A 288,358-nucleotide genomic window follows, 5' to 3' on the forward strand; every position below is an offset into this window, starting at 1 on the left:
AACAATCTGGCATGCCTCAATTTATCATGACTACTCCAGAGCCTATCAAGTTCTAAGGAGGGAGAAGGAGGTATCTTATCCTTGCTCCTCCAGTCTACAAAGAGGTTGTGACTCAAAGGCATCATATTTGTGACATAGCCTTGAATGCAAGACTAAGGGTGATGGAAATATTGAGTATCTGCAACAAAGAATCTCAGATCTGGAACTATGAGTAAAAGGACCTGGGGTGAAGGGGGAAGGTCCCTTAGTCCAACTTGTCTCTGACTGTAAATCCCTCTTTAACAAACACAACAAATATCCAACCATATTTTCCTTGGAAGAATCTTCTGCCTCCTGGGGCAGCCTGTTCCATTGGGAGAAAAGTCTAAATTGGTAGAAAAGTGGTGTCTCCTATGGCACAGAAGTCAACCCCTTGACATTCTCCACTGGGTACTTCTTGTTCTTTCCCCTGCAGTTAACTTACAAATCAAACCTTATTTGGCATACACATTCATGTTTCATAAAGTCCCTTGTTTAACTTGTCTGAACATGGCCACCATCCCTACTCTCATACCCTTTGCTCTCATTTCTTATCCCTAGATCAGAGATTGACAATAAATCATTATGCCAGGACATGCCAGGAGCTTTCCAGGACAGCAGGGGCTAGCTCTCCCCCACCATTTGTGCATAGTTTACCTCATTCCTTAATCCCTGGTTCAATTCTGGTTCAAGACTCAGTGCTTCCAAGGATCCAAAAAGATCCATCCCCAACCTTCTAAGTCTTTCAGACATCATGCACACACATCTACATGCATGCACACACATGTGCATATGCATGGAAGGTATATCAACTCACTTTCCCACTCTCTACTGAGGTTCTTCCAAACCTTTGCATTTCTCCTCAAACCTCCCATGGCTTCCTCTCTTCCTCGCCTCTCTACTGGCTCTTTCCCCATTGCCTACAAACATATCCAAATCGCTTACAACCTAAAAATCCTCACTTGACTCTTCCATTCCCTCTAGCTTTCATTCAGTTTCTCTTCTGCCCTTTGTGACTAAATTCCTCCAAAAGCCAATCTACAATAATATCTGCACTTTCTTTCTTCTCTCTCTCTCTCTCTCTCTCTCTCTCTCTCTCTCTCTCTTCTTATTCTCTCATAGCCCCACTTCTGAATTTACCAATCCACTGAAACCTGAAACTGCTCTCCAAAGTTGTCGTATTCAGTGGGTTTTTTTTTTTCCTGAAACTTCATTCTTCTTGGCTTCTTTGATCCCTCCCTCCTCCTTAGTATTCTCTTTTCTTGATTTTAAGGATACCACTCTCTCCTGGTTCTCCTCCTACATCACGGACAGTTCCTTCTCTGTTTCCTTTGCCTCAGATCATCATCTAGATCACATCTTCTAACTGTAGATGTTACTCAAGGTTTGTCCTTGAGATCTCTTTTTTTCACTGTTTCACTTAATTATCTCATCAGTTAGTATAGATTTAATTACTATCTCTATATTGATTAATGACCTCCAATTTTGCATCTCCAATTGCCTTTTAGATTTCTTGAACTGTCTAATAGACTCAATATGTTGTTAACAGAACTCATTATCTTTTATCATAAACCTCCCCCTTCTCTTACCATCCTTATCATTACTGTAGAGGAAAGCAACAATCTCCTAGTTACTTGGGCAACCTAAGAGTCATCCTGGACTACTCACTATCTGTAACTCCGCACCCCACCTACATCCAATTTTTGCTATTCTTTGCAATCTTTTCAGTATCTCTCCACTATGATATATTCGATATATTTTCTTCTCTCTCTCTCTCTCTCTCTCTCTCTCTCTCTCTCTCTCTCTCTCACACACACACACACACACACACACACACACACACACACATACACACAACATGCTATGGACATAGTGTGGAAGTGAAGTCATCATAATGGCACCTCAGTAGTTGTGACCCCCACAGGCCCACAAGGCATTGTGCAAATCTTGAAGCGCGATTTAACCAACAGATCTCATTGTTGTTATTCTCATTGCACTGTTCTGGGGAGATTGACATGCAGAGGTACGATGCCAGTTTTGCAAATCTGGCAACTTTGTGCTTCAGGAAAAAATGAATAACTTGCTCCAAGTCATCTAGAGGTGGTGGACTGGTGACAGAACTTAAGTAGAACCCAATGAGTAACCCTCCAAAGACTTCTTGATGGAATTCTGTCTTCCTCATCCCACTAGCTAGTCTATCTTGATCCCATCCCTCACAAGTGTCTTCAGAAGGCTCCCCTTAGTGATTGGGACTGTTAGAGTCAAAGCATTTTAGCCCAGAAAACATGAGAAAAGTCCTGGCCTTAGGCCAAGAGATGACAGGGAACATCCAGAAAATCAGGGATTCCGTCTACTGCCAAGTAGTGAGATGAGAGACAATCAATTCTTCACAGTGCGAGTAAGACATTTCAAATCCTGAGGCAGCAGAGGTTAGCCAAAGCCTTGTTATTTCAGGGCCACTGTGAATCTAAAACAACTTAAGAGAGGCTAGTAGTTTCAAAAGCAAAAGACGAAACAGGGTGAAAAAGTACCAAAGAATGATGGTAAACTCTTAACCTATGAATCATGGTGGCTAGCATCCCGGGTCTCCATAGAATTTTAATCCTGATGCCTTCATTCCACTGAAAAACAAAAAGGGGAAAATTGAAGGTGGCTGATGAACAGCTGTGATGATTTCTAAATCTTTCCAGTCATAAAACCCCAAGCAACCAGACTGACTAATGCTTCCAAAATAAAAGGTCCTAGCAAAGGTGAGCATTTCTGTACTGAAAAATGATGGTAACTGTAATCCTCTCTTTTTTCTGGAAAACCTCAAAGCTCCTCAGGAGAGATAATATGCCACCAGTCTCCAAAGTTCTGTTTTCTCTTCCTTTTCATCCACTAATTATCCATAAGTTGAATATACTATAAAATGATATCACAAAATGGAAAAAAGAGGGGGCACATAAAGGAACAAAACAGGGACATGCACACACACACACACACACACACACACACACACACACACACTCACACAATCACTCAACAGAAGGGCTTCTCTCTGGGTATTCCGATCCCTACTATTACAGGAGATCTTCAAATAGACTTCCTACAAGGATTGCTTTACCAACTAAACAGGAAGAAATTTCCCTAACTGAACTGACTCTATTGAGCTATGTCATGTCTACATTTAGACAATGAATTAATGGTAGATAAATAATCATAATTTGTGCTTCTTCCACTGTGTTTAGCACTGAAAAGCTGTCAAGGTGAGGAAGGATAGATGAAGTATCTTGTGAATAAGTCCAGTTATCCAATGTGAGTAAGTAATTCTTCCGAAAAAAAATGCTTGGAAGTATATGTTTGACCTTGTTATCTCACTTGCCTTTCAGCCTGAGTCTCAAGTTTTAATAATAATTGATACTTTGCAATTTGCAAGGTGCTTTATACAGTTAACCATTAGGGGGTGCTTCTAGACCCTAGCATGATCTCATCCATCCAAATCTCATTCATCTCATTCAAATATTAAGGACTTTGGCAAGAATATTGCTAGCATTGACTAAGAGAGAAACACCACCTATGATTTTTCACAGGACAATTTATTCTCTTTGTGTTTTTAGGGATGGACCATGGAGGCATCCTTGAACTGGTACATGAACACCACCTGAAAACTGAATCACTTCCATTCGAATTGGTGGCAGAACTTAATTAGGACCCAATGAGTAACCCTTCAAATGCTTCTTTATTTTTTTTGGCTTTTACAAGGCAAATGGGGTTAAGTGGCTTGCCCAAGGCCACACAGCTAGGTAATTATTAAGTATCTGAGACTGGATTTGAACCCAGGTACTCCTGACTCCCAAGGCCGGTGCTTTATCCACTGCGCCACCTGGCCACCCCCTTCAAATACTTCTTGATGGAATCTATCTTCTTCATCCCACTAGCTAGCCTATCTTGATCCCATCCCTCACAAGTGTCTTCAGAAGGCTCCCCTTAGTGATTGGGACTGTTAAGTCAAAGCAAAATCTTCTTGGGAAGATTCTGAAGATCACCTGGCAGTAGAAGACTCCAACCACTGAGGTCCTTTCTCAACAAGTATTCACAGAAGGGTCAGAAAAATTGATACAGGGACACTCTCAAGTCCTCTCTTAAGAATTCTGGAAATGATTATATAACATCAGAGACATTGGCATAGGACTACTCAGCATGGTGTGTCCTCATCAGAGAGGGTCTTGTGGTCTATGAGCAAGGTAAAATTGAAGTTGCTCAAAGGAAACATGAGACACATGAGTTTAGAAAAATACCCCAGGTGTTCATATAGACTATTGGTGCATGACCCTGTGGTAGGAGCATTACAAACATGTATTGGCTTTTCAACCATAACCAGACATCCTACAAGACTCTAACCCAAGTGATATCATTTTGGTTCTCTTTGAGAACAAAGGATAACAGCCAGGGGGAAAATATTGAGCTTCCATTTTTCTTAGAAAGTGAGTGATATTCTGTCTCCAAGGTCAGCTTCTTTTAAAGTGACCATGAAAATTCACTCATCTAAGAAATCTGATTTTTAAACCCTACCGCCAAAATTGAGTTTGAGGGTATATAACTTTTGGGGAAAAAAAATCTTACTTTCCCTAAAGCTACTATATTTCACCGAATCTAAGTATATTGTGGTCTTGGCATAAGAGACTCATGTGTTCATGGGAGGAGACAAGCTTGTTTGTTTATTGAAATTATTCAATGGATAAACATTTATTAAATGTTTAAAATGTACCAGGAAATGTGTGAGGAGAGGCTTCTTGTAAAAGGTACAGTTTTAGCTGGAACTTGAAGGAAATCAGGAGTCAGAGATAAGGAAGGAGAGAGAATTCTAGGTATGGGGTAGCAGTCAGAGAAAATGACTGGAGTGGGAAGATCCCCTCCTAATCTCATATAAGATCAATGTCTCTGGATCATAGAATTGGTATATGGATAAGAAAATTGGATAAGTAAGATAGGATCAGGCTTAAATAAAAGTAAGATAACGAGCTTAAAATCAAATAGAGCATTTTATATTTGATCTCCCCTATGATTTCTTATAGAATAATTAGGTGCATAGTAGAGAGAGGTCTAAACTTTGAGTCAAGAAGACTCAAATCAAGTCACTTAATCCTATTTGCCTCAGTTTTCTCATCTACAAAATGAGCAAGAGAAGGAAATGACAAACCAATCTAGAATCTTTGCTAAGAAAACCCCAAATAGGATCTTGAAGGTTGAACGTGACTGAAAAATGGCTGAACAATAAAAGCATCTTCTACTGAAGGTAGTAGAAATTCACTGAAGTTGATTTGAATACATGGGGTAGGGAGAAGAAGTCAGTTCTTCACTTTTGGAAGGCCAGCTTGATACCTGAATGGAGACTGGACTAGAGTAGGCAGAGATAAAACCAGGCTATCAATCAACAACTATTACAAAAGAGAGATGATGAGAACCTGCACCAGAGTAATTGGTAGCTATGAATGGATAGAAGGAAACATATATAGGAAATGTTGTGAAATGGCAAAATTTGGCAACATTTTATATATGGATGGGTGAGGATGAGTGAGGAGTCGTAGATGACTCAGAGTTTATAAAGGTGTGACTGGGAAGATGATGGTGCTCCCAACAGTAGGAGGAAAGTTCAAAGTATGGGAGGGTTTGGAAAGAAAGTTAATGAGTTCTTTTCTATACATGTTGACTATAGAACAGTTCCAAGATACCCAAGGGCTGTTGGTGGTGCATGACTCCAATAAAAAATGCAATTATGAATCTTAACTGGTGTCCGACTCATGACAACCATCAGGAGCAGTCAATGAGAAAGACTTGGGAAGTCTGCATTGGGGATTTCCATCCTTCCTTAAGTAGAACATAAGACTTAGGTGCAAGCAGATGCTTTGATTCCTGGTGCTTTTCCTTTCATTGAATTTTTGTTGGCAGAGTCCTTCCAGTGTCTTCTCACTGAGGCAAGATCATTATGGATCTGAAGGAGTAAACTCAATAGTGAGTCTTCCAAAAGAAGGTCTACTCCCATCCTGCCCTGGTATCTCCAACCATGAGATCTTCAGTTTCTATTTCTTGTGTCTCAGAGGCATTTCAGACTCCCTCTCTTGCTCCTTTATGTTTGGTTTTATGGGTGGAACTTGAACCAAAAAATGGAGCTATGGTTCAGAGATGAGGCAGATATTTGATCCCTCTGCCTACAAATACAGTAGCTCATTTGGATCTTAATAACAACTCTGTGTCATATGAACTATATGGAGGAACTATATGTATCATTGTCCTCAATTCACAGATGAGAAAATCGAAGCTGAAAGATGTTGGATTATTTGGCCAGAGTCACATACTAAATATTTAAGCATTTACTGACTGTAGTTGTAGCTTCTTATTCACTATTGGTTGCTAGTCTTTATGAAATTTTGAATATAGATGCAGATTTAGAGTAAAAGGATGAAATTGTGCATTGCTATACAGTCATGAATGGCCATATACCGTATATATTGGTCAATCAACCCCAAGTTATTACTTTAAAAAATGGAGTCTATAAAGCCCCAACTCACCCTTTCATGGAGTTTGGAGGTCCTCAGATGTTATATATTACATGTTTTTTTCCTCTGCATTAATCAGTTGTACTCATTTTTTCCTTTCTAAAAATATTATTTGCTTTATGGGAAGACTCTCTGGGAGAGGGAGTGAGAAGGATACTTAGAAGAGATATGATATAAGAAACATTTATTAACATCAAAATTATTAATAAATATTAATGGTTATTCTAGGTTAATGTATTAATCAAAATTATTGATAAACATCAATATTTATTACAGGTTAATAGTATTGATCAAAATAATTATTATGAATAAATATTAATAGTTATTTCATATTAATAAAAGCTTGTTTTTTAAATTATAAAAAAATTGAAGTCTCTTCATTGGGGAAAGCTGTCAGAGTGAATTCAGGAAGGAAAACGATAGAGAGTTCTCATTAGTTAGAGGTAGAATTGTCCTCTCTACCCTATAGACCTCTGTGATGTTGACTACTGGACAGTTTAGTCTGACTTCTGATTGTGAGCATCCAAAGACCACCTTTAGGAGGAACTGAAGTGGGGGAATGACTTAGCTGTACCTCCTCTGGGGTTATGCTCCTGATAATGGCAGTTCATTCCCAGCCTATTGTTTTCTCATTCAATGGAGAATGCCTTCAGCTTCCTGATCTCTCACCAGGCAACTCAGCAATTTGCTTTTTCCTAAGAGAAAGAGGCAGCTTTACCACTGATGTGACCTTGATCAGGACCTGAGTTTTCTCATCTTTAAATTAAGAAGGGTGAAACAAAGGACCTCTGCAATTTCTTCCAATCCTTATTCTGATACCTATGGACTCGGGAAACCTCTCTCAACATCCTCTCTCCTTTCATCTCTGCCCAATGGGTTTAGGGTAGGCAGTGTTAGAGTGATGAAATGAGGATGCTCATGTGCCCACCACAGGGCTTTCTCACTGTCCGTGTCTGCTCTGCCAAGTATGCAACAGTATAGAAATTGACAAACAGCCCTGACTGGGGGAAGTTTAAGCCCTGGGCAAATGTGGAGATGACAGCAGTGGCATCAATGCTAATGAATTCTGATGATTCGGGGTTGGTCATTAAATTAATAAGCCCGTCTTCAAATTAGTGTAGCTACTTCAGCCAGCAAAAATTTAATCAAATTGGCTTCATTATTTCAGATGTGGTGTACTAGGCCAAAGTGACTTCGAGAAAAGAGACTGGGAACCTCATCTGATAATTTTATCACTTGACTGCCAGACCATGAAAATATTGGTGTGATGAAGGTCCACCCCACCTCCCCACCCTGCCAGAAGCATATTGGTAAGTGAGGGAAGGACAAAGCTGTCTCTTGTTCTTTAATTACATAATTCTCATCTTCCTTTTTTACCCCTAAGACTCTTTCCTCCAAATGACCCCACTCTCTGTCAATGAAGAGTTGGATGCCTTCCCCACCATTTATATTCATCCTCCTCTTCCTCCGCTCCCAAACCTCAGCTCAGGAAATTGTCATGCATGACCAAGGAAAAGCTTTGGAGATGGAAGTCAATTAAATTTTTTCTAGGTTTCCAGCCAATCAGACAAATGCATCTCCACCCCAGGTACACTCTTCTCCCTTCTGTTCCCCATGGCCTGTTCACATCTTCATTTGCAGGAAAAACCAAAGCAGCATGATATGACCTGAGGCCCGCTTTAGATTGGATCTCCCAAGTTTCATTGGTTTTTATTATTGTTGATTGCCCAACCTTGCTAGACTTCTGATTTCATGAAGAGTATGGGGACTCATAGCACAGCCCCCTCTCACTCAAATCCAATTCACATGCATGTCATGGCGTCACCTCCCAAATTTCATGGTCTTCTTTGAGAATGAAGGACAAACAACAACATATATAGTTCAGCGATGCAGTGGATAGAGCACTGACCTTGGAGTAGGGAGGACCAGAGTTTGAATCCAGTCTTAGACACTTACTGGCTGTGTGACTTTGGGCAAGTCACTTCACCCTGATTGCCTAGCATCCAGGGCCATCTCCAGTCACCCTGCTTCTTATCTGGATCCAGATGACCCTGGAAGAGAAAGTGAGGCTGGTGACTTAGCACAGCACCCCCTCACTCCAATCCAATTCACATGCTTAGCATGACATCACCTCCTTAACTTCATGTCATGGTCTTCTTCAAGTGAGAGGCGAATATCATCGTAGGTATATATATATATATATACATATATATATATATATGTATATATATATATACCTACGCCTCTCTCTTTCTCTCTCTCTCATTATATATATATATATATATACATATATATATATACATATATATATATATATAAAATACATACACACACTCCACAAATATACAAACAAGCAATAGAACTTCCATGAGCTATCAAATGATATTATACGATACTTGTCAAATAGACTTTAAGGAAAGGGTAAGGGATTTAGGAGATCCCTAACCAAGGAAGATGCTCTCTCTCATAGCCAGTGCTTAAATTCACCATGGGAAGGGGAGTGGTCTCAGAAACATTTCAAAGAGATCATGGTAAGGGTTAATGAAAATTCTCAATGTTATTTAAAGAGATAAAGAGAACAGTCTGAAGGGGGAGATCTAGAAAGAAGACATGGACAAGTTACTGTTACTCCTTCTGGGGTATAAGGAGGTTATTGGCCCATGGAGGAGATAAGTAAACTTGGCTATGATAACTAAGTAAGCCCTCCATATGAGACAAAGTATGGTATAACAGAAAGAGTCCTAGCCTTACTTTATCTCCTGGACCTCAGTTTCTTCATATGTAAAATAAGGGAGGGTAGATGGTCTTTAAGATCCTATTTGGCTCTGAATCTAGGGATCAGGACTAGAATTAGGATTTCATTGGCATAGGTAATCCCTCTCTCAATGCTGATCTGCCTCTATCTGTTCTGCATTCTATAATCCTTAGAAGGTTGTCTATAGCACCAAGAGTAAAAATGATTTGCCCAGGATTTGAATCCAGATCCTTCTGGCTTTAAAGTCTGTCCTGTATCCATTATGCATTACCAGGGGTGCTTAATCTTGGATTCCTTTTTAAAAAAAAAGATAAAAACAAAACCTATTCTGATCACTATTAATACATTTGGCTTTTTGGTTGAATTTTATTTTATACATTTAATAAGGTAACTATCTAATTTACTATGATTAATGACTTCTTCCAATAAATACTTCTTCCCACCAAATGTTGCATATTCCCCTTTCTTTATATTTACTTATTTGTGTACATAGTATTGTGGTTTTATTTCCCCCCCAGGAGACTGTAATAAGTCCTTGAAGTCAGGGGATTTTTCACTTTGTCCTTGTGTCCCCTTCTCTGATGACCAACTCATTTTCATTGCTGCACTTCAGTTGTTCAGTCCTGTCCAATTCTTGGTAATCTCATTTGGGGTTTTCTTAGCAAAGATACTGGAGCGGTTAGCCATTTCCTTCTCCTACTCATTTAACAGATGAAGAAACTCAGGCAGACAGGATAAAATGACTTGCCCAGTGTCACAGAGCTAGGATGTGTCTGAGGTCAAATTTGAACTCAGATTCTATCCACTGTACCACTAGCATCCTAGAAACTACATCAACTCTTGATATTTTAAGTATCAACCTCAAAAAATATAGCAATAGTTATACTGTTAGGCTGAATTTGTTAAGTTTTATCTCAATGTATTTAGGCAAAAGGTCAGAAAGTCAGAGGTATAAGGAGGATAGCAATGTGAATTGAGGGGAATGCAGAACTGTTTATTGAAGAAAGCAACAGGCGTCTGGATCCAAACAGTGAGTAGTTGGGTAATGTACTTTTTATAGGGTATGTGATGCAGAAAGCAGGGTGTTGTGGTGTCCATAGGAATTTAGAGTCCTTTGGGGTCTCCATGGAGGTTGTGAATTGTATGAGGTTTCAATGGAAGCTAGGATTCATTTTCTTGGTTAAGTTTTGCTTGCTTGGAAGGAATACTCAATAGGATTCAACTCTAGACAAGTGTTAAAGTCAGGCCTGGATCCAACATTAGAGTCTTGTGTGTATTCAGCAGTGTGTGTGTGTGTGTGTGTGTGTGTGTGTGTGTGTGTGTGTGTGTGTGTATGTGCAGAAATTAAGTAGCAGTTGCATACATAATACAAACTGTACATTGAATATCTTTCCAGTCCCTAGACATGAGACAAACCTAAGCTTAAAATGATTTTCCCCTGGACCCTCTTGGTTGGAGAGGTTATAATAGGCAAAGAACTTAAGAAAAGCATGTAGAAACTTCTTTTAAGATTTTCTGGAACTGAACCTACACAATGACATTTATCAAAGCAATTTAAATAACAGACCCCCCCACACACACATACACACTTTAAAATCTTCCTACCTTAAAAGGTGGGAAACCTACTACATTCCAAATTCAATTATCCATTTGACTTTGGGGAAGCTCTAGGTGCTTGGAAGTTTAGTCTTTCATCATGCCTTCCACCCATGGGGCCAAAGTGGAACAAGATTATTCCTTCTTCTATGTGACATCCTTTTAGATATTTGAAGATAGCCATCCTTTGCTCCTGGTTCTTCCAATCTTGTATTCTTTTTTTGTTTAGGTTTTTTGCAAGGCAAACGGGGTTAAGTGGCTTGCCAAAGGCCACACAGCTAGGTGATTATTAAGTGTCTGAGATCAGATTTGAACCCAGGTACTCCTGACTCCAGGGCCGGTGCTTTATCCACTGTGCCACCTAGCCACCCCTCCAATCTTGTATTCTTAAGACATCTTTTTAATTCATATTTATTTACTCAACCCTGTTGTCCTTCTCTGTCCTTATGAACACCTGTCTGTCATTCAGTCAACATTTATTAAAGGCTTATTTTGTGCCAAGAACCTGGTTGGGCACTGGGAACACAAAGAAAGGCAGTGACGGTTCCTGCCCTCAAGGAGCTTATACTCTGTTGAGAAAGATAGTCAGCAAATAACTAAGTACAAAGAAAAAAAGATGGATGATCAAGTCTACAAACATTTATTATGTGACTGCTACCTGCCAGGGACAAAAAAAGGGAAATAAATAACAAACAAAAAAGTTCCATCTACTCTGTATATATTTAATCATGCTCATTAGTATCCAATAATTTGGAGAGATCCAGAGATCCCCCTCTTTTTTTAAGTTCTTTCAAAAGCTCAGTTTCTGACAGTTGAATGAGTTTTCTATCAGATCCCACCCAACCTTACAATGAATCTCTAAAGAGAATGTCACTCAGTCAAACTTGGATTGGGGTAGATCCTTAGTCTATCTAAGACAGAGTGGTCTGGGTTTAGGGATAGTCTCTAAGTGTTCACTTATCTTTCTCTATTCCACCTCACTAGTTGTTTAACCAATCAGAGTTGATTGCCACTCTTAGGAACACCTACCCTTCCAAGGGTCATATAAACTGTGAGCTCACCACCACACCCCATCTTTGGTATTCAAGAGTGCCACTGACCTCTTTTTGTTGAAATGTTGAAATTATTAATAAAAATGACTTATTACCCAGAAATTATGTCTCTTGAACTTTTTTAAAACTTAGACATTTGTCTCCCCAATTAGAATGACAGCTCCTTGAGAGTAGAGGGAGCCTTTCCTTGTACCCTAGCCCTTAGAAGAGTATTTGGCAAATAGTAAATGCTTAATAAATTGATTACAGTTCTGGTAGTTATCTATGTGTCACTGGAAAAAAAAAGTTTCACAAAGAATAATCAGAGGACAAAGCCTGTAGTCAAACTATTAATTAACTCCACATGCTTTTCCATCTCACCTTTCTCTTCCAATAGCTACCCATCTGGATTCAGAGGACCTGGGGTCAAATCCTACCTCTGATACTTATAACCTATGTGACCTTTGGTAAGTCACTAAAACCTGGGCCTCAGTTTCCTCAATTAAAAAATGAAAAGGTTGGATCAGGTAGCATCTGAGGTTCCTTCTCTGAGGTCCCAGATATCTGATCCTCTCATACTACAATCCCCATTCCCCAGCCCTGCCCCCATTGAGTGGCATATACTTTCAACAGAGGCAAAGTATTAAGATCATGGAAACTCCCAAACCAGAAGAGCTATTCTGAGGAAGGTTGAAATCCACCTCATTGCCTATGGGAAGCTGGGACATTTACCTCATCAAGATGGTTTAGAAGACCTTTAAACAATGATGAAGGAGCTTGGGGCATCCTCAGATTGAAAGAGACAGGTCTACTAGTGGCCTTCTCAACTCCTCAACTCCCCCTTCAGCCATCAAGGCCAACTTAAACTGCAGATGTGAACTATCGCCTCTTTACCAGGCAGCCAAAGGGCCTCCCAGTAGATCTGTGTCAACAGAGATTAGCCACAGCTCTGCACGCCATCCATTTACCATTTGTTAGGGCCAAATATGCCAACATCAGTAATCAAATCTTGGGTCGGCAATGGCTTCTCCCAGGTTAAATGTATTAAGGGAACTGAGGAAGGCGGTCTGATCACCAACGCTCTGGCCTGTAGTTTCCTGACAGGCCCTGACCCCGCTCCAAGACCCTCTTCCCCTCGAGACTTCAGAGGTTAAAACCTCCTCCTCATGGAGTAGAAGAAAACACTAACAGAGAGAGACGAGAGGATATTGAAAACATATTCCCTAGGTCTCGGCCCCTTAGAAATCCGAGAAGGACATGAGGCGTTAAGTTAAAGCTTTCATTGCTGGGGATATTTTTTTGAAATGTTTCAACAAGAATTTGATAAAGATATTGGTGAGGCTGGGGGCTACAGGGAACAGAGACGGTATAAAGCATATGGTTCCAGGAGGAAGTGAATGTTACTTTAAATGTCTCTGAAAGAAATTTATGTGAAGCAGCCTTTTTTATTCTAGAGAGTTGGGTCGTTCTTTTCCTGAAATTTTTATTGTATATTATTTAATTGTGTGATATTTTTAAGTGAAAAGCTATTTGATCAGAAAATCTAATTCTCCTTTTCCTTTCAGTTCCTTTGAAATCCGAAATTGTAATTTCCTTGACTTAGAACAGAGACAGTCTATGTGACTTGCTATTGCCGCACCCCTGCTTTAGATGTTGGTGTTCATCCCTTGTATTGGAATAGGATCGGTGACACCATGATGATGATGATGACGGGATATGTAGTGTGTCGAGCTGTGGCTGATCTGTCCAGTACAAGCAGAGTAGCCTTTGCCACAAGTTGGACACAAATAGTCTATATGAACATTTGTGAGGCAAATGTTCTAAGATTTGTGTATCTCATATTTCCTTTATGCTACTGAGAGCCATTGCACCTGAAAGAATGATTGAGACATTTCCCAAAGTCACATATGCAGGCAAGGAAATGGCAGAACCAAAACCTGAATGGTGATCCTTGATCTCTACTCTTGATATTTCATGATCAAAGACCACTCCTTTCCAGTCAGAGGCAGGTTAGAGTCATTTCAGATGGACTGGCAGATTGAGAAATCTTCAACATTAACATTTATACCTCAAGAGTCGGCAAATACTGCAAGTTAGGACTTGCTTTATTGTTTTCTTGGCTATCTAGACTTAAGACAGTGATAGAGAAAATATCAAAAATCCAAATAAAACTTAAAAAGTGTTTCATAGATTCGGTCCCCCCCCCCCCCCCAGAGTTGGTTCACCAGTATTCTACTACCTAGTCCTAATGTTTTGTTTTCTAAAATCCTTCCAGGACTGACATTTTATGTTCTAAGGCTCCTCCCAACTCCATATTCTATGTTCCCTTCTAGCATTGACATTCTATGATTTTATGACTCTTAAGAAACTATCTAAAACCCCTGAGGTATTACTGCTCCCTCAATCTCAGGGATCTGCAATCTCCTTGATGTGGTTCTCAACTCACTCCTCCCTGTCTATCTCACATACATCCTTCCACAAAATCACCAAAAGTGGTTTACCCAACTTTCTGGAAGTCTTGCTTGTATTGCATGGATATTAATGGAACTTCAATCATTTCTCCTCACTCTCATTATGTGAATTTGCCATTTCTTTTACTGGTCCCACATTTCTTCAACAATATCCTTTCCATGATTTTTCCTGCACAGATCCTTGTTTGTGTGGTACACTGCATTTTGCTCAGATCCATTGCCAGACTGTCTTTCCACTGGGTTTTAGGCTAGTGTTAGCTTCACTCTTAGATCACTGTAGCACTCCATGGCTTTCAGCCAACCAATAAGACCAGTCAAAAAGTAGTCCTCAGTCATTCCAAATAAACAATTAAATAATCAAATAAATAAATAAATAAGTGTGTGTGTGTGTGTGTGTGTGTGTGTGTGTGTGTGTGTGTGTACGAAATGCCCTGTTGCCCTATTCTGATTCATAAGCAACAAAGAGAGCATCAACAAAAAGGTCATATGTCAGCCCAGAGGTGAGTTTAAAAGACTTGCCATCTTACGGCTCTTATTAAACAATGAATATTAAATGAATATAATTTATTCTTTTCTTTTTTATTCCCTTCCTCCCCCTTCTCTCTTTCTTCTCTCTCTATCTTTCTGTCTCTTTCTCTTTTTCTCTCTGTCTCTCTTTCCACAAGCTTTGAGCCTGCTTTTTCCTTTAATACAGAACCATATTTCTCTGAATAATTTTACCCTATTCCTACCTTTATATTAAAATCATCAAATATGACTACATATGTGTTCATTGTCTGCATGCACTTAGATAATCCACTATTTAGAGTCAGGGTCAAAATTATCTCCACAATTAAAAAAAAGGATAAAATTATATGATGGATAATTGCAATTGTTGCAGTCTGACCTAACAAAATGAACATATGATAAAAAATAGGAAATGGATAAAAGATATTGACACTGATTAACAGTTTCCAAGAGCAACTTATTAATGGAAGCCAAAAATAGCAAGGAATGCTTAAGAAGCCCAGAAATGATCTTGGACACATAGCACTGATTTCTTTGCAAAATGTTGATATTCATGGTAGCTGAGAGCAACACATTTTAAGAATATGAACTTATTTGCAAAATATCATGGAGAAGACATAGAACAGATAACAATACATGTGTTTCTCTCCTGCTTAGAGAGGTAGGAAACTGAAGGAATGGAATGCTACATAGTGGGTGGTGGTGATTGGAAAAATTCTTAGTAGAGGTCTAGAATCAGATACTTCATACTATGTGTTAAAAGTAAAAAAAATGTGTTTAATATAATTAAATAGCTTTATATGGGAAAGGCTTGCTTTAGAATAAAAGAAATTACAGGTCTTCTCACTTGGAAAGAGAAACATAGACAACATAAAACATTTTCAGGTTTAGAAATTGTTTTTCAGATATTATTTCATTTGCTCTCCAACTACCCTAAATGTAAGGTAAGTACTATAGTGCTATTAGCTACCCCATCTGATTCAATCTCATTTCACAGTTGAGGAAACTGAGACCCAAAAGGATCAGGTAACTTACTTATTAATTTCCATTAGAATGTGAGTTCCTTAAGTGCAGGAATAATGTTTTTCCTTTCTTTGTAGCCCTAGTACCCAGCAGAGTGCCTGCATATAGTAGATATTTAATAAATGTTTTTTATTGTTATTGATAAGAGCTACTAGAAGTATTTTTGTACATATGGGTCCTTTCTTTCTTTTACCTCTTTGGATTATAGACTCTAATAATAGAATAACTGGGTGAAAGGGCATATGTAATTTGATTACTTTGTAGGCATATTCTGAAAACTTTCCATAAGGGTCAGGCCAATCCATAGACCCACCAACAGTGCAATTAATGTTCTTATTTTCCCACAATCTTTTTGCCAATTTAAATAGGTATGAACTGAACCTCAGTTTTGTTTTATTTTTCATTTCTGGCAAACAGGTAAATAATCAAGTTTTCAAAAATAACAAGAGAAGTCTAAGCTCTTTCTCTGTATATTTGTCTCTGTCTGTCTCTTCTCTTTTCTTTCCCAGTCTCCTCATCCTTATTTCCCCTTTTGGACATGTTTTATTTTCTTTTAAAATATTGTCACTTACTAATGTCTCTCTACTGCCTGCATCCATATGATTCTTTTTTTGCAAAAAAGAAATATAATCAAATAAAATAAACAAAAATGGTTCCATCAAACTTAATTTCACACCTATGGTTCACTACTTCCATGCCAGAGAACAGAAGTGTGTTTCATCATCCCTCTTTGATGTCACAATTGGTTGATGCATTCACTGAGGTTCTGATATCTTTCAATGTTGCCTCGTTTTGTATTATTTTGATCCTTGCTTAATTGTCCTCATTCTACTTTGCAGAATCAATTCATACAGATTTTCTTAAGTTCCTCTGAATTCTTCGTCTTCATTTTTTTTCTTGAAGCACAATAATTTTCTGTTATACACTATACCATAATTCGTTTCTTCCTTAATCAATGTATATTCATTTGCTTCCAGTTATTTGCTGCTGCCAACTGCACTGTTGTTAAGTTTTAAATATGGTAGAATTTTCATTTTCATTTTATTATTTCTATGGAAGATTATATCACATTCATTCATTTATTTATCCCTCCTTTTCTCTCCCTCCTGGAGTCATCTGTTATATAGAAGAAAGAGATCACACACAAAAATTAGCCAAATGAATTGGCATATCCATCACATCTACCATTATTTGCCATATTTCCCATGCATAGTCCCCCATATCAACAAAAAAAGGAAGGAAGAAGATCCATTCAAATATTCTTATTTATGACCAAGCTTGCCCATTGCAATCTTACATCACTCAGCTTCCATTTTGTTGTTTGAAGTGTTAGTGATGACCTTTCCATTCATATTGGACTGGCAATATGGGAATTTTTCAAAAGTTTCTGAGCTATTGACCAGTCTACTTGACTTCTATTCCAATAAATTTTAAATTATTTTTATTAAAGATGTAGTTTGAAAAGTAGGAGAGGGAAACAATGATCTCTAAAAGCCAATAAGGATTATAAATTTAATTTAATTCCAAAAGTCCCATTAGATGCATGCTTAGGACCAGTGGAATTTTCCATCTGCCCTCCAATCATACTCCTGTATAAATTCCTCAATTAGATTGTGAGTTCATTGAGAGTAAGGGTTTTTCTGTTTTTATTTTCAGAACCTATTGACACATAGGTTGGTTCATAGTTAATATGTAATCAATACTTTTTCATTCAGACACTTATTAAGTTACTAATTTGTACCAGTCACCATAGTTGGCATTGGTGTCAAGAATAGGTCAAGACACACTTACCTCATGTCTTTTTTTTCCGATGTAGTAAAAATGAAAGAGAAAGGCATTTTGGTTATAACTATGCCTTCAGCCTTCTCATCATACTGGCCCCTCCTTTTCCTTCCTCACCAGCCCATTGTCTAACTTGGCAAATATTATGCCCTTCCTTAGCCATGAGTGCCAGGAGACAGAGGTGAAGTCGAGTCACTAGGTCTAATGTTGGGCATTGAAGTTCAGGCACTTTTGAATTTGGTCCTGACCCAGAGCTCTGTGGAAATAAATGGGCAGCTGTCTGGGTGAATTATTGGCATGGCAGTCCATGACATGTTTCCTTGGGGAAACAGAGAAAAAGAGAGAGAGAGAGAGAGAGAGAGAGAGAGAGAGAGAGAGAGAGAGAGAGAGAGAGAGAGAGAGAAACCCTATTAAATAGTCTCCTTGTGATCTCATCTATGTGTATTTCACAATTCCTCGAGTAGTTCTGCTAAAGTCATTCACAGAAAATTTCCCTGGAAAGGACTCCAGGGAAAAAGGAGGCCCAATTGCCAATTGGTCTATTTAGACTTTATTGCTTCAGAAATTGGTAGTTTGCAGTACAAGCAGAGAAATGGCCAGAGATGAATCTGGATTCCTGGGGAGGGGGAGGACAGAGGACTCTATCCACATGATTTAATAACATTCTCCTGTCTTCCTGGAGAAAGACCTGTCAAATCAAGACATTTCCTTGAGTACATGAAGGTAGACTTCTGCAAAAAACTGCCTCAGGAGGTGGTGAGCCACTGGCAATTAAAGGGAGATATCACTAATTTTACTTTGAGCCCCCAAGATCATTTGAATGAAGAAGAAAGAATAAGTTTCAAGGGTATAAGGAAAAATTCCTTCCCCTCTCAACCTTCCAGTTGAAATCCTGTGTGAATTTGGCCAAGTTACTTAAATCCTTCTGGATCCAGATAGCCTTTGATGACTCTTAAAGCTTTATGTCCAGGGACCATATCAACCGGGACTAGATAGACCTTGAGGTAAGAGGAGATGGTAGAAAACAGACGGCTCAATGGGGAACATGTAGATCTTGAGTTCAAATCCATCCTCAGTCACTTACTGGCTATGTGACCTTGTACAAGTCATTTCACCCTGTTTGCCACAGTTTCCTCATCTTTAAAATGAGCTGAGAAAGAAATGAAAAATCACTTGACTATCTTTTCCAAGAAAACCCCAACTGGGATCACAGAGAGTCAGAAATGACTGACTGTCAAGAAAAATCTCTGACTCCGGATTCAGTTTCATCTCATTCAATTTGCCTTTCTTCAGTGGAATTTAAAGATAAAGAACAAACTATTTTGAAAGTGACATTGATAGCTTGGAATGATTCAAGAGAAAGTAACAAAAATTGTTTTTAAAAAAAGGTAGAGGCAGGTTAGAACGTGAGTTCTATTGGTCACTTTGTTAGTCAACAGGTTTACTCTCTCTTAGACACTGGCCTAAGAATTGTGTATGCAAACACAAACAAAGACAGATTACATTCTTTTTAATTTTATTTTAAGTTGAATTATTTCTATAATAAAATAGAACCCAAAAGATGATTACCTATGATACTGCAAGTGTATCATTTATTATGATACTAAGTGTAATCGTTTATTATGGAAAACTTGCTATTCTTTCCCAGCATATTACAAAGTTATCATGCAAATTTCTTTCTACTTCACCCCCTTTCCAGAGCAAAAGGGGCTGGGGTGGGGGGAGGGGTTGTTCAGATCTAGTATAGTGGCAAAGGAGAAAAAATCTGGAATCTCCAGTCTGGAAAGGAATGATGTGTGACTAAGCTGGAAGGAACCATGCAATCATTGCAGGGCTGTTCAGGTAGGAGGATGCTTCTGACATGTGAGGATTGAGACTTCAGAATGAAAAGGTTTCTGGGCCATGGCCAAGAAAGGCCAGAGAGGAATGAGAACGGGCATATGCAGGGTGTAGGACATGGATATCAGCACTTCGGAACCATGGGGATACACTTGGGATGACATTAGCAGATGTGAGCCTACTAAATAAGTTTACGTACCTGCTCCATTTACAATATGTTTTCTTTCTTTTCAGTTATTCTAGAAGTGGCCAAGATGGATTTGCCTTCTCCTCCTTTACTACTTGGATGATCATGTGAAAGTCATTCAACCTGGATGAGCTTCCTGTTTTATAAAATAAGACTTTTGTCTAAATGGTTTCTAAGATTCTTCTAGATCTATAAGAATAAACTTAAGAAAAACAAAGAGATTGGGATTAGTCTGAAGGAGAGAGAGAGAGAGAGAGAGAGAGAGAGAGAGAGAGAGAGAGAGAAGAGGAATGGGAAGGAGAGACAAGAATAGTAGAAGTGTGAAAAAGAGAGGAATGAAGGGAAGAAAAGGGGAAAGGGGGAATGAAGGAAAAGGAGGAGGAGAGGAGAGGCATAAGAAGAAAGGAGAGGGGAGGAATGAAGGGAAGAGAAGAGAAAAGAAGGGGGAAAAGAAGAGAAGGCAGTTTGGAAAGGAGGGGAGTATCCTTTATGGTTTTCAAATATATGGTGAACAGTCCTTCAGCAAACAATGGTGAACATCTGTTCTCCATCTTCTCTGACGATGTGATAGGAAATGAGCTTAAACTGCAGCATAAAAGACTTCAGTTAGCTACAAGTCAGAATTTCCTTCCATGAGGAGGGTAATTAGGCACTGGCACAGGTTACCAAGGGATATTAAGGAATTTCCTTTCAGGGGCAGGGCAGGGAGTATTTCAAAAATAGACCCGATCCCCGACTGTCCAGGTTGATTTGAGTGAACTCTGGCCTGGAGGCGGGTGGGCTGCACAGGTTCAGTCTCTGCCATCACAGACTACCTCTAGCCCCCTTCTCCTTGGACCCTGTAGCCTTGAACCAAGTTAGCTACGAGACAGAGTTCATGAGGCAGGTGGACTGAGAGGGGCAAAGCAGGGGAAATGAGGAGCTTTGTAGGGTAGCAGAGTTTGTGCTGCATTGAGAGGCAGGAAGTCTGGGTTCAAATGTGATCTTGGACACTTGAGATCATCACTTTAGATCTGAAAGACCTCTCTAAGAGATAGATAGATAGACAGACAGACAGACAGACAGACAGACAGATAGATAGATAGATAGATGATAGAGACAGAGAGACAGAGACAGAAAGAGAGAAACAGACAGAAAAGAGAAAAAAGGAGAAGGAATGAAAAGGAAAAAGAGAGGGGAGGAGAGAGAGAGAAAAAGGAAGAGACAGAGAGAAACATGGAGAGGAAGAGGAGTGAGGAGAAGAAAGACAGAGACAGAGAAAGAGAGAGAACAGGAAATTGAAGCCGAGATGCATCTGATGGGAAAGGTGACCAAGCCTGGCCAGGTGCTACATGTGATCAAAGCACCTCGTTTTGAAGGAAACTAAGAGGGGCTATGCCCAGATCAGAACCAACTTTCCAGCATCTTAACGAAACATGTACACTGAAGCATGAGAAGGCAATAACCACCTATTGACACCTAGTGTGTACGCATGAATTTATTAAGTATTTAAAGACTTCAGACTCTCAGAGACCTCCATTGAGTCAAGTCAATAATCACCTACCATTTACTAAAAATTGTACTAAATCTGATGAAAGAGAAACTGAGCCTCTGTGGGTCAAGCCTACTCCTACTAAAAATTACCTCTAAACCAGCTTCCCCCTTCCCCTTATTTTTACATTTTATTTATTTATTTAAGACAATGGGGTTAAGTGACTTGCCCAAGGTCACACAGCTAGACAATTATTACGTGTCTGGGGCTGGATTTGAATTCAGTTCCTCCTGACTCCCCCTTCTAAACCATATGTCTGCTCTCTATAGCATGTGTTTGTCTGTCTGTCTGTCTATTCATCTGCTAGTTGCTATGGTAAATCGAGTGTTGGAATTGCCTCAGGTGCTTGGTAGCTATGTGACCTTGGGAAAGTCACTTAACCATATCTAACCCCAGTTATCTATAAAATGGGGATAAAAACAGCCCCTATCTCACATAGGTTATTGTGACAGTCAAAAGAGATAATATACTTAAAGTATAGTATAATATACTTAAATCAATATAGAAATGCTCCCCACCATTTCCTATTGAAATGAGCAGTATATAAGTGGACAGTAGACAGATGGACACCTCTGTGACTTTCAACATGGCACTGCCTCACTACCTCTTTGTAGTCACCAAGAACTTGCTTCTATTCTTGCCTCAGACACATACTGCCTTTGACCTTGGGGGAGTTACTGAACCCACTCAGGGCCCCCAGGAAACTTTCTAAAAATATAGGGTTAGAGAACAGGTGTCAGGCCTCTTGGGGAGAGAGATTTTTCCTCTTTGGCACTTCCCAGCACACGTGAAATTATAGGTTTGGATAATATATATAAATAAATATAAATACATGTATATGCATCTTTTCATGAACATACATGTATACACATGTGAACAAGAAATACCCATGCATGTGCTTCTATGCACATGCTCATAAATCATGGAGAGATGGATATCATTGTAACTGGGCTGTCCACTGACAAAAGAGGTGCTGAGTTCAGACTTGGAAACTTACTAATTATAACATCATTCCTTATGACCCCACCTAGATTTCCACTCTGGAAAAATCATAATATGGCTTATTTTAGCTGTCCCCTTGGGGGTATATAAAATATACACCCAAAACTTGGGGCTTCCAATCGGTAGCTAAACATAGAATATTTATTCAAGAGAGTTACCAGCTTAGAAGGGGAGTAATAACACAATCCTTTTAGTGAAACAATAGGAAATTCATCTCACCTCCAAGCAAATTTCTTTTCTTATCTCTCCTCCCAGAATGGCTCAGTGGCAGAGTCCAGAAACCATGCTACAAAGAAGGGAAGTCTGGGGAAAGTCCCCATTCAATGTCCTGTGATCCAAAGTTCTCCCACCTGCATATTTTCCATCCCTTTCTGTTGACTGATCGGGTTCACAGCCCATCTGGGATGGGGAGACCCCCTCTGCAGCTGTCACCTTGTTGCAAAAATAACAGAATCACTGAATTGGAAATTTGGAAGGAATGTCAATAATCAACCCATCTAACCCAAACTTGAAAGGACCCATGACCTTGACATGATCTCTGAGTGGTTGTCCAGTCATTCATTAAAGGTCGACAAAGAAAGGGAATTCATCACCCTTCCATTCGGCCCATTCCATACTTCTTAACTAGCCCTGTGTATTTCTAGTAATTCAACCAGATAACTTTAAAACAAACAGAGGGGTGGCTAGGTGGCATAGTGGGGGGTGGCTAGGTGGCATAGTGGATAAAGCACCAGCCTTGGAGTCAGGAGTACCTGGGTTCAATTGCCTAGCTGTGTGGCCTTGGGCAAGCCACTTAACCCATTTGCCTTGCAAAAAAAAAAAAAAAAAAAAACCCAGAAAATAAAAGTTTTTGCTTTTGTTTTGTGGGGTTTTTTTGCGAATATTTTGTTAAATACATTCACATCAAATCACATTGTAAAATCTGTGGAATCATGCCGTGGAATGGGAAATTGGATTCAAATCCAAGCTGTATCATTTATTTTATGTGTGACCCAGGCATCATTTCTCCCAGGAGGTCTCAGTTTCCCTATTGTAAAATAGGGAGGGAGTTGTAATTGAATTCAAGGGTTCTTATAGAACAATATTTCCTTAACTTAGAGCTGAAGAAATGGTTATAGATTTAGTAAGCGCTTGTCGACTATTTTTCCTATTTTTTGACAACCTGGTGAAGTCTATGGACGACTTCTTGATATGTTTTTAAATGTATAAAATAAAATGATAAGGAAACTAAAATATATCAAAATAGAGTTATCAAGCTATTGCAAGAAACTAGTTTGTGGATTCCAAGTGAATAACTCCTGAAATCCCAAGCTTCTTTTCATTTCTGAATCTATGATCTTATGATCATCTCCTTATGACACCCAATTTGGTTAATTGATTAAATATAAAACTACCTCTCCCCGGTGTGACTACAGTGTGACTCAGTATTTTTTTAAGTAACACTATGAGTAAAGTGTTGCATTCAACTCTGTGGATGTTTTGGAAGAAAATAAACAGAAATAAAAGAATATATACATATATACATATATACATATATATGTGTATATATATATATATATATATATCAGTTACAAGAGATAATTTAGGGAAAGCTTCACAGAAACATAAAAAATGCTTCCTTGAAGAAATAAAAAAGTTTTGAAAAATAATGACAAGGAAGGAATACATTTCAGGTAGAGCCAACAAGCTGAGATATTGCATGGAGGTAGGAGTTCATGAAATGTGCAATATTGCTGGGTTTGGAGTCAGTGAAACTGACTTAAATTTTGGTTCATCTGTGAAACTTTGGACTAATCAAGTTCCCTTCCTTGGACTCAGTTTCCTTTTTTGTTAAAATGAGAAAGTTTTGGGCAGCTAGGTGGTACAGTAGAAATAGCACCAGCCCTGGACTCAGGAGGACCTGAGTTCAAATTTGACCTTAGACACTTAATAATTACCTAGCTGTGTGACCTTGGGCAAATCACTTAACCCCATTGCCTTACAAAAAAAATTTGAATAAATAAAATAAAAATGAGAAAGTTTCAAGTTTTTGAGAGTGGTGGGAAAGGACCCATTATTTAATAAATACTGTTGGGGAAAATTGGAAAGCACTCTGACAGAAATTAGGTTTAGACTAACATCTCAGCCTGTTTGTCACAGTTAATGATAAATGGATATATGACATAGATAATAAAGACAAATGGATAAATGACATGATGATGTTTGTCCTTCATTCTCAAAGAAGACCATGACATCAGGGCGATGATGCCATGAAAAGCACGTGAATTGGATTGGAGTGAGAAGGGGCTGTGCTGAGTCACCAGCCTCACTTTCTTCTCCAGAGCCATTTGGGTCCATTGGTCAGATATGGATCAGTATGACTGGAGGCGACCCTGGATGTGAGGCAATCAAGGTTAAATGACTTAACCAAGGTCACTCAGCTGGTTAGTGGCAAGTGTCTGAGGTTGGATTTGAACTTCCATCCTCCTGACTTCAAGGTCCAGGGAGATAGAAAGGATTCTAAAAGATAACGTGGACAATTCCAATTACATAAATTGAAATATATTTACAAACCAAAATCAGTAAGAAGGGAAACAGTTAATCAGTGGAAGGAATCTTTGCTACAAATTGCTGTGGCAAGGGACTGTTATACAAGCTATATTGCCTTACAGTGAATTATAGGCTATTAATTAAAAAATTGATAACAAGAGTCAATGGATAAAGTCAAAAGATACAGATAATTCTCAAAAGAAAAATCCCAAGCTGTTAATAATCATAAGAAAAATGTTCCAGACCATGAATAAGAGAAATGAAAATTTAAAAATTCACAAAGATGATAAAAATGGAAAATTATAATGGGGGCTATAGGAGGACAGCACATTTGTATTCTAATTGTGGAGTTGTAGAGTGAGTCAGTTATTTTAGAAAAGGATTAGAAACCATACCTAAAATATCACTGAACTGTGTGTACCCTTTGACCCAGTAATACCACAGTAATACCCATACCAACCCCCCAAAAATTACTGAGTGAGGGGAAGGACTAACATGTACAAAAATGCTTGTATTTACACTTTTTTGTTGAAGCAAAGAAAAAGAAACAGTAAGTGCCCAGCAATTGGAGAATAGCAGAATAAATATTGGTATATAAGCATCATAGGAATATGATGGAATCCTAAGAAATCATAAAAGGAATGATTTGTAAAAGACCTGAGGAACTGGTTCATGTTGATACAGAATGAAGAGAGCAGAATAAGGAGAACAATTTATACAATCCCAACACCACAAAGACAAACAATTTGGAAAGATTGAAGAAATCTGATCAATATAATGGCCTCTCATCATTCCTCCAAGATGGAGAATAAAGCCTGTTTCCTACCAGTGACTGGGAGATGATGGGATCTAGAAATGTTCAGTGAGATAGGCTATCAGTTATTGTTACCATGTGGATTTGTTTCACATGATTACACTTACTTGCCACAAGAGATACCTTTTGGTTTTGTTTTTATTTTTATTTCTTATTTTTAGGGTTTTTAAGAGATATCTTTTATTGATGGTGTAGAGGGAGATTTGGGTCAAATGATGATGATAATCAAAGGATGGGGGATAGGAAGATAGGGAATCATTTAAGATAGTTTTAAAACACAGAGAAGAGTATAGAAAAGGATGTACAAAAGGGGAATACAGATAAGAAGGGCAAGGTTAAATTTGAAATATTAAAAGAAAAGTATATGTAGTGGAGATTATTGGTTTCAGCTGGGGCTTTCTGTTCTTGTTTGCATAGGGAAACAAATGTTCATGTTTATTGATGTCTATCAAGCTCAGAAGGATAAAAGGAAAAGAAGAAAATAAAACAAAAAGAGGGCCTTGAACTCAATCATTCCCAAGGTCACTTCCAACTCTGACTCTCTACTCTTGTGTTAAACTTGGAGAATAGCCAGTGGTTCAGTTTGTCTGGAATGTGGAAGCATGAAGGAGAGAAATGGGAGATTTGGGGTGGAATAATAGGCAGGCACCATATTGTGGAGGGTTTTTATCAATAATAGCTCATTTTTGTAAAGCCAATTCCCAATACCTTAGGGAGGGTATATCTCTTCTCTAAAAATGGCATCCAATGGGTGAGGAAACACTCAAGAAATCCCCCCCCCCAGATAGATAGACCAAATAAATTCTGAAATGAGGAGTTCAGTCTATGGACCAAGGCACAGGCCACCCAGAGGCTCAGCCTGGGACGTTTCCGCTGAAGCTTAGAGATTCTATCCAAGTCAATTGAATGGCTTCTCTTCAAGGGAAAAGAAATATCAAGTTTGTGCTAATTTTCTTCCAAACAACTAGATATTCTGGTCCCAAATAGGACCATGGGTGACCCTTACACAAAGAATATAGGACCATTGTGTTCCTCACTGGAGGACATCAGAATAATGAGGAAGCTTCTCATCCTCCGACCTCTCTCCCTAAAGATAGGTTTTGGTCTTTTTGAGTCTGTATGCATGTATATGTGTGTCCATGTGTAAGTAAATATGCAGACATTCTTTCATGTGTGTATACATGCATGCAATGTGATACTTATCTATGCCTATATGTCTATTCACATGTATGTATCTAAACATTTACACATCCACACATCTATATATTTGTTTCTATGTGTGTCTACCAGCTGGGAGACATGATGAAAAAATTGCTGGGCCTGGGATCAGGAAGACTCACGTTCATGAATTCAAATCTGGCCTCAGACAAGTCACTTCATTCTCATTTGACTCAGTTTCCTCATCTGTAAAATGAGCTGGAGAAGGAAATGGGAAACCATTCCCAAAATATTCCAAATGAGGTCACAGAGAACCAGATATGACCAAAGTGTCTCAAGAACTAGAAGAAATATGTATAAAATATATGCAATATGTATATATATATGTATATATTTTTGCAAGGCAAATGGGGTTAAGTGACTTGCCCAAGGCCACACAGCTAGGTAATTATTGAGTGTCTGAGGCCGGATTTGAACCCAGGTACTCCTGACTCCAGGGCCAGTGCTTTATCCACTGCGCCATCAAGCTGCCCCTAATATGTATATAAATATACATATCTCTATATATGTGATAATACATGCATTGTAAGTATGTGTGTTTATATTTACAGATTACAAAACTGAGACTCAAGAGATTTCTCCTGGTCATCTAGTTAGAAAATGTCAGAAGCATGATGCAAAATGACCCCTTCCTGAATCCACACTGGCTAAGCTATGCTGTGCCTTTGGAAAACTAATCATATCTGAGGTTGGATTTGAATTCCCATCCTCTTGACTTCAAGGTCCAGGGAAATAGAAAGGATTCCAGACGATAACATGGACAATTCCAATTACATAAATTGAAAAATGTTTACAAGCCAAAATCAGTAAGAAGGGAAACAGTTAATCAGTGGAAGGAATCTTTGCTACAAATTGCTATGGCAAGGGACTGTTATACAAGCTATATTGCCTTATAGTGAATTATAGGCTATTAATTAAAAAATTGATAACAAGAGCCAATGGATAAAGTCAAAAGATACAGATAATTCTCAAAAGAAAAATTCCAAGCTGTTAATAATCATAAGAAAAATGTTCCAGACCATGAATAAGAGAAATGAAAATTTAAAAATTCACAAAAATGATAAAAAAGGGAAAATGCTCCTTCATCAGCTTATGCTAATGAGTAGGAAATTCTCCCAAGTCTTGAGCTCCCATCTTCCTCTCTATAGCTTCTACCCATTACTCCTAGTCCATTTCTCCTGGCCCCAAATTAACTGACCCAATCCCTCTTCCCCCATGGCAGCCCTACAAATAATGGATGCCATCTCTCATGTTCTTCCCTAAGTCCTCAAATGTGTAAGCTAAATTTCCTTAGATCTCACCAACATTTCCTAGAGCCTAAAGGAATTTGACCCTTAGGATGGCAATGCATTTGCTAAGTGGCTTAAACTGCTAAGAAAATATGATCTGATTTGAGAAAATAAGATTCTGGATCTTTTTCACATTCACTCAGACATTCACATGTGTCCTCATATACCCTCACAACCTCATGCAATCATACACACACACAGACACACACAGACACACACAGACACACACACAGAAAATGGTCTCTAATGGCTACAATATTTTATTCTTCATCTAACCAATACCTCATTCACGGTACCTGCTCACATTTCTATCACCCTTAAAGGTTTGCAAAGTGTTCTAGATAGGCAATCTAGAACAAGGAATAAATTCTTACTTCCGTCATAATCAAAATTCCCTTGGATGGTATGGAGGAAGCAAAAACGCAATGGCAAGCCAAGCTAGGAGAGGAGAAGGCAACTGTTCCAGGGTGATGGAGGTTAGTATCAGGGAATCAAAAAACCTTTTCTCCTTTCAAATACAGGGGATGTAAGGCTGGTACACATGACTTTATTGTAAACATCTCCAGACCTTGCTAAATCCAATCTTCTCGTTTCACCGTTATTTGCTTACAGATCTGTAAGGCCCTGATGGATCCCAGATCCTGCCCTGGTGACATCTCAATCAAACTGTGTTTGGATGCAATTGGGACACACGATTATGACGTTTTGATGGGATTAGGAGATAACTTTGCTTTAATCTATAAAACCCTGAATGGTCTGAGGATCTGATTACCGGGGCCATTGCCTTTCTCTCTGCTCAGCCAAAGCAACAAAGATTAGCCAGAGCGCTCCTGTTAATGGTACCCAGATTGAAATCTCAGGAAACCAGAAATGGTGTGGAACTACAGAAGCCCCCACCCTACTCTCTCTCTCTCTCTCTCTCTCTCTCTCTCTCTCTCTCTCTCTCTCTCTCTCTCTCTCTCTCTCTGTCTCTGTGTGTGTCTCTCCCTCTCTGTCTCTCTCTGTGTGTCTCTGTGTCTCTTTGTATGTCTCTTTGTCTGTCTCCATCTCTCTCTGTCTCTCTTTTTCCCTCCCTCCTTTCCACTCTCTCTCACAATCTCAACCTGGTAGTCATAGGGATTGTAGTGGTTGTTTAATCAATCTGTCTCTGTCTCTATGACAGTTTGTCTGTCATCCATTTCTGTCTCTGCCTCAGTATCTCTGTCTAAATGTCTGTCTCTGTCCCTCTCTGCCTTTTATTCTGGTAAAATCTTAGTTTTTTGAACTCTGTTGCAAAGTCTCTTTTCTTTTGGTCTCGCTCATGTGAAAGTTGACACTTCAGAAGAAATACTAGCTTCTGGTTTTTAATAAACCTCAACTTCCACAATTCTACCACTACCAACACACACACACACACACACACACACACACACACACACACACACACACACACACACACACACACTGTTCTTTAATGGGCTACAATATTTTATTCTGCATCTTAGCAATACCTCATACCCAGTCCTTTTAACATTTCTATAGCCCTTAAAGGCTTGCAAAGCATTCTAGATAGGTGATCTTATTATGATCAAAGCAAAAGTAAAGTCAACACACTAAAAAAAAAAAAACCCTGTATTAGCATTTGTTCCAATTTTAGCAGTTTCTGAATCTGATCATATCAAACTTAACATTAAGATTTTAAAGAGCTATATCCAATGAAGACAACTCTGCAAGGCAGAGACCGCTGTCTCCTCCATTTTACAGGTGAGAAAACTGAGTCTGAGAGAAGTTCAGGATCTTGATCTAGAGTCACAATAAGAGGCTGACATGGAATTTGAACTTGAACCTTTCTGACTTGAAGTCTCACATTCTGTACATTGTGTGGAATGGTAGATGCTTTGTTGATAGAACAGAAATTCTGACAGGTCTCACCAAGAATGGAATGTCTTTAATTGATGAAGTTCAAGTCTGTTGTCTGAGAACCAACCTCACCATGATCAGAGAGGGTCAGCACCCAGCTGTCTGTAGGGGCGTGATGGAAGGAGAATTCATGTCAACAAAAATTATGAAGTCTTCCAGTGGAAGCACTTATCAAGGGTGTCCCCAAAGTACCGAACTAGGGTTAAGCTATTTAAGAGGAATATGCCAGGCTGAGAGGCAAGGAGGTTCCAAACACTGAAGAAAGTTCTAGGATAAACCAATGATTGAGGCATGGGTTGGAGATTCATAAACTAGGAACAGGACAGGAAGAGAGTGCAGGCCTGCCTGGATCCTTCTGCCGAAAGGAGGCAACAGAAAGACTTCACAAGTAAGAGAATGGCAGACCTATTGTTCTGGGTTGGAGGGAAAGGGCAGGATCCAAAGACAAATCTCAAATTATAGTTGCTAGAAGAGAAAATGTAAATCCATGTAACATTTTCCTACTCATATATAAAATAAATATCAGATAATGTAGGGAATATGTCAGGAATTTACCTAATACATAGTAGAGTGTATAGGAGCATGGATTTGGAGTCAGGAAGATGTGGTTTATACTATTAATAACCATATAATTCAAAGGAAAAAAATCACACATACACATGCATGACATAAAAATTAACTCCTTGTCTCAGTTTCCTCATTCCTGTGAACTTACCTCCAGCATTACATCTAGGATAGTAGAGGATAAGTTGTGACTTAAATCTGGTTTTTTGTTTCAACTCAGTCCAATTGCTTTTTATTTCACAAATTATCTTCTCCACTAACATGGGGTAATGGGGTCATATTCTTCAACCTAAGGTGATATGTGCAATGAAATGTAATGGTACTTGGTCTAGGCCACTCTGAACTAATATAGTGTCTGGTGAATAGATCCTTAATAAATTCTTATTGATAGACTAAGATAGAGAAAGAACCAAATAAGGGTTGGACAAGGGCATAAACAACAGAGGATGGGAAATTGACATTCTTTTCATAAATCCAAGGACATTAACTTTCCAAACTAGCATCAAGTCAGTATTCTATCTTGGAATTCTGTTTTAGTGGACAGTAAGCTCATTTATGAGTCAACAGTAAAATGTGGTATCCAAAAAAGTTAATGAGAATTTGGTCTCCATTAATATTAGTGTGGCACCCAGAAGTGGGAGCGAGTGGGTGGTCATAGTTCCGTTGGACTGTAAGTACTCTACCCCACTCAGACTGTTTCTAGAGAACCGTGGTCAGTTCTGGACACCATATTTGAGGAAAGACATTGCAGAACTGGAGAGCATTCGATGAAAGGCAACCAGAATAACTGGAGATCATGTCATGATGGAACTGGGGATGCTTAGCCTTGGGGGAGAGGAGAGCAGGGAAAAGACTTGGAGGGGGGGATGTAAGGAATGCTGTCCTCTAGTACCAGAAAGGTTAATATCTGGAAACAGGATTAGACTTGTGCCCTGCCCTCAGGGTAGAATTAAGGATCAACAAAGAGAAGATATCAGATGATAAATTAGAGACTGAGGAAAAGGAGAATTTTCTACTAATTAAAGCCATCTCAAGTACCCTAGGCCTGACTCCCTCTTCACTGAGGGGTCTCAAGAAAAACTTAGATGGTCTCTTAGCCAGGAAATCATAGAGGGGCCTCCTACTCAGGTACAGGCTGGAATATGTAGCCAGCTCTAATGTTCTGGAAGCTTCCGAGCTAAAGTTGCTCTTGGCCTTAGTGAGAAAGGAGATTAGAGAGTTTTATTTTTAATTCTGTAAAATCAAAAAATCACCTCTGGTTCCAAGAATCCCTCACTAGGAGAGGGAAAAAAAATTCATACATACATACATACATACATACATACATACAAATATAATACACACATGCACACATATATATCTATACATTTATGTATGTGTTTCTGAGTACATTTGTGCATGCATATGAATATGCATATATGTATTTACCTATACACATACATGTATATATGATATAAGGAAATGCACGCATGCATACAAATGTATGTGCATGCATATACCCTTGTGTGGGCATGTTACATGTGTGCATGCATGTATCAGTGCTGGTATGTTGCTGGTACTTCATTTTTGAAGAAGACCATGACATCAGGGAGATGATGCCATGGCAAGCAGGTGAAATGGATTCAAGTGATGGGTGCTGTACTAAGTCACCAGACTTACTTTCTCCTCCAGAGTCATCTGGGTCCAGTGGTTGATTGGAGATGGCCCTGGAGAGGAGACAATCAGGGTAAAGTGACTTGCCCAAAATCACACAGCTAGTAAGTGTCTGAGATTATCTTTGAACTCAGGTCCTCCTGACACCAGGGCTAGTGTTCTATCCACTGCACCACCTAGATGGACATATACATATAGCTGTATGCATGTATGTACATATGTCCAAACATATTTGTTCTTAAAGGCTACAATAGATTTGCAGATCAGAAGTAGGGCTGGGTGTTCCTCTTTATCCCCCCCTCCCCTTACAGGACTGCTCATTTCTGTGGTGGTGGTTCTGAGAAAGGGCCCTCTTGGAACTTGAGTTGGAAGGAAAAGAATCTATGAGCACATGGTATCAAACTATTAAGACCTCCATGGGGATCAAATGAAGAAGGCCAGGATGGGAAAGATCATCTGTCAAAATCAATCAACCACTTAATAAACATTTATTAGGCATTTATTGTTTGCCAGTTAGGTGTTCCAATGGATAGAGCACCAAGCTGTGACTTGGCACAGTACCTTCTCACTCAAATCTAGTTCATGTGCTTGTCATGGCATCTCCAGAAATAAGGACAAGCAACATTATATACCAGACACTGCACTAGCAGCTGGGGGTACAAAAGGAAGCAAAAGATACTCTGTACCTGGAAGGACCCTCAAAAGTCATCCAGTACAAGTTGAAACCAGACAAAAATCCCTCTACAAATTTGGTGAAAAATGATCATCTGGCTTTGCATGAAGACCGCTACCAAGGAGGAACTATCCACCTCTCAAGCTAAGTCTTTTGAATAGGTTTCTTGTTTGGCCCCAAGTTTTAGTTATACCTTTGAGTTTTATATGATGGTCATTCCTGAATACACATATGTACACAGAAGCATGGGTACCCACATGTATGTATATGTCTCTAGCCATTCTCACTACACTATCCTTTCTAAAATAGGGTAATGTATCAAAGGAGCATGCACACCATTCTACATTCATAATCCTCCAAGTCTTTAACTAAAGGAGAGGAAATAAGATCATAGATTTAAAATTAGAAGAGATTCCAAATGTCATTGGTCAATCCCTCCCTCCATATTTCCCCCATCCTAATTGATATACTCACGATAATGCAATGTGATAGAGGATTTGAACCAAAATTATCTTCCTCTTAATGCAAGGAGAGTTTATAACTCAATGGTTAGGAAGTTCTTAATATCCTCAAGTCTCAGTTTCTCTAAATAGACAGCTCTAGAGTCTAGTTATTACTGAGTGAGTTCATGGTGAACCTTGAATCACTTTATTTCCCCTAAAAATGAGAAGCTGGTATGTATAGCTTCTAAAGAGCTGTCAATCACTCTTCTTGAGGGCATGGCCTAGTCCAGTCATCATGGGCTTGGCCCACGTTGGGATAAAGATGAGTGAAACTAGGTGTCTTATGTCCAGCTTATTATGCCTTTCTGTACAGGATGTGGAAAAGCTGGTTGTGTGGGACAAGGGCCAGGTGGTACTCAGATGGACTAGTCTGGAAAGAGGCAGCACATGGGACTCAGATGGCCAGGCAGAGGAGCCAGAGGGGAGGTTTCTGATCACCGCCTCTCACCCTGAAGAAAGGACGGATGGCCAGTCAAAGCGATAAGGGAGAGCTCAGGATTTTTTAATTTCTGTGCTTTTGGAGTTCAACCCTTCCCTCCACAGGAACCAAACTTTAATAAACAGAACCCCAGAGTGGATGAGAAAGAAACCAGACAAGGAAACACTAAATAGGTCACATTGTATCAAGATCTGGGCTTTAGAGTTTGACATTACAGTTGCTTCATGTCTCAGATGAACCAGAAAAGGAAAGGAATGAAAAACAGGAATATTAGATATAAAAGGGAAGGAAGGAAGGAAGGAAGGAAGGAAGGAAGGAAGGAAGGAAGGAAGGAAGGAAGGAAGGAAGGAAGGAAGGGAGAGAGGGAGGGAGGGGGAAGGGAGGAAGGGAGGAAGGAAGGAAGGAAGGAAGGAAGGGAGGAAGGAAGGAAGGAAGGAAGGGAGGAAGGAAGAAGGGAGGGAGGGAGGAAAAAGAATAGATGAATGAAGGAAGGAAGGAGAGAAAAAGGGAGAAAAGGAAAGAAAGAGGAAGAGAGGAAGAAAAGAAGGTATGAAGGAAAGGAAGGAAGAAATTGACAAAGGGAGAGAAAGAGGGAGAGAGGAAGGAAGGAAAGAGACAGGAAGGAAGGGAAGAAGGAAGGAAGGAAAGGAGGAAGAAAGGAAGGAAGGAAAGGAGAGGACAGAGGGAGGAAAGAAGGAAGGAAGGAAGGAAGGAAGGAAGGAAGGAAGGAAGGAAGGAAGGAAGGAAGGAAGGAAGGAAGGAAGGGGAGGGAAGGGGAGAAGGAGAAAGGAAAAGGAAGGAGGGAGGTTTAAAAATAAATTATTATTGAAGGAAGGAAATGGAAAGAAGAAAAGGAGTGCAGAAGGAAAGATTAGAGTAAGGGGTTAGAGAGAGAAGAGGAAAATCTATTGTTGAATGAAGGATGGAAGAAGGCAGAAAAGGAAAGAGAGAAAGAGAAATGATTCTGAGACCAACCAAAAGGATGTTGGGGAAGAAAGAAGTTTTACATCCAGAATAGGCACCACATCACACCGCATACACAAGTTATCCAGTCATCATAAGACAAAATATATTTGCTCTCCTTGCTATATCCCTGATGGACTTAGCTGGCGCTTTCTCCCTTGTAATCCATTGCTTCCTGTGAGACAGCCCCGTGCGTGAGCTCTGCCCGAAGGTCTTTCGGATCCCATAAGGAAAGACAATATATTCTAAATACCTTTATGATATATGGCGAATAACCGCTTTCAATTTCCAGTGTTCCTTTTTCACTCTGGTCCATATGTCGGGTCGACTCTACTCTAAAGACGACACACATTTATTTTCCAGGGGAAAAATGTCCGGCCGTGAATGTTCTGGGGAATTCAAGAAATGCCACTAAATTACAAACGAGCGGGGGACCTTCTTATACAAACCTTCCCCCAAGCCTAGCAGTAAATCAGCCAGCGAGTCATCATCCACTGCTAGAAACCCCAGATGTGTTTTTGAGGAGAAAGGCGATCTTTCCCAGGAAGCAGGAGGTAGAGGTGCTTCCTAGCATTTGGGAAAGAAGGAAACCTTTGAAGGAATGCATCTTCATCCTTCTCCACAATATTTTACTTCTTGGCACCTCATCAGAGTGTGAAATGACCTGAGGTCCTTGGATACCAGACCAGTGGAACTCCAATCTGAGCAGGCCTGGCAGGCTCAAAGGGCTTTGAATGCAGCCCCAGTGATGAGGCATATGTCTACTGACTTCAGATCACTCTTGAGAGAAACATATCTCCAGAGTTGGTTGCCAGATGTGGAATTTTTTCAAACATGGCAGCTTATGAAGGCAGTCTATTTAGGCACAGAAGGATGTCTATGAGGGATTATTCACCTTGCTGGACCATAGTTCCTTGACATATTGACACATCATGGTCACAACAGAGAACAGTATTTCAGTGGGAAAGCCCAAGTATTTGAGTGGGAAGTACCAATGGTAGCCATGTGGTTCTGGACTTAGAGTCAGAAAGAATCACCTTCATGAGTTCAAATCCAACCTCAGACACTGGGCAAGTCACTTCACGAGTTTCCTTTCCTGTAAAATGAAGCAAAGAAGGGAATGGCAAACCACTCCAGGATCTTTGCTAAGAAAACCTGAAATGGGGACACCAAGAGTCAGACATGACTGAAATGGCCAAACAGAAACAATAACAACAAAGAGATGGAGACCAGAGAGAGCCTCATGGAGGTCACTATAAAATGTTGGATCTGGAAGGACTTCAGAGATGCTCTATCTAGCTGTTCCTCATTTGACAAATCAAACTGCACAAAGACACTTATGTTTCCATGATCTTCCAAATCACATAGGAAACTAGGGACAGAACTCAGACTTGAACCCAGGTCTCCTATCTTGTTGATCAATGTTCTTTCCACTGCATGACACCTGAAAAATCAAACACATTCAAGGCTAGACATAAGCCTTTCCTAGGACTATGGCCCTTCCCAGGTAGAACTTCTTCCCTCATTTATATCTTTTAGAATCTCTAACTCCCTCAAATTTTAGTAACTCAACTCAACCACCATTTTCAAGGATTGTTTCAGTCAATCAATCAACAAATACATTTATCAAGGACTGTATGAAAAGCTAGTACAAAGGAAGAGTAAAATGTTATCCCTGCCTGCAAGGACCATCATTTACATTAGAATTCTATGTACAAAAAATTGTACATAGAAATGATATACAATGCAAATGAGGGGCAATACTGACAGAGTGGAAGAGAGACCTTGTGAAGAAGGGAGGATTTCATTTTTATCATGGTAGCCTTGGGCATAATACTTAAGAAATTCTTGTTATTATATTGACTGATTGATTCTATACATTGATTCCACTTTCTTAACAACAGCAACAAAGTTAATAATAGGGGCAGGATTTAGATCTGTGATTTTACTGGTATAGAGAAGATGTAAGAATAAAGATAGGAAGAAAATTAATGTAATAATGTTCATTCCCACTGTATAGTGCTTTAACATTTCCAAAGCCAATTAGTAATAATTATAACTAGCATTTAGGAAGAGCTTACTTTGTGTCAGACATTGTGTTATTTTAAAAATACTATCTCATTTGATCCCTCAGAGGTAGGGGCCAGTATGATTTACATTTTATTGTTTAGGAAACTGAGGCAAATAAAGGTTGAGTGACTTGCCCAGGATCACACAGCTAGGAAGTATATGAAATCATATTTGAACACCGATCTTCCTTATTCCAGACCTACAGATCTATTCACTGCTCCACCTAGCCATCAATAAGACAGATGGATAGATAGGAGACAGAGAGATGGATAAATGAATAGATAGCTGAATGAATGGGTGGATAGATAGATAAAAAGACAGATCGATATAAATTCCTAAATACCTAGTCAGCTATATGATAGACAAATATATATATATATATATATATATATGTATATATATATATGTACCTAGACAGATATCAAGATAGATAGAGAGATAGATAGATAGATGATAGATAGATAGATATTACAGGAAAAGCCACCACCACCATCAAGGGCTCCTCCTCATCTTGCCTTCCTCGCTCTGCCCAGACTTGTTTAAAGCTTACATTTCTTCTGTTGTTGATGAGATGGAGGACTTTCAGGCCCAGGTTCTCCATCTTCCCCACCATGGATGCCCAATATCCTCTGGGTCTTACCATCTGCCCTATCTTTCTAAACCTGCAATGCCTGTCATCTAAATTATCTATGTCCATAAGTCAATAACATTTATTAAGCCCCTAGTAGGGGACAGGTGAGAAGACATGGGGTTGTAAAGGACCTCTGGTCTTTGCTATTTGTCTTGGAGCTGAACTTCTTTTGAAATGTTGTTTCCCTAGGAGAATTTCCCTAGGAATTGATTCTTGCTTGATTCCCTTCAAACCTAGTACATAATCCATTATTTGGTATATCGTTAGCCATTAATATATTTTATTTTTTAAATTTTATCTACTTATTCATAGTAAGTCATTTACTGCATATTGATCATGTGAAAAGCAGTGGACTAAACACTAGAAGCAAATGCAAATGAATACAAAACCAAATAAAGAGGCAAAGAACATGAGAAGGTCATCTGGAAGTGTGTGTTGTGGGGAGACTGTGGATGTCAAAACATTCAGAACACTTTGAAAATAGTGGCCTGGAAGAGACGTTGGAGACCTGGATTTGAACAAGAGGTGTTTTACTTGTCAGAGCCCAGGATAGTTCCAGGGTCAGTGTCCAAGGTGGTGGTGGGGCTGAAGGCCAAAGAGGAAGCAGAAGGGTTTGAAACTTTCGACCAAAAGTGAGGGAAGGAATTATATTATGTCATTTGACTTCAGCCACCTTAGGATTCAGGAACTATTATCATCCCCATTTTACCATCCAAGGTTAAATGGAATTGGGGGGGGGGGAGGTCAAGAGAGAAGGAAAACATTTGCAACTCAAAAATTTGAAAAATGAATGTTAAAAAGAAATAATAAACAGCAACAACAAAAAGTTTTGTTCATAAATTGACCTTGATTCTCCTCCTTAAAACATTTTTTTAAATGACCCCAAATAGAGTTTGTAATTGCTTCTCTGAATTCTGTTGTTTCCTCCTCAAGGGAATGTACATTCATTGTGGGCAGGGCTTGATTTTATTTTAATGTATGTTATCCCCATCATCTAGCTTTTGCCCAATGTTTCATAAATATTTGTTCACTCAATTATACATTAGGGCAAGAAGGGTCCTTGGAAATCACCTAATCATAGCATCTAGAAAATGGAAGGGCTCTTAGAGACAAATTTGATAGATGAGCTTGAGACCCATAGAAATTGAGTGACTTCCCCAAGGTCATCCAGGAAGTGTCAGTGGAAGGATTTAAACTAAGATACTCTGATTCCAAAGCCAACACCAGCGGAATTCTGTCACTGTAGAGAGAAGAAAACTGAGTCTTAGAGATGTATAGTAATCTCCCAGTGATGGGGAGATGAGAGATTTGAATTGAATTAGAATATTATCACCCCAAAGATCCACAATCATAAGAGAATGGAACCAACAAAGTTGACCAGTCTGGGGGGGGGGGAGAGAAAGAGAGACAGAGACAGAGACAGAGAGACAGAGACAGAGACAGAGACAGAGAGAGGATAAAACCTCACTGATAGGCTTACAACAAGGTCCCCAAGGTCAAATTGCTGCCTTAGCAAAGTGGGGGGGGGGAGAGGAAAGAGATCAGAGAAGCTTGTGTAGCACCTGAGGCTGCTATTCTTGGTTCAGGCTGATGCTCTTAGCCCCCCTCACTTGGGTGGGCATCGAATTCACTTAACAATTAAAAATATCCATCCATAACCCGTTGTTCCCATGTCGGATTGATGGATTGCTCCTTGCTCATGTCAAATTGATGCATTATGATTTTCTCATTCTGGAACAATTGATTATTACTGCTGCTTTTTTTTATTTTTTAAAGTACAGCTTACTGGGCAATTATCGACACCATCCATACATTACGGACCTAATTCAGCAGACGGTTGACAAACCAGCCTGGCCTCGTGGCACCATGTTAACCTCTTCCAAATTGCCCCAGTCGGGGCAAGACCAGAGGATGTGCTCAGGAAAGTGGGGAGAGAGGCCCCCCCTCCTCCTCCCTGGCCTTTGGGGCCAGCAAAGACTAAACAGTTTATTCCTCATCTTGGAAACAATTGCTCTCTGCTTTGAGCTTTAAGTGGATTCAGACCCAGGGGGTTGACTTGGGAGCACTAGGAGGTCAGTGAACACACGCCAAGACACAGGGATGAAGAAGGAGAAGGGGGGAAAACCCATCAAACTAAAGGGAGGGAAGAAGTAAAGGCAGGAGTCATTGGTTTCTAACCCCTAACATCTGGTGAATAATGGAAATGAGGGAAGGGGGCCATTGGGGGGGGGGGGAGAGGAGCCTCTGGAAGAGGGGGCCCGAGACTGTAACAGTGACAAACAAGGCCCCCAGCCCGCCCCCAGTCTCAAATGTCATGAGGGGAAGTAGACAAGGGGAAGGGAGGAGTAGAGGAAGAAGGAGAGGAGGAGAGGTCAAGATTCAACTCCCTAGAGTTTCGGGACACTCAAGTGTTTGCAGATGGGATAGGAAACCAGGAAAAACAGTGAGATTGCAAATTGTATCTGAAAGCAGGCCACAGAATGGGAGGATTTTAAATGAGAGCAATATCATCTTTTGGAAAAAGGGAATAAGCAGATGCCGTCTGAATACTGGCCATTCATGGGATCATACAGACAGAAATGGACTCAACTGGAACCAAGCCCCTATTTTTACAGTGGGGGAAACTGGGGCCCAGGCAAGCAAGGTGATAGTTCATAAGATTATGGATTTAGAGCTGGAAGAGACCTCTCTCTCTCTGTCTCTCTGTCTCTCTGTCTCTCTCTCTCTCTCTCTCACTCTCTCTCTCTCTCTCTCCCCTTCATCTGAGAAGCTGGTAGTACCAGACCCTCCCTTTCTCCCTCTTCTACTCCCTTTTTGTAGAGAGATGATGGCACCCCAGAGCAGTAAATATTCAGTTCCATACCACCTAGCTAAGGCAAGATTGGAATTCAGGTTTTTCTAATTTCAATTCCAATGCTTAGGAAGACAGTTTCCCCTGGGTAGCAGAAAGGGGATATAGAAAATAGAGGATACCTCCCTCATTCACTCTGCGAAGGCACAAAAGACCCCTTCCCAATCCTACTTATGGAAGTCTTTTTGACTTCTCATCTTTGAAAAGCCAGGACGCTTCAGTACAACTTGGGCCTTGGCCAAGAGGGACTATATGGGGGTATTGAGAGAAGCCCAGTTCAAGAATTTCCATGGTTCTAAGACTCATGACAGGTAAATTCTCTGAAGAGAGGGTGAAGGGACTTCTCCCTGAAACATTTAGGAGCAAAGAGACCCCGTCTGGCTAAGAGGGAGCCAGACAAGACAGCCAGACGTGGGCTCCTCCTGCCAGCTCCTGACTGGATCTGCAGCTATTTCAGTGTCCATCGATTTGTTTGTATATTCATGGCCTGCCCCAAGCCCTCCAAACACATACACAAACATTCCTTCTCTGTCTCTGTCTCTATCACTGTCTCTCTTCCCTCTTCTTCCCTATCTTCTCTTCTTTTGCCCATCCTTCTCTTGCTTCTCTCTCTCTCTCTCTCTCTCTCTCTCTCTCTCTCTCTCTCTCTCTCTCTCTCTCTCTCTCTCTCTCTCTCCCCTCTCTTGCTCCCTTCCTCTCTGCCTCTATGTCTCTCTCTCTACCTGTTTTTTCCTTTCTCCCTCCTCTACACTATTTCTAACTCTGTCTGTCTTTCTGTCTGTTTCTCCATTCTTTCTTCTTTCTTCCCTATCTCCTCTACTTTTTCCTGTCCCTTTTCTCTCTCCTCTTTGTCTCTCTGTCCCTATGTGTCTCTTTGTCTCTGTCTCTCTCCATTCTTTTTCCTTGTTCTTGCCCTTTCTTCTCTCTTTTCCCTTATCTCTTCTCATTTTTTCTAACCCTTTCCCTTTCTCTGTCACTATATTATTTTTCTTCTTTCTCTACTTTCTTCTCCTCTCTCTCTCTCTCTCTCTCTCTCTCTCTCTCTCTCTCTCTCTCTCTCTCCGTATCAATTGTCTCTTTCTCTCTCTATCTCTGTTTATTTCTCTCTGTCTCTCAGTCTCTGTATCTGTCTTTCTGTCTCTGTATCTCTGCTTCTGTCTGCATCTCTCTCTGTCTCTCTGTCTCTGACTGTCTTTCACTGTCTCCTCTCTGTCTCTTTCTCTCTTCTTCATCGGAGAAGCTGGTGGTACTAGAACCTTCTCCCACTCTATCCAGTGTTCCCTCCCCAATTCTTTTCTTCTCACCTTCCTCAAGAGACTCTCTGAAGGAATTTTTGCCCCACTTGGATCACAAATGTTTTTATTCAAAAGGGATTGACTTCTGACCTCCCCTGCCATCCTTCATGGTTTCCCCTTTTTATTTCCTCAGATCTTTTACCAGAACAACCAGAATCAGTCTCTTGGGCAAGTGGATGCCATGTGCTTGGAGGGAGGCCAGAGCCCATATGAAATTTAGGCCAGAGTTGAAAGAGACAAACTGGAACTCCAAGTGGAAGAGGACGAGTCAGGCCAAAGGACCCTGATCAGATGGAGGGAAGAAGGCAGACTTCAAGCTAATGATATATTAAAAACAACTTGAAACAGAACAGTCAGCAAGCAAATATTAAGTGCCTCCTGTTTGCTAGGAATTTTACCAAGAGCAAAGTTCATCTCAATAGAAACATGGAGTTTCAAAGTTTGTTAGAAGGGCCCTTGGCAGCCCTGCCACCCTCTTATTAGGAAAGAAAGGGTTACCCAATGTCTGCAAGAAGTCATTTCCAGTTGTGGAGAATCCCTAACTTAGAGGCAGCTCACTCTACTGGGGAACAAGAAGTTTTGGATCTTTTTTTCCTTTCTGCCATTCAATAATTTCCATCCATTGCTCCTGGTTGGTCTTCTGGAGTCAATTAAAGTCTATTTCTTCTTCTGTACAAGAGCCCTTCAATATACTTGAACATGATGCTTGATACATAATTAGCACTTAATAAATACTTATGCTTTCATCCATTTGTTCCATCATTCATTCATCATGCTCCTCTCTACCCCACCCACTTTTTATTCTCTAGGCTATCTCCCATTCCATTGAATGACCTTTGTGACACGATATCAAGGAATTTCACCATCTTAATCATCTTCCATTAGATGCTCTCCAATCAAAATCCTTCTAACCTATGGCACCCCAAGGGATGCTCTGACCATGGCCAGATGTCTATGGAAAAGGACCATATATTCTCTCAAACATCCTACAGTACCTAGGACAATGATGAACTTATAGCAACCACTGAGAATCTGTATTTGTGTTACAAAAGAAACTGTCACAGAATTGGGATGAGGAGATTCTGGTACGAACCCCAGTAAATTAGTCTACATTTGAAATCAGAGGTGATACAGTGGATAGACCGGACCTGAAGTCAGGAGGTCCTGAGTTCTAATCTACTCTCAGACACTTATTAGCTGTGTGACCCTGGAGAAATCATTTTGGGTCTTAGCTGCCCCTCAACATCATAGAAGGCCCCCAGGCACATTATGTAAACCCTTTTAAGCCAAACTTATGGCAGATTCTGACGAGATTTGTGCAGGATGAGCAGATATGGAATCATTGCAGGGAATGAGATCAGAGAGCCATTGGATTATTTGAGTATATTACATATGAATGCATGGAACTGTGGTACACGGCTAATATATGATATTTTGGATGAATTTGGCATCCTTCTCAAATTGGTTCTTCCTTTCTTCCTGTGAGCTACAAATGGAACATAGGTTATGGAGCTCATTGTCCCAATTTCTACTCAGACTAGAAAGCTGGATGCCCAGGGGAGGAGTAGCTACTCCCTTCAGTGCCCTTTAAGAACCTTGGCTTGGGAAGTTGAGTGAAGATATTTCTAGTACTATAGCTCATACCCCCCATCAGTGTATTTCCTCTATAGCTTATCCATGATATCAATTATTTAGTCCCCTATGTATGGCATGTTGGATAGAACACCGGTCTCGGAGTCAAGAGGACCTGAGTTCAAATCCAGTTTCAGACATTTAATAATTAATTAATTGTGTGATCTTGGGCAAGTCATTTAACCCCACTGCCTTTAAAAAAACACAAAACCAAAAAAAATAAATAAGCATGTACTAAGGTGATGTTGGATCAATAGTTGTTATAAAATATACCCTTTAACCAAGAATAATCTTTGCCAAGTCTAGGAGAAAACTGAATCATACTTTAAGAGTTCCTGTAGGTCATACCTTCCAAAAGTCCTTTGGCTAGAAACTCTGTTCTCCCTTTTGTGGTACCTTCATGAAGGTAATAATAATAATAATAATAATAATAATTAAAGTGATTACTATGAACTAAGTGCTTTACAACTATTTTGCCATTTGATACTCAAAACAGCCTGAGAGGATAGGAACAATTGTTGTATTTATTTTACAGATGAGGAAACTGAGGCAAAGAGAGGAAAATGACTTACCCAGGATCACACAGCTAGTAAATGTCTAGGGCTGGATTTGAACTCAGGTCTTTGTGACTCCAGCTCTGACTCTATCCATTGTACTACCTTGCTATTTTTCTCCTTGTATGACAATTTTGAAGATGCCTTTTCTCAATGTCACTGTCCACAGCTCCCAGAGCAGATGCTGTTTTAAGTTTCTATTGTTCTGAGAATGCTGCAGAACATCAATGAGAAAAGTCCAAATCCTGTGACCCTTCCAAGTTCACAAGATCATCCTCTTTCCAAGGTAGATGGGGAAGAGACAGAGGCTTTTCTACACCCCTTCCCAAATAGTTCCCTTTCAGGAGTTTGGCTGTACCATTCTGCCCCACTGGGATAGGCAGATAATCAAATACTAAATTATGAAATTAATAGCTTCCTACCATCCTCTATTCACAGTAGAGAATCATTTAATTTTATCCAATGGTTTTTACTCCTTTCAAACTGAACCAATTAGGGGCGGCTAAGTGTCGCAGTGAATAGAGCACAGGTCCTGGAGTCAGGAGTACCTGACCGTTCAAATCTGGCCTCAGACACGTAATAATTACCTAGCTGTGTGGCCTTGGGCAAGTCACTTAACCCTGATTGCCTTGCAAAGAAAAAACTAAAAAAAAACTGAACCAATCAAGGACTTTTTCTCTTAATTTCATACTTTCAGTTGATGAAGTATTTTCACAGGAAAAAAAGTATCAAGTCAAAGTATCTTGTGAATTACTTGGAATGGAGATATCTGATTGGTGAATTCAGTTGTGTCCCAACCCAATGCTGGATTTACCCTTTCCAACATTACCGCACACACTCTAACTGCTCTCATCCTTCTCAGAGGATTAGGGTTCCATAAAGTAAATTCCCTTTCAGATATAGCTGAGATTAAATGACCTCTGAGGTCACTTTCAATTTTGAGATTCTGTGAGTTGATGAAAATCCTGAAGAAAAAGAGCAAAGTGAGTAGAATAGTTTACACAATGATAACAAGATTATATTTTAAAAAAGCATTTTTAGAATAACTTTAGAACTCTGATTAACACAATAGTAAGCCATAAATAAATAAAAACGAAACCCACCTTTCGCCTCCCCATAGAAAGAGAATGAACCTAAAATGCAGAAGAAGGCATCCATCTTCAGACATGGCCAAATGGGATTTTTTTTTATTGAACTATGTAGATTTGTTTTTAGGAATTTAATTTATTTTTTATTTGCTCAATTGTATGGGTAGGCAAAAAGTTGTTTGGTTGTTTCAATCCTGTCTGACTTTTTATGACCTCATTTAGGGTTTTCTTGGCAAAGAGACTGAATTGATTTGCTATTTCCTTCTCCAGCTCATTTTCCAGATGAGGAAACTGAGGTCAACAGAGTGAAGTGACTTGCCCAGCAAGTATTACCCAGTCAGTAAGTTCAGGTCTTCCTGACACCAGGCCTGGCTCTCTATTCACTGTGACACCTAAGTGCTGTGGGCAATGGGAGACTCAGATTAATTTTTGAAACTTGTTAATTGAAATATTTAAAAAAAAAATAAAAATGAAGAAAAAAAATCCTAAGGCTGATGCTTTTCCCTAAACCATCTCAGTTCATATTCTTGTTCCCACAACAGTTAGTGGCTCTCTTATTCCTGGCCTGAGATGAAGCTAACAGAGTCTAATATAAATGCAAATGTTCCAAAGATACTCATTAAATCAGATCAAGGCCTATTTCTTGGTTAGGTTAGAACCTTAACTTGGAATCTATTGACTTCTGGTTTTTAAATAATAGTTTGATCACTGTGCTACAAAATAATTGACTTCCTTTGGAATCCTTGGGATTTAATGTATTTATTTAAAAATATGATTTGAAGAAGGGGTCCCAGACTCCCCACCCTTCATAAGGATCCAGGACACAAAGAAGGTTCAGAACCCCTGTGTGAGAAAGAAATGGAATGATCTGACTCTCTGGATCCCTTGTTCACTATTTATGACTGACCAGTTCAAAGGTCATGTCCACAAGCTGTCTTGAGGGCTTTACTCCTTTCAGTTCATAGTTTATTAGGTGGGATGTCAATCAGCACTCAACTTTCTGCTCAGGGGAAATGTGGGGGACGGTCCTGGAGGAGACTGGGAAGCTGAAAGGCAGAAGAATGAGGTTTTAATTCAGCCTAGCAAGTAATTTTTTAAAGTTCTGTTAACCCAAGAAAAGAGATGACTCTCTAAGGTAGGGCCACTTGTGGCTATTTCTGAATTTCCAAGGTGGGGAATTAAGCCCCTGTATCAAACTGACTATGGAGAAAAGATAAGCTGAAAATAGAGGAAACAGAGTAGCATGATGGGTAAAATACTGATCTTAGAGTCGGGAAGATGGAGTTTCAAATTTTCAACTGGCATTTACTATCTGTGTGACCCTGGGCAAGTCCCTTACTGCTGATTGCCTCCAAACATAATAGATAGATAGATACATACATACATACACACACGGATGGATGGATGGATGGATGGATGGATGGATGGATGGATGGATGAATAGATGGAAAGACACAGACATAGATAGAATGGATGGATGGATGGATAGATAGATATAAATATATAGACATAAAGATAGAAATAGACATTTATAAAGATTTAAAGATAGACAAATAGAGAGAAAATAGATAGCTATAGACAGATATAAAGATAAAGATAGATGGTTAGATATATAGAGGTATAGATACAAACTTTATTTTTCTGTATTCAGCTGTCTGACTCTTCACCCAGTTTACCAATTCCTTCTCCAACTCATTTTACAGATGAAGAAACTGAGGCAACCAGAGTAAAATGACTTGCCCAGCTCACACAGTTATTAAATATCTGAGAAAGAATTTGACACTGATCCATTGATTTTACTGTCTATCAGTCATTCAATAAACCATTTTTAGGTACCCACTATGTGTCAGTATTGGAGGTAAAAAGAAAAGCAAAAACCAGTCTTTGTCCTTGAGGAGTTCACAATCTAATCTTGCAGAACACACATTGATCTGCATTGACAGAGAGAATTTCCTCACTATTGCATGCCTACAATATACATACATCTGGACATGCATCTATACATTCACAAATACATATTACATAAAGATATGCATGCATGAATGCATACAAAAGCATGCAAATGCACAGAAACTGTGGTATGGGAGAGACCTCATCAGCTAAGTTTTAGTTTATTAATAATACTGTTTATCCTTCATTCTTGAAGACCATGTCATGAGGGAAGTGATGCCATGACAAGCACATGAATTCGATTTGAGTGGGGGGAGGGAATGCTAAGTCCCCCAGCCTCACTTTCTCCTCCAGAGCCATCTGGGTCTAGTGGCCAGATAGGAATCAGGATGCCTGGAGATGACCCTGGATGTGAAGCAATCAAGATTAAGTGACTTGTCCAGGGTCACACAAGCTAGTTAGTGGCAAGTGTCTGAGGCTGGTTTCACACTCCTCTCCTCGTAACTCTAAGACCAGTGCTCTCTCATAAACCTATTTCGTTTCCACCACCACAACTAAGTTAAGAAAGTAGCACATACTATAAGTCATTGTATGGCAACCATCTATCTAAGAAGCTTCATTGTGGTTTGGAGGCTCATCTTGAATAGGATAAAGGATTTTCTTTGCAGGTCTTCAATAGACTCATGGGCATTTGACCCTGAATGAGGATCAATGGGTCAAGGAGAGCTGGTTAACCAGTGAACAGTTCTAACTGTGGGGCAGACAGGTTTTTTTTCCTTTGAAGGAATCATTTGCTCAGCCAGAAATTTTGCACATCAAACATTTGGGAAAGAAGACAGAGTAGAGCAGAGCAGATTCGGTGGCCAAGACATCCCACTGACATGCTAATCCCAAACAGAAATCACCCATAGCATCCCTGTATACACGCAAGGCTTTAGAATCTAGAGACTGAACCGGTCCCCTTGTAGACCCAAATTCCCACCTGTTATTCACAAGCCACCTCATCTAGTCTCCCGCCAACAGCTGGGAAAGCCAAAGTCACTCCTCCTTTCTTGCTAGCTTCCCTTGCTTGGGAAAGTTTTTCTCTGATGTTGCCAGGATTCTCCCCCTCCCCAACCTCAATTGAGCCCTGACTGACAGCTCCAAAGGGCCTATATTCAGGCTATGGGTCACCTTAACAACTGGGTAAGTAAACAACCTCCACATACAGCAAAGAAAAAGAAGTGTGAACATGTACAAGGAAGGGGAGGAGGGATGGGACATCACACACACACACACACACACACACACACACACACACACACACACACACAAATAAACAGAGGCATTCCAAGGGTATAGAAAGAGCGACTTAGACTGCCTATAATTAGAGGCTACCACATCCCTAAACAAAAGCCAACTTTGAGCCTCTTAGCCCAGTTGCCATAGAAATAAGACCAACCAAGCACTCTTCCTAAACAACTCCCCTCCCTGCCTGACCACCACCACTTCAAAGCAAATATCTCTCATTTTCCTCCACAGGAAACATCGTCTCCAGGACCCAAATCTCTCACTCTAAAGAGGGAGGTATGAGAAATGAAGACTCAGCTGGAAAAGCTCAAAAGGGTTTGCATGTCTGGCTTCTTCACAAAATACAAGAGGAGGAAAGCGAGTCTGGTTTCCAATAAATCGCATTCTGGTGTCTCTGGAGTGAGGATAGCAGACTCACAGAATCTCATAGCCAGAAAGGACCATTTGGAGAGTTCATAAACTCCTAAGGGCAAGGCCTATTTAATGGCTAGTGCTTGTCTCCCCAGCATCAATCCTAACACCCGGTACATAATAGTCTAAGAATATATCCACAAGTAGTTAATAACTGCTATATTAACAAAATTATCTGAACAAAATGCCTTTAGCATCCTATTCAGGATGGGGTCGTCTGATTGTGACTTGAAGATCTCCAATCAGAAGGAACCTACATCCCCCTGAGAAATGCCTTCTCCTGTGATACCAGAGATTGTTAGAGAACATTAGTTAAAAGTAAGCCTCATAGGGCAGCTAGGTGGCGTAGTGGATAAAGCACCAGCCCTAGAGTCAGGAGTACCTGGGTTCAAATCCAGTCTCAGACACTTAATAATTACCTAGCTGTGTGGCCTTGGGCAAGCCACTTAACCCCATTTGCCTTGCAAAAACATAAAAAAAAAAGTAAGCCTCAATCTAGCCCCAACCAACCTGATCTGATTTATTCTATCTTACTTCTCTTTGGAAACCCTACAGTCCAGTCAAACTGACCTTATTTGTTTCTTACATTGGTCTCTTAATGTCCTCATTCATACCTTTATCATGGTTATTCATCACACATTAAATGTTCTCTCTCCTTATATTTTCATCTTTGGGATCCCTAGTTTCCTTAAAAGCTTAGTTCAAGGGGTGGCTAGGTGGCGTAGTGGATAAAGCACCAGCCTTGGAGTCAGGAGTACCTGGGTTCAAATCCGGTCTCAGACACTTAATAATTACCTAGCTGTGTGGCCTTAGGCAAGCCACTTAACCCCATTTGCCTTGTAAAAACCTAAAAAAAAAAAAGCTTAGTTCATACTTTACTTTTTATATGAAGCCTTTCCCAACACCTACACATCATTAACTTTAACTTTTAGTGTTCTTCTTCCTCCTCTTGTTTCTTTCTCCTCCTCCTCTCTTGTATGTACGTATATATATATACACAAATAAATAAAACATGTATTCAATATCTATTTTACATATAACTAACACCTCTATACATGTATATAGAGAGACAGAATATTCTTTGTATATAATCTAACACCTGTTTCAAAAGCCTCTTCTACAGAAATCATTGTTATTAGAGTTTTAAGAGTCCAATAGAATGATGTGGAAATGTCATTTGTAACCCTCAGTATCTGTTCAGTGATGTTTTGAGAACTGCTGAAGAAATTATTTTTCTATTACTGTTGGAGAAAAAGCAGAAAAGACAGAAAGAAAAAGAATGGGGGGTTCTTTCTTGGGTCTATTTTAACTTTTATTTCATAGAGAAGATGAAGAAGAGACCTCTCGTTAAGAGACTTTGTTAGCAACAAAATGTTGCAGAACTATGTTTTCAGAGGTGAAAAGAAATCAGCTGACATGCTACAATGAAAGTTTGTGGTTAATCTTGGAGCTAAAATTTTGTGAATAATTACCTCTTGCTCTGTTTTCTTGTTCATTTTATTAACAAATTATTTAGTAATTTAGGATATTATAACATTTATTATAAAGAGATAGAAGTAACTATCATTGGGAAAGTCAGATCCAGTTTATTAAATAAATATCTGAAGAACCTATGGTAACTCTGAAATTATTTGATTGAGAGATATAATGAAATTTTTTAATTAATGAGTAACTATACAAATGTACTCTGTGAATTGCCCTAGAACTCAAATTAATAAGATGAAGTATGGGAATGAGTAAAATCTTAGATCAAGAAGTAGCCTCTAAATGAGCTTGGTTGACCTGCATAACCCTGTTATACTTGGAGCATCCTCCAAATCCTGTTATTTATTTACATATTGTCTCCTCTAGGTAAATTGGAGAGTTCTCAAATTCAGGGACTATTTTTATTTGTCTCATCTTGTAACCCCAGGTCCTAGCATAGTACTTGTCCTATAATAGATGTTTACTTTGATTGATTGATTGATTAAATTTTCCATTCTGGAGTTTCCTTCCACGGCTGCTAGTTCAGTCCCTTGGATGAACGTATGTTCAGAGTTCCCTTCTACATGTCCCGCTTCCAAGTACTTAGGGATAATTATCATTTCCCCCAACTTCTACGTCTTTTCTTCTTCAGGTTAAACATTCTCCTTAACTTTCTACTTTATGATAAGTTTAAATGGTGGAGTGAAAAGAGTTTGGCAGCACAGTCTTCAAGAAACACCCAAAATCTTTGCCTTCTCTCACACATTCCTTGATCATCAAAAGATCTCAGGGGTCTGAACTCCCAAGATGGGGGCAAGGAACCTCCGACTTGTGGGCCATATTAATGTGACATTGCCAGAGACGGGACTTGATTTTCCAAAAATCCAGGAACTTTTTAGGGGTGAATGAATTAAATGTTTTACCAAATATGACCTGTGAATGATATAAATAGCCATATAACCCTTGGCAGAAAAAATGTTTCCCCATTCCTGCCATAAGATTCCAAGCTAGGTAGGATCTTAGGAAATATTTAATCTCCTCCCCTTCATTTACAGTTCAAGGAAGGAAGATAAAATTACTTACCCAAAATTACATACATGGGAGGGAACAGACCTAGAATTCAAGCACTGTCCACTCTTCTCTACTCATGTTTCCGACACTCTGAATTCTCTTCATTTTCACCCAAGCAGAGTTTTACAACGACCTTCTAACAGATCTTTGTTCCTATACACTCTACCCTCCTCACCTCATCCTATAAACTGCTGTCAAAATCATCTTCATATCTTTCTTGGTCTTAAAACTTCCATGACTGCCTATTGTTTACCATATAGCATACAAACTCCTTTGCCTATTATCCACTATTTTTTACGTTTTTGCAAGGCAATGGGGCTAAGTGGTTTGCCCAAGGCCACACAGCTAGGTAATTATTAAGTGTCTGAGGCCAGATTTGAACTCAGGTACTCCTAACTCCAGGGCCGGTGCTCCATCCACTGTGCCACCTAGCCACCCCCACCCCAAAGCACAATTAAAAAAAAAAAGCTCAAGATTTGAGGGAAGAAGACTTGACTTCACTTGAGTCAAATCATTAGTTATGTGTCCCCAGGCAGCAGATTACTTCTCTATCTGGGTCACAAATTTCTCTTCTTTGTAATGGGGGGGGGGGGTGTCTGGATTAAAATGTAAAAGGTTCAAATTCCTGGTAAATCAAATTAAAATGTAATTGTGAAATGTTTACTGAAATAAAAAGTACAATACAACATAGGTAATGTTAATTTGTGGTTTTTCAACATGTGGCCAATAGGGAACATTTCTATTAGAGTTTGACCCCACTGGACTAGACATCTACAAAATGAGAAATTGTAGTACAGTAGAAACAGTGCTGGTTTGGAGGTCTAAGGATTGAGTACTAATCCTGCTTCTGATGTGGGCTAACCCAAGTGACCTTAGGTAAGTCACCTCCTCTTTTTAAGTCTCCAGTTCCTCATCTACAAAATGAAGGGTATGAACTAAAGGACCTCTCCAGACTCCCTCCCAGTTCTAAATTCATGAGCTTACTGTCCTTTCCCAACTCTAAATTCTCTGATGCTTGCAGAAAGAAAGAGAAAAGAATATAGGCAGACAGAAAGAAATCTCTGACCATGAATGTGAGCCACTAGAATGATAATACATGCATAGATTCATGCATATCACAACCTACAAATATGAACATTTGGACATTATGTGCAGAAATACATATTTATATTTATATATGGTATATATTAATAGACAGCTATTCCTAAAAAACCTTGCCTCCCCCCCACACACACACACTTGAGCATCCTTCCCTTTATTCTTTGTCTTTTTAATTGAGAAATTAGGATGTTCTTGTTTACTTCTATTTATATTTTCAATGTTTAGGACAGTTTCTAGAAATACTGAATAGCTCTCTCTCTCTCTCTCTCTCTCTCTCTCTCTCTCATCCCATATAGACATGTATATGAATCTAACTATTCATCCACAAATCTATCTAGGCATCTATTTCTATCTAGATTCACATTTATCTATGTATTTATTTATCTTATCTATCTTTGATCCCATATCTATCCTTCTGTCTACCTATATCTGCCTCCGCATCTATCCATCTATCCATCCATTATCAATCATCGATTTATCAATCTATCTCTACATCCATTTATCCATTTCTCTACCTAACTATACATCTATCTAGCCTGCTATCTATACCTCCATTCCTTCCTTCATCTTTGTATCTCCCTATTCATACTCCACCCCTTTATCTAATCTATCTACCTATCTATCTCTATGTCTATCTATGTATCTATCTACCTATCTATCTGTCTGTCTGTCTGCCTGTCCATCTATTTATCTATCTATCCTGTCTCTTTATCTATGTATATATGTATCTATGTATGTATGTATCTATCTGTCTGTCTGTCTATCTATCTATCCTGTCTCTTTATCTATCTATCTATCTATCTATCTATCTATCTATCTATCTATCTATCTCTATCTCTCTCTCTATCTCTCTATCTAGCCATCTATTCATCTATAAATCCATCAATTCCTGGAAAAACTAAGCTCAAGACAACACAAATGGTTCTATACTGAAAGCCCAAGGACACCCTGCTTGTTCATTCCCATCACTTTTGTCTCTGCCAAGGCCCCCTCAGAGCCCCAGCCCCCAGCTGCCTGTCCTTCCTACAGAATCACAGGGAACATGTAGCAGGCAGGGGAGGCTGTGGTCTTGGAAACACAGGGTCTGCTGTGCCACCTGCAGGAATCTCTAGGATAAAGTATCTTTTCATCCTCCAGGGGGACTGGGTCAGGAAGGCCCAGCCTGAGAAGAACCTAAGCTGTTTTTCACTCCCATGGGGAGGCAGAAAGACAAGGGCCAGGGGGCAAGAAAGAAGGCTCACCCACTGATGAGGTCCAACAGGAGAAAGATGCCAGGCTGTCACTCCCTCCCCAGCTGTTTCCTGCCTGTTGCCAGGCAGACAGACGGATTCACTCAAGACTTGGCGACAGGGAAAGAGGGCAGCTGCCTCCTACCCTGGCACCTCTGCTTCAGTCCCTCCTGCCCCGAGAGGCCTTGACAGCTTCTAGGTTTCCCCGCCTCTGAACTCTCGGCCAACCTGATGGTTCACATTGGATCGCCCGTAACTTCCTTACCTAATAAACCATCTGGAAAGATATTCCCTTGGCAAATATCAGAATTCTAATACCGAGATGGGAGTTGGGAGGGGAGGAAGGAACTGAGTATTTTAGAAAAGACTCAGATGAGATAAAACTTCAAGTATTTGAAGGGTACCATGTGGAACAGGACTTTCTCTTGATCTCTTTGGTCCTAGAGCAATTGATGGAAGTCATAAAGAGGTCAATATTGGTTGAACATTGAGTTGGGGGGTGGACAAAAACCAACTCCCGAACAATGAAAACTGCCAGAAAGTGGAATGGGGTTCTCGAGGGGTGGTGACTTCTCCCCACCTTGGAAGTCTTCAAGCTAAGACTGGATGAATAGTTACTCTGTACATTGTAGTAGAGATTCCTTTCATGTATAAGTTGGACTTGGTGGGGGTCACCTGAGGGATCTTCTAACTCTCTATTCTATGAGTCTATGATTCAGGTCAGTGGTTTATGACTGGGTGCTATTGAACTTTAGGACTAACCTAGTTCTTGTACCTTAAAGGGACTTATAATATACTTCTGCTACATCATTATGGAGATGGAATCCTAGTAGGAAGGGATATTTTAAAAATATATATTATAAATATACATTATTCTATGGAAAGAGAGGTTTCTATTTGTATCATTTTTCAAATTGTACTGGTAGGCAAGAGAAAAGAACTTGAATTCTGGCTTTGGCGAGTACTAAGCCATATGACTACGAACTTTGCTAAGCCTCAGTTTCCTCAAATGGAAAATGGAAACAATAATATCTGTAGGAAAGGCCTATATCTTTAAGTGCTCAAAGAAAGAACAAAAACCCTATATATACAAAAATATTTATATTCACTCATCATAGCCCTAGACAAAAATTAGAAATGAAGGGGGGGTGGCCATCTACTGGGGAATAGCTAAGCAATTTATGGAAAATGAATGTCATGGAGTACTATTGTGCCATGAGAAATAATGAAATGGGGCAGCTAGGTGGTACAGTAGATAGAGCACTAGTCTTGGAGTCAGGAGAAACTGAGTTCAAATCTGGCCTCAGACATTTAATAGTTATTTTCTGTTAGGAAACTGAGTATTTAAATGATTCCAAGTCAACCAGGGTGGATGGGGCAGCTAGGTAGCACAATGGATAGAGTTGAGACTGGAGTCAGGAAGACTAACCTTTATGAGTTCAAATCTGGATTCAGATACTTCCTAAACTGTGTGATCTTAGGCAAGTTACCTCACCCTGTTTGCCTCAGTTTTCTCATCTGTATAATGAGCTGGAGAAGGAAATAGCAAACCACCTAGTTCTTTTGCAAGAAAACCCCAAAAGGGGCCATGAAGAGCTGGACACAACTGAAAATAGGTAATAGGCTACAAGCCAGGCGTCCTTTCATCCAATTTGTAGAATCAAATTCAAAAAAACAAAATTCCATAGTTTTTAAGGACTTGGCTTTCTATTTTCAGGGAAGTCAGATCTTAAAGAAACAAAGAACAATCATATTTCCCTAAGAGTATTTGAAAGGCTCACCTTAGGACACATAGGAGGATGAGAGAGGCATCTGGGTGGGGCATGGAGGAGGGAGATGACACCTTGGGCTCAAAATGATCCGCTTCATGCATTTTATAAAATATTTAATTTTGACCCTATTGGAAGGAGGCGGATGGTGTGTCCTCTGAGCACCTTGTCCCTTTGCTGGGTGAGACATCTGGCCCCTAGCCGAGAACATCCCGAACTTCACTTTGTACATATTTGCTAGAGAAAACACACCATTGTCTGTTTTCTCCTCAGAGGCATGACGCCCCTCGAGGTGATGAAAAGATGACCTTGGAGAGATGGGGACCCGGTAACACCTTTCCAGGGGTACAGAAACCTGGGCCAAGATTTTAAAGTCCAACCTCCTCATTTTGTAGATAAGGAAACAGGCCCAGAAAAGAGGAGCAATGAATTTGAAGCCAAATTTTCTGACTTTGTGCAGGGAGTGAGAAAGCTTTTTTTTTTCAAGGAAATAGGGTTAAGTAACTTGCCCAAGGTCACACTATTAAGTAAGTATAAAGTATCTGAGGTCAAATTTGAACGAAGGTCCTCCTAACTCCAAAGTTAGTGCTCAATATATCCACTGGCCACCTAGTTGGCCTATGGGTTCTGACTTTAGAGTCGGTGTCCTCTGCACAATGTCATCAAGGGCAGTCCCTATAGGGTCAAACTGAAATCTCAAAAACACCTTGATATAAATAAATGTTGTTGTTCTTCAGCCATGTCCTACTCTTTTTGATCTCATTTGGGGTTTTCTTGACACAGATGTGGTCACAATCTCCCTGCACCTCAGTTTCCTCACCTGTAAAATAGGTGGGACTAGATTGTCTGAGATCCATTCGAATTTTAAAGTTACAACCCTGAGATTCTAAGTCACTTAAAATCCATGTTCCTCAGTTTCCTTATCTGTGCAATGATAGAATTGAATAAGATGAACTTTGATGTCCCTTCTAGCACGATAATGGATTATGGTTCTGCTGGCATAATTAAGGTAGAATCTAAGGTAAAAAACCACAAGGTTATTTAAATTTGCTCGGTCCTCAAATTTCAGAGTCCTGGGTCTGGAGTCAGGGAGATTCAACTTCATGAGTTCAAATCCAGCCTTAGACACTTACTAGCTGTGTGACCCTGGGCAAGTCACTGAAGCCTATCTGCCTCAGTTTTCTCATCTGTAAATGAACTGGAGAAGGAAATGACAAATCATTCCAGTATCTCTGCCAAGAAAACCCCAAATGGGGTCACAAAGAGTTGGACATAACCAAAAAAAGATGCAATAACAAATTTCCTCTGAGTTTTCCTAAAATTGCTACCACTCCCAGACTTTCTGACCCCTATCAAAGGAATTGTTTCCCTCAGTCTTTATTCCCTCAAATCCCTACAGTCCCCCCTATTTGAAACTCTTGACTTCCTCAACTTCACCTCTTGTTTCTCTTGTTTCCTTCAAATCCAACTAAAACTTACCTTCCAAAGGGAACCTTTGCTCATCCCTCCCATTTCCAGTGTCTTCTTTTGTTAATTATCTCTGATTGGTCCAGTAGACATGTTGTTGGTACATAAACAGCAACCACCTTTTTATCTTTCTTTGTATCCCGGGTTCTTAGCATGGTATTTGACATATCTAATAAATACTTATAATAATAAATTTATTATTATTGGTAGCTAAGTGGTTCAGGGTTGACAATGCTATGCCCACAGTCAAGAAGACTTGAGTTTAAATCCAGTCTTAGAGACTTATGAGGACATTGGGCAAACTGTGTGACTTTAGGCAAGTCTCTTAACCTCTTTCTGCCTCAGTTTCCTCAGTTTCCACACAAAACATGGGGCTAGAGTTGGGCTTAAAGAAAAAGTAGAAATTTGAAATACACAAAGAAGTAGGGATCAGATTAGGGCCAAGAGGTAGCGGATAGAGAGCCAACAAGAGAAGCCAAAAAGACCTGGTTCAAATCCTGTCTCTGACACTTACTGGCTCTCCGACCTTGACAGGTCACTCACTTACTGTCTCAGGACCAGAATTCACTTTCTCTGATTATGGTTCACAAGAAGGTACTAACCTGCATCAGTAAAGGGAGTTTCCTTTTTCAGTCCCCAAGCCAATGAAACCATAGATTTAGCCCCTATCCCTTAATAAGCAAAGTGCCCTCCTGACTGTAGGACTTCAAACACTGGCTAAAGGTCCACTCCTGATGGATCCATGTTCTCAAGTGGGTTATACTAGATATATAATGAGGCCATTCCCAACTCTAGGACCTGGAGGAGAAGATGCCAATGCCAGTCTTGAGAGCAACCAACCAAACCACTCCAACAGACAAAGAATGGGAAGGAACAAGTAGGCCTTCTCAATTTCGAGCATCAATTTTGGGCTGCATTTGGAGCGGAAAGAGACTTGCTGTCAACATCTTGACCAATCCTCTTCTTCTACAGATTAAGAAACTGAGGTTCAAGGAAATGCGGAGCTTCAGGATCAGAGATGTAGAGCTGAAATGGGCCATATATGCCATCTATCCTGACTCCTTATTTTACAGATTATGAAACTGAGTCTGAAAGGTAAAATGATTTCAGATCACAGATTTATAGAAGACTGCAAGGTCACTTAGTTCAGTCTTTGGAGGAAACTGAGATCACAGAGATGAAGTGATATGAAATCATAGAACAGATTTTAAAGATATTGATTATAACTCTCTTGTGCTACAAATGAAGAGAGCAAGGTCCAAGAAGGTTAAATGATTTGTCCAAGGTCATTCTAAGAGGGGGGAAAAGCAATTCTACATTCTATGCAGTCCTGTCTGAACTGCTGACAGTTTCTTCTGTCTTAAAGACAGAACTTTACTAGGTAAAGTCCTTCCAGTCAAAAACCTTAGCTCTTTTTGCCTTGGGATTGAGTCAATGGGCCTCAACTGACTGCATGATGCCTTGATCTCTCTAGAGCTGGTCACTCTTCCACAATCAGCTGGCCCAACACCAACTTCCCACCCTACCCAGCCTGCCCAGACTCTTTGTACTCTTCAGGTTTTAAAAAAAAACCCAAACATTTTTAGTGCAATAATGACACACCTCAATAGACCGTGTGTGGTTTGATTTAGCCATGTCACCCTTCCCTCTGGGCTAGTGAATGCACATTGCAAAAGAAAGACCAGGAAAAAAAGTATTAAAAATGTCAGTTTTAGATTCTCAGATACACAGCTGGGTAAATAAAGCACATGGGGATGTTTTTATTAGTGGCTTTATGGCCGTGCTCACTTAAGTTATGGATTCAAGGGGGGGATGGGGGTGGGGGAAGCCGAGGGTGGGGAAGGAGAGAACAATCAGATCCAATCCGCTTCCGGGCCTGCTCAAGCCAAGCCATCTGGTTCAATGGATGGGGGAAGCTTTAACTATTTGGTGAAAATATGGACATGTGTGTTTGTCTTCTCTTTCTCAACCATAGAGATGCTTATATAGCTATTCTTTTGTTTTTTCAATAAAACATCTTCCCCAAAGACCTCTGATGCTAGAGTTAGATTTTGAAAAAGTCATCAAATCCAACTCCCACCCATTTTGAAGTTGGGGAAACTGAGGTTCAGGGCAGTAAGGAATTAGTTCAAGTCAAATAAGTAGTAAATCTCAGAGATGGGATTCAACCAAGGGTCCCCTACCTTCAGAGTCAGTGTTCATTTAATCAGTATATATAATGCTCTGTTTGTGGTATAGTAAGACAAATAATCAATAGACATTTTATTAATCAACTACTAAATGCTGGGATACCAGCATGTAAAATGGAAATATTCTCTGCCCTCAAAAAGTTCACATTTTATTGGGAAAGGAGCACAATATGGTGGAGAAAACTCCTTCTATCCATGAATGTAAGCACCTTCTTAGTCTTAGAGAAAAGTCTAAGCATAATAATAATAATAATGATTGTCCTTCATTTTTGAAGGAGACCATGACATCAGGGAGGCGATGCCAAGACAAGTACACGAATTGGATTTGAGTAAGGGAGTTAATCCTCCAGAAAGGCCATCTAGCTCCAGTGGCCAGATAGGAATCAGAATGACTGGAGATGGCTCTGGATAAGAGGCATTCAAAGTTAAGTGACTTGCCCAGGGTCACACAGCTAGTAAGGCTGGATTTGAACTTCTGTCCTCCTGCCTCCAAGGCCAGTGCTCTATCATCCACTGCACCATCTAACTGGAGGAGAGTGAGGCTGATGACTTAGCACCCCCCCCACCTCAAATCCAATTCGTGCCCTTGTCATGGCATCGCTTCCCTGATGTCATGGTCTTCAAGAACAAAGGACAAACATTGTTATTGCTTATTATTATTATCATTATTTGTTGTTGCTGCTGTCGTCTAGGCATATTGAGAGATTAAATAATTTACCTAGGGCAACCTAATAGAGGCCGGATCTCCCTGACTCTGAGGCCAGCTCAGGATCTAGGTGCCTCTTACATCAAATATAGCCAAGATTTTTGTATAGGTAGAGTCAATATTCATTGGAAGCATCGAAAAAGACCTTATGGTCAGAGGTGGCACTCATTAGGCCTGGGGTCAAGAGAACTGGGTTTCCAGTTGTTGGTTCACCATGCTGGCAGTTGTATTCCCCATGGAAAGGTGCTTCCTCATTTCTAGCCTCAGGTCCAGATGCACACCAGGCAGATCCTGGATCCTACCAAAGCCCATGGAGAGAAAAGAGCCTTTCTAACAATCAGAACCATATTGGAAATGGAATTGGGGGCCTGAGGAGGCAGTGGCTACTCCCTCACTGGACTTTTTTAGGCAAAGGTCAGATGATCTTTTGTCAGCGGTCTTATGGAAGAGAATTTTTATTCAACTATAAATGGATTATGAGTTCTCTTCTAGCTCTAAGAGATTGGGATACCATGATAAGCTCTAAGACCACAGGCAATGTCCCAAGTTTGTCTTCATAACCTCAGTGTCTAATAATGAACCTGGCCCACAGTAGGTGCTCAGTACATATCACTTGGTTGGTTGATCTCCTTTCAGCTGAATTGACATTTGTTTTATGGTTGCAAATCATAGAATATTATGGTCTGAAGAAGTGAAAGTGAGAATCACCCAAAGGTAAAAGAACGGTAGATGACTGGAGGAATAGGCTGGGACATATTACAGACAAGGAATTCTAATATGAAGAATGTCATTGAGGAAATGCCCAAATGAAAAGGAAGATGAGCACCAGATGACCACTCTTTGTGAAAATGAGAAATAATTGGGAAAAGCTGGGTATTCCATTGTTATCATTCCAATGAGAGAGACAGAGACTGAGAGAGAAACACAGAGAACGAGAGAGCTGGAAACAAAGACAGAGAAAAAGAGAGAGAGAGAGAGAGAGAGAGATACAAAACAGAAACTAGAGAGATACAGAGAGAGAGAGAGAGAGAAAGAGAGACGAAGACCAAGAAAGACATGTTTATGAGATAAAAATTGCAGACCTTTGAAAAGATAAGAGAATTTTAACATACTTATACAAAACATTCTTTGATTACCATAAAAATTACTGAGGATACAAAAAATGAACAACAGCAGAAAGATACAGTCCCTGACCTCCAGGAGATTGTAGTCTCATTGGTTTTCCATGAGACTCAAAACAGATATCAACTATGAAAGTATTTGAAGCACTGACAAAATAATAGATATTATTGATATTATCATTGTAGTTAATTTAAGAACAAAACAGTTTTAAAGAAGGGGAAATTTCGGCTCAGTATCTCTTGGAACTCTGCCTGTGATAGAGGTCATCACATTTATCAGGTTCTCCTTAATTTGATCCTTTGATTAAACTGGGATCTCATCCAGAGGGTGTTCACTCCCATGATCCAGAGTGCATCCCAACCAAACCCTCCTATTCTATGATGAACTTCCAGATGAAATTGGAATCTTCCTTGATTCTGCCCTGTAAGATAATAGCTCACATTTATAGAGCAGTTTGAGTGTCTAAATCTTTAACATATCTAATCTAATTAAAGATTCACAAAAACTTATGAGGTTGATAAAATAGCTTTCATTATCTCCTTTTCCAATTAGAGAAATTGAGCTCAAAGAAAGATCAAAAGACTTATTTGGGACCACATAGCTAGCGAATCTCAAAGGAAGGATTTGAACCCAGGTCTCCTGGACTCCAAAACACCACTCTTATCAACTAGCTACCAAAACTATCTTCCTACCATGCCTCCCAGGAAAACTGTTCCTGCTACTCTACTCTGCAAACCACACTTCTGGCTCCCACCTTGAAGCTGGCTCAAGTGGTGAGCACTCACTACCTTTTGTTGACCCCAGACACCCAATTATCTTCATGCCATTCCACTGGAATATCACAGTCTTCACCATCCTTCATATACATATATATATGTATATATATACATATATATATATATATATAAATATGTATTATCTCCCCATTAGAATAGAAGTTCCTTGAGGGCAGGGACCTTTGGATGTGTACCCTTTATGCTTGGCATACTGAATAGAATAAGGAATAAATATTTATTCTTTCTTGGTATTCATATGTTCATTCATTCACTACAATATTCTGATTTTCAGAAGAGATTTTAGATATAAATTGCATATGGGAGTGGGGAGATATTTTAAAAAGCATACAGAGGAGAGATCACAGATGTGCCAGACCTGAGAATGACATATATTTGCACTTGGAAGCATTTACACACACATTTACAAAACACATTTCCATCTCAAGGCAGGACCAGTTTACACAGAGGAGGAAATGAAGATCCACAAGGATAAAGTGACTTGTCCTCAGTTGACTATTGGCAAAGCTAAGACTAGAGTCTGGGCCTCTCTTGGTTTTTGTCCCAGGGTTATTTCCACATCTCTTTAAATCAGAAAAGAAAGAACCACAAACACTACTAGACTCAGAAAGACATGTGAGTAGAAGAAAAATTGCCAACAAATTGGTAAAGAGGATGGCCAACAGTTGCTATATTGATCCTTACCACTGACTCAACTTAAAAGTAGGGGGAAATTATTGGTTTTCATTGGTTTCACGGGTAGAAAGAATGCCCAAGTGAGGACTCTACTATTAATGTATGTCAGCAACCTTCTGTGAAACTTAAAATCTTTCAAGAGTAACTGAGGTTAAATGATATGTGGGCCTTGAATCCAAGTCTTCTAACCTTGAAGCCAGCTCTCTTTATCCACCATACCATTCTGTCTCAGGTGAAATGAGCTAGAGTCAATATTTGAACCCTCCCACTACAATCTTATTCTGATACCTTAAGTAGAAGTTTAACTCCAAAATATTATAGATTTAAAGCTGGAAGGGACTTCAGTGACCATATCCAACTCCACCATTTTGCAAATCAAACATTCTCAGAGAGAGATAAATGATTTTCCTAGGAATGCATACCTCATATGAGATTTGAACACAGGTCCCTTCTGATCACACATCCCATGCTGTATCATGCCATATAGATTTTCACTGTCAATGTCAAAGAATCTACTATTCATCAAATTTTTCTGGATTTTTTTGGTTGCTGTGGTTGAGCACTTTCAATCATGTCCAACTCTCCCTGACCCCATTTGAAGTTTTCCTGGCAAAGATACTAGACTGATTAGACGTTTCCTTCTCCAGCTCATTTTATAGATGAGAAAACTGAAGCAAATAGGGTTAAGAGACCTGTCCAGGATCACACAATGAGTAGATGCCTGAAGATGAATTTAAATCCTAGTCATCTCACTATTGCTCCATTCAACTGCTCTACCTAGCTGCCCTCTTCTGGCTTAGGAAAGGACATTTTAAAAAAAAATATTTGCGGGGTGGCTAGGTGGCACAGTGGATAGAGCACTGTCCCTGGAGTCAGGAGGACCTGAGTTCAAATCTGACCTCAGACACTTAATAATTACCTAGCTGGATGACCTTGGACAAGTCACATAACCCCAATGCCTTGCAAAAAAAAAAAACAACCTAAAAAAATTATTTGGGACCACAATGGTGGGAAAATCAGAACATGAATATGTAAGTCAATCCCACAGTCATGTTCCCTAATCAAGAAAAGTATGGATCACCAATTTATAATTTCTTAAGTAAATTAAGAAGTCAAAGACTACATTGGGGTGGCACAGGATTGAAAGGCTAAGGGTGGGGTAGTGTAATTCTGTGAAAGGCAAGTAGTAAATTAGCAGATTTGACAAAGGTATTGTTGACAGGACCTAGCTATGGAACTCTTACAAGAATAAGCTAAAAGATGAACAGATGTTTTCTATTGTCAAAGTCAGCATTCTTTCACAAGGGGACTCATTTCTTCATGATCTCTTCAGGTTAGCAATACTGTGTCTACCCACAGGTCTTTGAAGTCTTGTTGAGAAGATAGGTGTGTTTACACAATAGAATACAAACATGGGCAGGTGCTACCAAGCTAGACAATCTTTGAGTTGGGAATTACCAGCAGAGCAAACTTGTAGAGACTTGCTAAGTTTGACCATAGAGTAAAAAATTTCTGACTACAGCTGTTTAACAAGACTATTTACTATGGGGATGCCTCTATGACTTCCATAACTTTAGAAGGGTTGCCAACTGTATCAGAGAAGGCAATGCTCACCTTGAGGATGTACAGAGCATCAAAGTATTAAAATAGACGGATATTCTAGTTTAATTTAGAAGTGGATTCTCTTTGGGAACAGACGTTTTCTTGTAAAGTTCATCTAGCTCAAATGGAAGGGAATGAATGGAATTTGGTTACGTAGGAAAGAAACTGACCTTAAGACACGCTTGCCTTACTTCTTTTCTAAAAAAGAACAGTGAAATTTAGTGAAGTGTGAGCTGATTTTGATGTCAGAAAGACTCAAATTCAAATCCAGCCTCAGACACTTAGATTTTTCACAATCTGCTACCAGCTTATCTCCATCATTAGACCAAATGATCCTTTTCCACATCTTCCATAATCTGGCAAAATAGTCAAGTCTCTGACCCTTGAACATAAGCCTATACTGTCTTTGCTCTCTGCCTTGGTTCACGTTGTTCATTATACAGGAAACACCCTCCACCACCACCTCCCCTTATTTTTCCCCTTTGGATCCTTGATATTTCTTATTTTTTCTTTCTATAACTTTAATCATTTCCCACTGATTCCTACCACAACCCATCTATAGAATCTTTTCTTGTAACAAGTAACAGAGGCAAGCAAGCAAAGAACCCATTGCCTACCTGGGAAAATGTCTACCTCATCCTGAACTATTAATTCACCTTCCTCTCTGTTGAAAAGACATACTGAACCATTTAGTCCTCTGATGTCACCATTGATCAGAATTCAGATATCTTTTTTGCCATTATGAGCATAGTAAAAATTATTTTCCAGCTTCAGCATATTTCATTCTAAATTAGTTTATGTAAATTTTTCCAATTTCATATTCCCTATAAATATTTCCATATTCTCCAAAATGAATGAAAAATTATCCACAGACTTCATATGTTCTAAGTGCTAAGGATATTCAAATAAAAAGTAAACCTCAGGGAGTTTATTTCACAGAAATAGAGGGCAGTTGAACCTTGGACAGAAGTATCAAACTTGTCAACATTGAGTTGAATAATTCTGCAGAACCAGATTAAAATATAATTAGGGAATATTTAGCAAAATAAATAAAATATCAAGAGAATAGATAACATTAATGTGTGGTTTTCTAAGTCATTATGAAGCCCACAGACATCCTTATGTATGGTTTTCCCTGTTGCTATTTGAGTTTGATACCACTGGCCTAAGGGAGATATTTTGGTTTGGAAAATTCCAGCAATGGTGAATTCCCGGGAATTCCATGGGAGAGTAAAGAGACACATCTTTTCTATTAGCAAAGGTCCTATTGATTTGATTATGGTTCTAGAAGTAGAATAAGGACATGGGGGAGGATTAAAAAGGATATGCTTCGTGTGGTTAGATGTCTCATGAGAAGAAAACCAAGGAGGAAAGCTAAACGTTATTGGGGGTGCCATAATTCAACACATGTAGTGCTATCTAATAAGGAAAACAGAGAGCCCTAGGCAGAAGATCCAGACCTCAATGAATTATGTTTTCCAGGGCAAGGTGTTCTGCTCCAAATTAATCTCTTCTATTTGTCTTTTTTTCTTTTTTGCACTTATAGAATCTCATACAAAGCTACTTCCCCAGCAGACTGAATCCCTAGAGGACAATCAACTAGTTGCAAGGGGTTCCAGGAATGTATTCTGGGGTTCTAGGAATACATTTGAGGGGAAGGGGGCTTTGTTTCCAGTTCTCAGTCATGAGTCCCCCATTGGTGTGTTTCCCACTAACAATCAGACAGATAGATTCCTTTTTTTTTTAGCAAATGTAACTACTTAGATGGGTCCCTACTTGTGTGCTTCACACTAACAAATAGCCAAATTTGGAATTTTTTTTAGCCAAGTTATCTACCTCAATGATATAAACGAGAACAGCAGTTACAAAAAAAAATCCTCTCTCTTGTCCTGCCTCTCAAAATTCTGGACCCATTTTCCCACAAAATATCCATAGAGTCAGTTGACAGGTCAAGAATAAATTTAAATTACATGTAAAGAGAATCTATGTAGCAAGAGTATAATTTACAACTCATGATTTTTTTAAAGTTATTTTTCCCCTTTTACACAACACTCACCAAATTTCCCTTAGGTATAACTCTCAACTTGGCTTCAATGATCAGTTTGTAAAGTCTTTGGTATGTATTTCTCTGTGTCCAAAAGGGTCATGATCCCTGAAGCTTCTCAAAAGACTACTACTGCTCTTGTTTAGAAGTAGTGTCTGCCAAATCCAGCCTCAGGCACTTAATAAGGCCCTAGCTGTGTGACCTTGGGCGAGTCACCGAACCCCATTGCATTGTAAAAAAAAAAAAAAGTATTGTCTTCTATTGATCCAGTCTCTCTGATTCCAGATGGAGGGCATGGTCCATTATTTGACCAAATTCTCCAATGACAAGGTCTATGTAGGGACAATGAGGAGATTGATTTCTTCTCAGTAACTTGACTCTAACCCTCAAATTCAAAATTCTCAGAACTATAACTCTCCAACCACTGGATTGAACTAGACTCCTTTTTTAATATATGGCTAAGAGTCAGGGGTGGCTAGGTGGTGCAGTGGATGGAGCACCAGCCCTGGAGTCAGGAGTATCTGAGTTCAAATACGGCTTCAAACACTTAATAATTACCTAGCTGTGTGACCTTGGGCAAGTCATTTAACCCCATTGCCTTGCCAAAAAAAAGAGTCAATCACATGTTTCTTGAGTGGCGGTCATCTTCTCTTCACACAGGGACCAAAATCTTATAATCTTCTTATGTGTACATATCTAGTTTGTGTTTTGGAATCAGTAGAGGTGCTTGGGACTTCTGGGACTGAGAACTGGAGATGGAATTCAATTAAGGATGTGTTGAAGACAACATTTGTGTGTGTGTGTGTGTGTGTGCAATTTTCACGTTCTAAATCAGCAAATTCTACAGATTGGGACTCAATTTCTTGTTTTGTTGATTGTGAAGATTTAAGGAAGTGATGGAGAAAATGTAAATAATGCACATTAAACTGGAAAGTCTGTCCTGCTGCTCGACAGCTGGTTGTTAACCATTTATCAGCACACTCCCAAACCCCACCCTTAAACACAAATTGTTCAGACATTTCCCCAATTGGTGGACAACCAATTGTTTTTAGTTCCTTTCCAGTACCAAAAGAACTCCGCGAAATATTTCTGTATATATGTGACCTTTCCTGAAACTTTGTCTTTGACTTCCTTGAGCTAAAAGATATCTACTTGGATGGTATAATAAGAACAGTAGTTGCAAAAAACATCCTTCCCTCCTCCCACCCCACTCACCCCCCAAAATTCTGGGCATATTTTCCTACAAATGTCCATAGGGTCAATTGGCAAGTCAAACATAATCTCCTCTCTTTATAGGATGAATCCATACTTATCCTTCAAATCCCTTCGAAATGCTACCTTCTCTAGTTAGCTTCTCCTGATGCACCTCCTCCCCACCCCCCACTGTCAATCACAAGCAAATGCCTTTCCCCATGTAGCACTTGGTGTTGTGCCTTTTGAATTCACCTATTATATAACAGATCTTCTGAGACAGTGAACTCTCAGAGGGTAGGAGCCCTGTGTTGTCTAAGCTATCTATCTCCCCCAAGACCAAGTCCAATTTCCTACATGGTGGATACTGAACAAATAATTATTGAATGAATAAATTTCAGCTTCAAAAAACATCTCCCTGAGAGGATTATCTATCATAAATGGCATCTGAAAAGAAATAATGTTGATGTTTGGGGCACACTTGATTTTGGGGAGGGGGGCTTTTTGCAAGGTGATAGGGTTAAGTTACTTGCCCAAGGTATCATAGCCAGGTAATTAATAAGTATCTGAGTTCAAATTTGAACAGGTCCTTCTGACTCCAGGGCAGGTTCTCTATCCATTGGGCCATCTAGCTGCCCCTGCCCACTGGATTTGATAAGTTCCTTTCAACTTGACAAAAAGTGAAAAATTATATCAAATATTATGCAAATACACAACTTCCAGTGGTGTTACTAAATCAAATTGCTCTTTCACATTTTTCTTTTTGATGTGCCTCAAATACTTACTAGCCATGTGATCCAAGTCACTCAACCTGTGCCTACCTCAGTTCCCTCATGGGGATAATGACAGCACCTACCTCTCAAGAGGAACAAAGGAGATAATATTTATACAGACAAATCTAAAAGTATTATGTAAATACTAGTTATTATTATAATTTTCTTTTTTGATGAATCAATAGGATGAAAGATCTAGAAGGTCCCTTGGAAATCATCTAGTCCATTTACAGATGAGAAAACTGAGGCACAAGGGGGAGAAGTAATCTGTTCAATGAAATGCAGCTAGCTTTAGGGGTAGAATCTGAGTCCAGGTCCTTTAAATTTAGACCCAGATTCATCACTTACCCTGTTGTGTCCAGAATCACTGAACATTCCATTGTGCTCTTCTGCCTTCCAGTCAAATGAATTACAAGCAAAGATAGAGCTTGAAAACAGGAAACCTGTAAGTTGGAAGCAGGATCAGGAGAGGGGCTGGAAGAGGCCATAAACTGGATTTTCTCAGGAACTTTTCAACCACCTGGAAATAGAGATTGTCCCCTTAAACAAACAAAGGAACTCAAGGGGACCCTTATTTAAATGGATTCCTTTTTTTAAAAAATCAGATGATTATTTTTTGGACTCTTTTAAAATTCCTTTCCCAAGAGAAGAGCCTTCCTTACTTCAGACATGTTAAACAGCTTAGAATGCAGATGGATGTTTCCCAGGAATCATTATGATCTTTAGGCAACTGTAAAATTTTCCATCCTAATTCTTTCTTCATATAGTCACTGGACCTTCACTGCATTTCCTTAGAGTTTATTTATGTGTATGTGCATTATTTCTAACACATTCTTCAAGTCTCGATCAAACCCTAGAGGATTAAAAGTGATTTTTCTCCTCTCATGAGAGAGATGAGAGATAGATAGATAGATAGATAGATAGATAGATAGATAGATAGATAGATAGATAGATGATAGATAGATAGATGTTCAATCATTTCAGTTATGTCTGACTCTACAGGATGCTTTTTGAGGTTTCTTTGGCAAAGATATTAGAGTGATGTGTCATTTTCTTCTCTAGTTCATTTTATAAATAAGGAAACTGGGGCAAACAAGGTTAAGTAATTTGCCCAGGATCATACAGCTAATAAATGTCTCAAGCCAGATTTGAATTCAAGCAGATGAGCCTTCCTGACTTCATACTCTTCAATCTAGCCATTCTGCTATGCTACATAACTTCTCTCTCTCTCTCTCTCTCTCTCTCTCTCTCTCTCTAGCTCTCTGTGTCTATCTTTCTATCTCTCTCTCTCCTCTCTCATCATCTATCTATCTATCTATCTATCTAACACTATGAAGGTTGGACAGAAAAGGGAGTTTTTTGATTCGGAGAGCCGACAGGAGCAGTAAGTTGTTCTAAAGGGTTCATTGATACACCTTTTCAAAACAAAAGTGGGAAGGGAGGAGGAGAGACATGAGAGTTGCAGCAGTAATGGGGACAGGGAGATGAGATGGAAGGAGAAATGGGATGTTATAGCATTGTTTTCTCAGGAGCTGGGTAGAGTACTGCAGGGGAGTTGATCATCACTCAGTGGTCAATTGATCTGAAAGAATTAATTTTTCTATGTATTGGGGGAGAGGGAATAACAGAGTTAAGGGTTGCCAAGACTTTTCATTCTAAGACCGTTCTTTTTTCCCATTGCATCACACTTTATTGTGAAGGCCCATTTGTTAAATTTCTCTGTCTCTGGTGCCCTAAGAGAAAGTTGAAGTCATATATTGTAAGAATGTGAATTTGCATGGAAAGGCCCAAAGGACTTCTCCCACCTACAAAGGCAGCCATCCTTTTGGATCAAACAAAGGGTCTTTATGACTGCAGATTGCTCCACTACCATGTGGTTATAACCTGACAAGAGTGGCTACGATTCCTTAGGCAACATCCCATGGATCCTCTATCTTGCAAAATACTGGAAGTTTATTCAGCAAGATCTAATGCGACTCAGAAAGGCCTGGGTTCAAATTTGAACCTGATATTTACTAGCTATTTGACCTTCAACAAACCTGTGTCTCAAGTTGTTTTTATATCTTGAAAATGTGAATGACAATGCTTTCACCCTGTCTGTCTTATGACGAAGAAAGTTCTAAATAATATTTGCAGTATTATAGAAAGGTCCCACCAGTTTGTAATGATATCAACAAAGAGAAATTAAAATGGCTGATATCTTGAAGATTGACAAAGTAGGTCACATGCATTATTTCAATGGATCGTCACATCAACCCAGTGTGGTGATGCTATTACTATCATCAGTTTACATATATGGAAACTGAGGCTCAAGTAGTCATGTGTTTGGTCTATGGTGACACAGATGGAAAGTGTTTGAACTTAGACCTTCTGGAATCTAAATCCCATGAAATGATATACTATACCACACTGAAAGCTTTTATTAAGCACCTACTATGAACAGATATTATTCTAAGGCTTGGAGATAGAAAAGCAAATAATGAAAAAAATCACAACTTTTAGGAGCTTACATTTTATCAGTGGAAATAAGGCATGCACATATATGGAAGCATACATAACATGTATACACATGCATACTATATACATCTAGGTATATATAAATATGTGAATATATTTATGTGACTGCTCTATACACAGTGTTATGCTGATAATTTTTTTTTAGGTTTTTTGCAAGGCAATGGGGTTAAGTGAATTGGTTAAATGAGGAAACTGAGGCAAACAAGGTTAAGTAATTTGCCCAGGGTTATACATTTAATAGATGTCTCAAGACAGATTTGAATTCAAGAAGATGATTCTTCCTGACTTCAAACTCCTAATTATTAAGTGTCCGAGGCTGGATTTGAACTCAGGTCCTCCTGAGTCCAGGGCTGGTGCTCTATCCATTGTGCCACCTAGCCACCCCAGCTGGCAAATTTTTAACAAATGACTCTTTGGAGGGAAAATGTTTTCACACACATTTAAATTTGATAGGCAGTATGGTTAAATATAGAGTTAAACGTGACTGTCTTAAGTATAAACAATCAATAAAATAAAATAATGGATCAAACTCTAATTTGTGGTGTTTGCCAGTGAAAATTTAACAAGCCAGTTTGAGAGATATGTATGTGGGTGTATGACCCAGTCAGAATAGAAATTCATCTGTCAAAATTTCTTGAGGATGATGGATGATCATTAGTATCATTAGACACATGCATTCCAATGTATCCATCAATATGTAATTTATCCAGACAAACTAAACAATTATGTTCACATTATGAGTACATACACCTATATCTGTATATTTATATATTTATAAATACATAAAAGCATATAAAGTATAAATATAATGAGAAAAAATGATAAATACATACAAGTTGGTGGTGGGAAGGACACCAACAGCTAAAGAGAATTAGAAAAAACTTCATTCAGAAGCCAAGAAGTATTTATTAAGTGACAACAAAATGGTAGGCCCTGTTCTAGATCAGTTCTAGATCAGTAGAAGGCAGTGGTTGAGCTGAATCCTCAAGGAAGGATGGGTTCTATGAGTCATAAATGAGCACCATGTTAAGACATGGGACTTAGTTCAGTCAACTGGTAGATTATCTCTCCATTCTAACTAACATGTTGGAACAATCAAGAAACAGTTATTCTTATGCTGATCCATCTCACAGGTCATGGAGGAAAATATTGCAATTCAATAAAAATAATTCCACAAGCATTTATTTAGAGTCCACTATTGGGGAAACCCCATATTTGTCCTAGGTTTACTCAATGCTGGATATCATTTAGGTTTTTCTCTTCCTATTTATTCTATATAGACTTTTATATTTTTAGATATAGATGTAGAAATATACACATTCACATACATGTGTCATCACCAATTTGTATGTGAATATATAAATTTTTGGAGTTATGTGTGCAAATACATATCATCTATATGCATGTTTGTGTTCTGTGTAATAAAGATTTTATTTTTAAAAGATTTTCTTCTTACCTTTGGTGAACACCCCTCCTTCAAATCCCTTACTGATCTTATAATAATATTGTCTCTAGCACAGATTTCATTTCTACAGACCATGAAATCTGATTGCTTTTCCCACTTTTGTCCTCCTTATTGCCATTTTTAATAAGCACCTGTAATATGTTTTAAAAGTGGTGATTCCCAATTCTTCTCAGTGAAGAAAACAGCTTTCCTTTGAATAAATTTTGCAAATCTTTTCCATTCTTCCATTTGAAATGGTCTTTCCTTTTTCATCCTTGAATGCTCTTGAGATGACTTTCCTTTTCTATCAAGCTTTTGTTAGACTAACTTTACCCCCTCTGCTGCTTTTCTATGCTTTATGAGATAATATTGCTAATGATCATCCATCATCCTTATTAAATTTTGACAGAAGAGTTTATATTCCGACTGGGTGTAGGTAGGATCGCTTTGGCAGCCAGCTCTCCAGGTAGTAGAACTAAGGTTGAAGTTAAAACCAGGACTCCAAATAAACCCCACTGCTCCCCTACTTCAGTTCTCCCCTCACCTTTTTTGGCAAGGAGTAGAATGTTGAATAAAGGATTTCCTGGTATCATTTGGTCTCTTCCTTGGAGCTATTGATTAGTATTGGTCTAAACTTGAAATGAAATGGCTGTAATCAGCAGAGATGTTATTTCTGTTATCCATTTCTTATTTAAAATTTTTCAAGAGAGTTTTTTAAAAATAAATCAGAGTAAAGCACAAGTTATTTTCCATTCCAATCCAGAGGGAGGAAAGAAAAGGAGGAAAAGGGAAAATCTGGAATTCAAAATTTTAAAAAAAGGGAAATTTTAAAAATTGTTTTTATATTGGGGAAAACATGAAGTAGATATATTATTTGTTTGTTTGTTTAATTATTTATTTCTTTAGGTTTTTTGCAAGGCAAATGGGGTGAAGTGGCTTGCCCAAGACCACACAGCTAGGTCATTATTAAGTATCTAAGACTGGATTTGAACCCGGGTACTCCTGACTCCAGGGCCAGTGCTTTATCCACTGTGCCACCTAGCCGCCCCACTATATTATTTTTAAAGTTTAGAAAAATAAACACTAATTAGAAATATTTCAGGTTAAAATCTCAATTTTAGGTCATCTTTTTTTCATAGCATTTTCTGCCTTGTTTATATAAATGCTGATCTTAATTCTGATGACTTGATAATCTACCAACACACAGAGACCTGACTCAGGTATTCCCATGTTCATAATAAGTCTTTTCTTATCTATCAAAATGTAGTCAATTTTACTCTTATTGGTGTTGTTTGGTGTTTGCCATGTTCCATGACCAAAAGAATTATCAATATTTTGTGAAATGTCCATTATATAGAGGTACTGGACTTCTGTATCATCTATCAATCTATGACCATTTTTTGAAATTCCCTTTTCTTTTAAATAAATTTACCTCTTTAATTTTCCAACCACATGAAAAGATAGTTTTCAACATTTATTTTTTGTAAGGCTTTGAATTCCACATTTTTCTCCCTCCCTCTCTGCCCTCCTCCCTACTCTGATAGCAAGTGATCTAATATAGATTATAAAAGTATAGTTATGTAAATATTTCCATATTAATCATGTTATGAAAGAAGAATGAGAACAAAAGGGAAAAACGTGAGAGGGAAATAACTTTAAATTTAAATCATATTTTTTAAATTGTTCATATTCAAACACCATAGTTCCTTCTATGAATGTGGATAGTATTTTTCTTTAGAAATTCCTTTTGAATTGTGTTTGATCATTGTATTACTGAGAAAAGCAAATCCTTCAGAGTATGTCATTATACAATGTTGCTCTTAATGCGCTACGTTGTTCTCCTGCTTCTGCTCACTTCACTCAACATCTTTTCATGTAAGTCTTTCCAGACTATTCTAAAATCTGGACGTTCATATCTTAAAGAACAATAGTGTTTCATCACATTCATATTCTACCATTTCTTCATCCATTCCTCAGTGGATGGGCATCCTCTTAATTTCTAATTCTTTACTACAAAAAAGAGCTGCTATAACTATTTTTGTACATAAGTATTTTCCCCCCTCTTTCTTACAGTTTCTTTGGGATATATACCAGTGGTATTGCTGGATCAAAGAGTATGCATAGTTTTATTTCTTTGGGCATAGTTCCAAACTGTTCTTCAGAAAGATTGGATCGGGGCAGCTAGGTGGCGCAGTGGATAAAGCACTGGCCCTGGAGTCAGGAGTACCTGGATTCCAATCCTGTCTCAGACACTTAATAATTACCTAGCTGTATGACCTTGGGCAAGCTACTTTAACCCCATTTGCCTTGCAAAAAACCTTAAAAAAAAAAAGAAAGATTGGATTAATTCACAACTCCACCAACAATGCAATAGTGTCCCAGTTTCCCCACATTCCCTCCAACACTGATCATTTTCCTTTTTTGTCAAATTGGCCAGTCTGATGAGGTGGTCACTCAGAGTTAATTTTTGGACATTCTTACTGTTTACTTTTCAACCACATTTTCCCCTATATCTCTCCCATCTTTTTGCACTGAAGTCACCATAATGATGTTATTTGGAGGACCTTATCAAATTCTTCATAAAATTACTTTGCCACTTTATCCCCAGCAATTGAGGTGGCAAAAGTGGAAATAATTTTCATAATTGTTCTTTAGCAAATTCTTATCATTTTTCAGAACCATCTTACAAAGATAAAAACTAGAAAAGTTCTCCATTCAGGAAATTTACATTCTACTGTCCTGATGAATCATCCATTCAAGAAACATTTATTTAGTACCTACTACATTCTGCTATGTTAGCACCAACTTGTGCTAAGCCTGGGATTACAAGGAAAAGTCATCAATAGTTCCTGCCCTAGAGGAGCTCACAAAGTAATGAGGGCAACATAAATAATGCAGGATAAACAAGCTATATACCGGATGAATAGGAAATAATCAAGACAGTAAAGTCACAAGAATGGGGTGGGGGGAGAAGTATCTTTTAGAAAGAAAGATTTTCATTTGGGCTTGAAGAAAGCCAATAGGCTGAAATGAAAAAGGAGGACACTCCAGGCTTTTAGGAACAGTCAGAGAAAATTCCCAGAGATGGGATGTCTCTGTGATGATACCTGGAGGACAGAATTAGAAAAAATAGCTAGAAATGAAATAAAATGCTATTTGATTCATATTCTCTTGAGACATATATATATATATATATATATATATATATATATATATAATATTGAGACAAATTCCACATTTCTTCCTGAGAAATTTAATTTCCTCTCAATTCTTATTTTAAATTCAGATAAAATCCTGTCACAGAAAATCAAGCTTTTCTATCATGCTTCCAAAATTTATTTTTTTAAGTGCTGTGTGATCCCTTGAAGCTCACAGGTCTAAGGTTTGACAGGGAAGCATTAGGCATGCCTTACTTCTGTTCAGACTGCCGGCTTTTTTCCATTTTATTTTTGCTTTTTTTTTTGTTTCTGAAATATGGTAATTAATTCATAAACACTTTTTTCATTTGACTTAATTTTACTCTCTTAGATACTCTTCAATAGCTCTCTTCATGTTGCAAAAAGCCCAGAAATGGAAGCAGGGGATTTGGGGATGGAATGAGGATCTGAGAGAAACTGGAACAGGGGGTGTCAGAACTGGGACGAGTCTTAGAACAGGGGTGTCAGTGCTGGGCTGGAGGAGGTCTTAGAACAGAGAAGGATGGAACTGGGAGAAATTTTGGAACAGGGGGTGTCAGAACTGAAAGGGGTCTTAGAAGAGTGGATGTCAGAATCAGGAGGGGTCTTAGGACATGGAATGTCAGAGATGGAGGGGTTTTAAAACAGACTACTATGATAAGAGATCTTAGAGCTGAAAGGGATGCTAGAAAGACATCACCTACTATAAATCTAATCTCTCTTTTACAGAGGTCACTGAAATGAAAGGACTTCAGAGTCTCACCATAGGGTCATTTCCCCCTGGCTGCCTCCTGCCAGGTACTGCCCAACTTTGCCCTGACTACATTGCTTTCATCTGCAGTATCTGAGGGGCCTGTCTTAACACAAGAAACCAGATCTGCAAACCCCCTTCCCCTCTGACTCTAGCTCCTCCTCCTTCTCTCCCTAACATGCTCCCCCTCCTTTTTCTCCCCTCCTCCACCTCAACCCCACTCCATTTCAGCACTTCACATCCCACCTCCCCAGGTAACATTAAAAAACAAGTCTACATGGTATTTCCCTAATTTCAAACCCTTTTTGGAGCCTCCTAGAACAAACAGGTCAGGATGCAGGAATGTGTGTGTGTCTGTGTGTCTGTGTGTGTGTGTGTGTCTGTTCTTTGTATTTTTGTGTTTCTGCTCTGTTCTGTGTATTTGTGTGTTTCTGTTCTGTGTATTTGTGTGTTTCTGTTCTGTGTATTTGTGTGTTTCTGTGAATGTGTCTGGGTTTGAGTTTGTCTCTGAGTGTGTGTATGTCAGTATGTGTCTGAGTGTGTCTTTGTGTCTGTGTGTGCATGTGTGTGTCTAAGTGTATGTGTGTGTGTGTGTGTGTGTGTGTGCTTTGTGTGAGTGTGTGCAGGCCCCTCCACAGGTCAGACTTAGGAACTGTCAACAGCTCCCTAATGCATGTCCTCCCCTCAAGATGAGGGTCCCAGCTTTTATAACCCTAATAGGCTCGTTAATCGGAACACACACAGGCAAAAAAAAGTCACTGTTTGTTTTCTCTGACAGGTCTGGCATTTTCCCCCTGGGAGCAAGGAAGCTTTAAACACAGAGTGGGCCCCCCCTCCCTAATTGGACATGAAAAAGTTTGGATAAACTGAGATGTGTCACCTTCTGTGGCCTAATCCCTACTGGAGAGTACAAACATTTGATAAGAGAACAAACCAGAGAGTTAAAAGTCTAATTACTTTTCTTCTCTCCCTTTCTCCTCCCCTCCTCCCCCAGGCCTTGCTGCCCATTCCCCATCATAGACCTCCCCAAGGATGAGTGAAGCAGGTCCCAGCAGCAACCTTAAGGGGAGTGATTTGGTTCAGAATAGCCTCAAGACTGACCACACCCTGGCCTATCCCAATGGTCACTGGGGCCACTTCTCCTGGGAGTCAGGGTAACAATTAAGGACAGGAGGGGATCAGAGATGGGAGGCAAGGGGTGGATTTGACCATAAATGGTTTGTCAGTTTAAATAAAAGTTACGCAAGAAGTTCTGGAACAATCCCTGCCCCTCCAATACATCATTTCTTATTAAAAAATTCCAACCAGGGGCCCCCAATGGACCTGTCCATGACATTTCTGATCACATGGAATTCAAAATACTCCATTCCCTGGAAAACATATGGGAGAGAGTGTAGCCAGACTACACATTCAGATAGCCCAGTCAATGGGGAGCTTTGGACCCCAAATAATGGCCATAATCCCTTACATCTGTAGAGGGCTTTAGGATGTCCAAAGCTCTTTTATACCCATTATCTCATAGGAGTAGTGATTTAAAGCTGCTTAGGGACCTTCATATCATTAAGCCTGCTGCCTTCACTTTACAGAGCAGGAAACTGAGGCTCAGGGAAATTAGGAAATAGTAAGCAGTAGATTGACTCAGAAATAAGAGAACCTGGGTTCAAATCCTATATGACTCTGGGAAAGATCCTTAATATCCATGAATCTCAATTTCTACATCTGTAAAATGAGTAGACTAGATGATTTCTAAGGGTCCTGTTCTAAATCTGGGCTGCTAAGAACTTTCAGAAGACTATAAGATGTATTAAAGATGGCAGTAATCTTTTAAATGAGATAAAAGTCATTTATAAAGCTTAAAGTTTTATAGTTAATTAAATATCATAGTATCATTTTATATAATAATAAAATATTTTATAAAGCAATTGAAATACTGTTCTCTTTAATATAGTTGACTAAATATTACATAATTTTATATAGTTAATGAAATATTTTATAACAGGAAATATTTAATATATAATAACATAATATGTCATATTTTAAATATATATACTAAAATTATGTTATTTTAGATAGTTAATTTAGTATTAATATGTTGTGTTATATAGCTAATTAAATAGTATTGTATTATTTGATCCGAATATTTAACATTATTATGAAATTTTAATTATTATTAAACTTATATTTAATAATTTAAATATTATTACAGTTGTTTCTGTCAAAGAAAACCATGACACCAAGTGAATAATGATATGAAATGCATGTGATTTTGATTAGAGTGAGGGAATATATGATATTAATATTAATATTAATTTAATGTCAACATTAACACTGTAACCATTTTCTCTCTGTTCTCAGTCATAGGTCTGCTTCCAGTTGGGATCCTATAGCTATCACAGAGGAGAAGCATCATGGATGGAGAAGAGACTCACCTTCCTCTCTACCATTGCCACCAATGGAGAGGTTCACCAAGAACTGAAGGACGCTCAAGACCACCGGTTCCACACCCATTCCAGGAAGCAATACCTTTAAAGATACAGCCTGGCAACTAGCCTTGCTGTTTCTATAGCCCCCATCTCCTCAGCAACATGGTGACTGAAAACCCCAAATCAAGGTCTCATCTTCAAAGTTCTTGACATGATCAAATGCTTCAATGTTCAAAATAGATGACATTTTAAAAAATATTTATTAATTTTTAAAGACTGCGCCTCCCCCATCTTGCCCCTGCTAGAATCTGGTGCCCATTCACATCAACATGACGACCTTTTCCCCCATTGAATTGTAAGCTCCTTGAGGCCAGGGGCTCATCTTTTGATTCTTTTTGGTATTCCCAATGCTTAGCACATGGCTCAAGGAATGTTTACTGACTTGCTAATTGAGCTGCTCTATTTCTGAGACCAGTTCACCCTTTTTTATATGACCTGATGACTTCCCTGATCCCAAAGTCTCACCATACTAATGCTGACCTTAGAGCAGACCCTAGATCACTACAGACCATGAGAACTCAGAATTCTGTCATAAGGAAGACTCCAACTCAGTCTACATATAGACGTAAACTGTCATACCCATTGGGATATGATTTTATCAATGGAACCAACATTAAAGAAGCTGCAATGCCATTTATTTTGCAAGTATTCCATTTGACTTGCAGCTGAAATACCCTCTATGTGGTATCTCCTTCTTCAAAGTGTTCGTTCCTTGAAGCCAAGACTAGTTTTGCTTTTATGTTTGCATCTTCCGGGTTTAGCTCAATTATTATGCTTAATAACTGCCTTTCACACTCATTCATTTTAAAGAAACTGAATTTGGAGAGGTAGGAAGAAACTCAAATCCAGGTTGCTATTTTAAGTTATATCCAACTCTCCATGCAATCCCATTTGGAATTTCCTTGAAAAGGTACTAGAGCAGTTTGCCATTTCCTTCTTCAGCTCATTTGACAGATGAGAAAACTGAGGCAATCACGGGTAAATGACTGGTCTAGGGTCATACAACTAGTAAATATCAGAGGCCAGATTTGAATTTGGGAATATGAGTGTTCTGGACTCCAGTCTGGAGCTCTATCCATCATGTCATCTAGCTGCTCTGAGAATAGATCATAAAAGTCTTTAAAATAGAAAGAGATCTAAATCATTCCCCACTGATATTGTTATAAAAATTCTTACCTGGTACAACTGAACTCACACTCTCTCTACAGAGGATGGGTGAGTTGACAATAACTTTCTGTCTTCAACATGTCTGTTAGGCAGTGATTTGGGACTTGACCCCTGAGTCTCCCAATCCCCATCAATCGGTATTAAAAAGTCATCAGTTAAACAAATGACCTGAATAATCAATGTGGAAGCTTCCAAAGCAAATAATGCCAGTTGTGGGCCAGGTCAGGGCAAAGCTGACTGAGGCCCTAAGTCAGGAATGTTTACTGAGGGTCTATGGCCCATTGTTGAGGCTGCAGGTGCTGTCTAACAGGGCTGAGGACAGGAGCTAGAATTGACAATGGAAGCCTGTTCTGGAAGAAAGACTACAGGTCTGTTTTGACGGACATGTTGATGGCAATAAAAATGATAGTTCTTTTTTTTTTCCTTGTAGCTCGACACAGAACTAGTAGTCCACTCTTTGCTTAATCCCTTCCCTTCTTGTCAACTCCAATGTACAAACATTGCCCCTCTGGTGGACTCTACAGGGATTCCCCATAGGCACTCTCAACCCACAATTGGTACACCTGGTCAAACTCACCTTGTCTGATACTTAAAGAGGTCCCCATTATACAGTATCAGGGATGAATTTTTTCAAGTCTGACATTAGATAATCCAATATGCAAGACTTCACTTTCACCATTCAGAGAATATACATATATTCCTATGTATACATTATAGAATATATATATTTCACCATTCATAATATATATATATTCCTATTTATACATTATTCCTATGAATATACATATATTCATAGGAATAATGTGATCACACAATCAATAATATGGAGAACTAGACATTTTCTCTAGTCCCCACTAACTCTAAAAAATTGGAAAAAATTCAAAAGTGAAATTATCCTTCAGGAATAGCGTAATTACAACTGAAATTCATAGGACAAGAAAACAAAAAAGCCCAAGTAACCATAGCCTTATGAATGAACAGTGGAGAATGCCAATATATAACTTACTCACTCCATATCCCTCCTCCGCCAGCCTTCATGTTCCTAAAAAGCACAAAAACAAACCTACAGTTCTCTGCTTTATGCTTGAGATTTCTCTCCCGTGGCAGACTCTCTGATGATACATTTCACCCCATCCTTCTTCCATCATTCTGTTGCAGCAGAGCTGAATTAACTCTGCCTAGCCAAAATGAAAAACAAAGAAAGTTATGGGGTGGGATTGGGTTTCCTGTTGCTTAGAATTGCAAGGTGATAGATGATCAAACTAAAAATGTTCATCCTCTCTTCCTCATCTTCAAGAAAAAGTTCAGATGCTAATTCAGATTGGGAGTTAATATGCATAACCTTCTTACTTTCCCAAAGAACTGACAATTTTAAGGAAAAAAATACAACCTGGTGTGGGCTAAAAAATATTTATCAAGCAGCTCTTTTGAGGAGGTAGATAGATACATAGATAAATGGATGGATGTATGGATGGATGATAGATAGATAAACAGATAATGTTAGACACAATTTTTATGTTTAAACTTAAATATTAAGTTTGATTTGTATTACTAACTTTTTTTCATCATTTTTTAAGTTTGGATAATCAACAATACAATACATTAAGCAAAAAACCCCAATACATTAAATAATGATTTGTAGGCTTCTTTGATTCCCAAGCTATGATGCTCACACTGAAATTTTTTTTTTTGGCAAGGCAATGGGGTTAAGTGACTCACCCAAGGCCACACAGCTAGGTAATTATTAAGTCTCTGAGGCCGGATTTGAACTCAGGTACTCCTAACTCCAGGGCTGGTGCTCTATCCACTGTACCACCTAGCCGCCCCACACTGAAATTTTTTAACATTTTTTTAAATTTTGAATTCCATATTCTCTCATTTCCTCCTGTTCCTCTCACCTCAGCTGAAACACATGAATATGATACTTATTGTATATGTGTGAAATCATGCAAAACGTATTTCTCTAGTAATCATATCAGAAAAAAAGTAAGACAAATAAATGAGAGAATTACACTTTAATTTATATTCAGAGTTCATAAGTTCTCTCTCTAGAGGTGGATAGTATTTTTCGTCGAGTCCTTCCGAATTATCTTGGATCATTGTATTGACCAGAGTAACTAAGTCTTCAGCTGATCATTATTACAATATTGTTGTTACTATGTATACTGACCTGGGTCCTGCTCACATCATTTTGCATCAGTTCATCCAGATCTTCTCATGTTTGTTTGCTTTTTTCTGAAACCATCCCTCTTGTCATTTCTTTTGCACAATAGTACTTTAAATCACTCTGAAGATTTTACAATAAATCCTCCTGAGCCAATATAAGCAATTCTAACATATCCCTGACTGTGGCACAATAGTTTAAAAAAGGCAAGGGGACAAGATTTACAAAGGCAATAAAAGAAATAAAGAGAGAATTTAAACTTGGTACTTAAGAAGATTTAATTTGCAAAGATGTTAATGAAGATATGAAACTCTACACAAAACCAGTAATGGAAAAGGGGATGGAAAAAGAAAAATAACAAATAAAAGAAGTTGGAAGGGAACTTTGAATTAACTAACTGAGATGGGGAAAAATGAAGGAAAAGGAAAAGAGGAGAAGACTTAGATAATTAAATAAAGAAAAGTAAAAATAAATAAATAATGAAAACTCCAAATCTAGGGAAAGGGTTGATAAACAGAAGATGATAGAGTTGAGGAGAAGAGGTTAAGCAAAGAGGTCCAATGAGAATAGGGTAGCAGGTTCAGTCATATGGAGAAAGTACTGATTTTAAAGAGGAAGGAAAACAAAATTCTAATTACTGACACCCCCCTCCAAGAAAAATCTAGTCATAATTTTTTGCAAATCTAAATTAGATAATTTTAAATGATTGAATTAAACAATCCAATAAAATGAGATTGACAAATTGAATAGAAAAAATCTACAATATATTACTAATATGAAATACATATAAAAACAGATATATATAATAAAAATTATAAACAGTTTAAAAAAATATTACTATCCATAAGACAAAACAAAAACAAACCAAAATGTATAATCATGCTATCAGAACAGACAAAACTAAGAATTTAAAATATAAACAGGGATAAACCAAAAAAAGTTAATTTATATTTAAAGATATTATAGACAATTCAATATTAATCTTGTAAGTTCCAATGACAATGCATCTAAATTCATAAAGGAAAAGTTAGATGAATTTAAAAATTCATTGTGGATCATATGAAAATATTAGAAGCTTTGATTTTATTTTCTTGGAATTAGACAGATTTCATAGATTGCTAAACAAAGTAGAAATAAAATTGAATAAATTATTAGAGAAATTAGTGCAAAGATTTAGGACACCTTCAAAATATAACCATATTTCACAGCACCCATATAACTCTTTTATAAATAGATGAGGCCATAATGAAATTGTAAATAACTGTAAAAAAGAAGAAATAACAAATATCTTTTACAAATCATAGTAATCAATTCAGAAAGAATAAAAACCAAAAAATAAGCACTTACAATTTAATAAAGAAACTTTAAATAAGTACTGGGTTAAAGAACAAATCATAGAAACAAGAAATCTGAGAAAGGCAATGGTTTAGAGACAATGTACCAATATACCAACATTTCTGGGCTACACCAGCTCTCATAGTAATAATAATAACAAAATACAAAATTGAGAATATTAATGGGCTAAATATGCATTTAAAAAATTGGAAATCTAAAATGAGAACAAAAGAAAAATGCTGAAAATTAGAGAAGAAATAAATAATTAAGAAACCAAAAAGACTAGATTGACAATTAAAATAAAAGATTTATACCTTTAAAAAACTAACAAAATTGATCTTTAGTCAATCTGGTTTTTTTTAAAACATAAATGAAAACAAACCACTATAATAAAATATAAATAAAGTTATATTACAGCAAAATCAGAAGAAATAAAAATAATTCTACAACCTACTATGTATAATTGTATGCCAATAAAACTGAGAGTACAAAGGAGATAAAGCATTATTTTAAAAAATAGAAAATACCTAAAAAAAGCTAGTGGAAAATTAAAAAGAGAGAGATCTTAAATGTGCTGGTCTCAGAGAAGGAAACAAAATTTACTGTAAAGAAATTACTTGTGGAGACTGGGGAGGACATTGGAGAAGACTCCTGGCTCTGACAAATTTACAAGAAAATCTAAAAAAACTTTTAAAGATTAATTAATATTTACATCACCAAAATTATTCTTAAAAATTGAGAAAAAAAGCATCAGTCACAATCCTTTCATAAGATATATAATATTAATATCTCAACTGGGGAAAATATAGAAAAGAAGGAGCAAAGATGATTTAAGATAAGGAAAACTATCAGTATAATTTCATATATTAAAAAGAAAAACAGCTAAACTACATAACCATTTCAATAACTGGGGGGGGGACCCTTTAGAAAATTACAACTTTGACTCATTGAATTTTTTTTAAAAAGTCTGTAAAGTTTAAGTACAAAAGCATGTTTAAATAAATGTTTTTAAAATTTATTTAAAACCAAAAATAGGAATCACTTGCAATAAGAATATCCATGAAATTTTCTCAATAAATACAGTAATAATTTGAAGATTGTTACCTTATAATTTCAATAAGATAAGAGGAAAAAAATTAAAGATGAATAAAGAGGTGATAAAACTCTATTTCTTGACAACATGATGGCTTAGCTAAAAAATCCTAAGAAATCATCACAGCTTTTAACTGAGAAAGTTAATAATTTCAAAAAAGTTTCAGGCTATAAAATAAAGCCACAAAAATCAACATCAAACCCATATAATAAATCCAAGAGGCAATCATAGAATGGAGAATTGTATTCAATACAATTACGAAGTTCCAAAAAAAATGTTTAGGAGACAATTTTTAAAAGATCATCAATATCAATTACAAAATGCTCCATAAAGAATAAAGAACCACTTCAATGGCTGGAAGAATATTTATTGCTCATGGCTGGGCTGTGTCAATATAATAAAAATGTCAATAATATACAACTTAATTTAAAGATTTAATGCTATACCAATCAAACTTTCAAAAGGATACTTTACAGAGCTAGAAAAAATAATAAAATTAATTTGGAGGAATAAAGGAACTTTAATATCAAAGGAAATAATGAAAAACAAAGGGTAGATATAAAGAGTATAGCACTTCCAGACTTCAAAGTTAGTATAAAGCAGCAACATCAAAATCATTTGATAGGTTCAAAAACAGAACTAGCAATTGATGGAGGAGACTGGGTATCCCTTCATTCCTCCCTGGGTTCCACTCCTAACTCTCTGGATTTTTTATGCCATTTAATACATACGTGTTCTATATATTCTCCCACCAAACTTTTCATTATCCTTTTATGTCTTTTATTATTTTCACCCATTAAAAGTTAAGTACCTTAAGGTGAGAGACTACCTTTCTTTTTGCTCATATTTGTATCTCCAGCACTTAACCTTGTATTTGACACATTTAATAAACATCAGTTGTTAAACAAGGGAGAATTTAAAAAATAATGGAATTAAATAACCAAGTGTGCTATAAACCAGAAAACATAAATTACATAGGAAAGATCTTCCTACTTGGCAAGAACTTCTAGGAAAATTGGAAACTAGTCTGGGAAAAAGTTAGGTTTAGGCAAATATCTTACATCATATTCTACAATAAATTCAAAATAGATATACATGACCAGAATACTAAAACATCATACCATAAAAAAGATATATATCTTTCACAGCTTTCATAGGTGATGAATGTTTATCCAAACAAGGGGAGAGATGATTGTAAAAGATCAAATAAATAACTTTGATTACATAGTTGAAAAGCTTTTATCCAAAGAAAACTAAAAGACAGTTAACTGCAAAAATATTTCTATCATTTCTCTTTGATAAGAGTTTGGTATCCAAGATACATGGATAACGACAAGAAATAAAAGAGAATAAAAGCCATTCCCCAATAAATGAATGTTTACAGAATATGATGAAGTAGCTCTCAAGGGAAAAGATGTCAACTATTAACAACCAGATAAAAGAGTGCTTCAAATTACTAATAATAAGAGAAATGCAAATCAAAACAGTCTTGAAGTTTCATCTGACATTTAGCAAATTGGCTTGGATGTCTAAGATAGGTGGAGTCAATGTGGAAAAATAGACTCCTTAATGGATTATTCGAGGCACTATGAATCAATACAAATATTCTGGAAAGTAATTTGGAATTATGCAAATAAAGGGGATAAAATATTCATACTCTTTCACCCAAGTCTATAAACTTTTATTAAGTCCCTGTCATATTCCAGTCTCTGTGTTAAATGATGGGGATATGAAAAAAAAAGGCAAAAAACAGCCCTTCAAGGAGCACAAAATCAAATAAGGCAAATAATTTGAAAACTGCTATTTACAGATAAGACAAATACAGGACAAATTGGAGATAATCAAAGTGGGGGAACAGGGAAGGCTAGCACTCCATTGCTAGGATTATATCCCAAGAAGGTCATTGAGAAAAAGAAATGGTTCATGTATGCTCAAATATCTATAGTAATATTTTGTGTTTGTGTGTGATAGCAAAGAACAAGAAATAAATAGATGTCCATTGTTTGGTATGTGGTTAAACAAACAGAGATACACAAATGTAGTAGAATACTAATGTGGTATAAGAAATTATAAATATGATGATGACATAGTGAAATGGAATGAATTACATAAAATGTTGTAATATGAAGCAAGCAGAACCAGGAAAGCAATATTTATAGTGACTCCAAGGATGTAAACAGGATGACCAACAACCACCAAACAATTAAAATTGAATGCTGTGAAATTATAAACAAGTTTAACCATAAAGAAGAAATGAGAAGACAACTCCCATCCCATTCCTTTGCAGAAGTGAGGAAGTTCAGAACATCACAAATCTCAATAGGATTTTTTCTTCTATGTATTGATTGATTTTACTGATTTTTCCCTTTTTCTCTTTTTTTTCATTTAAATATTGTTATGAGATGTCTCTATGGAAGGTAAGAAAAAGGAGGATACAGAAAAATAGAGGTGATGTCAAAATAAAAGATACCAATAAAAATTGATTTTAAAAAATACATTCATTAGAAAAAGTGCTTTATTTAGAGTCAGATTTGACTTTATTATTTAACTAATTTCATGCCATACAAGCAGTAATGTGCTAAATATAAAGTTTAATAAAATTTAAAATAAAGTCATATATGAATATATATATATACATGTATGTGTATATTTATATGTATATAATATGCATGTGTTGCATATCCACTAGGGGGCTTAATGAATAGAGGGTTGGTCCTGAAATCAAGAGGATTTGTCATCCTATCTGCTCCTATGAACCAAAGGCATGCTGTCTATGCAGAGAAGCAAATACAAAATATAGACACACCAAAGACTAATTTATTTATTTCATGGAGAAAAATTTCTATCATCTGAAGAGAGATCATAGAAATGATACCTAAGTTTGATCAAAGGAAATGATACCTTAGTTTGATCTTGAGGGATTTTGATGTTCTAAGAATCAAAGCAGTGATATGTCCCTATCTTTACTTTAACAGTATTAATTCATCAACTATATGAAGAATGGATGGAAGAGGAGAAAAATGGAAACGAAACAAGGGGACATATTAGGAACCTGTTGTAATAATTTGGGGAGAGATGATATCATCCAGGTGAGTCAAGAGAAGAGAGAGAAAGAGAGATCTTATGAAGGTAGAAGCATCAAGATGGGACTACTGATTAGATGTGTGAAAGGGAAGTGAAGAGTTGAGGTTGACCTTTAGGTTCTAAACCTGAGTGAATGAGAATAGTATTTCCTTCAACAGACAACTATAGAGGATGGGTGGGTTAAAGGGAATGATAATGAGTTTTGCTTCAGACATGCAGAGTTTAAGATGCCTATAGGACACTGACCAGTACCAATTGATAACTTGGGACTAGAGCTCAGGAAAGAGATGAGGGTTGGATGCCATGATTTTAGATGGGTGGTCCTTGAACTCTTTCCACCACAATGTGAGGAAGTGGGGAAAAAGTGTACAATGTAGACACAAAGGACCTGATACTTTAAATGAATTTCTCCACCTTTCTAGGTGTCTGTTTCTTTGCCTGTAAAATGAGGGGATTGGTGAAACTAGATGAGGCTAGATGATTTCATTCCAGCTATGGATCCAGAATCCCATTATCCCATTTTTATCAACTAGGAAATTCTATGAATCTATAGTATGTAGTAGGTGCTCAATAAATGTTTGTTGGTTAAGTAATTGATTCATCTGGACAAGTTTTGGGAGAAATGGTTTCCTTAATTGGCCCTCAATGAATCAAAGGCAGACCTAGGACTCACTGGAGCTTACATCTCCTTATTCACCTCAGTAAAGAGGGGCTTTGTTTTTTTTTCCTTCCCTGCAGGGAGAAATCCAAGAATAATGTTAAAATACTGAAAACAAATGTTATACCCTGCCTCCACCTTAATTTCTTGGTCATTCAATAGTATTTAGGTTTTCTTTTGTGGACTTAGATTAGGCTGTGTATTAATCCTGATTCTACTATAGAGTCTGTAAAGGGCATGGGAACCTCTAAGCATGCAGAAGGGATAAGGGTTGGCCCAGCAGGGTCCACTGAAGTATTCCAAACCAGAATCACAGCCAACAAATAAAATGAGTTTCCTGTATTAAAGTCTGGCCAATCTACAGTTGGTGAATCTTCTTCCTGGATATAGTTTAATCTTGGCTGAAGAGAAAAGGAAGCCTTAAACCAAGAGGGAATATTTTCACCAAGAAGGGAGAGGGGTGGGGGAACCAAAAAAGGCAAACTGATGGGATATCAGAGACTACTCAGCCCTTTCCTGGGAATCTCAGAAGCCAATTTTCATAGGTCGCAGGAGGAAATAGGCAAATGATTAGCTGAGTCTGCAGGTTGGGAATGAAGGTTTAATTCCCAGGTTTGGTATGACCTGGATGGCCTGGGGTAAGTGGTGGTACACTTCATTAGAGCTCTGAAAACTAGAATCAGGGGGGTCCTGAATTCAAATCCCATCTTGCATATTTTCGGGCTGTATGAAAACTTTACATCATAATTTCCTTTTCTGTAAAACTAGAATGATAATAATGGTACCCAATCCACTGGATTATTGTGAGAATAAAGTGAGACAATGTATGAAAAGTGTTCTGCAAACCTTAAGGGGTCATATAAATGTTGGTTAATTATTATTAGAAGTCTTGGTTCTTTATTCTATAAAAATGGTGTCGGCAATAATGGGGTGTGAATGCAATAAAATAATAATATGTTCTAAGAAACGGTGAAAGGGATGGGTTTAGAGAAAACTCAGGAGACTTGTATGAGCTGATGTGAACTCAATGTGAGCAGAATCAGGAGAATTTGTAAGACAATTGTAATGGCAATCATTGAAAATCCTGGGAATTCTGATCAATGCAGTGATCCTCTATGCTTCCAGAGTCCCAGTGATAAAACATATTAGCCACCATCCATCCTCTAAGAAATGTCATGGACTCAGGGTCACAAAGACGGTATGTGTCAACCACCCCTCCCTGTAATAAATTCCAGTGACTCACTAACACCTCCAGGATTAAATATAAAATACTCTGCTTCATGTTTAAAAGCTTCCACAATCTGTAATGCCTCCCAACCACATACATACAAACATACAGACCCAGACACCCCCACCCCCACCCCACCCCGACACACTCCACTCCACCACCACCATTCCAGTCTATCCAGTGAATCTGACCTTAAGGCTGTTCCTACACATGAAAAAAGATTCTCCATCTCATTGGCTTTGAATATTTTTTACTAACCATATCTTCATGTCTAAAATGCATCTGCACCTCCTGGTTTCACTCAAATTCCAATTAAAATTCCACATTTTAGAAGCCTTTCCTAATCCTCCTTTATTCTAATGCCTTTCCTTTATTGATTATTTCCAATCTATCCTTCCTATAGTTTATTGCATGCAGTTGTCTGCATCTTGTCTCCTCCATTAGACTCCTGAGTTCCTTAAGAACATAGATTGGCTTTTGCCTTTCTTTTTATGTTCAGGGTTAGCATAGTGTCTACCACACTTAATAAATTTTTCTTTATTGACAAAGAATATGAGACTTTATATTATATACATAAATACATGTATATATATTTATAAATTTTAATATAAAGAAATATTCATTATATATTTATATAATGTATAATATAAATGTTTATAATAATATATAATAGAAATATTTATATATACAGATGTATGCATATATTTATATAAATACAAATCTATATTTATACATTTATTGTGTGAGTATATATATGACCAATGTAGAAATATGTTTTGCTTGACTAAGTATATTTATTACATGAGTTTTGTCTTTCTTTATCTTTCCTTTTTTTTAACTGGAGAAGGGAATTAGGAGTGAGAGAAAAGTGAATTTTTTAAAAATTAAATTAAATGAGGGGGTTAGACTAAACATGCTGACACTTGATGCTCTGCTATCTCTTCTAACTCTGATAATCTAAATTCTATGTCCATCCTGGCTTTGACGTTCTAAGGTCTCTTCAAGTTCAGGTACTCTCAGTTCTCTTCGAATTTTCATTTTGTATTAATTTCCAGTACATATAGGTAAGTGTTTGATAATATCCTGTCCAGGTAACCCAATAGGTGAGAAAGCTAGAGTAGGAGACCTAGCTCTTCTTAAAGGTATAGCTTTATTCTAGGGTTTTAAAGTTAAAAAAAAAATAAACAATGAATGTGTTGAGGCTGCCACTGATTGCAAAAGAAATTTGATAGAGTGGCTGGTGGCACAGTGAATAAAACACTAGGCCTGGAGAAAGGAACTTTTTGTTTTTGTTGCTCAGTCATGTTCCACTCTCCCTGACCCCATTTGGGATTTTCTTGGTAGAAATACTGGAGTGATCTGCCATTTTCTTCTTTAGCTCATTTTACAGTTGAGGAAACTGAGGCAAATAAGGTTAAGTGACCTGCCTAGGATCACACAAACTTGTATTCAAATCCAGCCTCAGTTCTTACTGGGGGACACTGGTCAAATCATTTACTCTCTGTTTGATTCAGTTTCCTTATCTGTAAAATGAGACTGATCATAGCACCTTCCTTCAAAGGCTGTTGTAAGGAATAAATGAGATAATATTAGTAAAATGCTTATTATAGTGCCTGTCACATACTAAGCATTATATAAACTATTGTGTAAACTGGCTATTATGGTTATCATTACAATTTTTGTTATTGTTAATTATTATTATTATTATATTGTTATTCTCCCCATTACTGACTAAGGCAGTGGAGAAAATGGAGGGAGTGGAGAGAGAGAGAAAGATCCTGGGGGAAGAGGAAAGAAGGGTTGAGAATAGTAAGTAAGAAAGCAAAGTATACTGTGGGGATGACAGAAAGACTAATAAGGCCCTGGAGGTTTGAGAGAAGAACAGATGGAAACTTTGTTGAGTGCCCCTATTGAGTAACAAGAACTGTCTTCCTCTCTTTTATTTCCTTAATGAAAGGGAAGGAAAAAGAGATTATTATTTGAAAAATGTAGGAGAGGAGGGTGGGAGGAGGAAACTAAATGTAGAAACCCCCAGAGGGCACCATTAAAGTCTACCTACACATGGCAGATTCCTCGGCCCATTCCAAGCCATCAACACCGTGGCCTGAACTTAGAGTTGGCAATGAAGACAGGGCCTGTCATGGAAGAGATGGAGAGGCTCATATTGGCTGTGAGATGGAGATGGAGAAGCCATTGGTACTACAGTCAGATCTCAGAAACATGCCATGCTGGTCCAAGAGACTGGAAAAGATGCTTGGTGAGGTTGGATTGAGAAAGGAAAAATGAATTGTGGGAGGAAGGGAAAAGGCAGTGATTTCATGAAATTTAGAGAGGTCTACCAAATATTTATTATTCATTCATTAATTTGTTCATTTGTATTAATACTTTTTGTTTTTATATTCCATTCATTAAATATATACATAGAAATATATAGAGTTTTTATATAATATATAGGCATACCATATAAGGTATAGAGAGGGATATATATGTGTAGTGTTCATACACACACACATACATATATTTTCTCTTTCAAACATTGTAGATCTGACCAAAGCCTTTGATTCCATCAATCAAGAAGGTTTATGGAAAATTCTGTCAAAATTTGACTGCCCAGAAAAATTCATCATATCGTACATCAGTTCCATGATAGTGTGCATGTCTGGGTTCTGGATGGTGGATGATGCTCTCAAGATTTCCTGGTAACCAATGGAGTGAATCAAGGACATATCTTTGTTGCCATTCTTTTACAGTCATGCTATCAAACACCTTCACTGAGGATGAACACAGCATCAAGGTCAGCTACCACTCATATGGCAAATCCTTTAACTTGAAAAGGCTACAAGCCAAGACAAAAGTGGAGGGAGTGTTGGTCCATGATCTTCTCTTAGCAGATAATGGTGCCCTCAATGTAGCCTCTGAAACTGAGATGCAGCAAAGTAAGGATCAGTTTTCTGTTGCTTGTGCTCATTTTGGTCTAACAATTAACACCCAAAAACCCAGATGCTCCATCAGCCATGACTACACCATTCAATATGCAGAACCATTGGAACAGCAAATGGGGAAGGTTTTTTTTTTTTTTTAGGTTTTTGCAAGGCAAACGGGGTTAAGTGGCTTGCCCAAGGCCACACAGCTAGGTAATTAGTTTTTGAGTACTGTGGACCAAGTTCACTTCCCTTTGCATTGCCCTTTCCAGGGAGGTCCACATTGATAATGAAGTTGACACTCGCACTGCCAGAGGTAGCTCAATATTTGAGAGTCTCCAAAAGAAAGTGTGGGAGAGAAGAGGTATTAGAATAACTACTAAACTGAATGCATACAGAACTGTTGTGTTGACATCATTGCTATATGCCTACCATATAGTCTACCAGTGCCACTTCAGGAAAAAGAATTGCTTCCATTTAAATTATCTTAGGGAGATTCTGGAGATCAGCTGGCAAAAGAAAATACCAGACACTGAGGTCCTTTCTAAACGCTTAGCATTCCAACATTGCTACAGAGAGTACAATGGACCAGGGACATTGTTAGAATTCCTAATGTACACTCTCCAAAAAGACTATTTTATGCAGAACTCACACAAGGTAAGCACTTACAATGGGGTCAGAAGAAGTGATACCCAGACACCCTAAAGATGGTGTTGGTATTTGGAACTGATTGTGTAGCATAGGAAATGCTGGCACAGGACTGCCCAACGTGATGTGCCCTCATCAGCTGAGGGGCCTGCATTCTATGAGGAAGGCAGAATTAAAACAGCACAAAGGAAACAGGAGATGGGTAAGTTTAGAGTACCCTCCCCAGGAGTTAACATGAATTATTTGTATTCAACCTGTACTAGAGTGTTCTGAGCTCATATTGGTATGGACAGTCACAGGCAGATACACATTGTCTCAAATATAGTGGTGTCATTTTGGTCTTCTTCGAAAACAAAGAACAAGAACCAACCAATCAATTTGGTAGTGTGCTGATTAATCCTCTATTTCGAAATAGATAGCTTTGTATTTGTGTTCATTATCCATATAATTTATAAATTAGACCATTACCAGGAATATTTGATGCAGAATTATTTTAAATCCTACTTGCATTCATTTTGTTCATGTGAAAGTTTTTCAATTCCATGTAAAAGTAAAATCTAATTTATCTTTGGGGATTTACTCTATCCTTTGCTTCCTTGAGATCCCCTCTTTAATGCCTCCATTTTCTTTCCTTGTGTTTGTGGTATGACCTTTTATATAGATAAATATTGATATAGATATGATCCATTTGAAATTTGTAGTACAATAGTGTAAGATGCTAGTTTAAAAACTTTTGTTTATATTTGTCCAACTGATTTTCAATTTTTTTTAGCAGGTAAGAAATAAAAACTTCTCAAGTAAGAAGTCCTTCCTGAAATTGTGTATATTCCTAGATAGGTTAATTGAATTACTTTTCATTTTTGCTTGTCTAGGCTCTTTAATTGGTCTACTGTTTTTTTCTGTTATCAGTTGATTTGATGATTGATTGGCTCTTGTTCTTCATTAGCTAAGACCAAAACAGCATCACTGTGTTTGAGACAAATTACAGTATGTCTGACTATGGCTGATCAGACCAATATGAACTGGCAAATGCCCCAACACAGGTTGGGCACAAATAGTCCATGTGGACACCTGGGGTGGGTCCTCTAAACTTACCTATGTCACATGTCCTTTGAGCTGCTTCAATTCTGCCTTCCTCATAGAGTGCAGCCCCCTCACTGATGAAGGCCCACCATGCTGGGTGGTCCTGCACCAGGGTGTCCCATGCTGTGCAATCAATATTAAAGTTCTTCAATGAGACCTTCAGGGTGTCTTGTATCACTTCTTCTGACTCCCTTGTGAGCGGTTGCCCTAGGTGAGTTCTCCATAAAATAGTTTTTTGGCAAGTGTACATCTGGCATTCTAACAACATGTCCAGCCCATTGTAGTTGGGCTCTCCATAGTAATGTTGGAATGTGAGGCAGTTTAACTAGAGAAAGAACCTTAGTGTCTGCTATCTCCTCCTACTCTAAAAAAATACCCCAGAATATAGCATGCCTAGAGAAGGGATTTTTAACCCCTACTAAATCATAGATATCTGGTAAAGTTAATAGACCCCTGTTTGGAATAATGTTTTAAATTAATAAAATTAAAATGCATAGGGTTACAAAGGAAATCAAATATTTGTAAAAATTAAGATGCACTATATAATATGTAGACAATCTATCCATGGATTTCTTAGCATGTGAGGAGAAGCTAGAAAGCTAAGGTTAAGAATTTCTCACCTACAAGATTATGTAGCAAGAGGGTGGGAAGTATGGTTTAAAAAGAGGTTACAGGAGCGGCTAGGTGGATCAGTGGATAGAGCACCAGCCCTGGAGTCAGAAGGACCTGAGTTCAAATACAGCCTCAGACACTTAATAATCACCTAGCTGTGTGGCCTTGGGCAAGTCACTTAACCGCATTGCCTTGCAAAAATCTTTAAAAAAAAAAAAAGAGGTTACAAATGGAGAGAAAAAAATTATAGAATGTGTGTGTGTGTGTGTGTGAGAGAGAGCGAGAGCGAGAGAGAGAGAGAGAGAGAGAGAGAGAGAGAGAGAGAACAAATATACCTCTAATCAGGAAGAATTGTGCTCAAGTTTCTTCTTTGCCACTTATAAACTGTGTTTCTGGATAAATCTCTCAAACTTTAAATTCCTGAAGCAACTTTCCAAGACAGCACCTCCCCTGTTCCCCTCCTCCCCAATCACAGACTCCCCTAGGGGATAAATAGGACCTTGACAGAACAGCTGGTCTAGCTCATTAGGTTTGATAAAATACTTTCTTCACAATCACTTTGAGTAAATATTATTTCCATATTTCAGACTAGAAATTTGAGGCTGACTCAAGTTAAGTGGCTTACATTCTTCTAGCTGGTGACGCATCTTAGATTCAAATATAGCTTCTTAATCTCAATAATTTTCATTAATAATACCTCTTAGTTACCACCATTCTCAAACTGTATTTCTCTAATAGTGAAAGATTTCTTTCTTAAGCCTCTAAACTCACTTATTCTTCTTAAGAAGGGACCAATTGATGGATCACTAGATTTATAGGATTAACAGCAAGAAGAAACATTTGAAATCATCCATCCCAATGGGAAGGTAGGAGACTTGATCAAGGCCCTCACAGGTCATATTCAGGGTGCGTTAGGATCCTTTGACTAGAAATTCAGCAGTCTACCCATCGTATCCCATAGCAGATACCATTCCATAGAGGGTTTTTCTACATGAAGCAGATCATTTCAAGTAAGGGAATGCAATGAGATAACAAAAGAAGGGACTGGCTAGAATATAGCTATCTATGATTGAGTGAATCAGGATCTCAATGAATGATACAGTGTAAATTAGATATGAACATATTTGACCATGAACAAAACACAAAATATATATATTGGGATTGAATGAATCAAACATAATTCTGGATAACACAGTAAGATAGAATAGACAGCAGACCAATTCAGTGGTACTGATGTTTCAGGCAAGTCTGAAATCAAACACTCATTTCAGGAAAGGGACAGAGGGAGAAAAGAGTTTATCTCTCTTCTCTTCCCTTCCCAGGCTATACTGCGTGAGTTTTCAGAATACATCAGAAGTTCTTTTGGCGAGTTGGGATCAGAAGTTTCCACCAGACCCAATAAGAGGGTTATGGGAGCAGCAGTACCTGACAGCAGCATCAGGAGAGGAAAAAAGCACAATAAGGAAAACTTAGACACATTGAAGAAAGGCACCGTAAGGACCCTAAAAAATTTACCCTCAGTGTCTAATAGAGAAGCATGCCTAAGGAGAATTTCATGAAGACTCCATAAAGGGAGAAAAGGAGTCTCAATAAGTAGGGGCTATGGAATTTAGCTTTCAGTTACATGAATTCTCTGGTGTTCAGTCTAAGTTCCTTGTGTATATAATGGGAAAATGTGTCCCTGGTTGAGGGTGGTGAGGCAGTATTTCTCTAATAACCATGCTACTCATGGTTAGTAAATACTTTTTTAAAAAGTTAATTAGGGGTGGCTAGGTGGCGCAGTGAACAGAGCACATACCCTGGAGTCAAGAGGACCTGAGTTCAAATCCGGCCTCAGACACTTAATAATTACGTAGCTGAGTGGCCTTGGGCAAGCCACTTAACCCTAATTACCTTGCAAAAACCTAAAAAAAATAAAGTTAATTAACTATGATGGTTAATCAATGGAGAACACATTGGATAAGGACTCATGAGGGGTACTACTAGAAACTTTCATTCACTCAGAGTATGTGCTATATTTTTGTTATGTTGTAAGCTCATGAGAAATTGTAATTGAAATAATCTACTTTAACTTTTATGATTTCCTCTATCCTTTGTTTCCTTGAGATCCCCTCTTAACAATAGTTGCAAAAGAAACCTACATCCAATTTTTTCCTTGTATGTGTGTTAGTGTGTGATAATCCTTTTTATATACACAGGAAGAATATTCATTTGAAACTTATAGTGCATGGTGTAAGATGCTGGTTTAAACATGCTTGTCTATATTTGCCCAACTGATTTTCAGTTACCTTGATGGCAAATTGCAATTACATAAAGTTGCCCTAATTCACCAATTCTAGTTGGAGTTAAGGACATAGTCCCAGAGGATGATGTTACATATTAATCACAGAATTACAGAAATTTAATTATAAAATATCTCAGTGGCTATGTAGTCCAAGCTTTATTTAAAAGCAATCTCCAATATAACATCTCTGATAAGAAGTCTTCCATCTATTGCTTAAAGATATTTAATGAAATTTGTTTGTTTTTTAATTTCTGATTTTGAATGAACAAGTTTCTCAAATTTAGGGTTAGGGTGATGTTCAAATTTAAATTGAAGTAAGTCATTTTCACATAGTGAAATAATGAAATGAACATTTTTTCTTTGGTGTAAACTAAGACTAAATTGATCATTTTACAACTATCACATTCCCAATTCTGCCCTCTGAATTCAGAGAGAATAAGTCTAAGTTTCTATCCACCTGAAAACCTTTCAAATAATTAAACACAATTGCCACATCCCCCTGAGTCTTCTCTTTTATTTTTTTAAGGCGATAGGGTTAAGATTGCCCAAGGTCACACAACTAGGCAATTATTAAGTGTCTGAGGCTGGATTTGAACTCAGATCCTCCTGAGTCCAGGGCCAGTGCTCTATTCAGCTGCTCTGAGTCTTCTCTTTTCTAAGCAAAATGTTTCCATGTCCCTCATCCAACCTTATGTGACAATGAATATTTATTAAATATTTTCTGTATATTATATGAACCAATCAATCACAAATATTTATTAGGTAAGGCCTCATGTAAGAAGCAGTGTGTTTTTTGCATTTGTTTATTTATTTTTATATTTTTGTCCATATGCACATGCATATTTTTAAGCTACAAAATATCCTTTCACTCTCCCTTCCCACCCCTTTCCCTTAGCAACAAGCAGCCGGTTTAGCATTACATATACATATTTTTGATAAACATATTTATAGATTAGTCATTTTTGGTATGAGGAATTAGGATTAAGGGAAAGAGATATGTAAAAGGCTCTTCATCTCACAATGCTGTTGTTAATGTGTACATTGTTCTCTTGGTTCTTCTCCCTTCACCCAGCATCAGATCCCATAACTCATTCCATGCTTCTCTAGAGTCTGACCATTTATGATTTCTTATAGAACAATAATATTTCATAGTATTCATGAACCATATCTTGTTTAGCCATTCCCCCATTGATGGGCATCCCCTCAATTTCCAATTCTTTGTCCCTACAAAAAGAGCTGCTCTGAATATTTTGGAACATGTGGAACTTTTCCTAATTTTTATTATTTCTTCTGGATATAGGCCTAGAATTAGAATTGCTGGGTAGAAGAAGCAGTGCTGATTTGTGGAAAGAACGTAACTTAGAACCGAGAAGACCTGACTTTCAATTTTGGCCCTGAAGCTAATTATGACATGCACAATAAGCAAATTACCTCACCAGGAAAATTAGCATTGTATAGTAGAAAACACACTGGTAGCAGAATCAAAACATCTGGGTTCCAAAGATAACTGCTATTTATGTCACCTTGGAGAAGTCATTCAACCTCTGTGTGCCTCAGTTTCTCCATCTGTATATTGAGTGTGTTGGACTACATAGCCCCTGAGGTTTCTTCCAGCTCCAGATCTAGGACTCCATGGTCCCATGGACATCTCTTAGCTTATTTTCCAGTTTAAAAAATGTAGATGACAATGCTTACTTCAGAGGAGCATTGGGAGGGAAGGACTTCTTAAAATATTATGCTCTGTGAGAATGTGGCTGTCAACAGTCAATCAATTAATAAGCAACTAATGTGTTTAGTTATGAAGAATTCAATGATAAAAATGGAGCTTACATTCCATTAGTGAGATGATGCCTACACATAGAAGTAAATAGTTTCCATGGGGAGAAAGACACTAATAATGTTACTTTCTAGAGGAAGTCATTCCCAGTGTCTCTTAATTCGTGTCTTCCCTCTGTTCATTATTTTCTCTTCATCCTGCCTATAGCTTGCTTTGTATTTTTATTTGTATTTTGTCTCTCCTGTTATATTGTGAATTCCTTGGAGCAGGGACTGTCTTTTCCCTCCTTTGTGTCCCAAAGCATAGAGCTTGATGGATAATAAATGTTTATCAACTGATGGATTGATCAATAATAATTGAAAGAGTGAGAAACTCATTAAAGAAGAAACAGGGGGGTGGCTAGGTGACGCAGTGGATAGAGCACCAGCCCTGGAGTCAGGAGTATCTGAGTTCAAATCTGGTCTCAGACACTTAATAATGACCTAGCTGTGTGGCCTTGGGCAAGCCACTTACAAAAAAAAAAAAAAAACAAAAAAAAAACCCTAAAATTAAAAAGAAGAAGAAACAGGGAAGAAACTAAGGAATCATTAAGGGAAAAACAGGCTTTCTATAACTGATAAAAACCCATCTCTCTTCTCTCCTCAGACTCAGCTTACCTGCAGCCCTGTAGGGCGTGAGCCCATTTTCTCCATTGGATGCTTGGAGCAGGGCAGTCAACCTTGGTTCACTAGGGTATGGTACTTGGGAAAGGCTGGTCAGGCAAAGGGAAAAGACCTCCAGGAGAGATGGTGCTTTTGAGAGCACTTTGCAATCCAATGGCAGCCACCAGTAGGCCCATGAGTGTGTCACTGAGTATCCTCCCATCAATAACCTTTATATGGCCTCGGACGATGGTTATTTCCTACCAACTTTTCACTTGACTTCCATTTGTTAGCAGCAATTAGCTACAGGGCTTGTTCACATTAGCTTGGCCTTGGCGAAGGATTGCAAGAAGTCGTAGTTCTCTCTCTAAGGGGACTGTAGCAAATACCCTCCCAGGAGGGACCCGGACCTTTGCAATGCTCTATTTGAACTTTCTGCTGTATATTTCTGACTCATCAAAAAGGACGGCTTCCCAAGTCCTATTTCTGGAGGGACAGAAGACCGGATATTAATGTTTTTCAAAGATCTATTTAAAAACCAATGTATTTGCTGATAGTGTAAGAAAACAATGAGAATAAACATACAGGACGATGGTCACATTTCCCCTTCCGTTGGGTCCTTTATTTATGCTCAAATCTGGAGTTACAATGCTCTTGGATATCCTATTATGCAGACAGGCATTCAAAAATGATAATATGAGCATGTTAGAAGCAGAAGGGGCTTTAAAACAGAGGAGGTCAGAACTGGGAGGATCTTTAGAACAGAGTGTCAGAATAGGGTGGGTCCTTAGAATATGGATTGTCCTATTTTTAAAGAGATACCCAGAAAAGAGAGTCTGTCCGAGGTCATGGAGTATTGGATATGTACCAGAATGAGGAGCCACTAATTCACCTTTTGAAAAGGTACATTAAATATCTTCATAGGTTTCAAGAGTGTCACCATTGCAAGGGTTGGAGAATCACAGGATTCAGAATGAGAAAAGAGAATCCAAACCCTTCATTATACACATGGGGAAGTTGAGTGTCAAATACATTTTATATAATTTACTTAAGGCTACATAAGCAATGAGTCAGAGCAACTACTATTTAACTTCAAATACAGATCATTTAGCCCAAATTCCTTGCTTTACAGATGAAGAAATTGAGATTTAGGGAGAAGGAAATGTCACCTAGTTAAGTGATGTAACTGGGACTCCACCAGTAACCAGGAAAGGGTGTTGTTTTTTTTTAATAAAGTCTTTCTTCCATAATGTCCCTGAAAAAAAAATGGAAGTGTTAGCCAACTTACCCCATAACCATCAATTCAAAAAATAAAGGAAAACTTCTGAACTGTTACTTAACCCTCAGTTCAGGATAGCTAGATGGTACCATAGATCAGTAGGAAGCTCCATCCCAAAGTTCAAATCTAGACTCAGATAGTTACTAGCCAGGTGATCCTGGACAAGGCACTTCACTCTGTTTGCCTCAGTCTCCACATCTATAAAATGAATAGGAGAAGGAAATGACAAACTACTCCAGAATCTTTGCCAAGAAAAACTCAGATAAACTCGAGAACGAAATGGCAAACCATTCCAACATCTCTGCTAAGAAAGCCCCAACATGAGATCCCAAAGAATCAGACATAATGAAAAAAGCTTAAAATGATTCAGCAACAATAACATTATCAAGTTCATCTCAATTATTGATTCTCCAGTCTTCTATCATGACCCCATACATGGATATTTCCTTATTCCTTCCCTGCTCCCTTTTATATTGTATTCCCCATTAGAAAGTAACCCCCTTGAGTGAAGGGATTGACCTTTGGTTTGCATTTTTATCTTCAGTGCAAAGCACAGTGCTTAGATACTATGCAATCTGGCCACCTCTCATTTTCTGAAATCTCTAGTTCTCATGGAAACCCATGGCTCCAGAGGAAAAAGTGAGGCTGGGTAACTTTGAACAGTCATCCTTGCTCATTTCAATCCAATTCATTTGCATGTCATGGCATCAGCTCCTTGAAATGGAAGACCAATAGCAACAAACAAGATACACAGTAAGAGTTTAATAAATGCATGTTGACTTGCCATTCCAGTGATACCTGAATAATGTTACTTTCTAGAGGAAGCCATTCCCAATGTCTCTTAATTCTAGTGTCTTCCCTCTGTTCATTATTTTCTCTTCATCCTGCCTATAGCTTGCTTTGTATATTTTTATTTGTATTTTGTCTCTCCTATTATATTGTGAATTCCTAGGAGCAGTGAGATCCTTTGCACTAGAGGACTTTGGACTATGGGTGGAGAGCCTCTTGTTAGAATTTTTATAGAGATTTCTACTCAGGTACAGATTGGACCAAATGATGCCAGAGCTCCCTTCCAGTCTTGAGTGCCTATGATTTCAGGAATGATCAAAGACCTCCCCATTTTAGTATGTTGAGATCTGAGAAGAAACTTCATAACACAGCAAGATTTAAAAGTGGATTTCCCCTCATGGAAGAACTGCAAAGACCAGAAGAACATTTGTCAGTGATGGTGGAGAAGGCATTGTTTGTCACATGTGAAGGTTAGACTAGTCTGAACTCCCTCCTAATTCTGAAATTTTGAGTTTTCAAAATGAATCTTGTTCTCTTGGGGATTCCTCTTATCATTCCCAGAGCTGGATGACAGTCTCACAGTAGGTAAGACTGATCAGATGGGTGGGACGCAGTCTCTCCCCACCCCAGAAATTCCTGGCAAAGGTAGTGTCTCCTTTGTTAGCAAGGTGGGTTAGGAAGGATGAGGATAGAGTGAAGGAGGGCAAAGTAAGTCCTTGATACTAGATACCCAGATGAAGATCTATGTGATTTTCAGTCATTAAAACATACTGTTGATCTATAATATCCTTGGGATATGTGTGTGTGTGTGTGTGTGTGTGTGTGTGTGTGTGTGTGTGTGTGTGTGTGTGTGTGTGTGTGTGTGTGTGTGTGTGTGGTATGGAAGGGAAAGAGGAAGGGGAAGACTTTATTACAGATAAAGTCAGGGGCACTATTTTGGATCTAACAGGTGACTCAGAATCAAGCAACTAGTAAGGGTCTGAGACTAGATTCAAATTCCGTTGTTCCCACCTGTGAGTCCAATGGAATGACCTAGCTGACACTGGGAGTTGTCCAAACTCAGGCAACCAGAGAGTTGTATCCCACTCCCAAAACGTAGATAATTTACATGACTCCTTTGTGTATTTGTAAAATATAATTTCTTTGAAGGCAAGGACTGTTTTGTTGTGTATCACTGATGTTGTGCACTGTATGACTCTGTGCAAGACATTTTACCTCAGTCTACTTCAGATTCCTTATTTATAAAATGGGGATAATAAAGGCACTTCCTGGAGTGGTTATGAGATCAAGTGAGATAATATTTGCAAACTATTTAGCTCGGTGTCTGGTACATAGGACAAGATTAATAATCTATCCCTTTACTTCTCTTTCCATCCCTCTCTCTCTTACTTTTTTTCCTTCCATCCCTTTCTTCCTTCATTCTTCCTTTCCTTTCCTCCCTAATTTCCTTCCTTCCCTCTATTCCTTCTCTCTTTCCCTCCATTTCTTCCTTCCTTCTTTCCTTCCTTCCTTCCTCCCTGCTTCTCTTGCTTTTTTCTCTTTTTCATTCAAGCCTCTCAGGTGAAGTTTCAATTCCTCCATGAAGCTTTCTCAGAATCCCCAGTTGTTAAGTGCTCTCATCTTGAACATTTATCTTGATCTGTCCATTGCCCTGGCATTCTATTAATCTGTAGACCGTTACAGAATTATCATGGTGTGATAAAGTCTGGAGTCAAAAGATTTCCATTTAAATTGTGTCTTCCTCCCTATGTGACCTCAGGATATTCACTTCTTCTCTGGGCCCCAGCCTCTTCATCTATAAAATGGTGGGATCAGGGGAAAGCTAGGTAGCGCAGTGAATACAGCACCAACCCTGGAGTCAAGAGGACCTGAGTTCAAATCTGACCTCAGACACTTAATAATGACCTAGCTGTGTGGCCTTGGGCAAGCCACTTAACCCCATTGCTTTGTAAAAAAAAAAAAAAAAACTAAAATGATGGGATCAGAATAGATGGCTTCTGTCTCTAGACCCAGGATCCCATGAATGATCCCTAGCAGAGTGGAAATGCCTTAAGGGTAAAAACTTTCATTTTTCATCTTGAAAGTCCCAGTAGTCTGCACATAGTTGCTTAATAAGTCATTGTTGAATTAAATTTAGCTTCACACAGTTAGCAAAGAGAGAAACTGGACACTGGAACTCACTTTCTCTGAAGTCCCAGTCCAATACCTCATTCATTTCTCTGCATCCTTCCTTAGAATCTGCTCATCTCCTCCCCCTTATAGTTAGGACAGTAAAAGTCATGGAGCCAGGGTGTCAGACATTTAATCAATGATGCTGGATTCCATTGAGATTGAATTGAATTTTAAAAAGTATGTGCACTGGAAAAGGAGTCAGAGATAAGGAAAAAAGTCAAACAAAAATCGAACAAATGGATAAAAAGGCACTTCTTGGGGATATATTATTTGCAGAACACTAGAAATGCACATGCAAAAATATGGACATAGTCCCTGCTCTCATGGAGTTTAAATTTTTTTTTTTGGTTTTTACAAGTCAATGGAGTTAAGTGACTTGCCCAAGGTCATATAGCTAAGTAAGTATCAAGTGTCTGAAGCTGGATTTGAATTCAGGGCTTCCTTATGCCAGGACCAGTGCTTTATCTACTCCATTAACTATTCATTTTTAATATTTTTCTTTTTAGATTTTGATTTCTAAGTTCTCTCCTTCCCTGTCCTCTCCCCCACCCACTGAAAAAGCAAACAATGTGCCATTAATTATACATGTGAAATCATGCAGAATATATTTCCATATTAAAAAAAAGAACAAGAAAACTAAAGTGAGAAAATCATACTTTAATTTGCACTCAGAGTACACCTGTATTATCTCTGGAGGTGTCTAGCATTTTTGCAACTTGATTTCTTTTGAATTATTTTTGATCATTGCATTGATCAGAGTAGACAAATCTTTCGCAGTTGAGATTACAATATGGGGGAATGGTTTCAAGAAAGTTATATTTTGATTTGGAAAATTATAGGGATGGGAAGAGTCGATTGAAGAAAAATGAGAAATGACATTGCTTTTAGCAATGGTTTGCTGAGATTTGGAGTGTTAGTGTAGCCTCTGGCTACTTGACTTTGGTTCTGCCTGTGAGGAATCATTATTCAGACTTGAGAAAGCAAGGGTGGAAAGAAAACAGAAAATTATTTAAAGGTTAAAAGGTTACAGCACATAGGAAAGGATGGAGAGAGAGAGAGAGAGAGAGAGAGAGAGAGAGAGAGAGAGAGAGAGAGAACAGCCAAGCAGAGTTGGTTGGGCCACCAGTTGGTAGAGAAGCCTGCAGCCCTGAGCTGGAGTACAATCCAGGTTTTTATGTCTTGCCTTTCATCCAGAGGGCAAAAGGTGAATTCCCTTTATCTTACTGGAGCAGGAATTAGGTAGCGGGTAAAGCCTAAGGAGATCAGAATACAAATTTTATATTAAACAATGAATCAATCGTACATCAAGAATGGGGATCTCCATCCAGTTTGAACAGCCTTTAAGATTCCAATGGTTTCTGTTACAATCATAATTCTCTACTTCTAGTCAATTTTTATCTCAAGAGTAGGTGATGGTCAATTTACATCTCCATCCAATTTCTACACTCTCTTCATCTTTCCCCTGCATCATTAGGTTCATTTTGTAGGCACTATAGATTAGGAAAAGAAATGCTGAAGATTTTTGACAAAAGGATAACAAAAAAGGATGAAGAGTCTTGAGACCATGCCATGTGAGGATTGGTCAAATGAATTCAGACTTCTTAGGTAATGGGAGTAATCAAGAAAGGAGCTGCACTGCAATCTGCTTCTTCTCTTTCTTTACCATCTACTGAGTTGGGAGCTCTTCTGGACTCTGAGATCAATTCCTGTGATCTCAACTCTTCTTCCTCTTCTGCCAAGGTATGACTGGGGCATCCCAAAGTCCCTCAAAGCCAATTGCTCATCTAAATCTCTTGAAGGAACCAGAGAAATTCATCTCCACTTTACACAGCTCCATGGGTTATGCTCTAGATAAAACACGAAGACAGGGTAAACTGCCCTTATTATTTCTATTACTCTTGCCTCAGCAGAAAGAAGATGAAGGATGAGACTGGATTGGGCTTCAGGTATTTGCAAGACTTTTATTTGGAAGAGAGATAAGTTTTATTTTCCTTGTCTTAAAATTGGCTGGAAGCATCAAAGAAGTAAATTGAGACTTGATGTAAGGAAAAGATTTCTAACTGGCACTATCCAAAAGAAGACTAGATTTCCTTGGAAAAATCACGAGATCCTTGTCTTAAAAGCATTTAAGCAAAGGTTGGACAGTCCGTTGTTAAGAATGTTCTAGAAAGCCTTCTTGTCCAGGGATGGTCCATATTTAAGTTAATGGTCTCTAGTATCTCTCCAAGACTGATTCTATAAATGTAACCATTCAGTTAGCATTTTTTAAGCACTTGAATATGACCAGACCCTCAGGGGTGAGGGGGTGGGGGGGGGAGGTATGCAAAGACAAAAATAAAGTAGTTTCTGTCTTTGAGGAATTTACATTCAAAAGACAATATGTTTGTGGATAAGTATGTAAGTATATGTGTGTATGTGTGAATATATACATACATAAGAGAAAAACAAGAAAATTTGGGAGGGGAGGAGTACTAACAGCTGGGGGATCAGAAAGGTTTTCATGTAAAATAAGAGTTTTGAACTGAGCTTTGGATGAAGCAAAGGATTCTTCAAAAACCAGGGGAAACATGGGGAAAAAAATGAAGAAAACATTCTGCAAAAATTTGAGATGTTTTGTGAAATATGGCTTAAACTAATTCAATTTGTTCTCAGAAAGCAGAAAGGAAATCAATGGGTGGGAGTAAGAGAGGAAGGCAGATTCCAATTCAACAGGAGGAAATGGTATCTTAAATAATTATAGATGTCTCACAGTGGAATGGCTGTCTCAGGAATAGCAATGCTTAATCATTTGAAATCTTTAAGAGGAGCTTCAATGACCACTTGTCAGTGATATCTCCAATTGGATTTATGACTTGGGCATGGGTTGAACTCCATGACCTCTGAGGTCTTTTCCAACTCTGAAATTCCATGACTCTACCAAAGATCATTATTGAAAAAGCTCAATTCCATAAACAAACAGACATGAATGAATGAATGAAGAAAAGAATGAACAATTACATATGATTCCTCTTCAAGCTGTTGAGTCCAAGCCCATAAGACATAATTAGGAACCTTCTTAAAGCCAATAAGTTGCCAGTTTGGGGGGCAGGGGATATGTCATTATTGGTTTTGTAACCCCTTCACCTAGCTGAGCTCTTGGCACTAGAGTTGTGCTTAATAAAAAAAAAATTTTAATTGGATTGAAGTCATGATGGACATCTTGATGTTCTTCATAAATAATACTGCATCTCCCACTTTCATACTTTTAAATTGCCTGTCCCTCATTTCTTATCTCTGTCTCATAGAATTCCTAGTTTTTTTAGATTCATTGAAACACAGAGAAATATGATCTATATGCAAAAGAAAAATTCATCAGTACATGTCTCTACCAGGAGAATTTTTCATATTATCATAGGAAGATGACTACAGTGAGGGCAGACTCAGAGGCAAAACCCATGGCTCTTTAATTTGACAACCTCTCAAGAAACTTTCCAAGCTCAGAAAACACAATCTCTCTGTCTGGTACAAGCTCTAGAACAGGCTTGCTAGGACTCCCAAGGGTGCTTTTCCTTGAAAGCATTAGATATTGAAATATTTTCAAAAGATGAATCAGCTATCAAAAAGAGAAATTAAAATACAGAGCAAAAGAAAGCAATATAAAAGGAATGCTAAGAGAAAAGGACTTAAAATGGTAGGAACTCACCAAGTATATAATCCCTGCTAAGGTGGAGGTTAAAACCAATAGATTGATTGAGCTCAGGAGTTCTGCATTGCAGTGGAATAGGCTGATTGGGCATCCATACTAGGCTTGGCACCAAAATGGTGAATCACTCTGGAGTGGGGAGCCACAAAGCTGCCTAGGGAAGGGAGAACCAGCTCAGGTCAGAAATAGATCAGGTCAAGCTTCTATGTAGTTGGGGATGGGGGGAGGCAGACCCCTCCTGAGTGAGAAAGCAATACGCAATATCCAATCTTGGTGCAGGGGGTGGGGGGAGAAGAAAGAGAGAGATCGAGAGAGAGAGAGAGAGAGAGAGAGAGAGAGAGGAGAGAAAGAAAGAAAGAACAAAAGAAGAAAGAGAAAGAAAGAGAGAAAGGGAGAAAGAGAGAAAGGGAGAAAGAGAGAAAGGGAGAAAGAAAGAGAGAAAGAAGGAAGGAAGGAAAGAAAGAAAGAAAGAAAGAAAGAAAGAAAGAAAGAAAGAAAGAAAGAAAGAAAGAGAAAGAGAGAAAGAAAGAAAGGAAGGAAGGAAGAAGGAGGAAGGGAGAGAGGAAGACAGAGACAGAAAGAGAAAAAGCAAGAGAGAAAAAGAACAAAACAGAAAGAAAAACAAGGATGATCACTTATTTCTGGGTCACTGACAATACCACATCCTGATTATGTGATCTTGGGCAAGTCACTTAAAGTCTAAGTATCCTCCCCATCCCCCGTGGTCCTGAGACTTTTCTCTTAACACTAAAAATGGCAGAGAATTTGCTAATCTGATCTATATTTGTGAAGTTTAGAAGTCATTATGGAAGACTACTGAATAGGAGACATTAAAGAATTCAGGATGACTGAATCTGAAAGAGCTCTGAATTTTAGATACTTTATATCTAGGAAGAGAGAAAGACGTTACCAGACCTACTGTATTTTATACATACCCCCAAACTATTCCTTATGGGTATTTCCAGTCTTTCCCATTATTGATTTACCTGGGGTTCTGGCTTTGTAGTCATTTTCCCATATGCTTTGCTTTGTGTTTGTGTTTCTTTGTTTTTCCTTTTTCTCAAGAAGATTGGCATTGTGCTTAGGCATAACCTAAATAAACAAGAGCCAGCAGGATTCTTAGGCCATCTAATATAAGAAACTTAAGACTAGAGGGAGGAAATGACTTGTCAAGGATTACATAGGTGATAGGGATAAGTCAGGATATGAGTCCATGTTACTACCACTGTAAGACCTAAGCATAAATCCCATCCTCATAATACTCACAAGCCCATATCAATGGCTTTCCTGTTAACAATCAGCCAATAGAAACAATTAGTTCTTAACAAGGGTATTTACGAAGAAGAGATCATAAAACATACCACCCATTAGTCTTAGATTTGGCAGCTAAAAGAGTCTTTGTGATCTGTATTTTGAAAAAACAAAAAAAGGATTCGTCTCTAGGATTAATTAATTATAATCATTTGGAATTCAGGCTATGGCTGAAGTACTGTGTTCAGTTATGGGTAATGATAACTTGGTATCTTCAGAGGCGATAAACCAGGAGGATGACAAGTTTGGGTTCATACCATAGATCAATCAATCCATCAACAAACATTTCTGAACAACCTACACTGCAGCAGATATTAGGGAAACAAAGGCAAAAGTAACAGTAATTGCTGCTACCAAGAATTTGCATTTGTAGTACACACATAAATATATGCAAAATAAACATAAACAAAATACATAGCAGGTTATTAAGAGAGTGAGCAAGGGTTCTGAATGAGTACTATTATCTTGGAAAGGGTTCTAAATGAGAATATATTGGAAAAAATCAGGAATGTTTTACTTAAAGAAAAGAATGCTTAGAATACTTTTAAGAGCATAGGAATTTATAATTGGCTTCAAGTCTGTGGACTGTCATATAGAAGACTATAGACTTGCCTGGTCTTTTTTTTTCATTTTCCAACATTTGTCCATATGCATGTGTATATTTTTAAATTAAAAATCTCCTTCCACCCTCCCATCCCCCCCAAGCAGTGGTCAGGTTAACATTGTATATGCCTATTTTTGGTAAATATGTTTAGCAGATTAGGCATTTTTGGCATGAGGAATTAGGATTAAGGGAAAGAGATACATAAGAAATAATTTTTATAAAGTGTTCAACAGATTCTAAAGAGTATTTTTTTGTTTTGTTTTGTTTTGGTTTTCTTCCTCTGGGTGGGGATAACATTGTCCAAGTCAGTATAATGCAGTTGTCCAAGCTCTCTGAACTGCTGAGAGTAGCTGCTTCCATCAAGGTTGATTATCACACAATGTTGTTATTAATGTGTATATTGTTCTCTTGGTTCTGCTCCCTTCACTCAGCATCAAATCCTGTAACTCATTGTATACTTTTTGTTTGTTTGTTTTTTAGTTTTTGCAAGGCATTGGGATTAAAGTGGCTTGCCCAAGGCCACACAGCTAGGTCATTATTAAGTGTCTGAGGTCAGATTTGAACTCAGGTACTCCTGACTTCAGGGCTAGTGCTCTATCCGCTGCACCACCTAGCTGTCCCTTCATTGCATACTTCTCTAGAGTCTGACCATTTATGGTTTCTTATAGAACAATAATATTCCAAAGTATTCATGTATCATAACTTGTTTAGCCTTTTCCCCAATTGATGGACATCCCCTCAATTTCCAATTCTTTGCCATTACAAAAAGAGCTACTCTGAGTATTTTGGAACATGTGAGACTTATGCCTTTTTCTATGATTTCTTTTTATTGCTCATTGGGAATAGTTCCAAGTTGTTCTCCTGAATGGTTGAATCTGTTCACAGCTTCATCACTAATGCATCAATGGTCCAATCCTACCACAAGTTCTCCAACATTGCTCATTTTCCCTTTTTTCTTAACTTAGCCAATCTGATAGGTGTGAGGTGATACCTCATAATTGTTATAATTTCCATTTCTTTAATCAATAATGATTTGGAGCATTTTTATATGATTATATATATATATATATCTTTAATATCTTCATTTGAAAACTATCTATTCAAATCTTTTGACCATTTATCAGCTGGAGAATGATTTGTAACCTTATAAATTTGATGCAATTCTCTATATATTTAAGAAACGAGACCTTTATCAGAACTCCTAATTATAATGATTGTTTCCCAGCTTTCTACTTTTCTTCTAATTTTGGCAGCATTGATTTTATTAATTCAAAACCTTTTTAATTTAATATAGTCAAAATTATTCATTTTGTAGTTGATAATGTACTCTAATTCTTGTTTGGTCATAAATTTGTCCCCTTTCCATAGATCTGATATATAGAATATTTCTTGGTCTATTAATTTATCTATGATATCTCCCTTTATGTCTAAATCCTGTACCCATTTTTACCTTATTTTGGTATAGGGTGTGAGATGTGGGTCTGTGCCTTGTTTTTGCCATACTATTTTCCAGTTTTCCTAACAATTTTTGTCAAATGTGAGTTTTTATCCCAGAAGTTGATATCTTTGGGTTTGTCAAACAGTAGACCACTGTAGTCATTTACTGCAGTTTCTTTTGAACCTGTCCTAATCCACTGATCCATTACTCTATTTTTTTAACCAAATACCTGGCAGTTTTGATGACTGTTTTAAATCTGGTTGAACTAGACTACCTTCCTTTACATTTTTTTTCATCAGTTCCCTTGCTATTCTTGACCTTTTGTTGCTCCAGATGAATTTTATTACTATTTTTTCTAGCTCAGTAAAATAGTTATTTGGTAATTTGATTGGTATGGCATTGAATAAGTCATTTAATTTGGGTTTAATTGTCATTTTTATTATATTAGCTCAACCTAACCATGAGCAATTGACAGTTTTCCAATTATTTAAATTTGACTTTATTTGGGTGAGAAGTGCTTTATAATTGCCTTCATACAGTTTCTGGATATATCTTAGGAGGTAGATTCCCAAGAATTTAATGTGGTCTATAGTTATTTTAAATGGAATTTCTCTTTCTCTCTCTTGCTCTTGGGCTTTGTTGTTCATATATAGAAATGCTGATGATTTATGTGGGTTTATTTTATATCCTATTAATTTTCTGGATTTGTTAATTGTTTCAAGAAGTTTTGAAGATGATTTTCTCAAGTTCTCTAAATATATTATCATGTCATCTGCAAAGAGTGAAAGCCTGGCTTCCTCATTGCCAATTCTGTTCCTTCCATTTCTTTTTCTTCTCTTGTTGTTAAAGCTAGCATTTCCAATACTATATTGAATAGTAATGATGATGATATGTACAGCCTGGTCTAAAATAACAGAATGAGCAGGGATGAGTGGAAGAGGCAAATTTAAGCATGCCATTGGGGAACAATTAGAGATGAATCAAATGAAATTAGGCCAACTCTGAAAACAAAATTAGATGACCACTTACCAGGGATGCTGCAGAATGAATTTTGTTCAGCTATAGGTTGTACTCAATGACCTCTGCATTTCCTCCCAATTCAAATTCTGTGTGTCTTCCGAGTCCCTTTACCCTCTCTGGTTCTCAGTTTCCTTCTATTCAGAAACTCCTAAAAATAGCTTACAGTTTTATTGGAAAAACAAGAAATGGGCATGTGAAAAGTTAGGCATCATTATGAGAAGTCACTAGCAATAGAAGACATGCAATGCAATGAGGTAGTACATGATTTGATAATTACCAAATGAGAGGATAATTGCTCTGAGTTCAGAGGAAAAAGGGATCAGTAGGAGTTGCAGAGACTTGTAAAGGATGAATATCAGAAGTGGGATTTGTGGTAGATTTTGAAAGATGGGTAATATTGGGGAAAGTAAAAGGAGGGGCATTTCTGAAAGGAGTTGAGTGTGTGTGTGTGTGTGTGTGTGTGTGTGTGTGTGTGTGTGTGTGAGAGAGAGAGAGAGAGAGAGAGAGAGAGGATCAAGTCATTGAAATGGAGAAAAGTGTTGGGGGAAGTTAAGTGGTGCAGTGGATAAAGCACCAGCCCTGGAGTCAGGAGGACCTGAATTCAAAACCAGATTCAGACACTTAATAATTACATGTGACCTTGGACCAGTCACTTAACCCCATTGTCTTCCCAAAAAAAGAAAAAAAAAGAAAAGTGTCTAGGAAGCATGAAGTATGCAGTGGGTGTTTTGGGGGGACTTTAGGAAGGGTTTGGGGGGGGGAATTGTTTTTTTTTACTTTTTGGCAGGGGAATGGAGATAAATGACAAAGAAGACTGAGGACAATTTGTGGAGAACATTCAATGCTTTACAAATTTTGGTTTTTATTCCATCATATTCCTTGGACAAGAGGAGATTCCCATGTTCCAGAGGTTTTTAGAGTGTATTCCCAAGTCTACTACTACTACTGTACTATATTTTTATTTTTCAAGGGATAGCAGAAATGGAATGGACAAGACAGAGAGGAAGATAGCATTTGGGATTAGAATGTGATGTAGAAAAAGTCAGAGAAGATTTGGACCAAAATTTGAAACCTGGTTCTACCACTTGCTTCCCATATGACTTTGAATAAGTCATTTGCCCTCATAATTTTCTTATTTGACAATTAATGGTTTGTCTTTGATAATTTCTTAAGTCCCTTGAGCATATCATCTTGCTTCTCAAAAGCTTACTTTCCTCATTGATAAAATGAAGTGGCTGGACACAAAGGATTTCTGGGGTCCCTTTGGTTCTAGATCTCTGATGTGTGATATGCTTTTTACCTTATGTTATTCATTACATTTGTAATTTTTTGCTTGGAAACTTTGAGTGGAAAGAATGGGTCTGCATAAAGCATACTATGAAGAGAATATTGTAAGCTAGGGATAAGGATTGAATCATGTTGATGTCAGGGCTTACCAAAGGAAGAAACTCCGCTAACTAATGCAGGCCACTGCTTTCTCTGTCAACCAGTTGCAGAGGTTAAATGACTTGCCCTCAGTCACGCAGCCAATATGCGTTGGATATGGGACTTGAACCCAAATCTTCTCAGCACAGTCAAAGCTAGCTGTGTTTCTTCTATATCATGTTTGCCTCTAAAGCAAAAATTCTCAACCTGTGAACTTGTTTTTTAAATTTTTATATATATATTACTTTATTATATAATAATCATCATATAATTATAAAACAATTATAGCATATGATATATTACAAATATATTCATATGTATATTATTAATATATACATATGAATGACTATATTTATGTTTCATTATAATTGATTTTCTTTGTAACCCTAAATCATTAAATCATACATGTAAAAACATTACACGAAAAAGGGATCCATTGGCCACTCTGTTCTGTCAAAGGAGTCCGTGACACACAAAAAGAGGGAATAACTCCTACTCTAAATCAATGATTCTGAGATACTATAGTCCATGAAGAGCCATTGTAGAAATGTTTTCCACAGAGGTTTCCTCCACTATGGGAAGTGACTGAAAAGTTCTGATCACTTCCAATATCCACCTTCTGCCCTGTTTTCTTTTACCTTCTATATTTAGTCTCTGGTTAGTTGTCTTAAGAAGACAGAATCGAGTCGAGGGAGATTCGTGAGGCCATTTAATCCCAAACCCCCATTTTACAGAGGAGGAAACTAGGAATCTGGTATCATTAAATGAATTTTTTGAGCCACACTTACAGAGCTGCCATTTTTACCCAAGTCCTTTGACTCCCCACTTTGGTTTTCCAACTACACCACTTTGCATCATAAGCTCAGAGGGATTGACAAGACCCAGCTCCTGATGCTGACAATGTGCTTCTCTTTAGCAGGCCAAGGAGTCCATTGCTTATTTGGACAGTCAGTCCAAAGTCTCTGGGGAGGAGAGGGCAAAGACCACAACCCATATAAATCCTTCTGGCTAAACCAGAGGATTAAAGGCCTCTCAGCAGCACTGCTACCTGTAATTATCACTTCCAAAGAAGGTGGATCCTCACAGATCCTGGAGAAGATAGCCGCAGACCATGGAGTCACATCTCATGCTGGCTATAAAGGTTTATGGCACCCATTGAGTTCCTCCCCAAACAAGCTGGGGGACTGATCCCTATCACAACTGGCTCCAGAGTGGCCCTGCCAACAAGCCTTAGATCAGTAGCATAGGGACCTAAGAAATCTTCCATTCCCACCCATGGTTTGTTGAGGGATTATTTTGAGACTTCAAAACATCCCTTGAGATCTTTAATGAGGCTACAGGGAGAGAAGGTCAGTGACCTTTGAGGAGCCTTCCTCTCAAGTTTATATTTGCCCTGGACACATACCGCTGAGTGGTTTTAGGACTGAAGGACAGCACCGGTGAAAAAAATAATCTAGGGAAGAATGAAAGAGGTGGAGGGTGGGAGGAAAAGCAAAGGCAAGGAAGAAGGGGGAAAGGAAAGGACCAAGGGGGGGGGGGAGGAAGAGAAGGGGGGAGGAAAAGAATGAGGAGAAAAGGTAGAGAGAAGGGAAGGAAGAAGGGGGAAAGGGAAGGAACAAGAAAAAGAAGGGGGAAAAGAATGGGGAAGAAGAGGAAGGAGAAAGGGAGAAGGGAAGGGGGAAGGGGAAGGGGCAAGGGAGGAGGAAAAGGAAGAGAGAAGGAAAGGGAGAAAGGGAAAAATAAGAAGGAAGGAGCAAGGGGTAAAAGGGAAGAGAAGAGGAAGGGAAGGAGAAAGAGGAGAAAGAGAAAGGAGGAAAAGGAAAGGGCAAAGGGAGGGGAGGAAGGAAGAGAAAAGGGAATGGAGAAGGGGAAAGGGAAGTAACAGGGAGGAAAAAGGGAAGAGAAGGGTTGAGGGAATGGGGAAGAGGAGGAAGGAGAAAGGAGAAAGGGAAAATGAAAGGGGGAAGGGAGGGGAAAAGGAAGAGAAAAGGGAAAAGAAGGGAAGGGGAAAGGGGGAAGGGAAAGGTGCTCAAGGTCACAGAGATTACACATCTCAGAACAGAGACTTCACCTTAGTCATCTGTGTCCAAATGCAGTTCTCTTCCTATGTACCCCACACTTCTCCTCCCCCATTCCCCCATTTTGTAACTTCTTCGACCTTACCTAGTTTAATATTTTGCTGCATCTGCCCAGAACAATATAAACTTCTCATGGTCAGCAACTGCTTTCATTTTTATTTTTTGTCTTTATATCTGGATTACCCAGCAAAGGGCCGCACACATGGGGGTGCTTAATATGAACCTATTAAATTAAATTACAATTGGGTTAGGTAGGTAACCTCAGGAATACCAAAGAGGAAGACAAGACTAGGGGACCCTTGAGCTTGTTTCTGACTCCAGGTTACTTGGGATCACGTATATGGAAAGGAACTTAGAAGCCAACAAGGTCAACATCCCCAACATGATCATTCTACATATGAAGAAACTAGGGTACACAAAGACTAAGTTATCTGTCTAGGGCCACACAACTATAAATGTCGGGTGGAATTTGAACTCAATTCTTAACTCTCAATCCATTATTCTATCCTCTAGACTGCCTGGAATAGAGAAAATAGATCAGAAGACTGGCTAAACAAACTCAGATTGTAAGGGAGCTCTTTCCTGGAATGACTCATCACTCACCCTGTGTTCCCTAAGAGAAATTACTTCTTTTCATTCAGGAAACCAGTAATACCAGCCTTGGACTCTTGTTCATGTAGGTCAGGGTTTAGCCTGGTTCACTGAGAGTGATGTATGAAAATAGAAAAAATAAAAATAAAATTTCAAAAGAATGGCATCATATACACATATAAAGAAAGAAAAAAGATAGATGAGAGAGAGAGAGAGAGAGAGAGAGAGAGAGAGAGAGAGAGATGTTTGTGCTTCATTCTTGAAGAAAACCATGCCTTCAGGGGAGATGATGCCATGACAAGCATATGAATTGGGTTTGAGTGAGGGGATGCTGTGCTAAGTCACCAACCTCACTTTCTCCTCCAGAACCAACTGGGTCCAATGGCCAGTTATGAATCAGGATGACTGGAGATAGCCCTGGATGCAAGGCACTCAGGATTGAGTGACTTGTCCAAGGTTACACAGCTACTAAGTATCAAGTGTCTGAGATTGAATTTGAACTCCCATGCTCCTGACTGCATTATCCACTGCTCCAACAGGCTGGCCCAGATATAGATAGATAGATGATAGATAGATAGATAGATAGATAGATAGATAGATAGATAGATGGATGGATGGATGGATGGATGGATGGATGTTTGGATGGATAGTTGAGATGTATTAGAGGGGCCATAGAGCTGGCCTCAGATTCAGAAAGACAGATCCCATTCCAAATTCCACTTATGACACATGTTAGCTGTGATTCCATGGGGCAACCCCAACCTCCCATTCCCCCCCACCTCAGTTCTTTTAAGTGAGACAATTCATAACAGATAGTGATGCTGCTTTGAGTGATGCTCACTCTACCAAAGAAATCACAGGTCTATGAAAAAAAAATCACAGGTCAATGGAAATAACTTTGTTCTGCTATAATAGAAAAAGTCTCAGTTATACCACTGATTAAATCTGCTCTTTGGAAGACTTGTTCCCATTCTCCAACCCATTTTCTTAAGGGCCCACCTTTTGTGTTACCTACATGTTCATTCTTTTAGCCAAACCAAATTCACAGTGTTAAAATAATAAAATCAGAGGAACTCCTTAGAATCTGAAGAGGCATCAAAAGTTATCTAGTGACTTAATCAATCAAGAAGTATTTCTTTATTATGTGTTTATTGTGTTCCATATATTGTGTAAAGTTCCAGGGATTTAAAAAAGAAAATGAAGATGAAGGGAAAGAGAGAAAGGAGAAAAATAAGGAGGAGGAAGAGGAGAAAAAGGAGGAGAAGCAGGAGAAAGAAGAGGAGGAAAAAGAAGAGAAGCAGGAGGAGGAAGAGGAGGAGGAGGAAGGAAGCACAGAGGGGAGGAGGAAGGGTCAGGAGCAGGGGAAGGTAAGGAGGAGGAGAAGGAGGAGGAGGCTGCAAAATAGTCCCTGCTCTTAAAGAGGTTTTTTCCTCTCCTTTTTTTCTTTCTTCCTTTTTTTTTCCTTTCCTCCTCCCTTCCTTTTTCCTTCCTTCTGGCCTTTTTCTTTCTTGCTTTTTCTTTTTTTCCTCTCCTCTTTCTTTTTTCTCCTTTTTTTCTTCTTTCTTTTCTTTTTTCTTTTTCCTTTCATTTTCTTTCACTATTTCTCTTTATTTCTTTTGTTTTCTCTTTTTTTTCTTATTCTATATTTTCCTTTATTTTTGTAAAGATTATTTTGCATACAAATGCGTACATACTTATATGGCTTGTGTTGATTCATTTCCAAATAGTTTAAATCTTCTATGTTCATCCTGAATGAGATTTCTTATCTTATTTTTTTCTTCCTTTTTCAGAAGTTGATACAGAATAGAAATACTGGTAGATTTTTGGTTTCAACATATTCTTTAATCTTACTGAAGTCATCAGTTATCTCTACACTGATTTTCTTCCATTACATGACACATGTAAATAGGAATCATTTTCTCGAAAAGCTTTCCGTCTAATAGAGACAACATGTTCATATATAAATAGGATCCACCCAAAGGGGGGAGAAAACTAGCAAGCATGACGATATCAAAGGAATACAGAGCAATGAGATGAATGAACATGTTGAACATAAGGGAAGACCAAAGAAAGAACTAATAAACCATTATAAATATGCCATGCAAAGAAATTCACTTTTTTGAGTTGAAAGAGGTATAAATTCAATTAATCCATTTTAGTTTTGCTTAAGTGAAATGAGTATTCTTTAAAAATAATCAGTAAACTTTATCAGAGACTAATTTCACGAGCTGACTTTTAACTTCATTTGTCAAACATTCCATTAATCTCCAGCTGTCTCTGGTGCTTTGTATTATAATAATAATAATAATGCTTAAATAATTCTTGAAGGAGACCATAACATCAGGGACATAATGCCATGAAAAACACATGAATTGGTTGGGAGTGAGGGGGGCTGTGCTGTCACCAGCCTCTTTCTCTTCCAGAGCCATCTAAGATCCAATGGCTAGAAATGAATCAGGAGACTGGAGATGGCCCTGGATATGAGGCAATCAGAGTGAAGTGACTTGCCCAAGGGCACACAGCTACTAAGTATCAAGTATCTGAGGCTGGGTTCAAATTCCCATCCATCTGACTCCAAGGCCAGTGCTCTATCCACCTCTAAAACATCCCTACCCCAGCCCAAAGACTATAACCAGGATCTATTTGAAAGCCACCAGGGATAGGGAGCTCAGCCATTAAGACAACCCATTTTAACTTTTAAATAGTGATAGTTGTTAGGACTTCCAGTATAAAACTGCTTCCTCACAACTTGGACCTCTTGGTTCTTCTCTCTGGAGTCCATATAAGAATCCTTCAAATACTTGGACACAGCTATCATATGATGTTTGTCGCTCATTCTCAAGGAGGACCACAACATCAGGGAGGTGATGCCATCACAAGCACATAGATTGGATTTGAATGAGGGGGTCCTTTGCTAAGTCACGAGCCTCACTTTCTCCTCCAGAACTATCTGGGTCCAGTGGCCAGACATGAATCAGGACAGCTAGAAAAGACCCTGGATGCAAGGCAATCAGTGTTAAGTGACTTGCCCAAGATTACACAGTTAACAAATGGCAAGTGTCTGAGGTTGGATTTGAACTCCCATCCTCCCGACTTCAAGGTCTAGCTGCCTATAGATATTTGACCTCTTCCTTTTCCCCCACTCCTATGATTTTCCTCTCCTTAATTAAGCTTGCCTCAATTGATTCTGCTATGACATGGTCTTTACCATGTTGGAACCTCCTGTGGGTACATTGCAATGTTCTTCTTAAAACTGGAATCCATAGAGGGTCCAACTAGGGTAGAGTACAGTAGAGCTAACTCCATTGCCCAAAGGGCTAATCCCCACTGTCCCTCTAACTCAAGGTGAACCAAGGTGTGTTTCCATCTCGGAGTCAATCAGAAGACTGGTTAATTATACTAATCACCTCCTCAGGCAGTAAGTTTTATCCTAATCCAGCACCAATGATTCATGTGGTAAGTAACACACTTTAGATTTCACCAAGATTTACCTTCTACTCCTAATCTAGGATTAGTTCTTGGTCTCCCTAACACCCACGCCTGCAAACCTCCTTTGTACTCTGTAGACTGCTTGGCCTCCAGACCTCCCACAATGCCACCATCCCTGACTTTCTCCACCCAAGTTTTATCCAAGGCATCTGTCCTCAGATTCATCCTTATCCTCCCTTCCCCAAAGCAGTCACAGTCCTCCTAGAAAAGTAAGATACTTCTTGCACATTCCCAGCTCCGAAGGAGTTAGTGTGGAAAGGAAATTGGGCAAAGGAATTGGAAGAGCTGCCCAAACACGGATAAAGCTTTTCATTTATGTCTTTATGTTATAATCTAGCCTTTGATATGATGGTAATCATACTGGGGAGCTAGGTGGTGCAGTGGATAGAGCACTAGTCTTGGAGTCAGGAGAACAGGAGTTTCAATCTGGCCTCAGACACTTGATACTAATTAGTTGTGTGACCCTGGGTAAGTCACTTAACCCTGATTGCCTCGCATCCAGGTCCATCTCTAGTCATCCCTATTCACATCTGGCCCCTGGACCCAGATGACTCTGGAGGAGAAAAGTAAGGCTGGTGACTTAGCCCGGCCCTATCATGGCATCATCTCCCTGATGCCATGGACTTCTTCGAGAGTGAAGGACAAGTCATATCATAAATGTTAGTTGGGGCAGCTAGATAGCTCAGAGGATGTTTGAAATCATGTTGGACAGAATCACATAAAACACAGACTTTGTCATGAGACTCTGCTTCCATTCCTATAAAATAAGGTAAACAGATTTTATGATCACTAAAGGTCCCTTCCATCTCTCAATCTAGAGCTCAATATCACTCAACTATTCAAAAAATGTGTATAGGGGTGGCTAGGTGGCATAGTGGATAAAGCACTGGCCCTGGATTCAGGAGTACCTGGGTTCAAAACCGGTCTGAGACACTTAATAATTACCTAGCCGTGTGGCCTTGGGCAGGTCACTTAACCCCATTGCCTTGCAAAAAACACTGAAAAAAATGTGTATGGCTCTTGTTGTTATTCAATTGTATCTAAATCTCCATAACCCAATTTAGAACTTGTTTGGCAGAGATATTGGCATAGTTTGCCATTTCCTTCTACAGCTCATTTTACAGATGGGGAAACTGAGGCATTCAGGGTGCTGTGACTTGCCCAGGGTCACACAGCTAGGAAGTGTCTGAGGCCAGATTTGAACTCAGGAAGATGAATCTTTCTAACTCCAGGATAGGCATTCAGTGTACTGGACCACATAGAGGCCGATGCATTGCCACGCATGTGGAATGAGAGGGCACATATTGAAGTTAGGAAATCATTAGATTTGGAATCAGAACGGACTCCACCCTCTGGTGATGGCTACCTGGCTATAGGGAGTGAGGCACTTAACTTTTCTGCTTCTCTGACTGAAAAATGAGGTGATAAAATAATACTTCTAGCTCTGAAAGCTATAGCCAAAGAAATTTAAAAAAAGAATTTTTCTAGAATTCACTTAATAGCCCATCCAGACCAACCATTTTATTTTATAGATGAGGAAACAGAGGCCAGCAGAGATTAAATGACTTGCTCTAGGTGACACAGGGCAGAGTGATTAAAGAATCAGGACAGAAATCAGAAAGACTGGTCTCAGATTTTTAGTAGTTGTGGGACCTTGGGCAAGTCCTTCTATCACAGTCTGTCCCAGTTTCCTCCTCTGCAAAAGGGAGATAATGTCAACTTCCTCCCAGGCTTGTGATGAAGAATCAAATGAGATAATTACACAATGCACAGAGATAGGTTAGGGCAGCTAGGTAGCACAGTGGATAGACCACTACATTTGGAATCAGGAACATTTATTTTCCCGAGTTCAAATCTGGTCTCAGACACTCATTAGCTATGTGACCTTGGGCAAGTCACTTTAACCTGCTTGCCTCAGTTTCCTCATATTGGAGAAGGAAAGGGCAAATCATTCCTATATCTTTGCCAAGAAAAACCCCAAATTGGGTCACAATGGGTCAGATAGAGCTGAACAGCTAAACAACAATAACAAAAAAAATAATTTCCATTAGTAAGTGTCAAAAGAGGAATTCTGACCCCAAAGTCAGTTCTCTTTATACTATACCATGATGCCTATTTTTGCAGCCTGGATAGGGAGTTAGTTTCAACCACTTTTTCCCAGCATTCCACTTAAAAAAATCTAAGAATTGAAAGGGACCTCAGAGGTCATGTAGTCCAAATAATCCAAAAGGAATCCTTCGCCATGTACCAATTTCAGGTCAGGAGGACTTTCAGAGAAAAGAAGCTCCCAGTCTCAAGGTAGCTCAATTCATCTTTGGACACTTAGGGCACTTTTTCCCGGCGTCAAAACTTACAATTTTTTCTCTGAAGCTAGAAAGCATTTTGAGCTCTTTTGTAGCTGGTGAAAACTCATCCTGAAGCTACAGATGATGTCACAGGTTACAAACCAGCTTGAATAAAAGGCCTGCTCCACATGTGACTTTCTTATTGCATTTCTCAGCTTTATCTCCAAGGTCAAATATTTTCTATCTGTTCCTTTTCCCATACTGCTAGTTCATGAACTCAATCCAGGGGAGTCTCCCTATGAAATAGATTACTTAGGCATCAGGCTAGTTGGGCTTTCATCCTGTTTGGTTTGATATTTAGACAATATTGCTGACTAGGTTGAGCAACGCCATTTTGTATTCTATTTGTATTTCTCCACGTGATGCCTCTCCTTTCTGAATGGAAGCTTCTTGAGGGCAGGGATTATTTAATTTCTAGGCGTTTCTAGTGCCTTCCTGGCACTGAATAAATTCTTGCTGAATCAACAAAGAAGACCAGACAAATAAAGCAGGATAATAACAACTCATATCTATAAGACGTTAGTAATTTGAAAATGGTTCCTTTAAAATCTCACAGAATACAATAATATAGTATCATGCAATCATGAACCTAGAACCTCAGAAGTCATCCAGGCCGACTCCCTCATTTTATAAAGGAAATTGAAGCCCACAGAAGTTACAGGATTGAAGATTGAAAGATTGAAAGGGAACTCAGAGTCCAATTCCCTCATTTTTTTTGTTTAAAATAAATTTTATTTTCCTCAATTACATGGAAAGACAATTTTTAACATTGTTTTTAAAATTTTTTGAATTCTAAATTCTTTCTCCCTCCTTACCTCAGACAGCAAGGGATTCGATACAGATAATGCATGTGAAATCGTGCAAAATATATTTCCATATTAGTTATGATATAAAAGACAAACCAAAAGAGAATAAAACCATTTTAAAAAAAACTTAAAAAAAGAGAATAAAACATTTTACAAAAGCTTAAAAAGCACACTTTCAATCAGCTTTCAGACTCCATTTCTCATCACGATTACCTTGCTGAGAATAGTCAATTATCATACAACATTGCTGTTACAGTGTACAGTGTTCTCCTGAATCTGCTTGTGCCATTTTGTATCAGTTTATGTAAGTTTTGTCAGATTTTTCTGAAATCATTGTACTTGTCATTTCTTATAGCATAATAATGCCACTACTACTGCTACCACTACGACTATTTCTACTACTACCACTTCTGATTTTACTACAAACTACTTCTACTCTTTCTGCTACCACCATCACCACTACTTTCATTACTACTACTATTACTACTACTACCACTACGACTACTACTACTACTACTACTACTACTACTTTAATTTCTGTTACTGCCACTGCCACCATCAGCACCACCACCATCATAATATTGTTGCTGTTACTGTCACTCCTGCAAGGAATAATGGACAGGAAGCTTGGATTCAGGAACATTTGACAATAGCTGACTTTATAACCCTGGTCAAATCATGGTTTTGTCTGATCTTCAGCCCCCCCACCTCTTTAAAATGAAGGGATAAGCTCATAAAGGTTTCTAAAGTCTCTTCCAGATCAGAATATAGCCTCCTCGGGGCAGCTAGGTGGTGCAGTGGATAGAGCACTGGCCCTGGAGTCAGGAGGACCTGAGTTCAAATCCTACCTCAGACACTTATTAATTACCTGCTGTGTGGCCTTGGGCAAGCTACTTAACCCCATTGCCTTGCAAAAACCTAAAAAGAAAATTTTCAAAAGAATATAACCTCCTCCCCTTCCCTTCAGCTTTGTGACTCTTCTGTGACTCGGTCACATTTCTGTGACTTGATTTCCTCTTGTGGCAAGTTTTGTCAGGAAACAAAGTTCTGCCAGGGAAAGAGCAGAAGTCTTTGTCCAGAGGTCCTGGCACTAAACCTTGACTCTGCTTCTTATATGTCTTCCTTGTTTTTGTATCTAAGTGTGTCACTCACTTCACTCCTCTGGGTGGCTTCAGTTTCCTCTTCTGTAAAATAAGGAGGTTGGACAAGCTGACCCCTGAGCCCTGCTTTGGCTCTAAGATTGAGGCTCCTGTACTCTGGTCCTCTAGATTATGATGAAAGCTCTGCCTAAACCATAAAGCACTACAGAAAGGAAAATTGTTATCATCCCAGCTGATTTGTCTGGTCTCTCCTGTGACCAGTGGCACACATTCCAAAATGGGCACATGGAATGAGGGTCACAGTGTATGATATAGAACAAAAGAATGCTAATAAAATCATTACATAGTCCTCGTTATCATCATGAGTTTCTAATGAACTTTGCTGTAGACTGCTGACTTATTTATAGCTGTTGTTAACACTTTATCATTATAATTTCTTCAGATTCCATTTGGGGTGGACCTTGGATTTGCTGCTTCATCAAGAAAGGATAGAAATAAAATATTCTCTCATTCTAGTTGATGAATATATAATGTATAGTCTAAGGTTCCTTCAGGCCTTGGCTCCTTAAAGTCAAGGCATGCATTGAGGTCGTATCCATTCAAACTCATGGTTCACAAGCCCCCACCAGACCAATCAAAGGATGCATGACTTCAAGCAAAAGGCATCGAATCAAACTGCACAGATAGTGTCTGAGGCAGGATTTGAACTCAGACCCTCCTAACTCCAAGGCCAATGCACTATTTACTGTACAAATCTACGGACCAAATTACAAACTACAAAGTTGCAGCACTTCTGGGCTTTGTTGATACTCTCCAGCTGGGGTGGGGGGCAGAGAGGAGAGTGAGGGGGAAGGAAACGATGTGGGAGGGGAGGTGGGGAGGAGGGAGGGTACTTCCTCGTGTCCTCTTGTTCTTCTGCTGCCATCTGCAGGACTTCAATTAAACTGTACTTATTACTTGGCTCCTAGTGCCATAATGTAGGGTTTTATTTTTTTTGTTTGTTTTTTAGTTTTGCACATAGCTTCAGGGGTTACTTCAGTCTTTTGGGAATTCAACCTCAAAGTGGCAGCCAGTCTGACATCCAGGAAGGACTTTGTTTAAATCTTTAATTTAAACTCTTGATTGTCTCTGAGATGCCTCTTCCCAATCTGGTCTATAGTTTGAGAGAGGAGTGGAGAATTCTCTTCCAACTTTTCCATTTGCATGTTGCCAAGAGTGGTCCAGCAAAAACACCTCTTTCCTATTCACCCACCAGAAACAAAGATGCAGCTCCCTCTCAAGAGCTCAATGCTCTTAATACTTTTATCTCATTCGATTCTGATAACAAGCCTGTGAGGCATTGGTTCTCATTTATGCCATGGATGTGTTTCACAGTAAAGCCAAAATGCTATTGAAGTCTGAAGCTGTTTAACAGAGCCCTTCGGTGATAAAGACTGGTGACGCCTTGGACCTTTTATCAAAATAATTACTTTTGAATGCTTGAAGGAAATGACTGATTTCAGTTGTTATTGTCCAGTCCTCATGACCCAGTTGGAGTTCTCTTGGCAGAGATACTAAGAGTGGTTTGCCATTTCCTCCTCCAGTTCATTTTACAGATGAAAAAAACTGAAATGGCTTACCCAAGGTCACATAAGTAGCCATATCTGAGATGAGATTTGAACTCATGAAGATGAGTCTCCCTGACTACAGGTCTGGCATTCTATGCACCTATGGCACCACCTAGCTGCCCAAATTTCAGTCAGATGTTAAGGAAAATAAAAATGTTTTCCCTTCAAATTCACAGACCCTCTGACGTCTAGCTATATACTTTTGGAAGTCTATTACAGCAGATTGAGAATCTCTGCTATAAAGTATATATAATTTATATTAATATATATAACTGATATGGGATATATATATCACATATATTATGGAATGGTATGATATTGTTTTATGTTAATATATTACATCATTTCATATATTAGACACATTGTTATTAAATCTATAACTTTATATGAATACATTACATATATTATTTCCCTATTTTATGACTGAGAAACTGAGACTCAAGTGACCAACATGTCCAGTGTTACACTATTAATAAATATCAAAAGTGGAATTCAAACCCAAGTTACTCCTGACTAAGAGTCACTGCCTAGGTTGGAGTTTTAGATAAAAGTCAGGAAGATGGAAATTTTTAATCATTTCTCTTTTACTTAATGAATGATCTTTTATACACACACACACACACACACACACACACACACACACATATATATATATATGAAGTAAAGTTAGACCTAGATCTCAGTTTCCTCAGTTGGAAAATGAGAGGGTTTGACTTGATGGTTTTAGAGACCTCTTTCAGCTCTCTAATATCGATAATAAAGGTGATAATACTTTGTTTGATAATAACCAAGATCATCTTCCTGGGAGCCAGTTCCCCATCAGGGCTTAACGGTAGACCAAGTTCATCCAAGCACACTAATGTGGCATTCTCAGGACCATCCTGTTGCCTTGCCTGGGTAAGCTCATCACCACAGAGCAATTAACTAATGGACCGTTCCAAGTAACCAAAGATTGTTGGGGCTCAGCCGCCACAGAACCTCCTCAGGAAGTCTGAAAGCAAAGATTACCTGCCCTGGATGTATCTTAGGATGAGAAGAATCAAATTAAAAGCATGATCATGTAAATCAAACTACCCACTCCAAATTCCTGACTGATCAATGTTTTGTTACAACATTTAGGGCAACTCAGGGTAATAGCTACATTAGTTTCTTATTTTTTTAATTGCCTTTCAAAGATAGGCCATTATTTTAATGAAATATTTAATTAATAATGTTCTTGGTTAAGGGCACACAGTTTTCTCTCTGACTGGTGTAGTCACTACTGCTTTTGTAGTGTGTGTGTGTGTGTGTGTGTGTGAATCCCTCTTTCATTTCCCAACAAGACTTCAACTAGTCTTTTTATGTTTTCCCTGATTCACTTCTCTTCAATGTTTCGGTCAGTGAACCCCATTTTAATTATGATGAAAAATGAAAAAGATAGAAGAGCCTCAAGAAAGGATTAAGAGAGAGAGGAAAAAAAATGAGCTCTCACTCTATTATTGGAGGCATGGTTAGGATAAATCTGATGTTCTCTACAGCAGGCAAGGCAGGGCCCCAGAGGTGAGCTCTGGAGGAACTGGCAGGAATCTGGAACCTAACACTGCCCTTCTCTTCCTAGGTGGTCGTGGGCAAGACTAATGACCTCTGCCTTGTTTCATCTGTAAAATGTAGTGAGCATTCTGGCTATCTCTTTGCTCTGTCTTGAGAATTAATGACTTCAAGAGACTATGGAAGGGGCAACATGGAGAATTTTTAAATACAAGGTGATCTATTTTAATCCTCTGGGATCCAGGGGCATTGGGGAATTGGGAGGGAATGGGAAAGGAAGAAGTGACTTAGAAAGGAAGTGGGAAAGGGTAGTGATGTGCTATTTTGTCCTTCATTCACAAAGAAGACCATGACACCAGGGAGATGATGTCATGAGAGGCACAAATTTCTCTAAAATTGTTGAACTGAATTCCATTCAGCAACTGGGATAAATCTTGGGAACTGAACAAGCACAATAACAGGAAGGGGTTCTTCACCTCAAGAAACGTACTTTCTATTGAAAGGGCTGCCATTGGGAGGCACCATATGATGGTTTTGAAATGAAAAGACCTAGTGTCCATCAATTTCATTTGAAGGACCTTGGACATCTCCCCAGTCCTCAAATATATTATTGGTAAAATCAGAGTATTGGATCAAGTGGCCCCTCTGAAGCCCAGTGCTAAGATGAGAGGCCTAAGATCTTCCATTATTCCTCACCTCCTACTGGCTACCTAATTTGCCTTAGCTCCCAGTGGGTTAGAAGCTCTTGGAGGGTACGAATTTCCCCCCTGATAGCCAAGGAGGCAATCTGTTGAATTGAAATGAAAGTAGGAAGCTCCTTTTCTGGCTGATTCACTCCATATTAGCAAACCAACATCTTGACATGGCAATTCTCCAGAACAGAATATGTCTGGAAATATAGGCTTGGGAACTGATTCAAAGTGATCTTAGAATAATCTGGTATTTCCAGGTTTGTGGGTTAGGTCTGGGGACACATACCATGTGACCTATACTGTCTTTCTCTAGAGGGAGGGTACAGAGGGTTCAACTTTTTTTAATGTTGTTACTATTGAAGCTATTATTACTGATACTAATGTAACCTCTTCCTTCTTTTTCTTTTTCTTTTTTAGGTTTTTGCAAGGCAATGGGGTTAAGTGGCTTGCCCAAGGTCACACAGCTAAGTAATAAGTGTCTGAGGCTGGATTTGAACTCAGGTCCTCCTGACTCCAGGGCCGGTGCTCTATCCACTGTACCACCTAGCCGTCCGCAACCTCTTATTTCTATAGCATTTCAGTTTCTTTACAATAACACTGGAAGAGACAATGGACAGGTATTAATATCCCATTTGCAGATAAGGAAACCAAGGTTCAGAGAAGATATACCCAAAGTCACAGAGCTAATAGACATTATCTGATTTAAAACCCAGACCTCCTTGCCCTAAATCGGGTTCCTATTCTGCTACATGCTACCCTCATCGTATCTTGTTTCAAAGACATATAAAACTGATGAAGATACTAAAACTATAAAAATTATAGCTACTATTTATATACTTTAAGGTTTGTGATGTGCTTTTATGAATATAATTTTATTGTACTCACAAAATCCCTAACATCTTTCCCATTTTACAGATGAGGAAGCTGAGGTTTCTAGGCATCTTGCCAACTCACAATGATAGCATTTGAACTCATGTTTTTCTGACTCCCAAGTCTATCACTCTATATGCTGTGTCATTGAGCTGATGGTTTGGATGACTTGTCAACTTGTCACTCAGATTAGGGAAGATCTTGGTTCAAATCCTGTCTCTGTATCTTTCTCTTGGGAAACCTTGGGCAAGGGTTGATTCCGGGATCAGCCACTTATGACCTTTGTGACTCTAGGCAAATCCCTCCCCCTCTATTCCCTCATCGTTAAAGTGATGGTGTTAGACAACTTATGAGACTGAGATGAGAAAGATGAGAAATGAGGCTAAAGCCAAGGAAGTAACTTGTTCCCATAAAGAATTAATAAACAGTCAAGCCGGAACCCAAAGACTACACATTTCCTGGTTCATTGGGAGATCACGGGATCATAGTGCTGGAAGGGACCATTTTAGTCCAACCCATTACTTTATGGATGAGATAACAGAAGTCTAGTGATGTTGTGATTTGGTCAAGGTCACATAAATAGTGAAGGACAGAGATGAGATTTAAATCTAATTTTCTTCCTTGAATCCACTGATTTCTTTCCCCCCTCTGTTGTAACTATCAAAGGGTTTAGATCTAGAAGAGTACAGAGGAGTCCTAGGTTCTATAATATATGTATAATAAATCTATTAGGATCTATAATATCTATTATATTACTAATATAATAGTATATATTATATTACTACTATATGACATGATATGATATGATATAATATAAGATGAGATAATATAACATAATATAATATAATATAATATATATAATATAAGGCATTATAATAGTAATTATACACATATACATATATACATATATATGTATGTATATATATGTATGTATATATATATATATATATATGTATATATATGAAATAAACAGATCTGTCCCTCACAGGCCCTCCAGTCTTTTATTTTACAGGTGAGAAAACTAAGGTCCAGAGAGCCTCCATCCCTACCCAGGGTTACACAGTTAGGAGGTGGTAGAGATGGAATTTGCATCCAGCTGCTTCAACAACAATCCAATCATCTTTCCTTTGTATCAAGCAGAGGATTTTGATCTGAACAATCCTTAGAAATCAAAGGATTGTAGACAAATCAAGAAGGTGTTCCAGGTACAACTAGGTGGTGCAATGGATAAAACACCAGCCCTGGAGGCAGGAGGACCTGAGTTCAAATCCGGTCTCAGACACTTAATAATGACCTAGCTGTGTGGCTTTGGGCAAATCACTTAACCCCATTGCCTTGCAAAGACCAAAAAAAAAAAAAAAAAAAGAGGTTCCAGAGGCCAATTAGTCCAACTCTCTCATTTTATAGATAGGGGAAACTAAGGTCTGTAGAGGTTGCATTACTGGCCCACAGTCAGAGAGATTATAAGTGGCATAGGGAGGATGTGAATCAGGGCTTCTGATTCCAAATCTGACTGCTCCCTCTGCTATACTTTGATCCCCCAGGGTGTACCCTCCACTCTACAGACCACTCAAAGAAATTACAAACACCAGGGATTTGGAAAAAGACAGGGAGAATCCAGGGCAGATTCTCACAAGGGGTCTCCTAGTCATTTTTATCTCTTGTCAAAGTTTTTAACTAAGACAACCTAGGGCCCAGAGAGCTCCAGTCTTTCTGGGGAGGGTCACCCCTTGTGTGTCCCCCACTACCTCACTCCACCACCTATCACGAGCTCATCCAGTTTCTGAATGGAGAATCCCTACAAAACATTGAGGAAGGTTCTCCAAATTTCCACTCTGAAAGGGGATAGACCCTGGAGGGGCCCTGTTGTTGGAGGCCTGGTGTCTATTATGGCCTGTTTATCCTGACCTGTCCCTTGGGCCTGGGGGCCTGAGGGCCAGGTCCAGCTAAGTGGAGCAAGGGCTCCACACACTACACACACACACACACACACACACACACACACACACGCGTGCAGCAGCAGCCACCGCCTCCCCCATGCCTGTTGGCCCCTGCTCCCCCACTGCCAGTGAAACAAACCGCCTCAGCTGCAGCAGACTGCCTGGCGCCAGCCAACCTGTAATAACTTGCTTGTGCCTCCTGAACAGGGCCAAGGGCCTGGCCCAGCCCCTATCTGCTTCACACTCCTTACTGCTCACCTGATAACCAGCCTTTAATTGCCCGACAGAGCCCCTCGCCGCCTGCAAAAGGAGGATGGAGGCAGGCAGGGATGGATGGGAGGGAGGGATGGCTAGAGGGTGGGAGGGAGAGAGGAGGGGAAGGAGGGATGGCAGGAAGGAAGGAGGGATGGCCAGGCAGCTCCGCTCCTCTCCCCTCCCCCCACCCCTCTCCCTGGGCCCTCCCAGGTGTCAGGAGGAGGGAGGAAGTCATTCCGGGAGGGGAGCAGGATGAGAGAGAAAAGGAATAAAGCTCTCCATCCATCCATCCACCCATCCATCCAAGCCAAAGACAGCCAGCCTCACTGGGGTGTACCCACAGGTCGGGGATTAAGAGGCCAGCCCCGAGCAGGTGTTCTGGGAGCAATCAGGCCTGGGCGCCTTTCATCAGAGGATCTCCAAGCGCTTAACAAACATTCATTAAAACCCCACCTGGGATGCCAGGCAAAGAATATTGGCAGCTCCTGTTATTTGATTTACTTTCATTATTAATGTTTCCCTAACCGTTTGGTTGGATTACTTTAGGGTTGGGGTGGGGGGTAAGGGGGGGGTGAGGAATCCAGACTGACAGACGCCCAGGGGAGATTAAGGCCCTTGGGTTACTTGGGCAGCGGGTGTCCACCTGGTCTCTTGTTTGTTCCACACCCCTGCACCCCATCCAAGGTGCCTCAATGCCATCCTTAGTGGTGGTGGCCAAGACCAGAGTTGGGTTTATGGGAAGAGAGCCGCGTGATTCCCTGCCAATAAAACTGATACTTTCCCAAGTTCCCTATCAGTCTCTTGTAGGAAAAGGTCATGTGTACCCCTAAGGAGAGATTTCTTATTTTTAATTTGCCATCATCCTCTAAGTTTATGTGAAAAAGGAAGGATATTGGTTGAACCCCCTCTTTTTACAGATAAGGAAACTGAGGCTCAAATAAATTATCTGATGAACCCAAGGTGAGCCAGGAATAAGTGGAAGGATCAGGGAATCCCATTCGTGTCCTCTTCCACCAAGGTTGGTACTGTTTCTACTCTACCAGGCACCTTGTCTACATTAACAGCCCAATCAGGGTTCATTGGGCACGGTCCATTAAAATTCGTTTGTCCTCATCCACGAGTGTTGGACTGGCAGCGTTCATCAAAGCAATCAGTTCACAGGGAGCTCAGACACAGGAGGAAGGAGACAGTGGTATTTATGGGGAGGAACACCTGTAGCGAGGTCACTGGCTTGGGATGATAGTTGACATTTCTCTAATACTTAATGTATACAAATCATTTTTCTCATAAAATCCTGGAAGATGGTGTATTATTTCTGCTTTCAGCTGGGGAAACTAAGGCTAAGTGAGACTCCTTTATGACCTTGTGGTTAATAAGGGATGTCTGTTTGTGTGTGTGTGTGTGTGTGTGTGTGTGTGTGTGTGTGTGTGTGTGAGAGGGGGGGGAGAGGGAAACAGAAAGACAGACAGACACAGACAGAGATACTACAATCTTTTTAGAATCAGAAGATCTGTGTTCAAATCCTACCACTAATGTTTATTTTCCATGTGACCTCAGGTAAGTTTCAACCTCTTATATCCTCAGCTTCCGCAACTGTAAAAAAGGAGGATTGAACCAAGTGCTCTCTGAGATCTCTTACAGTTCTAAACTCATGATTCTATGAAAATGTCAGAGTCCCAGCCTTTTGCTTCTCAAGTCAGAATTTTTTTTCCCTTCAATGTCACATTTTTGTGGTTGTTGCTTAGGCATCCAACTCTTTGTGATCCTATTTGAGAGCCTCTTGGCAAAGATACTGGAGTGGTCTGCTATTCTTTATTCAGCACATTTTCAGATGAAGAAATGGAGGCAAACACAGTGAAATGAATTGGCCAGGGTCACACAATTAAGCCTTGAGGTCACATTTGAACTCAGACCTTCCTGATTCCAGGCCGGACAATCTATCCACTGGGTAGCTATCTGCCCCCAATACTACCCTTCCTCTTTGTAAAGAATACACTTGGTCCTATTGAAACTAAGTAGAGATATGCTTTTCATAGTGTCTTCATGATCACTTTTAATTCAAGTTGATTCATAAACCTCATGTTTATGGTAGAAACTGGGAGTTCTCAACCCCTTTAGGAGTCAATCTGGCACCAGAGAGAGCTGCAGTATCAAGATCTAGTGGTAGCGGGCAGCTAGGTGGCAAGGGGGGATGGCTAGGTGGCGCAGTGGATAGAGCACTAGCCCTGGAGTCAATAGGACCTGAGTTCAAATCCGGCCTCAGACACGTGATAATTACCTTGGGCAAGTCACTTAGCCTATTGCCTTGCAAAAAACCTTAAAAAAAGAAATAAAAAAAATAAGATCTAGTGGTATTTATTTAGATCCTCTTGTCCCCTTCTTAGAAGGCTACAGAGAAGATCCATTGGGTTGAGACTAAGTTTCCTCTGATAAGGTGGGAGGATTAGAATCTTTGGGCATATCTATTTCTTGCATATGACTAAGCATCAGGAGGTAAGAACCAAACATTGACAAGCTATGTTCACTTGGGATAACCCTCTTTGAAGGTTAGCTACTGAGATGGGGAGAACAGATGACCAGTAGCTGAAAAAATGATACCTAAGCCTAATTCAAGATATTTCTAATTACCATTCTGTATTTTAAGGTCTTTCCTATTTCAACATTCCATGTTCTAATATCCCTCCAGTTCTCATGTTCCATGTTCTAATATCCCTTCTAATTCTGATAGAGGGAGCTAGGTTGTGTTACAGATTGAACTCCTAGTGACAGGAAGTACAAACTTCCTGTGCAAACCCAGCCCCAGTCACTTACTGACTGTGTGACCCTGGGCAAGTCACTTCACCCTGTTTGCCTCAGTTTCCTCACTTATAAAATGGAGATAATAATAGTATCTACTGCTCAGTGTGATTGTGGGGTTCAAATGGGATAATATTTGTAAAGCACAGTGATTGATATTTAATGGACTCTCTATAAATTCTGTTCTCTTCATCTACTCTTTTTTCCCCAAGTCAGATATTCTATGTGTTCATATCTTTCCCAGCATTAAAATTCTATATTTCAAGCTCCATCCCTAGTTTTAACATTCTGGATTCTAAAATTTCTTTAATTCTACTGTTCTATGTTCTAAGGATGCTCACATTCTGACAATCTATGTTCTAAGTCTCCTATAAGCTTTGCATTGCCATTCTCTACTTCCAAAGTTTCTTCTAACTCTGCCATTTGATGCTTTAATGTCCCCCAAACTGTCATTTCTGTAAGGTCCCTTTATGATCAAACTAATGGTCTGTGTTCTAAGACCCCTCTACTTTTGATGTTCTTCCTTTGAAGTTCCCCTCTGACATTCTATGTTCTAGAATTGACATTCTATTTTAAAAGTCTGTGTTCTAAAGTTCCTTCTAACTTTGACATTCTCTTCTCTAAGAACTCTTGCCTCTTTGATCTTCTGGCTTCTAAGTTCCTTTAGTGTTCTGTGTTCTAAGGCCCTTCCAGTTCTGATACTCTATGACAATCAATAGATCTCAACTCACACCTTCCTCCCCATGTGGGAACATTATTTGCCAGTACTTCCTTATTCTGGGGGAAGTAGCCCCTTGTCTGTTAAAATGGAAACTTTTCTTCTAACAAGTCACATTCAGTCACCTGGAAATATCATGGCCATATTCCCCTTTTAAGTTCCACCTAGCCATCAAAATTCATATTGCTCAAAATGCCCGAAATTTCTTAGAAATCTTTTTTGGTTCTTACTTTGAAAGATATCACCATAACCCATTTTTGAAAAAAGGGGTTGAAAATATTTATTATTATAGGTTAATGATTGGCTAAAAATTAAATTAAATAAAGATCAAGTTGCTTAAAATGGAAATTCTTTCATATTTGATATTAATAGAAAATAAACTCAGGGATCTACTTAGCAAAATTAAGATAGAAATCAACTAGCCCCAGGTTTTCTTTTTCTTTTTTTTAAGAATAAATCTTTATAGGGGCAGCTAGGTGATGCAGTGGATAGAGCACTGGCCTTGGAGTCAGGAGGACCTGAGTTCAAATCCGACCTCAGACACTTAATAATTACCTAGTCCGGTGGCCTTGGGCAAGCCACTTAACCCCATTGCCTTGCAAAATCTAAAAAAAAGAATAAGTCTTCATATAATTTATGTTTTCTAAGAACAACGTTTTCCAGTATTATGGAACTGGAAGTAGTGGAGAGTTACAGTACTTTAGGAATATGAGTCTCTATTTTTTTTCTCCATACTCATTTGGGTTGGGGGGGGGAAGTCTGACTGGTTGCTTGAATTGATTCTAGAAATGACCTACTCTTTCATCGTACCAGAGTAGCCTGGACTTGATGGTGATGTGGTCTATTGGGACAAGGAAGGGCCTGCAACCAAGCTGGTGACTCAGAGCGTGACCCTAGGGCGGTCACTTCACCACTACGTGTTCCCCAGCTCCCATCTGAAAGATAAAATTGATAATAGCTGTCTCCTTCCTATCTGGTCGGGGTGTTAGAAGTATGAAGTTGATAACAGTCAGAAAGCCCTTTGAGCTTGTTGGAAATCACACATGAGATATGATTAGAACTCTTACAGGCTACAATGAAGACTATGAAGTGATCATCCTAGATTCTTCAGTTGACCATTCAAGGTCTCTTATCAACTGTCCCCTACTTCCTTGGAACCTCTGACCTCAGCAATTCTTTTCATTTCAACTCCCATCATTCACCAGATAAGAAGATTATCAAAGGGTTCCTTATCATCTTTAGGATCAAATAAAAAATCCTCTGTCTCCTCATTCTCGTATTCTTATGCCTTTCCCCCCCTCCTCCCATGCACTTTTCAATCCAGGGACACTGACCTCTAGTCACCATTTCCCGACTCCAAGCACTGCTCCCCATGCTTGAAATTCTATCTCGGCCTCCTGCCTTCCCCAATTCATTCAAGTCCTAATTAAAAATCTTACCTTCTATAGGAAGTCTTTCCTAATCCCCCCTAATTCTAGTGTCTTCCCTCTGTTGATTATTTCCTATTTATCCTCTGCATAGTTTATTTGTTAGGTTTATTAGAATAAAATAATCCTTTCTCACAAGGAGATAATACTGTGATGGAGGAGCAAGCAAAAACATAAATACATACAAACAGCAGAAATATAAAGTGAAGGAAGACCAACATGTACAACAAAGTTAATACAAGGTGGTTTGAGAGAGGCCAGAAATAGCTTCAGGGACAGATGCTTCCTCAGATGAATGACCTGAAATGGTTAATCTGGTAGATATATGGGTTAGTGTGGCTGAACTGGGTTTTTTTTTTTTCTGTATATATGTTTATCTGTATGGATCTATGCATATGTATGCAAATACGTCTATGTCCATGTTGATATATGATATATGTGCATTATGTCCATGTCTGGATGGGTATATGCACAAATACAGATACATTTGCATCCCCTGGGGAAAGCTTGGTCATACAGGGGGAAAATTCAGGGTCTGGAATCAGGAAGACTTGAATTCAGATCTGGTCTCAGATATTTCCTAGTAATGTGATCTTGGGAAAGGAGCTTCAACCTTTTTCCCTCAGTTTCCTCATCTATAAAATGAGCTAGAGGAGGAAATGGCAAGTTACTTCAGGATCTTCACCAAGAAAACCCCAAATGGGGTCATGAAGCATCAGATCTGTCTTAAATGATGTAAATACAATAGCAATCTATCTTCTCTGGAGGATCCTTTCTTATAACTAGTATTAGACAGATGAGAGAGAGAGAGAGAGAGAGAGAGAGAGAGAGATGGATAACTAGATAGATAGATAGATAGATAGATAGATAGATAGATAGATAGATAGATAGACAGAGAGATAGATATAGAGGTAGATAGATAGATAGAGATGGATAGATATATCATGGATAGAGAGATGGATGGAGAGAAAGATATAGTTAAAATATATAAAGACAAATTATATATTTTATATAATGTACAAACAACAAATGTATAATATATAAATATCAAATCATATAAGATCCAGTTATTTGTTTCAACCCAATTTAATCGAATATGCCTAAGCAACGTCAATTTGCTGTGCTTAAGGGATGAAGGTAGAATTATTAAAAAGAAAGGCAATCTCTTCCCTCAAGCAGTTTGAAATCTTTTAGAGAAAGCTCATGAAAAGATGCAGGAAAGAACTTCAATAGAGGGGACCTGGCATGGGGGAATTTTGTTCTGTGGATTCAAAAGTTTATTTTATACCCATTTATATTTTATGTATACACATACACACAAACATAGATATAAATATCTATACACATATGTGTATATATTATATGTTATATATGTATACAGGGTCATAGTTATAATTATAAGGAATGATTCCCAAGGATAGAAGAGAAGCATATAATGAGAAATAAAAAGTGATGATAAAAGCAAAGAATCACTATTTTTTGTCTTAAATAACAGCTTATATGCAGTCTTTGATGGTTAAGGGAAGAACTTGACTTACATCATCTCCTTTGATACTAATCACAAGCCTATAAGTCCAATAGGATAAGATATCCTCGTTCTCATTTAAGAGGTAAGGAAAATGGGATTAATGGAAATTCAGTGACTTGCCCAAATTCACCAGATTAGCAAATTTCAGACTAAGAGTCGGGTCTCTCCTGACCAGGATCCTTTGTCCTATTTGCTCTCTCTGAATGTATTCACTTCTTATTGGAGTAAGACTCCTGTAGTTGACTTAATTATGTTAGTTCAGGAAAACAAAGGAAAATTCCTTTTTTGCCATGGCTCATGAGGTGAATGGGCATCATGGTATTAGTGTCAACTGTACCAGAATGAGAATCAGGAGAACCTGTGTTCAAATTCTACCAATTTATCTATAGACTGTGTGATCATTGGCACATTGATTGCCCTCTCTGATCCTGTGTTTCTTGGCCAGTAATAGAAAGTCTCCTCTTCATCTACAACAGGGCTGTTGTGTGGCTTAGATAAATGAGATCATGCTCCCTTTAATGTGTGACCTTTTACATAAATGTCAGTTATTGTTCATTGGCATTGATATTATTCTCATTATTTCTCTGTTGCCGACCCTATTAACATAGAGCAAATAGGAATGGAAAAGCTCAGAGATATAATAATATTGGCAGAAACTACAGAGAAATAATAGTTTTAGATCTGAAAAAAACTTTGAGAAGCCTCCTAGTTCACCTTTATTTCACAATTAAGAGGCTGAGGTACAGAGAGATTAAGTAATTTGCCTAGGGTCACACAGTTACTAAGTTTATGCAGAAGAATTTGAACTGGGGTCTTTCTGACTCTCTATCGTGTTGTCTTTTATTAGTTTTTCTCTCTCTCTTTGACCTAGCATTATTCACTTAATCTCTTTTATCTTCCATTTTCCTTCCTATAAAATGGTGTTACCTACTTTATCATGATGTGATTTTTATTCTAGCTATATAGTTTGACATTTATTTAATCATTTAGCTATTCATTCATTCATCTATTATCTTTTTTGTTTTTCTACTTATTCATCAATTCATATATTTATCCATTCATTTGTTCATTCATTCATCACTTTGTTTTGTATTTATTTATTCATTCATTTATCTATATTTTCATTCATTTTTTTGATTTTTCTATTCATTCATGTATCTATGTATTCATTTATCCATCTATTTGTTTTCCTATATGTAAATTTATTCAATCATTTGGGTTTTTTTAGGGATTTTTTTTGCAAGGCAAATGGGGTTAAGTGGCTTGCCCAAGGCCACACAGCTAGGTAATTATTAAGTGTCTGAGGTTGGATTTGAACTCAGGTACTCCCAACTCCAGGGCCGGTGCTCTATCCACTGTATCACATAGCTGCCCCTATTCAATCATTTATCTCTTTCTATTCTTTGTTTTCCTTTATACATTGCTTAATTTATCTATTCATCATTTATCTATTGATTTATCTACCTATCTCTATTTATTTGTTTTATTTATTTATTTATCCAACATTTATCTACCCATTCATCTTTTTTGTTTTGCTATTATTCATTTATCTATGTATTTATTTATCCATCTGTTTTTCTATTTGTATATTTATTAAATAATTGATTTATTTATCCATTCATTTATCATTAAAGTTTTTGTGTTTCTATTCATTCATTTATCCATTCATTCATCTATCTACTTATCTTTCTATAGCATTTGTCTATCCATCTATCTATCTATCTGTTGGCTTATTTATTTGTCAGGATCTGTGATTTCACTGGATAGAAGGCTGAACCTATAGTCAGAACAATCCTAGTTATAATCCAGCTTCAAAACTTTACTTTGTGACCTTAGGCAGGTTATTTCACCTTGGAAAAAGCCTCAGTTTCCTCAACTGCAAAATGAGAATGACAACACATCGCCCTCTCAAGGTTGTTATGAGGATCAAATGAGATAATATTTGTAAAGGACTAAGCAAAAAGCCTGAGACATGGCAGCTGATACACAAACATTTCTGTCCATCCCCTCCCGATACAAAACCTCCCTCTACAAATGCAGACCAGTCCCAGACTGCAATTTGTCACCTGAGGGAACTGCCAGGGAGGAGTGGGGTAGGGGGACGGAGAAGATGTGACTTAGCCATAGTCATAAAGTGTCTCTGGTGGTAGATGAACCCAGTTCTTCTTAATTCCAAGGTTGGCTCTCTCTTTCTCTCTATTGTCCCATAATCCCTCATGATTATTACATTACTAGAAATGACACAATCTATGTGAGCACACTTTGCCCTCAGTTGTCTCCTCCTAAGTGATGGCCATCTGGCTCATTGAGGGGAGTAACCACCATGCCCTTAACTTCTTGGCACTTCCCACAATGCCTAGAACAAGAGCACAGACAGAATAGGCCCTCAATGCCTATACATTGATTGATTGATCAGTTCCACCAGTACACACTCTGGACCAGTCATCCAGAGAGTTCAGGAACAAAAACGTCATTAGCAACAAGTCAGTGAGCAGTACACCTGCCAAGGGGAAGTTGGGGCTAGATTGAGCACAGCTCATTTTCCTTTGTTTGAAGAGAGGCTCACATATGGATGATGGACTGGCTGGTGGACCTGCCCCTGCTGAGAAAGGGGCTCCAGCCTTGGAGATGCCTCAAGAACTTGGCCAAGGTCAAGGGAGAAGTCAGCATTGGGAACCTGCAGGAGGGGAATGGTTGTTAGCATCCTTGAAGATCTAGGAAAACAGGACTCTCCCTTCCTGAAGAATCTAAGAAAAATAAAAGATTAATTGATCATATGTCAGCAGAGGGCCTTGAATGGAGTTTGATGCTAATTCCATGTTAGCAGTAGCTTCAACTAATATGGATTCAGGTTTATTGAATAAATATTTTAAGCATATCTGTTGTGTGGTGCAACAGTAGGACCTGGAGTCAGGAAGACCTGAATTCAAATTCAGCCTCAGTTACTTGCTGTATGACTCTGGACAAATCATTTAAACTCTACTGTCTCAGTTCACTAACAGTAAGCACTTAATAAATGCATATATCCTTCCTTTCTCCCCTCTCTCCCTCCCTCCCTCCTTCCTTCCTTCCCTCCTTCCCTCCTCCTCTTCCTTTCTTGTGTGTGTGTGTGTGTGTGTGTGTGTGTATAAGGCACAAAAATGAACAAAAACAAAATCAGACCTAAGAAGCTTACACAACAGATATTTTTTAACCCTCATCATGGGCCAAGCACTATGCTAAGTGATGGGGACCCACACAAAAAAGGCCCTCAAGCAGTTCCCCTTCTAATGGTAAAGACAATATGGATGCAAACAGGTCCTTGCAAGCTCCATAGACAGTAAATAGAAGGGGACCTGGAGAAGAAGGCTCCACCAACTGGGGGGGGGGGTCAAAACAAGGCCTCCTGGGGAATTGGGGGTGAATCAAAAGGAAGTCAAGGATTCTCAGAAGACAATACATACCAAATGTATACAAAGCAAATCCCAGAAGTTGAGAATGGGAAGGAACCTTAACAGTCATCTAGTTTAGTCCAGCCTATTCACCAAAAAGAAATTGCCACTACAATATACAGAGAAGAGGAGAGGGAAGGGGAGGGAGGAGAGAAGAGGAGAGGGGAAGAGGAAATTTCAAAGAAGGAAGGGGAGGAGGGAGAGGAGAGGAGAGGGGAAGGGAAAAGGAGAGGGAAAGGGTGAGGAGAGGAAGGAGAGGAGAGGGGAAAGGATGGGAAAGAGGAGAGGAGAAAGGAGGGGAGGAAGGAGAAAAGAAGGGAAGGGAAAGAGGAAAGAATGGAGGGGAGGAGGGAGAAGGGAATGGGGGAAGAGGAGAAGAGAAGAGAGAGGAGGAGAGAGGAGAGGAGAAGGGAAGGAACAAGGAGAGGAGAAGGGTAGGAAGAGGAGAGAGGAGGGGAAAGGAAAGAGGAAAGGAGAAGGAAAGGGAGGAAGAAGCAGAGGGGAAGAGAAAGAGGAGAGGAGAAGAAAAGGGAAAGTAGGTGAGAGAGGAGAATAGAGGGGAAGGGGAAGGGGAAGGGAAAAAGACAGGCAAAGGGGGGAGAGGGAGTAGAGGAGGAGAGGCAAGGGGAGAGGAGGGGAAATGAAAGGATTTCTCTGGCCTTTTCCATTATGCCTTAGAAACTTCACCACTGAGATTTCTTATTATCCTGCAGTACCAGCTCAGTTTTGGTATTCACATCTCATCAGTATTCTCTGCCCCTCTGCTTGAACTCTGAGCTTGAGAATGGAGTCATGGGCTCCTTAGCCTCCATTTAAGGAGGGTTCCAGAATGGTTATCTCCTCTCCCATTAGCTGTCCTGCTTTTGGGCTTCTTCATCATCCTCCCTCACCTTCAGCCACAGTACCTTCTTCCCTCCCTTCTTTTCAGCTTCCTTTTATGTGTTGAATTCCTTTATTAGATTGTAAGCTCCTTGAGGGCAGGAACTATCTTTTCAATTTATATTTCTGCCTCCCTCACTTAGCACAGAGTTTGACACAGAGGAGGTACTTAATAAAGCATTATTTTTTTGCCCCCTTGCCAGTCTATTCTTTTTTAATTTTTAGTTAATTTATTTTTGAATTTTACAAATTTTCCCCTAATCTGGCTTCCCTACTCCACCCCCCACAGAAGGCAGTCTATTAGTCTTTACATTGTTCCCATGGTATATACTGATTTAAGTTGAATGCAGTGAGAGAGAAATCATATCCTTAAGGGGGGAAGAAAGCAAAAGAGATAGCAAAATTACATAATAAAATAACAGTTTATTTTTTTTCTAAATTAAAGTTAATAGTCCTTGGTCTTTGTTCAAACTGCATGGCTCTTTCTCTGGTTACAGATGGTATTCTCCATCACAGATACCCTCAAATTGTCCCTGACTGTTGCACTGATGGAATAAGCAAGTCCATTAAGATTGATCATCACCCCCATGTTGCTATTATGGTGTTCTTCTGGTTCTGCTCATCTCACTCAGCATCAGTTCATGCAAATCCCTCCAGGCTTCCCTGAATTCCCATCCCTCCTGGTTTCTAATAGAATAATAGTGTTCCATAATAAAGCATTATTGACTAACAAATATTGAACTATTCATACCCTTTCATCCAGCCTTTGGTATGACCATTAGTAAATGGACAGCCTTGGCCTAAAAAAAATCTTAATGTTCGATCTGGGAGGCACTTTAGAGTCCATTTTAACCATTTAAAAAAGCTTGAAGGAGTGTGGTATAAGGAGAAGATTCCAGGTTTTTTAGTCAGACAACTGGGAGGAGAGGAAAAGGGCAAGTGAGCAATGAATGTGGTGTAAACCCCCCCAAAATTTAGTGACATATATTGAACTTGAGCCCTGCTCTCCTTGGAGGTGTTTTGGGTCCTGAACTCTATAAGAACCTTAAAAAAAACCCTGGATGAGAATCATCCCATATAATTGAAAACTAGAAAGAGAGGTCCAGGGGCTTTCCCAACAGAAATAATACAGTACTCTTTCCTGATTGTTAGCCTAATGGTCCTTAGATAAAATACATTTCCAAAATGTGGATGAGGCTCATTTTCATATGGAATGGTTCAAGTCATGACTTGGGAAATGGGAGCTGGTCCAAAGGTGAAACTCCCAGTCATCTGGGATGGAATTTCTACAGTAGGGATAAGGCAAAATGTGGGCAAGCTACAATGGGGGACTTCTCAAAGGAAGCAAGAGATCAGATAGGAATGATGGAAATGCTGAGAATTCCAAGGAGGGAAGAAGGGGAGAGGTTGGGATAGAGAGAGAGAGAAGGGTCAGTATTCCAAGAAAAGGCAATGGGAAGGCACTTAGAAAGTACCCTATCCTCCTTGAGATTGGCCACTCTGGTGGTGCTAAGGGGGAAGAAATGGAAGGGAAGGGACAGGTGAGTCCTTCTGAGGAGGCCCTCAAAGGACTTTCTCAAAATCCTGCTCTCCTTCTCACCCTCACACAGGCATGAGAATACCACCGTCACCTGTCACTCCCACTAAGTTGGGTCTGGTGTATGCCAATGGGATATAAATCTCTTGTTAACAGGGGCAGAAAGCCCCAGTTGGAAAGGTTCTGGAGATGTCTCCAAAATGCTAAGTCTAGGGAGTTGCAAAAGAAAGCTGGCCTTGGCTAAACAATAGTCTTCACAAGCAGCCACCTCCAGGGGATGCCCACTAGACTATACAATCATGGTGGAGGAGGGCAGGAAGGGGGAGGAAGTTGGGCAGGTTTGTCTCTGACTAAGCAAATGTTGCCAAGAACCCAGTGAAAAGTACAAAGCAGAAAGGTCTTGCCAAGTTTCTGTCTCCATCGGCCTGCACTGCAACTGGGTTGGTCTCTAGACTCCAGGGACCAGAGGATGAATGACCACAGGATCTAGAACGGGAAGGAGCTTAGAGATGATCTCCTTCAACCCATTCATTTGGACACGGAAGAGCCTGGAGAGCCTTGTCCTTGGTCACCCAGCACTCAAGTAGCAGGACCAGGACCTGAACCAGGGTTTCTAAAAGACAAATCAAGGGCTTTCTTGGTATAGGTATGGTGCTCGCCCTGCAGAATCTGGGAAGAGCGGAAACTACTCCTCAAGTCCCCCTGGCCTTCTTCCTGATCATCTTCACATCATACCTGCCTGCCTCCTCACTCCAGTCAGCATCCACATCTCCCCAGTCCTTCGCTGGACTGCTAGGGGAGCTCTCACCCTCTCTGGTCCAGAACCAGAGCTCTGTGATGCTTCCCATCCATTTCCACAGCAGATGACTTTTTCCCTGTTTCTAACTCCCTGCTCCCATGTAAAATGCAAGCTTATTAAGGCCACAGTCTGACTTATTTCTTTATATCTATACCTCCATATTAACACCTAATAACTCTCTCTCTCTCTCTCTCTCTCTCTCTCTCTCTCTCTCTCTCTCTCTCTCTCTCTCTCTGTCTCTCTCTCTCTCTGTCTCTGTCTTTCTCTGTCTCTCTCCTCTTGCATGCATTCTCTCTCTGCCTCTCTGTCTCTATTTCTGTCTCTCTCTCTCTGCCTCTGTCTCTGTCTTTCCATCTCTCCATCTCCCTTTCTGACACACACACACACACACACAGTCACAGCCCTGTCTGTCTTCTCCTCTCATTACCCTTCCTTTGGAGAAGAGGAGGAGGGAAGTGAACCTTGCTCCAGTAGGGAACCAGAGGACATGGGTTTGGCATGAATTTTAAAAAAATTTCCATTCCCTGCCCCAAACCACTCCCGGTGTGAGTTTTATCCAGATCCTACAAAAGTAATTAGCAAACACCAGGTTATGCCATTTATAGAAAAGGATCCTGAATTAAAAAAAAAAAAAAACCAAACCCTTCTGTCTGCTGTTGTAAAAATTTCTTTTAACTAGAGGTTTTTAAGAGAAAATTTCAATTAAAATCCTTATTAGCTTCTCTTGAGTGTTTGCACTGATGAGGTCTCTGGGGACTCTGGTTTTACAGCAGAGTGGGGTCTTGTGTAGCATGACAAATGCGTAAGAATTCTGAGCTGAAGACAAAGCCACTGCCCAGGGGTCATGTTTCCAAGAGTGAACTGGGCCACCATCACCTTAGGATGAAAGTCCAAGGGCCCAAAGTTCAAGCCCCAGGATTAGCATCAAAAGTAGGTGAGAACAGTAACCTTGTGGAATTAGGGCTTTCTCTGCCCAGGGACAGATATGAGCTTAGCCTCTGACCCATATGATCTTTGGTAGAATATACACCCCTTTAGGATTATTTCCCCAGACTCAGAGGACCTGATTTCAAATCTTGTGTCACTTACTGACTGTGTGACCTTGGGCCATTCACTTGAACTTTCCCAGGCCTCTAGTTCCTCCTCTGTAAAATGAGACCTCCAATATTCTCCAATATTCCATCTCTAAATCTAGGATGCTACAAGCCCAGCCCTTCCCTGACCCCAGGGTGATCTCAGAGCAGCTATATAGGTGCTGTGTGTACACAGCAGCCACAAAGTCTCATTGCAGTCTTAAATTTTAGAAACTGAAATCTGTACCATGGCCATCAAGATGCCCGGTCTGCCTGAATGTGGACATGCGGTCTCCTCCAGGACCCCCTTGTTCTACAGCACCTGGAGCACAGGTGGCATGGATGGCTTGAGTCATGATCTTAGAGGTCCTATCTGGCTCAGCATTTCTGAAGCACCTAATATGTGTTAGGCATTATTAGAGGCTAGTCAATATGCATTTATGAAGCACCTACCAGGTCTGTCATTATTCTAGGTCCATCATTAGCCATTTATGAAGCACCTGTGGTATGCCAGATACCATGCTGGATCAATTAGTTATAAATGTTTATTAAGCGCCTACCATGTGCTAGGCATTGTTCTAGATCTATCAGCATTTATTAATCACCTACTCTATGTTGGTCACTGTGCTGAGCCAGTTAGTCAATAAACATTTGTCAAGCACCTACTATGTGCTAGGATTTGTTCTAGGTTATTCAATAAACTTTTATTAATCACCTACTATGTATTAGCCAACATCCTGGACCAGTTAGTCAATAAATATTAAGTACCTACTATGTGCTAGGCATTGTTCTAGATTAGCCATTAAACATTTATTAAGCACCTACTAAGTGTCAATTACTGTGTTGGGCCATTTAGTCAGTAAACACTGCATACACTGTTCTAAGCTCTGTGGATACAAAGAAAAGCAAAGACAGCCCCTGTCCTTGAGGAGCTCATAGTTTGATGGGAGGAGAAAACTGTTGTTAAAGTCTTGCCAAATGAACCAGTTTATATTGGTTTCAAAAAAATATTTTTTTTTAAATGAAGAACAGAAATGTTTCCAGAGGCATCTAGGTGGCGCAGTGAATAGAGCACCGACCCTGGAGTCAGTACCTGAGTTCAAATCCAGCCTCAAACACTTAATAATGACTTAGCTGTGTGGCCTTGGGCAAGCCACTTAACCCCATTTGCCTTGCAAAAAAAACCTATTAAAAATGTTTCCAAAAACATTAGTTTTCCTAAATTTCAAGTCAAGGTATTCCAAAGACAATTTATTTGAACTTCCTTTGAGTTAGATCATATTGTTTTTGTTTCATAGGTGACCACAGGGAAAGACTTCCTTCCCAAGAGACCTGTCGCTGGGGGCTGAGTCTCTGGGGTCTTATCTTAGCAGACCTTCTGAAAACAATCTCTCTTTCAGCCAGGTTTGCTCTCAAAACAGCCCACCATAAAGGACCTTGTCAGATACCACTGCCCAACACTGCCTTTAGGAACCCAGGCTCAGCTTCATTTTTTTTTTTAGGTTTTTGAAAGGCAATGGGGTTAAGTGGCTTGCCCAAGGCCACACAGCTAGGTCATTATTAAGTGCCTGAGGTTTCATTTGTACTCAGGTTCCTGACTTCAAGGGCCTGTGCTCCATCCACTGTACCACCTAACCACCCCTTCATCTTCACATTTCTATGAAGTATCAGAGCAGGACTTTGTGAAGTAGTTTTATGTTGCCAATATCTATAAATAATTAACTTGAAGATTTTTTTAAAAAGAGCTTTAATTTTATAAATATATATACTTACATAATTGTGGGTAAACCAATGTGTGTGGATATTCAAATATATCGTTATTTATATATTATTTTAATATACACACACATATACTTCCAATAAATGAACATGATAACAACAATATCCACTTGCCAAACTCCTTTGGTTCCTTCCAACTTTTTCTTCCAGACCGATTTCCCATTACTCTCCTCTCCCTCACACATATCTTAGACACTTCTAGCTCAATTGTCCAAATTATTCTCTGATCACAAAATTCCATTTCCTATCCCTGTCTGTAGCTTTGCTCAGGTTGTGCTCCAATGCTTGGTATACTTTCTCCTTCCTTTCCTTTCTTAGAATCCTTTTGTTGTCACTTTTCAGTCCCGTTTGACTCTCTATGAACCCATTTGGGGTTTTCTTGGCACAGATCCTGCAGTGGTTGCCATTTCCTTCTCCGGTTCATTTTACAGAAGAAGAAAATGAGGCAAACATGGTTAAGTGACTTTCCTAGGGTCACACCTAAGTACTCAGAAGATGAGTTTATCCATTATGGCACCACCTAGCTACCCCAAGACTCCTTAGCTCCATTTGAGGTTCAGCTCAAAGTGCTAACTCCAAGAGATCTTCCTTCCCACTTTGTACCTTCCCACTCTATTACCTCCCATCTGGGAATGTGCTGGTAAATATTTAACAATCCTGGAGTTCTAACAACTCTGGATATATGCAGAACACATTTTCAAATTAAATCTTTATTATTAACATTTTCCTTATCGCTTTCTTAAGCCTAGATAATCCACAAAAGTCTTAATTTGTGGGTTTTTTTTCCCCTATTTTCAAGGCATAAATGCTTACACAGAAAATTTAACAATGAGTTTTAGTTTAACTAGTGCCAATCCCCCCCAACCTACTGAAGTTAATTTATATTTCTTTTGTTTCTCTTCTGTACACATGTGCCTATCTTGTATTCTCCAAAATAGAATAAAACGTCCATTAGGACTGGGATTTCTTTTGTAACACTGTGTCTAACCCTATACTCCATACATAGTAGTTGCACTTTTTCCCCAGATTCAGAAAATACCCCATCCCCCTTTAGATTGGCCACTCTGGTGGTGGTAAGTAGAAGAAATGGGGGGGGGGGGGGACAGGTAAGACCTTCTGAAGAGGTGAGAAGAAGAGACCTAAGGGTTCCTCGGGCCATCATTAATCTGTGACCTAAGCCATGACAAGTCCTCTGGCCTAACTGAGGAGCAGCTACTTAGTTTTAAGAATGAATTAAGCAATTTTTAAATAATGTGAGACTCACCTAATTACCCACAGCTCTGAGGTTTGCATTCAGAGGTGAGTGCAAATAATAGGTGTGACACCTTAGTCACCCAAGGCAAACTGGGGACGTGGAGGAATACATGGAGTCACAAATGCTAAGAAAAAGTCACTGGCTCTGATCTCTTCCCTGAAGGAGTTATTCCTTCAGCAACACCCTTGGTGGTGGTGGAGACCTCCGGGGATGGAAAATTGACTAAATCTTGAAAAAACCTATTCCATGCATGGTGGGATGACTCTATTTTTAGGAAATCCATACCAATATTGAATATGGAAATATTAAATATGGAAAGAACAGGGCACTGGAAGTCATGAGAAACCTGAATACCATTCCCATTTCTGACATTAGCTAAGGCAAGTCACATAATCTTTCCTACCCTAAGTTTTCTCAAATGTAAAATGGCGGTCACAATACCTGAAGAATATTTATTTCATAGGATTCTTCTGCTGATCAAATGAGACAAGAGCTATAAAGTTCTTTGTATGGCTTCCAATACTGGATAAATGCCACAAATCGTTATCATCATTGTCATCATTATTGTTACTGATGGGGTAGAACAGCAGGATCTTATTTCTCATGACTATACAATTTAATCAATTAACAAATAAACATTTATGAAGCAACTACTGTGGATTAGGAACAATACCAAAAAAAAAAAAAAGAGGCAAATTACAATTCAACACTGCTAGTATTTGTTTAGTTCCTATTAAATGTTCAATATTGTGCTAAGCACTGGAGAGTCAAAGACAAAAATGAACACATTCCTGCCCTCAAGTAGCTCATATTCCTGAACATTTAAAAGGTCTTTCTCATAGTCATGGCCTTTGGACTATCACCTGACCCTGCCAGCAGCAGATCAGTCCTGAGACTAACAGAAAGCATTGGGCTCCCCCAAGGTCTTCACAGAAGGGCTCAATGACCACCATTCATGTTGAATGTTATGGGCCAGGGGCAACTGAATATAAGCTGAATTTATGAAGCATTGGTCAAATTCTATCCACATCCCACCCCTACCTTCCACTCTAAGTACCAAAAGGGCAGGAGTCAGCTGTCATTTAAATTTTGTATCACCTAGAACACTGAGTCATTCTTAATAATTGAATGTCTTGTACAAAATGACTAATAAGGAAATGTTTTACACAATTGCACATATATAGCCTATATCTGATTGCCTACAATCTCAGGGAGGGAGGAGGGGAAGGAGGGAGGAAAAGAGAATTTGGAACTCAAAATATTTAAATGAAAATATTTAAACAAATGTTAAATAGATAAATAAGTTCCTCTTTAGATAAGGAAGGAGGCAGAGAGGGAAGGGAGGAAGCAAGTAGCAAAGGAAGGATTTGAGTAAGGGGTTGCTGTGCTTAAATCATCAATCTCACTTTTTCCTCCTGAGTTATCTGGGTCCAGTGGCCAGATATAGATCAGTATGACTGGTGATAGCCCTGAATAAGGGGTTATCATTGTAAGAGACTTGCCCAAGGTCACACAGCTAGTCAATGTCAAGTATCTGAGGTTGGATTTGAACTCAGGTCCTCCTGATTCCAGGACTGGTACCCTATCCACTGCATTGCCTAGCTGTCCCCTAGGGAAGGAAGGAAGGAAGGAAGGAAGGAAGGAAGGAAGGAAGGAAGGAAGGAAGGAAGGAAGGAAGGAAGGAAGGAAGGAATGGAGGGAGGGAAGAAGGAGGAACAGAGAGAGGGAACATTCAGGTAAACAATTTTAGGGATATTTTGTAGATATAGTGTTTATAGAATAGCTCTTACCAATTGAGTTAAGCTTCAGCATAATTTTTAACTGAAGCCTCTTAACAATAGTGCCTCTGTCTAGAAACTAAGTCATATTTTAGGAAGGACATTACAAAATTAGTGCATGTTCAGAAGAAAGTAATCAGAATGATGAGGAAATTGGAGACCAAGACAGAGGAGGATCAGTTGAAAGAAATAAGGATGTTTAGTCTGGAGAAGAAAAGACCTAGGGGAGACATGATAGGTGTCTTCAAGTGTCCAAAGGGCCGCCATGTGGAAAAGGAATTAGGTTTTCTCTGTTTGGCCCCAGAGGACAGACCTAGGGTCAAAGGGTAGAGAAATTGCAAAGAAAGCAATGTGGGTCTGATGTCAGTAAAAGCTACCTAAGCATTGAGGGCAGCTTTGAGAGAGACAGAGGGCTCCCCTTCCCCCAAGGTCTTCACAGAAGGGCTGAACAACCATTCATGTTGTATGTTATGGGCCAGAGGGCAGCCAAGGGAAGGTATTCTTTCCAAACAAAAGTTGGCCTCTGAGGTCTCTTTCAGTTTTCATCATTTTGTGATTTAGATGTGAGATCACATCTAATCTGATTCCTAGGACACTTTTATCAAGGTGTATGTATGTATGTACTTTGGGATTTGTTCTGATCTGTTATTCCCAGTCTAGCCTCTTCTATACTTCTGACTCCCAGGATTTCTTCTTGGAAAGGAAAATGTGCTCTTGAGTCTATTTATATGATAGGGAGGGTCCCTGGCAGGGATCACAAAGATAAATATTAATAAATCTACTATGGGACATTATACACAATAAGGGCTTCATTGATATTTTCAAATGAATGAATTAACAAACAAATGAAGAATCATGATGGTGTTGGGGGCAGCTAGGTGGCACAGTGGATAGGGCACTGGCCCTGGAGTCAGGAGGACCTGGGTTCAAATCCAGCCTCAGACACTTAATTACCTAGCCGTGTGGCCTTGAGCAAGCCACTTAACCCCATTGCCTTGCAAAAAAAAACCCCTAAAAATTAACAAATAAAAACAAGAATCACGATGGTGACTGTGAGGAATTATGATTCAGAGTACTTGTGTCTGGTTCTTGGTTCTACTTTTTAATGCCTAGATAACCTTGGCCAAGGTGACTGACTGCACCTCTCTGGGATTTAGTTTATTTCTTTGTAAAAATCAAGGGGTAAAAATCAATGATCTTGAAAGTTTCTTCTTTCTTTAATGCTATGATTCTCTATAAAAAGGAATAAAAATTAATTTTCCCTTTGTTTCTTTGTATGTCTGTTTTTGTCTCTCTTTTTCAGTTCCTTCTAATTTTCCATCTGCTTCTGTGCCTCTATTTCTCTGTCTCTATATCTCTCAATAAATACATACATATAAATCTATATGTAGAGATATATATGCAAACACACATACACACACACACATGCACGCACGCACGCATGCACGCACACAAAGAAGCTTGACTCCTAGATAATTTGTAATTGAAAGGGGAGGGGAACAGAAAAGAGGGACAGGCCTTTGTGATCCTACCTTCTGAATTTTTTATAATCTGATATTTGCCTCCACTTTTTTTTTGCCCTTGGGGGAATAGAGAAGCTGCGATGGGCTCCCTGGACCCTCCTTCACCAACTATCATGACTATAACACTGTAAAGTTTGCCAAATGATTTCCTCAGAGTGTCTCAATGAGATTCAAAGTTCAGAGATTTAAAGGCTCAGAAAAGAGAGATGATCATCCCAGGGTCTTAAAGCTAGTGGGATTTTAGAGACAAGATTACAGTCCAGATCCTAGTCCCAATGTTCTTTGCTCTTGAAAAGAAAGTCTCTTGATTTGGTTTATATTAACTTGTTGAATGAACTTGGATATATTTCCTCTTTCTGCTATCACGAGATGTCCAAGTTGGAAGGGACCCTTCCCCAGACCCTTCCCCAACACCCCCCCCCCATATACACAAACACATCATTTTATAAAGGAGAAAACTTTTTGCCTCCTTGCTTGAAGATCTCTAGTGAGGACAGGTCCATTCCATATTATGGAAAGGTCCAGTTGCTGAGATGTTCGTTCTCTTTCATTGGCTCATTTTTCCAGGCTGCATAGTGGACCCTATTAACTAAGGACTAGAATAAATGACCTTTGAGTGTATGCTCAGGGACCAATCCATTTTCCCTACCCATCATAAGTCATTTCATGCAATTCTGAAAGAATTAACAGTCCTTTTCTAGGAAAAAAAAAAAAAGGAAATGTGATCCCTCAAGAGCCATAATACAATAGACCCTGTTGAGTTTTGCTTTTATTTGGTCTTTCTTTGTACCCCCACAGTATTTGGCACACAGATGGTGCTTAATAATTGCTTATTGACTCTCCAGGAGAGATTTGGGGAACTGGGACAATGAGATGATGCTGGCCATGTCATGGTTGGTAACAATTTGCATAAGGAAAATGGGGGCTCTGAGTTTGCCAGGTTTCAATTCCACACATCCCCACCCAAGTCCTTGTCCTCCTTTTTGCCGTCACTGGAGATAATTCACTTCCCTACTTCCTGTCCCAAACCGCCGCTGTCATACTACTGGCGCCGACATGGTGGCGGCTGTTGGCCACCCCCAGAGATAGAGTCTTATCATCAGTGGGTTAAATGAAGTGATCCCTGTAAACACACACACGGAAGGATTCTATAAAGCACTCTGAGGCTTGTAAAAGGTGCTATATAAATCAATTATTAATATTAATCATGGCATAACAGCCCAGTAAGCAGGAGACAGAAGTAGAGGAGGCAGACACCACACCCTCTTTGACACCATCCTTAGGAGCCAAGAATCTTTAGTATTATGAAGAGATGGACTGATAACAGTGAGGGCAAAAAGTGCTAACTCTCTCTAAGCTGATTGCCTTCTAGCCTTCCTACCTTTGGAGGGACCCAATGAAACCATGAAGTGGGCCATGGAGCCTTGGTCTAGATGCTCCATCCAAATGAATAGAAATTAAGGTTGGACATATAGTACCTTGTAGACTCTAGAAGCAATGATTGCTCCAGAATCTAGAGCAATGGCTAAGGATGTTGGGAGGACCTTGAATAGTCCTATAAAGGCACTCAAGCTATCCTACTTTCAGCATTGTGCTCCCAATCTCATATATAGATAGATAGATAGATAGATAGATAGATAGATAGATAGATAGACAGATAGACAGATAGATAGATAGATAATATAGATATTAGATATAGATATAGATAGAAAAGTGTATGTGGGTGTGTGGAGGTATATACGCATGAATATTTGATATATATATAAATATATGTGTTTGTGTGTAGAGGTGTATGTATGAATAGTTATGGTTTCATGTATGTATCTGCTTAGATGTCTACCTGAATGTTATGTTATGGATGGATACAGATAAATGCATATACATATAGAAAGAAGGAGGACCTGGCATATGCCTTACTTAATGATATAACTTCATTCATTTTATAAATGAACAACAATTCTAAAAATATTTTAGAAATATTGTATATTGCAACCCCAGTAGAATGTAAGTTCCCTGAGGGCAGGACTTTCTTTCTTTTCTTTTTTTTTTTTTGGTCTTTATAATTCCCATTGACTACAACAATGCCTTAGGCATAAATGTCTAGCTAATCCATCAACATTCTTTTATAAGCCCCAGGAACAGGTACAAAACATTAAACAATTTCTACTCTCAAATAGATGACTATATAATTAGCTGATGTTGTCATATCTTACAGAAATTTCCTATGGAGCTTTTGACTCACGTGACTTCCCTTCCCACATCTCCAGTGTCATCCAGTGTCGCTGCATTAATGACCAAGAATGCAGGGACATGCTTAATAACTGTCTAGAATAATGCTTACCTCTGAAAGCACCAAAGCCGAGCCTTGCTCCCAAGAATCCAAGCATTTCAATAAATTTAGAAAGAGCCTAAACAAAAAACATAGAATCAATTCCCCCCAAAAGATAAAATTAATTTTGTTTCGCTGAAGATTAAGAAAATTTTTTTTTCTTTTACTTTCAATTGGAGAAAAAAAATCAAGAAGTGCTTGGGCAGTTCAAGTCTCCAGAGTCAACAGGACCATGTTGGAGAGAGGAGAAGAGAGATGGGGAATGTTAAAGAGGAATTCCCAAGTCAACAAAGCACCGTGTCCCAGGTTGTTGCTGCTGTTTGTTTGGCCTTGGTTTTCGAGGCAGACCAAGACTTCAGGGAAGTGATGCCATGACATGCAGGTGAATTGGATTGGAGTGAGGGGAGCCGTGCTAAGTCACCTGATTCACTTTCTCCTCTGAAACCATATGGGTTCAGTGACTGAATATGGATCAGGATGACTGCAAATGGAACTGGGGGGAGGCAATCTGGGTTAAGTGATTTGTCCAAGGTCACATAGCTAGTAAAATGAGGTCACATTTGAACTGAGACCATATTCTGACTCCAAGATTTTCCTGACTCCAAAGATGATGCTCTATCTACTATACCACCCAACAGCCCCTAGGCAGAGAGCATAGAGTGGCAGGAGCAGAAGCAGGGTAGACAGTAAGACCTAAGTGGTCCTACATCTCACCCCAAGTTCAGAATTTGTTCATTCCCATCTCATCCCAAGCACTGTGAGGGATCAGACAACCTGGGCAAAGGAAATCTGTAAATGTTGGGAGGTGGGGGAAGAGGGGAGAATGAGATGAATATAGCAGTCATATGGAAGAAATGTTATCTTTATTTTTTTTTTAGGTTTTTGCAAGGCAAACAGGGTTAAGTGGCTTGCCCAAGGCCACACAGCTAGGTAATTATTAAGTGTCTGAGACCAGATTTGAACCCAGGTACTCCTGACTCCAAGGCCGGTGCTTTATCCACTATGCCACCTAGCTGCCCCTGAAATGTTATCTTTAAATGGTGAATATGCCAACAGCCTAGTGCTTGGTTGATTTTATTTTATAGTAGGGGGACTGCTTAAAGAGTGGGTTCAGAAAAGTAGGGAGTTGTAAGAGATTGTAGAGGTCATTGAATGTAACTCCAGCAATTTTAGCCATGAGACTCAAAGAAGTCTAGTGATTTGCTTGAGATATCACACAGATATTAAATGGCAGGTTGCCATTTAAACTTGGTCCTCTGATTTCAAAAAAAAAAAATATCCCTTCAACCTTTTCCCTTGGTCTAAGATTCCTAATACTCTGAAAAAATTCCAGGTTGCATGATAACATTGTTAGAATGGTTCCCATTTATGATGGAGGTAGTAAATTGTCTTTTTCAAACTCTTGCCAATGAAAAGGTCATTTGGAAAAAACAAACACTAACCAAGTAAGACCTAGGGAAGGATACTTTTGCCCCCAGGATAATATGAATCTATTAGAGCTTGATGTTATAGGACAAGGACCTCAGGGCCTGTGGTCAGAGCAGCACGAAGAACCTTGAACTCTGATGGGCTCTTCATCTTCCCTTTGGTCCAGGGTTGACTTGTGACATTCTCTAGGCCTTCCCTACCTGCCGCCTGGGCGTCTCCTGTTGATGAAATACAATCACATTTGGCTTTGGGAAAGTGACCTGCCAACAGGGCCCTGGTTCCTTGTGACAGGTAGAAGTTCTGCCCTTTTCAGGAGGACCCTTATCTTTATGAACTGTGAATTTATCTTCCTGCTAAGATAACTCTTGGGAGGAGGAGGAGAGATGGGTGAAGAGGGGCCCTCCTCCAAAGGTAAACCAGGCCTGCTTAATGCCAGCCACGGGGTGAGTGGCCCTCCTGCGCCTTGATGACTGCCCTCCTCCTCCTCCAAATACACATGCACCAACATTAAACACAACCCCATGGCCAAAGGTAGGAAGGCATGTGGGTGTGATAAGGTGGCATTTCAGAACACCATAAATTAATTTGCAGGGCTAATTTGCCTGAGAGCAGTAGAGATAATAAATCTCAACTTCTAAGTTAAGGGTGATTGAAGAATCCACCTCTGGGGCCTACCCATGAACATGAGTTTTCACCAAGGACAAAAGGCCCAGAGAGGGCATGAGAGAGCCTGCCGTGACCTGTAGCCGGCAGAGTTGGCTACACTTTTTTGGAGCCAATTTTTTTAATAGCCACCTTTTTAAAAAAAACTGAAAAGGTGGCGTTTTCCTGGCTTTGACACTCTGACTCCACCCCCCCCCTTTTTTTTTTCAGAGAAAGAGGTCACCTTAGCCTCTGGAAAAGGTGCATGAATGAATGACTCTATTCTTCTACTCACCATCTTTTTTTGACTCACTTTCTCTCATGTTAGATATTGTCTCTGTCTTTAGAATGTAATCTCCTTGAGACCAGGCACTATTTCACTTTTCTATTTGGTGCCTCCATGACTTAGTTCATCATTAAGTACCTAATAAATATTTTTTTCATTCATTCATTTTCCAGTTGGGATTAAATCATTATGCTCTGTCCAAGGACCAGGATTGAGGAATGAAAACAAAACAATTAATTAAAAACAGATTTTTGTTGGATTAAAACAAAATTTTAATCCAAGTGATTTTAATTTCACAATTCTGATGAAGACTATCATGTTGATATAAAAAGGGTCCATTGATCTAGGATCAGAAAGGGATCTCAGGTATCATTTGGTCCAATTTGCTCATTTTAGAGATGGGAGAACTAAGTTTCTTTTTAGGGAAAGGAAGGAACTTGTCCCAAATCATATCAGCACTCAGGATCCCTGGCAGAATGAATCCAGAGCTCTTTCTTACTGCAACATGATGTCTCTCAAAGATCTGGAGAATTCTATGATTTCCCAAAATATGTGATTTTCATGCCACAAGGGATCTTATCTGAAAAAAAAGAGGGCTCAAAGGTGATTCCATATTTTCTAGACAATAATTGCAGTTTAATGGATGAAATAATCATTATTACTAATGTGTAGATAACACCTTGAGATTTGCAAAGTCCTTTATTTGAAATTATCTCATTTCATTCTAACTTTGGGAGGCAGGTGCTATTATTATTATGACCATTTTATAGAGGAAGAAACTGAGACAGATAGAGGGGAAATGACTTGCCCAGGGTCACATAGCTAGTAAGGGTCTAAGGCTGAATTTGAACTCAAAGTTACTACCCTATCTACTGCATCATTTAGCTGCCTCTGTTAAGGGACTTTCTGCCTTGGAGGTAGGAAAATCGAGGCTTGAATCTTACCTCTGGGGTTTATTTATATTGATTCTGAGACTCGGTTACTTCCTTGGTGAATTGGGAATAATGAGGGACAATGCAGGGGATAGAGCACCTTGGATTCAGGAGGACCAGAGTTCAAATCCAACCTTAGACACTAATTGTGAGACCCTGGGCAAGTCACTTAACCCCAGTGACCTTTAAAAAAAGGAATAACAATAGACTGTTGTCACCATCAAATAAGATAATGTGTATAAAGCAGTCCTTTCTTCTCTCCCTTTCAAGTTAAGCTTCTTAAAAAAAAATCTATATTACTGCTTCTTCACTTCTCATTCACTCATCACCATTTGCATTCTGCTTTCTAATAGTAATCCCACCTGAAACTACTTTCTCCAAAGTAACTTCTCACCTAGATTATTGCAACAGCCTCCCCATTAGTCTCCCTGCCTCCCCTCCCCTCAAGCCAGCCCTTCCTCCATACAACTGCCCCAGTGATTTTTCTTAAGCACAAATCTGACCAATCTTAATCAACTCCATTGGTTTCTCATTACCTCTAGAAGATAATTTGTTCTTCTCCATTTAGCTTTAAAATCCCTTTAAAAACCTGGCCCCCATCTATCTTTCCAATTTTGATAGACATCAACTCCCCTTCTCCCATCCCAAATCCATCCTGAATGGTCTTCTCCATGTTTCTCATGCATGGTTCTACATATCCCATCTCTTTTACCTTTGTAAATGAAATATATACCTTCTTTCCCTTTCCTTCACAGGATACTTCTCTTCTTCCAAAATATTACTCATGCCCCACTTTCAAAGTCTACACAACCCGCAAACCCCACAATAGTCAATGTCCTCTCTTCCTCAAATTGCCTTGCGCATAAATATTTTGTATTTACTAATATTTATTTTCTTTTTAAAAATTTTTTTTTGCAAGGCAATGGGGTTAAGTGGCTTGCCCAAGGCCACACAGCTAGGTAATCACTGAGCATTTGAGGTCAGATTTGAACTCAGATATTCCTGACTCCAGGGCTGGTGCTCTATCCACTGAGCCACCTAGCCACTCAGTGACCTTTAAAAAAAAGGAATAACAATAAAAGGCTGTTGTAACCATCAAATAAGATATGTATAAAGCACCTTTATTTTATATTCTTTATTTTCTTTTATATTCTTTTTAATTTTTAAAAATGTGTTTATCTAGGATATACTTTCTTAATATTGTCATCTGCCCTTTTAGAATGTACACTACCTACCAGTAGGGGCTCTATCAACTCCAATGGACTCAGGATCTACTGATTCTTTATGTCTATATTCTCAGCACCTAAATACACTGTAGGCATTTTATTAATGCTTATTGGTTGATTGTTGATTGGTTAACCTTCTGGGATATTCATTTCCTCATGTGTTAAGGAAGAGAGTGTTCTTTTTAGATCTAACTCTATGATTTGAGATCGAAGCCCTAACAATCTAGGGAAGCAGGAAAGGTTTCTTATAAAGAACCCCAGAAATGGATCTGTTCAGGATCTTAGCCTGTCCTGAAAGGATCCTTAAGGTTTGCAAAGTGCTTCTTCTCCACATGTCCTAAGAGTAGTTTCAAGTATCTTTATTCTCTTTTTATGGCTTCAGAATGATAATAGCATCTTCAGATAGATAAGCTGCAGTCACTGCCATTCTGCCCTGTTCTTTCCCCAAGAAGTGGGGGCTTTCCAACCCATTGTAAGTCATCCTAAACCTCTCTAGGGTACTGAGGAATCAGACCAGATTGTAGAATCTGGATAAAATCAGGGGTCCTATAGGCACAAATGTTCAGTCCAGAGTAAATATTTGGTCCTGGTTTGATGCTCCATACCATTGGATGGGTATCGTTAATAGACTCATGCAGAAGAGAAATCAATATTCCTACTAATCATGATGTACTAACCTTTCATGGCAAAGAGAAGTAATTAACTTTAAGCAGTCTGAACAGGAGTTGACACGAGCTGGTCCCTGACGAGCTTCCCCTTTTAGTTGGTGGATGAAAATAAGTCCGTTTCTACTCAATGGGTCCTGCCAGTCAGAACTCCAACAAGAAGCGTGGAATTGAATGAACAAAGCGAGTCAAGGTTTTGTTGGCAAAACTGAAAAATCACGGCTTTAAGCTTGACAATAAAGTGTTTAACTAAGCATGAGATAATGGGCTTAAGAACTGGATAGAGTCAAAGAATTCATCTAGCCCAGGAGTCCTTAATTGTGTGTGTGTGTGTGTGTGATGGACTTTGTTGGTTATCTGGTGAAATATGAAACCATCTAAGGAAAAGACTGCAAAAGAAATCAATTACATTAAACTATAGTTATCAAAATGTTATTAAAATTTATAGACTCCATGAAATCCATCTCACAGACTTTTTGGGGACCATAGTATACCTTAGGTTAAGAAACTCTAAACTAGTCCAAACCTTTTCTCTTCAAAAAGGAGGAAAATAAGACCTAGAAAAAGCTCGGAGATTTGTCTTTATCCATTAAAGGCAACAACTAATCAACAAATCTGCATTAGATGCTTACTATCTGGTATTCACTCTTCCATTCATTGGGGATGCAAAAATAAAAATGAATCAAAGGATTTTGGACTGGAAAAGAGCTTAAAGGCTGTCCCCTCCCACCACTACCCCATTTATAGATGAGTAACAGAGTCTATGGTGATATAGTAGGCAGAAAAGATGGGACTGAGATTGAGCATAGGTTCTAGAACCCCCAAACAAATTATCGTTCCATCATACTGCTTCTCTTCTATTAAATGATTTGTCTAAATCCAATCAGGGGTTAAGTTATAGGCTCACAAAATGGGAAGCAAGTCCTTTAATTCATTGCTCTTATTTTATAGATCAGGAAAATGAGGAAAAAAAGAAGTAACTGGATTTTGTTCCAGGCTCCATGAGTAATAATGAACAGAGTTGAGATTCAATCTCAGGTTGAATAACTCCCAAAAGGGAAGGATGATGCTTAACTCCAGAGAATGTATTATCAATGGAAGGATTTTCAGGGATAAGTGGTGGAAGAGAGCATATAAAGACTTTCTAAGAGTACTTCCAACCCTACCATATACCAATTCATCTATTTATAATTGGGAGGGACTTCAGAGATTATTCAACTCAATTCCCTCTTTGTAGAGAAGAAAACATGATTTGCCTATTCAAGCAGTTACTCAAACCAGGACTTAGAACCAACCTATTGATAGGTAACTCTTAGAGAGGAAGAAGAATCACCCCTATAGTTTCTGAGCAAGGGGAAAAAAAACTAATGAGTTATTCTGAGAATGCCAGTCTAATGGGGGGAGGATGGCTTACTTTGCAGCCCTGAAATAAGGATAGGGGGAATAGGCAAATCTAAACCAAATATTGACATTTTGAATCATTGAATATTAGAGTTATAAGGGACCTTTTCTCCTAACTAGTCCAACTCATGATTACAAATATTCCTTTCTATAACATACCTGATGAGTGGTCTAGTCATCTCCTAAAGTCTTCCAATGAGGAGGAAGCCATCACCTCCCTATGCAGCCTATTACACCTATTGACAACCCAATTGTTGGGAAGCTTTTCCTGATATCAAATCTCAATCTTCTTATCTGCAAGCAATGACTATGTAGGACCCATTAAGGAGGCAATTTCAAACACCAGAATGTCAGAAGGTCACCTCAATTTTGTTGTTAGGGGACCCATTCCCCTAACTAATTGACTATCAGGACTATTTGAATGTTTAATTCTTTTTTCAGGTCTCCTGTGAGTCTTTTGTGGTCTCCAAAATTTTCTGCAGGGAGAAACAAAAGCTGTCCCATTCCAATGCATTGCTACCTTCAGTGCTTATAGTGGATGAAGGGAATCATTATCCACGTCTTTTAGGGAAAATAAAAAAATCCTAAACATGAGCTACACTTATGCATTTTCCTGAATAGCTCTAGGGGAGTCCAAGAAGCAAAGCTTTTTTGAGGGGTCAACTCCCAAGGATTTAACCCAGTCAGTGTGAGCCCAGAATCTTAGGGTACCTCAGGACACAAACTAACAGGTTTTGTTCTTTCATTTGAACCCCAAAGGTCATCTAGTAAGGTAGAAAGTCAACACAAATTTTTCTTTCACCTTAGTGGATGAGTAAATTGAAGTTTAGATAAACTAAATGACTTGCCCATAGTCAGAGGTAGAATTTGGACTCAGATTTTCTTCACCCCTAGTCTATGCTATAGCTGGGTGGTGTTTTGTACTCTCTAAATAATAGTTCAACTGAGAGCAAGCTAAATGACTCACTGGGAAGAGTGCTGGACCTAGAGCAAGGAATACTAGAGTTCAAACTCATCCTCAGACATTTATTAGCTGTGTGACTCTGGGCAAGACATTTCACTGTCTTTGCCTCAGTTTCCTCATCTGTATAATGAGTTGGAAAAGGCAGGAAATGGCAAACCAGTTCAGTATATCTGCCAAGAATAGGGTCATGGAGAATTGGCTACAACTGAACAACAAAGCACTCAGTTCTACATTAGGGAAATTAGTTTTAGTTTTAGTTTTTGTCTTTGCATGTTCAATCACCTAGTGAAACCTGTGGCATATAGTAGGCTATTGAATGGGACTGAATGGAGCTCATTCATAAATACAAAATGGGAGCTGGCAACCTTCTAGATGGACCTTTAAAACTACTGATGAAATCAACCCTTTGATTAACTCAATTAGCACTATTAGGAAGAGAGTTGTTAACCTGAAGCAATTAGACATAGCCATCTATCATGCTAAGTATCTCTGTTTACTTTAAATATATTGTGTCATTCTTCCTTTTGGTAATGATAACCCGTACATTAAAAATAAATGATCATTATTGATTTCCTATTGATAGAGCTATTAATGTCTTTGTGTGTCTGTGTGTATTCAGTATGTGTATTTTAGAAAACGGACCTCCTCCCAAATAGACCACAAAGAGCATATAGAAAATGGACAAACTAGCAATAGGAAATTGATATTGACTCCTGTCCCTCAATTCAGGAGGTAAATATTGACCTGAGCAAAGCGTCTAACTGCCAACTACCATCTTATAATGAACTAAAACTCTGTATCATCTCATTAAAAATATACTTGTGTACTATCCGTTTCCTGAAATGCAGAAGTTGGGCCCCCACAGTTGCCATTCTGAGACTGTGCAATGGATTTAGCTTAGGTTGTCAAACTCATTTTTGCTTAAGGTCACAATATTGTTTGCCAAAGGAAGGTCAGCATGCTCAATATTGGTGCCAAAGAAAGGTTACAAGACCTTGGGATTCTTCTGTCTCACCTTCCCCTCTCCCATCCCCTAATTAGCCTCTCTTTCCTTTTCCAGGACTCATGACTTCTCGACAGTTGCTATTATCATCACCCAAAAGTTATTCCTTCTCTAGCTCATTTTACAGATGAGGAAACTGAGGTGAACAGGGTGACATGATTTGCCCAGTGTATACGAATGAGAAATATTGGAGCCAAGATTTGAACTCAGCCCTTCTAGACTCAAAGGTTGGTGCCCTGACCACCCAGATCCCTCTTTACCACATTGCTCAGTTCTAAAATTTCTTTGACCAGTCTGTCCCTACCTATATCTACTACTTAACACCCTCATCTTCAGTGCACGTACTAGCCCCAGAAGGATGAATAAATGTTCATTTAGAAATAGAAGCAAGATCTATTGATTACTATGATTAACTACTAAAGAATGCTTTAATAAGCTTCCTAGTTAATTAGAATGGAATTTCTAGTTAATTTGGACTGGAATTTCTTTTTTTTTTTTTTTTTTTTATTCTTTTTTTATTTTTAGGTTTTTTTGCAAGGCAGATGGGGTTACGTGGCTTTCCCAAGGCCACACAGCTAGGTAAATAGTAAGTGTCTGAGACCGGATTTGAACCCAGGTACTCCTGACTCCAGGGCTGGTGCTTTATCCACTGCACCACCTAGCCGCCCCTAGACTGGAATTTCTACAGAACATTTTTCTTCACAGAATAGGAAAGATAGAGTGGATCAATGGGAGGATCACCCCACCCCAGTGTGGAGTCTGGAAATCTGATATTTATCAGCTGTGAGCCCATGGGCATTTAGATATCAACTCTATGATCCTCAATTCCATCATCTGTGAAATGGGGAGAAGGATTTTCTATTTTCATATCTATGAAATGACCATGAAGAGTGGTTCTGAGGAAAATGTTTTGCAAGCCTTCAAGTGTTCTATAGATATTGAGGTGGTTTAGTGGTCATGGTCCCTTTTTTTCCCAGTTGGAAGGGGAGAGATGTCAACAGATACAATGAGAATAACAAATGAATCCAGTGGCGTAACCACCAAGTCCCAAAGGGGTTGTACTAACCCATGTGTGTATCCTTGTTTAGCTTTCTCATAACTGGAATATTTCTAGTTAAATGACTCCATATTCTAACATCTGTAAAGGATCCCCCTGGTTCTTGTTAATTATAAACCTGGCTAAATACAGCATTCAGGAGAAAACAAAATCTGTAGGGTTGACTGAGCCAGCATCTTCCTGCTTAGACCTTTGCTTTCTCATATTATGTCTTGGAATCAAGACAAAAGTGGTCTAGAGATGCTTAGGCTGGCAAATGTGTCCTTATTGCATCTTTTGTTTTGATATCAAATTCTCTTCTTGTGAAATAATACAGTGGAAAGAACCAAATTCAGATCTTGCTTCAGATACTAACTATATTCCCTTGTACCATTCTGCCACAGTTTTCACATCTATAAAATGATGATCACCTATTTCCCAGGGTCCCAGGGGAGAACTACTTGAGCTCATATTTGTAAAGCACTTTGCAATATTTAAAGTATTAAATAGATACCAGATGACTAAACTTGCCTACACCAATGTATTACAGGTCTGGACCAAAACAAAACAACAACAAAAAAGGAAAAAGTGGTCCATATTGAACCTCCTTTAAATTTAAAGTACCTGGGTGGCTAGGTGGTGCAGTGGATAAAAGCACCGGCCTTGGAGTCAGGAGTACCCAGGTTCAAATCCGGTCTCAGATATTCAGTAATTACCTAGCTGTGTGGCCTTGGGCAAGCCACTTAACCCCATTTGCCTTGCAAAAAAAAAAACCCTAAAAAAAAGGTACCTAAAAATACAAAATGGCCTAAGGTATTCCCACATCCCACAGCATTTCCCCTAGGATGCTAAGATCCATAATTTGAGGGCTTGACTAGTAGATCTGGCTCCCCTACTTTGGCTCCTGGACGTGAAAGAAAGCCTTTCCCTTTTAATAGTAATAGTCCATTACTGATGGGGTCTGGTGGTAACTCAAGAAAAAATTAAACTAATCTCTGAAAGATTTAAAAAAAAATTAATTGTGCTGTTGTCAGTAAATGTGTACTTAGGAGGTGGGAGCTGGCAATAAATACCTGACCAATGATGAAAAAGAATGAGGAAGAATGAAGTCAACGATGATGTTAATGAAGCTTCCAAAGGGAAAAAGAAAAAGACTAATAAACAGTCCAAGATCTCCACTATGTTGTCAAATACAATCAAGAATGTTGGGAGGGTGCACTGAATTTGGTTGATTGGTTGGTTGGTTGGTTAGTTCTTGTCTTTCATTATTGAAGAAGGCCAAAACACAAATTTAGCGCACCCTCCCAACATTCTTGATTGTATTTGACAACATAACACTTTGCTCCAACACTTTGTTGGAGCAAGTCAGAGTGTCTGACTGACTGACTGATCAGACCAATGTGAGCTTGGAATGACCTACTACAGATTAGGCACAAATAGTTCATGTGAGCACCTGGGGTGGGTTCTCTAAGCTTGTACGTCTCGTGTTTCTTTGAGCTCTGCCTTGATCATAGAGGAAGACATGAACAAGAACCATATGGAATGGGCCAAGATGGATAGGAGTGTTACCTACATTCTTAGAGGGACTTCTCATGTCAATGGTATGATAGATGTGTTGGAGTCTAAGTACAAATCCTCTTGTGAAAGGACGTTGAATTCTAGAGAGAGGACAAGACATTAAAAACTTCTCTCAACACTCCCTTCCCCTAAGCAATTAAGAAAAAAAAAATTTCACAAGTACCAGCAAGAGACAAAAAAAAAAATCCCTTTCAAAGTTTGGGGGAGGGGAGGAAATTTAGGGGCCATACTGGTTTTTAGCCACTATGATTCTCATTAAAGGTAGTAGGACTTGAAATCTAGAGAATTAGTCAAGAAGACTGAATAAAATATATATTTCTCGAGTGATCATGGACAAGCCACCTAACCAATCAGTATCCCCAAACAAGCTCTGATCATAGTTAGCCTTTTGGTTGATAGAATTTTCCTACCTGGAAATCACCAATTTGAATGAAACCATGGGTTCAATCCCTTTCTCTACAAAATTCACCCTGCTTGTATGACCTTGGGCAGTTTACCTAACCTCTAATTGCTCTTGGTAATTATCTAAGATTATAAATTACAGAGCAGGTGTAGATCTGCAATGGTACCAGGGACTTGGGTGTGGTCTACATTAGTGAAATCATAGACCTTTCCTTATGAATCTCTATTGGCATTGACTTTTTCCCCTATGTATTTCTTTCTCAGTCTCTTCTTCAGACCCATCACAACTCTTGAGAAGAGAGCTGACCTCTAAGATCCCCCAGTGTTGGGGAGATCCTCTGACTAAATGACATTTACCCAATGAAGAACTTAGACCATCAGTTGCCCTGTAGGGGATCAGTCAACCATGGAAAGCAAAAATCCAACCTCAGTAAGAGGCACACGATGACTGGAAGCAAGCCTACCATCCCACAATTGGAGGTGGCGGCTTTAATGTGAAGCAAGGGTTCTAAGCCCCTCCCTGACTTCCCTCACTCGAACAGGCTGAGGTCATACTTGGGGCAGCTGCTCTGGGCAGTTTAATCACTTTTCCAGCAAGGCAAAGAGCAGGAAGAACATTAGTCTGTCATTAAGTTTGTTTATGCAAACACTTTCTGAGGGACCAATATCCGGTGGAAAGGACACGACCAGGATTTAGACTTAGAATCATAAAATCATGGAATCAGGGAGGAGGGAGAATCTTAGCAAGCAGAAAGACCTACTGTCCTATAATCTCTACCATAGTCGTTAGAGGACATGAGCATCTCATAGTCCCATGGACTCCTGGTTCTGTTGTTTCCTGCTCATATGACCTTGGGAAATTCACTTAACCTCCATGGTCCTCTGCTTCTTCAGCTATGATTAGATTGATAGAGTTAGGGTGCAAGAGGCATTAGAGATCACTAATTTTAAAGGCGGGGATCAGTATTTGAGGTTGAATTTGAACCCAGGTTTTTTCTATTCAAGGGTAACTAGACAACACAGTGATTAGAGTCAGGAAGACTTAACTTCTTGAGTGCAAATCTGACCTCAGATATTTATTTACTAACTATGTGACCCTGAATGAGTCACTTAATCATATCTGTCACAGTTTCCTCACCATAAAATGAGTTGGAGAAGAAAATGACAAACCATAGCAGTATCTCTGCTAAGAAAATCCCCAAAGGGGTCAAATATAACTTAAGTGACTGAACAGTAACTATTTATTGACTCAAAGTCAGCACTCTATCCTCAGGGCCACCTCTCCAGACCTCTGAGGTCCCTCCCTGTTCTAAATGTGTGATTCCATAAACCTGCCAGTGAGAAGGATTATTAACATTTATAAAGTCTCAATTGTGTAAGGTATAAATGTGAGATTTTGATAAAATCTAATCCTGGACTTCCTAAATCTTCCAGAATTGTGGAGAAATTCTTTATCTGGGGTCAACAGACCCTCCCCTGCAGGTATATGGATAAGATTTCAGAGGTTATATGAACTTAGATGGGAAAAACATCAGATTTTTATTTTCACTATCTTTGAGTTCCTTTAGAATGCAAATATTTTGTTTTATGCATTTAAAAACATTTTTTTTTCTGAGAAGAGATTTGTAGGCTTTACCAGACTTCTGGAGGTGTCCAGAACATGAAAAAATAAGATCCACTCTCCTCCACCTCAGATTATTAGATACTGAGCCACCAACATGGATTACTATCACAGTAGAGATGAAGGATGGAGATCTCATTGGCATAGGGAACTCCTAGATAAGGGAACATTCTCTTTTTGGGGTTTTTTTTGCAAGGTAATAGGATTGAGTAACTTGCCCAAGGTCACACCAGATTTGAACTCAGGTCCTCCTGACTCCAGGGCCAGTGCTCTATCCTCTGAGCACCTAGCTGCCCCAAAGAAACATTCTCTATCCAAGGAAGGTCCCCATCTTTTTTGCAATCTTTGTCTTAGAGAGAATACATGTTACCTAGAGTCCAATGAATATATGTTTTCCATGGAACTTGAGCTGGGGTCTTCCTCCAAGCCTAGCTCTCAGTCTACATTACAGCTCTGATTTTTCTATACAATTTCACATGATGCCCAATTACAAATGACAAATATATGAAGGTATTGCAGAACAGTACAATGTGAATTCTGAGAAAGCCAGGCATATCAAGTCCATAAGGATTTGCCAAAATTGTATTCTGTTGAACTCTACATGGGAGATTCCCTGAGAAGTCCTATCATGTGAAGGACCCTCAGAAATCATGTCGCCCCATATATATCTCCCTAACAAGTCATCGTACAATCTTTCCTTACAAACCACCATTAAGAAAATGTTGATATTACTAATTCTTTTTACATGAATCATATGAGTATGAAATGGTTGAAACTAATATTTGAAGCAAGATCACCTGATTCCAAGACCAAGTGTTTTTAAACACGGCATTGACTCGTCTAGTTTCCATGGTGGACAGTGGAATTTGGTCCATTGCCAACCATCCTATGCATTCTCCTATTAGAATGAGAGCTCATCAAGGGCAAAGATTTTGTTCTTGCCTTTCTTTGTATGTCTAGGACTTAATACAGTGTTTGGCAAATAATAAACCCTTAATAAGTGCTTGTTGCTTTTGATAATAGTGATCTTGGAGAAGATCCCATATGAAAAAAGAAAAATCTATTTCTAGCGAACAGAGAAGGGAAACTAAGGGATGGGGTAGGAAATTGAAGTGACCTCTGATGAGAGTAAGCCAATTGAGCTTTTTTTTTTAATGTTTCCAGGCCAGTGGGATTCCTTCAGTTTCCTTTCTGGATAGCCAGACTCTCTTGGAGGGTGAGATCTTCCTGGTTACTTTACAACAAGAAATCACAGGCACCAGTCTGACGGACTCCAAGATGGCTAAGGAAAAGCCGAGGGGAATCCCCCTTGCTCTGGGTAGATGTCATCCCAGGGTCAGCAGCTCCAAAATGAGTGGAGAAACTATCTCAAGAGGAGGAATCAGGAGGGAATGGAAGAAAAATGGAAAGAGATGTCGGGATCCAAGGGAAGAGAAAGATACAGGAATGATTCTGAACAAATCAGACCTGCTAAAAGAATTAAGTTCTTTGGGTTCCTCAACAAATCCTCAAGGCCATACAGTAGACTTCTTTCAGCTCAGGACCTGGTAAAGGAATTAACTCCAAATAGCTTCACAGAAGGTAATATAAAAGAGAGTCAGTCTGTTAAAAGCATCTACCTGGGCACTTCTTTAGCAGATCATCTCAATTCCAACAGTCCTTGGTGAAACTCAGTCTTCTCCTAGAGAGGGAATAGCCTACACCTGTTAAAGGGAACATGCTTTTAAGAGTGAAAAAAAGATTAGGATGTATTAAAATTTCACCCTGAATTTTCTGAAGTAAGAGTAGAAGGCAATAATTTCTTCCTCATTCTCTGTGGTCATCTATGACCATCATTTATAGATATATTTTGAAAGTTAAGTCAAAACAGCACAAGAGTCCAGGAGCCACCTGGTAAAATCATCATTCAAAGTTTATAAATGTTTTAATTGATGAAAAAGAAAGCATGGATATCCTAAAAAAACTCTGTTCTCTACTCATTAAATCATAGGCTTTCTATGGCACTTAGTAAGGATAAATATTTCATTAATATTTTGACTGTCTGTTCCTAGTAGGACCACTGCTAACATCTGACTCAAGAGGGGGGAGGATCTCAGAGTTCCAGAAGTGAAATTATCCCTAGAATTTCAGAATTTCAAATCTGGAAGGCATTGGAAAGAGAAAATAGTCCGACACTTTCATTTTTACAGAAAAGGAAACTAAGATCCTGGGAAGGGAAGTGACTCATGTAAGGTCAAATTAGTAGAAAAGCTAAGATTTTAACCTCCAGAACAGGAAAACCTTGACTTTTGCATCTTCACCTTGTGTTGGGTTAGTCCACTTAGAAAGTAGACAAAATTATGAAAGTTTATGTAGTCTTTAAGGGCAGTAAAAACTAGTTCATCTTATAGATGAAATATATATATATATATATATATACATACATATATATGTTCATATACTCACATATATGTTGAGTTCCAAACAGTGAAATAAATTACTTAAAATCAACTGTCTACTAAGTGTCAGAGTCAGAATTTGAACTCAGGTCTTCTGACTCCATAGTCAAACTCTTTCCACTGGACCTTGCAGGTGATAGGCTCATTCACCAGAGATAGGACTGTAGGTTCAGAGCTAGAAAGTCATTGGAGACCATTGAATTCAACCCCTCATTTTACAGATGAAGAAATTGAGGCTATGAGGGTTTTAATCACTAGCAAAGGCCACTTAACTAGTAAGGAGAATTGAACTCAGATCTTCTTGACTCTAAGCCCAATGTTCTAGAAATGGCAATCAGTCCATCAATCAGCCGCCATTTGTCAAGTATTTACAAAGTGTTAGACATTGTGGTTAAGTGCTGGAGATACAAAAATAACACTGAAATAGTGCCTGTTCTCAAGTAACATAAGTTCTAATGAAGACAAGATATATATATATATATATATATATATATATATATATATATATATATATATACATATATATATGTATATATATATATATATATATACACATTCCCATATGAAACCAGAGCAAGAATTTGAACTCAGATCCTCTGACTCCAAGCCCACCATGTTTTTCCACAGTGCTTGCTATAAATTACATTGTGTCCATTCATTTTGGACTTCCCCAATAGGGCTAGTACAGATGACAAGAAAATGTTTAAGGAAGAGAAAAATGTTTGGTGATGAGAGTCTGAATCTAAGTTCTCTTCAGATTTCTCCAATTAACTGAACCTAATCAGGGAAAATATATTTATAGATTGTGCTAGAATTGAAAGTGAGTGATGATCTGTGAGATGGAAAAAAACTAGAAAGGTAAGAGGGGGACAGACTGGGGAGGACTTTGAATGTCAAACAAGAATTTATATTTGATCCTGGAGGTGATAGGGAGCCGCTAGAATTCACTGAATGTGAGGGCGATTTGGTCAGATCTGTGCTTTTGGATCACCATTTTTACAGTTGAGGGGAAGATGGACTGAGGTGGGTGAGTAAACTATTGCGATAGTTTACATTTGAGGGAATAAGTAAGGTCTTGTACTAAAGAAGTGGCAATGTCGGAGAAGGGAGCAAAAATGAGACACTTTGCAAAAATAAAATTGACAAGTCTTATCAATAAATTGAATTGGGGGAAAGGCAGTGAAAGAGTAAAGAATCAAGGATGACACTTAGGTGATGGCTCTAGGTGATTGAGAGGATGGTGGTATCCTTGATAATAATAGGGAAATTAGGAAGAGGGAAAGTATAGGACTTATTAAAGCTTAAGATGCACAAAAACTTCCAGAACACCTTATGTTCACTTAGAAGAAGGAAAAAATAGGAATAATCAGATCACCATAGTCCATCCATAAACTTGGATTCCATTTTTCTCACCAAAAATGCAATGTTTTTGAGAAATAATGGGCACCCATTTATAAAAACCTATCAGGGAGCACTTGATGGGGAAATTTATGTCCCAGAGTCAACTAACAACTCTAAACTTCCATTCTTAAGGTCCTTGATCCTTTCAGGGCAAATCCTCATTACTTTTCTACTACCTGTTCCCCTTCTGACCCTCACTGAGATTAGATTAAGCAAAGCTACTTCTTTTCTATTCTCAGGGCGATGTAACAGTGGAAAGTAGTTTTAATTCATAGCCACCATTACTAGGGAGTTGAGAAAGTATTAAGATCTTTTATCAAATGTATATACATACATCTGTGTATATATCTATATCTATATATATATATGTGTGTGTGTGTGTGTGCATATAAACATTGAACATGTTCATATATATACACACACAAACACTGAACATATTCAATGACAAGTTCTCCTAGGTCAGAGAATTTCAAATTTTCATATCATAATTCTTCACTAAATAAAAATCAACATCTATTTTCCAATTATCATATATTACGATCAAAATGGATATGAAGTCAGGGTGGCTAGGTAGAACAGTGGATAGAGCACCAGCCCTGGAGTCAGGAAGACTTGAGTTCAAAACCGGCCTGACAATTAATAATTACCTAGCTGTGTGGCTTTGGGCAAGCCACTTAACCCCATTGCCTTGTAAAAAACTAAAAAAAAAAATAGATACAAAATTTATCTCTCTTTGCTTCTTCCTCTCATTCTATAGAGGGTAGTAGGGGTATATATAACCAGGGATGCCTAAGAGATTTCACTCCCCCCCCCCCAAACTGTAGAAAACCTTAGACAGCTTAGGAGAGAGCAGCAAGAGTTAAAACTCCTCCAATCCACACAGCAACAGAAAAGCTTTCAGTAGACTCACATTTTCATCAATCAACCTGCAAAGTGAGGCATCTTTTTCAATCACTGAACTCCCAGAAAAGCAGCCAAAGTTATCTTTCTCCACCCTCTTTTGATTCCTCCAATGCTCATCTTATTTCTTGCTCATTCTTTCTTTCCTTCTAACTTCTCTTTTTCTACAACTTCCTTGACTTTCTAAATTTTTTATTATTTATTTATTTTTGACATTTTTTCGAGCTCCAAATTCTCTCTTCCTCTTTTTCTTTGACTTTCAACTACTATGTTTTAATCAATTGGAGTCTTCTGGTAATCAATGACTCATTTTTATTTTATGAGAGAAAATTCAAGCAATCTACCTTTCTATCAAATATCACAACATGCTTTATACATTTCTCTGTAGTCTCCAAAAATTTATTTGATTTATAACTTTTTTTCAGTTTATAACCTTCAAAATTCTAAAAGTTTCACTTACAAATGACTCAAGGGATCCCAGTATCTTATGTTAATGCAAGTTATTCTACCTTCAAACAGATTTCAGTATCTTCATCTGAGGGGCGATTCTCAACCTGCTGGTCAAAATGATCCACATGTCTCCCAAAAATGTGCTCTTAATCTTCCTAATCTGATTTTCTCCCTTTCTGAAGCTTTAGTCAACCTTATCCTGGCTGGTCCCTTTACTATTAGAAATAGCAGCACTCTCAAAAGTCCTGTCAGGGTAGCATTTCTGTGAGACATTCTCTTGTTTTTATTGCTTTTGGGGAAAGGGGCACATGCATTAAGGATGAAATGGTTATGACATAGATCACTAAAATGTTTAAGCAAAGAAAATGTTCTTTTTCTGTTCTCTTTCTGAACTAGCCTCATGCAAAGGGAATATTACTTCAGTAAATTATGGCTAAAACATGGATATGGAGAAGGGCGATGAAAAAAAATGATCCTGGCAAAATTTATTTCAAGATTAAGAAATAGAAGAGGTTAAAGGTTTGGAGATGTCTGAGTTATCAGCCCTATTTAAAAACCACAACAATAATAATCATAGTCATACCTCATATGCCTGTAGAATTTTCAATTTTACAAAGCATTATTTTCATAACAACACTGAAATATTGGTAGTATTTCTATTATGGTCCCTATTGTACAGGTAAAGAAAGTGAGCCTTGGATAATTCAAGTCACATAATATATATCAAGAGACGGATGATAATTGAGGAATGGGAAGGACTTCTTCTAGAAGCTGAGACTTTAGCTGAGGCTTGAAGGCAGGATGAAGAAGGAGAGAGTTCCAGATAGAGAGGACAGCCATTGAAAATGCTCTGAGTAAGGGATAACTCAGAACAAAATTGCCTTGTTTCTATTTTCATATTTTAATAAATATTGATACACATTTTGTATACATTGTCTTCCCCGTGTAAGTTTGGAAGGACTTGGGGCCATTTTGTTTTTATGATATTCCTAACCCCTAATGCAGTGCTCAGAACAGAACAGGGACTTAAGAAATGGTTATTGATTCACTAATTGATTGGTTGAATGAAGAAGGGAGTCAGAGGGACTCAGGGAAAGGAATAGACATTGTCGCCAACCAAGAAGCTGACAATATCTTAATAGATAGGAAATGAGCACATAATAGCATGGGGGTTTTCCAGAGTCTGTGTGTAGCCAGATCATGGATAGATCAAGGGTCAAGATCATCCCCAAATTGCAAAAAAATTATAACAACCAGAAGAATCTTCCCTCACTTACCAAAGTTACATTTAAACAACCTATATTTTCTCAGAAAGACATTGCTCCTGATTACTACCATTGTGATCGACCAAAACCATATCTATGTGTGTATGCATGTGTAGAGATCTACATAGGTATAGCATATCTGCATTTACATATATATATATATGATATTTCAAATTTATTGCCATCTGGCTATGCTTCTATCATTCTATTCTTTCATATATGTCACTATAGAATTCTTCCTCACTTTGGGGGGTAATAATATTACCAATGGAATTCTCCCTACTTAAGAAACCACTCCCTGAGTAAAAATTCTGTTGTCTCCAACATAGAATTTGGGGATTCTTCTTTATGTAACCAAAGTCGCCATTCTAAGAAAAGACAAATGAGTTAAATCAATCCATGAAGAACATTTAAGTATCTACATTCTTCCTAGCCTTTCCTAGACACAAAGGGGCAGCTAGGTAGCACAGTAGATGGAGCACCAGTCCTGGAGTCAGGAGGACCTGAGTTCAAATCTAGCCTCAGACTCTTAATAATTTCCTAGCTGTGTGACCTTGGGCAAGTCGCTTAACCCCATTGCCTAAAATTTAAAAATTTAAAAGCATTTCTATTCTGTGAGGATGAGGAAATATGTCCATACACACATATAAACACACATGTATACTTGTACACACACACAAGTATATGATGTGTATACATACATAATGAAGCCCATGAAGTGGTCACATGTACTTGAATTTACCACTATTTAAAGTTATAATTATATAAAATATGGTTATTAGTTCCAGCCCAATGGAAATATGTAGTGAAAATTGGAATAATACAGCTACTCTACAGAATTCATTTTTTGCACCAATCAAGATAAAGATATACATAAAACTATATAGCAAAAAAAATTAAAGTCAATTTTCAGAAATTCCCTAAACTGTCAATAGTTCAATCAATCAATAAACATTTATTAAGCACCGATTTTTTGCCGGTCACTAAATATTTAGGGTTTTTTTTAGGTTTATTTTTTTGCAAGGCAATGGGGTTAAATGACTTGCATGTGAGCCTTTCCCCAAAAGCAATATCCACTGCGCCACCTAGCCACCCCTGTATGTGGCCTTCTTGCTACATAATTAAACATGGCAAAAGCAACACCATTTTATAGAAGTTCATTTATAGAACCTTACCAAAAAAAAGATGATGGAAGGTTATTAATAATATCTACTCATGAAATAGCAGAAGAAGTTAAAATAGACCTGGGTTAAGTTACGTATGAAGTCCAACTATGTTGAATCATCCTGAGAGCATGTGCACCTTGACCCTATGAGCCGGAGAAACTGGAAAGTAAACAATTAGCCATTTTCTTGACACATAATTGGTGCTTTCCAAGAGAAATAACAACAATATCAGATAGGACTACACCTCTGTGATGGTAGAAAATGAAGAAGAATTAAGAAGTCTCTTGATAAGGGTGAAAGAGAAGAGTATAAAAGCTGAATCAAAGTTTCAAATAAAAATTAAAAAAGTAAGATTTTAACAACTGGTTCCATTATTTCCTGGTAAATGGAAACTGAAAGATTCCATATTTTTGATCTCAAAGTTCACTGAAGACAGTGACTGTAGGCATGAAATTAAAAGATGCTTGCTGCTTGGAAGGAAAAGGCAAATACAGACAACATACTAAAAAGCAGAAACACCACCTTGCCCACAAGGGTCCATATCATTGAAGCTGTGGGTTTTTTTCAATATTAGGGTATAGTTGTGAGAGTTGGACTATAAGGTAAGTTGAGTAATGCAAAATCTATTCTTCTGAATTGTGGTACTAGAGAAGACTTTTGGGAGTCCCCTGGGCAGCAAGGAGATAAAAATAGCCAGGACTTAAAGAAATTAACTCAGACTATTTGTTGGAAAGTCAGCTATTAAAGCTAAAGTTTAAATAATCTGACCATAATGAGAATATGATGGTGAAAAAGACCTGATTTTGGGGGAAATTGAAGGCAAAAGGAAAAGAGGACAGCAGATAATGAGATGGATAGGGTCAAGGAATATGAACTTGGAGAAACTTTGAGAGAGTGGAGGATGGAAGGGCCACAAATTGATGGAGAGTCAGACATGTCTGAACAATTGAACAATAAAAAAAAAATAAATCTTATTGTTTGATAGATTGAAATGGATGCAAAATGGACAGCTTTATCAGGACTTCTTTAATAATCTACCTTCATCTTCATTGACAATGAAACTCCTACATCAACTCTGAAATGCTCATAAGCATTAAGCCCATAAACTCCATTCATGGCAAAGTCAAACTCAAATAGGGCCACTAAATTGTTCACGAGGACCCCTATGTATCCACTGGACACATTGACTTAGTTTGAAAATGTAATGTTATCTGTGTTACATTATATTTTCATTTATCTTGTTAAAAATACTATAATTCTCTCTTCCATATCGCAACAGTCATGGGCACCATGCCCTGATAATCTGGGAAATCCACATAAAACTTTTTGGTCCTCCCTTGTACCAGAGAAGATGTCTGAATTTTTTTCTTTTTCTTTTTCTTTTTCTTTCATAGAGTTCTTATAATACCTTATTGAAATTTTTGAGTTGATATTCATACATTTCTGAATTTCTAAACTTTTTCTGCATTGTCTACTGGCCTTTACATGTCAACTGTAGCTTCCACAAAACTCATAAAATATTCCCATTTATTTTCTTATGCCAACATGTATATAGTGATATTTGGGGGGAAAGTCGGCATGTGAAAGTGATAATCTTACTTATCAAGTTTTAGATTCAATTAGGAGCATTGCTGGATGCTTCACATTTGACACCTCTATTTCAATGGACCTCCAATCGCTCTGATATGATTCTTTCCTCCAATGATGAAAATTCAAATACATCTTTGCTTGCCTATCTTGTGAGAATCTTGCCCAACTCTTCCCATTAAGTTCAACACAGGAAGTCCATCTGGCATGCTAATGGCCTTCTTGGTTTTCTCCTCACATCACAAGACTTCAAATGGATTCTCTAGCTATCCACCAGACTTGTTTCATTGCTTTTAACTCATGAAATAAAGAAATGTTATAGAAAGAAATAGAAACAGAAACAGAATTTATGAAGAGAAGTAGGACCCACCCAATTGAATACATAAGAAATCCATACTCATGTATTCATTTTAAAAATACTTATTGGTTTTCAAGGTCTATCAGACAGGGCAACATTCCAAGAGTGAACGACTATCATGGGATACTATTATTAGGGGGAGAAAAGGCAGAGACAATAACAAAATCTTCAAACTTACAAGAAAATGGGGATAAGGCTGCATTCTTTACTATACTGGACTTTCTCTTGACCCTGGAAACTCACACTTCCCCTCTGCATTTTTCACATTCAAAGTACCCTCTACTTCAGGGGTTCTCCCTCTGATTGTCTTCTGGAAACTGTGGAAGACAAAACCAATCATGTCTTCATTCTTTCTTGATTATGCTTATGACTTTCCAGACTTTTATGAGGTTCCATCAAAGCCATCTCCCACTGTACCCTCACCTTCCACCTTCCTTTTTCTATTATTTTCACCATTAGAATGGAAGTCTCTTGGGAGCGGCTAGGTGGCACAGTGGACAGAGCACCGGCCCTGGAGTCAGGAATACCTGAGTTCAAATCCGACCTCAGGCAGTTGATAATTACCTAGCTGTGTGGCCTTGGGCAAGCCACTTAACCCCATTTGCATTGCAAAAACCTAAAACAAAAATAAAAGAATGGAAGTCTCTTGAAGGTTTTGTTTCTGATCATATTTTTATGAACACAGTAGATAGGACACTAGTGCTTAGAGAAGAAAACCTGAGTTCAAGTCCAGTCTCAGACACCATCTCTGTGACACTGGGCAAGCCTCTTTATCCTGTTTGCCTCAATTTCCTCATCTGTAAAATGAATTGGTTAAGGAAATGTCAAACCACTCAAGCACTTATGCTAAGAAAATACCAAATGGGGTCACAAAGATTCAGACATGTTTGAAATGACTGTACAACAATCTATCTGTCTGTATGTCTGCCTGTCTATCATCTATCTATCTATCTAAATTATCTTTCCATCCTTTCTATCTATATATCAATCATCTATCTATCTATCTATCTATCTATCTATCTATCTGTCTATCTCTGTCTATCTATCATCTACATTTTATTGATTGATTTCATGTATATATATACACACACACACACACATACACACAATCCATCAATAAACATTTATTAAGAGAATAATAGATTTCTTTTTGTGGTAAGCCTGGTGATATAAAAAGAGACAAAACTCTTCCTGCCCTCAAAAAGTTTACAATCTAATGGGAGAGACAACATGCAGACAAATATATCCAAAGTAAGCTATGTAGAGGATAAATAAGAAATAATAGAGAGAAGGTACTGATATTAAGAAAGGTGGGAAAAATTCTTATAAAAGGTATAATTTTAGGCTCAGTGGAGTCAGGAGGACCTGAGTTCAAATCCAATTTCAGTCACTTAATAATTACCTAGCTGGTGAACTTGGGCAAGTCACTTAACCTCAATGCCCTGCAAACCACCCCCCCCAAAAGGTACAACCTTAGTTGGAACTTGAAGGAAGACAAGAAGGCCAAGAGGCAGAAGTGAAGGGATAGAACATTCCACCCATGGATGACAGTGAGAGAAAATGACAGAAGTTAAGAAATTTGTGTGTTTACACACATACATATATGTATCGATTCATAGATACAAACAGGTATACATATTTAGATGCATGCATGTATCTCTGTGTATATTAATATATGTGAGTTTCTATACATGTGTACATATGGACAAGTATATGGCACAATGGCTGGGTCTGGAGTTCAGAAAACCTGAGTTCAGACCTGGCCTTGGACACTCACTAGTTTATGACCTTGGGCAAGTCACTTCATCCTCTTTGCCTCAATTTCCTGCTCTGGAAAATGAGCTGGAGAAAGAAATGGCAAACCATTTCAGTATCACTGCCAAGAAAATGGGGTGACAGAGAGTCAGACACAACTGAAAATAACGGAACAAATATAGCATATAGAACATAAATATAAAATGAATAACACAAAGCATGTAAAAAGAAGGTGATTTGTAAGGAAAGTCACTAGTAAATGCTGAGAAGGAAGAAATGAGTTAAGGTTTCAGGTAGAAGATGAGATGGAGCATGCTTATAGTGGGGATGGGGTGGGACCGAAAAGACCCAGGTTGACAGACTAGACTAAAGTCCTTATGAACTTTATTTTTTTTTTTTTGGTTTTTGCAAGGCAATGGGGTTAAGTGACTTGCCCAAGGTCACACAATTAGGTAATTATGAAGTGTCTGAGATTGAATTTGAACTCAAGTCCTTCTGATGCCAGGGCTGGTGCTCTATCCACTGTGCCACCTAGCTGCCATCCTTAGACTTAGAACTCCAAAGTTCAAGCAAAGAATTTTGGCCATCCCAAAGCCAGTGGGGAGCCACCAGAGACTCTTGAACTGTAGAGTCCATGTCAAAGAGGAATTATAAGGAGGCCCATTGAGCTGCAGCTGTGTTTAAAAAGCATAAGGGGTAAGGGGTAGCTTTGGCACAGACTGAAGCTTGCTGGGGGGGGGTGGGAGGGAACCTTCCAGGGATCACCAAGGGAAATGCAGGGTATCTCAGAGGGTCAGAACTCTAGTAATGGGATCTCCCACAGGAAATACTGTTGTTTCATCGATTTCAAGTTGGACCAGAAATAGCAGAAGGAACCACTCTTTCTCTACCCCCCCCAACCCCAACCCCAACCCCCAGGAGCTCTCCAGGCTGGTTTGGCAGACTAAAGCTGCTTGCATCTTTGGGCAGGCGGCCAAATTCAGGGGAAGGCTTCACCCAACTAAACTGCACTTTTGGGGGCTGACCCCAAGTTGACCTTCCTCTTGCCCTGTCACTCACTTTTTTGGGGCACAGGGACCCACTGAGCTGGCAGGTCTTTTGAAATCCCCAGAAGGAGGGGAACAAACAGAGCAGAGAAGGAAGACCTAGTGAATAGCAATGGCAAGAGGAACTGGAGGCAGTATTTCCCATCCCAAATAATTGCTCTATTATTCAAACAACAGCTATTTAAACAGGTCATTAAAGGGACAAAGGCAGTAATTAACTGAGGTTTTATCTGTGAATCTCAGGAGAATGTCAGTTAAATGTCAGAGTTACCTGAACAGCAAACCTTCAATAAGGCATCCAGGGTCAGATCTGCAGTGGAGTAGGCCTCCTTCTTCTTCTTCCTCCAAGGGTCAAAGGGTCTGGGTCTCTTGACTCTGTGGAGAAATAGCTTCCATTTCTCTTGGATCCATCAGTTAATCAGTCCACATTTATTAAGTGCCTACCATGCTAAACACCAGAGAGACAAAAAGACAGTCCCTCAAGGGGAGACAAATATATACAAAGCAAACCATGTACAGGTTAAAAAAGAAAAATAACGACAGAAGGCATAGAATTAAGAGGAGTTGGGGAAGGCTTCCAGTAAAATATAGGAATTACCATTTTTTCTTTTTTTAAAATTTTTGTTATTATTGTAGTTATTTGCAAGATGAGTTAAGTGACTTGTCTAAGATCACACAGCTTGTAAGTATCAAGTATCTGAGACTAGATTTGAACTCAGGTTTTCCTGTCTCCAGAGCCAGTGCTCTATCTACTACTGGCCACCTAGTTGCCCCCAAATATGTGATTTTCCACTTTATTTATCTTATTTATACTTGCTTAGACCGTGAGTGCCTTGAAGGAAGAGACTGTATTTGTCTTTTTTGGTATCTCCTAATATCTTCACTACAATGCTAGGAGACAGTCAGTGGTATAATGACAGGTAAAGAGACTTGTGCAATATCCTGTGACTTGTCACTCCAAATTCAATGTTGTTTCTACTACAAAAATTTGCCAAGATAGAAGGGAAAGAGCCATAGATCTGAAGATAGAGGACCTGAGTTTGAATCCTCTTACTTCCTGTGTTCTTTGGTCTCAATTTCCTCATCTTGAAAATGATATCCTGGCATCCTAAGGTCCTAAGTCTATAGTTTCCTGGGATCTTGAGAAAACTTCTTTCCCTCCTTGGACCTCAGTTTACTTAGCTGCAAAATGAGTCGGATTAGAAGATTCCTAAATTTCTTTCTAGCTTTAGGCTCAATGTTAGATAGACCCTATGGATTCTTTCTCCTTACTTTGTCTCTACAATCAGAGAAAAGTCACTTGGGTCTGACTTTTAAAAAAATAGCAGGATTTTCACGTGACTGGGATCCACTAGGCCCAGAAATACTTTGTTGACCAATGAAATTTCAGGATAATTGGAATTCCCAGACTGGTCGGAGACATTGGGAATATTGAGCCTGTTCAAGCAATGGATCGGATCAGTCAATAAATGCTAACCCTATAGTAGGGTTCTGCTAAGCAATGAGATCAGAAAGAGACAAAAAACAGTCCCTACCTTTGAGGAGCTCATCTTCTAAGGGGTCATTTGAGGAAGAGATTCAACTTCTCCTTTTTTAGCTCTAGAGGATAGAATTAGGAACCCAAGGAAAAGAAGCAGTGGCATATTTGGCCAACATGTCAGAGAAGGAAAATTGTCCCAAAGTGAGTGTGACCTCAATAGAGATCTTCAGGTAGAGGCTGAATAACCATTTGTTAGCTTGGTTATTGGGAGGGTGGGTTGGGTTAATGGCTCCTAAGATCTCCGATTCCAGTAACATGGCAGAGTATGCCTTTAGTTCCAAGAGGGATGATACAATAACCAAGGCAGCTGATAGGAAGAATCTTCTGGTCCCCCTCAGGCTTCTGGACTTTCCCAGTCAGAGGAAGGCATCAGGATGACAGCCAAAAGGTGTTGGGAGACAATGAAGGCTTAAGCCATGGGCGTAATCTCAGCAAGTTCACCTGACTGCCAAAGTGGAAAAACACTAGCAGCTTGGGAGGGAGGGTGTGGGATATGCATACACTCAGGTACACTCTATACAGAAACACACATCAGCTCCCTTGGCTCTTAACCATTCATGATATCAGTCTAGCAGGTCTTAGGAAATGAGACGTACACGCATGATTGACCTTCCTTCTGAAAATATCCCTTGGTGGTTGGGGACTGAGTGATCCAAATGCCCAACCATTGAAATGGTGCCTATTCCAGAGACTGTTAACAGCAATTCACCCAGAAGAGTTGAGAGAACTGGTTGTGCAAGTCAAACGAACAGAGTTCAAATCTTACCACCAAGGGGCGGCTAGGTGGCATAGTGGATAAAGCATCGGCCCTGGAGTCAGGAGTACCTGGGTTCAAATCCGGTCTCAGACACTTAATAATTATCTAGCTGTGTGACCTTGGGCAAGCCATTTAACCCCGTTTGCCTTGCAAAAACCAAAAAAAAAAAATCTTACCACCAAAGTTTATTCCCTGGAAGACCTTGGGCAAGTTACTGAACTCAGTTCAGTGGACCTAAGTTTCCTCCTACTTAAATAAACAGATTGGACTATGTGACTAGATTCCTTCTAGCTATGAGTTGTTATAATAATTTATAAGCCAGAACAATGGTTCAAGCAAAAGATCAAGAATGATTAAAAATTTTTAATTAAAGTTATCCATTTATTTCAAATTATGTCAAATTATTATTTTTTCCTCCAGGAATTTGTCCTGACTAGAAAAAGCATGAGGAGAGAGAAAAGAAAACATAATCTCATTTCTTCATTCCACTCCCTTCCTCACCAAGGGCTCTTTCTGTCCTTGGGGAATTGTGGGAATTAGATGTTAAATGACACTTCCAGCTGAGATGGAATAAGTCTTGGAGTAGCAGTCCCTTCCTGCTTTGCAGGAACCCAAGCATATAGGAATGTGGGAAGCCTCCTTAAGGAGCCGAAGTGGGCTGGAAGCTGAGGAGAGATAAGAGATGCCCTTTACTCCTCCATCCACTGGAGGAAGATAAACATCGCAAGGCTCAGACATCTTGTCCACTGATCTCGACTTTTCATCATGCAATGATGTCTCTCACTTGACCTCCCCCCATTGCTCCCACCCTGTTCCCCTCCTCTTCTTTGGCCTCCCAGCTGTCTCCTTTCTTAGAAGTTAGACAACACCCTATGGTAATAAAGACCTGGAACTTGGGGTGTGGGCATATAGGGGAGCAGGAGGTGGGGGGGAATGAAGGATGGTTAGTATCTGGGAGACACCTTCTTAGGCACATGCACCACTGTTATTGACCTTCTGGCCCTTGTTGCCAATGAGGGAAGACATCTGCTACCTGAGCTGATTAGGGTTTGACTATTTCAATTATTTCTCACCTTCACCTGACTTCCCTGAATCCCATGCTTGTCATGCCACTGGAATGAGGTACCCGAGGCCAAGACTACGAATGAGCTCATTCTGGCATTCCTGTCCAACTTGGGTCCCAAGATCATACACAGTCTTAGAGGTAATGGGACATCTAGTCTTGCCCTTTCATGTTACAGAGAGAGAAACTGAGACTGGAGAGTAGTTCAATGACCCATCTTTTGTCACCCTGGCAACAAAGGACAGAGTTGGGATCTATCTAAGGGTCTCTGGTTTGAATTTGCTCAGACATTTACTTTATCCTAGAATGAGAGATTTTAAAGGCTTAAAAGAAAGTCCCTATGACTGGTCTTTTACCAGTGCAAGGCTTGGATGATTTTTTTCAGGTCTTTAGTAGTTTTCCTCTCTGCCTAGTCTTGTATTAGACTGCAAAAAACATTTAGAACAGGGAATGTCAGAGCTGGGAGGGGCCTCAGAACAGGGGATGTCAGAACTGGGAAAGGCCATAAAATAAGGGATGTCAGAGACCAAGAGGGAACTCAGAACAAGAAATGTCAGAGTTGGGAGGGGGCTCAGAACAGGGGATTTCAGAGCTGGGAGGGGGCTAAGAAGAGGGAATGTCAGAGCTGGGAAGGATTTTAGAATAGGGAATGTCAGAGACTAGAGGGACATCAGAACAAGGAATGTCAGAGTTGGGAGGGTCTTCAGAACAGGGGATGTCAGAACTGTGAGGGAGCTAAGGACAGGGGATGTCAGATCTAGGAGGGGGCTTGGAACAAGGAATGTCAGAGCTGAGATGAGTGTCTGAGCAAAGAAAATGAGAACATAAGGACTCAGAACTATTTCCGTCTACCATCTTCATGTTGCCCATGAGAAGATTCCTACATAGGTCAACTGGTTTGATGTCAGCGGAGTCCAGGTCTCATCCTTGCTCCCTACATCCTGCTGTCTGACTCTTAAATGTTTCTGGTCAGTAAAACTAAAGGCACACCTTGATTTTTGCTTCGATTCTCTCCTACTCTCCCTGGCCTCTGCCCCACATCTGGACATTAGGCTATGTCATCTCCAAAATGATATTTCTCTTCCATTTGGAGAGGCTCAGCATGACCTCAGGGAAGATCTGTTCTAGAACTGGAAGGAACCTCAAAGCTGGGCCAATTCAGCTCTCTCATTTTACCGGAGTGCCCAGAATCCTAGAGAAAAGATAAATGACTAGCCCCAACTCACACAGGCAGGAAGTGGCAAAAACAGGATTTCAGCCCAGCTCCTTTCTCTGCACTATTTTTTCCTATGTTCCCTTCTTTTGGGGGGCGGGGAAGTAAAAATGGATGAGTGGAGGAAAATGTGAAAGATCAGAATTGGGAAGGAACCTCATTTTATACTTGAGAAAAATGAGGATCAGAGGCCTAGTTCATGAATTTGCCCAGGATCACACAGGTAATAAATGATACAATCCTAATGCAAATCCTGGTTCTTCTGCTCCAAAGTCAGCTTTCTCTCCACTGTCCCCAGACAGACAACTCTTTTCAAGTCCTCCCTAGAGTCCAGAATCGACTATTTTTAAAAAAAAATTGCAATCATATAACAAAAGGTAGAGAGGTTCAACCCCCATGGACTCCTCTCCTTCCCTAAGTTGGGGACAGCCTAAGTTGGGCCTTTCAGCTTTTCTGAAATTGCTATAATGGAAAGGAATGGAGGAAAAGTCCTCATGGCCTAAATCTTGGCCATGGTATCTATTGTCCAGGCCTCCCAAGGGTCAAGCCAGAGAGCACTTAGGGGTAACCAGGCCTACACTGACAGTAAATGCAAAGACATTTTCACCTGGCCTGGCTCCTTCCTATAGCAATGTTTGCATCTAAGAGTCTGAAACAGAAAGCCTCACCACCTAATGACTCAGTATTGACACTTTCCCAGTACTGTTTGCTTTGGCAGGACTACTCACCAGCCTACCTAACTACCTACCTACCTACTTAGAATGACATCAGAAAGACCTTTTGGCTACTTTACAATGTGTCCTTCCAAAGTAGGACACTTGACTGCTTTCCCTGGGGGTTCTCAGTCTCCCTACCCCCACCCCCATTGCCATCACCCAACACCCTTCTGGCCAATCCACACTTAGTCAGCGCCATTTTACTATCTCCATTGATGGTGATTGACAGACTCTTGAATTATGAAAAAGAAGAAAGAGCCCTGGAGGAGGCAAAGGTATTTTTATCTGTTTGGGTCCCTGCCCCCACCCTATAGAAGGCCTAGGAATGCTTTTACGTGCCAAAAAAAATCTATAAAGTCCTCGAAGGAACAATTTTTCTGCTCCTCTCAGCAGCTTGTCCTCAGCTCAGTTCCTCCTTTCAATGGACTTCTGGCTCCTAGCTGTCTGCTCATGGATGGGGAAGATTCACTACAGAGGTGGCTTGGGGAAGGGGCATACAAGAAGGAGCCCATCCTTCCAAGACTAATTGCTTTCTATGCCCCCTCCCCATACCTTCTCTCCCTGAATCCTTCAGAATCACAATCTTTACACTGGAAGGGACCTCATGGTACCAACTAGACCAACCTGTACCTAATTGGGAATCCCCTTGACAACATCCCTGACAAGTGGTCCTTTGGTCTTTGCTTGAAGAACTCAAGGGAAGAGGAAGCTGTCAATCTCCAGAGGCAACTAGTTCAATTTGGGGGTAGTTCTCATTGCTAGGAAATATTTACAATCCAGGTCTGCATCTCTCTTTCTCCTACTCATGACCCTTCCACACAATCCCCTTGTTCTATTCTGCCTCGTGAATAGATCTCAAAAGTCCTGTCTCTGTACATTTGTTCAGGCTGTGTCTTTTGCCCAGTGTACCTTCCCAAAACTACTATCCACTCCCTTAAGCTCCCAGATTGTCAGTTTTTCTGTCTGCAAAATTGTCTATTTGGCTAACCCAAAGCCCCATACTGTAGTTCTCTTCCTCCTCATCTTGGTCTCCTGGCTCACCTGACTTCCTGCAAGTGTCTGCTACATCTCCACCTGGAAGAAGATGGAGGACTTTCCCAGTCCTCCTTAATTTTCAGTTTGGTTCATTAGAACTTATCATTCTCCTTCAAGCCTCCCCTCAATCCCTTCTTCACAAAGGTTTTCCATTCTTATTTCTCATAATCTCAATATCACAGATTTCGAGCTGGAAGAGAGACCTTTAAGACCATCTATCCAAAATTCCCATTTTATAGATAAGAAAACTGAGACCTATAGAGATTAAGTATTTAACTGACCCAATATCACATGACTAATCAGTATCTGAGACAGGATTTGAACTCAGGTCTGCCTGATTTCAGGTCAATCACTCTCATCTGCTAGACTGTCTCCTTTACACTCAATAACATGTTACCTTTTTCATATATGTTCATAGATATAGACTCTTGTGGTCCACATATGTATGTGTATATACACCTATATATACCTAAATGTCTATGGCATACATGTGAGTTATGTTTGTTATTCATATATCAACATATTATCTGTCTATGTTTCTAGACCAACATTGATTGAATTATATTTCATCCCTTATTCACCCAGAAAACTATTTTCATCATATAACAATTTAACTTACCCACAGGAATTGCATTTTTGATTCATATATTTTGATGCAAATTATAATAAATAATAATCCCTAACATTTAAAAAGCGCCTACTATTCACCAGTCATTGTCTGAATCACTTTACAAATATTATCTCATTTGATCCTCACAACAACCCTGGGAGATACCATTATTATTTTACAGATGAGGAAACGAAGGTAGGCAGGGGTTTAGTTATATAGCTAGTAAGTGTCTAAAATCTGGATTACAACTCAGGTCTGTCCTGACTCCAGACCTAATTCTTTATGAACTATGGTGTTCCCCAGCTGCCTCAAAGATTATAAGCTGCTTGAAAGGATATTTTTACTTTTTGTTTATAACCAGGGCCTTAATTTATAATTCTTGTTGACTTGAGTTGGAGTAGTTTAAAATAACTCCCTCACCTTTCTCTTCCCATACTGTTAGAATGCATCCCAGGAGTCCCCTGTTCCTACCAGGATCAAATATAAAATTGTCTATTTGACTTTGTCCTTTGCTACTTCTCCAGTGTAGTGACCCTCCTCTATTTTGTGACCCATTGACACTGACCTGTTAGTCGTGACTTGCCCATTTCAGTCCATGTCCTGATTCCCTCTATTTTCACTGGCTAACCCAAAGCCCCATACCTGTACTTCACTTCCTCCTCATCTTAGTCTCCTGGTTCATCTGACTTCATGCAAGTGTCTGCTATATCTCCACCTTTTTGAAGAAGATGGGGGGATTTTCCCAGTCCTTCTTAATTTTCAAACCTTCCCCTCTGAGATTACCCACAATTTATTAGGTCTAGATTTTGCTCATATGTAATTATTTCTATTAGACTGTGTGCTCCCTGAGAGTAGAGAACCTTTTTTTGTTTGCTTGTTTGTACATAGGGGTGGGAGGAGATTGGATGTTTTTGGTTTGGTTTGGGTTGGGGGTTATTTTCCCTTTCTTTGTATTCTGAAGGCATACCACATTGGTTGGTACATTGTAGGCACTTAATAAATGATGATTGACTGATTGATCAATTATATCTGAAGGGAGAAACCGAAATAACATTCAGAGGTGGCTGGATAGATACCTAAATGTCTTGACTTTCCTGAGCAAAGGAGGACAAAGAGATTCAGCCTTCTTACCTTCAAAGGAGACTCTCAAACTGGTTCCCACCTGCAAGGCCCCCATGATCCCCAATAAGCAAGATTTATCAGCCAGATTAAAAGACCAGGAGGCTGATGGCAGCCACTGATAGGCAACACCAAACACCAGCCTACTCTGAAGCAATACAACCGGGTACGGGAGGGTGATGAGATATGCTGATAACTGAGTGGAGATGTAAGGTCCTGAGAGGAGAACACAAGGGTGATAAAATGCACCAGCAGGCAGCTGTATGATGCAAGATGGTGATAGCTATAGGGTGGGATAAATGCTCTGACCTACTGGAATGTGCTCTGGCTCATTAATAGCTGGAAACCTATAATAAAAGTGAACCCTCCCTTAGAAGGATAGGCTGGGTAAAAATAGAGTAGACTGAATGTACATGTGTGTGTATATGGGTGGGCACACTTCTGCTAATATTGCCTACATTTCCACTGTTAGTAAGGATTTAGAGCTAGGAAGGTCCTTAGAGGTCATCATTTCAACCCCCTCATATTATAGTCAAGGAAATGAGGTCCAGAAGGGGAAGAGACATGTCCAAAGTCATACAGGTAAAAATAACAGCTGACATTTATATAGCCCTTTACACACATTATCTAAGACTTGACAACAACCTGGTGAAGCAACTACTATAGGTGTTGTTATCCTCTGTGGAGGAGAAAAACCAGACTTATAACTTGCCAATGGTCATACACTTAGGAAGCAACAGATACTTTTGACTCAAAATCATACCATTCCCTCTACTACACAGAATGGAGAATGGTTTGGTGTAGAATCAGATCTTGGTCAAGAGATTTCATCAATGCCTTAGAAACCATTTAGTTCAACCTCCTCATTTTGCAAAAGAGGAAACCATGATCTAAATCGGTGAAATAATGTATACAAGTTTGTGGAGGAAGTAGATAATGAAGCCAGAATTTGAATTGAGGTTCTCTGACTCTAAATCTGGTGCTTGCAATAAGGAGACAGGCTAGATGACCTCTAAGATCCCTTCCAGGTCTAAATTTGTGATCTCTACGTCATGCAACAAGAGGCAAAACTGGAATTCAATACTAGGACTGGACTCCAGCAACATGTGCTCTTTCCAACAGGGCTCCAGAGATACCCAAGGTCAAGATTCAAATTCAGGTCTTCTGACTCCAAATCCCACTATATTATGATTGGGTCTTTAAAACCCAAATTCTTCTTTGATACAATTCCCCTTGACCCTGCCACATGTAACAAACTTATATGTCTTAAGAAAAGAGGAAGAATTATTTTAAGGGTCAAATTTATTCAGTGCTTCTTGGAGTAACTTTCACTCAAAACACTTTTCTCTTGGAGGTGAAAGTTTGAGAAGAAATAAAAGCTAATAATAGTCTGAATCTTGTGAACCTAATTCCCCTTTCCAAATACCTTGTATTTTTCCCTGGCCAGCTTTATCGGGGGCTGTATTTAATTGGAACAAATGGTGTGAGGGAGTAAGTCATAATGCTATCAGCATGAGTCCCATTTGTGAAAAGGGATTCCAGTACATCTCTGGGTCCCATTTGTAAAAAGGAATTGGTACAGATCAGGGAGTTGCTAACTTCAGTTTTGTCATGGCTCCTGTTGGCAGCCTATAGATTCCTCAAAATAATGCTTTGAAATACATAAGGTAAAACTAATAACATTATAAAGGAAACCAGTTATGTTAAAATTCAATTATCAAGTTAATAAAAAAGCAAATTCATACACTCCAATTAGGAACCCATGGCCTAGATGGTCTCTATAGTGTATTCCATCTCAGCCTTCCCATGATTCTATGAATGTGTTGCCAGTGTTTGAATATTTAACCTGAAACCTAGAAGGGAAGTGATAGCTGCATTCAAGTATTTGGGATTTTGTAGTTGTTGGTTGTCCATTTGTTTGGTTGGTTGGTTAGTTTTAGACTGATTCTCCTTGTCTCACCCAAGCTGGAAGTATAGCTGGTAATCACAAGCCTGATCCTGTTACTAATCAGCATGGAAACTTAATCTCTTCTATTTTTCTTTAAACTCATACACCCTCCCTTAGATAGCCTAGTCCATCCTGCTCTTCTTGAGGGCTCACTACATTAAGATCAAACTTATTGTGAATAACCAATGGACTTAATCATCTAGAATTCAGTACTCCTGAGTTCAAATGACCCACAAGTCTCAGTTTTCCCCATTAGCAGGAATTGTATGCTTATCTTCAACTATTTGAAGGACTGCCACATGAAAAAGGAATCAGACCAATTTTGCTTGTCATGAATCATAGTATGAGGAACAATTTCCAGGAAGCAAATTGGGGCTGAATTTAAGGAAAATCATCCTTATAATTAAAATGGTTCAAAATAGAGGGCAACATAAAGAGGAAGTAGAGGTTCTCCATCATTGGGGGTCTTCCAAGATGAATCTTACTGAATTATTAGTGAAGTTTCAGGTACAGATTGGACTTGATAGTCATTGAGGTCTTTTGCAACTCTAACATTTTGTGATTCTGAGCAACTCAGACTTGACTTGTAGAGTCCTACAATATCATTCTGGTTGGATGCACACATGTGCATTTGCAGATGTATCAGAATTTCCAGAAATTCTTCTTTAGGAAATAAGGCCAAAGGATTGTCCTTTAACAAAGTTATGAAGTGACTACAATTTGGTCCTCATGCATGTGACACTCCCTTCCACAACACAACTCTTGTCTTTCTAACATCAATATTCTTCAATTATCTGCATCATTGAATGTCTCAGGCTCCAAAGATTTGAAATTGAGGGTCCCCCAAAAGTCAGTGAGAAGCACAAAGAGAATATTAACAGGCTACCACACATTACCTAAAAGAAGACATTAGAAGGATAGATTGTCAAGCAAGCATTCCTTCAAAACAATGAATGAGAAATAGACCCTCTTGTGTCTACTATGGATGCAGCAAAATGGGGCAGAGGGTCGATAGAATCAATGACCTGGAGTCAAGTTAGAGCTGAGTTCAAATCCCACCTCAAACACTTACTATCTGTGTGATCTCAGGCAAGTCATTTACCCTCTACCCACCTCAGTTTCCTTGTCTGGTAATGGAAATAACCCTAAGTACATCTTGGAATCAAATGAAATAACATTTGTAAAAACCTTAAGGAGTTGCATAAATGCAAACTGTTGTTATTTATGTTCTCTATTCTTAAAGGTCAAGACCTAGAGCCAAGATTCATTATCTGAGCTATGTAAAGGAGTTTCAAGAGAAAATATTTGCATACCTTATTTCAATGTGATTGATTTCATTTGGATTCCTATACATTTTATTTTATATATATATATATACATATATATATATATTTATATATTTTTTTATATTTATTTCACCAGTCGCTAAAAGATGAAGAACTTTTGCCCCAGAGAAAGCTGACCCCCAGTGGAGGACTAGTTTTTTTTTGGAGGGGAAGGGCTCTAATTATAGTTGACCTGTTTTTTTAAAGTTATTTAATATTTCAGTACTCCCATGTAAAAACAATGTTTGACATTCTTTTTTTTTTAGGTTTTTGCAAGGCAATAGGCTTAAGTGGCTTGCCCAGGGCCACACACAGCTAGATAATTCTTAAGTGTCTGAGGCCAGATTTGAACACAGGTGCTCCTGGCTCCAGGACTGGTGCTGTATCCACTGTACCACCTAGCCACCCCTTGACATTCATTTTTAACAGTTGGAGTTTCAAATTCTCTCCCATTCTCCTTCTCTACCCCTCCCCACATTGGGAAGATAAGCAATTTTATATAGATTATACATGTATAGTCATGCAAAACATTCCCATATTAATTATGTTATGAAAGATAACATAGATTAAAAACCCCTCAAGAAAAATAAAGTAAAAAGGTAAGAACAAAAAGTATGCTTCAGTCTGTATTCAGATACCATTAGTTCTTTCTCTGGGGATAGATAGCATTTTTCATCCTAAGTCTTTCAGAGTTCTCTTGGATCATTGTATCACATCTTACAGTATCATTATTACTTTGGACAAAATACATTCAGTTTATATAAGTCTTTCCAGGTTGTTTTTCAGAGCACCCTGCTCATCACTTTTTATTGCAACAATAGTATTCCATCATAATCACATACCACATTGTTCAATTATTCCCCAATTGATGTACATCCCTTCAATTTCCAATTCTTTGCCTCCAAAGAAGACCTGCAATAAATATTTTTGTAATATAGGAACTTTTCTTTTTTGTTTTTTTGTCATTTTTGTGATACAGACTTAATAGTGCATTGCTAAATCAAAGGGTATACATGGTTTTGTAGCCCTCTGACCTTAGATCCAAATTGTTTTATAGAATGTTTGAATCAGTTCACAACTCCATCAAGAATGCATTAATTACTCATTTTTTTCCACATCCCCTCCAACATTTATTATTTTTCTTTTCTGTTCTATTAGCAAACCTAATAGATTTATGGTAATACTTCAGAATTGTTTTAATTTACATTTCATTAATCAGTACTGAATTATAGCATTTTTCATATGACTATAGATAACTTTGATTATTTCATCTGAAAACTGTTCAATCTTTTATCATTGAACAACTGGGGAATGGTTCTTATTCTTATAAATTTGATTCAGTTCCCCTATATGTTTGAGAAATGAAGCCTTTATCAGAAAAACTTGGTTCGATTTTTTTAAAGTTCCTATGGCTAACTGCATTTTCTTCTGTCCTATTTTCCTGCCATTTATTCTATTCTGTCCTCTCACTCTATCTCCTCAAGTGTTTTATCTCTGACTACCACCTTCCCCAATCTGCACTCCCTTCTATCATCCCTCCCATTCTCTTCTCCCTTTCTCCTCCCACTTTCCTGTAGTAAGATAGATTTCTATACCCAGATGAGTGTATATGCTAGTTCTTTGAGCCAATTCTAATGAGAGTAAGGCTCACTCACTCTGCCTTACCTCCCCCACTTCCACTTCACTGTAAAAACTTTTGCTTGTCTTTTTTATGTGAGACAATTTACCCCATTCTACCTCTCTCTTTCCCTTTTTCCCAATATATTCCTCTCTCACACCTTAATTTCAAAAATTTTTAGATAACTACTCTTCATTTCAACACACAGCTGTGTCCTTTATCTATATATACTCCCTCTAACTGCACCAATAAATAGAAAAGTTCTCTGTAGGAATGTAAGTAGTTTATCTTTATTAAGTCCTTTATGATTTCCCCTTCCTGTTTACCTTTCATTCTTTTATATTTTTAGGTTTTATTTTCTTCATATTTTGGGGTACAACTCCTTTACCAGATATTTATTCTTTTTTTTCATGGTTTTCTTCCATCACTCTCTTTTCTCTTCCCAATTTCCTTTCTATCTTTCTTATTTCATTTTCAAAATCTTTTTTAGCCCTTCTGTGGCCTGAGACAAATTTTCTTTTTTTTTTCTCTTTTTTTTAAAGTTTTTGTAAGGCAATGGGGTTAAGTGGCTTGCCCAAGGCCACACAGCTAGGTCATTATTAAGTGTCTGAGGCTGGATTTGAACTCAGGTACTCCTGATTCCAGGGCCAGTGCTCTATCCACTGCACCATCTAGCCATCCCTCAATTTTATTTTTCTTGGAGACTTTGGATGTAAAAGCTTTGACTATATTATTTTCTTTATAGTGTATTTTTTTTATCTTTCTTGTCATCATAGTGACTTTCTATGGTTAGAATTTTTTTTCTGTCTCCTCATTTTCCCAGCTTATTTCTTGTCTTTTAAGCCTTTGTTAAAGTAGAGTTCTGCTTCCAAGATGGAGGGCATGCTGTCCCAAGCTTCAAGAGTTTTGTGCGGCTGTTTTCAGAGATCCTTCTCAGAATCTCTAAGCTTTCATTTCTTCCAAGGTGGTATAATCTAAAGAGAGGTGTGTTAACTACTCTCTTGGTCTGTGCTCTGGTCTATGAATGATCACAAGCAATCTTCTCTGACCTGGAACTTTGACAAGGTCCCTTCTCCTCTGAGCCTGCAAGCTCTGATGTGCTGGTGCTCCTTCTTGCCCTGGAACTGCCACCCAGGACTGTGACCCAGATCTCAATAGAGCAGAGTCCTACCTTATTACAAGCAAAGAGATCCCTGTAATCTCCATCTGACCACTGTCTGTGGTCTGAGAGCTCTGGAAGCAGCTGTTGCTGCTAGGGTCTGCTCTTGATTTGCTGGGACTTGGTCTGTGATAGCATGACCAGCACCAGACTGTGTTCCACTCTCACTCAAAGTGTCCTTATCCTCTAAATTATCTTTAGCTGGAAAATTATTTCATCCTGAAATTTTGTGATTCTGTTCTTCCAGGAATTATTTTATGGTATCATTTCAAGGTGTTTGGAGGGGCTTGGTTGAAAGTTCAGGTGGGTAGCTATCTTTTCTCTGCCATCTTAGGATCTCAACCAGTAGAGAGAACAACTACATCCATGAGATCAGATCAAAGATATGATAGAACATAAGCTTCTTGAAGTCAGGGATCTCTTTGGATCCAGGATTCAGTACATGTCTGTGTGTGTGTATGTGTGTGTGTGTGTGAGAGAGAGAGAGAGAGAGAGAGAGAGAGAGAGAGAGAGAGAGAGAGAGAGAGAGAAAGAGACAGAGAAAGAAGATAGAGAGAAAGCTTTATATTTATACCATACATATTTGATTAACTGTCCATTGCCTCCTGCATTGTAATTTAAGCTTCTTTAGCATCAAGGTTGTTTTATTCCCTGTGCTTACATTCCCCAGACCCTACTATCCTTAGATCAAAGCACAGTAATTTTAACATAGTTCTTGTTTAGTAAATACAGGTTTGAAGAAGTCCCCAAGCATTCTTAGCAAGCCTGGGGCTCCTTAGTAACATCTCTTGGTTCTATTCCTAGCCTAGTATCTATATCCTTACAGTTATCAAGTTAATACAATATGACTATGCCTGGAATCAAAAGACCTGGATTCAAATTCCAACTGTCATTTGCCAGGTGTTTGTCAAGTCATAATCTCTCTGAGTCTCAGTTTTCTCCACAAAAATGATATAGATGGACTAGACCAAGTTCTTAATCTAGCATCTTAGAATTTTTAAGAAAATTATAATTATTTTTAGTATAATTGATTTCCTTTGTGATCCAAAGCATTTTGTTTGCATTTAAAATATTTTTTTCCAAAAAGAGGTCTATAAATTTCATGAGCCTGTCAGAAGCATCCAAAGACACAAAAACGGGTTAAGAATCTCTATTCCAGTTATTATGTAATGTTCAGTCCAGCCCTGACTCTTAAGATGGCCAAGTAAGCTTCTGAAGTCAAGAGGGGGAAGGAACTCCAAATCTCTGTGTACATCTCATCTGTTGTCACCAAAATCTGTTAAACAGAGGCCTCCAGAGTCAGTTTCTCCCTCACCAGAAGCCTCCAAGCTCCTGTAGTCACTTCCTGTCTTTAGTAGTGAAAGCACTGGGAAAGCCGGCTGTGGGCCCAATATAGTCTCAGATCTAAATTTAACATGGCTCCAGTCTGACCCTACAGAGAAGAGATGTTTAAAAAAGTAAAGCAATTCTTCACCAATTAGGACAACAATAAAGGTCCCTTTCAAGTGTCAAAGCATATTCTTAGCAAGAGAGTAACACCTACATGAAACCCAAGGCGGTGGCAAATACATAATAGCAGGAAGTGAGCATACAGGGCTGACTTCCTTCAGAAGGACTGAAGGCTCTATGCACAGAAGGATAGGAGGGAGAGGCAGGAGGCCAGGAGGGAAGGGGCGGGGGTCTGGTTGATTCTCTTGAGTAAGAAAATCCCCCTACTGGTCATCAGCAATAACAATAATTATAATAACTGGCATTTTTTATGGTGCAAATGAACACTGATCTCCTATGTTTCAGTCTTTGTACTTGTGTCCCTGGCACCAACTAGTGCCTGGTATACAATAGGTGCTTAATAAATGCATAGCGATTGGTTGATTGAATCTACTTCTTCATTAAGTACATATTATGGGCCAGGGACTATGCTGGTTTCTGGGATTTTAAAAAAATCTTGGTATCTGGTCTCAAGGAAGGGAAAAGGAGTTAGTGGGAAAACATGTACATTCAAAATGAAATAAAATACTTAGCTAGATCTTGATTAGAAACAATGTCAAATAATGACTCCACATGAAATGGTTGGATTATTTGAATTCAAACCATTCAAAGATATTAGTGTGTAAAATATGGTAATTGGTTGGATTCAAATAATGCAACCACTTCAGAGAATTGATTATTGACACCTAACTGGGACTTAGGCACAAACATATATATTTATATATAAATATATATGTATATTATATACATACCTATATATATATGCCATATATATGTGTACATAGTCCCAATTAGTGTTTATATGTATAGATAGATAGATAGATACATAGATAGATAGATAGATATACATACAAAGTATATATATAATATAAGGCAGAGGTCCAGTCCACAAACATCACACAACTCTTAAGTAAACCTGAATCAAATTAAAATATAATTGGGGGATGGCTAGGTGGCACAGTGGATAGAGCACCTGCCCTGGAGTCAGGAGTACCTGAGTTCCAATCCAGCCTCAAACACTTAATAATTACCTAGCTGTGTGGCCTTGGGCAAGCCACTTAACCCCATTGCTTTTCAAAAGAAATCTAATGTGTATATATGTGTATATATATATATATATATATATATATATATATATGTATGTATATATATGATTAGGAAGTATTTAACAAAATAAACAAAAATACAATCAAAATAGAAAATATTTAAGTTGGAAATGATGTCAGTGTCTTCCACCCATCTAATGGGAAGTAGAACCATGGCGTTCAAAATCTCTTTTTTTTTTAAATTTGGGGTTCAGCACAGTTTTCCTCCCCATTTTCCATATAATTTTCAGTTTCCTTTTGTGTCTCTTCATTAGAATGTAAGCTTCTTGAGGGGAGGGCCTATCTTTGTTTTATTTGTGTTTCTTTTCCCAGACCTTAGCATAGATGTCTACATAGAAGACTCTTTTTTTTTTTTAGGTTTTTGCAAGACAGTGGCGCTAAGTGGCTTGCCCAAGGCCACACAGCTAGGTAATTATTAAGTATGGGAGGTCAAATTTGAACTCAGGTCCTCCTGACTCCAGGGCCAGTACTCTATCCACTGCACCACCTAGCTGCCCCATAGTAGGTTATTTTTTTTTAGGTTTTTGACAAGGTAAATGGGGTTAAGTGGCTTGCCCAAAGCCACACAGGTAGGTAATTATTAAGTGTCTGAGACCGGATTTGAACCCAGGTACTCCTGACTCCAAGGCCGGTGCTTTATCCACTGTGCCACCTGGCCACCCCCCATAGTAGGTTATTAATAAGGGCTTTCTGAATCAAATTTAATCCTTGATCTTCCTCCCTTAGAAAACTCTTAATAAATGCTTATTGACTGACTTAATATTTTTTCTTTTGTTTTTTGAAGTGCAATGGGTTTAAGTGACTTGCCCAAGGTCACACAGTTAACTTATTAAGTGTCTAGGATTTGAATTCAGGTCCTTCTGATTCCAGGGTCTGTAACCTATCCAGTGTGCCACCTAGCTGCCCCTGACTTAATGTTTTGAAGGCATCCTTGTATCCAGTTTAGTGGCCTCCATTTCTATTTGAATCTGATTCATTTAGTGTAATGAATAGAGAAAATTTGGAAGTCAAGAAAATCTAAGTTCCACACTCTGATATATCCTACCTATATGACATGAAGTAAATCATTTCACCTCCAAGTGCTCTGGCTAACTCATTATAAGTTTCAACAAAGGTGCTGTCTTGGTAAATGGGGTCCTTACCTGGGGAGTTTTCTGTACCATGGAAAACACAGGTGAAGTTCCTATCCCCCAATTCAAAGTCATTTCCAAGGGGATGGGTAGTAACAACTGGGGGGTTAGCATTAGAACAGACTTCTGCAAGGAGGCTCAACACTCTAACTGGAGGGAATTCTTACTTATGTAGGATGTCTTTTGCCAAGCCCAGGAGGTGAGAAATGGAAGGTTGGGAGAGAGGGTAGACAAGACTGTCTGACTGGAAGGAGTGTAATATGAAAATGGATATAAAGGCAGTCCAGGGTAAATTGTAAGGTGTTTTAATGAGCAAGGCAGAAATTGATTCTAAAGTTAATAGGGAGTCAAAGAAGCTTTTTGAGCAAAGTCATGACGTGTCCAGAACAATACTTTAAGAAAGTCATTGTGAGGGCTTGGAAAAAGCTAGAAGCTATGTGACCAATTAGGAAGCAGTTTCATTAGTCCCAGAGAGAGATGACAGCAAAGGTCTATATCAGGGCAATGACTATGAGTGGGGGGAAAAAAGCAATTTTTTGAAATGAATGATGGAGGAAGGATGAAGGAAACATGGCAATTGATTGGATATGTTAAATGGGGGGGGGCAAGGAGACTTTGAAGAAGTCAACCTGCTGATTAGAAGTGGGGAAGTTAAGAAGAGTGGCAAGTTGGATACAGTGGGCAGACGGGGTGGTGGGGAAGGGAAAGAGAATGATTTTTGTTAGTTTTCCAGTCTTGCTAAGTTTCAGATTCCAGTGTTACACCCGGGTGCATGTGTCTAGTAGGTCCTTAGAAAAACAGAAATAAAGTTTGAGAGTCATGAGGGTTGGAGCCATGAATATAGATCTGAGATTAGAGCATAAGAGGTGGTGACTGAATCTTGGATGCTGCTGAGACCACTAAGAGAAATTGAAAAGAAACCCTTGAAAAGTGCCTGCTCATGGGGGATCAGGACAAGGATGAGGGTCCAGCCAGGGAAACTGAGAAGGAATGACCTCATCCCAACCCTGTGAGGTATGTTTTATAGACAACACTACACCCACTGCTCAGAAAAGTAAGTTAAGGCTCGAGTTAGATGACTTGCTACCTGTCATCCAGATAGGAAGCATGAGAGGAAGAAGTCATTGCAGAGGGAATGTTCCCTTCTAAGGGAACCAAAGTTCCTAGGGCTGAGCCAATGACACTCCCATTGAACCCAACTGGCGCGTCTCCACTTCGCACTAGGACAGGCCTTTGTTGTTGTTGCTCTTGCCTACTGCTATTTCCTGAAGGCAGTCCCCTTCCTCCCCCCCTAGAAAAGTCCAAGTTCAAGCCACAGTCCAGAATCCACATAGCTCAGCCTACACAGGGTGAAAGAGTGATGCCAGAGCACCCAAAAATAGCCTCTTCCGATGGGTCATTATTACCAATGGGAGGAAGGCTGTCCTGCCTAACTGGCTTTATTTAAGTAGGTTAAAGTTACACCTGACCCCTCCTTTCCTGTCCTCCTCCAACACAAGGCACACCTCCCCCTTTGAGGTCGTAAATCTATGATTTATATCACATCCATCAGCCTCCTAAACTGAAGGACATCCCTGCTGAGACACTTTGATAGGGAAAGTGTGAAGAACAAAGACCATTGTTAGCAGGGAAGGCCCTGGTGCCACTTAGACCCCCGACAGCCTCCCCAGGGGTGAAGTCCTGCTACACAATGATGAAATCATGTCTGTTTACCTGAATACGATGAGCTTGCCAAGTGGGGAAACAATGACAGCACGGATCTGGGGGCTTGAGTCATTCCCACCCACTTCTTCTCTTGGGTTGGTGTAAACTTACTCATTTCCCTGTTCCCAATGAGATCCACAATATCACACCTTATGTTATAACCACATGAGACTCAGCCAGGCCTCTTGTTGTATCTGTAAGGAAACTGAGGTCCAGAAAGATCACAGAAAAAAAAAAAAATAGATTTAGAGCCCGGAGATTCTTAGCAAACTATATATTTTAGAAACACCCTTAGAAGTTATGTAATCCAAAGCCACTATTCTAATGATGGAGCAAAACTTAGGCCCAGACAGAATCAATAAAACACCAATCAATCAGCAATCATTTTTTAAACTTTTACATTATGCTACGCTCTGTCAAGGGCTACAAAGAGAAAGAATGAAGTCATCCATGGTCTCAGGGATTTTACACATTGGGGACCAAGTCCATAATTAAGCAGCCAAATGGCATTGCAAATAGACTGGAATCAGAAAGACTTGAGTTCCAATGCACTTACTAGCTATGTGGTCCTGGGCTAATAATAGTACCTACCTCCTAGACTCCACTTCCCTCATCTGTAAAATGGGAATAAAAATGACACCCACCTTTCAGGATTGTCATGAGGATCAAATGAGAGAATATTTGTAACGCATTTTGCATACCTTGAAGCACTATGCTATTATTATTATAGAATATGACTATAAATAAACAGTATTTAAACATAGGGAGGGATGGTAGTAACAGCTGGTATTAATATAGAATATAAATACATATAAACACTAAGTATTTAAACATAGGTAGTGAGAGTAGTAACAGCTGGATGGATCATAAATAGCTTCATGCATAGAAGGTGAGGTTTGAGTAATGTTATAAAGGGAGAGAAGGATCCTAACAGGTGGTTGTGAGGGGGTGATACATAATAGGCATGGGAGACTGTCAATGCCAAGACACACAAGCTCCTCCCAACTCCAAATTCAGCTTTCTTTGCACACTATCACACTGACTTCCTTGAGACGTTCAAGACCACCCTTCCACCCTTACTCTCATTTTATAAAGGAAGAAATTGAGGTCCAGAGACATTAAGGAACTTTGTTCCAAAGTATCATCTATGAGGAGTAGCAGAGTCAGGATTTTAATCCACTTCTTGAACTCCAAATCTAGACTTTAGGCTCTGACCAGGAGTAGAACCCTAGTTTTCTATTTTTTTTTTGTATTAAATGTCTTTATTTCCATCCCTCCCCCATTCTGTCTGCACAGTGGTTGGGCAACGTTGCAGACCTTCCTCCCCCGGATATGAGCATGTTCTGAACAGGGTATTCACATCTTGGGACTACCTAGAACCCTAGTTTTATAACTCAAAAATTTCCATTAATGGAATCAATTTCATTTCATTTAATATAAAAGCACCAGTTGGGTCCCATCTCTGTATACTTAGTACTTGTGAATCAAAGGTAAGAACAGAATACTCATTTGCCCTCAAAGGAGTGAATTTTCCTAAGATAGAGTTTCCTGATGTGTGTGTCCTTCCTTCCTTCCTAATAACAGTACCTACCTCCTAGACTCCACATTCCTCATCTGTAAAATGGGAATAATAATAACAGGGAGAGGTAGAGGGAACAATTTGACACACAATGAATTCAATTCAGTTTAACACTCATTTGAAAGCAAATGGAGAACTCAGCAAACCTTAAAGCTCTACATAAATGCTAGCTATTTTATTATCATTTTCAAAATAATATTTTCTTTTTTCTGATTTCATATTAAAACAAATTTTTAACATTTTAACAAAAATTCATTTAAAATAATATTTTAAATATAGAATAATTTTAATATCGTGACAAAAATTTTTTAACAATTTTTTTTAAAGTTTTGCTTTCCATTTCTTTGTTGCTTTCAGTTATTTAGGACAGGTTTAACTCTTCATGACCCATTTGGGGTTTTGTTGGCAAAAATGCTGTAGAGGTTTGCCATTTCTTTCCCCAGTTCATTTAACAGATAAGGAAACTGAAGTAAACTAGGTGAAATGACTTGCCCAGAGCCACACAGTTAGTATCTGAGGTTAGATTTGAACTCATGAAGATGAGACTTATTCATTCAAAGCCCAGTGTTCTATACATTATGGCACCACCCTACTACCACTACTACCACTACCACCATCACCACCACCATTATCACCACTACTACTGCTACTACTGTTACTATTACTACTACTATTACAAATACTACTATTACTATTGCTATACCACTACTAACACTACTGTCACTACTACTACTACTACTACTACTACTACTACTACTACTACTACTACTACTACTATCATCATTGTCATCATTGAGCACTTGAGTAGACCACTAAATTAGTTGCAGAAATAGAGGGATTTAAAGATGGAAGAAATTTCAGAGATCATCAAGATCAGTCTCCTAATTTTGCATGTGATGAAATTAAGGGTGATTGGCAATGATCTGCCCAGGATTTCTGAAGCACGATTTGATTCAGATATCTCTGCTTTGCCTCCTTCACAAAGGGATATTCAGATATTATGAATATTAAACCTAATATCTTGTCCTGAAGTATGGGCATTCAGAATCTCATTGTCTAAGACCATGCATCCACAGAATATAAAATCTTAATGAAAAGATTTTCTTTAAAATTATATCCTATGGTCATTTGGACTCTAAGATATGCATTCAAATAAATGGATATGGAGATAAAAACAACCAAACTCCAACCCAAGCTAATTACATATTTTCTGCACCTCCCTTCCTTTTTCCCATTTCAGTACAGTGTCTGCAGAAAAGAAAAAATCAATCCCCTGTCTCCACAGCTTCAATGTCTTGCTAAAAAATCAGTGAGTCACCACTCAAAGAAGCAACAATAGATGGTGTGAAACTACAGGGGAACAATTGGATCTGATCCAAATGTTCACTATGCAATCTCTACCTCTCCCCCCACCTCAACTTTTTCTTAAAAGTTTTGGACCAAGTTCAATATTTTCTGTGTCTTTCAGAAACAAACAACCCTTTCCACACTGGATATTTTTGTGTCTTAAAGTTCTAACTCTGAGTGTAAGGAGAAAGGAAGGAAGGAAGGAGGGTGGGAGGGAGGGAGGGAAGAAAGGAGAGAAGGAGGAAGGAAGAGAGAGACAAGATGGGAAGAGGGAAAGAAGAGGGAAGAAAAAGAGGGAAGAAGAATGGAGAAAATAAATATAGGGAAAGAAGAAAGAAGAGAAAAAGAAAGGAGAAAGAAAGAGGAACGAAAGAAGGAAGGCAGCAAGAAAGGAAAAAGGGAAAGGAAAGGAGAAGAAAGAAAAGGAGGGAGGGATGGAGGAAAGAGTGATAAAGAATGAAGAGAGAAAGAAAGAAAGGAAGGAAGGAAGGAAGGAAGGAAGGAAGGAAGGAAGGAAGGAAGGAAGGAAGGAAGGAAGGATTCATGCATCAGGAAACTCTACATTTTAGTATTTGGGTTCTATCCTTAAAGAAATACAGGAAGAAAAGGTATAAAACTGAGGGGACCACTGAGAACACAGAATTTAAAGTTGTACAGAATTTCAGTGGTTCTCTCTTTCAAGCCTTAATCAGGAAAAGACACCTCCTACCATATAACCAATAAGAGATATTCTAGTCTGTGACTGAAGACCTCTTATGAAGAAGAGCTCACTACATCCTAAGGAATCCCATTTTCTTTTCTGGGGAGCTCTAATTGTTAGAAACTGGTTTTATTTTGTTTTTCCTTTCACCAAAACTGGTATTTGCTTTTTTGCAAATTCCTCATTGCTTCCATTATTTCTGGTTCTCACCTGTGGGACAACTGCTTCATTTCATAGAAGAGGAAACTGAAGCTGAGAGAAGTCATTTGCCCCAAATCCCAAAGCAAAGATGAACTGGAGTTCAGATTCAGAGTCAGGCTTTCTGACTATATAATCTCATTCTTCCAAAGCTAAACCAGATGTTCTTATGGTCTAGGTACTGATTAAATACCCATTCCAGGCATCAGTCTATCTGGGAGTCTCAGAACCTTGGACAGAGTTTCTGACTGAGTGAGAGTAGTGGTGAAAGGCAGGAAAGATGAGTATTGTGGGTAAAAGTCATGATGGACAGATGAAAAGACTGGATGGGATATGAGAGTAAAAGTCATGATAGGGGATGGTGAGTCAGAGTGAAAATTTAAGGATGAGATCGAGGTTCCAAGCTTGGAGGACTGGGATGATGATGATGGTGCCCTCAACAATAATAGGGAAATTAGGAAGAAGGGAGGGTTTGGGGAGGAATGGCGATGAGCTCAATTTTGACATAATGAGTTGAAGAAATCTACTGAACATCCCATTTGAGATGCCCAACATGTAGTTGAAAATATGAAGTTAGAAGAAGAGAAGCCAGATAATTTTTGAGATAGACAAGGAGATCCCAAGAATCATTGGCATAGAGATGGTATGAAAGTGATGGACACCAAATGAAAAAATAGAGAGAGAAGGGGCCTCAGGATAAAGCCATGAGAGCTTCTTGCATAGTTAATGACCATCTCTTTGCTGGATGAAGATCTTGCAAAGGAAGCAGAGTAGGAGTGACTAAACAGATAACACAGAGCAGTTGAAAGAGGAACCAAACAGTAGTGGTGAGAATACTGGAAAGGGTTTTATACAATGGGTGTCTTCAACTTGTTTACGCCACCATCTAAACACCCACCAATATGGCAGCTGCTATTGATGCAGTTTCCTGTGTGTGGCTTTCAACACCCTAATAGTTTCTTCTTCATCTGTCTTCTAACAGACCTGCACCTATATCCCTACCTGCAATGGGAGAATCATGCTACTTCCTTCACATTTGATTCTGAGCCAGTCATAAACTTCCATGAACCACACGTACTGGGGCCATCACCACTTGACTTATGGTTGCATATTTTACAGTGTGGTTCTTTTGAGTAATAACTGAGAATCAGTAATCACAAATAGGCTGCCAACATCTAAGAGCAAGGTTTAAAAAAAGGATCCACAGGCCTGAACCGATGGAATGGCATTCTAATCTCTTATCATTCCAAACACAAGCTTCTTCATAGGAGCAGGGCACTTCCTATTGGCAAGATTGGTGATGCCCGCAAACACAATGTCTGTGTTCCATTAAGGGACAGTGTTAGACCCAGATACTAGATCTGGTCTCCCCTTTGCTTTCCCCTAGACCCTCATCTCCACTGTTTCCATTCGCCACAGCCTAAGAATTTATTCTGTTTCTTCCTCTCCAGGCCCTAGCATGTCAGAGCCCTCTTTGTTTCCAAACACAGGCCTCCTTCTGTGTTTTTCATGGAAAAGAGAACCACAGTCATTATTGCATTGTGTTCCTGCCTTAGAGAGAGCACTGCCATTTAACCAACATCAAAGTGCAGGCAGTGATCAACTCATTTATACATGTCCCACCCAGATCTTACAATCAGGAAATGGGGAATTTCCTTCACTTTTTAAACCATCTCAGAGAGTTTCAGCCACATGGCTTCCTTTGTCCACTCTCCTCAAAACACAGAGGATAATATCAGTCTTCTTTTTTCACTGCATGTCCCTCTATAATACCGAGTCTTTTAACTTCTCTTGATTGTTTGTCCAGTTTTTCAAAAACAGGACAGGGATAGTCCCTTGAACATGTCAAAGAGCTGTGATGTCATTGGGGAAGGGACTCCTTCCATTGATTTGTATTGAATTCTTCTTGCTGGTGCTCCCCACTTCCTAGTGTTGACATAAGGACAAGACTTTATAAACCTTAGACATTCGTAATCTTTTTTGTTTGTCACAGACCGCTTGGGAAAATCAGGAAAAGCCTAGGAACTCTTGTTCAAAATCATGTTTTGAAATGCAAAAAGAAATATATGATTAGTAAGGAAACCAAATACACTGAAATTTGATACAAAAAAATTAAAAACAAAAATGAGTTACTAGACCCCAGGTTAAAAACTCTTACCATATGATATTATTAAATGTTGATTAGTTATAGTAGATGCACTGTAGAATCTGTTGTTTTTTTTCAGTTTGTGCCACCTACCAGTGCCTTTCATATATTTAGTAGGTTCTTACTTTCCAAACTCAATAACCTTTCCTTATCCTTCATTTTCCTTGTCCTCTCTATAGTCTTTGGCACTATTGATCATTCCTCCTTGATACTTCTTCCTAGGTTTTCAGGTTTTCCCTGAAAAGGTTTTCCTCCTTTTCAAGGTTCCATTCCCACCTATCTGACTGCTCCTCAGTTTCCTTGGCTGAATCTTCCAAGATTCTCTCTATTCTGGGTGTTTCTACTCTGTTGTAGGCCTTCTTTCTTTCTCTATACTATTTCATTTGTTGATCTCATCAGTTCCCATGAATTCAGTGATCATCTCTATGATGATGAGTGCCAGATCTGGAATCAGGAAGACTTGAATTCAAATCCAGCCTTAGAAGCTAATTACCCTGGACAGGTCATATGACCCTGTTTTTACCTCAGTTTCCTCATGTGTAAAGTGAACCAGAGAAGGAAATGGTAAAACACTACAGTATTTTTGCCAAGAAAATTCCAAATGGTGTCATGGAGAGTCAGACATGATGGAAATGACTGAACAAAAGCTCATCTGTCAGTAGCCCTCCAATTGCACATCTCCAACTACCTATTGGACCCTTTAAATGAATGTCTGATAGACACCTGAAATACTACAAATCCAAAACTGAACTCATTATCTTTCCCCCAAAAGTATTCCTTTTTCCTATCTTCACAGTCTCCCAGGCTCACAAACTACTTATCCTTGGCTCCTCACTCTTTCTCACCTTTCCCATATCCAAATTGTTGCTATAGCCTATCAATGTAACATCTCTTGCCTTCACCTCCTCTCTTCTAATGCTGCTACCACATTCCTTCAATACTTCATGCTTAGACTTCTGTAGCCTATGATTGATCTGCCACAAATGCCTTCCTATATTTAATTGTGATCTTTTTAAATCAAAGGTATGACATGTCACCCCCTACTCAATGAACCCTGGCACCTCCAGGATTAGATTTCTCTCTTTGTCATTCAAATCCCTTTATCATTTTCCTTCCCTCATCTTCCCAGTCTTCTTAAATCTTACTCTCCTTTACACACTCTGTGAGCAATGACATTGACCTCCTAACTCTTTCTTCTTCAAGTCACTCCATTTCCCATTAAAGGGCATTGGCCCAGACTATGCCCCCATCTGGGATGTTCTCCCTCCTCATTGCTACCTCCTGGCTTCCCTGATTGAAAAAAATACTTTGCAAACCTTAAAGGCCAACATGATTGTAAGTTATAATTATTATTAGTTTAATAAAGACTGAATGATTGACACATCCCAAACAAAAATGCCCTCTATAACTTATTTGACAAGTGATATCTTTTACCTGAAGATCTCTAGTGAGGGATGACCCTAATAACTTTTGTTCCCTTTTCAGTTAGCTTTTGTAATGGTAAGGAAGTTTTTCCTGAAGTCAAGTTCAAATGTGCCTTCCCATTACTTTTTCTTTTAATGCAGCCTAAGATTATATGGCACAGTGGATAATCTTGCCACAGGAGAACCTGAGTTCAAATTTTACCTTGGACACTTACTTGGTATTGGGCAAGTCATTTAACTCAGATTGTCTTGTATTCAGGATCATCTCCTGTCATACAGATTCACATCTGGCCACTGGCCCCAGGTGACTCTGGAAGAGAAATTGAGACTGGTGATTTAGCACAGCCCACCCCCAATCCAATTCACTTGCTTGTCTTGGCATCACCTCCCTGATGTCATAGTCTTCTTCAAGAATGAAGGAAAGCCATCATCACCATCAGTTTCTTTTTTTTTGGCAGCTATCTCACATTCATATTGAACTTACTTTCCCTTTTAAAAGGGCCTTTTCTAGATGAACCACTATATCGATAATCTATAATTAAAATCCATGAATGTGAGGTACAATTCAAAGTATCTATGTAAGGAGGAACAGGGACAACCAGAAGAAATTTCATGGAGGAGGTGGCTTTGGAGTTAAACTGTAGTCTAAAGGATAAATAGGAATTCAGTAGACCAGGACGTGGGTACAGATTATGAGCAAAAACAAAGAGGTGGGCAACTGTAGAATATATTGGGGAGAACAGAGGAAAAACCAAGTTGAACTGAGTTCCAGTTTGGCATCACCAAACATGGTTTAAATGGTAAGAAATTGAAATGGTCCAGGAGGAGTCCTGTCACCCAGGTTCTGCCTAAAGACTTCCAGAAAGAGAGAAGCCCCTCTTCTTGAAATAGTACAATTCACTTTGAGACAGCTATGATTGTTTGGAATTTTCTTGACAAGTCTAAAATTTTCTGTTTGATGCTTTGACCATTAGTCCTGGTTCTACCCTAGGGAACCAAAGAGAACAAGTGCCCCTTTGCTCTCTTCCACATGACTTTCTTGAAGAAAGTTAAGCTAATTTGACAAAAAAAGGAAACTGATCAGTGTTGGAGGGGCTATGGGAAAACTGGAACACTAATGCATTAGAAGTAGAGTTGTATACTGATCCAACATTCTGGAGAACAATTTGGAACTATGCCCAAACTGTGCCTACTCTCTGATCCAGCAATGCTACTCATAGGTCTATATCCCAAAGAGATCATGAAAAAGAGGGGAAAATTCACATGTATAAAAATATTTATAGTAGCCCTTTTGGTAGTGGCAAGGAACTGGAAATTGAGGGGAATGTTTGAACAAATTGTGGTATATGAATGTGATGGAGTTCTGTACAAAATCATGAATAGGGTGGGGCAGTTAGGTGGCACAGTGGATAGAACACTGAGAGAAGTCAGGAAGACCTGAGTTCAAATCCGACCTCAGACATTTAATAATTACCTGACTCTGTGACCTTGGGCAAGTCACTTAACCCCATTGCTTTGCAAAAAAAAAAAGAAATCATGAATAGATAGACTTCAGAAAAACTGGAAAAACTTACATTAACTGATGCTGAGTGGAGTGAGCAGATCCAGAAGAACATTGGACACATTCATAGCAACACTGGATAGTGATCAGCTATGATGGACTTAGCTCTCCACAGCAATACAATCATCAATGACAATTCTAAAGGTCTTTAGATGTCATGTACATCCAAAGAAAGAATTATGGAATCTGAATGCAGACCAAAACATACTATTTTCCATTTTTTAAGTTTTTTTATTCTTTATATCTTTTTCCTTCTCATAGTTTTTCCCTCTTGTTCTGATTCTTCATTCACAACATGACTAATATGAAATATGTTTAACATAGTTATACATGTATAACCTATATCACTTTTAAGGGGAGGGAGAGGGAAGGGATGAAGAGAGAAAAATATGAAACTCAAAAGCTCAAAAAAATGAGTGGTAAAAATATCATTGCATGTAGTTGGAAAAATAAATAAGCATATTTTTTAAAAGGCTAGGCTAAACACACCCAATTCCTTCCATTGATCCACATGTGATCTGAATTTAAAAACTTTCACCATCCTAATTATCAACATTTGTCATACCCAGACCTGAACACACAATTGAAAGCTGTCAAGGACAGTACAGTAGAAAGCTATGTCTCTCTTGACATTACCCAAGGTTGCATGAGGTTTTCTTTTTTCCCCACTGCTGCATCATACTGCTGACTCATAATGAGCCCACCAAAATCACTAAATCTTTTTTTTTTCAGGAAATTGCTGCCTAATGTGAAGTTGATGTCTTGTACCCATGTGTAAGACTTTGCATCTTGATTATCTCCCCGATATTACACCATCTACAATTGTGATAAACATATCACCTCTATTTTTAGCCAAGTTGTTAAAAAAAGTTAAATAGCACAGGTCCAATAATAGATTCCTGGAACATTCTACTGGAGATTCCTTACCACATTCCCTTTGAACCATTAACAACTGTTCCTTAAGTCCAGACATCTAATCATCTCTAAATCCATCTAACAATATTCTTGTCTGATTCACTTTCCTCTAGTTTCTCCACAAGAGTATTTAATGTTAGATTGTAAGCTCCTTGAGGGTAGGAACTGTCTTTTATCTCTTTCTATATTTCTAAAGACTAGCACACAACAGACAATTAATAAATGCTTATTGATTGATTATTCAGTTTTTCTGAAGTCTGAGTAAACTCTTTTCACTGTATTACTCTCACCAACTAGTTTAGGGATCCTCTCCAAAAGACAACTGAGGTTGGAGTACAATGAAGTATTCCTGATGAAGCTGCCATGCTGGCTCTTTGCCATCACCACTTCCCTTTCTAGATGTTCACTGATCAATGATTTAATAATCTCTTCTAACTCATCTATAGTTGGCTGACTTTTTTTCCCCAATCTTATGAGACCTGCCTTATTTTCTACAGTTTTTCAGATATCATTAATAGGGACTCCACAATCACATCTGATGGTTATTCTTGTGCCAGTGGAGGTAATTCATCATCATCATCATCATGAATGTCATCTTCATCATCAATGCCATCTTCAACTTTAGCAGCAGCAACACCATCATCATCTTCATCTTCATCATCATAATTAGCATTCATATAATGTTTTAACATTTGCAAAACTTTATAAATTATAAATTATCTCCTTTGATTTTCACAACAACCTATAAGAAAGATACTCAGTTTTAAAGATTAGGAAACAGAGACCACAAGAGAGATTAATTGACTAGCCCCCAGTGTTGGATCCAATTCTTCTTGACTCCTGGTCAGGCGCTCTGAGCCCTATGATGTCCCCTAGCTGCCGAGGAAACTTAAATTCATCTAGCATACTCTTTAACTATATCTTTTATTTCTCCCAGGTATCAGCTCTCCATGAGTCATTTTTGGTCTGTCATTCTCAGTGTACAGGTCATGCTTCCTGGGAAAAAAATGAAAAATGAGACCTGAGCAACTCAACGTTCTCTCCAAGTGTCATTACCCAACCACTCCTAACCAAAGTCCTAGCCCTTTGATTATTCTTTTTTCTCTGGATACTGCAGAAACCAACAATCATAATAAAAAACTTCCCAAACAACTAAGAACGTCAACACATTTTCCCCTTGTCTGTCTTTATTCATCCTGAGCTTTAACCTGCCTCATTCTATGTTTACAGGACAGTGGATTTGGGAATCTACTTTGATTCCAATTTTCTGCTATGATAAAAAGGGTTTCTATATACATTTTGGTCTATAAGGGACTTGACTTCTGTCATTGACCTCTTCAAGGTATTTGTCTAGCAGTGGAGCCTCTACTTCAAAGTGACATTCTGGTAATTGTCTTCATATAATTCAGATTTACTTTCTTGAATACTTAGACAAATTTTTGGAAGTTATAATAATAATGTTTGCCCTTCATTTTTGAAGAAGACCACAACATCTGGGAGGCGATGCCATGACAAGCATGTGAATTGTATCTGAGTGAGGGCTGTTGTGCTACGTCACCAGTCTCACTTTCTCCTCCAGGGTCTCCTCCTCCTGTCTTCCTGAATCCAAGGCAGTACTCTATCCACTGCACCACCTAGCTTCCCTTTATGGATGCACTAGATGGCACAGTGGATAGAGCACTGGCCTTGGAGTCTAGAGGACAGGAGTTCAAATCCAGTCTCAGGCATTTGATATCCACTAGCTGTGTGACCTTAGACAAGTCACTTCACCTTGACTCCCAAGTCATCTCCAATTGTCCTGATTCACATCTAGTAACTGGACTCAGATGGCTCTGGAGGAAAAAGTGAGGCTGATGACAGCACAGCACCCCTCACCAAATCCAATTCATGTTATGGAAATTAAGTGGAAGGAAGGAAGGAAGGAAGGAAGGAAGGAAGGAAGGAAGGAAGGAAGGAAGGAAGGAAGGAAGGAAAGATTTATTAGTCACTAGTCTCTACCTTCAAAGAGATTATTTTCTAATGGGAGAAGATAATACATAAAATGGATTGAAAAGTTTGGGAGAGAAAGGAAGAAGTTATATCTCAAGCCCCATGCTAGATTGGCGTATGTCACCAACCTCTCCCACCTGAGCTTAACAATTCCTAAATATCAACTATATTAGATATTGATGATCAAACTTTCCTACATTTCTCTGAATTCTTTATCACATTATATGTAACTTGAAACATATATATATATAAATATATATATATATATTCAATTACTTTCATGTGCTACTTTCCACTGTCCCGTGGCTAACAAAAAAATATTTTAACCAAAATTCCAGAGAGTAACCCCATTTGACAATGTATCCCCAGTTCAAACCTAATGCTCCTCTGTCTAACAAGAAGAGGCAGACATATTTCTATTTTGACTAATTTACATCCATCATCATTAAAACCATTATTATACATATAATCTCTTTTTTCTGCACAGATCCTCATCACCTCTTACCTCAATTATTGCAATAGCCTTGGAACTGATTTCCCAGGCTCAGGTGCCTCCCATCTCCAATCTATTCTTCCAATATCTGCCTGAGTGCTTTTCCTTAAGTGCAGTTTTGACCATGTTACTTTCCTATTCAATCAAGTCCAATGGTTTTCTATTGCCCTTAATATCAGACACAAACTCCTCTGTTTGGCTTTGAAATTCTTTCATGACCTTACTTCAACTTACCTCTATAACTTCACAAACATTCCTTCCTGTACCAAACTCCATCGTCCTTCTTTATTACCATTCCTCCTTTTAGTGCCTTTCCCTGTTCCTTTGCTGATGATTTCCCATGCTTAGAATGAACCTCTTCCTCATCTCACCTAATAGAACTTAGTTTTTTCAAAATATATCTCAAGCCCTATGCCAGATGGTGCATGTCACCAACCTCTGTCACCTCAGCTTAACAATTCCTAGTTAACACCTATATTAGATGCTGATGACCAAACCTTCCTATGTTTCTCTGAATTCTTTATCACATTATGTGTAACAGGACATATATGTGTATTTTCCATTATTTCATGTGCTAACATTTGCACAGTCATTTCCCAATCAATGAACAACCACTTTCTTTGCTATCACAAGCAACTATACCTATAAATGCATTAGCTATGATTATTAGAGCTTATTATTGGGTCTTTGTTTTCATCCTTGACCTCATTTGGTATATAAATATATATACATATATATTTATATATATGGAGAGAGAGAGACAGAGACAGAGATTGAAAGAGTGTTAGATTTTATATATATATATATATATATATATATATATCTAACAATATATAAATTTATGTGTTTATATATGTGGATATATATGTAGATAGATACATACACACACACATATATATAATATACATATACATATATATATATATATATTAGTTTCAGTGATGAGTCTGATAGTATGAACAATGAAATCAATGTTCTTGTATAATTCCTAACTGGTATCCATACTGTTTGGACCAATTCACAGTTCCACCGACAGTGCTCTTTCTTCACAACCATTCCAGTAATTACCCCAAAGCTGACTACCTTGTTTTTTCTAACTTTGTTTTCTAATACATTTGTGGACTATGTTGACAGAGGGAGGGCCAACAAAATCACCTCTCTCTAAAGTAGTAAAGTGCTCAAATTTTCAAGGCACTTAACTTTCCTGTGTCTCAGTTTCTTTTTCTGAGTGTTGGAGTAGGTGCCCTCTCAGGTTACATTCAGCTCTTACTCTATGATACTATATTCCTATATTTGTTTATTTTTAAACCAAATTGCTATGGAAAGAGAAAAGCAAAGAAATGGGAGAAGATAAAGGCAAAATATTATCCAAGATATTTGAAATTTATAATTCAGATTGTCCCCTAATTTACAGCCTCAAGAAAGGCAACTTAATGGGAATTGGTGACCAAGAACAACAAATCTCAGATATAATTTAGATTCCCAGAGTCCTCTTTGAACTTAGGAATTCAACATGTGGCTTCATAATAGTCCTTAAGTTTACATTTACTTGATTTATCCTAGTTAAAATATAAGATCATTTTTTTTTCACTTAAAACATTTCCATATTAGTCACTTTTGGATAAGAAGACTCAAATAAAAAAGAATGAAAGAAAGAAAAGTGAAAATAGCAAGCTTCAACCTGCATTTAGATAATAATAGTTCTTTCTCTGGAGGTTTATAATATGTTTTATCATTCTTTAGGATTTTATTTAGAATATTGTATTACTGAAAAGAGATTAGTTAATTATAGTTGATTGTCATAATGTTGCTGTTGCTGTGTACTATGTTCTCTTGATTCTGCTCACTTCACTTTCTTTCAGTTAATTCAGTTAATTCTTTTCAGATTTTTCTGAAATCATTCTGCTTGTCATTTCTTAGAGCACAATATTAGAATATAATATCTTAAAGAATAAGAATCATGCCTCTTAATCTACTTTTCCAGAAAAGGAAACTTAAATCCATTTTAGACAAGGACTAACTGAGGATGGTAGGTCTGTTTAATAAATATAGAAGAAAAGATTGATGAAATGTTGTGAAATATTTCGTGACTTTTACAGTTTGAATGGTCCTTATAAATCATTCTAAATTTTATATATAGGGAAATTAAGACTCAGAGATTTTCAGTCTCATGAAAATAGAATGAGGAACAATAGGTTGGTGGAAGTTATAGAGAAGCAGATTTAAAGTTGATAAACTTAAGGAAACATCTCTAACTATTCAAACTATCTAAAAGTGAAAGGAGGTGGCTTTGAAGCTGGTATGGACTCCTTCATTGGAAGCTTTCGGGCAAATGGTGGATGGCCATGGGTTATGGAGGCTATTCATGTTTGGGTATGAGTTGGGTTAGAAGGCTTCTGAGGTTCATGATTGAATCTGAGTTCGTTCTTAGATTTTCAGCTGAGATATTTTGTTCTTAAGATTATGCTTGTAGTTAGTAGCAAAGGCAGAATCTGAACCCATGTCTTCTAACTCTACATCCAATTGCCCCTTTCAATGAGCTATAATAAAGATCACCCTATTCAACTTGATACTGGAGGGTAGAACTAGGACCCATGAGCAAAAAAAAGTGACAGGAAGATTTCAGTTCAGCATAAGAAATAACTTTTTTTAAAGTAAGTTTTGTTGATGTCACCAATATTTTCCCTTCAATCTCTCCCTCCAGAGGGTCATCCGTCATAACAAAGGAAACAGAGAAAACAGAATTCAGCAAAGCTGATCAATACATACCCACTCCAAAAATAATCCATAGTGAAAGGCAATATTCCATAACTGTGGTTTCCCCACCTCTTCAAAAGAACAGTATCTTCTCACATTTCTTTTTGGGGAAAAGTCAAGATTTTTTTTCATTTCCTAACTTTTTTGAGGGAAAGGGGAAAGTTATTATTCATCTTTCCATTTGCATTGTTGCAGTGATTAGGAACACTGTTTTGCTGGCTCTGCTGTGTCTTTCCAAATATCTGTGTTCATCATTTCATGAAGCACAAGAATATTCCATTACATTCAGGTACCATAATTTATTTAGCTATTCCCCAGTCAATGAGCATCGACTTTGTTTCCAGTTCTTTGCTACCAGGAAAAAAAAAAAACACCTGCTATAAATATTTTGGTATAGAGAGAGGTTTTCTTTTTATCAATGACCTCCTTGGGGTATATGCCCAAGAGTGGAATCTCTGGGTAAAAGGATATAGACATTTTAGCCACTTTACTTTCAAAATTTCAAATTGTTTTCCCAGAATAAGAAATTTAAAATATTAGAACAGTCTCCATCTCCATGCTCAAACACACAAAACATACATCTATGCACACACACATACATACAAAAATACATGTGTCTAGGGACGTTGAGTTCATCATAGCTATTGGCCTCCAAGCAGAGGCTTGATGTACCAATAATGTCTCATACTACATGAAGGAATCCACTTCTGATTAGATGTCTACAAAATTCCTCCTGGCTCTGAGATTACATGATTCTAATTTTCTAGGACAGAACCCTGAACATAGTAGGCTTTTCATCAATAGTTATTCATTCATTCAATAGACATTCAGGGTTGATTGAATGATATCTTTTTTTTTTTAGTTTTTGAAAGGCAATGGGGTTAAGTGACTCGCCCAAAGTCATACAGATGGTAATTATTAAGTGTCTGAGGCTGGATTTGAATTCAAGTACTCATGCTGGTGCTCTATCCACTACACCACCTAACCACCCCCAATGATATCTTTCTTAGAGATAGTCATGCATATTTGGTATTGTCATTGCATTCACACTGAGGATATTGGTTCAAATCCTGTCTTGCCTACACTTTGCATGCATGAACTTGGGCAAATGATCAGAACTCAAAGTTTGGGGGCAACTTTGGAGGGGAATAGAAGGAATGGGCTTCTCTTCCACTTCAAAGGTGGCCAAGCTCTTTTCTATATAATAGTCATTGGTCACCCAGTCTCTGAGGGAAGACCTAGAGTTAGGAGAAACTACTGAATAATAATAGAAACCCATTACCAGTCCTTTGTTAAACAGTGCTTGTCCCCAAGTAAGTTTATTATTTGATTTGAATGAATCAGATAGATGGTTCTAGTCAAGGTCATGTAGTCCATCCTCTATTTCCAGGAAAGATGACTTCAGTGAATATCAGTGAATGTCTTCAGGATGAATATATGGACAACTCTCCTGTTTGCCTTCTATTACCAACTACCTTGTATGTAGCTACCTAGATCTATTTTGAATTGTATGTATCTGTGTATGCATGCATGCATGCTTGTATGTATGTATGGTTGGATAGATTAGATAGATAGATAGATAGATAGATAGATAGATAGATAGATAGATCTCCCCCATTAGACCATAAATTTCTGGAGAATAAGGATTGTTTCAATTTTTGTCTTTGTATCACTGGTGTCAATATACAATTAGTAAATGCTTGCTGATTGATTTGAGATTTTACGGTTTACACCATTAATCCATGTGAATGACTTCCCTTAGTCTATTTATCTCTTCTATCACTATGGTACTCACCCTCTCCCCTCCAATTTCATGCTGGAACTCCATGCATTTCCAAGGTAATGGTACTTCTTTAATTTAGCATCTGTGGCATAAGATCATATTTTAATATTCCCTCCTAGGAGGAATTTTCAGAGTCTTTGTGTACCTTTTCTTCCATTCTAAGGTTGCAATATTTCTACCTTGTGGTATCTTGTTGTGCTTTGAGATCCACCCATTAAAAATGCTCCTGATGGGGCTGCTAGGTGGCGTAGTGGATAAAGCACTGGCTTTGGAGTCAGGAGTACCTGGGTTCAAATCTGGTCTCAGACATTTAATAATTACCTAGCTGTGTGGCCTTGGGCAAGCCACTTAACTCCATCTGCCTTGCAAAAATCTAAAAACAAAATGCTCCTGTTGAGTCAAATGTATCCCTTTTCTCACCCATTTTATTTAAACATCACCCAGTCAAGGGTAAGACAAAGCCCTTGATCCTCAAACTTAGCAGAAATATGAGCTTTACAGCTGAATCCTAGAAAATTCACAAAACTCTGGGATTACACGTCGCAAATAAGGGCAGTAGAATTAAACAAGTTGGCTATGAGTGAGGAGATTTTTAGGACTCTGCTAGGTATCTCAGGTCCCCATCATTAGACTCACCAAAATATTTCCAGTCAAGTCAATTTGTTAAGGAACCTTATTGAGCCAAAAGAAAAACACTCCAAAATTTTATCTGGGGACCCTTAATCCAAGTAGTGAAACATGTTTATGTGTGTCCAAAGAAGAGGCACTTGGAAATAAAAGGGAGCTGGAGACTTAGGAACGGGAAAGGGAGGAGGTACTGCATTTTTTTTAAAACCTCAAGGTATCTTGCTCACTAGATACATCAGCAAAAACAGCTCTCATCTGTCTAGACAAAAGTTTGATTTTGAATCAAAAAAGGAACACTAGCAAAGAGTAAAGTAGTTTAAGCATTTTCTTCTTTGAAAATAACCATGAATTTTTAACTATCAACCCAAAGGAGAGACAATGAGACTCCTCCAGTGACACTAGGGCTTTTAATACTACACACCATGGTGAATGGATGGAATAATGGTGCCATTTTTAAGACTGGAGAGAAAAACCCTTCAAACCTAAGAAAAGTTTAATGAGACCCCAGGGTTCTAGGAGGAAGAGACAAATATCCACTCCTAGAACTGAAATTCAGTAGTTGGCATTATTCATGGAGCCCAAGAAAAAAATGATCAATTGGATGTGTTAAGATGGGAAACCACAATGCCCAGATATAACTGTCCTTAGAGGCAAATGGCCCAAGCCAATACATAGTGCACTATTGTTGTAAAGATCCTATGAGGCTATGAAATGTCTGCCTGGAATCACAGTTCTATCAGCCTCTCCAACGTCAGAGGGAAGAGAGAGAAAGGATTTGGTCATAGGCTTTCCAATTTTACATTAAATAATCATTTCTTAAAACAGAGATAAATTCCAACTCTGAGTCCCCAAAGGCACTGAAAAAAAATGGCAAAACTATAGCAGGAACAAGACTTGTTTGCTTTTCCCTAGTATGATATGGAGTCAGAGTCATAACCAGAGTGGATCAGGTGTCCTTTATCAAAAGCAGGGTTGAATTTAGAGGGTGTAATTTATAGCATGAGGATAAATGGCAATAAGTGTTGAAAGAAGGATTTGATCGCCAGGGGTTAAGATAACAGACTCTTGGGGTGGCCAGGTGGCATAGTGGATAGAGCACTAACCCTGGAGTCAGAAGGACCTGAATTCAAATCCAGACTCAGACATTTAATACTTATTCATATGACCTTGGGCAAACCACTTAACCACTTTGCCTTCAAAACTCCAAAAACAAGATAATGGACCCTCCAAAGTCCTCTAGAGGACAATTACTCTCCCAAGAGTACAGCAAAATCTATCAGGGAAGCTGAGATTTCCTATGCCCACCCCAGACCATCCACCACCTAGAAGACAACCATGTCTCCTAGCATTAGCTTCTTCCCCCAAATTCATTGGGCTTTACTGTTTGACATTTTTCTTTGCTCTCTGGACTTCTGGACCTTTCCAACTGAGCCCTCTTATATAGGATTCTGTTGGTTACAGTGTGAACTCTTTGGAAGCTGCATCTGTCTTTATTTTTCTCTCTGTATCCCCAATAAGCACAGTGTTTGACAGAGAACTCAATCAATACATTGCTATTCCATTTCCTTCTCTATTTCTCTAAAGAATGACATGTGGGGCAGCTAGGTGGTGCAGTGGATAGAGCACCGGCCCTGGAGTCAGGAGTACCTGAGTCCAAATCTGGCCTCAGACATTTAATAATTACCTAGCTGTGTGGCCTTGGGCAAGTTACTTAACCCCATTGCCTTGCAAAAGCCTAAAAAAATGAATGACATGAGTCTTTTGCCACTTTACCAAACAGTAGAGAAATTGAAGTAGAACATCATAAAGTCTGGTATATGATACACATTTAATATATACTTAATGAACTGAGCTTCTTCTTCCCCACGGGCAAATTTATCACATTCCAGTGGGAAGAGTAGCAACTAGATGGTGCAGGGGGTAGAGTGCTGACCCTGAAGTCAGGAGGATCTGAGTTCAAATCTAGCTGCAGACAAACTCACCTTGGCTAAGTTACTTAACCCCAATGCCTTGCAAAAACAGCAACAACAACAACAACAAAAGAATTAAAAGGAAAAAAAAACATGAGAAAGAAAGGAAAAACAAAAAAGAAGTTTAAAAAACTGAACATTGCATGTTTTGCTCTGCATTTAAACTCCATAGCTTTTTCCTCTGGATGTTAATTTGTTCATAAGAAATATCTCAGGATTGTCCTCGATATCTGAATTATTGAGAGGAGCTATGCCCATCATAGTTGATCAAGATATATCATCTTTTTTAATAAATATTTTATTTATTTTCCAAATATTTACAATATTACCTACCATTTTTGTAAAGTTTTGAATTTTACAATTTGAATTTTACAATTTTTACAAATTTTAGAATTTTTCCTTCCCCCTCCCTTCCCTTCCCCCCCCCACAGAAGACAGTTTGATAATCTTTACATTGTTTCCATGCTAAACATTGATCAAATTTGAATGTTTTTGGAGAGAAATCATATCTTTAAGGAGAAAATAAAATATTAGAGATAGCAAAATTATGTGGTACATAAGACAATTTTTTAAAAAAATTGAAGGTAAAAGACTTTGGTCTTTGTTTAAACTCCACATTTTTTTCTTTGAATATAGATGGTATTCTCCATCACAGATGCTCTAAAATTATCCCTGATTGTTGCCCTGATGGAATGAGCAAGTCCATTAAGGCTGATCATCGCCCCCATGTTGCTGTTAGGGTGTACAATGTTCTTCTGGTTCTGCTCATCTCACTCAGCATCAGTTCATGCAAGTTTTTCCAGGCTTCAAGATATATCATGCCTTAAAGTATGATTTTTTTTTTAGGTTTTTGCAAGGCAATGGTGTTAAGAGGCTTGCCCAAGGCCACACAGCTAGGTAATGATTAAGTGTCTGAAGTCAAATTTGAACTCAGGTGCTCCTGACTCCAGGGCCAGTGCTCTATCCACTGTGCCACCTAGCCTCCCCCAAATGATATCTGTCTTAGGGATAGTCATGCATAGCTGCCCCACAAGTATGATTGCTAATGGAGAAAAAATAGTTGCTGTTAACATTCAAGCAAGACTTAGATAGTATAGCCTCGCCTTTCTAAAATACTTTCTTTTTCTCAGGGACTCTTCATTCCTAATAATATTCCTAATAATAACATATTTTATTGTTTCATTTTTTCCTCCAAAATCCATTCCTGTTTAGCATTTTTAAAAATCAATGATTAGATGGAGATCCAAGGGAGACCACAGCAACCTCTGATTCCCTCTAAGCAGGGAATACAGGTGAGTTCAAGGTCTCTGTCCTTAAACAACAGCAGAAATAGCAATAAAAATAAAGCCATCCATAGATGCTTTTCAACTAAACTCCTGGAGGAAGCCTCTCCAGTGCCAACAGGTGGAGTAGATAGAAAGTCCTTAATTGTCATTGAAAGCCCTTGGTCATTTGAATTTACACTTTCTGTCCACAGAGTTTACAATTGGGTGATCCTTCTACTTTTGAACATCTCTGATTATTTTTGTTTAATTTCATTTAAATTTCAGTTGCAAATTCCCTCCCTTCCCCAGTCCCTGAGAAAGCAAGAAAAATAAACATCATTACAAATATGTATAGACCTGAAAAACAAATCACATCTTTGATGTCTAAGGAAGACTTTCTTTACTCTGACCAGAAATGTGCCTCCTTGTAACTTCCAGGATCAGAGAATCATGGACTATGAACTGAAGAGGGTCATAGAGGTCATCTAGACTAATCCCCTCATTTAGGCAAATGAGAAAACTGAGACTCAAAGAGGCTAAGAGACATAGCCAGGGTCACCCAGGTAATAAGCGACAGAACTAGGACTGGAATCCATAACCTCCAACACTCCATTTTACCATAAAACTCAAGAGTGTGAATAGTAGAAACCAAACTAAATCTTTTCCCTATACTTCAAACATAGCATTTTTCCTACAGTATCATATTTGCCTCACAGATGATTTAGAGAAATGGGGACAAGGCATTGCTAGCCCTCTTAATTTCTAATATTGAAACTTCTTTCAGAATGGGTCCATAAGAAATAACAGAGCATCATCATGAAAGGGCGGAGGTGATGAGGGAGAGAAAGAACCAGTTTGGTTAATTAACACAATATACCATCTAATGATGATACTTTAAAATTTTAGAATCAATAATCTCATTAATCATTGTTATACACACACACACACACACACACACACACACATATATATATATATACACACACACAAATATATAATGTAATATAATGGGGCAGCTAGGTGGTGCAGTAGATAGAGCACTGGCCCTGTAGTCAGGTGTACCTGGGTTCAAATCCGACCTCAGACACTTAATAATTACCTAGCTGTGTGGTCTTGGGCAAACCACTTAACCCCTTTACCTTGCAAAAACTAAATAATAATAATAATAATAATTAATAATAATAATAATAATGTGATACAAATTGATTCTTGTCCTTCATTATTGAAGAAGACCAAAATGGCATCAGTATGTTTGAGACAAATGACAGTGTGTCCAACTGTAGCTGTTCAGACCAATACAAGCCCAGAATGCTCTACCACAGGTTGGGCACCAATAGTCCATGTGAACACTTGGGGTGGGTCCTCTAAACTTAAGGAAGTCACATTCCTTTGAACTGCTTCAGTTCTGCCTTTCTCATAGAGCACAGCCCCCTCACTGATGACGGCGTGCCATGCTGGGCAATTCTGTGCCAGAGTCTCCCATGCTGAACAGTCAATTCTAAAGTTCTTCAGAGGGACTTTCAGGGTGTCCCAGTATTGCTTCTTCTGTTTCCCCTTGTGAGCACTTGCCCTTTGGGGGTTCTCCATAGAATAGTCTTTTTGCCATACATATATCTAGCATTCTAACAACATGTCCAGCCCATGGTATGGCACTCTCTGTAGTAATGTTGGAATGCTAGACAGTTTAGCTCAAGAAAGGACCTCAGGGTCTGATATCTTTTCCTGCCAAGTGATCTTCAGTATTCTGGAGGCTCCAAAAGAAAGATGGGAGAGAAGAGGTATTTGACTACCAAACTGAAGGTCTACAGAGCCGTTGCGCAGACCTCATTGCCATGTGCTTGGGAAACATGTCAGGAAACTGAATCACTTCCATTTCAATTGCCTTAGGATGATATAAATAAGTGTATTTATAAACATGCAAACATATGTATTTATATATAGGTATATGCACACATTCATATATGTGTATGCTTGTGTGTTTGTGTGTGTTAACCAAGGATCCATCAGGGTGATACCAACCTAATCTTCTCCAATGTTTTTCCTCATATTCACAGGTAAAGAAATTCTTATCTAACTAATTTCTAAAGTCTCTCCTGGCTCTCTGATTCCATAATACTTGCAGGGAAATGTAATGAAAAGGGCTCCAGAGTCAAGTGTCCCCTGTTCAAATCCTGACTCAGTCACTGATGAGCTGTACGGTCTTGGACAATTCACTAACTTTCTCAGAGTCTCCATTTCTTCCTCTGTAAAATTAGGGGTTCAAAAGAAATGACTTTCCAGCTATAAATATAAGATCCTCTCTTTCTATGAATGTGAAGAGGAAAATTCTGCTTATTATAAAAAGTAGACTGTTGGGGACTGTTGGGAATAAACAAGATATGTGTGTTTGTTTGTACTTCAAACAGGTAGAACTGTGCTGAAAATGTTCTTCCTATTCACCTGTGGAATATAAAGCCACGCCTTTGGCAAAATTTCAAAGTAAGCAAAGTTCATTTTTTGACATTTTTTCTTAGCAGTTTTATTTAAAGTTTTGAGTTTCAAATTCCAACCCTCTGTTCCTACCTGCCCTTCCCCCTCCCTGAGATGGTAAGCAATCAGAAATAGATCATACATGTACAAATATCTAAAATATTTCCATTTTAGTGAATTTGTGCAATAAAAAAAGGAAAGTGAAAAATAGCACACTCTTCAGTCTCTCTTCAGACAATAGTAGTTCTTTCTCTGAAGGTTAATGCTTCATCATTAGTCCTTTGGGCTTAACTTGGATCATTATATTGCTGATAATACAGGGATTCATAATACAATATTGCTGTTTCTAGGCACAATGTTCTCTTAGTTCTGTTCATGTTACTATACATCAGTTCAGGTAACTCTTTTCCAGGTTTTTCTGAAATAATCCAGCTTGTCATTTTTATAACACAATAATTTTCCAATGCAATTGTATGCCACAGTTTGTTTAGCCATTCCACAATTGATGAGTATCCCTTTAATTTCTAATTCTTGGCTACCCCCAAAAAGAGTTGCTATGAATAGTTTTGTACAAATAGATCTTTTTCCATTTTGTAAATGTCTCTGGGATAGAGACCTAGCAGTAACCTTGCTGGATCAGAGTATGCACAGCCCTTTGAGAATAGTTCAGAATAGCTGGATCAGTTCAAAATCTACCAACAATACATTAAAATTATTTTTAAAATTATTATGTTAGTGTTATTATAAAAATCCCATATTCCCTACAACATCCAATACTTTCTTTTTTGTCATATTAGTCAATCTGATATGTGTGAGGTAGTATAATTTGCATTAATCCTGTCAACAGCAATTTAGAGCATTTTTTTCATGACTATAGATAGCTTTGATTTCTTTGTCTGAAAATTTCTTGTTCATATCCCTTAACCATATACCAATTGGGAAATGACTTGTATTATTTTTTTTTATTAATTTGACCTTCATAGACTGTATGGACCTGGAGCAAAAGGAAAGGAAAACTCCCCTAATATCTAGTCCTTTGTGAGGAAACAGTCCTTTTGGCAGCTGTGATTCCAGTCTCTGGTCCACCTCCCTTCCACTCCTACACTGTATATATCTCTTCTATGTATGTGATCATTCACATTATCACTTCCTCCATCAGAATGTGAGTACCTTAAAGGAAAAGACTATAATTTTGCCTTTCTTTGTAACTTCAGTGTCTAATTCTGGTTCAAAGGAGATTTTAATAAATGCTTGTTTACTATCAAACTAACTATAGTTAGAATCAAATGAAAAGAACACAGTTTGGAAACTAGAAGATCCAGAATGAATTCCCACCTAGCATTTCTGTTTGCAAAACACTATCCAAATACCTCATTTTATTTTCACAACAACCTTGAGAAGAAAGGACTAGTATCTATCCTTTTTTATAGTGGGGTAAACTGAAACTAAGTGACTTGACCAGGGTCAGATAGCTAGAAAAAGAATCTAAGACTGGATTTGAACTCAAGGTCCAATATTCTATCTCCTGCTTCACCCAGCTGCTTCCTACATGTCTTTGGCTAAGTTCTTTTGATCCCTTTAACCCTTTGTTTTCTCCTTTGTAAAATAAGGGGATTGTATTAGATGAAGAATGCTTAATCTGGAGATCCATGTGGATGAATATTAGAGAGTCCATCATTTTGGATAGGGAAAAAAAAGTGAATCTTTATTTTTATCAGACTCTAAATGAATTTTAGAATTTCCTTCCATTCTAAATGTAGGCAACATAGAACAGTAGTATTAGGCAGTCTTTGTGACTTTATCACCAATAGAAATCACAGAAATTTTAATATTACCTTATAATTGTTATAGATATCAGGAAATATCATGTGCACTTAATCACTACTTAGAAATCACTGGAGTTATCATAACTACCCATTAAATTCCTAGTAATTATAGTCTATCTGTCTCCACATTGCTTTTCAACCTAATTGGTTTCATTTGTAATCTTAGGTATTTTATATTTTGTGATCAAACCCACGCTAGAAGGTTTTCCTTGACTTCAGAAAACTGCCAGAAAAAGTATTTGGTCCAAAATATGATCAATCCCCCTGGATAAGATGATCTCTAAAATCCTTTCTAGGTCTGGATCATATGGTTTCATAGACTAGTCCAGACTGGGGTGGGGAATGGGTCATTGGAAGCCCCTCTATCCATTGTCAAAGTTGAGATTGAGATAATCCACATGGCAAAAAATTGCAAATTGAAAGAATATCCTTCAGTTGGGGAATGGATGAATAAATTGTGGTATTTGAACATATCCTTTACCTTCTGACAAAGAGAGGGATCAAATTGCAATGGAAACCTGAGTTCAAATACTCCCTTGGATGCTTACTCCATGTGTGACTGTAGCAAATCACTTGATGGTTCTGGGTGTGCTTACTCACCATCTGCCCTAATAAACCTAAACTAAAGTCCCTTTTAGCTTTAAAAGGATGATTCCTATAATACCCAAAGATATTACAATATTCTATAATGCCCATAGACACTATAGTATTGTGTGATGCCCATAGATAGCATAATATTTTAAGATACTACAATAATACTCAATACTATAATAATTCTATAATACTCAAAGATCATGGGGGGCGGGGTGGGGGCAAAACTCTTGAGTTGGCAGGGACCTTGGGAGTCTAGTTTTATCAAGGTCCATAAGGGTATGAGAAAAGAAAGTTTGGGGTAGTAATACCAAATTGGCCAGCAATCAAAGCCTCCAGAGGTGAGAATCAGGGCATTCCTTCTCAGAGGGGCAGAGGCAGAGATTCCCCAACCCCTCAAGACTTCTACTTGGATGGATTACTCCTGTCAGCTACTCCTCCTTTATCAGATGAGAGTTTGAAATTGAGCTGCTTCCTCTTTTCCCAGTCTCACCTGTGGATCTTGCCCAGGGCAAAAGTCCTCTGGATTGGGTTGCAAATTCATGTTGCTTGGCTTGTCTGTTGTGACAAAGCAGAGGTGCTAATCCTGTAGTAATTAACACCTTATGGGGAGAGGGGAAGAATGGAATCAGAATGAGGTCAGAAGGCCAGGTTCATTTATTTTTGTCTGAGAAATTCCAGGTTTTCATTAAGGAGAAAGTGGCTGTGAAGTGAAGTGTGATTGGATTTCAGAAAGAAAATAGCTTTCATCCATCACTCCTCTGTCTCAACTACTTTCTGAGGCAGATGAGCAAACCTTTGGCAAGTATGCTGATACCTTTTGTCAGCACTTCTTCCTTTGACTAGATAGGTCACAGGATCATAGATGGGTATCTGACCTCAGAGGTCATCTAATTCAATCCCCTTGTTTTTTTAAAAGGAGAAACTGAGATTCAACAAGTCTTTCCAGGATAGCACAACCAATAGCAAATGTTCATGGGATCCAAAATCAAGCCCTGGAAGGGACCTCATAAATCATCTAATCTAATCTTCTCATTTTACAGACAAGAAAACTGATGCCCAATTTAAGTGACTTTTATAATAAAATACAGGTGTGATTTGAACCATTTTTTGCCTGCAGTAGTTATTCAACTATGTAACCCTCACTTGGGATCATCTCTACATTCTTTTCATAAAAACTGATAACAATTCTATAATATTTCTAAAATTATCACATCAATGAGCATTTATTACAGTCCTACTGTGATCCAACTAAGCATGTATTAAATGCCTACTGTGTTTTAGAAACAGCACAAGGGGAGAGAAATAATCCTTACTCAAGATAACATGCCAACGCCATATAAACAAGATCTACATGGGTAAACTAGAGATAATCATCAGGGAGAAGGTACTAACATGAAAGGAGAAACAAGAAAGATTTTTTTTGAAAGATTTCTTTCAGAAGATGAGATATTAGCTGGAACCTAGAGGAAGCCAAGGGAGCCAGAAGATAGAAGTGAGGTCTGAGGGTTTGTAAAAAGGTGTTGTAATTTCAAAATTACCATCTTAAAAAAGTTGATGGATTGAATTTAAAGCTTATTGAAAATGTTTTCAAAATGTTTAAACATAATTGGGGACAAATAAAATATTATTTTTAAAAAAGCTGATGGTTTGGATGAGAGTCAGGATTCACATTTTCTCCCCAGCCTGGAACATTGGGACATAAGATGAAACTTAATAGAAAGTTGTAGAAAGTTCCATTTGGGATCCAATAGTTGACTTTACAAAAAGAGTATACAGGAGTTACAACTGGACAAGTTTTATCTAAAAAAAAAAAAATCCAAGAATCTTATTAAGTAACTGACAAATATTTAGTTTTGTTTTTTGTTTTTTTAGTTTTTGCAAGGCAATGGGGTTAAAGTGGCTTGCCCAAGGCTAGGTAATTATTAAGTGTCTGAGGCCGGAATTGAACTCAGGTATTCCTGACTCCAAGACCAGTGCTCTATCCACTGCACGACCTAGCCACCCTCTGACAAACATTTAGTAATGACCTACTGTGTACCTGGCCATGAGTTACACTGGGGGAATGCCAATGGCAAAAAATCAAACTAGTTTATGCTCTTCTGGAGCTCAAGTTTATCAGGGAAGACATTGTGTATACATAGTACATACTGTATGTAAATACAGTATATTTACATAATAAATATACTGTAAGCTCCATTTAAGTCAACAGCGTGATACACACTTGAACAAATATGCATATATGAACATACATATCCATTCATACATGCATATGTTTATGTATAAAGCATTATTCGTATCTGTGTCTAAACTCATAGACTTACATATATGTACACATATATCCATATCCACATATATAAATAAATATACTGACAACAAAAAATATAAACTAAAGAGATGAATTCCTGTCAAAGTTATTCCCTACTCTGATAAAGGAGATTCAATGCTGACTTTAGGTTGAGAAATGATGCTCTGTGGGTAGTGAGGTCTTCTTCAGTGCTCCTCTTTGTAGATGACATGCCTTAAGAGCCTTCTGGCAGAAATCAACAGTCTGGCTCATCCCTCTATACAGAACTGACTAAATGGATGAAAGATATCTCTGGAGTAGTCATATATATAAATATATATGTGTGTGTATAGTCTTCTGTATATATACATATATATGCATATATATATGTATATATATACACTCATATAATGTTGTGTAAATGTGAAGAAGGTCTTCAACATACTGGGTAAACCCCAGTTAGCTTATTTGTTGCTAATATGTAGTGTTTTCCTTGAGAGAACAAGGGCAGTAATTGTTCAGAATGAGAAGGAGATGAATGGTATTATGCATCATGGGAAGGGAACTCTTGAACTTATCAAATCTCAGATATGGTTGAGTATCAGCGAGCAGTTAAGCCTCCTAGTGATGAACCTCATCTCTGAAGTTTGCTAAGATGGTTCTCAGGCAAAAGAGACCATCTCTGGCTAGAACTGTACTCACTGCTTTTCTAGCCTGGTAGAAATTGGTGTAAATTCTATGAATCACCTCTATGTCATGATACCATTCAAGTTTATTTTTTTTTCTTCTTTAGACTTGAATTCTTAAATGGTTTTGTATCAAGGACCCTCTTGACTGATGTCTATTAAAGCTTCTGGACCCCTGTTCAGAGGGGTGTTTTTCAGTGTAAAAAAAAATATATAAGATTACAAAGGAAACCAATTATGCTGTATTATAATTATTTTATTTATGAAGTGTGTATATTTGCATATATGCATGTGTCTGTGTATATATGCACCAAGTTCATGGATTCCAAATTAATCCTTCTGGCTTTGGAGAATCCATCCAATTTGTTAACACTGTCTCTGGTTGGTGACCAGCTGTTAAATGGTTCAGGAGGTAGAATACCTGGTTTTCAGTCAATAGATTTCATACTCTTCCTGGCTGTATGTTCCTGAGCAAGCCATTCAGCTTTTGCTTTCCTCAGTTTCCTCATCTGTAAAATGAGGATAATAACAGAACTTGTCTTCCAGGATAGTTATGAGGATCAAAGGTTGCAATAAATAATAAAGTACTTCACTTTTTAAATATAAACTTGTATAATTTCTTAGCTCCAAATGGGGGGGGGGGGGGACAGTGGACAAAGCACCAGTCTGGGAGTGAGGAAGATCTGAGTTCAAATTTAGCCTCCAACACATGACGCTTACTAGCTGTGTGACCTTGGGCAAGTCACTAGTCACTGGACCCAGATGGTTCTGGAGGAGAAAGTGAGGCTGATGACTTAGCACATGCCCCTCAATCAAATCCATTTCATTTGCATGTCATGGTATCACCTCCCTGATGTCATGGTCTTCTTCAAGAATAAAGGACAAACATCATCATCACCAAATCAAGCCAAATCCATTTTTTTCCTGACCATGCATGCCCATGATGAGGTATTTTATGTCATTTTTCAATCTGTCAATTAGCAAACAGTTGTTAAATTTCCTATTGTGTTCCAACTTCTGAGGATATAAAAATTAAAAATAATGCCATCCCAGCCCTCAAAGAACTTAGATCCTATGGAAGGTAGCCAACATGGAGAGGTAGTATCATGCAAGATCAAGTATGCTAGCTTTAGAGAGAACTTGCTGTATGATCAAAGGTTAGGCACTTTACCTCTCTGTGCCTCAATTCCCCATATGTAAAATAAGAGACTTGTACTAGATTTCCTCTAAGGTCTCTTCTAGATGGCATCATGGATAGAGCACTGGAGGATAGGAATTCGAATCCAGTCTCAGACACTTGACAACTGTGTGACCTTGAGCAAGTCACTTTACACTGACTGCCTCACATCCAGGGCCATCACCAGTCATCCTGATTCATATTTGACCACTGGGCCCAGATGGCTCTGATGGAGAAAGTGAGGTTGGAGACTTAGCACAGCACCCCCCCCAACTGAAATCCAATCCACATGCTTGTCATGGCATCACCTCCCTGATATCATGGTACTCTTTGAGAATTAAGGATAAAACCAATCAATCAGGTCTAAAAGGAATAATTTCAAAAAGGAAGAGAAACCTAAGTCAGGGAAATTGCTTGAAATGATTGAGGAGGAAAGCAAATAAGAAAAGGTTTCCTGTAGAAAGCAGTATTTAAGTAAAGTCTCAAAAAAAAGTAAGCAATTCTACAAGGAAATTAGGAGGAATGCATCCCAGGCATGGGGGATGGCCTGGACAAAGGCTCAGAGATGGGAAACTGAAAATGAATGGAAGTTATTTTTTCAAATATGCTATGGCTTGCTTATACTCACCTCAAGGTAAATATATATATATATATATATATATATATATATATATTATATAAAAATGCAATTTAAAACCATTCTGGTCTATCCCCTCATCTTTACCCAAATGATTGATTGTGAAAGGTAAAATTCATCATTGTCACTGCTAAGGAGAACTATGGCTGGGTTTTTTTAGGGTAAACCAAGCTGACGATCTCTAACAAAAGATGTAAAGATTATTAATAATAAATAAATATAACTTTAAAAATGAAGATGTCATCTTGTTTGTTTCTGGTTTTCTGACCTTTTTTCTTTTATAGACAATATCTATCAGATATGGGGTATATTATAACATTTTAATGGAGTAATACAGTGGATTCTTTTTGATATTTTAGTAGATCACTACCTATTTATATTTTTAATATTTGTTACTTTCGATATCATAATCTTTCATCATTTTGATATATACCAACTTATGCAGTCATTTCCCATCACTGAAGACTGGTATTACCTTTTTTATTATCATAAATGAAATTAATAGGTTTTTCCCTCCTTTTAATTTATTATAAGATTACCATTCAAATAGTGGTTTATTCAAGTCATTTCTCAGTTGTATCCAACTCTTTGTGACCCCATTTGGGGTTTTGCTGATGAAGACATTTCCTCCTTCAGCTCATTTTACAGATGAGGAAACTGAGGCAAATAGAATTAATTGATTTGCCCAGTCAGTCGATGTCTGAGGTCTTATTTGAACTATGAAGATGAGTCTTCCTGACACCAGCTCTGACACTCTATACATTGTGCCACCCTAGCTGTCCCTGAGCCAAAGGGTCAGTAATCTTTACATCTTTTGTTAGAGATCGTCAGCTTGGTTTACCCTAAAAAAAACCAGCCATAGTTCTCCTTAGCAGTGACAATGATGAATTTTACCTTTCACAATCAATCATTTGGGTAAAGATGAGGGGATAGACCAGAATGGTTTTAAATTGCATTTTTATATTATTGCAATTTAAATAGAAGTTGGTCTCTTTGCAAACAAACCAGTCCTTCCGCAAATTTTCAGTGAAGTATATTTTTGAAAGTCTGCTTCAGGGCTAAAAAAATAGTAAAGAATGTAAGTAATTTTAAATGAGTTTTTTTTTTACTTAAAAGTGAGGCTATTCTATTAACTGAATTATTTCTGAAATGAGAACTTCAAAAACACTGAAACAGTTAAATAATAATGGTTTAAGTTTTCTCTTTTTTAAAGACTGTCTAGCTCATTTTATTTAATTCATTGTTTACTAAATAATGACATATTTAAAAATTAATTGTGCTCTGCTTTTGAACTCAAGTAAGGCCTTTTTACATGAGATTATTTTTCCTTTACTTTTTATTAGCTGCTAAAAAGTCTGTCTATGATAAGGAACCTAGTAATGCTGGAAACATGTCTAAAAGGTCACTTATTAGGGTTGGGTCTATACTAGATGGAAATCTCGTTATTAACTCATGTTAATAATTTAAGCCATTTGGCAGTGAGTTTGAATTCATCTCCCGTGGCCTGTCTGGCTAGGGTTTTCATGACTGTTTACACAACCAGACCCTTCCCCTAGGAGTTTACTTCTAACCTTGGGAGTTTCAGCAAGTAGTCCTTAACTGATAAGGGTCATACATTCTGCCTTTCAGAATGGTGGGTAGTGAGTTGGAGCTGGTCTTTGGAGACCTGAGTTCAAATCCAATCACACACTCTTAAGTCAATTCAAATGGAATAAGCACTTGGGAAGGTCCAACTGTCCATCAGAATTTAAAAGACAAAGAAAAACAGACTGTGAGGAACTTACATTCCATTGGAAGAAAATGTACACACCCATGTAAATACAAAATACATTCCAAATCTTTTAGTTGGGGGGGGTGATAAAATAAGGCCTAATTAAGGAAGGGGTGCACAGATTCTAAAACGTGGAATTTTACTCCTTTAAACACTTAAAAGTTTTCAAATCAACCAAGTATCTATTAAACATTAATTGCAGGGAGGTGATGCCATCAATTGGATTTGAGTGAGAGGGCTGTACTAAGTGACCAGCCTCACTTTCTCCTCCAGAGCCATCTGGGTCCAGTGGCCAGAGATGAATCAGGAAGACTGGAGGTGGCTCTGCATGTGAGGCAATCAGGATTAAGTGACTTGACCAAGGTCACTCAGTTGGTAAGCATCAAATGTCTGGGACAGGATTCAAACTCCCAGGCTGGGGCTCTCCATCTACTGCATCACTTGGCTGCCCAATATAGATTCCCTGGTGATAAGACCAAGAGGGACAATGGAGGAGAAAGTGAGAGCCATTATTTTTTTCTTCCCAAGAGTGAGTCTCTCTCAGGAGCCTGGCATCTTCAGCTCCCAAATTTGTAGTCCTCTCCTATTTGATTGACTGATTCCAAATTCATTTGCCTTTTCACATATAGTCCAAAGGACATTACTTGATCTTTTTCTTTTTAATCATTTGCTTGCTTGCTTGTTTGTTTGTTTACCTGATCTTTGTCAACCAATCATAAGATATCTCCCATGTGGAATCCTCTACCTTTATCCAGTTTTCCAAAGACTTTATGATACTTTTAAATTATTTACGGGTTTATTCTTTCCTAATTTGTTTTTTTAATTGATTTATTCAATTTGATTGTTTGAACTTTCTGTGATTAACTGAGGAGATACCTTCTCGTTTTTAATATAAATAAAGATATATATTATCTCTAAATTTTCTGACAAGCCTAACAATAATCTGAAATGTCTATATGTTAACATGCCTTCCTCTATCAGTACCTATCTCACATCCAAGGGATCAAATCCCTTCATTTTACAGATGGGGAAAAATTGAAGCCCAAAGTGATTTAATGAATTGTCTTAAGAAATACAAATAGTAACCAGCAGAGTCATGATTTGAACCCAAGTCTTCCCATTAAAGCTGTCATTTATTCCATTATGTGTTTCTGCCTTTTAACAGAACCTAGTGGTATTTTATAGGCACTTCTCACTTGTGATGGTGTAGACAACAGCACCAAACAAAGTGATTTCAGGTGCCCCCAAGGGAATTATTGGCCTCCTGTAGGCTTCTAATAATAAAAGAGTTGGACTCATTCACAGAGGAAATGAGATTCCCAAGCCATGGCCCTATTTATGAAAGGGCAAAAGGAAAAGAGAAGGGCTTTTCATAGCACAGAAGGGGCCAAACACGAATGAACATTACCCAGACATCGGATATCTCAGCAAGAACGGGCCTGACTTCTCGCTAAGAGAACACACATATGGAAAACGTTAAAGAGGAAGGCAAGTGAGGCAAGGGGATACATGAGTTCAAGAGACACCTCGATTTGTTTTTGGAAAGGGAGGAAATTGGAGTACATGGTGAACAAGCAGAAAGGTTGAATTAAGCTAAATCCCAAAAGGGCAAACCAGAGGAGACTGGGCAACTTTCTGTTCTTTCTTTCTCTCTGTCTTTCTTCCTTTCTATCTCCCCTCCATTCATCCTTCCTTCCTTCCTTCCTTCCTTCCTTCCTTCCTTCCTTCCTTCCTCTTCCTTTTTCTCTTTCTTTCTTTTCTCTTCTTTCTCTGTCTTCATTCATTTTTCCTTCTCCTTCATTCTCCCTTTCCTTCTTTCTCCCTTTCCTTCTTTCTTCCTTCACACAACTCTTCCTATTTTCTTGCCTTTATTTTTCCTTTTTTCTTCCTTTTCTTTCTTTTTTAACTTTTTCTTTCATTTTCCTTTATTTCTTTTTACCTACTTTTCTTCCTTTCTTTTTTCTCTTTTCCTTTTCTTTCTTCATTCATATTTTTTATCCCTCATTCCTTCTTTCCTTTCTCTCATCTTTCCTATTCTTCATTTCTTCCTAGCTTCTTTTCTTTTTTCCTTCTCTTCTTTTTCTCCTTTCTTTCTTCCCTCCTTTCTCTTTTTTGCTATTTCTTGACTAAGTGTAGTTATACCTTGAGGGAGCTTTTACAACCATAGGGACATTTGCCTTTGATGGATCCTCTTCCCTCACTCTTTGGTATCATTGTCACCACCACCATTACTGGTGAATGACTGGTGGTATCATCTTTAGTATGATTGTCAGTGAATAGCAAAGGCAGGATTTAAACACAGATCTTTGAAAATAATCCTGATAATTTCAACTTTTTTTTTTTTTAGGATTTTTAAGGTAAATGGAGTTAAGTGGCTTGCCTAAGGCCACACAGCTAGGTAATTATTAAGTGTCCGAGGCCGGATTTGAACTCAGGTCCTCCTGACTGCAGGGCTGGTGCTCTATCCACTGCACCACCTAGCTGCCCCTAATTTCAACTTTTTGAAAAATGACTTGGTTCAAATCCAAGTGTCTTTTCTATATCCCACATAACAACAGCAGCTATGGTTACCAGAAATTTCACAAAGCTTATTCTCAAAGAGTTGAGAACTAGTGTTCAATAAAATATTTGTAAGGAATCAATAGAAATGATATGACAGAATGAATGCTTAGCAAAAAAAGGCAAGAGCACAGAATTGATTCTCATTTCTTCCTATCCAATACAGTATGATAATTTTGTTGTTTGTTGTTGCTGCTGTTGTTCAGTCATGTCTGATTCTTCTTGACCCCATTTGCAATTTAATTGGCAAAGATACTGGAACAGTGTGCCATTTCCTTCAGCTCGTTTCACAGATGAAGTGACTGAGGCAAACAGGGTTAAATGACTTGCCCAAGGTCATACAGTTAGCTACTATGTGAAATAAGATTTGAACTCAGGAAGATGAGTCAGAAGCTCTTCCTGGCTCTAGGCCCAGTGCTCTATCCATTGGACCAAGTAGCCGCCCCATCAGTAAATAGAAGAGAATAGCAGACTAGCAACTTATCCAAGAAGTTATACTTACGTAAGCTCCATTGAACATGAAGATGAGGAGGAAAAAATACAGTGATCATCCCACTTGCTGCCAATATGCTCCCCGTCATCAAAATCATTATCAGTATCACGATCCTCAGCACAGCTATCCTTAGCAAATTGAAGACATGATTTGAACCCAGATCCTTTGATCCTAGAGCCAGTACCCATCAGCACCATCATTCCCACTATCACCACTGTCATTACCACCATTGCCAGTGAATGACTAATGGCATTCACCGTCATTACCACTTCCCTTAGCAAAAGCAAAATTCAAACACAGATTTTTCTGACTCCCAACTCAATACTCTACCCATTACACCACACTGCCTCTCACTTAGCACAGGCCTTTGAACTTTGCATTATGAATTGAATCTCAAAGGACTACAATTTAATTCAATTCAGCATGTATTTAGTAATCACCTACTGTGTACAAAACACTGTACTGAAATTTTGGAGATGCAAAGCTTTGTGAACTCATTTCCTGACTGAGAGAGATGATGGAGGACAAAGGACCTTTTTGACCATTTAATAATTTTTAATTTTTTTTACATTTCCAGACTAATTTACTTTATTTGCCTTACTCTATATTCCAGACAAACCAACATACTGAGCAAAAGATTTTCAAAGGTGGTGGTGAGAAAGGTATGAATCCATAGCCCACAAGAGAACCTGTGCAAAGGCATGGTGGTGAGAAATGGGATACAAAATTCAGGAAATAATTAGACTACCAATTGGGCCATTAAAATAATCCAAGTCAAAGATGATGAAGCCTAACCAGCATCGTGATTGTGTGAGGCAAGGACACAGAAAGGAGACGTCATAGGCTCTGACGTCTAGAGATGGAAGGGACTCAGAGGTCATTTTATCTAACACTATGCTTTACAGATGAGAAATGGGGGGCCCCAGAGAGGCCAAGCAACTTGCTTAGTGGTGCACAGCTAGGAAACACTAGCATCAGGATTTATTGAGCCCAGGTCCTCTGACGGTAATCTCTGTGGCCTTGGCAATTTACCATGTCTCCTCTCTTTTTGAAGAGCAAGGGACCCAATGAAAGAGGTCATCTCCCCATTCCTCCACAAAGACTATCCTTGTAGCCGACTGCCTAGCTGGCCTGCTCTGAGGAAGACTTCAAAGGTAGTCTCAGTGTCACCCTAGAAATATCTCTCTGAAAGGAATTGATAACATGTCACCTTGGATCATAGCTCCAGGAGAATACAATCATATAGCCTTCAAAACTATGATGAAACCATTAGAGCTGGCTCTCTAAAGCTTACTGTGAGATATAAGTCAATCTGGTTTTATTGTTCAGTCATTTCAGCTAGGTCTGACTCTTTGTGATCCCATTTAGGATTTTCTTGGCAAAAATACTGGAATGTTTTGCCATTTTCTTCTCCAGTCCATTTAACAGATGAGGAAACTGAGGCAAACAGAGCAAAGTGACCTATCTGGGGGTCTCACAATTAGTAAGTGTATAAGGTTGGATTTGAACTCAGGAAGATGATTCATCCCAACTCTAGCCAGATGGGTCCTCTATCTGCTGGGACACCTAGCTGACCCCAGTACAGGTTATCAATTACTTATGAAACACCTACTGTACTGTAGTAAATATTACAGGTACAAAGAAAGGCCAAAAGACAATCCCAGTCTAATAAGAAAGATGAAAGAAAAACTCGCTTTGGAGGGGATGGTGGATGGGAACAGTTTCTGGTCCTAGCTGTGTGACTTTAGGTACATCAGCCAACTTCTCAGTTCCTCAGTTTCCCCATCTGCAAAAATGAGAACATTTTCCTGTACTGTCGACTGCAACGAACTGTTGTGAGAACAGAATGAAATAATCTATCTAGCATACTTGGAAATTATAACATCCCATGTCAATATGAGCCACGTTTATTAAAACACACACACACACACACACACACACACACACACACACACACACAAAGGCAGAACAGCCCATCCACCAAATTACAAGAGACAATCTCAACTGCGGCCCAGATGTGGAAACCTTTACAGCATTTGACCTGCTGCCTCATAATGGTTAACATGGGATCACCTAGCTTCCTAGTTAATAACATCCTTTGCTCCACTCCCCAATCCTCGACCCCCACCCATGGCCTCCCCTTGTTTCCTCCCTTGTTACTCTTTCCATCCCATCCACCAGTCACAGAACACCACCGGGACAAATGCACATGTGAATACACAGCATTTTTTCCCATCTTACTAGAAGAGGAGGCAGGAGAAAATCATCTCAAATGACCTGAAATGCGGTCCTTCCTTAAGAATGGAGCAATGATTGAATCAGAATTCGGGAAGCCAAGAAGCCAGGTTCAAGTCCAGGTTCTGGTATTTACCTCCTCTGTGACCTGAGCACAGTTCTTTAGGTCTCCAGTTTCTCATCCATAAGATGAAAGAAGTTGAATTAGATCTTTTCAAAGATTCCTGAGTTTTAAATGCTCTGTTCCTGGATGCTTAGAAAAAAGATCATAGTGAAGCTAGTATCGACAGATTCCTTTTAAACCCCGGTAAAGAAAGTCACAAAATACCAGCAAAACAAGGATGCTGTGGAGTGTCCTGGGTTAAAATAAATCTTTGGGGATCAATTTAATGATTGGTTAGTAGCAGAAGTGACGAAAAGGCTTGAGATCATTTCTAGTTTCTTGGGCTTGTACCATGTTCACTTTTTTTTAAAAAAGATTTTATTTGAGTTTTGAGTTTCCATGTTCACTCTTAAAAGGTCCAAAGTTCCACTGGTTTGTAAATCTGATCAGTAATTCCCCATGAGGGTGGACTTGGGGATATGTTTCAGTTCACATGCTGTTTTTCTTATGCTCTTGAATAACATGTGGCAAAGTGAATACATTTAAGTCAAAGAGGAGGTTTCAATCTGCATTTGTGGAATGCTTGCCCATTATACTGAGTATCTCTGATGGTTGATGGAATCACAGATTGTCCATGGAGACACACAACCCTTTGTCCATGTATGAATCCCATCAGCCTTACTCTTCTCTGGCCAAGGCGGACTATGAGGAACAAGCCAAGAAGCTGCTAGAACTAATGGAAAGCTAGAACTTTTAAAAATGAATGGTGTCTAATCAGTCAGCTTGGAAGGCTCCAAGAGTCAATTGTTAAATTTGGGGGTGGGGGGCTTGATACTGGGGTTTGATTTGTTGATTGCCAGATTTAAGAAAGAGTTGATGATGCAAATTAAATTGAAAAAAGTGTCTCTGGAGAGCTGGTTATTAAACATTTACTAGCATATCCCTACTCTTAACCATAAAAGAAATGGAAAAAGAAATAAATGTAGATGAAAAAAACACCAAAAGAAAATTGAAGTGGTAACATCTCAGGGTCCCTAAGAGTCTGTGCATACAATTGTGAGTGTTTAAATATGAGTGAGTCAAATGTTTTTTAACTCTTCCCCTCCACCCCTAACTACTCATCACTTCTTCTTCCCCCTTAGGTGCCGCCATTCTGAGGTCATCCCTCAAATTCCATCCTGTCTCGTGTCTGAAAGAACGTTATTGTGCTGTTAGGAGGCTAACCTAGAGTGCGTTTCCATGCAACAGCTGGTTGGCACAATAAGATGTCTGCTGGCTGGGAGGGGAGGTGCTGAGGTGGAAATGTGAACCAGATTTCTCTCCTTTTGAAGCTTCGTGAGGTTGCACACTACTGAGCCCGCCTGGAGTTCATATTCTGAATTATTAGTCCTCAGTCCCGCCATCAAAAGAATAGTCTCCTAGTGGGACATGGTAATGAGGATGGTAATGTTTCTCAGACTGGAGCCCCACTCTCTGGGGGAGTTCTAACTCCAAGGGTCACATGGGGAGAAACCTTCATCCAAGACTTCTCTAGAATACTCAGCCCATCTCATTGAAATACTATTAACCTTGGCAGAATGAACAGACACTAACACTCTACTTCTTGGATGATAGAAGGCAGGGTTCCTTTTTTTGGTTGCAAATGGTAGAAAGAAGCTCAGGGGGCATCAGAGGATAACCTAGGAAGGTGCTGTGGAAAGAACCACAGGTGTGCCTCCTACCTTTGTAGCTCAAATGTGCGTGTTGACTTTTTCATCCCAATGACATAGTCTTATTAAATGTCAATGTTTGCTGCTAAGGCACATCCATAAAGTTTTATTAGAGTTAGGTAAATGGAAAACAGTGTGGGTGATGAGATCCAAACATGCACAAGTCTTCGTGTGGTAGTAAGGTCAAAAGATGCACGTCTTCATGAAGTAGTGAGTGACCATTGCTGCTACTGTTTCCAACTTTCAAATGGGGTCGTGAAGAGTTGGACATGACCAAAAATGATTGAATGCTACATTTTCCACTAAAATAGATCCTTGAAGGCAAGCACCATCTTGTGTGGTTGTATTTGTTTCCTAAGTGATTGACACAGTGTCAGTAACATAGTGGATGCTTTACCATTCATTCAGCTAGAGTCTTCTAATTTTATATATATATATATATATATATATATATATATATATATATATATGTATGTATGTATATATATACATATATATTCTAATTTTAAATATACATAATATTCTAATTTTAAATAGATATATATATAATATTTAACCCTAATATTGCTTTACAGTACAATTTATTTTTCTGTTTGCATCTCCAATGATTAGCAAGAAGTTAATAAAAGATTTTTTTTAGGTTTTTTTTTCAAGGCAATGGGGTTAAGTGGCTTGCCCAAGGCCACACAGCTAGGTCATTATTAAGTGTCTGAGGCTGGATTTGAACTCAGGTACTCCTGACTCCAGGGCTGGTGCTCTATCCACCGCACCACCTAGATGCCCCTTAATAAAAGTTTTTTGATTCATTTGTTTATTTTTTTTCAGTATTAGGAAATTTAGACCTCCAAACCTCCAAGTTTCATTTTTTTTCACTATATTATACTTATTCCATTTTTGTTGGAGGTAATATTTTCCCTAGACTCCATCCTCACTTACAAATCCCCTCCTCATCCCATTTTACTCCCTTGATAAATTTATTGAATTTCCACCACTATAATGTCCTCTTCTTCCTCCCTCCCTTCCTTCTTCTGAAGATAGCTATAAGACTTACTAGATTCCCAGCTACAAATTTCATATAATCTTTCCTAATCATACCCCAATTAAAAAAATTTAGGATTCCTTTTTTTCCCTCCATCTTCTCTGCAGTAGCTGTTCCCAATGTGTGCTTTGGGGTGTTTTTGGAATTCTTTTGGAGGGGTTCCATGAAGCTAAAATTACTTCATTAATAATATTAGAAAGTTTTAATTTATATTATGTCAAATATTCACAGATATAACACAAATAAAAAGAGGTTCTTTTGGGATTTCCAAAATAATTTTTAAGAGTGCAAAGGGGTTTCATGAAACCAAAAAATAAATTTGAGAACCATTGATCTTTTATCATTATTTATTACTTTGCCATTGATATTGTTGTTTGTATCTTGTTGTTTTAAAATGTGCCTTTCAGTAATTCCAGGGTATTCTTTTATCTATTCCATTCTCTGGCCAAGGGTTCAAATTGCATTTCTTAAAAAATTCTTCTCTTCTGGAATTTTGTCTTGGCACTCTCTTAACTAATATATTGCATTGCCCCTACAATGAAATACAAATTCCTCATCCTATCATTTAAAACCTTCCACAATCTTATTTAGTATTCTGGTCTTGGTTCCACTTTCCTTCATATATTATATTCCCTCCTTTTCTTTAAGTAAATGGTATTCCTTCTTCTTACCTCTTATAACGGCTAGCTTCCTTTAAAGTTCAACTAATAACTGAAGCTATTTCTATAGTTTCAGTGAGTTCCCTAGAATTTTAATTTGTTCATTCAATACATTTCCCATAATATTTAACTCACTATGCTAAAATAATTTGCTTACCTTGCCTATGGATTTCAAAACAACCAAAATGTAATTTTCCCCATGGAGTTCCATGGATGAGACTCTACTCCTTGAGATTCTCAGAACAAGCAGGAATTCATATTTCCTGTCACACCTTTCACTAAATCTATATATTTGTATATTAAAATAAAACAGACTTGCCTATCTATTAAACCAACTTTACTAGCTATGCACCAGAGCATAACCTTACAGTGTTATATGATCTTGCCTAATGCCTTTGGGAAAAATAATGTATTATTATATTCTGTATAACTCATAAAATAGAAAAAAAATATTTTAATATAGACACAGTATAGTTAAAGTATCTAGTTTTCAAAATATTTAAAAGAGTGCAACATTCTCGAAAAATGTTTTCAACATAGTTGGACACATTTAAAATATTCTTTGCCACGCAAAACAATTATTGTGTTGAGTTCTAATCTCCTTCTGCTTCCCAAAGGATTCTGGAGACATTTCTGACCCATGGGGATAAAGACTTAGCAACAAAACGCTAGTCAAATGCCATCTGTGCCTTTATGGTTGGTGGCTAGGGACCAGAGATGAGATGGCGTTATTCCAATCATACACTCATTATTATCCAAGAACAGCAGTCGCCCCCACCCATGAAGATATACTGTAGGGCAGTGATTACTTCAAACTTAAGTCTGGCCATGCCCTCCCTCTCCTCAATTAATATCAGTGGTTCTCTCTTATCTCTAGGAACAATTATCAATTCATCCTTTTTTCATTAAAGACCCTCATAACTGTGTTCTACATAGTCTTCAGTTCAATCACACTGTCCTATTTAACAATTCTTCCCACACAATTTCTCCATGATTCTGTACTATCTGTCCCTGAGACTTGGAATGCTCTCCCTTCTCATCTTCATTTCTAGATTTCCTCCAAGACAGCTCAAATGCCACCTTCTGTGGGAGTCCTTCCTCGGTGTTCTCAGATGCTAGTGTCTTCCATCTAGTCTGTAGGCATCTTATATAGACCTAGTTATGCATATATTTCTTCCTCATTAGAATGGAAGCTCCTTGAGGGCAGGAGCTGTTTTCCTTTTGTTATTATATCTTTCTGCAATAGATTCAGAGCTGAAAAAAATCTTAGAGGCCATCTAGTCCAAATGCTTTCTCATTTTACTAATGAGAAATGAGGTCCATTTTTGCTGGACTTCCCCTGAGGTCCAGGAAGATGACATAATTTGCCTAGATAATGAGGTTGCTGTGTGGTATAATAGAGTTCTGGCTTAGAATCAGGAAGAACTGTGTTCAAATCTGGCCTCAGATAATTACTAGGCGTGTGATCCTGGGCAAATCACTTAATCTCTCTTTGCTTCACTTTCCTTAATTGTAAAATGAAGTTAATAAAAGCACCTACATATCAGGGATCAGATAATAATTTTAAATAGGTTGTCACATAGTGCTATATAAATTTTAATTAAATTTCTTATCTTAAGAATGCTATAACCAGATGGTTTTTGAGAGCTCTCCTAACTCTTAGCCAACAAAATATTTTTTGATATTCCATAGATTTAAAGTCCCATTAGGACATTTAACTGACTGCCAGAAGACTGCTGTTTGGCCATTTTAACATTGCTTCCTCTCTTTTTTCTTTCCATTCTGTGAGCCAGTCATCTCCTCTGGATGAATGCTGGGAAATAATCTATCTGACCATCAGGTACTTGAGAGTAATGCGATGACCTGTGAGCTTCCACTGACCTCCAAGGTCAAAACTCTATCATCCCAGGGAGGGCAGAGGTCACCCACTAACCTATTATAATGACTACTTATAACAATATGTGCAATGAGGACAAAAGCTCGGGGATGCCAAACTCAAAGTTGGCCAAGGAGTAGAGATAGATGATCTGAGAAGGAAAATTTCTTTCCTCTTAATCTAGACTGGAGACCTCATTACTATCATTCTGCTTCTGAATGTGCTTTAACTGGAGGAATCATTAGAATGCCTAAATGTTATCTATTGCCTAATCTATTATACATGGGTAATAAAAGATGGACTGGAAAATATAGTAAAGACAGGAGATGGTAAAGAAATGAAGAGGAGAAAGAACAATGCAGAATATTTATAGCTGTTTTTCTGCTTTTGAAAAATAAAAAAACTCTCAAGGATGAGTTCCAAGAAAGTAAAGAGGTATAAACAGAGAAAGAACTTATGAAGAGAAGATGACTGGGAAATAGAGTTGGGAAATAGAGTGAAGCAGAATGATGTAGTGGGAAAAGGCCTGGATTTGGAACTTAAGACCTGGGTTCGAGTCTCAACCCAGATATTAGCAGCTTGATCTTGAGGAAATTGTTTTGATTCTCTGGGACTCAAATCTCTACTTCAGAGTAAAAAGAATCATCTCAGCACCCTTTAATTCTTTTAGCCCTTAAAATTTATAAAAATGGATACTTTTCTTAGCACATGATGTTTGATTTCCCACCTCCTCACATTTGCACAGATGGTCAGCCATATCTCTCTCTCGCCTCTATTTCTTCAAATCTTTAGGGTCTTTCACAGCTAGGCTCCTTTTAGTCTAGGCCTTTGCTCATTCCTTTTCTCTAGGCCCTCTCCTAGGAGACTTTGTGTCTATTTTAACGTGAATGCTTTTGGAACATCTTATCAAAACATACACACACATATATTTACATGCAAACACACACATATATTAAATCTCAAATGAAATTATATAGGGGAAGCACTTTGGAAACTCTGGACTAAGTGACACAGTGGATGACATCCTGGATGTAGAGGCAGGAAATCGAGTTCAAATATAGTCTAAAGCACTCATTAGTTAAAGGATCTTGGGCAAACCAAGTAATAATCTCCCAGTCTATTTCTTCATCTGTCAAATAGGGATAACACCACCTACCTCCTAAGGTGTTTGTGAAGATTAAATAAGATTATATTTGTCAAGTTCCTTGAAAAAAATCTTAAAAAGCTGTATGGATATTCAATATATTTAATTATAAAAATATTGTTTTCTATCTTCATAAGTTGTTTTTGACTCCTTAAGCTCTTTGAGGGAGGGGAATATTTAAGTTTAGTCTTTGTTCCTCCACACCTTAAATAAATACTTGCTAATTGGTTGGTTGGTTGGTTGGTTGGTTGGTTGGTTGGTTGGTTGGTTGATTGGTTAGTTTAGCGTAAAGGAAAGAGAATGGTGAAAAAGTATTTCTCAGAGACTGGGAGTGCCCAAGAGTCAGAAGAGTCGCAGAGCAACCAAGCCAATGTCTTTGAAACCCTGAGAATTGAGCTGAACTGTAATTACCCTTTCTCCCCACACACCCACCTTCCCAGCCACAAACACCCAGGAGCTGATACCCAACCCTAACCTATTCCCAAACTCCAACCAGCCCTCCCTTAAATCAAGCAACAACTTCAGATCTGTTTCTTAATTCATGACAAGAGGATATTGTGTGGATTCCAGGTAACCTGGTGGCAGAAACAGCCGTCACCTCCCACTCCCCAAATCAAAAAATATTCTATTGTTCCACCTGTTCTAAACCCCCCAAAGGGATGTCACACATGAGTCAACCTGTGGCCTGGATAATCCCATGTGCAGACACTGGTTAGTTAGCTGGGGGCTGGGTGTGCTCCACAGCCACCATTGTTTTTAATAACAGGCCCAGACCTTGAGGCTGACACATTATTTCTATTGTCTTAAGCTCTATCCACACCTTAAGCGCCAAAGTCAGGATGCTGGGAGTTAACTAGCACCCTGGTCCCTTCAGGTTTATATAATAATTCTCCAGACATGGTTAAGAAGGCCATTGTTGTACCCATAAACGCATCTCCCCCCCCAATGAAATATATATGCACATATAAATATATGTGTTTTTATAAAAATGTGTATGTATATATATAATATATATAATAAAAGAATATTAGAACCTTGGATTTTAGTCCCATTATTTCCTGGATGAGTATTCCTAGGCAAATCATTTCCCATCCTATGACCTCAGGATGCTCTTTAAAATAGAGTTGTGTTCAATAATCATTTTCAGCTACGAAACTGTGTTTTGATATCTCCAAGCCCATACATTCCCTGTTCTAAGATCCCTCCAGTTCTGATATTCTATATTCTAAGGTCTCTCCGAATTCTGACTTTATTCTAAGACCCTTTCCAACTCTGACATGAGCTATTCCAAGGTGCCACAGCTTATCACCGAGTTATGTTAAATGATGTCTTCTCTAGTCTTTAGGCCCTCTGTCTGTACTTTCTTTTACTCTTTTTCTTAACCTTTTAATTCCCAGAGGTTAGGAACCTTTGAACTTGAGGGCTGTATTGATCTGGCATTGCTGGGGCAACCATGGGAAGGACGTGAAATTCAATAAATCTAGGAGCTTTTTAGAGGTGAATTAATTAAATGTTTGACCAAATATAGCCCGCAAATGATGTTATAAAGGTCCAAATGGCCAAAAGATTCCCCACCTCTATCTAAGAAAAAACATATTTATATTAGTAGAACCTGTGTGGTCATGTGGCTCATGAGTGTTAACCTAGTTTTTGTCTGGCTCCCACTTTGGTAAGGTTGTGAAAATCTATCAGCATACATTCACGTTTCAACTGGACATTTGGGAAGATCCCAGTAAGTATTTTTTAAAAATTTATTAAGACATTTGTTATTTCCTAATATATTTAGAGCAATCTAGTAATTAAAATCATAGAATACTTCTTTTTAAAAAAAAAAAAAAGAAAACAGTTAACAAAACTGACTTACAGCAATATATAGCCATCCATACCAGCAATTAATTCTCCTACCTTTCAACAAAGAGAGAGAAGTGTGTTTCATCTACTTTCCTCTGAGACCAAGAATTGCCATTGCATTTAATCTGTATCCAACTGCTTTTTATTGATTCTTTCATTTACATTGTCAGAAGAGGAACATAAACTCTAACATTTTGTGGGATCATGGGCAGGTAATTTAATTCATGAAGACTTAGGTAATTCTCTAAGACCATAAGTCATGGAGAAGGTGGGCATTGATCAAGGTCTGCTGGTAAAAGGTGTTGGCTTTTCTGAGAGTATGCAAGACCAATGAAAATCCTAAGTATAGTCCCACTTTGTAGGTAACCCTTGGGTGAAAAAACATTTGCACTGTTCTCATTGATGGATATTGGTTCTATGGTGTGTATTTTGTAAGGGGAAGAGTTAGTTGGTCAGAGCTAGAGAGAAGAGAAATAATGACTTCCAGTTTTGAAGTAGAAGACAAATTCTACAATTCTTCAGGTTCTGGAAAGTAGAGAAAGACTTTAGGAAGAAGTCCACATGATTGAAATATGGACTTCTTTACATATTGACTATTCCCCTCCCCAAGTCCAGTCCTCTTCTAAACGTGCCCATTTCTATCAAGGACGCCACCATACTCCCAACCTTTAAGTAACTGAAAACATTGAGCCAGTTTCTCTCTCAACTCACATATCTAAACAGATGTCATCTTAGTTTTATCTTCATAACACCTCTCATATCCTTCCCTTTCTCTATACTTGATGACTACCACCTTAATTCTGACCCTCATGAGCTCTGATTGATTATGACAAACCTGCCTCCAGTCTCTCCCCACTCCAATTCAACCACCGCACAGTTGTCAAAGTGATTTTCTTAATTACAGGTTTGACCATGTTTCTCCGCTATTCAATAAACTTCGGGAATGCCCTTTTGCCACAGGGAACAATTGCATATTCTTCCATTTAGTATTTAAATTCATTTCGAATATGGCTTCCCCTGCCTTCCAGGTTTATATATGTAATGGTCCTTTCACATCCCTTTTGGTTTAGTCAAAAATGTTGTCCTGATTTCTCTCACACACAACACAGCCTCTCTTACCTGTATTTCTTTCCTTTGTATAGACTGTCTCCTGTTCCTGGAATGCAAATTCTCCTTAGTTTCATTTCTTAGACTCCCTAGTTTTCTCCAAACTTCAATTTAAGCAATATATTGGACACGAAACCTTTTCTTTCTCCCCTCTACTGCTGCCTTCTTCCCACTAAAATGAATTTCAATTTTTTATCAGTTTATAAATATATCCATGTAATCCTCAAAGTTTTCCTCTTGTGATGTACTAATATTCAATTACATTAATAGACTGACTTGTTCAATCATTCTTCAATTGATGGTCATCCACTTGGTATCTAGTATTTTCCTGAAACAACACCCAATTATTCAGATAGAGTTGTGATTTCATTGATTTGGGGTTTCCTCTAACAACAAAGATGACCTCCTCTTTATCACCTCCTCTTCACTACCCCATCACTTTTCAGATCTCTTTCATGTGTTTAACTTACATTAAAATATAAGCTTTGCTTTTTGTTACATTTATATTCTGAGTGCATAATATAGTACCTGGCACAGAAAAAGTGCTCCATAAATATGATCTCTCTCTCTCTCTCTCTCTCTCTCTCTCTCTCTCTCTCTCTCTCTCTCTCTCTCTCTCTGTCTATCTATCTACCAACCTATCTTTCATTGAGGAGGTCCAGTATAAAGACCTAAGAGCATAAAGAGCTGGAGAGATTCTTCCAGAGTTCAAATTGAATAGGGTTGCCTAATAGATGGTGAAAGGGCAGCTAGGCAGCACCATGGATACAGCCCTAGTTCTGGAATCAGGAAGACTCACCTTTCTGCATTCAAATCTAACATCAGGCCCATGCTAGTAGCTACATGACCTTAGACAAGTCACTTAATCTGTTTGCCTCAATGTCTGCACTTATAAAATGAGCTGGAGAAGAAAATGACCAACCGCCCTAGTATCTTTGCTACGAAAACCACAAAATGGGTCACAAAGAGTGAGGAGTAACTGAAAAATAACTAAATGACAACAATAGATGGTGTTGCCCTTCAGGCATTCCTCCTGCTTCTGTCCTTATTTGTATCAGTTTCTGCAACATTTAAGAGAATTTAGCCTGGAGGACAGAAAAAGAGTGGAAAACTAATATCAATCGTCCAAATTATGATTGCCAGTCGGATGGACCACACATAGAACTGATCCATTGTTATTTTGTGTAAATAAGACAAATGAATGACGGAACATCCAAAGAGCTGAAATTGAGACTCACCCAAGGAGTAATAGAATCAAAAAGAGATTTCAGCATGGTAAAATGGAGGAATTAAACTGGAGAAATGGTATAAAGATATTCTTTAGAGAAAAGAGACACTGAATCTAAAAAAGGCATGCTGGCCACATAATGAGAAAAAGGGGGAAACCAATGGATGCCCTATCTTTTCGATGTCAAAAGAAAAGGAGAAAGACACCCTGGAATATTCATTAAGACTTAGAGGTATGAGCTAGAGCTTCCCAGGACGATCCAGTGTAGATGGTTCCCAATATATGTCACCAGAGAGTTTCTTCATGAAATAGCTCCCAGACACACTCATATGATTGTTGCCAAATTGATGAGAATGAGGCAAAATCTCTTAGGTATTTTTTAATTTGCACATATGATTTAGTGATTTGGAATATTTTTTTCATGATTGTCACAATTTGGCTTTCTAAAGTATCCATATCCTTTGATCTCAGCCATAGGGGAAAAGTCCATGGTTTCATATATTATGTCAGTTTTCAATGACTTGGATTATCAATTTATTTGATGGAAAGATTGGTTTCTCTACTTACCTTATTCCAATTACATTGATTTTGTTTGTGCAATAATCTTTTAATTTTATATCATCAAAATTATATATTTGTCTTTTGTTTTTATTTTTTGTCTTTGATTTTATTTGTTAATATAACCTCTCTCTAATTTATGAAAGGCTTCTCTTTCCATTGTCCTGTACTTTAAAAAATAATAATTTAATCTTTTATGCCTCTATTTTTTTTACACACATTCATTTAGAGTTAATGTTGGTATTTGACAGATGTTAGATGCTGATCTAAATTTATTTTCATGTAAAGTTTTCTTCTTCCTTTCTTCCTCCTTTCCTCCCTTTTTTCCTGCCTTCTTCCTTCCTTCCTTCCTCCCTCCCTCCCTCCTCCCTCCTTTACTCCCTCCCTTCCTTCCTTTTTCTTTCTTTCTCTTTTTCATTCCTTCTTTCCTTTCTCTCTCTCCCTCTTTCCCCTCCTTCTTCTTCCCTGTTTTCCTTCTTCCCTTCTCTGCCTTCCTTCCTTTATTTATTTATTTCCTTCTTTTCTTTCTCTCAGCCTTCCTTTCTTCCTTTTTTCTTCCTTCCTTTCTCCCTTCCTTCTTTCTTTGATTCCCTCCATCTTTCCTTTCTTGATTCCTTTTTTCCTTGCTTCCTCTCTTCTTTTATTTATTTCCTTCTTTCTTGCAGCTACTTCTCATTTCAATCACTTTTTGACATAGCATGGTAGCCTTAACTTTATCTGCTTCCAAATCCATTCCTCACTTTCTGAGGCATACTGGTGTCCCCTTCACCTCTAGGCTCTCCATTTTGATGTGTGTCTTACTGCAGACACCATGTCATCTCAGCTCATTGCTTTCAGAAATCCTGGGCTCAAGAGGACCACCAGCCACTTTCCTTCTCTCCTTGTAAAAACTTCATGTGGAACCTTCATTATTGTTGTTCATCCTTTTTTGGCTAAAGAGGACCAATGACATCATGAAGGTCATGTCTTGATTTGAATGTGAATTAAATTTAAGTGACACAGAGCTGCATAAAGTCCCCAGGCTCACTCTCTCTTCCAGAGTCATTGGAGTCCAGTAGCAGGACAAAGGTTAAGGTAAAGGTTCAGGATACCTCCAGCCAGGAATTCATACTCTTGGGTGTTTCAAACACTAGACAGCCATGTTCTTTGGCTTTTGGATCCTTCAAGTCAAATCTCTTATGCTGATCTATTTTCTATTGTTTTTTCATTGTTTCCAAATAGTTTTGATTATTCCTTTTGTTTACCATAGACTTTGAGTTCAAGTAATAATAAATACCTTTGGGAGCTGCTAGGTGGTACAGTGGATAGAGTACCAGACCTGAAATCAGGAAAACTCATCTTTCTGAGTTTATATACAATTTCAAACACTAGCTGAATATCCCTGTGCAAGTCACTTATCCCTAGGTGCCTCAGTTTCCTCACCTATAAATGAGCTATAGAAGGAAAGGGTGGAACCATGCCACTATTTTTACCAAGAAAACCCCAAATGAGGGAAAAAACATGGTGTATATGACTGAAAATGACTCAACAACAAAAAAAAGTCTCTTTGATTCCCAGAATATTTTATGATTTCCCTTGAAATTTTCATCATTTTCTTCCTCTGAATGAATTTTGTGATTATTTTTTCTAGTTCTATTAAATAACCATTTGGTAGTTGAATTGATGTGATACTAAATCCATAAATTAATTTAAGTACTATCATTATTTTTATTATATTATTCTGGCACACCCAAGAAAAATTACTATCTCCAGGTATTTGTCTTCCTTTATATCTGTAAAGAACATTTATAGCACTATTTATATAAGTTCCACGCATGCCTTGGAGGTTAACGCCCAAATATTTTAAGTATTTCATAGTTCTGCTGAATGGAATTTCTCTATCATTTTTCTTCTGTACAGTTTAGAAATATTAATGATTTTGTGACTTTATTTTGTATTTGCTTTTAAAAATTATTCATTGCTTTAATTCATTTTTCACCGAGTCTCCAAGTATTTCTGAGAAAAATCATCACATCACTTGCAAAGATAATTTTGTCTCATCTTTAATTTCTGTTGTCTTATTGCTGTAGCTAGTATTTCTAGTACTAGACTAGCTAATGGTAGGGAGAGGATTATTTTTAACTTTATCCCAGTATTTATTCAAAGAGTTTCAGTATTTTTTATGAACAAAATGGTAACTCCTAGTTTTAGAATTCTATTTTTTTTATCATAATAAAGACTAGCTAGGTGACTCAATGGATAGAGTGTGACTCCTGGAATCTGGAAGACTTGAATTCAAATCCAACCTCAGATACTTTCAAGATGTATAATGCTAGACAAGTCATTCAATGGTTATTTGCCTCAGTTTCCTCATCTTTTAAAATAAGGACAGTAACAACACCTATCTCCCAAAGCTGTGATGAGAACCAAATGAAATAGTAACTTTGAAATACTTGGCACAGCACCTGTGACATAGTAATCAATGCACAACTGTTAATTTTTTGTTATTGTTAGCTATGCCTCTACATACTGCCGGATTGGGTAGTGGACAGAATCTGGGAGACCTGTGTGCAAATATTGGTCAGACAATTATTGGTTGTGTGACCCTGGGCAAGTCATTCAATCCTTCCTCAGCTTCAGTTTCCTCATCTGTAAATAATATCTCCCTCCCAGGATTGTGGTGAGGATTCACTGAGATAATAAATTGTAAAGAATTTGGCACATAGTAGGTACTGCCTTCCCTCCTTCCCCCCTTTTCTTGTTTCTTTTCCTTTCTTCTACCTTATAAGGTCTTCAATACAAATGAGTGCATTTCTTGTCTAGATAGATATTATTGCTGTTATTTCTTGTTGATCTGAATGGTCATGCCGATCATGTTACTAATATCAAAGCATCTTGGTATATCTCCAAATTGGGCTTGTAGAATTTTTCTTAAATTATGCAATAGATTGCAAAGTTTATATTTAAAATTCTCCCATCAATATTTATTAATGAAATTTGTCTGATATTCTCTTTTAACATTTTATTACTCCCTGGACTGAGAATCAGATTCAGATTTATGTCATAAAAAGAGTCTGTACAAGTGTCTTCTTTCTCAATTTTTCAGAATAATTTTCATAGTCTTGGTAATAATTTCTCTTTACATGTTTGATAGAATTCCATTTAATCTGTACCAAAGATCTTTCCTCCCCTCTTTGGTAGCTCATTTATGGCTTACTGGATCTCCCTAAAATTGGATTGTTTAATATGCCTGCTTCCTGGTTGGCTAGTTTGGATACCTGAAACTCATTCATTTCATTTGAATTCTCAGTTTTGCTGAACTACAGTTTCTGATAATTATATTTATTTCTTCCCTGTCCACTGGGAATTTATCTCACATATTTTTGATTTAGGTAATTTGATCTAGGTAATTTTTGACCTAGGTAATTTCTTCTCTCTCTCTCTCTTCTCAAACCAAGTTAGCTAATGGTTTGTCTATTTGGTAAGTGTTCAAAAACAGTTCTTAACTTTTGTTTAATAGTGCTATAGCTTTATTTTTTAATTTATGTTTTTCTTTTATTTTTCAAAGTTTTCCTCCTTGTCCTTGGTTTGGGATTGTTCATTTATTTTCCAATTCTTTTTTTAATTATTCAGTTAATTAATCTTTTTTTCCTATTTTGTTAATATAGGTTTCCTATTAATGCTTAAAATACAATAGGAACACCCCCAAAATCTTTATTTCTTTCTGAGCATTGCTTTAGTTACATTTATAAATTCTGAAATAGTTTTAATTTGTTATCCTTCTCTTTATAATACTATTTCTATGATTTCTCTTTGATCCTTTTGATCATACAGAATACTGTTACTTAATCCCCATTTAGTTCTGTATCTTTTGTTATATTTCTATAATTAGTTATTTTTTCATTAAATCATTCTCTATAAAAACATCTTCAATACTTCTGCATTTAACATTTATCATTAAACTATTAACAAATTAGTAATAATTTATTAGTTATTATATGGTTAATATTTTAATTGAACAATTAATAATTAATGATTACTTAGTAAGTGTATTAATATGCAGTCAATTAAACAACTGATAAAATTATTGCTAAATAAATAGCAAATAATTTTATTAATGTTGTTATATATTAATTCTATCACCATTATCTTAATAATAATAGTTTAATATTTATTTATTAATATTCATTTCTTAGTGCCCAGCACATAATCCATTTTGTAATGCTAAGACGTTTGTATGTATAATTTAATATGTCTCTTTATGTAACCAAAAGTTTTACAAGTCTGTTTTCCAACAACTTTTGTTAGCTCTGTATTGTCTTTTTTGTTTTCTTTCTGTTAGATTTGTCTATCTCTGAGTGAGAAACATTAAAAGTCTTCTACAGTTATTGTTGGTTCTATGTTTGTGTTTTTGTAATTTGGCCAATAATTTTTAAAAATATTTTTATTTATTTGTTTTTCAAGCAATAATTTTTAATACCTGAAAATCTTATGCTATTTGGTACCTGCATCCTTAATAGATTCTTTGGAAGAGGCAGTGTTCAAGATCAGAAAGGTGACAATCCTGCTATACTATTCTCTGTTCAAATCATATCTGAAGTCACAAAATTCAAAAACTCAAAAGGACCTTGTGATAATGAAACTATAATTCCAAGGTGGTCCTGGTCCAGGGGCCACATAGAGGTTTTGTTGTAGAGTGCTCCCCCAAAACAACTCCCTTAATATGTTAAAAAAAAATAACCGTAAAAGCTTGATATTCCTTCTGTCCTCATCCAAGCTTCTGTAGTAGATGTTCTAGTGGCTATGTTTCCTATACCATATTTGGGGTGTACGGGGTGTTCAGAGAAGACTAGTACTTCTGGTGTAAGGGCTTACTGAGCCATTTTCATCCACCTTTGGTGTCTACCTGGCATTTAATTCTCACCTGCGGCTCCAAGAAACTTTGGCATAGTGGCACATGGCCACACCCTAGTGAACTGCTTCAGCAGACAGGTTAAACCAGGTCGAAGGTAACAAAGGAAGCTCAAACTCAACAATGAGTTAGTGGGTGTCTAATCTTTGGAGGTAAAGACTTCCCTGGCAGGATAGGTGGATTGGTTATGAAGGTGTCTGAAGATGTCTAAAGTAGGTCCCGAAGAGTGCTTAGAGCTTGGTCATACATGGAAGACATCAAAGTCATCTACTATATCCTGGGTCACCACCAGTCATATTGACTTTGTCTTGCCATTGGACATTGATGACTGAAAGAGAAAATGAGACCAATGATTTGAAACAATTCTGCTTCATTTAAATCCAATTTATACATGAGTTAAAAGATATCCATATCTTTTTACCATTTTTATTTAAATGACATTTTTATTTAAAATGACAAATAACAAAGTGGACAAGTGACAAAGCAGATACAGATACATTGGGAATTATAGTCATAATCTTGTACAAAGGTGATCCAGGTCATAAGGAGAGTTGATTCATGACTTTTTGTTTGCAGTTGATTATGTATTATAAATGTAACTTCAGATATGGGCACACCATGCTGGGTAGTCATATGCCACTGTCTCTCATGTCTCACAATTGATTCCAGAGTTCTTCAGAAAAAACTTAAAAGTGCCCTTATATCACTTCTTTTAATCTCCATGTGAGTGCTTGCCTTGTATGAATTCTCCATAAACTAGTCTTTTTTGACAAGAATATTTTGGCTTTTGAATAACAATGGCCAAGCCTTTGGAGTTTCACTCTCTATAGTAGCATTTGAATGCTTGGCAATATAGCTCAAGAAAGGACCTCGAGGTCTGGTGTCTTCTCCTGCCAGGTGATCTTCAGAATCTTCCTAAGACAATTTAGATAGAAGCAATTCCATTTTCTGACATGGCACTGGTAGACTGTCCAGGTTCCACAGGCATATAGCAATGAGGTAAGTACAATGGCTCTGCAGACCTTCAGTTTGGCAGTCTAATATCTTTTCTTTCCTACACTTTCCTCCAGATCCTTCCAAATATGTTGCTAACTGGTAATGCGAGCATCAATTTCATCATCTTTGAGGACATCCCTGAAAAGGATATATATATATATATATATATATATATATATATATATATATATATATATATGTATATATATAGCCAATGAAAGTGAATTAATCCACAGCATTCAAAATCTCTCCATTTGTTTTAACAGATGGTTCCACATGTGGATGTTGTGGTATTAACTAGTGGAGAACCTGTATTTTCTTGTTGTTAATTGTTAGGCCAAAATTAGCACAAGTGGCAGTAAATCGATCCTTACTCTGTTGCATCTCAGCCTCATTGTCTATATGGCGTGTACAAAAAGTCTGTGCTCTATAAACAAAGTAGAATTGAAGTAGCTCAAAAGCAATGTGAGATAACGCAAATTTAGAGCCATCTCCACTCCAAATGTTCATATGAACTATTTGTGCCCGACCTATACTATAGCCTTCAGAACTCATATTGGTCTGATCAGCCCCAGTAAGACACATTGTACCTTGACTCCAACATAGTGAGGTCATTTTGGTGCTCTTTAAGAATGAAGGAGAGCAATCAATACTTGCCATTTATCTCTCAAAGTCACTTTCAAGGACGGCCCCAATTGGAGTAAACAGTGTAGAATTTTATTTTTGTTTTAGTTGTAGTTTTTTTAATGCAGCCACAGAAACCTCAACACAAAGAGAAATCAATATACAGTGATTCTTATTTTGAAGTTGATGAACTTTTAAAAAAATCTCTGTATCCTTTGTAACCCAATGAATTTTATTGGATGTATTGAAAAATATGACTGTAGCAATGGGTCTATAGCTTTTGCCAGGCCGCCAAGGGGATCTAGGTCCCAAACAAAAGTTAAGAAACTCTAAAGTAGAAAAAGAAATCCCCAGAATTGTTCTCCTCTGTTTTTTTCTCCCCCCTAGATTTAATATCTAACAAATAGCAATGATTATCATTAGCTGAAGCTTATGACAAAAGGGTGCAAAGCAAAAATTCAAACCCCCCCAAAAAAAATCCAAAAAGAGAAAGGAAAATAACGAAAGTTGTGTGTATTAGGGGTGGGGAAGGAACTGCATGTGTCTCACATATGTGTATGTGCCAGTGTGACATTTGGGGAGATACAAGTGTGTGAAAGAATAGAAATGCATGTGGGGATGGCTTCTCCGTCAGCTACTGTGTACACAGCTGTTTGGCTGAGTTCATCTGAATTGGAAGAAGATTGACATTCACCTGGCTAAGGTTGCTGCAGGCACAATGCCACCAGGAGACAGGAGTAAGGTTTTATTTTTTTAAATAATTCAACCATTGCTTTCGTTAATATAGAACAATCCCTGTGAGTAATTCCTTCTGCTGCTAACTGCTCTTTATCAAATTTTGAGAACAGATTTTTTTTTTACCTGGGTTCTATTTGGGATTTTAAAAATATTTTTATTTAAATACATATTTTTCAAAGCTTGGTAACACTATTTCACTGGGCAGTACAATAGACAGAATACTGTACTTGGAGTCAGGATAAACTGATTTCAGATCCTATCTCAGACACTTACTAGCTGTCCTCTCCAAGCTTGAATTCTTTATCGGAACTTCCCAGTGTTGCTATGAGCATAACATTCTATATGAAAAGAGCTTTGCAAATCCTCAAATAATATATAAATATAAGTTGCTATTATTGGTAGAATTAGTTTTATATTTCCTTAGTAATTCTATATTTTTTATGCATTTAAAAACATTGTTATCATTCAAATGGTACGGAGAAAAGATAATCGACTATGGCTTTCAAAAACTTCAATTTAAAAGGTTCATAGGCTTCACTATGCTGTCAAAGGTCACCATATCATTAAAAAAGTTAATAAGCTCATCTTCAAGAACTGTCTAAGCTATTGACAAGTTGTAACTTACTCAGTCACCCAGTTAGGATGTGGCAGAAATCAGACTTGAATACAGAGCTTGTCTTCAAGATCAGTGCTCTGCTCAGGCCCAAAGTTGCCTCTATTGTCTCACCTTATCCTCTTTATTTGTTTTGTTTTGTTTTGTTTTTTGCAAGGTAATGGGGTTAAGTGGCTTGCCCAAGGCCACACAGCCAGGTAATTATTAAGTGTCTGAGGCTGGATTTGAACCCAGGTACTCCTGACTCCAAGGCCAGTGCTTTATCCACTGTGCCACCTAGCTGCCCCTTACCCTATCATCTTTATAAAGACACTCACAAAGTTAGAATTGGAAAGTACCACAGGAATCATATGATTTATCTATGATTTATAAATAGGGAAACTGAGACCAAGAAGGGTTGAGTTACAAGGCTAATTATTGCCAGAAAAGAAACTAGAACCCAAGCTTCTGAATTTCAAGTCAGTTTTATACAACACATACTTACTAAACTTAAATATGTGATGAGTACTGAGTATTGCAAAGGTCCTTGACTTTAAGATTATAAATTAATGTAGATATACTCTAGGTAGATAGGAAGGTACATGGAACTCAATTCGAAAGCTCTAAGACCTGGGAAGAAGTGTTCTTTCTATTATATCCCTCTTGCCTGAGTCAAAGATTATTCACAAAGTCATCCATGAGCCATTAGACAAATGACTTAAAACCCCAACCCTTAATGGGAGAAATGAAGCTTGGAGAAGAGATCTGCCTATCAATGTCCCCAATAAGCTAGAATTCTGAAGATCATTTCAAGACATTACAAGTTAATAGGCTTAAGGGATCCAAGAAATCAACATCTCAAGTGGTGGTTTGAGGGTTCAGGAACAGAAACAAGACTTCTGACAAAGATATTCATTTCCTTCAGGTAGCATGGGTTCTGATTTTATGGACCATAGTTTACAATTAGTATTCATCATTCTGTTCAAGGAGAAATGACATTAAATAAAATACTATTTTATTATTTCTCCATCATGAATCATAGACATGGACACTGAATCTGAGAATGGGGGTTGGAATCTGCCCTCCAATGTCCACTATTTGTCTGACCTGGGAAAGTCATTTAAACTTCTGGGTTTCTTTCCTCTATAAAATTAAAGGATTAGACAAGAGGGCCTATGAAGTATCTTCTAGCTCGACATAGATGATTGTATGGTTCTATGAAGGGGCAGGTAAATGGCATCATTGTGAATAGAGTTCTGCACTTGGAATCAGGAAGACTCATTCTCATAAGTTCATATCTAGCTCTGGGCAAGTCACTTGACCCTGTTTGCTTCCGTTCTTCATCTGTAAAATGAGCTGGAAAAATAAATAGCAAACCGCTCCAATAGCTTTGCTAAGAAAATTCCACATAGGGCCATGGAGAATTAGACACAACTGAAACAACTCAACAATAACATAATTTGCTGTCCAGAGATGCAGAGGACAGAGCACATCAATTGAGGACTCTTAGGAATGTCACATCTGGGAGGGACCTCAGAGCAGAATGTCAAAACTGGAAGAAGTCTTAGAATAATAATAATGTTTGTCCTTCATGTTCAAAGACCACAACATTAGGAGGTGATGCCATGACAAGCATATGAAGTGGATTTGAGTGAGGGGGCTTGGTGCCAAGTCACCAGCTTTACTTTCTCCTCCAGAGTCATCTGGGTCCAGGGGCCAGATATGAATCAGGATGACTGGAGGTAGCTCTGGATTTGAGGCAATCAGGGTTAAGTGACTTGCCCAAGGTCACACAGCTAGTAAGTGGCGAGTGTTTGAGGCTGAATTTGAACTCCCAAACTCCTGACTCCAAGGCCAGTGCTCTATCCAGTGTGTCACCTAACTGTCCTCTTAGAATAGTTCCTACCCTCAAAATAGAAATAAAATAAAGTTAAGAGGGATCTTAGAAAAGTTTTGAGATGGGCTAGAATAGAGAATGTCAAAGTTCAAAGGAACTTTAGAATATAAAATGCCTTAGATAGTGTCCAGTCCAGTCTCCTCATTATACAGATCAAAGAATCAGTTCAATTGTTAGTGACTCAAAGGGACTCAAAGGTTAGTGACTCAAATTGTAAGTAGCAGAATTGGAATTTGGAGCTAGGACATCTGAATCCCAAGTCAGAGTTCTTTATACTGTACCACATTGCCTCCTTTTCTTTTTACAGATAAAAAACCTTTAGAAAAATGAAGAGAGAAATTCAGGGATGTGCCAGTAGAATTTTTCATTTCATAGCTGCCCCTTTCTATGACCAAACTCAGGGACATATCTCTATAGCTTCCCAAATGGATGCTAACTCATAGGAAACTTCAAAACCATTTTTATTTCCCAGGTAGGCCAAACAATCGCATTAAATATTTACTAAGATTCTACTGTATGTTACACCCTGTGCTAAGGGTTGTGGTGGGGGAGATTTACAGAAAGAGGCAAAAGATAGTCCCTACCCTCAAAAACCTTAATATCTAAAGGGGAAATCCTGATATCTCACACCTAAATTCCTCCTTTAATCATGGGAATGTAGAAACATAGAATTTCAGAAATTATTGAGTCTAAACCATATTTCATGAAGTGATACTCTGGATCTGGAGTGAAAATACCTGGATTCAGTGGATTCAAATCTATTTGATGACCCTGCGTATCTTTGAACAGTTTCATTTAATTACCCTGGGTCTCAGCTTTTTCAATTGTAAAATTCAAGGGTTGACCAAGGGGGTCCCTGAAGTCCCTTCCATCTCTAGATATCCCTCAAACTTAGTCCCAAGAAGCAATTATTCAGTCTTGAGCAGTCCAAAAAACATTTATTAAGCACCCACCTCCCCATCTGTAAAATGAGCTAAAAAAGGAAATAGCAAACCACTACAAAATCTTAGCCAAGAAAATCCCAAATGGCGTCATGAAGAGCCAGACACAACTGGAAAATAATGGAGCTGAAAATGTGCCAGTCACTGTGCTGCTGAGGATACCAAAAAAAAAAAAAAGACAAAAGACAGTCCCTGTTCTCAAGGAGTTTAGTGTCCAATGGGAAGGATGACATGCCACTGACTATGGATAAGTGATGCAAAGGATCAATAGGAGATAGTCAACAGAGGGAAACCATTAAGGTTAAGGAAATTAGAAAAGGCTTCCTGTAAAAATAGCTGGTATTTATATAATGCTTTAATGTTTGCAAACTATTTTATGAATATTATCTCATTTTATTCAGCATGACTCTGAGGGATAGAGGTTATTATCATTCCCATTTTGCAACTGAAGACACTGAGGCCAGATTAAGTGTCTGAGGCTGGATTTGAACTCAGGTACTCCTGACTCCAGGGCCAGTGCTCTATCCACTGTGAGACCTAGCCACCCCTGATGTTCTTTTTTTAAAATTATTTTAACATTCTTTTTAAAAAAATTTTGTGTTGTGAATTCACTTCCTCCTTTTTACTCCTCCCCCATTCATTGTGAAGGCAAGAAATATAATTTCTATTATTCTTGTGAAATCTAGGACAATGTATTTCTATATTAAACATGCTGCAAAAAGCAAGCACAATAAAATGAAAAATCTTGCTTCGATCAAAATGCAATAGGCCTTCTGTTTCTACTTGCTATAAATTAATGGTTTCAAAAATAAAATTTAAAATAATTTGGAGAAAAAGACATGACTTTGATTTCTACCTTCTTTCTTGTTATTAAAGATATTAAATTAATAATAGGATAATTAATTAATTACATCATTAAAGTTAGAAGTAATATACATAGGGGTCACAAATATGAATTGACTATGATAGGATAATGAAAAAAATCAAAGGGTGATAAAGAGGAATGTATTGGAACAGGGTGGGAGAGAGAGAGAGGTAGACGGGTAAATTTTCCCACATAAAAGGAAAAAAAATCTTTTACAGTGGAGGGGAAGATGGGTAGGGGGGCAGCAGGCAATGCTTGAACCTTACTCTCATTGGAATTGGCTGAAAGAGGGAACAATATACACTCGTCATTATATTAGACTGGCTATGGACAATGTTATCCCCATCCAGAGGAAGAAAAAAAACCCAACCCTTCAGAATCTGATGAACACTTTATAAAAATTATCTCTTTTTTAAAAATTTCTTTATTTTTGAATTTTATAATTCTTCCCCTACTCTTGCTCCCTCCCCCCAACATCCCCACAGAAGGCATTCTGTTAGTCTTTACATTGTTTCCATGCTATATATTGATCTAAATTGAATGTGCTGAGAGAGAAATCAGATCCTTAAGGAAAAAAATAAAATAAAAATTATCTCTTATGTATCTTTTCCCCTTAATTCTAATTCCTCAAACTGAAAATGACTAATCTGTAAACATGTTTATTGAAAATATGTATGTATGTACAATGCTAACTTGACTGTTCGCTGCTGAGGAGAGGGAGGTAGAAGGGAGGAAAGAAATTTTGTAACTTAAAAATATACATGTGCATAGGGATGAAAAATAAATAAATATTTTTTTAAAAAAGAGAAAAAAGAAATCTATTTTATGCAAAAAAGGAAGAAAAAAGGCAGGGGAGTAAGAGAAGTAGAGGACTGATAAAAGGAAGGCAGATTATTCACAAGCAAAATATTTAAGGAGAAAGCATGAAAGGAGAGAGACAGAGAGATGGGGGGAAGAGAAAAGAGAGAGAAAGGGAAGGAGAGACAGGGAGAGGCGGGGAGAGGCAGAGATAGAGAGAGAAATGGGGAAAATAGGATGGAGGGAAATACATAGTCATTAATCCTAACTGAATATGAATGGGATAAACTCATCCATAAAATGAAGGCAAAAAATATAATAAAAACAAAATTAGAAGAAACTAAAAACCAGACTCCTACAATATATTGTTTGCAAGAAGCACACTTGGAGCAGAGAAAGACACACTAGAGTGGAATCTAGAATGATACAACCAAAGTTAAATAAAAAAGCAAAATCAAAAATAGGTATAATTAAAGGAGATAGGCAAGGAAACTCAATCTTACTAAAAGTTACCTTAGATAATGAAGTAATATCAATACTAAACATATATGCACCAAATAATATCCAATTCCTTAAAGTAAAAATTAAATGTTATTGGAGGAAATAGTAAAATAGCACTAGTGGTAATCTAAACTTTTTGCTCTCAGACCTAGATAAATCTAACCAAAACATAAGCAACAAAGAAGTTAAGGAGATAAATGAAATTTTAGGAAAGTTAGCTATACCTCTGGAGAAAAATTGAATGGGAATGGAAAGGAATGTATCTTTTTCTCAGTGGTACATGGCACCTACAGAAAAATTGACCATATACTATAAAAATCTCATAACCAATTGCAGAAAAGCAGAATTATTAAATGAATATTTTTACCTATAATAAAATTTTCAATGTAAATATTTATATTTTAAAAATTACATTTGATAAAGGGCCTTGGAAACATACAGTAAAATTTAATTGGAAACTAAACAATCAAATTCTAAAGATGAATAAGTCAAAGAACAAATAATTTCATCAAAGAAAATGACAACAATAAGATAACATAACAAAATGTAAAGAATGGAGTCAAAGTAGTACTTAAGGAAAAAATGTAAAAACTACCAAAAAGTCCCTAATTAAACACCAAATTGGAATCCTGAAAAATAAAGGAGAGATTAATTCATTTAAAAATAGGAAAATTATTGAATTAATAAATAAAACTAAGAATTGGTTTTATAAAAAAACTGGTGGTCATTAATTAATTTGTTTTTTAAAAGAAGAAAATGAAATCGCTAGTATCAAAAATGAAAAACATGAATTCACCAATAATGAAGAGAAAATTAAAACAATTATTAGGAGATATTTAGACAAATTATATGCCAATAAATCTGAAGCATTAGCTATACCTCCGGAGAAAAATTGAATGGGGATAGAAAGGAATATATCTTTTTCTCAGTGGTACATGGCACCTACAGAAAAATTGGCCATGTATTATAAAAACTTCATAATCAAATGCAGAAAAGCAGAAATATTAAATGCATATTTTAGATATAATAAAATTTTCAATGTAAATAATTACATTTTTTAAAATTACATTAAATGAATGAATATTTCCAAATTTAAATCACCCAAATTAATAGAAGAGGAAACTGAGATAAATTCATCTGAGAAAAAGAAATTAAGCTAACAATCAATAGGTTCCCTAAGAAAATCCCCAGGACCAGATGGATTCACAAATTAATTCTAGCAAATATTTAAAGAATAATTACTTTAAATACTACATAAGATTTGTAGAAAAAGTAGGCAGAGAAGGGGTTATACCTGATTCCTCTTATGGTACAAATATGACGCTTATATCTTAATCAAAAAGAGCAAAAATAGAAAAAAATATTATGCAAAAATTTTAATAAAATATCAATAAGGAGGCTATTGTAATGCATTGCAAAGATTGTGGCCAAGTGGGATTCCAGAAATGCAAGACTGGTTCAGGATAAGATAACTATCAGCATAATTAATCATAACAATAACAAAACCAACAGAAATCATATGATTATCTCAATAGATGTAAAAAAAGTTTTGACAAAATATAATGAGCATTGCTGCTATTAATAATGAGCAGAGCAATAAATGGAGCTTTCCTTAAAAAGATAAGTAATATTTATTTCAAATAATCCATAAGCATTATCTGGAATAGGGATAAGCTAAAAAGCCTTCCCAGTAAGAGCAGGGGTGAGACAAGAATGCCCAATATAACTAGAAATTCTACCTAAAGCATTCATTAAAATCAACAATGAGGAAGTAAAACTATCTCTCTTTCCAGATGATATGATGCCGGTGTTGGAGATTTCTGAAGAATTAACTAAAAAATAAGTTTAAATAATTAATAACTTTAACAAATATGTGGGATACAAAATGAATCCACATAAATCATTGGCAACTATATATTAAAAACAAAATCCAGCAGTAAGAGATAGAGAAATTATATTTAAAATAACTATACCCAATATAAAATACTTGGGAGTGTACCTGCCAAGATAAAACCAGAAATTATATGACTATAATTACAAAACACTTCTCACATTAATATTTTCTAATTTGAACAACTATAAAAATATTCATTGCTTTTGAGGTAGGCCAAGTCAATATAATTGAAATGACAATTCTACTTTGATTTACTTATTAGGTGCCATGCCAATCAAACTATCAAAATTAACTGCAGAATTGTAAAAAGTAATAATACCAAAATTCATCTGGAAAAACATTAAGGAACATCAAAGGATTTTTTTTTCATATGAGGGAAGGTGGCCCAGCCATAAGAGATCTCAAAATGTATTATAAAGTGGTAATTATCAAAACAGTCTTATACTGGCTTAGAGATAAGAGTGGTGAAACAGAGAAATGGGTTAGATATATATAATACCCTCTAGGAAATTTCTATAGCAATCTAGTGTTTGATAAATGCAAGGATTTCAGGTTTGGGGGCAAGAACTCACTATTTAACCAAAAAAAAAATTCCTAGAAAACTGGAAAGCAGTTTGTTAAAAAACAAGATATAGGCCAATATTTCACACCACATACCAAGATAAAGTCAAAATAGGTACAAAACTTAAAAATAAAGGATAATACCATGAGAAAATTAGGGAGCATGGAGTGATTTGCCTCGAAGATCTCTGAATAAGGAAAGAAGTTAGAATCAAATAAGAGACAGAGGGCATTAAGGGATATAAAATGGATAATTTTGATTAGATTAAATTAAAAAAACTGTTTTGTAGAAACAAAACCAATGCAGCCAAGATTAAAAGGAAAGCAAAAAACTGGGGGAATATGTTTAAAGCAAGTTTCTCTGATAAAGGCTTCACTTCTCATATATATAAAGAACTAGATAAAATTTATAAGAATATGAATCATTTCTCAATTACAAAATAGTTGAAAGATATAAACACGTATTTTTCATATGAAATAATCAAAGTTGTCTATAGTCATGTGAAAAATTTATCTAAATCACCTTTTTTAGGCTTTTGTAAGGCAAATGGAGTTAAGTGGCTTGCCCAAGGCCACACAGCTGGGTAATTATTAGGTGTCTGAGGCCAGATTTGATCTCAGGTACTCCTGACTCCGGGACTGGTGCTCTATCCACTGAACCACCTAGCCACCCCTAAATCACTCTTGATTAGAGATATGTACATCAAAACAAGTCTGAGAAAAGTCTTAGGAAAGTCTGAGAAATGTCATAGGATCCATGGGAAAATTGGGGTATTAATGTACCTTTGGTGGAATTGTGAAATGATCTAACCATTCTAGAGAGCAATTTGAATTATGACCAAAGGGCTATTATAAAACTGTGCATATCCTTTGATATAGCAAATACCATTAATAGGTCTGTATTCCAAAGAGATGGGAAAAAAAAGAAAATCTTTATGTTCAAAAATATTTATAACAGCTCTTTTTTGTGAAGGCAAAGACTTGGAAATTGGAGGGGTACCTATCAATTGGGGAATGACTGAACAAGTTATAGTAAATGATTGTGATGGGATTCTATTGTGCTATAAGAAATGATGCATGAGATTCTTTAGAAAAAACCTGAAAAAACTTCCATGAATTAAAAAATATTGGCATAGAGGAATATTTTCATAATATCAGTTTTTAAAATCTATCTAAAATCAAAACCTTTCCCATAAATACAGGAATGAAGCAAGGATTCCAACCCTTTTATTCCAGCCTATTATTATTTCATACAGTTTTGGGAATGCTGGCAATAGCAATAAAAAAAGGAAAGAATGAAAGGAATAAAGATAGGTGTTTAGGATATAAAATTATTCTTCTTTGCTATTTTTCTTCTTTGTTTTCTTCTTCTTTCTTCCTTCTTATTCTTTCTTCTTCCTCTCTCTTTCTCTTTCAGTCTTCGTGTGTGTGTCTCTGTCTCTCTGTATGATGGTTTACTTGGAAAACCCCAAGGGATCAGTAAGGATACTAATTGAGGGGGGTTTTTTTTATTTCATTGTTACAGGAAATAATACAAATATTTTCATAACAGTGCAATAAAAAGTGGATTGAACTTGAAATTGCAAATCTACTATGCACAACATGCTCTTTTTTTAAAATAAATAATAAAATTACCATGTAAATTTCTTTTTTTCTTTCTTTTTTTTTTCTCTTCTGTCTCACTCTAGAGATGGCTAACATTGAACACATTGGTATGGAATAATTATTCTATACAGATTTCTATTGATCAGTTCTTTCTCTGAATGCAGATAGTGTTTTCTTCATATGTTCTTTATAATTAATTTGGGTATTTATAATAATAGATAAAATAATTTATCCACTTAAAGTCCTCTTAAAACAATACTGCTGCAACTATATATGAATTTCTCTTGGTTCTATGAACTTGGACAATTAGAGGCAGCTGGGTGGCACAGTGGATAGAGTCCTGGAATCAGGAGGACTTGAATGCAAATAATTAGTAATTACCCAGTTATGTGACCTTGGGCAAGTTACTTAACCCCATTGCTTTTCAAAAAAATTAAACAAAAACCAAAGAAAAAGAAATCAGACAATTATTAACTTCCGCAAAGTTGTAGGCTATAAAATAATCTTTAAAAATCAATATTTTTATTTAAAAATAACAAAACACAAGACGCAAGCATAGATAAAGAAATTCCATTCCAAATAACAAGAAAATGCAAAAAAAAATCTTGAAATCAACTCCCAAAGCACATAAAAATTGTACAAGATTCAATTACAAAGTACCCTTTAAATAATTAAAGAGCAGCCTAAATATATGAAGGAATAATCAGTGTTCATGGTTAGATCATGCCAATATAATTAACATGACAGTAGCACTAAAATTGAATTACACTTTTAATGCTATACTACTCAAATTATCAACAGAGTTTAATAAAAATAAAGACAAAATACATTAGGAAAAATAAAAGTTACAGAATATCAAGGAAAATGATGAAAAGAAGTAAAAAATGAAAGATGCAAAGCATTTCCAGACCTCAAACTATAGTAGAAAACAGTAGTCTTTTATCTGGTATTGGTAAAAAATTAGAAAGAAAGATTCAAAAGCCCTAGAACATACTAAAACTGTGTTTGATAAAGTAGGAAAATAATTTATTTAGGGAAAAACTCCTTATTTGATCAAAGTTACTGGAAAAAAACTGAAAAAAATCTGGCAGAAATTAGGCTTAGTCTAATATCTTATAATTTTATATATACATTTTAAATGGATATGACACTTAAAAGTCATATTAACAAAAAAGAGAGGCAATTATAAAAGATGAATAGGTAATTACTTGAAACTGAAAGTTTCTCCACAGACAACATTAATGTATCTAGAATAAGGTAAGTGTTTGAATGTGGAAAAATCTTTGCAAAAGATTTCTCTATTAAGAGTTTGCTATTGGGGCAGCTAGGTGGCGTAGTGGATAAAGCACCGGCCTTGGAGTCAGGAGTACCTGGGTTCAAATTCAGTCTCAGACACTTAATAATGACCTAGTTGTGTGGCCTTGGGCAAGCCACTTAACCCCATTTGCCTTGCAAAAAAAATTAAAAAAAAAGGGTTTGCTATCTAAGATATAAAGAAATTAATTAATATTTTTAAGATTAACAAAGATAAAAGGTCAAATGATAGAAACAAACAGTTCTCAAAAGAAGTGAAAAATATACAACCACATGACAAAATGGTAACAATGTTGTAGAGGTTGTAGGTTGATGGAGCTGTGAAAACCATTTTGGAAAGCAATTTTGAATTATGCAAATTAAGTGACTAAAATGTCTATATCCTTTAGCCAGACACTCTATTACTGAGTTCGTGATCCAAGGAATTCATTAAAAGGAAAAAGAACCCACCAAATATTTATAGCAGCATTTATAATAACTAGGAATTAGGAGTAAAGTAGAGGCTCATCAGTTAGGGAATAACTAAACATGTTGTGGTATATGGATGTAATGATATACTGTTGTGCTGCAAGAAATGATGCATGTAACAAGTACATAGAAGAATGGAAAGATTTATATGAACTGATGCAGAGTAGAGTCATGAGAACCAAGAAAACAATATATACAGTGACCACAACAATGTAAATGGAAAGAACAATGCATCAAAATATAAGTAAATGAACAAAATTATAAAGTTCAAGTAGGTATTTTAAAAAAAGACATTAGACAACATCCCCAACAAACATTTTGTGGGAAATGAGAAGTCAATAGGTATTGCACACATTTTCAGATTCCTTCAAGTATAAATCAATTGTGCTGACCATTTTTTTCTTTATTAAAAAAAATCCCACTATTTGTGATGTGGGATAACTCTTGGGAAGAGAAGATACATAGGATACTATTGTGATATATAAGACAAAGAACACATCGATAAAAATATTTTTAATAAGAATGATTGTGATATTTTCATATACTGTACTGTAATATAAAAAGATAAATAGCTAATAGCAAATAAAGGAAGATGATCACAGATTTAGGAATTTTAGAGACAGTTCAATTCCTATATTTGATAGATAAGGAAATAGAGGCAAAGAGAGATTGAGTAGCTTGTCCATTAAGTTTTGATCGTAGATCTTTATGGCTCCTAACTCAGGGTTGTTTCAAGGGAGATCAGATAAAAACATACTATATCCATGAATCTATCCACCATGACATATAAATGCCTAAAGTGCTTAGTGAAAAATATATTATTAAATTTCTTTAATGAATCCATGACTCCAAATGGTCATCATATGGGATGAGGAAAATAGCACCCCTCTAAGTCTACTATTGCCTTTCCTACAGCACAGTTGTTTGTTCTTCATTCTCAAAGAAAACCATGACATCGGGGAGGTGATGTCGTGATAAGCTAGGTGGCACAGTGGATAGAAGTACTGACCTTATTGTCAGGAGGACAGGAGTTCGAATCCAGTCTCAGATACTTGACACTAGCTGTGGGACCTTGGACAAGTCACTTAACCCCGATTCCCTCACATTCAGTACTATCTCCAGTCATCCTGATTCATATGTGGCCACTTGACCCAGATGACTCTAGAGGAGACAGTGAGCTGGGGACTTAGTACAGCCTCCCAGCCTCACTCAAATCCAATTCATATGATGTCATGACATCACTCTGATGTCACACTCTCCTTCAAGCATGAAGGACAAACATCAAGTATCAAGCATTTATTTATAGCATGATATTTAGAAGTGAACTAAGTATCCTTGAGGTGATTCAGTGACTTACAATTCCTTCCTTTTCATGAAACCTAAAAGTATCGTAGTACTTGAGGCAAGAATGAGACCAAGCAATCAGTAAGGTTGGTCCCTTGGAAAGGTTCTGAGCCCTGAAGTTATAAATGTTTCAAAACAGATTACACAAGAATAACTGCTTAATTCACTACAATAGTCAAGCAGCTACCATCGCCATGCTTCTTGTTCTGTAGAGAAGAGCCCTGGCAAGAGCTTCTGCTATGCACCCACCAGAGTCCTGTCACGTGGCTCAACATCAGAAACATAAGACTTTGCCAATGGAAATGCATCCACTTTGCCACTTTGTCTGAGGTCCTTGGAACCTTTCCCTCTGACTAGAACCTAAAACCTTCCAGATATAGAGATAGATAGAGATAGAGATAGAGATAGAGATAGAGATAGAGATAGAGAGAGAGAGAGAGAGAGAGAGAGAGAGAGAGAGATGATAGATGATAGATGATAGATGATAGAGACAGATAGAGATATAGATGATAGAGATAGAGACAGAGACAGAGATAGAGATAGAGATAGAGACAGAGATAGAAATAGATAGAGCTAGAGAGCTAGAGATAGAGAGAGATAGACATAGAGATAGATGATAGGTAATAGATTATAGATGATAGAGACAGATAGATATAGATGATAGAGATAGAGACAGAGAGAGATAGAGATAGAGATAGAGAAAGATAGATAGAGATAGAGACAGAGATAGATAGAGATAGAGAGATAGAGATAGAGAGAGATAGAGATAGAGACAGAGATAGAGATAGAAATAGAGATAGAGAGATAGAGATAGATGTAGATAGAGATAGAGATATAGAGATAGAGACAGATATAGATATAGATGATAAATATAGATAGATAGATAGATATAGAGATATAGATGATAGATATAGTTAAAGAAATGTATATAAGGGCAACTCAGTAGCAGCACAATGGATAGACCTACTGACTCTGGAGTCAGGAGGACCTGAGTTCAAATGACCTCAGATACTTAGTATTTACCTAGCTGTGTGACCTTGGCCAATTCACTTAACCCCATTGCCTTGCAAAAAACAAAAATAAACAAAAAAAGCAAGGTATAAAAATTCAGTATATTTATATCTATTTATGCACACACACATATATAAATAGCTAATGTAGTATATACTTCAATAATGTACATGTCTCTACCCAAATTATGTTCCCATCTAACTAGGTGTATATGTAATATGCACATAGATATCTAATGTATATACATATATATGCTTTGTGTGAATCTATGGATATATGTGCATAAAATATACATATATGTATGCATCTATGGTTTGTATGTTTCTTTTCTATTTATGTTGAATATATTTTGGTAATTACCTATTATCCATTACACTATAAACTTCTTTTTAGTAGGACTTATTTCCTTCTTCCTTGTTTCCCCCAATAACCCATACATCATAAGAAGTCAATAAATATTTGTTGCTTGATTGATCCCAAGGCCTCGGAGCTAGCATCTCCTTTGGAAGGCCAGGGAAGGAGATGGGCCTGATGCTTGTGGTCACTAGCTCATGGCTCACCCGTCTACTGGTGGAACAGTGTGCCCCAACCTCAGAGCCTCCATGACCCAGCACAAAGACTAGGGGACTAATTTTAGACCCACTGGCCTTCACTGTGCCCCTCAGTGTTGATCTTCATACTCAGCATACCCTTCTACGGAAGAAGACAAAGGGAAATGGCCTGCCCTTGACTTCATGTTTCCTGGCTTTCAGCAGCTGGTAAGAGGCAGTTAACTATTTTTCTGCTGAGCAAAGAGGAAACAGGCCAACCCTTGCCTGTGCCCAAGTTAAATCTTCTACCTTTTATTTGCAGCTCTGTTTAATCTTAGAAAAAAATTCTAGAAATGTGACTTTATGACAACCCCTGATAGCTGTCTCCACTGATGCAGAAGTCAGTGGATCCATCAACAAACCTTTATTGAGTTCCTACTATATACCCCATCTTTTAGGCTCTGGAGATATCTTGGCAAAAGTGAGACAGTATCTGTCCTTTAAGAAACAGTCTATCCAGGGAGACATATTAAAGCATAGCTATTTCCAAAACAGATACAAGAGTACAATTTGGCTGGGAAGGCATCAGGAAAACCTGAGTTCAAATTCAGCCACAGTTAGTTAACTAGCTGTTTGATTCTGAGCAATTCATTGAACTTCTTTGTGACTCACCTTCCTCATCTGAAAAATGGGGATAAGAAAGCACCCACCCTACAGGGGTGGCATAAGGAGCAAACAAAATAATATTTACCGAGTATTTTTCAAACCTTGAAGTATTAGCTTTTGTAATTATTACAAATGCAGAAAATGAGACCCAAGCAGCTAAGTGACTTAGGTGAGAATATACAGGTGGGGTATCAAGGGCCAGACATAGTTTTTTGTTATTGTTGTTTTAGCAAGACAATGGGGTTAAGTGACTTGCCCAGGATCACTCGACTAGGTAATTATTAAGTGCCTGAGGCCAGATTTGAACCCAGGTCCTCCTGACTCCAGGGCCAGTGCTCTAACCACTGTGCAACCTAGCTGCCCCAGAAGCAGTTTTTAAATTCAATTCTTCTGACTTTGGGGTTTTTATCATAATATATACTTGCACATTCCAGTCTTAGAAAAATGGCTACGATTGAAGGGGCTTCTCATTCTCCCTCATTCCCCCCACCCCAGTCAGGTACTAATGCTCTTTTCCAAACACTCAAACATTACTTTATATATTTGTTGTTGAGTCGTTTTTCTGTCATGTCCAACTCTTCATGACCCCATCTGGAATTTTCCTGGCAAAGATCCTGGAATGGTTTGCCATTCCCTTCTTTGGCTTATTTTACAGATGAGGAACCTGAGGCAAACAAGGTGTGACTTGTCCAGGGTCACACAGCTAGGAAATATTTGAGGTTGAATTTGAACTCATAAAGATGAGTCTTCTCCACTGTCTCCCGGACTCCCAAGCCTCTCCATTCCCTGAACTACCTAGTTGCCCCTACTTTGTAAAATCATTGTACTAATGTTCATAAATATTGTTTCATTCACAAACATACAATGAAAGGTCCTCAAGGGCAAGAAGTGTTTTTGTCTCTATTTCTCCAAGTCTGGCAAATAAATTAAGTTCATTATAAATGTTCATTTATTAATTAATTGATTTATCCATCTCAGGTTAGGGATTGGTTTGGTTCTGTTTGTATCACCCCCTTCCCCAATCCAGCATAGGGCTTGGCCCATTGTAGGCACTTTTGAATATCTATTAAATGAATGAAATTATTCCTTCATGGGCCTAGAGAGCCAGAATGTATTCAAAGGAAGAAGTGAACCCAGATTTTCCCACTCCAAGGTCAACCCCTCTATCCACTATATCCATTCTATATGAGAGAACTACTTCTCCCAACTGACATAGATCTGAGACTTGATGGAAGCTGGGGACTCAAAGACATAGAGATGAAGACAAAAATGGTTAATAAATGTTTATTAATTGATTGACTCCAGGCAGAAGACACAGTCAATGCAAGGAAAGGGAGATGAGAGATAGGACCTTGTATGTGAAAAACAATAAAAAACAAAGACTGTTTAGTTTTTGAGGAATAGTATTTGAAGGAGACTAATACATAATATTGTGGGAAGACTCATCTTCCTGAGTTCAAATCTGGTCTCTATCACTTACTAGCTATGTGACCCTGGGCAAGTCCCTTCACCCTGTTAGCCTCAGTTTCCTTATCTGTAAAATGATCTGAAGAAGGAAAAGACAAACAAAAAATATTCTAGTATCTTTGCCAAGAACCCTCCAAATGGGGTCATAAAGAGTCAGACACAATTGAAAATGACCGGGCAACAACCATACATAGCAAGACTGGAAAGGCAGATGAAGACCCACTTTAGAGAGAGGTTTTTAGATGCCACAGGACTTCATGGTTCCTTTCTCTTCTATTTTGGGGGATATTCATCAGTTACTCCCCTCACTCTCCTAATCTGTATAAATTCTTGGGGGTTAAGGTTCCTGGAGAAGGGGAAGGGTTTGGTGAAATAGAATCAAGATGTAGACTGAGAAGAGACCATGTATTTCAATTTTTTCATTTTACAAAAGAGGAAACTGAGGTTTGAGGTATTTAAATGATTCCCCAAAATCATAGAGGTGCTACCTAATAGAAAAAATTGTGAGCTTGGAATCACTGGATTCAAGTCTTAGAATGAAAGTTTGTTTGTTTTGTGATCTTGGGCCAATTGTTCAGTCCTTCTGAGTCTCAATTTGTCAAATAGAGATAATACTTGTACTTTCTGAGGAAGTGAGGATGTAGTTTTCTAGAAAGTATTGGGGGGGGATAAATTTGAACTCTTTTTGAAATGTACTAGCTATGTGAACATGGTCAGGTAAATAATTTCTCAATTCAAAGGCCACAAGTTAAAAAATGAGTTAAACTATCCAAAGGGAGTTTCTATACAAGGAACTAAATGAAATCAAGTATTGGGGGTTGGAATGAGGGGAGAAGGATCTGGGGGTTGAGGAGGAATACATAGAGTCCTGTCAACTCAAGGGCAAGTGGAGTTCCAAAGAAACAATATAGACTTCTTTAATGTTGGAGAGGCAAAGGTATTTAGTTATAAGTAAAGCTAGGAAGATAATGAATGGGATCATAGGTTTAGACTTGAAAGGTTCAAAGAGACACCCCCCCATTTTATGGAGAAGGAAAGTAGAGGTGAGATTTTTCTGATTTTTACTGAATATTATTTGGTGATTCATTGTGACAGTGGTCAACTTTGAGGAGAATGGTACATGACCCAGAAATACTCAGGACTCTTCTCCAAAACTGCTTTCAGTTTCAATGACTGGACATCTCAGCTTTAAAGTAAACTCCCCCCAATGATGAACAGCCTGTGCCAGCTGTCTCTGGGATGGGAAAAATGGTAAGAAAAGGAAAAGTCAAAAACTGATCTGACTCCCCTAGTCCTTCGGGATTAAGAGTTTCTCATCAAGCCAATGCACCCACCATTCTGCAGGACTTTTGATAGAAATCAGGTTGCTCCCTTTATCTTCTCTTCTACTCTCCAGGACCCTAAACCATGATGGGGCCAAAATAGGCCTTCTTTTCCTGGGAGAGCAAGAGGCAACCCCAGGAGTTATTGACTCAAACCAGAGTCAGGGAGGTAGACAGCCAGTCAGTCCCTGGACAGAAGTAAAGAACAGGGCAAATCCTTCCCTGCAGCATCTTGCCTCTCCCAGAATTTAGGATGTTAATCCTTTACTCAAACAACAGGGAGAAAGCTCTCAGAGCCCCACTGCCAACAAAGCTTAGTGGATGTAACCTCCCTCTGACTGGGAGCAAGAGTCACAAACAAAGCTAGACATGCTCTTGGCTCCAGAAGATGATTCTTGGTTGCTAGGCACAATTAGAGATGGCTGGGGTGGGATTATTGAAAACCTTTTTTTTCCTTGAGAAACACACACACACACACACACACAAACACATATATGCACACACACACACACACACACACACACACACACAATACACACCAGGATTTGGGAGTTTCTTTGAGCTTCCTTTGATGGGACTAATCTTGGGAAGCAACCTTATAATGAGAGTTGAGAGTCCTTTAATGAAGGAGTCAAGAAAGAGCAGAGGAGAGAGGGAAACAAAGACTAATAGAAAGAAGTCACGGAAAGGAGCATGCTGGGAGTATTCTGTGGGAGACTTGTGGGGGGGATCTCAAGTTGTGAGTTGTAAGGGAATTAAAGGCATCCATTGAATCCCAAATTTTGTGGAGGAGACCTAGAGATCAACTAACTTGCCCAAAGATACCAAAGGGAAGAAGTAGAAGAATTAGGAAGCAAGTCAAAGTTTTCCAAATAGGAAACCAATCTCTTTTCCATGCTACATCACTGCCTCTTTATTCTGAGTCATTAGAATAAAGCTGCAGAGACAGCCTGGAATCGAGGTAGAGGAGCATATTTGGGGTCCAGAAGACCTGGATTCAAGTTCCGCCTATGACCCTTACCAGCTGTGTGACCCTGGGCAATGCACTTGATCTTTCTAAGTCTCAGCTTCCTCATCATTTGAATGAAAAGATTGGACAAGATGGACTCCAAGGTCTACTGGATCTCTAAATCTAAGTTGCTGTGACCCATTTGGTATGGGGAAGGGTGGATTGGGTATGAGAAGAGAGCATAATGGGAAGAGGGTTAAGAAAGTATTAATTTAATAAGCTAATAAGCTATCATTTCTATAGTATGGCAAGGATTGCAAAGCACATTACACATATTTCCTTTGATTTTCAATGTAAGCAAAGTAGGTACTATCTTCATTCCCCATTTTGCAAAGGAGAAAACTGACTGCTGTAGAATGGAGTGTTATCTTCAGAAACACATCATTTAGAAGTGTAAGCCCTATTCTCTGGACCTCAGTTTCCCTACTTGTAAAATAAAGGTGTTAGACTAGGCATGCACTAAGCTCTTCTCCATCTTTGGCTCAATGATTCTATGATTTCCCCAAGTCCAGTTCTCCTTGCATAGGACCACTTTCCTCTTAGCAAATGTATAGAGAATATTGACATCAGAGTGTCTTATAGTACTGATAGCCATTGGGGCCACCAACATCTCTCAATTTAGCACAAAGAAAGCCCAACCCACCTCTGCTAGGAGGAGGCATGCACAATCCTCCCGGGCAGCTCCCATCTCAGCATCTATTTATCTGAGTTTGCCTTCCCCCTTCAAATAGACACTCCTCTGTCTCCCTCCCACTTTCCTCCCCCTGTTCCTGCACTCCTCATCACATTCCTGACTGGGAGGTGGCAGTTTTCTTTTCTCTGGCACTGAACAATGGGCCTCAGGATGTCCAGCCCATGGAGGCTGCTGATTAACAGCCACATTCCTTACAATTTCCCATTTAGAAAGAGCTCACCCTAGGCCTTCAGGCGCCTCAGGAAGCACTTTGAGTGCTATCAAGTAGAGGAGCCTAGGGCAGACCCATTAAGAGAGGCCATGAAAGGAACAGGAAGGGGGACAGGGGGTGCATACATCTAACATTCTAAGAACCCAAGAGACTGGAGGCACAGTCAGAAAGATAAAGTAATAGATAGATAGATTAGATAGGGTAGTTAGATATGATAAATAGATTCATGATAGATAAAATTGGATGAATATCTATATTAGATAGATGGAGAGACAGATAGCTGTAGAGAGAGACAAGGTAGGTATTGCTGTTCAGTCATTTTTCAGTTGTGTCTGACTCTGGGATGCCATTTAGGGTTTTCTTGACAAAGATACCGGAGTGGTTTGCCAACAAAGCCAGATAGGGTTGAGTGACTTGCCCAAGGTCACACAGCTAGTCAGCATCTGGGGCCAGATTTGAACTCATCAAGATGAGTCTTCCTGACTTTGGACCTGGCCCTCTATCCATGTGCCACCTGGACAAGGATGGATTAATAGAAAAATATATGCTGTTAGAGAGATATGATTAAATAAACATACAGCTATAGATGTATAGATAGATAGAAAGATAGTGATATGCCTCTGCTCTTTGCTCTTGAGGTCCAGTTCGGTGGGTGGGAACAAAAAGTTTATTGTTAAGGAGTTTAAGGTTGCTCAAATGATAAAGTATGATATAAATCTCAGCTATTATCCTCATCATCTTCATCTTCATCACTGTTACCCCTTTCTCCTTATCTTTTCCCACAGATTTCAAATAGAAATAGTCTAAAAATAAATAAATATTTTTTAAAAAATGTTTTATTCTCTGTAGACATTTCTTCCTTTCCTTCCCCCTCTGAAGCCTTTTAGCTTCCCTTTGTGTATTATCTTCACTCAATAGCTTTTCAGCTCCTTGGGGGCAAAGATTAATTCACCGTTTTGTATCTGATACATAGTAGGGACTTAAGAAATTCTTAGTTTTGCATCTGTAGTCTCATTGAAAGCATTTTTGGTACATGGTCTAGGAGCAGACAGGACAACAGGAATGTCCCACACTGTCCTGCTTTCATATATTTTTTTTTTTATGTCCTCTCTTGGTGTCTATATTTTGTGAATTATTTATTCCAGGTTTTTGGGGCATTTTGATACCTCAGAATCATGTGACACCTATTGAAAGGATTGTTCTTACATTTTTACAGATCAATATGTGGGTGAATATGGGCAACACATTTATCTTTAATGATGCTCTGCTTTCAGTCCAGATTATTTGCTGAATTCTTGAGAATATTTGGAGATTTGAACTATATTACAAGATCATCAGTTAATTTGTAAAGCATAGTAAACTTCTGGTATATAATTCTAACCACCTGATTTTCTCTTTCTATGAATCCAGTAGATGCTAAATTCTTTCAACCTGTAGTGACCTGTTGCACATTTCATTAAGTTATCTGAATGGATCGATAAATCTGATCACCTTAAAAGAGACAACCTTTCTATAATTTCCAATAATAAGTACCTGATCTTGAATCATTTTCACAAATGCTTTGTTGACATATTGTTGGTTTATTTCTCATGGATGTTACCCATACAGGACCTTTTGATTCTACTCTCGGATCTTACCCAGTTCATAGACCATGTCCAAAGAGAAATCACTTTTAATTACATTCAATAAATCTATTGGAATACAACTGTAACCAACCTTTATCATCGATTTGTTCTGAAAGTATTTCTACATATTTTAAACTTGTTTATCTCATGCTCTGAAAAAATCTATCAATTCTCTTCCTCCATTTTGGAGAGAAAGTGCTCTTCTTTCTAAAGTTGGGGTGAGAAGTTCAATGTTTTGTTTGAACACCTTCTAGATCCATTGTCCATTTACAGTGCCAAAAGTATAAGTTAAGACTGGTATTGCATAGGTGCAAATTGGTCTAAAAAAGGTATTCTTCTTGTGAAGTCTTACTTCAAAATGCTACATTCAGTGTCAGCTTTTTCCTGGATAACTTCATACTGGTGTATCTGGACTGAAGAGACCAAGGTAATTTGATGTACAGTAGCAGTTCATTGGTTGAATTTGACCTTTCAGAAGTTCCAGTTTTTATGCTTCCTAGGTTCACTGTAGGAATTCTACATTCATTGAATCTAAAATATTTTGAAGCTACTGGAGTGGAGAAGGAAAGTATCATGAAGGTAAGAAAGACATGCTATGACAATTGAAGGGTGAATGAGGGTAAAGGATGGAAGATGGTACTAAAGTTATGAGTTGGAATGCTAAGAAAGATGGTGGTGCCTATACTGTTCATAGGACAGATTGAGAAAAGAGGATTTGAGAGGGGGAAAGGGAGAATGAGTTCTGTTTTAGACTTGTTGAATTTGAAATATCTTTTATCTGCCCCACCCCAACTCTCCTCAGAAAAAAGAATACAAAAATGAAACTGAACAAAATAATTATAATGAACAAATTCAGTCTCGGACAAGAGTTAATAAGAACAAAAAACAAGCAACAATAACAAAATAAAGCCTCTCTTCTCTCAGCAGAGAGGTGGGAGATTTAGGAGAACAACATGTTATATATTTTGTTAGGAAAGTTTATTATTTTCACTGCTTTGGTTTAATTGCTTTTTCTTTTTTTCTTTTGGTTTTTTTTTGCAAGTCAATGGGGTTCAGTGACTTGCCCAAGGCCACACAGCTAGGTAATTATTAAGTGTCTGAGATAAAATTTGAACTCAGGTCCTCCTGACTCCAGTTCCAGTGCTCTATCCACTGTGCCACCTATACGCTCCTTGCTTTTTCTTTCTTACAAGAGAGAATTAACTTCCTGAAAGCAGGGAGGAAAGAATAACTAGAAATCATGGTTATATAGAAAGAAAATGAACATATTAAAGGGAAATATTATAGATGTTGACATATGACCTGAACATGGGATAGAAGTGGTTATAAAAGACAAAATCTGTAATTTTGAAGATATGGTTTTGCATAAATAAAATTAATGACTGAGATTAAAAAGGAAAGGGGAATAATAAGGGAACAATCTTATCAAATATTTCTAATAACAATCTGATATGTAGGCAATTAACAGAAATAAGAACAAAGCCATTATCCAATGGATAAATGGTTAAAGGACGTGAATAGCTCTAAAGAATTACAATCTATTAACCATCATATGAAAGGATGTTTCAGATCCGTAATTACAGAAGAAATTAAAATCAAAACAACTCTTTGGTTTTATTTCACATCCAATAAGCTGTCGAAGATGACAAAATAAGTAAACAGTCAGGATTGGAGAGATTGTGGAAACAGAGGCATTAAGCTCAGAATTTGGCCAAGCATTCTGGAGAGCAGAATTGTGGAAAGAAAGGGATTAAAATATCCATATACTGGGACCAAAGATTCCTTTGCTAATTGTAGACTCCAAGAGGTCTCTGACACAATATACGCCAAAATATTTATAGTCCCACATTTTGTGCTAGCAGAGAATGCAAAAAAAAAAAAGGAGCATCAATTGCTTGGAGAGTGGTGCATGAATACCATGGAAAATTACTGTGCCATATGAAATGATGAGATAGAAAAGTCTGAGGAGACGTATATAAACTGAAAGGAAGCAAAGTAACCAAGAAAAACAGTACATGGAAAGAATAGCAACAATAAAACACTAAAACTAACGTTGAGAATTTGTAAGGACCAAACTCGGACCAAACTCGAAGAGACATGAGAAACGTCATTGCAGAAGTGGGAGGGAAGACTGTGGAATGCTATAAGTAATTAGACTACTTGCATATGTTGATTAGTTTTCCCTTATTTTCTCTGTGTTTAACTCTGTCTCTGTCTCTGTTTCTGCCCCACTAACTCTTGTCTACCTGTCCCTCTGTCTCTCACTCCCAGTGCTTCTCCACCTTGTTATAGAGGGAAGTCAATGGGGTGGTATGCACTGGGAAAAGATGATATTAAAAAATTGATGTAATAATAATAATAATAATGGCTAGGGTTTAGATCATACCTTAAAGTTGGTAAATAGTATCTAATCTGATCCTGACAAGACCCTAGGAGGGAGGCGTTGCCATCCCCATTTAACAACTGAGGAAACTGAGACTGAGAGGATAGGTGAATTGCCCAGGGTCGGACAAGTGGGAGACTGTGTTTGAGGTCTTCCTGACTCTGGGATCAGAGCATCATCCCTGTTAGGACTTAAAAGGGGTCCTTACATTTTCCCAAGAACAACAGATCGATGGACTGGCTTGGCCTAGGGTGACGCAGTTCGTGCGTGGCAGAGCCCAGCTCTAGCGCTCGGGCCTCCTGACTACCCAGACCATCCAGTGCTTTTCCATTAGACCACAGTGCCCTCCTTGGCAGCATCGTCACAGCTCCAAAGCGAGTTGCTGAGGCTGTTGGAGGAGCAAATGGGAAGGAGGGCTGGGAGGGGAAGAGGAAGGGGGGATAAAAGGGTCATTAGGCATTCACACAATTAATTAACAAAACTGGGGGACAGAGCAGCCTGGAGAACCCACTGATGACAAAGGTAGGGGCTGATTCTCCAAGGCCTCTTGTGGCCAACCGCAAGGACTTCTCCCAGATCTACCTCCTCACCCAGCCTTAAATATTTGATGTAAAAATTAAAGCTCCGCTCCAACTTTTATGAGCAACGTCTCCTGTCTCTCCCTTTCGCCCCTTCTCCTTGACAGCTCTCCCCCCACTTCCCCAAGACGACCCCCTTCATCCTTCACAACCTCCTCCATCAGCCCAAGTGCATTAGTGCAATTAGCACTAGCCCACTGGCGCCAATTAGCAGCCAATAGTGTCTATATTATGGCAGGAGGAGAACGGGGGAGGGGCGCCTGTGTCTCCAGCCGGCCTTCACACTCAATTACATTAAGTGGAGTCTCCAAGTTGTGGTTGGTTGGACAGTTGTTCAAGTAATTGTGTCTTCTGTGTTGCTGCGGGCAATCTCCTCCCAGGCTCTCCGGTACTCTCCTTCCTCACTCCCTCCCTTGTCCACTTACATCAACACACACATCTTCAAATAAAAGGGGGAAAAACAGAAGCTGACTAGAGAGGGGGCAGGAGATGAGGATCAGGGGGAAAGAGGGAAGGAAAGGAGAAAGACCAGTCTTTGTTTGCAGTTTGATCTATAATTATATCAGATTATGTAAATGGATTATATAGGAGCCTGGGAATTGCAATATTCCATATGAAGATGCATAGCTACCCATTATCTGCCACTGATTTATTGCCTTAAATAATGGCAGGATACTTTTTGCTTTTTACATTTTCCTTCTATTCCCTATGACGTTTGTATTCATTTGGATATCATTTCTGGGGGAGCAGATTGTGCTGCTCCAGTTGAAATGGGAGCCCTTTGTGGTACCATTTTGGCTTTCAGCTTTAGGCAGTTCATAAATACTTACTGAATTGAGATGAGATGATAAAGATTATAAGTCTAGAGGCTACCTTGGAGCCCCATTTTACAAATGAGGAAACTGAGGTACAGTTATCACAAGAATGGATCTTGCCTATATTCGGGTTTTGAATCCAGAGTTTCTGACTTTAAACCAAATTGTCCTTTCGCTACAGCAGGGACTGAATTTAAAAGAGACTACATAACACGTCGACAATGATACTAGCATTGAATCCAGGGATCTTGGGTCACCTTGGCACTGGCTCCCTGTGTGTCCATGACTAAGTCACTTTTCCCTGAGTCTCTCCTCTCCCTAGAGTTAGAAAGACTTTTGAGGTTTAGTCCATCTCCCTTTACAGATGGGGAAACTGAGGAGAGGAGAGATTGAGCGATTTGTCTAGGGTTGCACAGATCACAAATAATAGAGAGGTGATTTAAACTCAGATCCTGTGATTCCAAGTCAGCAGCAAGCTGTCCTTCCCTGCTCAGAACCCGAGATTCTCCGATACCTGGTCACAGACATGAAAAGACGTAGGGCGCGTTCTGTATGCTACTGGAGATCAGATATGGCTTTTTGTTCTATCTTTGTATCCCTAGAACCTGCTATATAGTTTCTAAAACATTGTTGAGATGGATGGAGAAAGGGAGAACTTAATAAATGTTGGTTAATTAGTTAATTAAATGTTGTGTGAATAAATTAACACCCAAATTTAGAGCTTATAATTGCACTAAGACTTTTGGGACACTGTTTAACATGCTCTGTGTATGAGAGAGTGCGTGTGTATGTGTGTTGTGTGGGTTTGTGGGTGTGGATATGGATAAGGTCAGAGAAGGGGACTGGACTTGTCATTTCACATGTGACTCCAGGAAAGGAAAATATCTCCACCAATGCAAACTTCCATTTGAGATTCTTAAGAGTTACCTAGAACATTAAGTGATGCTCTCAGGGACACAGAGCCAGGATGTCAGAGGTGGGACTTTAATTCCCTCCTCTTCTTCTCTCTTTCTATTTCACTGCCTGTCTTTGTCTCTGTCTTCTGCCTCTCTCTCTCTCTCTCTCTCTCTCTCTCTCTCTCTCTGTCCCTCTCCAGCTCTCTTTCTGTCTCTCTGTCTCTCCATCTCTCCATCTCTGTCTCTGTCTTTCCGTTTGTCTCTCCATCTATGTCTCTCCCTTTATCTCTGTCTATCTCTGATTGTCCAGTTCAGTCTCTGTCCCTTTCTGTCTCTATCTCTCTGTTTATCTCTGTATCTCTTTATCTCTCTCACAAATCTATAGGCATACATAGTAACTGACTCCATGAGCCTGGATAACTCACATAACTTATCATTGCAGACAGCTCTCAAAGACTCTCAACCTGCCCTGAGAGAGGGTGTTTCCTGCCTGGGGAAGCTCTTTTCACCAATGGAAGCCCAAGTCCCCATCCCTTCATATAAGTCAGCCCAGAAACTTTGGGATCACCTCAATCTGAACTTCCTGTGCCTCTTTTTCTTTGTGTGTTCAAAGAAAGCTTTGAATTAGCTCCACTCTGAGATGACTTGTGAGGCCTTCTAATTTTTCTTCTGCCAAAAGCCAAATCTGGCAGAGAAGGCAAAATGCCCTAAAGAAAAAGTTCCCTCCCTGGGAAACAGTGGGGATTATTTAAGCCTTTCCATGATCTGGCTTTTCGAAGTGCTTTCTGATCCTTGCTAACCCAGTCCTCCATGGTGACCACAGACCTAGGAGTAAACTTCTGCCAGGTTGGGGCCCAATGCGGAAGCAACCGATGGATCCCTAGATGGAATTTTGCTCCTCCTCAAATGATCCCTTCCCTTCACCCCAAGGGCTACTTAAAAACCAGGTTTATGGGTTGGCAGAGCTCAACTCAATCAAGTCAGTCCTGAACATTTACTTCCTGTACCCAGATTTGGGCCAGACCCAGGTGAGGCTTAGAGAGAATTATGGGTCTGCCCTCAAGGAGCCTATACCTTGGTTACCTTGAACCTTTACAAAATAACCAGGCACTAATGGACATCAGAGTGGACAGGTGAATGGTTTGTCCTCTTAAGTAAACCCTTTTAGGCAAGTGAAGGTCAGAGAAAAGAGTCAACACTGGGAATCAGGACTCTGAGAAGAGGTTCCTAGGCATTGGGATGGGGAATGTGTTAAGAAGGCTAGACTAGGGGCAGCTAGGTGGCATCAGGAGAACCAGAGTTCAAATCCAGCCTCAGACACTTATTAATTGTGTAGATGTGTGATCTTGGGCAAGTCATTTAACTCTATTGCCTTAAATTTAAAAAAAAAGGAAAAAAAGGCTAGACTAGGTGGGAAGAGCTGAAGAGAAAGGAAATTTGCTGCCAGGCCTACCATACTCCTTTCCTCTGTTGTAAGTCCATTACTGGTAGACTCTAGACAAGAGAAATACACTTCGCCTTATAATGACCCAGTAAGGGAAACATTGCAAGTAGGTTTTTGCCCATTTTACAGTTGAGAAAACTGAGTCTGAGAGAAGTTAAAGTGATTTTACACTGCAGTTTCACAATTAAAAAGAACTGGCAGAGGATTCAAATCAAGGTCTCTTGACTCCAAGACCATTGCTCCTTCCATCATATGCTATAGTTTTAGTCCACTGAGTCATGAAGTCCAATGTCCTATGAGAAGTCCCTGAGGACTTAGAGATGGTAATTATAGCATATTATTCATTCCTCAAATAAGGACATAATTTCTTTTGTTACGCAAGCACATTGTAATTATTAGTATTTTATAGACATTAGGTATACAAAGGAAAAAGAATCACCTAGCTCCTCAGTGCTCTAGTCTAAGTTTAAACCTTCTCTCTGAGACCAAGCTGCAAAAGAGGGGCCAACCAGCATTGGGAGATGGAGTATCCTCATCTAGGATTTCCCTGGAACAATGAAACGAAAGATGCCATCTCTCTTCCTCTTTCAAGGAGCTTGCGTATTTATATTTGATTTGCATATTTGTCTGGACTCCTGTCTGACTCCTTGCTGTCCATGGAAAACAAAGCATGTCTCTGAGAGGATGGAGCCCAGATCAAATCTTCATGATATTTCTTATGTTTTTATGTGCCTGGGAATAGGAGAAATACAGTGATACAGAGATAGAGAGACAGAAGCAGAGAGAAGAGAAAAGATACAGAAATAGGAAGTCAGAAAGAGACAGAGACAGAGACAGAGATGGGGGAAGGAGGGAGAAAAGGGGAGGAGAAGAAACAAAAGAAGAAGGAAAGGAAGAAGATAGGGATAGATAAGGAAGGGAAAAGAAAGAGTTAGAGATGGAAAATAAAGAAAAGGGTTTAGAGAGAGGGGAGAGAGAGAGACAAGGTGGGGAAGAAAAGGAGAGGGAAAGGAGAAAGAAGGACATAAGACATATAGGGAGACAAAGACAAAGAAAGATGGGGAGGAAGGAAAGAGAAACAGATGAATGGGAGAGATAAAAATGATATTGGAGAGAGGAAAGAGAGATAAGGAAAGGGGAAGAGACAAAGGAAAGAAGGAAGGAAGGAAGGAAGGAAGGAAGGAAGGAAGGAAGGAAGGAAGGAAGGAAGGAAGGAAGAAAAATGGAGGGGAGGAAGGAAGGAAGGATGCAAGAAAGGAAAGGAAAGGAAGGAAATCCCTGGTCTTGCCCCTGCTCATATATTTATGGATTCATATGTCTCTGTTTATAGGTGTGCACACCAACATCAAATGAATCAGTGAAAAAAAATCAACAGTTTTCTCTCTGATCAACCCTTATCCCAACATTCTAAAACTCTTCTGGCAAATAGATTACAACTTAGGAGATAGTCTTTGGATATTTCTGTGAGCCCAAGCTTTAGCACCTTGTAGCCAGATGGGTGATGGCATTCTCTGGGGACCTAGTGTAGCTGGCTGATCCTCACATGACAGCCAGACATGCCATCCTCCCTAGGTTCATAGACTTCATAGACTAGAGCTTGGCAAGATCTGCCCGAATTTATATGCTCCTGGGCATGGCCTGGAAGAGATCCAGGTCACTTTTTCATCAGAAAGACACATAGGAGGAGGACCCCAAAGGTCTCCATAGGCATCCTCTTTTGCTTTCCCTAGCTGGGGAAACTGAGTAACACAATAGTTAGAATGCTGGATGCCTCAGCACTCTTCTTAGCTGAGCAATTCTAAATAAATCTGACTCAGTTCCCTCCTCTGTAAAATGGAAATAATAATAATAATAATAATAATATTTTCTTCTCCCCTCACCCCTTGCCCCCTGGTTTATACATACATATATATATATATATATATATACATATATATTTGATAGTTGGCATTGTATAAATTGTCTATTTGATCGTGGGTACTGAATAAATTTGTATTCCCTTCCCCCTGCTTCCCTTTCCCTAACCCACTGACAATTTCCAAGCTGAAGTATTATGCATTTCCTTGAAGTTAGAGAGTTTTGGCACCTACAATTCAACTTGGCTCAAAAAACATCCCAGTCTGACATCCTGCTTCAGCACCCTAGCTGGTAAGTAGTGCCTTTATGGGTAGGTGAGGAAAAGTTAACCCTTTCACCAATGAAATGCCACTTCCACCACTTGGGGCCTCTGCTGTGCTGAGTGAGCACTTCACACAGTTGACTATATCTAACCCATCCTGATTATACTTCACATTAGATCCTGAACATCTTTTCATGGGTCAACATCCCTAGGGTGTTCCAAACCAAAATATTCCTCCTTGATCACCATCCCCTATGTGTACTGTCTACCCTTATGAATGTAAACTCTTTGAAGGTAGGAGTTGACTTAATTTTTTTGAAATTGCATCTCCAGTGTTGGGCAAATAGTGTCTCAATAAATACCTTTTTCTTACATTCAAGATGCTGTTCTTGGTGATAGTGATACAAAGACAAATCTACGCCAATCCCTGCCCTCAAGACACTTAAAATCTCCTGGGAAACACAGACTCTACAACATGTACCTGAGTACATGCAAAGTATTTGAAGTGTGACTCCAAGAGGCAGAAGGTCAATGGACTAATTAGGAAAAGACTCCTGTAACTTGTATTAACTCCCTAACTGATTCCTCGTCATACTAATTATTCACAGACAATTATAATGTAAGGATGATCAAAAACCAGAGACAATTCAAAATCTTTATATTGACTCACTGTTTCACCCTCATCTCTTAAAAAATGTGATCTTGAGGGCCCTCACTATCCGCCATCTTCATCCCCCTCCTCTAAACAGTCTTCAATTGGCTAACCACTGCCCTAAAATGGGGGTCCCCAAGCTGAAAATCAGGAAGGGGATAGTAAAACAGTGCAATTCTTTAACATTTACGAAGTAATTTCAGGAATGAGGAGGAGTGACAAATATGTAATTTCACTGGTTTGGAGATTCTCTTCCCAGATGCAGATCGGTAGTAGCTTGAAGTCTTATGAGGACTTTAGGGGATGTGTCAAGGCAGGATTTGAAAGCCAGGTCCTTCTGATGAGGAAACCAATTCTATCTATGAGGTCAACACTGCCTCTCAATTCTGTTGGAGCTACAGTGACAGGTTTATTTGAAAAATGAAACCTTAGGTACAATAGGACATCCCACCAACTACCTTCATCCACAGTTGCCATGGAGAAATGTGTCCTGTCCTATCTTCTGTGAAGGGTAAAGTTCCAGTCTTGAAATCAAGACTATCTGGGCTCAAATCTAGCCTCTTATAGTGTGATTCAAGGCAAGTGACTTAATCTCTCAGCATCATAATCAATTAATAACTGGAAGAGCCCTTAAAAACTAGCTAGATCAAGCCTCTTATTTTATAGACTAAAAAAAACCCACTCTCATTTTACAGATATGGATATTCCCCTATGGCCTAGGGGCATGTAATGGTTTGGCCATTATTGGAGCCATTATTGGTATCATTCCCTCTGACACCAAATCCAACATTCTCACCATTGTACCATAGTTTTCTAATTTTGTAAGCTAAAGTTATTATGATCTTTTGGATTTCTCTATATTACTAGTTAATTTTTTAAAAGTCTATACCCTTGTTTCCTAGCATCATATCTGGCACTGTAAAGCCCTCAATAAGCTAAATTGACAGATGATAAAAATGACATTTAATAAAATGACCTCCCCTGTACAAATAATTGAACACTAATTATATAGTTCTTGAGCTAAACCCTCAGCAAGGCCCTTTCCCTTTCCTAATGGTCCCTATCATTGTCTAGGAGAAATCCAAAAACCTGGATATAAATACACCAGAACACCCTGGAAGGACATCCTCTTTCTGGAGAAAACCTGGTGGTCTGGCCACAGAACTTACTCTTAAAGATTATTTTTGCTTCTGAAATTTATCTTCAGGAAATCTTTCTGTCTCTTCATTTCCCTCTCGATAAAAAGGGGCAGAGGAGAAAGCTCATCACATACTTTGTGCCAATAAAACTGAACAGTGTTCCAAAGGGCTTTGCGGATGCCAATGACTTCAGACGTAGGGCCCCTATTTTGAACATTTAGGGACAGGCAAAGAGCCAGAAGACTGTGGTGTTACAGAGAGTTATTCTTGTTCCTTCCTGATTAAGATGGATCAGGGCGGTGAAGGGACTCTAACGGCCTTAACAGCAATTTCCCGATGTCTTCCTGTCTCATTCACAATATTTTTTTTCAGATTAAGCCACAAAAATTCAATAAAACACAGACCATTACTTTGTAGGTAGTTTGCATATATCTTCTATTTACTGGTCTTCTGCACTCCTGCCACCCAGAAGAATGGGAGATCCTCGAGACTTAGTTTCCATTTCTTCTTTGCAACATTCATTCTAGCCAAAATGGAGAGGTAGTTTGGTAATGATCTAGAGAGAGAGAGAGAGAGAGAGAGAGAGAGAGAGAGAGAGAGAGACAGACAGACAGACAGACAGACAGAGACAGAGAGAGAGAGAGAGACAGAGACAGAGAGAGAGACAGAGAGAGACAGAGAGAGATAGAGACAGAGAGAGAGAGAGAGACAAAGAGAGAGAGAAGAAGAAGAAAAAGGAGGAGGAGGAGGAGGAGAAGGAGGAAGAGGAGGAGAGAGTCCTTGGATTCATGGTCAAATGACATGGATTCAATTCCCAAATCTGCCTATAAGACTATAAGTGAGGTTGGATTACATGACTCCATGGCCCTGTCCTGCTTTAATATGATCCAATAATTCTAGGTAACTTGCTAATGACATCCCTTAACAACATTCCTTTCCAGCCTTCAGGATTTTTAAAATTTTTATTTTTTTTTAATTTATAGAATTAAACCTCCATGTTTCTTTACTAGCTTGCCTAAATACCTGATAAAGCAAGGTGACCTAAAGGATAGAAGACTAGTCCAGGAGTCAGAAAGTCCTGTGTTCAAATCCCACCTCAAACACTCCCTAGTTGTATGCCTGTCCAAAGCACATCCTTCTCCCAGTTTCCCTTCCTTTTAAGCATATTTATTTGTGTGTATGTCATATCCTGAGGCAGCCAAATAGATAAAATACTGGGTTTAAGAGTTAGGAAGAATCATCTTTTTGAATTCAAATCTGGTCTCAGACATTGAACAGCTAAATGACCAATGGTAGATCACTATTTGCCTCAGGTTCCTCATCTTTAAAATGAGCTAGAGAAAGACATGGCAAACCACTCTAGTATCTATGCCAAGAAAAGTCCAAATGGAGTCCCAGAGAGTCATACAAAATTAAAACGACTGAATAATATCAACATTCCACATCCCTCCTTTTTATCCACTCCTCCAACTCTGTAAGGCAGGATTTTTGTAGCCTAGTGAAATGTTCTTCAATAGTTAATGTGTAGATGCACTCCCAGGTTTTCAGAGGATTTCAGAACATCTCATTTGTTTCATGCTACAGCTCTGTGGGAGAGGTGCTCATTTTCATCTTTATTTTTTATCAATGAGGAAACTGAGGCTGACAGAAAGAAAGTCGCTTACCCAGAATTGCAGAACTAAATGGAGGCCTGCTCTGAACTCAGTTTTTCCCAATTCTATCCATTGTGCTACCTAGAATAAGATGCTGTATACTGCAGATACTTAATAAAAGTACCTCATGTACCTGCTTTGAGGACAGATTCTGTCTTGGTTCTGACTCTATTCCCCAGAGTCTAAGATGCACTGGGTGCTTTATAAATGCTTTGGAATAATGATGATGGTGATGATGTTTGTCCTTCATTCTCAAAGAAGACCTCATCAGGGAGATGTTGCTGTGACAAGCACATGAATTTCATTTGAGTGGGGGGAGGAGGAGGGCTGTGCTAAGTCCCCAGCCTCACTTTCTCCTCCAGAGCCCTCTGGGTCCAGTGACTAGTCATGGATCAGGATGACTAGAGATAGCCTTGGATGCCAGGCAATCAGAGTGAAGTGACTTGAAATGAATGAGTGAGTGAATGAATAGTTCCATTACAAAACCTTTCAACCTCCACCCCAAAGTGCAATGTATCTTTTAAAAACAAAATTAACTTTGTTATTTTGAAAAAGAATTTCACAATAACCGCAAAGCTAACAAAAAAAAGAATCAACCAAAATATTAAAAAAAAAAAAACAGATGGAAAAGACAGGACCAAATGATGAGGCTAAAGCATCACAACACCTGCCTTTGGGAAGAAGGTAGTCTCAGAATAGGCCCCCACATTTATAGCAATAACTCTAAGGTTGTTCCACAGCCCCAAAAGAAAAGAAATCCTGTGCCCTGTGCCCCAGGGTAGGAAAGATTCAGTTGCAGTCAATAATTGAACAAACATAGACTGTCAGAGCCACCCAGTAGTCTTTAGAAATGTTAAGCAGGGTGTGGAGAAGGGTGAGGCCAGGGTGACTGGGAGGATAAAAGGAGGTAGTATAATAAAAATCCCTTCCGTTTATGTAGTAGGCAATGTGATCTATAGTAATAATAGCAAGCAATTATATACAGCTTAAAGGTTTGCAAAGCATTTTACAAATATTATCTCATTTGATCCTCCACACCAATTCTGGGAGGTAAGTGCTGTGTATATGCCCATTTTACAGATGAGGAAACTGAGGGATTTAAGGGAATTGCCAAGGAGAGAGTCTGAGATTGGATATGAACTCAATTATCTTCTATTTTTGAGTCCAACACTCTCAACCACTGTGACACATAGGAGCCTTGGTCTTTGCTGGAAGAGCACTGAAATGGAGTTGAACAACTTCGAATCTTCTGCTGGCTTCCTAAGTGAATTTGGGACAGGGAGACAAAGTCTCAGGTTCCTCGTTCCAAAATTAAGTTCCCTGGGTTCAGAAAATACATTTCACAAGTACAAAGTAAGGAAGATTTCCATGGATGCCAGTTAGGTGGTACAGTGGATAGAGCACTGGCCTTGGAGTCAGGAGGACCTGAGTTTGAATCTGACCTCAGACACTTGCCTCTGACTCACTGTGTGATCTTGGGTAAGTCACTTAACCCTGATTGCCTCAAATGCAGGGCCTTCTCCAGTCATCCTGATCCATAACTGGCCACTTGACGCAGGTGACTCTGGAGGAGAAAGCGAGGCTGATGACTTAGCACAGCTCCC

This window comes from Macrotis lagotis, chromosome X (genome assembly GCF_037893015.1).
Source record: "Macrotis lagotis isolate mMagLag1 chromosome X, bilby.v1.9.chrom.fasta, whole genome shotgun sequence".
In the NCBI taxonomy this organism is placed as follows: Eukaryota; Metazoa; Chordata; class Mammalia; order Peramelemorphia; family Peramelidae; genus Macrotis; species Macrotis lagotis.